General features: G+C 38.4%; 3 protein-coding genes and 2 pseudogenes across 7 annotated transcripts; all 5 read left to right on the top strand.

Annotated features, from left to right (window-relative positions):
* Positions 1-14,034: 14,034 nt before the first annotated feature.
* LOC144318079 (nucleolar protein 16 pseudogene) lies at positions 14,035-14,570 on the top strand (annotated as a pseudogene).
* Positions 14,571-39,375: 24,805 nt separating this feature from the next.
* LOC144318589 (mitochondrial adenyl nucleotide antiporter SLC25A24-like) lies at positions 39,376-88,524 on the top strand. The gene is made up of 10 exons (XM_077905678.1): positions 39,376-39,891; positions 44,629-44,755; positions 45,746-45,833; positions 52,197-52,308; positions 56,284-56,439; positions 63,117-63,269; positions 66,049-66,156; positions 73,132-73,299; positions 78,616-78,757; positions 88,341-88,524. Exons 1-10 carry the CDS (start codon positions 39,391-39,393, stop codon positions 88,358-88,360), a joined length of 1,575 nt encoding a protein of 524 aa, XP_077761804.1. The 5' UTR covers positions 39,376-39,390; the 3' UTR covers positions 88,361-88,524.
* A 13,313-nt stretch (positions 88,525-101,837) lies between these two features.
* LOC144318586 (mitochondrial adenyl nucleotide antiporter SLC25A24-like) lies at positions 101,838-151,650 on the top strand. 5 transcript variants are annotated; one of them, XM_077905674.1, is made up of 10 exons: positions 101,838-102,127; positions 121,580-121,706; positions 127,942-128,029; positions 129,307-129,418; positions 137,044-137,202; positions 139,760-139,912; positions 144,696-144,803; positions 147,250-147,417; positions 149,441-149,591; positions 151,554-151,650. In XM_077905674.1, the coding sequence occupies exons 1-10, from the start codon at positions 101,876-101,878 to the stop codon at positions 151,562-151,564; spliced, it is 1,329 nt and encodes a 442-aa protein (XP_077761800.1). In that variant the 5' UTR covers positions 101,838-101,875; the 3' UTR covers positions 151,565-151,650. The 5 variants fall into 5 exon arrangements, with proteins under 5 accessions (XP_077761800.1, XP_077761798.1, XP_077761797.1 ...); XM_077905672.1 differs by lacking the exon at positions 151,554-151,650 and adding an exon at positions 150,772-151,547 and having other exon boundaries at positions 101,838-102,058; XM_077905671.1 differs by lacking the exon at positions 151,554-151,650 and adding an exon at positions 150,772-151,547.
* Positions 151,651-178,467: 26,817 nt separating this feature from the next.
* Positions 178,468-226,971, top strand: LOC144318587 (mitochondrial adenyl nucleotide antiporter SLC25A24). The gene is made up of 10 exons (XM_077905677.1): positions 178,468-178,681; positions 190,249-190,375; positions 194,038-194,125; positions 206,843-206,954; positions 208,778-208,936; positions 211,410-211,562; positions 216,161-216,268; positions 217,737-217,904; positions 222,341-222,491; positions 224,966-226,971. Exons 1-10 carry the CDS (start codon positions 178,499-178,501, stop codon positions 225,148-225,150), a joined length of 1,434 nt encoding a protein of 477 aa, XP_077761803.1. The 5' UTR covers positions 178,468-178,498; the 3' UTR covers positions 225,151-226,971.
* On the top strand, positions 197,867-203,705 carry LOC144318585 (segment polarity protein dishevelled homolog DVL-3 pseudogene; annotated as a pseudogene).
* Positions 226,972-228,548: the final 1,577 nt, after the last annotated feature.

Here is a 228,548-nt window from a genome sequence, read left to right as displayed (position 1 = left end):
TCTGTGAAGGTGCCTGAGGACAGTCAGAGAAAGAGGAGATCAAGAAAGAGAGACGGGAGAATAAAAAGAAAGAGCGATGACCCGGAAACCAAAAGTTTTAATCATTTAACATTCATAGTTATTAAGACCTATTGTGTGTCAGGCACTATGCCACTATGCTTGGGACTAGAGATAGAAATGAACAAGACACCCAGGGGCGTGTGAATGGATGGAAGATGGATATGCAAACGGACCAATGAGAGTGAGAGGGAGAGAGAGAAATCCATGATCCCCAGAGAACAGAGGAAGGAGTTTCCAGAAATTGCCGCAGACCATTCCTAGAGGATTTGGACTGAAAAGAATCTATTAAATTAAAGATCTAGGAGGTCATTGGTACTATTGGCAAGAGAAGTCCCCATAAAAGGTGGTGGCAAAATTAAAATGGTCTGGGAAGTAAGTGGAAGGTAGTATTGAGGAGTGGGTGACTAAAAACTATTTTTTATGACTTTTGTCAGTGAATGAGAAGTGACAGGACGGTAGCTAGAGGAGGAGAGTTCAAGCTTTTTCAATAACATTTAGGTACCATCCAAGATTTATTGAGAGCTCGTTATGTACCAAGCACCTTAATAGGTCCTAGAGATCTGAGCTGCAGTCCCAGTTCTGTATCTTAGGGAATAGATGTAGTATTTGTATGCAGGCAGTTGCAGGACAATGTACTGCAGTACATTGCCGTACAATGTAACATTGAGTTCTATCTGTATGTGATGGTGAACAGAGGCTGCCTTGGAAGCACAGAATAACCTCTAACTAGGACAAGTAGGTTTGTGGAAGAGTTTCTGGGGTAAGTGACATTGGCACTGATGTCTGAATGATGAGAGAGGCGGTAGGGAGCAGTTTCTAGGAAGAAGCTACTGTATGTGGCTCAGAGGAAGAGAGGAAGAGAGACCCTGTCACACGAGGAAGTGAAAATAGTTCAGTCTAGTTGCACTTTACAGTGGGGTGTGGTGACAATAGGCAGCCATTGACAATTTAACACAGAGCAAAGTGAAGGGTCCTGATTTGCATTTTATAAAGATCTCCAGCTGCAGGAAGGGAGAGAGTCTAGTGCTCTCTTTTCTATCCATGGTTTACTTATTAAACACCTTGTATAAATTGAAGCCCAGGCAAGAGACAGACATCATACTCAAAGTGTTTAAATGAAGAAAGTTCAATAAATAAATTAAAAAAAAAAAAAAAAACTCTTTAGTGAGGGCAGGGTAAGGGACCCACAGTCTGCCAGGGAGCTGAGAGGAGGAGGGATAAATATCCTGACCTCTCTCACTTCCTGCCTTCTGATCTCCTGCTGGTACATCCCATGATCTAAAGCCAGAGGGCAAAAGAACCTGGAAGATACAGTTCATAGAAGGTGGCCTCCCCCAGTACCTGGCATGAGTGGATATTCAATAAATGTTTCTTGAAATGCTCTGAATTTACGGACCAATCCTAAGCGTTTTACCTCTCAGGTAAAACGATAAAGGTGTTAGGCATAAGCTAAGACTACTTGTGTCAGAGATTTGGTAGTTCTTATAGTCCCCTCTATATGAGAAGAAAGTTTTAAAAGTCTTCAACTAAAAGGAGAGGGCAAAAGACAATATAACTATACTGAACAACTAGAGAATAATTATATAAGTTAAAGTTTGGTTAAGCTACAAATAAAACTCAAACAACAGTGGCCTAAATATAACGGAAGCTCATTTCTCTCTTAATTAAAGTTGGCAGGTAAACAGTCCAAAGCTGGTAGGAGAATTCCATGATTATCAGGGACCTAAGCTCTGTTTTTCCATCATCCTTAACATGTGCTTTTCACTCTGTGGTCTAAGATGGGTGCTTGAGCTCCAGCACATTTCTCAATTCCAGCTAGCAAGAAGCTGGAAGGAAGAAAGATATATTCCCTCCCTTCAAGAGCACTTCCTGAAAGATGAAAACTCTACTTTTACTTAAATTCTATTGGCCGGTGGAATGTGAGCAGAAATAATGGCACTGATTCCAGGCCTGGCTCACAGAAACTACCCACACACGATCCTCCCTTTCTCCTGGTATCTGCTGGTTGGAATTTGGGGTCAAGGGAAACTTTTGAAGTTACTTGTTGAGGAGGACAGAGCCACTAAAAGCCTGGGTCCCTGTGACTGTGTCCCTTGCTCCTCCACCCCTGAACAGGAACACTTATTCTGAACTGTTAGGTGAGCAAGAAATAAATTTTACTGTGACTTTTTGAAGTATGTTTGCCCCAATAGCTAGCATTACATTAATACAGCAATTTGTTACAGAATAGGGTGCCTTCATGCAAATCTAAAATTAGGCAGGCAATAGACAAGGAAACTATTATTAGGAACTGGAACTGGAAACCCAGGGCAAGACATTTGGTAAAAAAAGTTTCGTGCAGAAGGCAAATAAGGTATGTACAAAGTTCATAGCTCTAGAAGAGTTTGGAAAATGAAATGTTGGTAGGTTAAGTTTACTGGCTACATTTAACAAGATATTAGAAAAATGAGATGAGCTCATGCAATAATAAGCAGGTAGGCAAGCATAAATGAAAAGGAATATAGAGATTACACAAATGTAGAGCCTCAAGGGATTGGGAAAAAAGCTCTATACTTCAAAGAATAGGAAATAAGATTGAAAAACCTGGGGTGACTGGGTGGCCCAGTTGGTTTACCATCTTCCTTTGGCTCACGTTGTGGTCTCAGGATCCTAGGATTGAGCCCCACACCTAGGGAGGGGCTCCCTGCTTGGTAGGGTGTCTGCTTGACCCTCTCCCGCTGCTCACACGCTCTCTCTCTCTCTCTCTCTCTCTCAAATAAGTAAAATCTTAAAAAAAAAAAAAATTGAAAAAGCTTTTGAACAACAAGGCCCAATTAAAATTCAACAATACAGCAAAGATTAGATTTAGGGTGTGGCCTTCACATTAAGTCTGATAGCCGTTTGAGAGGAGAAGCATGGGGGTGAACAAGCAAAGAAATAAATTAGAGTTGAGAATTATCTCTAGGAAGAACTTTAGTGTTACCCACCTAGCAAACTGACTGGATGCAAATAAATCAGAAGTGTCTTCGTTTTTAAGGGAAGGTACTTCCTTAACCTTAACCATTTGTCTTTGTTAAAAGCTGTACTTTTTACAAGGAATTCATATTTCCCCACACCTACCTCACACTTGGGCTTAGAGGAAAAACTTTTACAGGGTAGAGGTGGTGACCACAGAGAACAATAAACAAGTGGGGTCATTGCAGAATGTAGAAGCAAGGTTTAGCTTAGGAACCTCCCCCACTGCTAGTTCAGAGCCATCACATGTCTCCATGCAGAATTTTATCTTTGTAGTAGGCCAGTGTTTCCCTTTCTCCTCTTTCCCACCTGCAAGTATTTGTTGCATTACATTTGCATTTGTGCATTTGTGATCTAAGGGTCCATCAAGACCTGAGTCAGACTCAGCGGGGAGTCTGCTTGTCCTTCACCCTCTGCTCCTCCCCACACTCTTTCTCTAATAAGTAAATAAATAAACAAATAAATAAATAAATAGAAAAAATCTTTTAAAAAAATGAGTCTCATGCTCTTCAGACAGAGCCAGCCAGGCACCCTGGGTGAAATAGATAGTGAACGACCAAAATAGATGGACTATGGCATCGAGTGCTAGGTCATCACCAAGCATATTTTTTCTTTTTCCTGAGTACACAGATTATATTTTCCAGTCTCTTTTGCATGACTAAGTTCCAGCCAATCGAATATGTGCAGCTTCCAGGCCTGGTCCATAAAAACCTCGTGCATGTGACTCTTTCATTCTTTTTTTTTTTTTTCTTTCATTCTTTTCTCATCTAATGTCTGAATGTTGATGTCAATTTGGTCTTAGAAGCCAGGTGCTGAAGATGAGTAAGCCTCCATCAGCCTGGGTCTTTCCATTAGCAACTTATAGCAGAGCTCCTCACTCATTCTCCCAAACCCTTGAGCAGAATATAGATCTGTGAGGTGACTGAGAAATTAACATTTAATTTTGTGGGTGTGATTTTTAAAAATTATTTTTAAAAATTGTGGTAAAATACATATAAAACTTACCATTTTAACCATTTTTAAAATATGTAATTCAGTGGTATGAAGTACATTCATATTGTTGTGCAAACATCACCATCATCCATCTATAGGACTTTTTAATCATCCCAACTGATAATGTTCATGCATTAAACCATAACTCCTGATTTCCCCTTCCCCCAGCCCCTGGACACCACCATTCTATTTTCTGTCTCTATGAATATGGCTACTCTTGTACCTCATATGAATGGAATCATTTAACACCTGTCATTCAAGCCACTGAAATATGGGATGTATTTATTGTACCAGCTAGACATACACAACTCTGTGGCTGGAACAGAATAGATCCTCAAATAAATGTTTGCTGAATAAATGAACATTCAACTACTGTAATTAACTTGAAACATTTGTTTAGGACATTATATTATATTCAATTTGTAAATTCATATTGTTTTATAGCTATAGGGTCTCTAATTTTATGTTTAATATAGATTTAGGAAATCTTTTAATTATAGTAACTTAAATTAACATTGGGAGTCCATAACATTTTTCTCCTATATGTTGTTCATTTTGGGGAAATACTGCTATATTGCATTGTTTAGAAAAAGCGTATATTCTAAAAATGTTAAATCAAATACTTGCCTTAATTTTCCATTGCCAAAAACCAAACTAGAGTTATTAAGGAATGATTATAGGAGAATGACATAGTAGGAATTTGAATAATAACATTCCTAGCCAAGCAAAAACTTTTAAATTTCATATCAAAGGAAATATGGTAGTAAAAACATATCCTCTTTCTTTGGTCTTACAGTTAAATAGGGACGTTACTGATACATAAGTACTGATATTTAGTTGTCTTAAATACTAGTTTGCCTGATGGAAGAATGAAGGCTTTCAAAGATAGAACTAGATTACTTTCTGAGGTGCCTCCATTAACTCTAAAACACTTTTTTTTTTTTTTTTTTACCTTTTTTCAAATTTCTATGGAAAGATGGCAAAATGCCTTTTTGGCTTTTAAAAACAAACACTGAATTGTACACTTTTCTACCTGAAACCGCAACATTTAGTCAACAACTTTCCAGTCAGGGCATAACTACAGTGGACGAAGATGGGTTCTTTCACTGAGCAAGTGTTATAGACTGAATGCCCTAGGCTGATAGCATTGAGGGGATCCTTAAATCCAGATTTGGTCCTTTCTTTGCCTCCTTCATGACCTAATATTAAGAAGGGAATGATTGCTTCTTCATCTCTTTTTTTTTACTTCTTCATCTCTTTATAGTTATTCTTTTTTTAAAATATTTTATTTATTTATTCATAGAGACACAGCTAGAGAGAGAGAGAGGCAGAAACACAGGCAGAGGGAGGAGCGGGCTCCATGCAGGGAGTCCGACGTGGGACTCGATCCAGGGTCCCCAGGATCACGCCCTGAGCTGCAGGCAGCGCTAAACCGCTGCGCCACCGGGGCTGCCCTATAGTTATTCTTATCAGGGAGAACTAGATTTCTTTTTCCAGAGAACAATAAATAATAGTTTCATAAGTAAATACATTATGGAAGTTGTAGAAAATAAGGCTCTTTCTATAAGAGCATTTTAGAAATTACTGTTGTTCTCAAAAAAAACCTGAGAAAATCTTTTAAGAATTCATACCAAACCAATCTTGAATCCTAAATCTGAATAAACTTTATTAATTTGTTGATTTTGATCCAATTTTTTTTTCAATTTAGTAAACCAAAGAAAAATGCTTTAAAGAAACAAATCTAAAAAAGCAACCACGAAATCAGAACCTATTCTATACATTTTCAAATTAAATTGGCAGAAGGCCAGGATACTATAATATTTTGTTTAGCTAGGCACCTGGAAAGCATTTTTAAAATTAGCATAGTTTTCTACTTTTACAACAGAAGTATACAGAGCTTCTCGGCACACTTTTTAAAATCTGTCATCTTTTTCCTGTTTATAAAACAGGAAATTGTAAATTGTAAATTGATCGATTACAATAGAAAAATAAAGTACCTTCTAGGCAATCATAAGACAAAGACCATACCTTCCATAATATCACCAACTCTAAGTTAGGGTTATATATAATTTGAACTCTGAAATGAATCAGTTATGATTTAACAATGATGGACATTGATTTAGGAGTTCCAGGTTTTAATCCCAGTTCAGCTTTTCTTGGTTTGATTTTGAGTAAGTGACACCTTTCCTGAGCTCATTTTCTTCTGCAAAATGAGGGAAATAGTCTAGACCAGCACTGTCCAATAGATGGGAATAGTCTCTGCTCTGTTCAATATGGTAGTCACTAGCCATAGGTGGTTATCAACCACTTCGGATGCGGCTTGTATGATTAAAGAACTGAATTTTAAATTATATTTAATTCTAATTAATTTAAACAGCCATGTGTGGCTAATGGCTACCATATTGGATAGCAGAATTCTAGTCTCACCCTCACTCAGCAGACGTTTGAGTGCCTACAGTTTGCCAAGCATCAGGCTACATGGGGGTTATCACAACGTCTGTGCATTCAAGGAGTTAACATGGAGAAAAGCTAAATAAATAGTTGCTGATACATGTGGTTCAATAATCATATGCAAAAAGCATAGAAGAGGGAGTAATTGCCAGAAGGCAAATCATCTCTAAGATCCTCTCTGTTTCTAAAATTATATAAATTAAACTCAACAAATATTTACTGAGCACCTATTTTCTGTCCAGCTCATTCTTGGCTTGATTTCTGAGTACAGCATTTTCACTCAGAGATAGTAGCTAATGAATACTATCAGCGCTCTTATTTTGTAGATTCATTCATTCAGTATTTCATAGTGTTTATGTACCAAGCACTTTGCTAGACATGTATGAAAAAAATTATTTTGATGATGTTTTATTTATTTATTTTATTTTCATTTATTTATTTATTTATTTTTTTGATGATGTTTTAAAGGTGATCTCAAATCACCTCTCAGGTCATACTTTGAGTCAATAGTGTTTCAAACGTTATTTCAACTACTTAGACATAAGTCAGCAGCATTGACTAGTATTACTAATAAAAAGGGGGGGGGAAATGAAAGAAGTAAGCATGTTTGTCCATTAAAAACCACTCATAAATTTCACAATAGAATATATCAGAATAAATATTTTGAGGAGATATTCCTTAGAAAAGATTATTTTATGGTGAACACACACATGAAAAAATGCTCAGCATCATTCATCAGGGAAATAGAAATCAAAACCACAATGAGATACCACCTTACACCAGTCAAAATGGCTAAAATGAACAACACAGGAAATGACAGGTGTTGGCAAGGATGTGGAGAAAAGGGAACCCTCTTGTACTGTTGGTGGGAGTGCAAACTGGTATAGTCACTCTGGAAAACAGTATGGAGGTTCATCAAAAAGTTAAAAATAAAACTACCCCATGAGCAGGCAATTGCACTATGAGGTATTTATCTAAAAGCTACAAAAATACTGATTTGAAGGGGCACGTGCACCCTAATGTTTATAGTAGCATTATCAACAACAGCCAGATCATGGAAAGAGCCCAAATGTCCAACAACTGATGAATGAAGAAGATGTGGTATATGTATACACTGGAATATTACTCAGCCATCAAAAAGAATGAAATCTTGCCATTTACAAAGATGTGGATAGAACTAGAGTGTATTATGCTAAATGCAATAAGTCAGAGAAAGACAAATATATGATTTCACTCATATGTGGAATTTAAGAAACAAAACAGATGAATACAGGGGAAAGGAAGGAAAAATAAAATAAGATAAAAACAGAGGGAGGAAAAACATAAGAGACTTTTGACTATAGAGAACAAACAGGGTTGCTGGAGGGGAGTGGAGGTGGGGGAGTGGGTTAATTGGGTGATGGGTATTAAGGAGGGCACTTATGATGATCACTGGGTGTTCTACATAAGTAATGAATCACTAAATTCTACTTCTGACATTAATACTATATGTTAACTAACTTGAATTTAAATAAAATCTTGGAAAAAAAGAAAGACTATTTTATATTGGTATCTAAATATAAATATTATTTTTTCAATGTTCCTTTTTCTTATTATTGCTGTCTAGCTACAGTATCAAGTCCAGTATTTTTCTATGCATTACATTACGTCTTATTTTTTTCTTTTTTTAAAAGATTTTATTTATTTTTTCATGAAAGACACAGAGAGAGAGGCAGAGACAGAGGCAGAGGGAGAAACAGGCTCCATGCAGGGAGACTGATGTGGGATTCGATCCCGGGTCTCCAGGATCACACCCTGGGCTGAAGGCAGACACTCAACTGCTGAGCCACCCAAGTGTCCCACATTATGTCTTCTTTACATAAAACTTTTACTTGCCTTAAATGCCTCTTATTTATTGAATATGTACCTATTTATTTCTTCAACTATTATTTATTTAATTGACCAGTATGCAATTATTCAATTAGAGAATACAAAAGGAAGTAAGAGGTCAATCTTCTTCTTCTTTTTTTTTTTTTTAAGATTTATTTGTTTTAGAGAAAAAAAGAGAGAGAGAGACAGTGTGGGAGGGGTAGAGGGAGAGAGAATCTCAGGCAGATACCTCCCTTCCCCCACTGCAGAACCCCACTTGAGGCATCACCCCGCAGCCCTGAGATCATGACCTGAGCTGAAATCAAGAGTCAGACACCCAACCCACTGAGTCATCCAGGCACCCCAAGAGTTGAATTTTCTAAAGGATTTGAGGGTAGGGAAAATAAAACAGAAGAAAGTTGAGAGAGAGGTATTTATATATCTACCAGAGCACTTCAGGGGAGGAAGTAATTACTTCCAGATGAGACATTAAGAGAAGGTTTTGTGAAGGATGTGGCATTGAGCTGGACCTTGAGCCCTGAAGGAAGGGTAGGTCGTGCCAATGCAGAGAAGGAAGGAAAGGCCACTTCCTCCTTGAGCCAGGGCAGAGAGGCAGGAAAGCATGAAGTTAGGGAGAAGTGGCTGAGTTGAAACAAAGGAAAAAATAGCTAGGAAGAGGAGTAGAAGAAAACCAGGCTGGAAACATAGATTGTGGCCAGAACCTGGTTTTAGTTGCTAGGCTGGGTAGTCTAGACTTTATTTTGAAGACGATGAGGCATTTGAACAATGGAATAAACAATCAGATATGTTCATTAGGAACTTTGCCTTGACAGGAGTATTTAAGATATATTGGGCAAGGGCAAGGGAGAGGCTAATGGAGGCGCCAGTTAGAAGGCTAGTTATTATAGCAGCACAGACCATAGGCTCTGAATTGGGATACTAGCTGGGGCATTAAAGAGAGAGGACTCAGGAGAGGTTATGGTGAAACTAGAGTCAATAGACCCTGGAAACTTCCTGCATAAGGTGATAGAATAAGGGGAACAAGTAAAAATAAAAAAATGACCCCAATATTATGAGTCTCTGTGACAGAGAGGATGGTGGTACTTCAAGCTAATTTAGGGGATGCAGGAGGAGAAACAGATTAAGATGGATATAGAAGGGATGCCTGGGTGGCACAGCGGTTTGGCGCCTGCCTTTGGCCCAGGGTGTGATCCTGGAGACCCAGGATCGAATCCCACGTCGGGCTCCTGGTACATGGAGCCTGCTTCTCCCTCTGCCTCTCTCTCTCTCTCTCTGTGACTATCATAAAAAAAAAAAAAAAAAAAAAGATGGATATAGAAAATATGCTCTTGTAAGGAAGAAATATATTTATACTATATTCTGGAATTATATATATTCAATTGAAGATTGAACTGAAGCCAGTGATGAAAATGTGAAGTGCACTCTGGGACATCTTGAATTTTGCACTATGATAATAATGAGTGTCCAGGTTACTTATATTCAATGCTTTCTCCTTCATTATTTAAGTATATTTATGTTCTCAGACTGATAAATTGGACAAATGCCTCTTGTAACCTTAGCCTGACCTTCTTGGTTAGCCAAGTGTCTGAGGTATATAGATTTTTTTTTTTTTTTTTTTTTACTGCATTCAAAATCTTTAACCAAGGAGATTCTTAAAATAGCAAAAGACCTTTATCTTTAACAACAAGGAAAGTGCCCATCCATGATGGGCTTGATTTAAGCTTTAAACTTACATGTTCTTTGAATACTTAAAGTCAGGGGCTTTCTAGATTTAATCTGGTATGGTTAATATAGTTCAAATAAACAGCTCAGTGATAGGTACTGCATTCAAATATAATTTCCCAGTTGAAAAGCATAATTTTTATTTGTATAATCTTTCTAAGAAGAAATATTCAGATTTCAGTAGATAGGTTAAGATTTTTTTTTAAGTTTTTTTTTTTTTTTTTAAGGTTTTAACAATTGTTTTACTAGAGTACTTTCTAAGTGGGTAGATAGGCATGATCTGTTAAAGTGAGTCCATTTATAATACAAAATGTTCTAAGCAGGCCCTTCCTCTATATCTGTGGTTTTTAATTTTCAATGTGAAAAGAATTGTAGTAGGGATATGCAGTAAGTCTACTATTTATTCTGATGTCTTTAATGCCATATTTAACTTCACATGTTTTAAATTCTCCTCTGAATCTTAAGAGCTATCTTTATAAAAAGCTATTTTTGTTGTTGTTGTTGTTGTTTGAGAGAGAGGAAGGCCAGGACTGAAGGTACGCTGAGACATCCAGTATCATTTCCTCTCTTTGGCATGCTTCAGAATCCTAGCTAAGAAAAGATGGGAGGTGGCTTCGTGGGAACAAAAAGACTGCTTCATGCTTGGCAAGTCAGTTTGGCCAAAGAAGATTGTAGCATAATCTCATCCTGATGGTTTTACTATGAAGCAAAAAAAACTCAAAATAATAATGTGATGGTAAAAAAAAAAAAATGTTTTTCCAATGACATGTAGGAAAGGAAATGAAGATAAGTGCATAAATGAATTTAAAAGGAAGTTTTGCCAAAAGTATCCAGTGACTTGCTTTAATTTTTTGCTTTATGTTTAGTGCAGACTTGATTTCTTAACATGTATTTTAGTTAATCAGGCATGTTCATTTGTGGAAATGTTTGTTGAGGCCTTGCACTAATGTGATAAGCCTGGGCTGGAGCGAGAGTGAGGTTGCTGCCTCCCAGATAGAAGTTATTAGTAAAAGGGGAATATAGATAGAGGTTATGTGGTACAGAAGGGGCAAGGGCACAAGGAGAGGTATTCCAGCTGTCCTTGTTGATTAGAGTGACATTTTGTATTGAAGAATACAGGTGTGCTTTGACTGAACACCATAATATGTTCCTGAAAAGTTGTGTATAAGCTCATTCTTTTGTTGTTGTTGATCGAATCTGAATATCTATGCTACATTTTCAGAATTCCTTTACTTCCATTTCTGATTGATATTTAATTGGTAGAGGTTCCTAAGACTTTAACTCTAAAGTTCTTTGCTATTTCTTACCTCTCATGGTAGTCAAGCCCTGCTTTGTTAATCCTAATACATGCTTATTGGTTATGATTTTTAAAAACTGTCTTTCTACCGTATCAATCTAAACTTTGCAAATCTGTATTTCTGTTATTCCATGTATTTGCCAGTATTATTATTCCATAATAACAGTAACTATATCTGCATTCATTGAGCACTTACTATGTAGTAGGCATTGTTTTAGTCTAAGCATCTTCATTTGTTCAAATCTCACCATTCAATGAGGTAGATATTGTTCTTTTGTTTTATAGATGAAGCTGAAACACATGGAGATTATGCAACACTCTCAAAGTTACACAATCAGTAACTGGTAAAATCCTGTTGTATCAGGGTTTCCTAACTGAGGTATACAATGGTAACTGAGTCAAACTTGGGAGGCTTAATAGAAGTGGTCCATTTCCTATTTTCTGCCTATACCCCAGTAGCTAGCACTTAGTCCCATGACTGCACCTAACTGCAAGGGAAGCTGGGAAATGTAGTCCAGTTGTATACGTAGGACGAACATAGAAATGCTTTGGTAAATAGTTAGAGTCTCTGGCCATAGGACCACAAACTGGTAAACATGCAATTATATGATTTGTGATAAATGTGATAAAATAAAATAGAGTATTTGAGTGAGAATACTGGAGTAAAGGTGGGGAAAGTCCTTTGTAGTAATGAGATAATATTTAAACTGAGACCTGAGAGGTGAGAAGACAAAGGGTGGTAGAAGAAAGAACATGCAACACGCTATAGAACATATTAAGGGGTTAGCATTTAATCCTAATGGCAGTGGAAACGCATATTAATCTTTCTAATAGGATGTTAAAACAGGACTCTCTCTGACTCACCGACTCAGCTGATTCCTTTCATTGCCCCCACATTCCAAAGTGAAGTGTTAGAGTCAGATCATTAATGGCAGAATTATGGAGAAGGTGCTAAAAACCAGTTCTGTGGATCTTTACCCCACTGCCTTGGGGATACAGAAGGGCTGAGGCTGAAGAGGCTGAGAAGCTAGTTGAGATTTAGAAGTTTTCCATGGAAAAAATCTTTCAGTGCATTTCAAGTCTTCTCTACACCCCTGGGAGACTGGTGGGACAGGTGTTCTTACTTCATGTCCTTAGTGGGGAAGGCTTTAGGGAGACAGGATGGAGAATTTGACTTGTATCCCCTGGATTCCATGGAACACAGAAATACTTGGAAAATAGTTTACTGGCATCAGAATAAAGAACTGTATTTGGAGAGTAACTATAATCCTTTCATTGGCATCTTAAAAGTGTGGAAGCCTTGATAGGAATATATGCCCAGGTACTTTAAAATGGGATCACGCCCAGGAGGCCTTATGCCTAAACCAGACAGCCTTAGCAGAAAGAGGCTACGGATGTGCCATCAGAGGCTGAGGGTGAGGCTGAGGCTGGGGTTCCTGCATAAGTGTCCAGTTCAGGTGGAGGTTTTAGCACGTCAAGGAAGCTATAGAAAAGGGGATGCACAGGAGGATACCCCAGGTGCTCTTAAAACCCACCTTGAGAGCCGCAGTCAGCTTTAAACACGTGCCATGGCCAGAGCAGACCAGAGCTAGGTTACATGCGTGCCTGTCAAACAAGACCTACCTCTTATCTCTCTTTCTCCTCTGACCCCTCCACTCCTGGCTGACCAAAGGCCAGCTGAGAGAATGAAGATTCACTAATCCCCACAGCAAAGGCCTCCAGCCCAAGCAGTAGGAGGAAACATTAACTGCAATAAAGTTCAAAGTTTTAACTAACACACCGGACTGGCCGTTTTTATTATTGAATTGAGGCTACTTCGTGACTAATAAGAATTTTGATTAACTGAGCCATGCCAAAAAAGTCAAGGGACTTTCCCTAGGCATTAGGAAAGAACCTTTCTGTGGAGCTGATTTGATCAGACTTTGGGGAAGGGAAGAAGAAAGCTGTTTTCAGCTCTCACCTTAAAAGAGTTTCTGGTCCTGGGTAAAGGTCACTTGTTTTAAGTAATCACACTGGCTGCTGAGTGGATATCAGACCAGAGGATGACAGGTATGAATGCAGAGTGTGAGTCAGGAGGTGATTCTGGCTTTCCCACCTCTTTAGTTGTGTGACTTTGGGTAAGTCACTGGACTCCTCTGTGCATGCTTCCTCAGAGTGGGTAACAGAACACCGTACAGGGTTGTTGAAAGGAACAAATGAGCTAACAGGTAAGTACTTAGAGGAGTTCATGACCCAAAGTAAATATTATGAAGTATTTGTTGCTATTTTTTACTTTAAGAATTATTGTTGGGATCCCTGGGTGGCGCAGCGGTTTGGCGCCTGCCTCTGGCCCAGGGTGCGATCCTGGAGACCCGGGATCGAATCCCACATCGGGCTTCCGGTGCATGGAGCCTGCTTCTCCCTCTGCCTGTGTCTCTGCCTCTCTCTCTTTCTCTCTCTGTGACTATCATAAATAAATTAACATTAAAAAAAAAAAAAAAAAAGAATTATTGTTGTAGCAGCCCAAATGAGAGAGAGTGGGGACTGAGAATATCTTTACTAGAGAGCATGAAGAGGCTCATGAGAGATCTGCAGGAAAGTAGCCTGCAACATGAGGTGCTGCGAATGAGAGCCACCCAGTTGTCATTACCAGTTTGGTGGTCATTGCCATGCCCATGGCCAAGGGGAAGACCAGGAGACAGAAGTTTGGTTACAGTGTTAAATGGGAGCATCTGAACCGGAATGCTTGATGCAAAGCAGCTCCACTGATCGAGTGTTTCCACATCCGACATGCCTGGGACCATGGCAAATCCGTGCAGCAGAACCTGGCAGAGATGGGGTTGGCTATGGACCCCAACAAGGAGGTGCCCCTCTGTAAGACAAAGGTGAGGCCATGCCAAGGAGGTGGACATGGAGGAGAGGCCTAAGATGCTTGTGCAGAAGCCCTATGTGCTAAGTGATCTAGAGGCAGAAGCCAGCCTCCCAGGAAAGAAAGGAAGCACTGTCTGGAGACCTCATTGTCTATGTGGGCTACATGGTGGAGAATCACGGGGAGGACCATAAGGCTATGGCCCGGGTTGAGAAAAATTACTATCAAGATACTCCAAAACAGATTCGGAATAAGATCAATGTTTATAAGCATTTTTACCTAGCAGAGCAGCAAGTCTTCATTGATTTTTTGCAGAATAAGATGGAGGTTGAGTGATTGGCTTATGTCTTCCCGAGGCTGAGGTCTCTCCTGGACCAGAGAAGCTGGAAGCCAGGGTTCAAGGCAAGTAGGGGCATGTGGCTAGATGAGGCTGGTCAAACCGCATGGAATCAAAAGGTTACACACATATGCACATGAACACACACACACACACACACACACACACTCCCTTTACTGGGGAAGGAACTGTCTCTAAGAAGCTTCCAACAGCCCTGAAAAAAGCCAGAACCTACTGTTTTCAGAATGAGTGGTTTGTTTATATATAGTCTGTACATAATAAAACAAGGCTATTTTACTTAAAAAAAAAAAAGGGGTGGTGGTGGTGGTGGACACCTGGGTGACTCAGTGGTTGAGCATCTGCCTTTGGCCCAGGGTGTGATCCTGGGGTCCCGGGATCGAGTCCCACATCGGGCTCCCTGCAGGGAGTCTGCTTCTCCCTCTGCCCGCGTCTCTGCCTCTCTCTCTCTCTCTGTCTCTCATGAATAAATAAATAAAATATCTTTTTTAAAAAGGAAAAGGTTCATGATATATTTTAAAATTATCGTCAATTGGATTTCGTAGATGATTGGATATGATAGAGGGAGAGAGCCAGAATTGCTCCCAGGTTTCTAGCTCGGACATCTGCATGGAATCGAGATTATTGAGATTGAGGAGGACAGGAATTGTAGACCGGCCTAATAAAGATTCCTGGTTGCTGGTGCTTTTAAAGTCTGCATTTTAATAGCATTGAAAGATTTGGGCACCACAGGAATAGTTCTTCTGAAATCGAAAGTGCTCTAAAACAAAATCACCTTCTGACACTTGCCCCCACCATTTTAGAAAATGGGGCAGAGTGGGTAGGTAATTGTGTCAATATGGTTTTACTTTCAAGAATCAAGAATGACCTCAATGGGCAATCAATCTTTCTAAAATAAACTTTGTCTGAAAAAAAAAAAGACGTAATATCAACAATCCTAAAACTAGCATTGTTATCTTTGATTGATGTCCTCCCAAATTTAATTGTCCTATGTTTAATAAACTCAATAAACTACATAATAAACTTATCCAATGGGAGCTACAATATGGTTTTCATATTTTTTTTTCCAAAGCAGGTACACAAATGCGCAGATAAAATTTTAGCATTTACTGTTTTAAATGAGTTTAATGGTTTGTCACCTTACCTTTGATGTAGGTAAGCTAATCTTTATAGCAGGCTTTCCCATCCTAGTGATATACTGTGAAGATTAAGGAACCTTTTGTTCTGTGATATTAACTGTTACTGTGTTCTTCTCCACCCTGTGGGACAAGATGAGTGTTGAGAACCAGAATTCCTCTTCTGCCTGAGGTCTTGCTGATAGTGTCTTTATCAACCCCTCCAGCCTTGCTAGAAATTGGAAGAACATTAGTATCAGATGCCAGGGCTGACCAATGAATAAGTGGCTAAGGGCTTTGGCCCTTGTGTTTTGTCGAACCCTGTGTAGATAAGCATAGCCCCTCATTATCAGAACTTTCCTCCCAGTTCTTTTTTTTTTTTTTTTTTTTTTTAAAGATTTTATTTATTTATTCATGAGAGAGAGAGAGAGAGAGAGAGAGAGGCAGAGACACAGGCAGAGGGAGAAGCAGGCTCCATGCACCGGGAGCCTGACGTGGGATTCGATCCTGGGTCTCCAGGATCGCGCCCTGGGCCAAAGGCAGGCGCCAAACCGCTGCGCCACCCAGGGATCCTCCTCCCAGTTCTTGACAGCACTGTGGAAGAAGATGCCCTGTCCTTCAGGGTCCTCTGGAAGTGAGAAGAAGCCTTCTGTGTCTAAGGTTACACCATCGACCAGGGCTGGGGCCTCATCTTGGTTTAATGATTACAGCATTCCTGTTGTAACAAACATTCTTTTAGGTAGAAGTACTAAATCTTCTGTTTAGTGACAGGTGTTTGGTTTGGCATCTTACTTTTGCTTTTGACAAACTCATAAAGAGGCAAAGCCAACTCACATGATCTAGAAAGAAGAAAAGGAAGTCAAATGCTAAAATACTAGACTAATTCTCTAGCAGGCTGATATGAGAGGAGATCTTTGCTTTCAAATAGAGACTATTTGAGATAATTGAGGAACATTTTGAAATCCATACAAGTGTATAGGAAATCAAAGTGCTGAAAACCAAATGTTTAATGTTATTTCATTTTAAAAATATTTTATTTATTTATTTAAGAGTGAGAGAGTGAGGGAGAGGGAGAGAGAATCTGAAGGACACTCTGGTGAGTGCAGAGCCAGGTATGGGGCTCCATCCCACAGTAGTGAGATCCTGACCTGAGTCGAAACCAAGAGTTGGAGGCTTAACCAATTAAGCCACCCAGTCACCTCCCCATTTTAATTTTTGTAACCATGGTGATCAACTGGAAGCACCCACTCTGAAAATTGTCAAGGTTAGCATCATCTTGGCCTTCATGACATGGTGCTTTGGGAAACTGTTGGATATTTGTTTCTGTGCTGGAGTAAAGACTAGATCTGTTTATTCTTTATCTTCTTTTTAAATTTATTTCCCTCTTTCAATTTTTATCAAAATGATACATATATGTGGCAAAAATAAAACAGAACTGAGGAATTTATACTGAAAAATAATATCTCTCTGTCCCTACTTCTGAGTCCTACGTTCCAGAAGCAAACAACCTTCCTTTGGTAAAAAAGATTAAAATTATTTTTAATAATTACTAATTTTTACTCTTTTATTCCTTAAACTATCTCCTAAGAAGTTATAGCTGCAAGTAATCTGGTCTGCATCCTTCAAGTCTTCATTTCTATGCTTATAACAAACATATATACACACATGAGGTAAGATATACTGGGTTGTTTTTGTTTTTGTTTTTTGTTTTTTTAGAGAGCAAAAGGGAGAGAAAGAGAGAGAGGGAGAGAGGCAGAGACACAGGCAGAGGGAGAAGCAGGCCCCATGCCGGGAGCCCGATGCAGGACTCCATCCTGTGACCCTGAGATCATGTTCTGAACTGAAGGCAGATGCTCAACCCCTGAGCCATCCAGGTGTCCCTGCTTTTATATTTCTAAATAATATACCTCTAGGTTTTGTCTCAACAGACTGATCTATAATATCTCTTGATTCTTAAACTATATTTTTCATTTAATTATTACTTATTGAGTATCTACTATGATGGTAGGCACTATTCCAAGTGCTCAGTGATCAAAACAAAGATCCCAGACTCACTGACCTCTACATTCTAGTGGGAGGAGGGATGTTGAGACACATAAATTATATAGTAGACATTGACATATTTAATGGGAAAAAAAGTAGAATAAGATTAAAAGGAATTAGGAGGCAGGGAAGCAGGAGTAACACTTTTTAATTTTATTTTATTTTTATTTTATTTTATTTTTAGGAGTAAAAATTTTAAACTGGGTGGTCATATTTGGCCTCAGATGTTTGAACAAAGGGAGGGAGTTATCCACATGAATATCCTTGAAGAGTATTCAGTCAGAGAATATAGCAAAGGCCTCAAAGCAGGAGTGTGCTGGCACATTCACGGATTGGCAAGGATGGTAGTATGACTGGAATGGAGTGAACAAAGGGCCCTGTGGTGGATGACGAGATCAGAGAGATAACAGAAGACGAGATGATATAAGGCCATTGGGACCAATATAAGGACTTCTCACTTTTACTCTGGGTGGAATGGGAAGCCATTGAAAGGTTTTGAGCAGAGAATAACATGGTCTGTCTTGTACTTAGAAGGATTTATATAGCTTCCAGGGGTACCTTCTACCCTTCTGCCTACAATTTTCTGTCATCCATACTTCTGTTTTTGCATTTTCAAGGTTAATGCCGAGTTCATTCTTTTTTTTTTTTTTTTTTCCGAGTTCATTCTTTATTGTAACCTTTCATGTGTTTTTGATAGGTCGATCCTAAAACTTAACAATCAACCCGTTTCTACGTAATTATTGTTCATAGCCAGATAATGTGCAGAAATTACATTTAAACAAAAGTAAGTCCAAGGTCATGACCACTGGGCTCCTTGAAGAAGAATGTTCTAGCATCCACATCAAGTAAATTTTCTTTTGTAATTTCAGAAATTGCTTAAAATTATGCCACATTTTAGCTGTCTTCCTTTTTTTATCATGATTTTTTTTTTTCTTTTTTAGAAAGAGAGAGAAAAGGAGAGAGAGAGAGTGCTTGCACATGTGAGCAGAGGGTGGGAGCAGGGGGCAGCGGGAGAGGGAGAGAAAGTACCTTTAGCAGACTCCATACCTAGCATGGTGCCCCATGTGGAGCTCAGTCTCACAACCTTGAGATCATGACTTGAGCTGAAATCAAGAGTCGGATGCTTAACTGACTGAGCTATCCAGGTGCACCTATCATGAATTTTTAAAAATGCAATTCTTATTGTTCCCAGAGCAGCCTGGAATTTCTGACTGCCATTTTTTTTATCTTGTTGAGAAAAACAACAACAACACGTTTTCTTTACCATATCATCAATACCATCCATTCTATAGTCATTATATCTTTCGCACAGACTACATTTCATTTTTCTTCTTGACATTGTACCGGGGATCCCTGGGTGGCTCCGCGGTTCAGTGCCTGCCTTTGGTCCAGGGCGTGGTCCTGGAGTCCTGGGATCGAGTCCCCTGTTGGGCTCCCGGCGAGGAGCCTGCTTCTCCCTCTGCCTCTCTCTCTCTCTCTCTCTCTCTCTCTCTATGTCTATCATGAATAAATAAATAAAATCTTAAAAAAAAAAAAAAAAGACATTGTACCTGAGGCCCACTGACTTCCTCTTCTGATTTAGGTTGTAAACCCTATGCACAGCCTCACCCTTGAATTGTTTTACATTAGACTCCTGAGTTCCATCTTTTTTATATTCCATATCTCCCTCTTTGTTGGTTTCCATCTCATTTCTCTGGAATATATTAAACACAATTTCAGCAGAAAACACCTGGTAGGGCACCTGGTGACTCAGTGGCTGAGGGTCTGCCTTTGGCTCAGGTCGCGATCCCGGTATCCCGGGATCGAGTCCTGCATTGGGCTTCCCACAGGGAGTCTGCTTCTCTCTCTGCCTTTCTCTCTGTGTCTCTCATGAATAAATAAAATCTTAAAACAAAACAAACAAACATAAAAAGAAAACACAGATGGGAGAGGAAATTTCTGAGTATCTGTAAATCTGAAGACATCTTGTCGTATGGCTTCACATTGATTTATAATTTGGTAGAGCACAGAATTCTTTATTCAAATATTTTATTGCCCTTGGAACTGTGAAAGTTTGGTTCCACTATCTTTTAGGGTGAGAATTATTGACAAGCAGTTTGATGTTTACTGTTCCTTGGTAAGTGACCTTTTTTGCTCTTCTTCTCTAAAGGCTTTAAAAGATTTTCTCTCCTCGTTTTCACTGCAGTATTATTCACAATAACCAAGATGTGGAAACAACCTAAATGTCCACTGATGGATGGATGGATTAAAAAAAAAAAACAACCTAAAAAACCCAAAGACATACAATGGAGCTTTATTCAGTCATAAGAAAGAGGGAAATCCTGACACATATGACAATACGGGTGAATCCTGAGGACATTATGCTAAGGGAAGTATGCCAGTCACAGAAAGACAGACAGTGCATGATTATACTTATAATAGGTATCTAAAGTAGTCAAATTCATAGAAGCAGAGAGAATGGTGGTTACCAGAGTCTGGAAGAAGGGAAAAATTGGGAGTTGGTGTTCAACAAGTATGAAGTTCTGATTGTGCAAGGTGAATAAATTCTAGAAATCTGCTGAACAACATCGTGCCTATAGTTAGAAAACCTTGTGTTTTGTGTTCTTCCACAATAAAAAATTTAATTAAGAAATCTTTTAAATTTTGGTGTTTTAAAATTTTGTGATGTTATGTCTAGATGATCTTCTTTCATTCATTTTGCTTGGCACTCATTTATCTCCTTTACTAGAAATACTTATGGCATTCCTTAACTCTGGAGGGGGGATGTATATATATATCTGTCCTATATATATAGATCTATCTATATATGTATATAAATACATCCTCCTCCAGAGTTAGGAAATCACACACACACACACACACACACACACACACGGAAAACTTTAATTTTATGTGACATATATTATGGAGAGCTAAAAAAAATTTAAGGACTACTTATTTTCTTTCTTTTTTTTTTTTCCTTAACAAGATGGAATTCACTATGTGGAAGACTCTTGATCTGTGATTATTTAACCATCTTTTTTTTTTAATATAAATTAGAATGAGATCCAATGTGATTGTGATTACTGAATGAATTTGTTTGGAAAGTTATATTTTATTTGTGAATTTAAAAAGTCAGGATAACTAAACTTGACTGGTATATTCAACTTTTCACTATGTTGTTTTGTTCTTAGCAATAATGTTTGTGACCCATTGACTAACATGATAAATTTCACATGCATTTTGTTTCCCAGTGAGTTGTGTAAATTTTATTTTTGTTGAAATTGCCTGTGGAGTCAATGTTATAGTCCTCATACCACCTTTTGAGAAGGAAGTTCTGATTTTAAATTGTATCATTTCTTTCAAAATGAAAGGCAGTGCTTAAATAAGAGATTGATGACATCTTTTAAACCCTATCCTCTCTACTGTGCCTTATTAATATAATATCTGTAAGTCATTTTGAAAAATGCTATGAGGGTTTCCAATAAACCATATATTAGAATTACCTGAATTTATGTGACTTTTGCACTTGTGTATCTTTTTCTGCCATTTTTGATCCAAATTCAAGCTGCTCAACTTAACTGTGATTTTTTTTCTAAGAATATTGGTGGTGTACCATCTTTACATTACTCAGTAAACATTTTGATGAATTCATTTAGTGACTTAAAGCCTTTCATTTACTGTATGAGAATTAATCACCCATTGCTTCTAGGAAAAAAATAAAATAATAACAATATATAAATACATATAAACACATGTTTTAAAAGCTAATAATAATAAATAATAAATAATAATAAATAATAATAATAATAAAATCTTAAAAAAAAAAAGGGAGGGGGATGCCTGGGTAGCTTAGCAGTTGAGTTTCTGCCTTTGGCTCAGGAAGTGATCCTGGGGTTCCGGAATTGAGTCCCACATTGGGCTTCCTGCGGGGAGCCTGCTTCTCCCTCTGCCTGTGTCTCTGTCTTTCTCTGTGTGTCTCTCATGAATAAATAAATTAAATCTTTTAAAAAAATAAAATCAAATCTATTTCTTTCTTCTTCTTTTTTTTTTTTGGTGGATATTGAATCTTTGGGACTTGTTTTATCTTTTTTTTTCTAAAGTTTTCCCTCATTTTATCTTTTGCTTTGTGTCTTAGGAGTGGTCCTAGACTTTGTTTTTGAATTCTTCCACTGATTTAAAAAATTTTCAGCAATAACATTTTTTAATTTCCAAGACGTCTTCTTTTGGATTTTTATTTTGGTATGTGTTAGGGAAGTCAGGATGAGAGGTAAGAGCATCCAGTTGGAATTTTGTGGAAGCAATATCTTTTTAAATTTCTCTGATAATGCTAATTTAAAAATTTTACAGCTTATTTTTCTCCTCCAATAATCTCTGTTCTTTCCCTAAGATTAGTACATGTACTATTTACCTCAGTCTTTCTCTCTTATGTTGCTTATTTTCTGTCTTGTGATCTTGAGTTGCTCATCATGTTTAAGAATGTAACTGTTCCAGATAGCTTTTAGGAGTTTCTTACTGTTGTACATATAGGTCTGTCTTCCTGTGGGATGGCTCTGTGTACATGGGGGGTGGATCACTGATTATGGGAATGCCAGTTACCCAGATAAACCTCCAAATTGCAATGGCTTTACACAATAGATTTGTGTCTTATCTGTGTCATAGTACAATGCGAATGCCCCTGATTGGCAGGTGAGTTTCTTGCATGTGATAATTTAGAGGCCCCGAATTTTCTCCCCTAGTATCTCCTTGAGCCATGGTGCCTTCTGCTTTGAGCTGCCAGAAGGGTAAACAAGAAAGTGAAAAGGCACACCTACCTTCTCAAAAGCCCTGGCTGGAAGTGACACATTTCCCTTCTACTCACATTCTACTAGTTAGATGACTACACCTGAGTGCAAGAGAGACTGGAAAATGAGGTCCCTGGCTGGATACTCATTTCCCAGAAGAAGTATATCACACTGAAGAATGAGGAGCACAAGATCTTGGTGGACAGCCAGCCACTGCTTCTATAAATAGACCTAACCACTGGTTGTCTTCATTTTAGGGTAAGAATTCTGGAGCCTTTTAATTTTTTAGGGGGAAGATTTGGCGCTCAAAAGGCAAGACTAGAGAGAGCTTTACTTAGGGCGCTGGCATCCAGCCTGAGCACTCTTGGTTCTCCTCAGTTTATTCAGTTTTTTAATAACAAAAAACCTTTTTAAGGGAGGCTGGGGAAGCAGGAGTCAAATGCTTGGTGGTACTCCATGTATTAGGAATGGGAGGGGAAGGTGGGGAGTGGTGGTTGGTGTGTGGTGCAGTCATGTATTAGACATGATTTCAACTAATCCCTTGTTTTAGCCTCCCCTCTGACTCCTGCCCTCTGATGTACCTGCCAACTCTTTCTGAATCTTCTGTGGGAGACTGACCCTCTCCTACACCGAATGTCCTTCCTGTACATTCTGCACTGCTTGTTCTCTATTATCTAACCACAGGTTTTTAGCCTCCTTCCATTTTCCGCATACTGGCTTGAATCTCTCATCCACTGGCAATTCTCATTCTGTTCTCCTTATTGTTCTGGGTTTATTCTTGTGTTATCAGTAGGTCTCAGAATCTCAGAAGATAGGAAGGGAGGGAAGACAAAGCTTCCCTGTCCCCACCTTGGATTTATTGTATTGAACTTGAGGGCCTGAACTGTTTCTTGAGGAAAGTCCTGAGTTTTCTTACAGGAACCATATGAGTATTTATCTAAGAGTTTATTTATTTATTTGTTTGTTTATTTATTTATTTATTTTTAGAGAAAGAGAGGAGGAGAGAGGGAGGGGAAAGGGTAGAGGGAGGGAGAGAGAGAATCTTAAGCAGGCTCCAGGCCCAGCGTGGAGACCAATTCAGGACTCAATCTCACAACCCTGAGATCATGACCTGAACCGAAATCAAGTCAGATGTTTAACCATTGAGCCACCAGGCATCCTTATTATTCTTTAATTTTTTTAAAAATGTAACTTTAATCTCTGCTTACTTGTTTATATTTTAATTTCAGTATGTTTAACATACAGTGTTATATTAATTTCAGGTATACAATATAATGATTCAATAATTCTACATTCTCAGAACTGATCAATGATAAGTGTACTCTTAATCCCCATCACCTATTTCACCCATTTCTCCACCCATCTCCTGTCTGGTAACCATCAGTTTGTTTTCTATAGTTAAGAAGTCTGTTTCTTGGTTTGTCTCTTCCCCTACCCCTTTGTTCGTTTATTTCTTAAATTCCACATGTGAGTGAAATCATGTGGTATGCAAATGGAAAGATTTCATTATTTTTTATGGCTGAGTAATATTATTGTATATATATGCTACTTTTTCTTTATCCATTCATCTCTCTATGGACACTTGGACTGCTTCCATAATTTGGCTATTATAAATAACGTCGCAATAAATATAGGAATGCATATATCTTTCCCAATTAGTGTTTTTGTATTCTTTGGGTAAATACCCAGGAAAGTAATTACTAGATCATATGGTAGTTCTACTTCTACTTTTTTTTTTACTTTTAATTTTTTGAAGAATCTTGTCACTGTTTTGCACAGTGGCTTGTACCAATTTGCATGAGAGTTCCTTTTTCTCCACATCCTTGCCAACACTTGTTGTTTCTTGTGTTTTTGATCTTAGCCATTCTGACAGGTGTGAGGTGCTATCTCATTGTATATTTTTTAAAATATGCAGTGGAGGGTATTATGTTGAGTGAAATTAGTCAATTGGAAAAGGACAAACATTATATGGTCTCATTCATTTGAGAAATATAAAAATTAGTGAAAGGGAATAAAGGGAAAGGAGAGAAAATGAGTGAAAATATCAGTGAGGATGACAAACACGAGAGACACCTAACTCTGGGAAATGAACAAGGGGGAATGGAAGGGGAAATGGGCGGGGGGGGGGGGGGGGGGCGGGGGTTGGGGTGACTGGGTGATGGGCAATGAAGGGGGCATTTGGCAGGATGATCACTGGGTGTTATGCTATATGTTGGCAAATTGAATTCCAATAAAAAAATTTAAAAAAATTTATTTATTTAAGAAATCTGTACCCTCAAAAAAAAAAAAAAAAAAAAAAAAAAAAGAAATCTGTACCCTCAATGTGGGAATTGAACTCACATCCCCAAGATCAAGATTCACATGCTTTTCTGACTGAGCCAGCCAAGCAACCTTCTCATTGCAGTTTTGATTTGCATTTTCTTGATGATGATGATGTTGAGGATCTTTTCCTCTCTTGGCCATCTGTGGTCATTTGTATGTGTTCTTTACATATACAAGAATAACCCCTTTGAGTACTAACCCTTTACTGGGAATGTCATATGCAAATATCTTCTCCTATTCAGTAGGTTGTCTTTTGTTTTGTTGATTGTTTCCTTTGCTGTGTAGAAACTTTTGATGTAATCCCTATAGTTATTTTTGTTTTTGTTTCTGTTGCCCCAAGAGCATTATCTAAAAAACGTTGCTACAGTTGATGTTAGAGAAATTATTGCCTATGCTTTCTTTTATGATTTTTTAATGGTTTCAGGTCTCACAATTAGATCTTTACTCCATTTGCATTTATTTTTTTGTATGCTGTGAGAGAGTGGTCCAGTTTCATTCATTTTCATGTAGCTATCCAATTTCCCTAAAACCACTAGTTGAAAGAGACTGCCTTTTTCCCATTGATTATTCTTGTCTCCTTTATTGAAGATTGATTGACTGTAATATCATGGATTTCTGGGTTCTCTATTCTGTTCCATTGATTTATCTATTTTTGTGCCAGTACCATACTATTCTGATTACATTACTATAGCTTAATAGTATATCTTGATATCTGGGATTGTGCTACCTCCAGTTTTGTTCTTCTTTTCAAGATTATTTTGGTTATCTAGGGTCTTCTGTGGCTTTATACAAATTTTAGGATTACTCATTCTAGTTCTGTGAAAAATGCTGTTGGTATTTTGATAGGGATTGCATTAAATCTATCAACTGCTTTGTATGGTATGGACATTTCAACTATTTTTTCCTCTCAATCTGTGAACCTGGATTTTTTTTCCATTTATTTGTATCATCTTCAATTTCTTTCAATAATGTTTTATAGTTTTCAGAGTACAGGCCTTTTACCTCCTCGGTTACGTTCATTCCTAAGTATTTTATTTTTTTGGTGCAATTTTAAATGGGATTGTTTTCTTAATTTCTCTTTCTGCTGCTTCATTATTAGTGTATAAAAGTGCAACAGATTTCTGTATATTGATTTTTGTATCTAGTAGTGTTTTTGGTGGCATCCTTAGGGTTTTCTATAGATAGTATCATGTCATCTGCATATTGTGACAATTTCACTTCTTTCTTACCAATTTCAATGATCTTTCTTTCTTTCTTTCTTTCTTTCTTTCTTTCTTTCTTTCTTTTCTTTTGATTTATTTATTTTAGAGACAGAGAACATGAGCAAGCAAGAGTAGGGGCTGGGCAGGGGTAGAGTGAGGGAGAGAGAAACCTAAGCAGACTCCCTGCTAAGCACGGAGCTCAATATCGGGCTTGATCTTAGACCCTGAGATCATGATCTGAGCTGCAATCAAGAGTCAGAACCTTAACTGACTGGGCCACCCAGGTGCCCCTTTTTCTTTTTCTTATCTGATTGCTGTGGTTAGGACTTCCAATACTATGTTGAATAAAAGTAGTGAGAGTGGATATCCTTATGTTATTCCTGATCTTAGGGGGAAAGCTCTCAGTTTTTCACCACTGAATATAATTTTAGTAGAATTTTTCATAGATGGCTTTTGTTGTGTTGAGATATGTTCTCACTAAACCTACTTTGCTGAGGGTTTTTTTTTTTTATCATAAATGGATGTTGTACTTTGTCAAATGCTCTTTTTGCATCTATTGAAATGATCATATGGTTTTTAAAATCCTTTCTCTTGTTGATGTGATGTATCACATTGATTGATTTACAAGTATCAAGCCATGCTTGCATGCCCAGAATAAATTCCACTTGATCACAGAGAATGATTTTTTATGTATTGTTGGGTTCAGTTTGCTAGTATTTGGTTGAGGATTTGCATCTATGTTCACCAGATATTTTGGCCTCTAGTTCTCTTTTTTGTAGTGTCTTTGTCTCATTTTAGTAACAGGATAATGCAGGCCACACAGAATTAATTTGGAAGCTTTCCTTCCTCTTCTAGTATTTGGAATAATTTGAGAAGAATAGATGTTAATTCTTTTTAAAAATTTTTGATAACATTCACTTCTGAAGCTATCTGGTCCTGAACTTTTATTTGTTGGGAGCTTTTTGATTACTAATTCAATTTCATTGCTGGTTTGTTCAAATTTTCTATTTCTTCCTGATTCACTTTTAGGAGGTTATATGTTTCTAGGAATTTTTTTTTGTTTGTTTCTAGGAATTTATCCATTTCTTCTAGATTGTCTAATTTATTGGCATATAATTGCTCATAATATTCTCTTATAGTTGTATTTCTGTGGTGTTTTTGTTATTTCTCCTCTTTCATTTCCAATATTATGAGCTCTTTCTCCATTTTTTCTTTTCTTTTTCCTTTTTGTTTTTGTTGGATGGTCTGGCTTAAGGTCAATCAATTCTGTTGATCTTTTCAAAGAACCAGCTCCTGGCTTCATTGACTTGTTCCATTATTTCTTTAATTTCTTTGTTTATTTCTGCTCTAATCTTTATTATTTCCTTCCTACTACTGTTTTTGGGTTTTATTTGTTATTCTTTTTTCTAGCTCCTGTAGGTGTAAGGTTAGATTGTTATTTAATATTTTTTTTGCCTGTTAAGGAAGGCCTGTATATTTATAAAATTCCCTCTTAGAACAGTATTTGCTGTATCCCAAAGATTTTAGATCATTTTGTTTTCATTTTTGTTTGTCCCTGTGTATTTTTTGATTTCCCCCTTGATTTCCTGGTTGACCCATTCATTGTTTAGTAACATGGTGTTTAACCTCCATGTATTTGTGTTCTTTCCTGATTTTTTCTTTTTCTTTTTTTTTTTTATAAATATTTTATTTATCTTTTCATGACACACACACACACAGAGAGAGAGAGAGAGAGAGAGAGAGAGAGAGAGGCAGAGCATGGGCAGAGGGAGAAGCAGGCTCCTCATGGGAAGCCTGATGCAGCACTCAATCCTGGGACTCCAGACTCCGGGATCACGCTCCGAGCCAAAGGCAGACACTCAATTGCTGAGCCACTCAGGTGTCCCTCCAGATTTTTTCTTATGGTTGATTTCTAGTTTCATAGTGCTATGGTTGGAAAAGATGTAGGATATGCCTTTGATCTTTTTGAGTTTGTTGAGAAAAACTAGTTTTTCTGGGAAACTTGTATTAGTTTTGCTGGAGAGAATGTTCTTGGCTGCGGTTTTCTTCTTTCTATTTTAAAGATTTAATTAATTAATTAATTTGAGAGGGAGAGGGAGAGAACATGAGTGGAAGAAGGGGAGAGAGAGGGACAGCAGACTCTGGACTGAGCACAGAGCTTAATATAGGACTCAATCCCATGACCCCGAGATGATGACTTTAGCCAAACTCAAGAGTCAGATGCTCAACTCTGAGCCACCCAGGTGCCCCTGCAGGTTGTTTTCTTTCAGTACTTTCAATATATCATGCCGCTTCTTTCTGGCCTGCAAAGTGTAGCTGAAAAATCAGCTGGTAGTCTTATGGGATTTCCTTTGTATCTAACTGTTTTCTGTCCTCTTGCTTCTTTTAAAATTCTCTATCACTTTATCTCTTTATCACTTTTAACCATTTTAATTACTGTATGTCTTGGTGTGGACCTTCTTGGATGATTTTGTTCAGGGCTCCTGCCTCCTGGATCTAGATTTCTGTTTCCTTCCCCAGATTCAAGAAGTTTTCAACTATTATTTCTTTAGGAAAAATTTCCCCCCTTTTTTCTCTCTTCTACTTCTGGGATCCCTATAATGTGAATGTTATTATATTTTATGGTGTTACTGAGTTCTCTTAGTCTATTTTCATTTATTATTATTATTATTTTTCTTTCTCTAGTTTAGCTGGATTGCTTTTATTACTCTGTCCTTCGAGTTGCTAATCTGTTCTACTTCCTCTAGTCTACTATTTTTCAGTGTAGCTTTACTTGAGTTTTTCATCTCTGATTGGTTCTTTTTTATGTTTTCTATCTCTTTTTAAAGGTCGCGCTGATGTCCTCCACCCTTTTCTCAAATCCAGTGAGTATCTTTGTGAACATTACTTTATATTCTCTATCAGGCATATTACTTATCTCCATTTCATTTAGGTCTCTTGGTGTGATTTTGTCCTATTATTTCATTTGGGACATATTCCTCTGTCTCTTCTAACTTTCTGTGTCTGTATGTATTAGGAACATCAGCTACATCTCCTGCTCTTAAAGGTAGTGGCCTTATGGAAAAGAAGAGCTGTAATGCCCTGCAGTGCAATGTCTCCTGTTCACCAGAACCTGATGCTTCAGGGATATCTTCCATGTTTGTGTGTGACTTGCCGTTGTGGCTGAGCCACTTTGTCCTTCAGTCCAGTCATCTGCAATAGCTCACTTTGCTTGTTGGGGGTAGGGTTTGGTCCTTGTGTTGTCAATGGGTCAGTCTGGCGCCACCTTGGACTTGTGTGGAGTCATAGCCAGTATTTGACCGAGATGCAGTAGCACAAATTCCAGGGTGCTTTCCCTGTGTTGTCCCCCTGAGGACCTTTCATTGGTGGGAAGGGCCTGCATTTAGACCAGATTGTCTGCCTCTAGCTGGGTTCACAGTTGAAGTGGAGTGTGTGGTTATCTTCCCCTCTCCCTGGGACAGCAGTCATTTTCAAGTGGTGCTGGCCCCTGTCAGAACTGCTTTCACACTGCCAGAGTTGTGGCACAACTTCGATGAGGCTCAGGCCAAGAAAATATTGGAGGCGCAGGTCTGCAGGAGAAAGTAGGAGCAGGGCATGTGGTGCTAGCAAGGTCTGCAGTAGTCTGCTCAGAAGGAGCCATGCAGCTTCCTGGGAAAACTGCCCAGGCCTGTTTGGAGGTGATGCATTGCTGAGGCTTTTGGGGGCAGGGCTAGCTGTTAGCAAGCTAGGTGGAGAGCATTGGTGCTGTGCTGGTTCCCACAGGTGTCTATGTATCTAGGCTGAGGGACAGAGGAGGGAAACGGTGTCTGTCAGTTCTAATTCTCAGAGAAGTCTCCCAAAGATCCCTGCCCCTCCAGCACGTGCTCTGAGATTAGTTAATAAATCTTCTGTTATAGTTTGGGCATTTTCAGACTGCTGCTTCTAGGTTATATCTCAGCAGGGCTGCTTATTATGCTGTCTCTTTATGGATGGGGACTCCACTCTCTTGGCTCTCCCAGAGCCAAGCCTGCTGATTTTTAAATTTCCAGGTATTAAACCCCACTTCTCATATTCCGAGCCAAAGGCTATGGGGATTTCTCTTCCTTGTGCAGATCCCCTATACCTGGGGTGCCTTCTATGGGGTCTGGTCCTCTCCACTTTCTGCGCCGGCCATGTCCATCCCTCATATGGGCAGTCCTACATGTCTGCTTGACTCCCGATCATGTCTCTACCCTTTCTACCTTCTTTGATGCAGCTTCTCGTACATATTTAACTATGGAAAGTCTGTTCTTCCAGTGTTTGGGTCATTTTCTGAGTTATTTACAGGGATGTGGTATTATTTAGTTGTGATGAGCTTAGGCTCCTCCTACTCTGCCATCTTTCCCAGAAGTCCTCCATTTATTTGTTTTTTAAAAAAATGTCTAAGTCTAGCAGCTCAGAATATTAGCTTCTTGAAGTCCCATCAGTGAGTACAAGCTGGAAGAATCTTCCACTGCACACCTCTCAAAAGGCCAGGTAGGGGAGTAATATTTGGGGAGGTATGTTTGAAGGATATTTGTTTCACTCTTCCAGTTACTTTAGCTTCTGTTCTTGGAATAAGCTGCTACAATTATTGGGGTTGTGTTGTCTTCCCCATCCCCAAAACTGCCTTGGCTGAGTTGTGTTTTAGTGTTATGACCTCCATTTTAACAAAATTGTTGACAAGTGGCCTTTCCTGTTATTGCAATTGCTTTAGGAATTTTTGAAGGACATTATTTTCTTTCATTGCTCAAGGAGACATTTTTTTTTTTTAGCAACTCATTGCTAAACAAAATTTTGGTTCTCCCAGGGAGCTAACGTGCTGTCTCCTGTCTAGCACAATAAGAGTTGTGCTACTGACCCTGTTTCCCCTTATCATCTGTAGTGTAGCATTCTCTGGTCTTGATTTTCTAGTCTAAAAATTGTGATAATCTCTTTGACATGATATGAATTCAGATAGAACTCAATTGGCAATTAGCTCCCATCCTCCACCTGGCTGCAATGCTCAACTAAGGACCAGTTAAAAGTATTATCCTCTGCAGGGTAGAGTGTTAGAAAATGACTTTGTGATTATCTGGGGCTTTCTCAATTCAATGTATGATGCACATTTTGTAATAATTTGTCTATTTCTTACACATCTCATAAATAAAAACCAATAAATTAAAACACATAGTAACGATTAACTGAAAAAGGTTGTTTTCTTCAACATTGCAATAATGAGACTATGAATTTTATGTAATGGAATTTTGGGGATTGCATTTTATAGAGATGGTTTTATCTTCATTTATTACTGGATCTCTAATTTCACTGAGTCTCAACAAAAATTATACTCTATTTATTGACAGTGAGCCACATAAATTTTATGTGTGCACATTACTAAATGTTTTTATTATATGATAACTCAAAGCCATTATAGAACAAGGTAAGGTATATACACATGAATGTGAAATTAAAGTAGAATAAAAAGACTCAGTTGAGTACACTTTGGTATTTGTCTATTCTGAGTATGATACATTCAGTTTTTATATTATTTCCATAAATGAGAACCAGCTAATTTTTTATCTTTTAAGATTTTAAGATATACAAAATAGCATTACTACTTGTACTGAATAAGTATTCCAATAAAAATTCATGGCCACCCAGAACCTCAGAATTTGATCTTATTTGGAAATAGAGTACTTTACAGATGTAATTTGTTAAGATGAGATCATACCAGGGCCCATACTAGTTGGTCCTAAATCCAATATCTGGTGTCCTTTTAAGAAGGCCATGTAAATATACAGAGAGACACATAGAAGGCCATGTGATGATGGAAGCAGAGATTGAAATGATGCAGCTAAAAGCCAAGGATTGCTGGCAACCACTACAAATTAGGGAAGAGACAAAGAAAATATTCCCCTTTAGAGCCTCCAGAAGAAAGTGATCTTATTTACATCTTGATTTCAGACTTTCAACCTGAATTGTGAGAGTAAATTTCTGTTGGGTTAAGCTACTAGTTTTTAAAAAAAATTTTGGTAATTTGTTAATTATTTAAAACATAAATTGGGCATCTAGTAGATGTTCCATAAATAACTCCATCTAGCAGATGTTCTATAAATTGATATCCTTCATAAAGGAGAATTAATTAAGCCTATAATAATCTGGACAAGAGTGGCACTTCTACAATAATTTTAAATGAAACACATTCTGATGAGGAAAAGCTTTCTTTCTTTCTTTCTTTTTTTTTTTTTTTAATTTTTATTTATTTATGATAGTCACAGAGAGAGAGAGAGAGAGGCAGAGACACAGGCAGAGGGAGAAGCAGGCTCCATGCACCGGGAGCCTGACGTGGGATTCGATCCCGGGTCTCCAGGATCGTGCCCTGGGCCAAAGGCAGGCGCTAAACCACTGCGCCACCCAGGGATCCCCTCTTTCTTTCTTTCTTTCTTTCTTTCTTTCCAAAGCACACTATGGTATCATAAAATGCTTTACTGCAATTGCATTTTGAAAAGTTTTGATTTCAGAATATGAACTATAGCCAAAGAAACTGACATAAATGAAAGGGATCAAATTTTGTGCTTCAGAATGTTGCTACCCACAGACAACATAAAGATTTTATCATTTACCTTTTGTTAACAGTTGTAAGTGGCTCAGTGAACCAATTACATTGGGTTTCATTAACTTGACCACTCTTGAAAAGATACTGATAAAACAAATAAACTATATTTGCAACTCTTATAGGAAAAAATGATGTGATATATTTCCTTAACTGGTGAAATTTCATGATATTGTAGGACAGAGAGAAAAAATGTAAAAAGGAATGATAAATAAAAGGAATAATGAAATTAGTTATTTTTCTTACCAACTGTTTCCAGGAGATGAACCATGCATTTTATTCAGAATGGATTTATATAATTTGTATGATCATAGTTTAATATGTCAATGAGTGGGGGAAAATATTAATTGGATGAATTATAGAAAAATGTTTATAACACGGTCCATAAAGGAATTCTTAAACTGTCATTCTGATGTTTTATCACCCTCTACTGATCAGTGAGCCAAATTACATTTAGCTTTTTTCCCTGGCCAAAGCCGTTTTCTTTTTGGAAGACCAAAAACGTTTTGGCAGGAGACCAGAAATAATGGTGGCTTATGGTCTGTGTTTATTTCTGTTTCATATAAACGTAGTTCAGAGGCTGACATGATGGTTCTGTAGTCATCAGGATGCTTAGTCTTTCTGTCTTTGTGCTCCATTATGCATAAACTGTATATGCTGAGTGGAATAAATAGATGCAGAGCCTTTGGGAGAATAGACTAGATAAAGTCCACATCATAGTACAGTGAAAGTTGGTATATTTATAGTTCTGACCAAGGGTAGTGATGTGATGGGCTAGATCCATTGCAACTATAGGGGACTGGTGTGCCCAATTCTGGCCTACATGATGCACATTAAGTTTCACAAATTGATATCCTATAAATTCATGACCACAAATTGGTACTCATGGTGCCCCCAAATCTTACCCAAGCTTCTCTTATAGCATAGTCTTCCCACTCTGCACAATAACTATGCTATACCTTCTCCCATTTTAAAAAATTTCTGGCCCTCGTATCCTTTTTTTCTGACATTTAGCATCCTCATTTTCATCCTCATTTTCACCAGTTCTTCATTTTCCGTTGAAAGAATGGAAGCCATTGCATGGGCATCCTTCATCTTTCATCTTCATCCTTCATCTTTCCAGTATTGTACTTACAAACTTTCAACTTTGCATCAATTTTTCCATTGCATTGGAGGAAGGGCATCTACAGCTATAGTCAGCCTATGCAGTAAGACCAATTAGGAAATTCTTGGAGTGGTCAGCTTGAACTAGAGTGGTGGCAATGGAGGGGAAGCGAAGCAGGACAGATCATGATATATTTTAGAGATAAAATTGAAAGAACTTTATGAAATATTAGATGAAGGATATGAGGGAGAAGTAGAGATGAAGTTGCAGAGAATATGATGAGTTTGATTTACTCAAGGTTTTATGGTTTTGCAAAATGAATAAGGCAAAGAAAGAAGGAGCAAATGTGTAAAGGGATATAGAAGGTAGTGATTAAGATGATGGATTATGGAATGTAAGTGGAAGGAAAGAGACAAATGAGAGCACAATGAAATGAGGACAGTGACAGTATGGAAACATGAATAGACTGTAGGTCTTAGTGAGATCCCGTTTATATTACTTGCCTGTTTCTTAGGTCAATCGTATTTTTCTTACTGATTTAGGATTCCTTAAATATTCTTTTTTTTTTTTCCTTAAATATTCTTAATACTATTTTATGGAAGTCATAAGGTTGGATTTTCTATCTATGACTCTTTTTTACCTTTTTTTTTTCTTTTTTCTTTTTTACCTTTTAAATGATGTATCTTGATGCACAGATATTTTCAGTTTTATCAGATTTGTATTCTATGGTCATGCTTTTTTAATGTCTTATTTTGGAACTCCTTTTCTACACTGAGATCAGAAACGTTATGAAGAAAATGTAGAAGAATATGTTTCTTTAAGACTTCACATTTTACCCTTAGGTCTCTACTTCACCTGGAATTTATTTTTGTACATAGTATGAGATAGGGATCAGTCTTTAACCTGTCTGGTTTCTGCTCCAGAAATGCTGATTCATTTTCTGGATTCACTGAAAACGCTGATGCATTTCTTTCCAAATCCAAAAGACTGTTATGGTCCTAGCTTTTAATTTTACTCAGTATTTGACACTGTTAGCAGCCTTTGACATGCCCCCCTCCCCGTTAAGTCAGCCTCTTCTCATGCTTTCTTTAATAGCATACTTGCCTGTTTTCTCCTAATTCTGTGAAAGCTTTCTCAGTCTCCTTTAATAAAAATAATATTAACAATAACTACCATTTATCAAGTGCTTCCTATGTGCCAGGCCTCATGTTAAGTATTTTTTCTACTTAATCCTCACTACAGACAGAATGTTGAGACATAACTAATATTGATGAGGAAACTGAGGTTCAGGGAAATTATGTCATGTGCCCCATGTGCCCAGGATTTTTCAGTTGTAGGCAGTTTGAATTTGAGGATGAGCTCTTTATCACTATGCCATCTTGGCTCTGTTGCCTGCATTTGAAATGTACATTTTAGAGTTTTCCAGAGCTTAGTCTAGGGCTCTCTTCCTACACTCTACCTTCTAAGTGATATTCTTCTCTCCTACGGGGTTAAAAGTTATCCGTATGCCAGTGACTTCCAAATTTATATTTCTAGCTTGGACCTCTTTCCTGAGCTGTGCATGCCGTTTTGACACTTGGCATGACTCACTGTCATCTTGACAAGTCTAAATTTGAACTCTTGATCTTAATCCCAGTCAATCTCCTGCGCCTTGAGATCGACAACTCCATCTACATGATGCCTCATGCCAGAAACCTACAAGTTGTTTTTGATACTGTCTTAGTCCCTTCATGCTGCTGTAACAGAGTACCATAGACTAGTTGACTTATAAACCACAGAAATTTATTTCTTTCAGTTCTGAAGGCTATAAGTCCAAGATCAAGGCATCAGCAGATTCAGAGTCCAGTGGGGCCTACTTCTTGGTTTGTAGATGCCTACTTCCTGTGTCCTTACATGGTGGAATGGGCAAGGGTCTCTTTGGGGTGTCTTTTATCGGGGCACTTAGTCCCATTCAGGAGGCATTCCCTTCATGACCCCAACTGCCTCCCCAAAGACCCACCTCCTAATACCATCACATTAGGGGTTAGGATTTCAACATATATTTTTTTAAAGATTGTATTTATTCATTCATGAGAGACACAGATTGAGAGAGAGGCAGAGACAAAGGCAGAGAAAGAAGCAGGCTCCTCACAGGGAGCCCGATGCAGCTCGATCCCAGGACCCCGGGATCACAACCTGAGCTGAAAGCAAATGCTCAATCACTGAGTTTCAACATATTGATTTTGGAAGGACATAAGCATTCAGTCTATAGCAGGCATCATTTTCTCCCTCATTGCCTTCAATCCTTCATAAACTTCTTTCAATTTTACCTCTAAAATGTATCATGATCTGTCCTGCTTCTCTTGCCCTCCACTGCCACCACTCTTGTTCAAGCTGACAACTCCTAATTGATCTCACTGCCCTGGCTCCTGACTTTCCCCCCCATTCTCCACACAGTAGTTAGCAGGATATTTACACTGTTAATTTTTTTTTTTTTATTTAAAACTTAAAAAAAAAAAGATTTTATTTATTTATTCATGAGAGACACACACAGAAAGGCAAAGACACAGGCAGAGGGAGAAGCAGGCCCTTTGCAGGGAGCCCCATGTGGGACTCCATCCAGGGACTCCAGGACCACACCCTGAGCCAAAGGCAGATGCTTAACTGCTGAGCCACTTAAGCGTCCTGACACTGTTAAATTAAACCATGTTATTCTGCTGCCAAAAATGCGTAAATGGCTCCTGGTGTAGGCTGTAATATTTCTCAACAATATTCAGCATTCTTCCCTGCAGGAGACTTGAAATCAAGAGAGTGTGTCACCTGTTTTGGCCAGTAGAATATACAGAGAAATTGAATATTGCACCTACAGGCAGAGGCTTTAAGATTCATAGCCTGCTTTTCTATATTCTTTTTGTCCCTTTGCCATGGCTACCGATAATGCTCCAGCCAGTGGCTGCTTCATCCCAGAGTAAGGATGAGGCATCCCAAGAGCAGAGCCTGTTGCTGACCTATGATGGTGTACAGACAAATGAGACATTCACCCTGTAGGTAACTGAGATTCTGGAGTTGTTTGTTGTCACAGCATAACCTGGGTTATCCCGGCTGATATAACTCTATACTGTTCTTGAGATAAAAGCCGGGATCTTTGATGTGGCCTGTGTTTTTAATCTCAGCGTGTGCCATTCTTTCTGTTGTTTATTATTCTCTAGCGACAGTGGCCTTCTTTTAGTTCTTTGAACTTTCTAAATTCTTTTCTTCTCAGGAATGTTAAAAATACAAGGAATGCTATTTTCCTCACTTTTAATGGGCAAACCTCTACGTATCTTTCAGATCTTGGCTTAAGTATTACCTAAACTAAGAGGCCTTCCTTCATCCCCCAACATATATTATGGTCCCTGCTATGTTCTCATAGAATAATTCCAAACTGAGATGAGTGCAATTCTCCTTCATTACATTCATCTCAGTTTGTAATTATTCCATGAGTAATGATTTTCTATGAATATGCTTTCAGCTGTGATGGAATGCCCAGCAGAAAGTGGCTTAAATAACAGAGGTTGGTTTGTTTTCTGTCCAAACAGGTCCAGTGGAAACTGGTTCCAGAGTTGGTTCACTAGCTCAGCAATGTGATTAAGAGCTTGGGCCCTTTCCATATTTCTGCTCTGCCATCCTTAGTTTTTTTTTTTTTTAAATCTTAAAAAAAAATTTTTTTTAAAGATTTACTTATTTATTTGAGAAAGAGAGAGCACTCAAGGAGAAGGGGCAGAGGAAGAGGGAGAGTGAACATTTCAAGCTGACTCCCCACTGAGTGGGGAGCCCAGTGTAGGGTGGATCTCACAACCCTGAGATTATGACCTTAGTTCATGACCTGAGCCAAAATCAAGAGGTGGACACTCAACTGACTGAGCTACCTAGGCGCCCCTCTGCTATCCTTAGGTTTTGACTTTCACCTTGTTTTGTTGCCTCAACATCAGTAGAGATCATAAGGAAACAATCAGCTGTATCAGTTCACACAGAGGTAATTTAAAAACAGGGGTTCAGAATGATACTAATGGAACAAAGGCTCCTAAATTTCTGCTCATACTAAAAATCAGATATGTGCATAAAATGTATTTTACTTGCCTAACCTGGTGTTTCTGATCTTTTTCCTGAGTCCCACCTGCTGTATTAAAAAAAAATTGGGGGATCCCTGGGTGGCTCAGCGGTTTGGCCTCTGCCTTTGGCCCGGGGAGTGATCCTGGAGTCTCGGATAGAGTCCACATCGGGCTCCTGGCATGGAGCCTACTTCTCCCTCCTCCTGTGTCTCTGCCTCTCTCTCTCTCTATGTCTATCATAAGTAAATAAATAAATCTTTAAAAAAAATTTTTAAGTTAACCAAATATCTAATTTGTTTCAATGCTTAGACAGTCTGATAACTGATTAGCCCCTTTATTTATTTATTTATTAAAACATTTTATTTATTTATTTGAGAGAGAGTGAGAGTGTGAGAGAGTACATGAGCAACAGGTGCGGCAGAGGGAGAGGGAGAAGAAGGCTCTCCGCTGAGCAGGGAGCCTAGTGCGGGGCTCAATCTCAGGACTCTGGGATCATGACCTGAACTGAAGGCAGATGCTTCATCTACTAAGCCATCAGTAACCCCTGATTATCAGCTCCTTTAGATAGTATTTACTTTCTTTTGGATAAAAAGTGGTTGCTCACTAATTTTCTCCCTAGGAGAGAATCTGGGTGTCTGAGGTTGTAATGTGGTTTACTTGTGACTTCTGTGCCACTGAGCTAAGGGCCAAAATGCCTTTTTAGGTCCTTAGAGCATGCTGGTTGGCATCAGTTGGTCCTTTTGTTTATGTGTTCAATGCTGTTCTCCATTGCTCAACCACCATGGCTGATCTGTTCTCTTGACTTGAGCAGTGCTTCTGATGGCAATCCTTGGTGGCTGCTGGTTACAGGCTCTGGGATTTCTTTTCTTTTCTTTTCTTTCTTTCTTTTTTTTTTTTTTCTTTTTAGACTCTGGGGTTTCTTAACTAATCTTTCATCTAGCCCACTGATGAGGTGGTCAATCCCATTACAGAGGAGCAATGGGTTCCACATTTCTTTGTTCACTCACCCACAATTTGTGTACACTTAAGCATTATATATACATGCAGTTGTCAGTTTATGTTAAATATTAGAAAGTTTATTTTCCCCTTTTTCTTTTTTAAAATTTTATTTATTTATTTATGAAAGACACAGAGGGAGAGAGGCAGAGACATAGGCAGAGGGAGAAGCAGGCTCCCTGCAGGGAGCACCATACGGTACTCAATCCCAGGACCCCAGAATCATGCCTTGAGCTAAAGGCAAATTCTCAACCATTGAGCCCCCCAGGTGCCCCTCCCCTTACTTTTATAAATATAAAAAGAAGTCTTAATATTTTCTCCCTTGGTTGCTAAGGGGTTTGGATTTCAACAACCCTATGGGAATAAGAGACCAAGCCTTGGCCTAATAAGAGGAAGAGAGAGGACTGGCTCAGGATGGCCCCATGGTGGCGGATCTGTGTCAACCTTGGCTCTGAGCACAAAACTGAAAAACAAGAAACAAAAAACCAACAAAAAACAAAACAACAAAAAATCCTCCTCTAATAGCTCATAATGAGGCCACCCTCAGCTGGGAGTTTGCATTAGAATGTGCTGTCTGGGATCCGTGGCCAAACATGAATCTGAACAACAAAACAGCAAAACAACAACAACAACAACAACAACAACAACAACAACAACAACAACAACGGTGGTCCCAAGCAGCTTTGCCCCCCACCAAAACTGGCAGAAGCAAATCCGGAGCAGGACTGTTGCCCAACAGGCAGGAAAGGCGGGCCTGCGGGCCTGGAACCCAGAGGCTCGGGAGGGAGCGCATGCGGCCGGGTCGGTTGCTGCGCGGCGGCCGGGCTGCTCCCGGGGCTCCCGACGCCCGGTACCCAGCGGGGGGCAGGGGGGCAGCTCCGGCTGACTGGGGGCGGCCTTCGCGCTCCGGGACCATGCTGCGCCGCGTGTGGGGCTTCCTGTTGCCCACAGTGGCTGGCCAGGAAGACAAATCCGACCGCCTTTTCGAAGAGCTCTTCCGGAAGCTGGACCACCACGGGAACGGCATGGTGGACATCACAGAGCTGCAGAAAGAACTGGAAGCTATGGGCATCCCTGTGGGCCAGGAAGAAGAGGTGGGCCTTGGTGCGTTCAGGCCGCCGGCAGTGGGAGGTGCCGCAGGCCAGCTGGAGCCCTTAGGACTGGGGGATGGGGTTGAAACGCGGATGGAGGGTAGGGTACGGAGAAGACCCCCTCAGCCCTTCCTGAGCTCCTCTCCAGGCTCAGAAATTCTTTCCGTGTGAGCTGCTTCACTTAAAGCAGCCCGCTGTTGGGACACCTTCCCTTAGTTTCTGTCCTGATAGTGGTCTACCTTGGTCAAAACGGAAGGCTTCACCATCTTGCCTAAGTGGGGTCGAAGCCATCGAAAATCTTAAAAGGCCTGCTTGCACCACGTTGACCAAACGCCCCCAGTGACTAAATGCATATGGCCTGTGTTGAAAATCCGTTAGCTTTGGGGAACTCCAAGGGTCTGCCTTGATGGCCTGTGATGGCTGGTCCTGCAAGGGCCTCCCATAGCCTGGGCGATGCAGCCCACACAGCGGTTTGCTCCAGAAAGCCCTGCATTATGCCCTTTGGGGCCTTCCTGTGTGTGCCTGGCTGTTACTAATGGATTAGTTGCAACCCATGTTTTCAGTTTAACCTAATACTGTTGAAGTGTTGATACTACAACAATATGCCATACACTATATAGTATAGAATTATTGTTAAGCTTAACAAATGATGATGTCAATACTGACTGCTGTGTTTCCAGAGACGCCCACTTCCACAGCCCTACAGTTAACCAGCTGACCATCTAGAGTGAAAAAAAAAAGTTTTAACTTAAGCTTCTCTAAGAGACTATGAGGCCCAGCAGCATCATGAGCACATGTGTTTGAAAAGGGGAAGGGGACATCAAGTTTTGTAGAAATCTTTTTCTTGTGAAGAGACTTAAATTCAGTAAGAAAAAGAAAACAGTATTTAATAAGTTTCCATATGGTAGGGTTGACTTGAATAATGGATGTGGGGTCACACAACATGGAGTCCAGAAAAACATACAACAGTATATGTTACTGTTAAGTTCATAATTCTTTGGATTTATAAAATGCATGCCAGAGAAATTGGAGAGATAACTACATATCTTGGATGATGCTGGGTCACAGTTTGTTACAGAAATTGATGATTTGTTCCCTGAGGCCTACCCAAACACAGATGTCAGTTTTAGTTATAGACAATGTATATTGATTTCACTGGGTTCTGTGTGTCTAAGACTTTTTGCTGCATTCACTTTGCATTACACAGAAAACAAACTGATGACTTTATGCTTTCCTTCTGAATGTAGCCCTGGAATCATAATATTCCATTTTCCTTCTTATAAAGATCTGGGTCCTCCATTTCATCAGACTGTCCAGAGTCAGCCCTATCTTCATTCCATTTATCCCAGTGGTTCTCAACTAGGTTGGTTTTGCCCCTCAGGGACATTTGACATTCTTGATATTTTTTTATGGTCATGACAGCAATGGATGTGTGTGTGTGTGTGTGTGTGTGTGTGTGTGTGATACTAGCACCTAATGAATGAAGGCCAGGGATGTTGCTAAACATCCTATAATGCATAGGACAACCAAAGATTATCTGGTCCCAAATATCAATAATGTTGATGCTGAGAAACTCTGACTTACCCCAATCACAGCCCTTGTCATTCCTTGCTCCCCTTCCAGTAGCTGAACATGCCTTTTATTTACTTCCATGAGTAAATAGAGGTGAACTGCACTGAATTTTTTCAGATTTCTGGCCCTCTTGTAAATTTTCCTCAGCTGTAAAATAATAATAGTGCCTAGCTCTTATGATGATTAATGAGAAAATAGATGAAAAGTGCCTAAAACTGTTTACTGAGCCCAAAGCAGTTAGCAAGCCTCAATAAATTTGATACTCGGACTATAATCTTACCTTTATTTACATCCAGGCTTAGTTTATTGCCACTAGTCTCAAGAAATGAGGTGTCTTTTTCTTTTTCTTTTTCTTTTTTTTTCTTTTTCTTCTCACAGTTGGTTCTACCAATTACATTGTCAGCTTCACATCCTCTCTGCCTCCTTTAAAATAGGAAAAGTACAACATCTGTTGCTCCCTTTCTTTCTTCTGTATTTTCAGACTCTTCCTGTCTAGTAACAGTGATCCTCCTATGGCCCTGGCTTGCCACCTAGATAGAAACTGTGCTATCATTTTCCTCTGTATGTAGTCTGGTCTTTGATAAAGCTCTGTCTGCACTTCTGCCTTTTCTTGTCTGCAGTGTAGCTTCTGTCTCCATTCTTTCCCTCTGGGAAAGGTCACTAGGGACTTCTTTGTGCACTTTGGCTCTTGGGTTCTTTCTGCCGCATGGGACACCAATGATGCTCCTGTATTTCCCCCTTTGGGACTTTATCTCGGCTTTCTGGCTCTTGTTTTCAGATCTCTTTATGGACTCTCTCTTTTGGCTCACCCCTCAAATGCAGGTGGGCTTCAGGATTACTTTTCAAGGTTCCAAGTACCATCCTAGGGTGGGTGACTCCCAGATGGGTAGCTGTCCCCAGCTCTGAGTCTCTCCACTTCCCTCTGTGATCATAGTCTTAGGTAAATGCTCCACCATTGAGTCATTCTACAGCCCTCCTCTTCCCTTGCCCAACATGCAGTTCACCACAGGTCCTATGTCATCCCTGTAGATCTCGTAGCCAGTTCCCTTTGTCTCCACACCTGTTATTCCTGGGAAGCCTGGGCCCCCACCATATCTCACCTAAGTTACTGTAACCGGTCTTCTTGCCTTCCCCTCAGCATTTCTTCCTCCACGTTGCCACCATATGCCACCTTTTAAAAGGTATAACTGATTCTATCATGACTCTGCTTAAAATTCTTCAGGGGCTGGACAATGTCAGTGGGAAAACTCCAAGCCTCTTAGCATGTTATACAAGATGATCTCTTGGTAGGTGTTGAGGCTGGTGGAACAGTTCTCCACCTTGTATTCAGAGATCTGGATTCCTTTCTTCTTGTGGCTCTACCACCCTCAAGGGGCTCATCATTACCTGCACTCAGCTGGTGGAAGTGGAATGAGCATGCAGGGTGTTGTTAGCTAGGCCTAGAAGCAGTACACATTACTTTCACTCTTACTTCATTGCTGAGACCTTGCTCACATGACCGTTTTTAACTGCAAGGGAAACTGAGAAATGTAATCTAGTAGTGTGCCCAAAGAAGGCAAGAGTGAATTTTGGTGGACAGCTAGTGGTGTCTGCTACATCCCTCACACTCTTGTATCTTTGTTTACTTTTTTGCTACTCATTTAAAAAATAGCCAGGTGCAGCCACTTTTTTTTTTTAAGATTTTATTTATTTATTCATGAGAGACACAGAGAGGCAGAGACAGGCAGAGGGAGAAGCAGGCTCCATGCAGGGAGCCCGATGTGGGACTTGATCCTGGGACTCCAGGGTCATGTCCTGAGCTGAAGGCAGATGCCCAACCACTGAGCCACTCAGGCGTCCCAGGTGAAGCCAGTTCTATGAAGAATTCCCTCACATCTTTATTTCTCACTGAACCTTGAACATTTTCTTTTGATATATTTTAGTTTATGATGTATTTAGTATTTCTGTTCTTCAATAAAACCTTTATTATTGTGAGAATTTTATAAAATGGGGGCGCTGGGTGGTTCAGTGGTTGAGCATCTGCCTTCAGCTCAGGGCATGATCCTGGGGTCCTGGGATCCAGTCCAGCATCGGGCTCCCCGAGGAGAGCCTGCTTCTCCCTCTGCCTACGTCTCTGCCTCTCTGTGTCTCTCATGAATGAATAAATAAAATATTTTTTAAAAAGAATTTTAGGATGTATGTAGACATATTTCACAAGAGTTCTAGTTTTTTTTGATGTACAGTGTCATATTTCAGGTGTGCAATATAGTGCTTTGACAATGCTCTACATTATTCAGTGCTCATCAAGATAACCGTATTCTTAATCCCTTTCATCTATTTAACCCATCTTTCCACCCACCTCCCTTCTGTTCTCTATAATTAAGAGTGTGTGTGTTTTTTTAAATTTGTCTCTTTTTTGTTTTTTTGGTTTCTTAAATTCCACATATGAGTGAAATCATATACTTGTCTTTCTCTGACTGATCTATTTCACTTAGCGTTATATTCTCTGGATCCATCCATGTTGCTGCAAAGGGCAAGATTTCCTTCTTTTTTTATGGCTGAGTAATATTATTGCATATATGTATGTTACTTCTTTATCCTTTCATCTATTACAGGAAACTTAAGGTGCTTCCATAATTCGGCTATTGAATCTTGAATATTTTTTTTTAAAGATTTTGTTTATTTATTCATGAGAGACACAGATAGGCAGAGACACAGAGGCAGAGGGAGAAGCAGGCTCCCCAGGGGGACCCCGATGCAGGACTTGATCCCAGGACCCCGGGGTCACGACTTGAGCTAAAGGCAGATGCTCAACCACTGAGCCCCCCAGGTGCCCCTGAATATTTTCTATCAGAGTGGCTTTGGTGTCTTCCCTGTTAGCCTGTAAACTTCTTGAGGGCAGAGGCTATGTATGATTCATTTCTTTTTCTCAAGCATTTACTGGGTGAGCAAATACTTGCATGATGATTGAGTAGAAGAGTAGACTAGTCAGTTGCTAAACTCCTCTAAATCTCCAATACTCAAGATTCTGTTTTTAGTGCACCAATTTTACTCTAAACCTAAGGTACCAATAATTTATAGCAGAATATCTAATTTATATAAGATAAATGTACAAATGTTTAAATACTATAATTTGTAATTTACCTTGTCTGAATCCCATATCTCTAATATCATTCTTCTCTTTTATAGATACTATTAAAATCTGTTGATATTAATGCCTGCAATCTGCTGAACCTCAGCACATTTATGCAGTACCTTAAAGATAATGAGAAGACGATGAGGTGGACTTTTAAGAGTTTGGACATGAATAATGATGGTTTGTCTTTATACAGTGAGCAAACATGTATAGCCAAGAATTGGCCGTGTTTTAGTAAAGGTTTATTACTTGATATTTGGCTTCTGTGAAAGGTTATTAAAAATTCATTTATTTAATCCTGTCATTTGTTTGACTGTTACTACTTCCGAGGAATATTTTTAAATGATTGAATTTTTATTTGCATACTGTCTTTCAAAAATAACAACCATCAACAAAAAGCCTGTGCCCTTTGAACAATATGCTTTTTCCTTTTGAACAATATAAAGATCTTTATAACATTTTGATAAGGTTTTTACATGAGGCTCCATGTAGAAATGGTAGTTAAGCCAAATCTGGAAAGATGACTGGAAGGTAGCCTAGTGAGGAGCAGGGAAGTGCTCCAGGCAGGGAAAAGGCTTGCTGGGAGACTCATTGTACCAGGAGAGCAGGTCATGGCTGAGGAACTGGAGGCAGACCAGTGAGGTGGAGGCTGAGAGCAAGGGGGAGTTTCAGAGATGAGCCTAAGAAGCAGGCTACGGCAGGATCACGGAAGGCCTTGAGGCCTGTGAAGGTTTCTGGAATTGATCCCCAGGGGAATGAGGTGGGAGGCCACTGAAGAGTTTTCAGTAAGAGGAGTAGCACCACCATATTTGTGTGGAGCATGGATTGGTGTCTAAGCTAAAATGGGATCAGTAGTGTTGGGAATGAATACTTTGGGAGCTGTTCATGCATAGAACAGATCACATTTGGTGATTGAAATTGATGAAGGAAAGGAAAGAGGCAAGAACGATTGGTTTGAGCAACATTGAGGGTAGTAGTGTCATTTATTGATATAGGAAATATCATATGAGCTCTCCAGTCTCTTCTTTTTAGCTTGACAAGCAAAAGAGATAATTGAGATATTAATGTCTTATGAAATGTTGCAACAATGCAGTGAATACTGATTAACTCTTTGCATCTGTATCTTTTCAAAACTTCCAGTTAATCTTTATTTTCTTTGTTCCTTTAAAGGAGTGATTGATGCTTCAGAAATTATTGATGCTCTTGACTTAATAGGTATACATATTTCTGAAGAAGAGGCAGTGAAGATTCTTGAAAGGTTAGCCCTTATATGTGTGTAGTATACATTTTAAAATTATTTATTTACTTTAAAGCCCTTTTCATTATAAAAATGACAACTATGGAAACTTTAGAGAAGCATGAATAATAGCTTATAATTATTAAGTATCTATTTGCTAGCATTCTTCTGAGTATCTCACATATATTATCTCCTTTAATCCTTACAGGACTTTATAATCAAAATATTATTATTATTATTATTATTATTTAAGATTTTATTTATTTATTCATGAAAGGTGCAGAGAGAGGCAGAGACATAGGCAGAGGGAGAAGCAGTCTCCCTGTGGGGAGCCAGATGTGGGACTCCATCCCAGGAGCCTGGGATCACGCCCTGAGCCAAAGGCAGATGCTCAACCATTGAGTCACCCAGGCATCCCTGTAGTCAAAGTATTAGTTTCTCATTTCACAGATAAGGCAGTTTTTGAATAGTGGGGTTAGGTAATTTGCCCAATGTCAACATAATCTATCACCCAAATATTAACCCACTGATATAATTTTAGTGCATAGACCTCTTGCTTTTGGTAAGACTTTTACATTATTAGTCAGTCAACCAATCAAGTTAGCCATCAATTGGATATTGTTTGGTACTTTTTGCCAGGCACAAAACAGCCAATGGGGATTCAATGGTAAGTAGAATGCTCTTGGTGCCTACCCTGACAGAGCTAATGGTTCATGGGGGTGGGGAGTGCAAACAGTGAGTAGGGAGTTGCACTGGAAAACAACACAGAAAGGTATCTCTTATCAATAAAAAGTACCTTATTTTATCAAACTATACTGCTTTTTTCATTTGACCTATTTATATAATAAATTATATATATAAATCTATATGGTAGATTTTCTGGCATTAAACATTTCTAGAATAAAGCTAACTTGTTATGACTGTTTCATACAGGAAAATGTATAGAACGATAGAGGTAAAAATTTAACAGACAACCATGCCATCCCTGGATTTGTCATAGTTAACATTTTGCTGCATTTGGCTCAAATATTTTTGAATAAAATATTACACAGAGGTGAAGTTTTTTTTTTTTTAATTTTTATTTATTTATGATAGTCACACACAGAGAGAGAGAAAGAGAGAGGCAGAGTCACAGGCAGAGGCAGAAGCAGGCTCCATGCACCGGAAGCCCGACATGGGATTCGATCCCGGGTCTCCAGGATCGTGCGCTGGGCCAAAGGCAGGCGCTAAACCGCTGCGCCACCCAGGGATCCCCAGAGGTGAAGTTTTCAACGTATTCTTAATGTTCATTTTCTCCCCTGCTGCCAGAAGTAACTACCGTCCTGAATGTATTCCATTCAGATTTTACTCTCTCTATTTTACTGTAGGGATACCCTTAAAATATATGGCATTGTTTCTCATGTTTTAAGACCTTACTTAAGTGATGTCATACCACATATTTTTTTAAATTGCTTTTTTCTAAGCCTTCTATTTTTGAGATTTGTTGCTGCTGGTGCATACAGCCCTAGTTAATCATTTTAGCCACAATAAGAGTCCTGTTTAATAAATGTAATTCAATTTACTTATGAAGTCTTCTGATGATGGTCATTTAGGTTAAAGAGAATTTTTTTGTGTGTGTGACTAATACAAAACAATGCTGCAGTAAATGTTCTTGTATACATCTCCTTATATATCACCTGCAGTAGAGTTGCTTGATTATAGGGTATGCTGACATTTAACTTTAATTACATATACCAAATTTTTCTTCCAAGTGGTTTTACCAATCTAGCTTCCTACTAAAAATGTATTTCTTTTCAAATATTTGATACTGTAGCCTTCTAATATTTTAATATTTTCCAAGTCAAAGAGTCAGAAATATTGCCCTATTGTTTTAATTTAATTTGATTTAATTTAACTATATTACTCATTACTAGTGAGCTTGAGTATCTTTTCATATATTTGTTGGCCATCTGGATATTCTTCTTCTGTGAATTACCTAGTCATGTATTTTGCCTATTTTTTAGCTAGATTGGTTGTCTTTTTCTTAATGGCCTGCAGGTATTCTTTCTAAATTCTGGATATTAATACTATGTTGGTTATATGCATTGCAAATATCTTTTCCTAGCCTGTTGGTTACTTTTAAGTTCATTTTAGGTGTTTTTGTCATTGTGCGGTTTAATATTTTAATGTAGTCTTCTTTGTCCACTTTTCTCTTTTAGCATCTTGAGAAATTCTTCCTTACCCTGGGACGTAAAGATATTAATCTCTATTTCTTTTTCTTTTTTAAATAGATTTATTTATTTTAGAGAGACAGAGTGAGAGAGCATGAGTGTGAGTGGGGGAGGGGCAGAGGGAGAGAATTTCAAGCACACTCTCTCCTGAGCACTGAGCCCAGATGTGGGGCTCCATCTAGCGACCCATGAGATCATGACTCTAGTGGAACCAAGAGTCAGATATTTAACCCAATGAGCCACTTCAAGATCTTAATCTATATTTCATTAAAAAGTTTTATATTTTACATTTAGTTCTTTAATTCATCTGTAATTGATATTTGTATATGGTGTGAAATAAGGTTCCGTTTTCTTTCTTTCTTTCTTTCTTTCTTTCTTTCTTTCTTTCTTTCTTTCTTTCTTTCTTCTTTCTTTCTTTTTTCTTTCTTTCTTTCTTTTCTTTCTTTCTTTCTTTCTTTCTTTCTTTCTTTCTTTCTTTCTTGTTATCAGTTAATAATTGGTCCCATCTTTTACCCACAGATTTTATTTTATTTTATTTTATTTTATTTTATTTTATTTTATTTTATTTATTTTATTATTTTTACCCACAGATTTTAAAAGCTTACCTGTCATATTTCAAATTTCTGTCTGTGTAAGAATGTGTTTCTGGTCTCTTTATTCTCTTACGTTTGTATCTATTATATGTCATTACCACATGCCTTAGTTACTATCACTTTATTTTTTTGATCAATGTGTGTGTGCGCATGTGCGCCCGTGTGTTTGAGAGGGAGAGAACAGTGGGGGAGGGGCAAAGGGAGAGGGACAGAGAATCTTAAGCAGGCTCCACACTGAGCATGGAGCCCTGCACGGGGCTTGAACTCAGGTCCCTGAGATTATAATCTGAGCTGAAATCAAGAGTCCGACGCTTAACGGATTGGACCACCCAGGTGCCCCTTACTATCACTTTAGGATCCATCTTGATGTCAACTTTCCTCATTTTCAACAGTGTCAGTGCTCTTCTTGGCCCTTTGCTCTTCCATATTAATTTCAGAATTGACTTATTTAATTACATACACACGTGTGCACATACATACTCCTTTTGCAATGTTAATTGGAATTGCATTGAATTTATAAATTAGTTAAGGAGAGAATTGCATATTTATGATGTTAAATTTACTGTTCCATGAAAATTATATATGTTTATTTAAATCTTCTTTTATGACTTTTAATAAAGTTTTATACAGTTTCTAAAATGGTTTTGTATAACTTTAGCTGGATTTATGTTCAACTATGGTTTTGTGGTTTTATAAGTGTAAGCTGAATATGAATTGTTTTCACTTCATTAGACCATTTGTGTCCATACTGATAAGTGATGCTATACCAAGGGCTTAGATGGAACATGGAATTTTTTCTGTGATCTGGCCCCTGTCTGCCTTTCTAGCTGCATCATCTCTCCAACTCTCCTTCTACTCTGTGCTCCAGGCTGACTGAGCTTATTTCAACTTTTAAAAAACCATGATGTTTCTTTCCTCCAGAACTTGTACAAACTGATCTTTCTGCGTGGAAGACACTTTCCAACTCCTTCACTTGAATATCTCCTACTTACTCCTTAGGTCTCAGTTTAGATGTGACTTTAACCTCTGAAACTTTTTTAATCTTCCTAGTGCTGGCTTTTAGAGCAGCTTTACAGAGGCTTGTTTGTTATACTCCCTGTTGCCAGTAGACTGTAAGCTTCGTGAAACAGGGACCAGGGTATGTTATCCATTATTCTGTAGTTAGTGCCTACCACAGTGCTTCGTACGTGCTAGCAGATCAATACATGTTTTCTAGTTGATTTAATGATGTCACAAGAGCCAAGAGTGAAATATGTCATATTTAACAGAAAGGGCCAGCAACATTAATATTGAAAACTATCCATTGGATCTAGAACTTGGGAGATTCCTGGGGATCCCAGTGAAAGCATTTTTGGTAGGGAGCTAGAGACTTGAGTCAGGCTGTTATGGAGTGAATGGGAGGTGAGGATATGGGGAATGTGAATGTAGTTTACTGATTTGGGATATTTGGATAAGAAGGAAAGACAACTAGGCAAGTCTTTTTACTTTCATTATTTTTTTTGAGGATAGGAGAGATTTGAGAGGAAGTAACCATCAGAGAGGAAGCTGTTGGATAGGTTGCAGAGAGAGGACATAAGTGATTGGGGGGAATGGGACCAACAGCTTGAGAAAGAAATAGAGAGACAGAGACAGAGAATCTTTCAGTAGGGGTTAACATTTCATCCTCTAGGTCTAGAGCACAGGAGGATGAAAGTGGGTAGGGAGAAATTTATTCATTTACTCAACAAATATTTATTGAGTAGTTGACATTCAAGGGATATAGCAGTGAGGGAAACAGGCAAAAATCCCTGCTCTTATGGAACTCACAATAAATAAGAGAAGAAAACAGTAAAAGAGTAAACTAGATAAACAATATGTTAGATGGTCATTAGTGAGAAGGGGAAATATAGAGCAGGGGAGGGAAATAGTATGTGTGTGTGTGTGAATGGTGCAGGGGGCTGCAGTTTTGGACATGGTGAGTTGGGAAGGTCTTGAAAATGACATTTGAATAGAGATCTGAAGAAGGTGAGAGAAGGAGCTGTAATAATCTTTGGGGGGCGAGGAAGCCTTCCAGGTAAAGGAAAGAGCAAGAGCAAAGTTGAGCAGTGTATTTACAGGATTAGGGCACTGAGAGAAGGCTGGTGTGTTTAGAACAGAGTGAATGAGGAAGAAGGTGGTAGGAAATGTTAACAGGAGATCAGATCACATCAGCTCTTGAGAGGGAAATTATAAGGACTTTGGCTTTTTACTCTTAAGTCAATGGATGGTTTAAACAGGTGTGTGCCATGATCTAACTTAGGTTTTGCAGTCTCATTCTGTCTCAAGTATTGAAAATAGTTTGTAGGCAAACTAGCAAGGGGGAAAGCAGGTAGGCAAATCATGACAGTTTTGCAATAATACAGACAAAATTTGAAGGCAGCTTGTACCAGGATGGAGGAAGTTGGATTCTGGATACATTTTGAAATGTTGACATGATTTACTTCTGGATAATGTATGGGATAAAAAGGAAAAAAAAATAGTCAAGGTTAATGCCAAGATTTTTGGCCTGAACATCTCGAATAGTGGAGTGGTTATGCATGATTTGGATAAGACTGAGAAAAGCAGGTTTGGGATGGGGTGATTATCAGAGCCCAGGTTTGTTCTTGTTATCTTCTAGATGCTAAGCAGACATACAGGTAGGCATGTCAAACAGGCAGCTTGAAACAGGAGTCTAGAGTTCAGAGGAACACTCTGACAGAGATTTGGGAATCATGGGCTTATAGATCTTTAAAGCCATGAGACTGGAAGAGATGACCAGGGAGAGAGTGTAGTACTCTGCCTTAAGAGGTGGGGGATTGAGGAGAAACCAGTAAAAGAGAGTGAGAAGGAGCCATGAAGAGTAAAAGGACAAGAACCAGCAGAATACTCTGTTTTGGAAGCAAAATGGAGAATTTGGCTAACTGAGAATTCTTTAAAATTCTTAAAATTGGCTTATATTATCCCATATTAATGGATGTTTTATTTCTATGGGTATTTGGATTACTTATTTTTTTATATTGGAATTTCATACCCACAAAAAGTGGGAATTGGCTTTTAAGAGCTGAATTACCAAAAAAGTAATGTTCAGTCATCATTCTGTTGCTAGAGAAGTTACAAGGTAAGGTTTACCAGATGGAAAGAAGGAAAATGTGAGAAGAAATGTGAGAAGATTGGGATACAGGAATACTCACTTATAGTTTTGTGTTTTTTTACAGTTTACAAGGCCATAGTATATATAATCCCATTTAATATTCTAAAGGTGCCTGTCTGGCTCAATTGGGGGAGCATGCAACTCTTGATCTCAAGGTTGTGAGGTGGAGCCCCATGTAGAGTATAGAGATTATTTAAAAATAAAATCTTAAAAAAATACTCTAATAACCCTATATTGTAGGACTTATTCCCATAGAAACTGAAGTTTGGAGATGTAGGATGCACTCTGCATCACAGAAGAGCAAGGGATAGAGTTCAACTATAACCCGAATATTCTGACATTGAGAATATGAGATGTCATTTTGATAATACTTTTTGAACTTTATGAATCATGATTTATATTTGAGCATATTCTTTTAAAAATCAATCTACAGGATGGATATTGATGGGTCAATGACAGTGGACTGGGATGAATGGAGGAAGTATTTTTTATTTAAACCTGCAAGAAATGTTAGGGAAATTGCCCGTCACTGGATCTATATTACTGTAAGTGGTCTCTTCTTTAATATTTGTATATTTTAAACCATGAGTCATGGGCATAAAAATGTAATGCATTATAAACCATTAGAAAATGATGGAGCCAGAGTATTAGCTAGTGAGGTTTTGCTTGAATAAACAAGTGATAATATAGAATATTATTTCCTTGCAAATTTGTATAATGCCAAATATCTGAAGTGTCATAGAATATTTACTTCAAAGTTTCAACTTGCAAAAGTTACCCATTTGTTGGGAATAATTATGCACTTAACAGTTAATTACTCCTACAGAACAACATTATTCTGTATTATAGTTGCTTATTTTCTTGCCTGAAAGTAGAGACTGTGAATTGCTGATTGCTGTGTCACACAGTATATTCCCAATAAATATTTGTTGGATAAACAAATAAACTATAACTGGAATTCTTTTGAAAGAGTGCTAAAGTTCGAGGTTTTTTTACATTCATATTCGTCTTATAGTCTGCATGGCTCTTGTCTCTCAGAGCACTTGAAATCTCTGCTTCAAAATTTCTTAAAATTCTCAAAAAATTAAAAAGCTTTTGTTCAGTAATTCCAAATTAGAATCTACACTGCTCTTCTATAACTCTTTGAGGTAGGGATTATTATTCTGTGTTAGGATAAGGAAACCAAGACAGAGAGAAGTCAAGTAATTAGCCTCCTTGTAGGTAGAGAGGGTAGTATAGTGTTAAAGATCATGAGTTCTAGGGATCCCTGGGTGGCGCTGTGGTTTGGCGCCTGCCTTTGGCCCAGGGCATGATCCTGGAGACCTGGGATCGAGTCCCATGTCGGGCTCCCGGTGCATGGGGCCTGCTTCTCCCTCTGCCTATGTCTCTGCCTCTCTCTTTCTCTGTGACTATCATAAATAAATAAAAATTAAAAAAAAAAAAAGATCATGAATTCTAGAATCATGTAATCCAGGTGTGCTTCTTAAGTGCCCCTACTAGTTAAACTTTCTAAGCCAAAATTTTTCAGGTATATTATTTTTTTAATATTTTTATTTATGATAGTCACACACACACACAGAGAGAGAGAGAGAGAGAGAGGCAGAGACATAGGCAGAGGGAGAAGCAGGCTCCATGCACTGGGAGCCCGACGTGGGATTCGATCCCGGGTCTCCAGGATCACACCCTGGGCCAAAGGCAGGCGCTAAACCGCTATGCCACCCAGGGATCCCCCAAATTTTTCAGTTATAAACTAAAGATGATAATATGACCTACCACACAGAATAAGGATGTGAGGATTAATGAGACAATCCATGTAAAATACTTAGCACAATGCCTGGCAGACCGAAGTCATCAATAAATGCTCATAGATGGTCAAGGACAAGAGCTTTAGAGCTAGTTGGTTTGGTTTCAGATGCAGGCTCGACCTTTATAAGCAAAGAGACTTTGCTCTAATTCAGTTTCCCAATGTTTGTAAAATGAAGCTAAAGATAGTACTCATTAGGTTATTGTGAGGATTAAACTAGTTAATATACATATAGCGGAGAACAATGTCTGACACTTGTTAAGCACCATCTGCATTAGCTGTTATCATTTTTAATGGTAAAAAATAAAGGACTTTGAACTTGTATTTTTTTTAAGATTTATTTATTTGTATATTTATTCATGAGAGACACACAGAAAGAGTAGTATTTCAAAACTTAGGACTTCTATTGTTTCTTTATGAAATCTGTATTTTTTCTTTCATTTTTAACATTTGAACTTTCTTTAGTCGTCTATGTGTTTAAGAGAAAGTTATAGTAAATAGCAATCTGCTCCATTCTTTCTCCTACTACTTCCTCAATCTTAAGATGACAAAATTAAATATACAAAAGCTCAATCTAACCTACCTGCTTTGAATTGCTTTCTGAAGAAGTTGAACTAAGTGAAAAGGAGTTTCGTATGATGCTCTGCAGTATATCTAGAAAAGATTTCTCTGAGAAAGGGCGATGGCCAGTAGTAGCACATTACTACTGACATTCTGCTGTTGCTGTAAGAGTGTGCCTTCCTTCCTTTTACCATGATGCTTATATAAAACTATTCAGTTACCAACAGTCTCTTAATAAATATATAATCATTAAGAGAAGATTTTATCCTTGTTTTTTCTTCTTGGGTGTCCAAATAGGGACAATATTTTTATCCTTTTTGGTAGTGTTCACTTTCAATGCTTTCTTTTAAAGAGGATTAAAGGCAATTCAAGTCAATGAAAAATACATTTATTGTACGCCTACTATAGGATAAGTTTCTGTTTCATAATGAAGGTAAAGAACAAACAGGCATGGAAAATAAATAGCTCTTTTGAAAATTGAGTGACGGTATTTGTGATAACCTAACAAAATAATATAAGTTGAGTGCTTATATTAACAAAGAGTTAATATAAGCAGAACAAAGAGTGCTTCATTAGTCCCGGAGGCAGGCCTATTATTTGGCTTATAGCAATTTCACAAGAGACAAATATGCTTGGCGCTGTAATTTTACTCCACAGTGGTAGAAAGCAGCCAGTTTTCCTGGGTGGAATAGAGTACAGGCTCTAGATTCAGGGTTCGTTGGTTCAAATCCCAGCTATGCCACTTACTGTCTGGGTGAGTTGGGGTAAATGATTTGATCTCTCCATGCTCAGTTTTCTTAACTGTCAAATTAGGGAAATAATACTTACTTCTCTCAGGTTTGTTATTATGAAAACTAAAGATGACACATATAACTGCTATTACCTTTCTGACTTTGCTCTGTAAATGTTAGTTTTTGTTTATTAAACAGATATTGAGCTGTTTCCTAGTCACATTATTGCTAGTGACTATGCACAGCCAAGCACTTGGAGGCCTAAATTGCTCTCAGTTTTTGTTTTACAATTAATATTAACAGTAATTAATGGTTACTGAGTGTCTTTTAGTGTCAAGCATTGTGCTCTGTGCTATACATACTTTAAGGTATTTAATCTTAACAATCCTACGAAGTTAAGTATTAGTATTGTCTCTATTTTGCATTTGAGGAAACTAAGTCCCAGAGAGTTCACTCAATTAGGAAACTAGGAGTTCGGGATGTCAAGATTTGACAATTCCATCTGATTCCATCTGATTCCTGAGCCCAGATCCTTAATCATGACATCTGCGATCAGCCTTCTAGGTCCTCAAAAATCTCCTACTTTGGGATGCCTGGGTGGCTCTGCGGTTTAGCGCTGCCTTCAGCCCAGGGCATGATCCTGGAGACCTGGGATCGAGTCCCCACATCGGGCTCCCTGCATGGAGCCTGCTTCTCCCTCTGCCTGTGTCTCTGCCTCTCTCTCTCTCTCTCTTTCTGTATCTCTCATGAATAAATGGATAAAATCTTAAAAAAAAATATCTCCTACTTCATGATACATGCACAGCAGAGCTTGTTATCTGCTCTGGGCACTACATGGAAGGCCCAGGGTTTTTTGCTTTGTTTTTTGCCAATTCCACAGTAGGTAAAGATATAAAAGGAACCTGCTTCCAAATGTGTGCTTATATTTCATATTTGTTTTGTTAAAGAGTCTGACTGAACATAACATGGGGATCCACTAGATTTTGAACACTGGATACTTTTATGTTATTGCCCATTAAATAGCTACCTCACTACTAGTTTATTAGCCTATGTCTCATCACAGCTACAAATATTTAGTAGAACCCGATGGGTTTTTCTTTTTGTGTTCAATCTTAGACAAATAATTCTGAATTGAAAAATAGTAATAGACTTAAAAATGGCAATGTAAAGATTATCTTAGACATGGTAAAATATTACTAGTTTATTTTATTGTTATTATTTTAAATATTACTAGCTTATAATGGTAGTAATTCAAGCTAATTTATGACTTACTTAAAATACACTGGTTGGTTGGTGAAGTACAACATTCTAGGAAAGGTTGACCTTAATTTATTGTGGAGCTGAGATATATAAAACATTGTTTAGATCTTATAAGGAGAGAACATACTCATTTTATATCTAATTATAATGTATTTTTTCAATAGGGAATTGATATGGGAGAAAGATGGACTTTTCATGAATTAACTGATGAAGAAAGAAGCTCCGGCCTGTTAGGGAGGTATCTGTTGGCTGGAGGCATAGCTGGTACTTGCGCTAGAACATGCACAGCACTGTTGGAGCGTCTAAAAACCCTAATGCAAGTGTGTTACATAGTTCACGTGCATATTTTTGAGTAATGTGAATAATATTTGATGCTTTTCAAAAGAAGAGTTTCAGAGATCTTATCATGATTCCTTGATATTCTCATGTGCAAATTACTTCTTTGCCAGTAATCTCCTTGACTCATCCAATAGGCTGCCAGGCACTCAAGTCCACTTGGAGGTGCAAACAACAAATAATACACCCTTTTCATCCATATGCATCTTGGAGTTTAGTGATGGAGGCAGATATGTAAATAAATAACTAAATACAAACTAACAATTTAGTACTGGTATTCTAGGGAGGTAAAAATTAGGGAAATCTTTCCCTTCTTCTTCTTCTTCTTCTTCTTCTTCTTCTTCTTCTTCTTCTTCTTCTTCTTCTTCTTCTTCTTCTTCTTTCTCTTCTTCTTCTTCTTCTGAATAGGGAAAAGCCTGGACAATACTCTGATTCTCTCCATGGGTTAGAAGTTGTGACACAAAGAATCAGGCTGGTCAAAGAGTTGCTCTCCCTCTTCATTCCTTACCAAATACATGGCTCTATAGGTAGAATTCTTCAATTGTCTGAAAAGCTTGGGGGTCCTAGAGCTGTTGTGGCCTCCTTAAAGATGGTGCAGGCAATGGAGGGATTGCCCAACCCTGGCAGCCAAGTCTCTGTGGTTTTGGCTGCACAACTGAAACAAAGAGGAAAAGAGTTTCCAATCTTTTCATAGTTCTACTCAGGGCAGAAATTATGAGCCTATGACAACATTCAGCTACTATCTCTATTTTGGATCAGCAAGTAACAAGTTTCCCTATAATTTTTATATAAAATATACAAAACAAGGAGGCCCACCTGGCTGCTAGTGTTCTGGGCTAAAGGCAGGGGAAAGGGGCAGGAGGCTTCCTGTCACTGTGCATCTGTTTTTCAGTTCTATGCCTCCCTGAATTCTAGAATTCTGTATTTCTGAGTCAAGAGCTTCTTCACTTTTTCCCGAGAATAAAGCCTCAAGGTTTTTATTTTTTATTTTTTATTTAAGGTTTTATTTATTTATTCATGAGAGACACAGAAAGAGAGGCAGAGACACAGGCAGAGGGAGAAGCAGGCTCCCTGTGGGGAGCCCCACACGGGACTCAATCCCAGGACCCCAGGATCATGACCTAAGCTGAAGGCAGAGGCTCACCACTGAGCCACTCAGGTGCTCTTAGCCTCAGGAGTTTTTAAGGGCAAATGGACTTTATATGCATTCTCTTCCACAGACACTTAAATTGTAACTTTTATTCTGTTAAATCAGTTATTACTTTCTCCCTTTGCTTTCTACCTCTTTTAAATCTGCTGAAATCACTGGTGTTTCTTTCCTATGGAGATTAGTAGTGGGGTGACCATATAATTTTCATTTGAACCAAGACATTTTTAAAAGTGAGAGGAGGAACTGAATAATCATGGAGGAACAAAATTTGAGAGATGTATGATATTTGGCCATTCGTGTTACTGCCTTCTTTTTTACTTTACTATCATTTTGGTTTTGGAGTAAGAGGGAATTAAAAAAAATACCATTTTTACTGAAAGTTAATTTTTTGAATGCCTAAAAATTATTTTATTTTGCTTTTCCCCTTGATGGGCAATTTGGCTGAGCATGGACACCAAGGTTAAAAATGCTTTCCTTCAGAATTTCTAAGGCATTACCTTATTATTTTCTAGCATCTAGTGTAACTTTAGAAATCTGATGCCACTCTGATGTTTTGGTAGATAATCTGTTTTTTCTCTCTGGAAGCTTTTAGTCATGCCTCTGTCCTGGGTGTTTTGAAATTGTACAATGTTTTAAGTAGGTTCTTTTATCATCCATTGTGTTTGACACTTGGTAGGCTCTTCCTAACTAAACTTATGTCTTCCCTCTGCATTAGTATATTTTATTATTTCTTTCCTAATTTTATTCCCTCCATTTTATCTCTCAGGAATTCTTATTAGTTGGATGTTGTACTTCCTGGATTGACCTACCTTTTCATAAATATATTCTATCATATATCTATTTCTGTTTCTATTATATATCTATATTTTCATAAATATATTTGGTCATATATCTATCACATATCTATATCATTTTACTCAACATTCTGGGAAATTTCTTCCATCCTATTTTTTTTTTCCATCCTATTTTTTAACCCTTCTATTGAACTTCTTATTTTGGGAATCACATTTTAAATTTCTAAGATTTTCCAAAATTTTAGAAATATTTCTAATATCCCTTCAATTGTCCCTTTTTCATAGTATTTTTCTTTTCTTTTCTTTTCTTTTTTTTGATTCAGCTTCATCTTGATTCTTTCTGAGGATATTAGAGTCCTTTATTTTGTTTGTTTTAGTTAACTGTAGTTTCTTGAATTGTCACTATTTTCTCTGGAATTAGTTTGATTAATCTTAGTTTTAGATTTTCTTTGCTGCCATTACTTCTCCATATATATTGTGATCCTATATTGTTCTTCAATATTAAAAATGAAGGATCAGATATTTTAAGTAGCTGGTATAGATTTCTTCTGCAATTGGTTGTGTTTCTAGTTATGTTTCTCCTACAGGATTTTAAAAAAATTAGATATAATATATAATTGACAGATAACATTATATTAGCTTCAGGTATACAACACAATGATTTATTATATGTACATATTGAAAAACAATTACCATGGTAAGTCTAGTTAACATCCATCACCACACAGTTGCAATTTTTTGTGTGTGTGTGATGATAACATTTAAGATCTAGTCCCTTAGCAACTCAGATTTTTTTGTTATAAAAGGAGTTTACACATCCTGTTATTTGCATTCTTTCCCTGTCACCAAGAGAACCAAGGAATGATCATAAGTAATGTCCCTATAGATCAGTTTCTTGAAAACTCCACTGTTTTTTGTGGCCTTGTTGTTTCTTTTGCCAGCTGTTCTTTCCCTCCATGCATGCCAGGCTCAAATGTCTACACTGCACCATACTCCCTCAGATTTCTCTCATTGAGTCTGGAGTACTAGGAGCCCCTCCCAGGCCTTGCCTTCTCCTTGTAGGCCTATCACTTTTTCCCTTATATATCTTGAGGCCTAAAGTTTGTATGCTTCTGGTGAATTGAACTTTTTATCATTGTGAAGCACCCTCTTGATCTCTATAATACTTTTAGTTCTATTTTGTCTGATATAAATATAGTCACAGTCCCTTCTCCTGTTTGGGATTTGTGTGATGTATTCATTGTCATTCTTTTAAACTTTCTGTATCTGTATGTTTAAGATAAGTCACTTAAAACAGCATATGGTTGGATTTTGTTATATTTTTAACTGGAAGATTTATTCCATTACAGTTAATATATTTATTGATATTTTTGTTTAAACCTACCATCTTATTTTATGCTTTCTATTTGCTGTGCTTATTTTAAATTCCTCTCTTTTTCCTTTCTTGCCTTCTGTTGTATTTTAAAAAATTGTTCTGCTTCCCCTCCTCCATTAGTTTTGTTATTGTTTTTTAAAATATTACTTGTAGCAGTAATTTGAGGAAAAGGATGATGATATCCAACTTCAGACTAGATTTTTGTTTATTTCTGTCAGGTGCCTGGGAGTGCTGTCAATTCTCACTTTAATTCAAGTTCGAGTCTTGAAGTTCCCTGGACCACCAGGTGATACAAAGCCATGCTGCAGGTCCTTGCAGAGGCTGGGTTTACCCTTACCATGAGGGGATAGCCCTGCAAAATCCCAATTTAAAGTGGCGGTGGTATGTGAGAGACGGATGGGCTCTGGGATTTACCTTTTGTTCTTTGTTAATCCCCTGAGGCCACCAAAACAACTTCTGCATTCAGAAATACACTTGAATGCTATTCCTACCTTTCTGTCTTTCCTCCTACATACTGGTCCTGAAATACGTCTCTGTCTTGTTAGCTCATGGATACCCTTAAGAAAACTTTATATATTTTATCAACTTTTTCGGTTATCCTTAGTGGCAATTTCATTCCTAATTACTAGTTTGCCATTACCACAAGTGGAATTCTAAACATATCTTAAGGTTTTCAATAGATTGTCATATTTCCTCCTAGAAAGATAATGTCAATTTGCATTTTTCCTAGCAATGTGTGATGTTACTTGTTTCCCTGTATCCTTACCAACATCAGGTAATATTATTTTAAAAAGATTTGCTCATAAGAGAGATAATAATCAGACTTTCCAGAGGATCTAAATACTGGAATGAATCCTGTCACTTATGTATTTTCTTATTATACTAATGCCTTACTAATGGCATTTCTGGCAACATAGGAGAGAGTTGAATTATATCCCTTTCAACACTATCAAGGTTGCTAACATTACATTCTGATCTACAATCATATTTACATCCTCACAGTTTTGTCATAGGGTGATTTTAAATTCTTAAAATTAATAAATAGCATTTACATTCTTATGATGATATAAATATTATTTATTGTAAAGCCAGCTGGTGTGTTAGAGCTATATTTCTTTCTCTATGGATCTAGTGCCATACCTCCTTGTGGCAGATTGTTTGCAAAGACAGAGTCCATAATTCTTCCCATCCTTTGCAATATGACTTTGCTACTCCTCCCATCAAGAGGTGGAGTTTATTTTTACCATTCCTTGAATCTGGACCAGCTTTATTGAGGGATGTTGTGGGATTTGGAAGCCTAAACTTCAAGAGGTCTTGCAGCTTTTGCTCATGGCTGCTTAGTCCCCTAAGACCATCAGGTAAAGAAGTTTGGACTAACCTTCTTGAAAATAAGAAACTGCATAGAGAGAGAGGTTCAGCTAGTAATATCAACCACCAGCCATATGCCTGCAGCTATCTTGGACCAACCAGTCCTTGTCAAACTGCCAGATGACTATAGCTACACAGTAGCTCAGGGAAGAATAGCAAAAGAACCACTAGCTGAACCCAGTCCAATATGCTAATCCATGGAATCATAAGGAAATGAAATGTTTATTGTTTCAAGCCACTGAGTTTTGTAGAGTGTTTTGTTACATAGCACTCCTTAATTGATACACCATTTTATGCTACTTACAGGAGGATACTTGAGAAAATCCAAATTACATTATGATTTATAGGAAGAATGATTTAAAAAATATTTAACAATCTGTATAGATGAAGTAATGTCACAGAGGCTACAGTACCAGTAAAGATGAGAGTATGAGAGGTAACTTTTGGAGTGCAGTTGCTGGTGGTGGGCTGTCATAGCCTCTGGGGTCAAATGGATACCTAGCATTTGCCCATCAAGGTGGAAATGCCATCAGTAGGGGTGCTGTCTCTTCTGTCTTGGTCTGAACTTGCTTTTCATGAAGAGGCCCAGGGATGACATAAGAGAAGGCAGATATGTAGACTGGTTAGTGGTCCCTGGCGCAGGTACCTCTTCAAAGTAGAACCCACCTTGGACTCCTTGGAGTCAGAGACTGGTGGTGTAGGTGGTGGGTATACACAAGGGCTTAGCTTAGTGCTTGTGAATCAGCCAGTGCAGAATTATTTCCTTATTTTATATATTGGCTATTAGGCCTCCTAATACAGATTTATTGTACAATTAAAGCAAATATACTTATTATTGTGACTGTATAATAAAGTTATCATTTTGAGTTTAAATGTCTGTCTCTCCTCAATAGAGAGTTGGCAGTTGTCTTCTAACTGCAAGTGACTTGGTGATTATCCTCATTCTGGTTCTTCTTTTTCAAAATTAAAAAAAAATTTAGTCAGTCCCCCTTGCCCCTTCCTTTCTTCTTCATCTATGTATTTCAGGAATCCTGCTGATTCCCTACACATTTATTAAATATTCACTATTATACTGTACGGGCTGCCTGCCCAGTCCCCTAAAAACAAAGAGCCCCTTATTATTTTTTAACACTTTTATTTATTAAGTAACTTCTACCCCCAGCATGGGTCTTGAACTCACAACCCTGAGATCAAGGGTCTTATGCTCCACTGACTGAGCCAGCCAGGTGCCTCTAAATTCCTCTTTAATACCTCTTATTTTAAGACCACTTTTGCATCTTCTTTTACTAAACTATATTTGTTGAATTTGTCTTTTTTTTTCTTCCGTTATTTTTACTCACATACCAAATTGCATTGTTCTGGGCTTAATCTTTCGTATGCTATATGCAATATATTCAATGTACAGGACATACTCTCTGTTGTTCTCTGAAGGCTAAATTGAGTATTTGTCTTCCAGTGTATGCCTTGGAGAAAGTTCTCAGGTCTTTTGGCCACAAAATTAGTCAGATTCTATTCTTCCTCTGCTCACACTGACCGTACTGATCACACTTGTTAAAGGCTTCATAGCCCCTTATTAGCAATAAATTCTCTGAGTTTCAGTGGTTTAACTTCTCAGGAATGTTATTTCTCTGATTCTTCTGATTCAATCTTTTCATGATGGAAGAGCCATTTGTCCATCCCCTTGAGGAACAGGAAACAAAACAATCATGTCTATGGCATGTTTATCTGTGTTCCATGTGTAAAGTATCCCCCTTCATAAGCTATAGTGCAAGGTTCGAAGTAAATCTGCTTCCAAAGCTGTCTAATCACCAGAACAGCTGCTGCTTCCCCAATAGGAGAAGACTCCAATAGGAGAGACTTTCAATAACTGGGAATTTTAACTCTTTCCTGCCTACATGAAAATTACAATATACAGTTTTCAAAGTTCTTCAAATCATATTGTCCATTTTCAGAATCCTTCCTTTCCTTTTCAAGGCTCAGAGTTTAGAAGCAAAGAATGTGAAGATAATAAACCATTTCATAGAGATGGTCAAAGAGGGTGGAGTCATTTCTCTGTGGAGAGGAAATGGTATGCATGTTCTCAAGATTGCTCCTGAAACAGCTGTTAAGGTCTGGTCATATGAACAGGTAAAGCTATAACTATGACTTTTATTAACAAGGAAAAGTTACTCAATTTTATTTTTGAAAAATTGACTTCAAATTATTATAAAACAAAGGCAAACTGTTGTTTGTATATATTAAAACATTATTTTAATTTATATTATTATTTTATTTTATATATATTTTTAGATTTTATTTATTTATTTATTTGAGAGAGAGAGAGCATGATTGGGGGAGGGGCAGGGGGAGATTGAGAGAGAGAGAGAGAGAGAGAGAGAATCTTTGGCAGACTTCACATTGAGCACAGAACCTGATGTGGGGCTCTATCCCATGACCTCAAGATCATGACTTGAGCCAAAACCAAGAGTCAGATGCTTGACTGACTGAGCCACCCAGGTATCCTGTTATTATTATTTTAAAATTATAATGCTGTTATTTTAATGCTTTTTTTTTTTTAAGATTTTATTTATTTATTCATGAGAGACAGAGACAGGGAGAAAGACAGAGACAAAGGCAGAGGGAGAAGCAGGCTCCATGCAGGGAGCCTGACGTGGGCCTCAATCCCAGGTCTCCAGGATCACACCCTGTGCTGAAGGCAGCACTAAACTACTGAGCCACCTGGGCTGCCCTTGAATGCTGTTTTTAAAAACAAATTTCTTCTTTTAATATTTCCTCAATAAAAGCTAGTTTAGGTAATTGGTTTGGGCTTCTACATGGAAACTTAACAGTAGTATATTAAGTTCACTGACTTCCAACAGAAATATGGTTGAATTGAGGGAGAACAAATGAAGCAATGGACAGCGGCAGGCTTTAGAGACCACAGACTTGTGTTTGCCCCATTCTAACTGTGTGGACTTGGATAAGTTCCCATAACATCTCTGAACTTCATTTGGCTCATCTGTAAAATGTAGAAACTACAATATCTACTCTGCAAATAGCTTGGCACATCATAAGCTTCCAAGAAACAGTGGTCCCAAGCACTACATAAAGCATAATACAGGGTACTGTGGGAAAGTTCTACAGAGGAATTCAAACTAGGTTGGGGGGCTAGGGATGGCCTCCTCAAGGAGGTAACATTTAGGCTGAAACCCAAAGGGTAAGTGGAACATTTCCAATTGAAAGACAGAGAAAAGGATATTTTACAAGGGGGAACGACATGTTTAAAGCCCTGGAGGCAAAAGAGCAAGGTGTGTTTGAGGTGTTAAAAGAAGCCCCCTAAGACTAGGGGTTGTGTGGTGATTGTGGTTAAAGATGAGATTGAAGAGGCAGACAGGCAAAGGAAGAGAGGCAAAAGTATATGTAGGGAGTCTGGTTGGGACAATATGCAGTAACCCAGGTGAGAGATGAGAGTGATGTCAGTCAGTGGGGAGAGACAAGTGGACGGATTCCACAGATATTTAAGAAGTAGGTAAGATTTTGTTATAATTGCTTGTGGAGTGTAAGAGAGAGAGGGATGTCACAGATGATACTGAAATTTCTAGTTTGTTCAACTGGGGCCGTTTATTACAATGGGGACACTTGGGCAGGACTGCCACATCACAAATCCCCAGGGGAGCCATTCACAGTCTCCTTTTTTAGTAAATAACATTTGCCCTATAGGAAGATCACAAGATTTTGGAGTGGGGGGCACCCGGTGTGTATATTTAGTTTTGAGCATGTGAAGCTTGAGGTGTCCATATCAGCTAGGAATCTTTAAAAGGTCATAAATAATAGAAAGTGTGACCCAAGCTGGTACATATAATAAATTGAATTTATTTTCTCACATTTAGAAATAGGGTAGACTTCCGATGAACCTTTATCTCTCAGCTCAACAGTGTTACCAAAGACTCCTTCCCACCCCCATCTCTTCTCTCTGACTTCCACTGAGTTCTTTATCCTAAGACTCTTTTTGGAATTGAAAGATGACTGCCAGAGGCTTTCAGGGGTTCATGTTTCTTTGTGAGTAGTGGGAAGACATCTGACTCTCCTTGTAGTTCTCTTAGAAGAACAAGGAAGCTTCTTTTGGGAGGTCTTCCTGAAACATTTCCTTGGGTCTCACTGGTCCAGGTTGTGTCATTTATCAGTCCTTGAACTACTCAATATCAAGTAATGGGATGTACTGATTGGCTTGGAACAACAAGCTAATATACGGACCAAAGTAAAAATCAAGGAAATACTCGACTGAAATCCATTCCTTAAGGAAAATTTTATTCTCATTATGCAGTAATAATGACTGTTTCCTCAGTTGGTATGTGGCAAGCATGTTACATGTGTGTATAATTGTGTTTAATATTCACAAGAATCCTACAAAGTAGGGACTGCAGATATAATGGTGACTCGTTTGGACAAGGCACTTAACTTCATTTTCCAGATGAAAAAACTGAGTTATAGAGAATAACTTGTCCTGGATTACTCAGTAAGTGACCTAGCCAAGATCAAGTCCTAGGTTTGTTTGTGATATTATGTTGCTTCATGACATCACAAATTAAATAAAGTTGCCACTAGAATTTACTGCATAGGATGCTCGCTTGTTTCCATCTCAGTGGTTTTGCATTCCATTATATGAATTCCTTATCATAATCAACACTTGTTGGATGTCTGCTAGATACCAGATTTTATTCTAGACAAAGACATACAAGCTGAAGTCTCTACTGTTAAGGTTGGAGCCTCCTATCTAAAGAGCATGACTATATATACGTCCTTGGTAATGTGCATTATGGTTTTTAATTATGGAGTAAATGCCCATGTATTCATTGATACTAAATAAATTTGTATGCCCTCTTGGACTTCTGAGTATTAACATACCTTTGAACTCTTATTAATACAGTATAAGAAGTTTCTTTCTTCTGAAGGAACCAAATTAGAAACTTTTGAGCAATTTGCTTCTGCTTCTTTGGCTGGTGCTACTGCACAATCTTTTATTTACCCCTTGGAGGTAAGTGTGGTTGAAAGAAGGTGATTTAATTGCTAACTTTAATGAGAATTATGGCTATTTTTTTCAAATGAACCACAATCCTCTTACAATTAGTAGTAATGACATTGAGTAGAGAAAACTTATTGCCAGGGCAATATCACCAGAGCTGTGATGTTTAAGCTGATGTTTCTATTACTGTTCTTTTTTTTGCATTTTCCTTTCCATCTGAACATGTTTCTTTAAAAACAAAAGATGAAAAAAAAAGCCAGTTGAGATTTTTGACTCTAGTTGTACTGAATGAATTTGGGAAGAAATGACAATTGTGATACTGAATCTTTTTGTTCAGGGAGGAGGTATCTCTCTCTATTTAGATCTTCTGTTATATTCTTTGATAAGGTTTATAATTTTCTTATAGAGGTCTTACACATTATGAGGCTTTTATATTACTAGATACTTTGTGATATTTGTTGCCATTAATGTATTCCATTACATTTTGCTAATATTTATTGCTAGTATACATGAAAACTCTTGGATTTTCACTTCTATCCAATGACTCTACATTACTCTTATTAATTCTAATAATCTGGAAGCTTTAAAGGTTTTCTCTTAATCATTATTCTTCTGAAATTGCACCCATGACTTGTACAGATTTGGATTCTTTTCTTTGTATTAGTTCATTTTGTTTTTTTCCAATGAAAAAGTTGGCATTTTTGTGGTCCTGGGAAATTTTTTACTATTAAATTTTGGATTATGTTTTTTCTTTTTATATCCTGCAACTTTATGAATTCATTTATCAGTTCGAGTAGTTTTTTAGTGGTGTCGTTAGGGTTTTCTGTATATAGTATCATGTCATCCGCAAATAGTGAAGGTTTTACTTCTTCCTTACTGCTTTGGATGACTTTTATTTCCTTTGCTTATCTGATTGCTTGGTTAGGACTTCCAGTACTATGTTGAATAAAAGTGATGATAGTGGATATCCTTATGTTGTTCTTGATCTTAGGGGAAAAGCCCTCAGTTTTTCCATAATTGAGTATAATTTTAGTGAAAATTTTCATAGATGGCCTTTGTTATTTTGAGATATATTCCCTGTAAACCTACTTCGTTGAGGGTTTTTATCATAAATGGATGTTGTACTTTGTCAAATGCTTTGTTTGTGTCTATTGAAATGATCATACAGTTATTTTTTATCCTTTCTCTTGATGTGATGTATCACATTGATTGATTTACAAATATCAAACCATGCTTGCACCCCCAGAATAAATTCCACTTGATCACAGTGAATGATTTTTTATGTATTGTTGGATTCAGTTTGCTAATATTTGGTTGAGGATTTTGCATCTATGTTCATCAGAGATGTTAGCCTGTAGTTTTCTTTTTTGTCGTGTCTTTGTCTCGTTTTGGTAACAGGGTAATGTAAGCCTCACAGAATTAATTTGGAAGCTTTCCTTCCTCTTTAGTATTTGGAATAGTTTGAGAAGATTAGATGTTAATTCTTTTTTAAATGTTTGGTAGCATTCACTTCTGAAGCGATATGGTCCTAGACTTTGTTTGTTGGGATTTTTTGATTACTGATTCAGTTTCATTGCTGGTAATGGGTCTGTTCAATTTTTTATTTCTTCCTGATTTAGTTTTGGGAGGTTATACGTTTCTAGGAATTTATCCATTTCTTCTAGGTTGTCTAGTTTATTGGCATATAATTGCTCATAATATTCTCTTATAGTTGCATTTCTGTGGTATTGGTTGTTATTTCTCCTCTTTCATTTCTGATATTTTTATTTGAGCTCTCTCTCCATTTTCTTTTTTTATGAGTCTGGCTAAGGGTTTATAATTTCTTTGCAAGAACCAACTTCTGGTTTTATTGACCTGTTCCATTATTTCTTTAGTTTCTAATTTGTCTATTTCTGTCCTAATCTTTATTATTTCCTTCCTACTATTGTTTTTAGGTTTTGTTTGTTATTCCTTTTCTAACTCCTGTAGGTGTAAGGTTAGGTTGTTTATTTAATATTTTTCTTGCTCGTTGAGGTAGGCCTGTAAATTTATAAAATTCCTTCTTTTTAAAAAAGATTGTATTTATTTATTTGTCAGAGAGAGACACATCACGGGGGGGGGTGGGGTGGGGGTGGGAGTGGCAGGCAGAGGGAGAAGCAGGCTCCCCACTGAGCAAGGAGCCTGACACTGGACTTGACCCAGCATCCTGGGATCATGGCCTGAGCTGAAGGCAGAAGCCTAACTGACTGAGCCATTTATTCATGAGAGCCACACAGGCACCCCTAAAATTCCCTCTTCGCACAGCTTTTGCTGTATCCCAAGAATTTTGGATCATTTTTTTTTTTCATTTTTGTTTGTCTCCATGTTTTTTTGGTTTCCTCCTTGATTTCTCTGGTTGATCCATTCATTGTTTAATAGCATATTGTTTAACCTCCATGTATTTATATTCTTTCCAGATTTTTTTCTTGTGGTTGACTTCTAGTTTCATAGTACTATGGTAGGAAAAGATACAGGGTATGTCTTTGATCTTTTTGAATTTGTTGAGCCTTGTTTTGGGCCTAATCTATTTTGGAGAATGCTTCATGTGCACTTGAAAAGAATGTGTATTCCATTGTTCTAGGATGGAATGTTCTGAATATCTGTTAGATCCATCTGGTCCAATGTGTCATTCAACCCCACTGTTTTCACGTTAATTTTCTGTTTGGATGACCTATCCATTGATGTAAGTGGGGTGCTAAAGTCCCCTATATTATTGTATTACTATTCATTAGCTCCTTTATGTTTGTTAATAGCTGCTTCATGTATTTGGTTGCTCCCATGTTGGGTGCATAAATATATACAATTGTGATGTCTTCTTGTAGGATTATTTCCCTATATGGTGTCTTTCTTTGTCTCTTGTTACAGTCTTTGTTTTAATGTTTATTTTGTCCAATATAAATACTGCTATCCTGTGTTTCTTCTCACTTCCATTTTCATGATAAATGTTTTTCCATCCCTTCTCTTTCAATCTGCATGTGTCTTTAGGTCTGAATTGTAATCAGCATATAGACGAGTCTTGCTTTCTTATTCCATAACCCTGTGTTTTTTTGATTGGAGCATTTAGTCCATTTACATTCAAAGTAATTATTGATAGATGAGAACTTATTGTCATTTTGTTACTTGTTTTATTATTTTTTTTTGTAGTTCTCTGTTTTTTTCTTCTCTTGCTCTCTTGTCTCATGATTTTGTTTGGTTTCTTTAGTGATATATTTGGATTTGTTTCTCTATTCTTTTATTTATTTATTTCCAGTTTTTGATTAGTGGTTAGGTTTGTGTATAACATCTTCTACATATAGCAGTCTATATTAAGATGATGGTCCCTTAAGTTTAAGTCCTTTCTGTACTCCTCTCCTCCTATATTTTAGGTATATGGTGTCATACTTTACACCCTTTTTTTTTTTTTTTTCTTTACACCCTTTTTTATGTGAATCCCTTGACTGATTTTTTTTTTAAAGATTTTGTTTATTTATTCATGAGAGACACAGAGAGAGAAAGAAGCAGAGACACAGGCAGAGGGAGAAGCAGAGTCCATGCAGGGAGTCCCATGCGAGACTTGATCCCAGAACCCCAGGATCATGCCCTGAGCCCAAGGCTTAACCGCTGAGCCAGGTGTCCCTTCCCTTGACTGATTTTTATAGATATACTTACTTTTACTACTTTTGTCTGTCCTGCCTTTTGTGCTCCTGCTTATGGTCTTTCCTTTCCAGTCAGGGTCCCCTTTAACATTTCTCATAAGACTGGTTTAGTGGTGATGAATTTCTTTAACCTTTGTCTGGGAAACTCTTAATGTCTCCTTTTATTCTGAACAATAGCTTTGCTGGATTAAGTATTCTTTTGATTTTTTTGGATTGAGTATTCTTAGCAGCAGGTTTTGTCTTTTAGCATTTTGAATATATAATACTACTCCCTTCTCGCCCACAAAGTTTTTGCTGAAAAATCAGCTGATAGTCTTATGGGGCTTCCCTTGTATATGACTGTTTTTTTTTCTCTTGCCGTTTTTAAAATTCTCTTTTTAATTTTAATTACTATGTGTCTTGGTGTGGACCTCCTCTGGTTGATTTTGCTGGATCTCTCTATGCTTCCTGATCTGGATTTGTTTCCTTCCTCAGATTCAGGAAGTTTTCAGCCTTTATTTCATCAAGTAAATTTTCTGACCCCCATTTTTTTTCTTTTTCTGGGATCCCTATAATGTGAATGTTATTATGCTTGATGGTATTGCTAAGCTCCCTTAGTCTACTTTCATTTTTTATTGTTATTTTTCTCTGTTCTTTTCAGCTTGATTGATTTCCATTACTTTGTCCTTCAGGTTGCTGATCTCTTCTTCTTCCTTTTATCTACTATTTATCCCACCTAGTGTATTTTTAATTTCATATATTAAGTTCTTCATCTCTGTTTTTTTTGTTTTTTTTTTTTAATGTTTTCTATCTCTTTGTTAATAGTCTCACTGAGGTCCTCTACTCTTTTCTTAAGTCCAATGAATATCTTTATGATCATTTCTTTAATGTCTTTTTTTTTTTAAGATTTTATTTATTTATTCATGAGAGACAGAGAAAGAGAAAGGCAAAGACATAGGTAGAAGAGTGAGCCCCATGTTGGACTCGATCCTAGGGTCCTGAAATCATGACCTGAGCCAAAGGCAGATGCTCAACCACTGAGCCACCCAGGTGCCCCTCTTTAAGGTCTTTTATTTTTAATTTTTTAAAAAGATTTATTTATTTATTCATTCATTCATTCAGAGAGAGCGAGAGAGAGGCAGAGAGAGAAGCAGGCCCCATGCAGGAAGCCTGATGTGGGACTCAATCCCGGGTCTCCAGGATCACACCCCAGGCTGTATGCGGCACTAAACCGCTGCGCCACCGGGGCTGCCCCTCTTTAAGGTCTTTATCAGGCATATTATCTCCATTTCATATAGCTCTCTTGCTGTTATTTTTGTCTCATTCTTTCATTTGGGACGTATTCCTGTCTCCTCATTTTGACTTACTGTCTGTGTCTATTTCTGTATGTTAAGAAATTCAGCTATGTCTCCTGCTCTTGAAAGTAGTGGCCTTCTGAAGATGTCCTACAATATCCTGTAGTGCAATGTCCCCTGTTCCCCAGAACCTGGTGCTTCAGAGCTGTCTTCCCTGTGTATTACATTTTCTCTGCTGTTATGGCTGAGCAACTTTTTTCTTCAGTCTGGTCATCTGCAATGGCTCTCTTTGCCTGTTGTGAGCAGGGTTTGGTCCCTGTGTTGTTATTGAGCCAGTCCGGGGCCACCTTGGTCTTAAGTTGAGTTAGTCAAGGTGTTTCCCAGAGATGCAGCAATACTGAACTGCTGCTTCACTCCCTGTGTTGTCCTCTGTGAAGCTTTTGTTGGTGGGCAGGGCCTGCAGTCAGACCAGATGTCTGCCCCCGGCCTACTGCTGTGGCCATAATTGGTCCCATATGTGTGGTTATCTTCCCCTCCGCAGGATATAGGTCACTTTGGAGTGCTACTGGCTTCTGTTGGGGCTGTGGGCTGCCAGGCTTATGGCACTGCATTGGATGGGCTTGGATCAAGGGACTATTGGAGCGTGCAAGTCCACAGAAGAATATGGTGCTGAGGTCTATGGTTCCAGCAAGGTCTGAGCAGGCCCACTGTGGGAGGCGACCTGCAGCCTCAGGAGACTGAGGCAGGCCTGGTTGTGGGGGCAGGTAACGCTGGAGTCCATGGGAGTGAGATGCACAGTGTTAGCAAGGTTTGCACAGGTCGGCGTGGTAGGGGCCTGGGGCTGAGGCCCGCCTCCAGGGGGTGTGTCTGCAGGATGACGCCGGGGCAGGGCACCCGCGAGCAAGTCCGCACTCCGTAGTGTTGGCGCTGTGTTGGTTTCTGCCTGTGTCTGCGTCTAAATAGGGGTAATGGGGGGAAACGGTGTCTACCAGCATCTTTGATCCTGAAGAAGTCTCGCAACATTCCCTGCCCCTCTAGCACAAAATCTGATTTAGTAAACAAATTTCCCTCCCGTATGCCCCAGGCGTTTTTCAAACTGCCGGTTCTGTGCTGTATTTCCATGGGGTTGTCTGCGGTGTTGTCTCTCTAAGGGCGGAGACTCCGCTTCCTGTGGCTCTCCCGGATCTCCTAAGCCGAGCCCGCTGCCCTGCTGATTGTAAGAACTACAGAATTTGACCCCTCTGATTTTCAAAGCCAAATATGGGAATTTGTCTTCTTGTGTGGGATGCCTATGCCTGGGATGCTTTCCATCTACTGCTCACCTTGCCCCCTGGCCCTTGAACAGTCCTGCCCTTCCCACTCTCTTTCATGACGTCTCTTCTCTCCATTTACTTGTGGAGAGTCTGTTCTGCTGGTCTTCTGGTGTTTTCTGGGTTATTTACACTGATGTGGGTGTTTTCCAGTTTTATTTGTGGGACAAGGTGAGCTTAAGATCCTCCTGCTCCTCCGTCTCCCCTGGAGGTCTCCCTCCTTCTATAACTCTTATTTGATAGATATTGCAATTCCTGATGATACCATCTAAAATTCTGTTGATCTTTTCTTATACTTTACCTGTGTACGTATATATATGTGTGTGTGTGTGTGTGTGTGTGTGTGTGTGTGTAGCTGTTTGTGAAATCCTAATATCAGTTTCTTAGGACACTAAATTTGGGGGTGAGGGGTTGTGAGAGCTTCTTTTTTTTATTTTGGGTTCCTTATCTAAGTTACAGTATAATAGCTGCAGGTATGATCTTATAATTTGGACAAAAAGAAAACATAGCTGAATTCACTCTATCTTTCTATGAAGTTAAATTAAGAAATTTAGTAAAAGCACTTAAACGCTGCATTTGTAAAATATTCCTATGGAAAACTAAAATATTCCAGGAAACAGTAGGAAAATATATACATATACTGTCATTAAAAATATAATATAATTCCATAATAATGAGTCAATTTATGGTAGTGCTCTGGGTTAGATAACTGATCAATGACCTTACAATATTATCTTCTTTCACATTCAGGTTTTAAAAACTAATTTGGCCGTGAGTAGAACTGGGCAGTACTCTGGGATTTTGGATTGTGCCAGGAAGATTTGGAAACTTGAAAGGGTTACAGGCTTTTACAAAGGCTATGTCCCTAGTCTTCTGGCTGTCATACCATATGTAGGCATAGATTTTACTATTTATGAGGTGAGTTTGTTTCCATGATGGACTTAAAAACAGATTTATTCGTTCTGAAATTATAGTACAACTTAAAAAATTTTTATCAAATTATAAATTTAAGGCAGAGTTATTAGAAACACAACTTTTACAGTTTGTTTTGCTGGCTCCTCTTCTTCAGGATTACATAGTAGTTTTCTCTGAGTGTTGATCTCAACCTCCCCTCTTCTCTCCCTGCACACTACCCACTGTCCTTTGATGACTCCATCTATTGCTGGGTTTCAAGATAGCTGGTATACCACTTACTTGCAGATCTGTTTTTTAACCTCTCTTCTGACCTCTAGACTACCAAGGAGATTGCATGACATTATTTTGCTTTTTTTTTCTTTCTGGCATCAGAAGTCTGATTTGTCTCTGTCAGACTTCAGGGAGAAACACAGCACCTCCAGTGGAGTCTGGAGTCCCTTACAACAAACCCCAGGCCCCTGTGCCTGGCAGGAGCATCTTTATAAGGGAAGTTCTGACTGCCCAACTTGGGAGCAGCCAAACATGTAAACGTATTACTAACAAACTTAAAATGCATTGATAATAAGACAATAATAGTAGGGGCCATTCACACCTCATCATAGCAGTGAACAGATTACCTAAGCAGAAAATCAATAAGGAAACAATGGCTTTGAATGACACACTGGGCCAGGTGGATTTCACAGACATATTCAGAGCATTTCATCCTAAAGCAGCAGAATACACATTCCTTTTGAGTGCATGTGGAACATTCTCCAGAACAGATCACACACTGGCTCACAAATCAAGCCTCAATGGGTACAAAAAGACTAAGTTCATACCATGCATATTTTCAGGCCACAACGCCATGAAACTTGAAGTCAACCACAAGAGCAAATTTGGAAAAACCACAAATACATGGAAGTTAAAGGACATTCTACTAAAGAATGAATTGGTTAACCAGAAAATTAAAGAAGAAATAAAAAATACATGAAAGCAAATGAAAATGAAAATAGGACAGTCCAAACCTTAGGGATGCAGCAAAGGCAGTCAAAAGATAGAAATATATAGCAATACAGGCCTTCCTCAAAAAGCAAGAAAAGTCTCAAATATATAACCTAGCCTTACAACTAAAGGAGCTAGAAAAAGAATAGGAAATAAAGCTGAAAACCAGCAGAAGAAGGGAAATAATTGAAATTGGAGCAGAAATAAATGATACAGAAATTAAAAACAACAACAACAACAACAGTAAAACAGATCAACTAAAGGAGGGGCTGGTTCTTTGAGAGAATTAACCAAATTGATAAATCCCTAGCCAGACTTATCAAAAAAGTGAAGAGAAAGGACACAAATAAATCAAATCACAAATGAAAGAGGAGAGATCACAACCAACACCACAGAAATACAAACAATTAGAATATTATGAGCAATATGCCAACAAATTGGGCAATCTGGAAGAAATGGATAATTCCTAGAAATATATAAACTGCTGAAACTGAAACAGGAATAAATAGACAATTTGAACAGACTCATAGCCAGCAAAGAAATGGAATCACTAATCAAAAATCTCCCAACAAACCAGAGTCGAGGGCCAATGGTTTCCCAGGGGAATTCTACCAAACATCTGAAGAATGAGTACCTGTTCTTCTGAAGCTGTTCCAAAAAAATAGAAATGGAAGGGAAACTTCCAAACTCATTCTATGAGGCCAGCATTATCTTGATTCTGAAACCAAAGACCCCATTAAAAAAGAGAATTATAGACCAATATCCTTGATGAACATGGATGAAAAAATTCTCAACAAGATAATTGAATCCAACAGTATATTAAAAGGATTATCCACTATGATCAAGTGGGATTTATTCCTGGGCTACAGGAGTGGTTCAACATCTGCAAATCAATCAATGTGATACACTACATTAATAAAAAAAGCATAAGAACCATGTGATCCTCTCAGTAGATGCAGAAAAAGCATTTGACAAAATACAGCATCCTTTCTTGATAAAAACCCTCAAAGTAGGGATAGAAGAAACATACCTCAACATCATAAAGGCCATACAAAAGGTCCACAGCTAATATCATTCTCAATAGGAAAAACTGACAGCTTTTTCCCTAAAGTCAAAAACACAGGGATGTCCACTCTCACCACTTGTTCCACATTGTACTGGAAGTCCTAGTCTCAGCAATCAGACAACAAAAAGGTATCCAAATCCATAAAGAAAAAGACAAAATTTCACTCTTTGCAGATGACATGATACTCTATGTAGAAAACCCAAAAGACTCCACCAGAAAGTTGCTAGAACTGATATATGAATTCAGCAAAGTTGTAGGATATAAAATCGATGTACAGAAATTTGTTGCATTTCTATATACAAATAATGAAGCAGCAGAAAGACAAATCAAGGAATGAATCCCATTTATAATTACACCAAAAACCATAAGATACCTAGGAATAAACCTAACTAAAGAGGTAAAAGATCTGTAAGGTGAAAACCATTGAACACTTATGAAAGAAGCTGAGGAAGACACAAAGAAACGGAAAAACATTTCATGCTGGAGGTTCCTCGAGTTAAAAATAGAACCCTATGACCCAGCAATTGCACTAGTAGATATGTATCCACTGGGTAAAAAAATGCTGATTTGAAGGGGCACATGCACCCCAAAGGTTTAAAGCAGCACTATCAACAATAGCCAAATTATGGGAAGAGCCCAAATAGCCATTGACAGATCAATGGATAAAGAAGATGTGGTATAGGGGAGCCTGGGTGCCTCAGTTGGTTAAACATCAGCCTTCAGCTCAAGTCATGATGTCAGGGTCCTGGGATTGACTCCCAAGTTGGGCTCCCTGCTCAGTGGGAAGCCTGCTTCTCCATTTCCTTCTGCCCCTCCCCCCTCTTGTGCTTTCCTTCTCTTTCAAATAATAAATAAAATATTTTAAAAAAGAAGATGTGATATATATGTATATATATCACACAAATATATACAATGGAATATTACTCATTGATCAAAAAGAATGAAATCTTGCCATTAGCAACAATGTGGATGGAACTAGGGTGTAGTATGCTAAGCAAAGGAAATCCATCAGAGAAAAACAAATGCCATATGATTTCACTCATATTTGGAATTTAAGAAACAAAACATGAACATAGGTGAAGGGAAGAAAAAAATAAAATAGGATAAAAACAGAGAGGGAGGCAAACCATAAAAGATTCTTTTTTTGTTTGTTTGTTTTTGTTTTTTCCATAAAAGATTCTTAACTATAGAGAACAAAATGGGAGTTGCTAGAGGGGAGGTGAATGGGGGGACAGGATAAAAGGGTGATGGGCATTAAGGAGGGCAATTACTGGGATGAGCACTGGGGGTATATGTAAGTGACGAATCACTAAATTCTACTCCCGAAAGTATTACTACACTGTATGTTAACTAACATGAATTTAAATAAAAAATATAAATACAATTAATTAACTACAGCTTTAAAAAAAGTAAGAGGAGAATGTAAGTTTTTGGGGGGCTACGTATGAGAAATAATGACTTTTTTTCTAGGTTAATATTGTCCAGTTTCACTTTGGTCATTCTCTATAGCTGATTCTTATAGACCATCAGGCATGAACTTTCTTACCCAAATCCCTCTCTATTTGGTAATTCCTGGGACCTTCCACCCCCAGCAAACGTTTTAATTCTCATCAGTGGTTAGGATAGCAATTAGAATTGCGGACTCGGACTGCTTGAGTTCTAATTCTGGCTCCACGGTTTTCTCTGGGCCTGGATTCTCTCACCTTAAAAATGAGGATTTATTCAGTAAACAAATAATGATTGAGTTGCATGTACAAGGCTCTGTTCTAGGTGCACCAAACAAGAGAGACAGAAAGTCCTGTCACTGGGGATCTCAACATTCTTCAACTGGGAGACAGACAATAAATTATTTAAACATATAATGCCTTAGTGATAAGGGTTATAGAGAAAAACAGAACAGGAAAGCAGAATAGGTAGTGTTAGGGACTGAAATTTTCAATATCATGGTCTGGGAAGGTCCTCCTGAGATGGTGAATTTTGAGCAAAGAACAGAAGAAATGGAGAGGGTGAGCCATGTATAAATCTACAGGGAGAACAGGGTGGGAGCGTGCCTGTGTAGCTGCAGTGGAGGAAACCGAGGGTTAGTAGGAGGTGAGGTGAGAGAACGAGATTTAGCAGAGCCTTGCAGGCCGTGGAAAGTACTTGGCCCCCTTGTTGAATCAGTTGGCCATCATGAAAGAGTTTATTTCTGGACTCCTGAATTTTACTTCATTGATCTGTATGTCTATGCTTATGTATCACACTGGCTTGGTTGGTGGAGGTCTGTAGTAAGTTTTAAAATCAGAAAGTGTAAATTATTTAACCTTGTTCTTTCCTAAGCATTGCTTTGGCTATGCTGGATCCCTTACATTTTCATATGAATTTTAAGATCATCTAGTGTCGGAAGTTCTAGGACAATGGAGAATGTAGTTGTTCACTTGAAAGAATGATGCTGGTATGTTGGGAGAGTAAATGGTCAAGGAAAATACGGTATCATTTCAGTGAAAAACCATGGATCCACTTAAGATTTTATGATCATGAATTTAAAATGAGACCAATCAGCATGGGTGTGTGTTTTCTCAGTCATGTTTAGCTATATTCTAAACTATTTTCATAGCATATGAAATCACCATTTACTCTTGTCACTCTTATTCTCTTATGAGAGTTTTCCAAAGGCTATATGGTTTGTGATGACATCAGTGCTCTTATGGCTATTTAATGTGTTTCTTGTGTTTATAATTTTTCTGTTTTAATATCTAACACAATAGATAATATTGATAGATATAACCCATAGAAACAAAAACTTTTTGGTGTTCTCAACAACTTTTAAGAGTATAGAGGAGTCCTGAAACAAAAATATTGCTGGTAAGGGATATTGTGCAGTTTGACACAATAAACCTCCCTAAAGATTAGGTGATCAGGGCTCTCATAGTTGAGTGGATAGTGAGTTCCCATCACTAAGGTTCTCTGATCTCTGGTTTGTTTGTACACCTCTGAATAATTCTAGTTGCTAGGATGGCACTTAGGAAAAGAGGTAATATTTAGATAATTTGAGCCCTGGAAATATTGGGGGTAAGACTTTACTAACTGTAACTGAATTACACTAAAAATTGGCAGCTCAAAAATGTCCTATGGATCTTATTACTTTGTCATGGATGACTGCATTCTGCATTTTATATTCTTTTCTATAATGTAGGAGTCTATGCCTATTGTGAGAAAAGATATTAGCATTTTATTATTTTGGTTCTTCTTTAATAGTTGTTAAAGCATATTATTACTTTGTTCTCCGTCAGCTTTTGAAGACTCATTTACTAAACACTGATACAGAAGGCCCTGGGTTGCTGACTTTGATTGGATATAATGCCTTCTCTAACTTTTGTGGTCAGTTTATCAGCTACCCCCTGCACCTAGTGAGAACTCGCATGCAAGTTCAAGGTGAGTTTTTGTGAGGAGGATGGCAGTGTAAAAAGCTCTATGTGATTTAGGAACTTTTTTTTTTTTTAACTTTCTGTTCTGAAGAATGTCTAAGAACCCTCCTCATTTTCATCATTCAGTGCTGCCTCTTTTAAAAAGACGAAATTAGGAAATTGTTCTTATATGAGTGGGAATGGTGCTATTTATTTACCACCTTGGGTGATACAATGAATGTTTTCACACTGGAGGGGTCCAGTCTTTTTGGAACTAGAGTTCATAAGACTGTGATAATGAGGGATTCAAAATTTAGATACCTATCTAAATGACTGTTATAAGTCTTCTGCAAGCTGAGATGCAGTGATTCTGTTTCACTTAAAAATAACTTAAAGTGGGCAGCCCAGGTGGCTCAGTGGTTTAGTGCCGCCTTCAGCCCAGGGCGTGATCCTGGAGACCCGGGATCGAGTCCCACGTCGGGCTCCCGCCATGGAGCCTGTTTCTCTCTCTGTGCCTCTGCCTCTCTCTCTCTCTCTCTGTGTCTCTCATGAATAAATAAAATCTTAAAAAAATAACTCAAAGTATCTGCTGATTATTAGGAAAAATTATCTATTGAACTCAGAAAAGAAAGATTATATATGTGCATATATTATATATAATTATATATATAATATATATATCATATATATCTCCATTATATATATTATATATATATCATATATATCGCCATAAAACTACCACCAATGTCAAGACATAGACATTTCCAGTGCTCCAGAAGGCTCCTTCATACCTTTCCCAATCAATAAACACCCTCACCCCAAGGTAACTATTATTTTGACTTTAATCACCATTTATTAGTTTGCCTCTTTCTTTCTTTCTTTCTTTCTTTCTTTCTTTCTTTCTTTCTTTCTTCTTTCTTTCTTTCTTCTTTCTTTCTTCCTTCCTTCCTTCCTTCCTTCCTTCCTTCCTTTCTTTCTTTCTTTCTTTCTTTCTTTCTTTCTTTCTTCTTTCTTTCTTTCTTTCATTTATTTTTTCTTTAAAGAGAGTATGTGAGCAGGGAGGAGGGGCAGAGAGAGAGGGAGAGAGAGAATCTTAAGCAAGCTCAATACTCAGTGCAGAGCCCGAGGCATAGTGCAATCTCACGATGTGAGATTCATGACTTGAACTGAAGTCGAGAGTTAGACACTGAACCAACTGAGCCACCCAGGTGCCCCTAGTTTGGCTATTCTTGAAAACTATGTACTGTTTTGGAAAGTCATCTTTGTTTATTGCATGTAATTATCTTCTTTGGTGTATAGTATTTCTTTACACAAATACTACACTTAATCCATTGCAATATTTTAAAATTTATTTTTTATTTTTATTTTTTATTTTATTTTATTTTTTTAAATATTTATTTATTTATTTTTCATGATAGTCACAGAGAGAGAGAGAGAGAGAGGCAGAGACACAGGCAGAGGGAGAAGCAGGCTCCATGCACCAGGAGCCCGATGTGGGGTTCGATCCCGGGTCTCCAGGATCGCGCCCTGGGCCAAGGGCAGGTGCCAAACCGTTGCGCCACCCAGGGATCCCTAAAATTTATTTTTTAAATTGAAGTATAGTATATTAGTTTCAGGTGCAACATAGTGATTTGACATTTATATGCATTATAAAATGCTCAGCACAATACTGTGGAAAACAAGCACTTATTTCTTTCTTATTTCACTCATATCTATATCAAGAAAATAATTTTTGGATTATAGGGTAAATGCACATCCAGTTTTAGTAGATACTGCCAAATTGGTTTTCCAAAGTGTTTATTTCAGTTTGTACTATAATGACAATGTGTAGGAGTTCCAGTTGCTCTGCATCTTTGTTAACACTTGTTATTGTCAATCTTTTAATTTAGACATTCTGATAATTGTGCAATAAAATTTCACTGTGGCTTTATATTTATCAATGACTAATAATATTGAACACTTTTAATGCTCATTTTAAATATTTTATTTATTTATTTTAGAGAGAAAGAGCAAGCATGAATGGGGGAGGGGCAAAAGGAGAGGGAGAGAAAGAATCCCAAACCGATTGTGCTGAGCCCAGACCCTAACACAGGGCTCAATCTCCCGACCCTGAGTTCATGACCAGAGCTGAAATCAAGAGTTGGGTGCTCAACCGACTGAGCCACCCAGGCAATATTTTTCCTTTTGATTTGATATGTACACAGCCATGGCTTCTGTGAATAGGAAAAAAGTTTCTTCCTTTCCAGCTTTTATACTTTTTACCTCCTTTTCTTGCTTCATATCACTCATTAGGAGCTCCAGTACAATGCTATAATGATAATGGTAAGAGTGGACATCTTTATCTCATTCCTACTCTGAAGAAAACTGTTCCAATATTTTACCATTGAGTATGATGTTGTAGGTTTTTGGAATATACCCTTTGTGTGACTAAGGGAGTTCTCCTCTATTTCTAGTTTGTGCAAAGTGTTAAAAAAATCATGAATAGGTTTTGAATTTTATTAAATGCTTTTTCTGCCTCAAAATAATACTATTATTTTCTCCTTTTTTTTTTCTGTGAGTGAATGATTTTCAAGTGTCAAAACAACTTTTAAATCATGGAATAAGTTTCACTTGGTCATGTTGCATTACCATTTTGTATAATGTTGGATTTGCTTGATAATATTCTGAATAGGATTTTTATATTATATTCATGAGAATTTTGTTGCTTGTAATGTTCCTTCCTGTAATGTTTCTGTCAGGTTTTTGTATTAATGTTACATTTGCTCCATAAAGATAGTTCGAAAATGTTCTCTCTTTTTCTAGTCTTCGGATGAATTTGTGTATAGCTAGAATTTTTTTTTCCTTAAATATTCGGGAGAACTCACCAGTGAAGCCAATTTTGCCTGGATATTTTTGATGGAAGGTGTTTTCTTTTTTCCCCTGTTCTATATTTTAATAACAGTTTCTAGTTCTTTAAAAGGTATGGATTGTTCAGGTTTCCTATTATTCCATCAATTTTGAGGTATTGTGCTTTTTAAAGAATCTATCCATTTCATCTAAATTGTTTAAGCCTAATAGCATAACATTATTAATAGTGTCCTTTTAATATGCCTTTAATAATGACTGTAGGTTTTACAGTGAAGTCTCCTTTTTATTTTCTGATATTAGCAATTTGTTATTTTTGTTTTTCTTAATCAGTTTATTTGGGGTTTATTGTTTTTATTCATCTTTTGGTTTTGTTGATTTTCCTATATTGTACATTCATGTTCTGTTTCATTGCTTTCTGTTCTTATTTTTGTTATTTTTATCCTCTTTTTTTGCTTGTTTTTTTTGTTTAGTTTCTTAGGTTCAAAGTTTAGATCTGGGGTTGCCAAACTATGCCTCGCAGGCCAAATCTTACCCACCACCCACGTGTGTAAGTAAAATGTAATTGGAACACAGTCAGGCTATTTATTTATGTACTATCTACAGCTATTTTCAAGCTACAATGGTAGACTTGAGTAGTTGCTAGAGACCATGTGGTCCACAAAGCTTAAAATATTTACTATCTGGCCTATTACAGCAAAAGTTTGCTGACTCCTGTTTAATATAATTGATTTAAAAATTTTTTCTTTTTTTCTTTTTTTAAAAAAAAAATTTTTTTTTTTTAATTTATTTATGATAGTCACACAGAGAGAGAGAGGCAGAGACACAGGCAGAGGGAGAAGCAGGCTCCATGCTGGGAGCCCGACGTGGGATTCGATCCCAGGTCTCCAGGATCACGCCCTGGGCCAAAGGCAGGCGCCAAACCGCTGCGCCACCCAGGGATCCCTAAAATTTTTTTCTTTTTTGATACACCAATTCCAATTTCTGAATATTTCTCTAAGTACTGCTTTACTTATATTCCATAAACTGATAATATTTGCATTATCATTCATTTCAAAATATCATCCAAATTTCCATTGTGATTTCTTTCTGACTCACTGGTTATTTAGAAATATATTGCTTAATTTACAAACATTTGGGGATTTTTCCAATGATCTTTCTGATATTGAACTTGTAGTCTAATTGCACTGCAAAAAGAGAATGTACTCTATAGGATTTCTATTCTTTGAAATTTATTGAGATCTGTCTTACTGGCCCAGATATGGTCAATTTTGGTGAATGTTCACTGTATACTTGAAAAGAAAGAGGATTTTGAAGTTGTACTTAGTGTCCTATATATGTATTCTATAAAGTAAATTAGTGAAGTGTTAATCAAATGTTTTATACCCTTGCTGATTTTTTTAATTTGCTTTTTTCTATTAGTTACTGACAGAGGTGTGTTTAAATCTCTAACCACAATGGTGGATTTATTTAACTCTCTTTTAATTTAGTCTATTTTTCTTTCTATATTTGAAGCTATAGTATTATGTATATTAAAACTTAGTACTGATTTTTATTATGAAATGTGTCCTCTTTATTGCTGGTAATATTTGTTTTTGCTTTAAAAAGTCTACTTTGTCTGATATTAATGTAGTTACAGTAACTTTCTTTTGGTTAATGTTTGCTTGGTATAATTTTTTAGAGCATCTTTTTACTTTCAATCTTTATGTGTCCTTATATATAGTGTGTCCATTCTGAAAAGCACATAGTTAGATCTTTAAAAAAATCTCATGTGATTATTTTGTCTTTTAATTAACATTTAGTACATTTATATTTTAAAGTAGTGTTACAGTTGCATTTAAGTGGAGACCACATATTAAAGTGCTACATCTTATTGCTTCCATTTTTCATTTTCTTTTATCTCTCTCTTTTTTTGGGTCTCCTTTTGAATTAGGTATATTCATTATTTCAATATTTCTCATCTATTAGCTTGTTAGTTATATGTTCTTTTTCCTTTTGTTACCTTGGAGATTCCAATGTGAATCCTTTGTTAATTACAGACTAACCTTAAATTAGTATTTTTACCAATTTCTTTCTTTCTTTTTCTTCCTTTCTTATTTCTTTTCTTCTTTCCTTCTTTCTGTTTTAAGATACTGTCTCCCCCCATACCCATGCTTTTTAAGATTTTTCTTTCTGTCTTTGGTTTTCAGCACTTTGAATATGATGTGCCTAAAATGTGGTTTGCTTTCTGCTTTTCGTCTTCCTGTTTTTAAAATCTGTAGTTTGATGGCTTTTGTTAGTTTTTGGAAAATTCTTAGCCAAAATTTCTTCAACGATTGCTCTATCCCATTGTCTCTGTCTTCTGACATTCCAATTATATGTATGTTAGATCTTTTCTTCATGTCCTATTTACTGGTTATGTTCTTTTCTGTATTTTATATTCCTTTCTCCTCCCCCCCCTACTTCAATCTGGACGTTTCTTTCTTACTGCACCAATCTTCTAGAGCTCACTAATCTTATGTTTTGCTTTGTCTAATTTGCTGTTGAACCCATACATTGATGTCTTAACTTTAGTATATTTTTGTTTGACTTTACATTTTATTCTTTTTAAAAATATTTTATTTATTTATTTGAGAGAGAGAGATAGAGAGCACAGGCGGTGGGATGGGGCAGAGGGAGGGGGAGAAGCAGACTCCTCACTGAGCAGAGAGCCTGATGATCATCAGGACCCTAGGATCATGATCTGAGTTGAAGGAGATGCTTAACTGACTGAGCCACCTAGGCGTCCCTACATTTTTATTCTTAAGAAAATAGATTCTAGGTGTCATGTGAAAGTCTCCATCTTTGTCTTTAATTTCTTAAACATATTAATAACAATTATTTTAAATTTAAGATATTGATACTTGTTTTCTTAATGTATATTTTTTTTATTGGAGTTCGATTTGCCAACATAAAGTATAACACCCAGTGCTCATCCTGCCAAGTGCTCCCCTCAGTGCCTGTCACCCAGTCACCCCACCCCCTTGCCCACCTCCCCTTCCACTACCCCTTGTTCGTTTCCCGGAGTTAGAGGAGTCTCTCATGTTTTGTCATTCTCTCTGATTTTTCCCTCTCAAACACTTGTTTTTTGTCTGCTTTTCTCTCTAGGTTTTCAGTTATTTGATCCTGTTTTTTTTTTTTTTTTTTTTTTTTAAAGATTTTATTTATTTATTCATGATAGTCACAGAGAGAGAGAGGCAGAGACACAGGCAGAGGGAGAAGCAGGCTCCATGCACCGGGAGCCCGACGTGGGATTCGATCCCGGGTCTCCAGGATCGCGCCCTGGGCCACAGGCAGGCGCCAAACCGCTGCGCCACCCAGGGATCCCTGATCCTGTTTTTTATTTTATTTTTATCATGCCTCATTATTTTAGATTGAATAATGAGCACTTTGTGGGAAAAATTGTAAACTCTAGATGATGTTATTTTTCTCCAAATAGGGCTAACCTTTCTTCCTGTAGGTAGCTACAGTATAGGCAGACCAACTTAAATCTATTGAAGGTTGGTTTTAGATATGTTAGGGATGATTTATTTTAGCTCTGGCCATTCCCCAAGGTACTTACTCGTAGAGTATGGCCCTCGCTGCTAGACGTAACCTTTTGTGGGTTTTATCTGAAAGTCTAGAGTGGTTACCAAGGTGTCTCACCTCACCTTGTTGGGTCTGAACTTCACCTTTATGATCCACTAAAGTCTATCCCTAAATCTTTAGCCTTCCACCTGCTCTTTTCTGCTGGTTTTTGTGATATCTCATTTGGTGCAGCGTTAGAGTTGGCAATACCTCAATGGAAAACTGCAGAGAGTCTTTTGGACTCATTTCATTAGTATTACCTCTATTTCAGATTTTGCTCAAGTATCTGGCACATTGGCATCCTTGAATTCCAACTTTTGTCTTCAGTTCAGTAACACTCCTATTTTCTGGTTGGACCCGATTCTTTCATGCTGGAAATTGTCAAATGACCTAAAGTTAAAAAAAAAAAAATCAAACAAAACCAGAGTGAAATGTAGTGCTTATCTCTACACTTTTCTTCTCTCAGGGATCCTAGTCTTGTTTCCATTGATTACTCTCAAACAATGATTTCATGTATTTTATTCTTATTTTAATAGCTAATTTTATTTGTAGGGTGAGTCTGACAAACTACTCTGTTATAACTAGAATTGAAAATCCTCTTTTGTTCTTTTGACATCTCCGTATTTGTTTCTGAGCTCTTCTGTTTCTTTTCTTTTTTAAAAAATAATGTCCCATGGTCACTTGTACCTGCTCTCAAATCTGTAACCAACTGTATTTCCTTTTACTGCCTAGGGTAGTGATGTTTCAAAATCAGTATCTGAGTCCTAGGATCCTCAGCTAATGTAGAAGTTATTAAGTTAAAGGGATTTTGGGAATAGTATATTTACATGATGCCACAGTATCATCTATCAGAGTTATTGCTAATTGCAAAGAGGAAAACATGCCTTTACAATGGAGAGAAAGGGTGGTCATCATTGTAACCAGTCAACCAGCTTGGCAACCAGTATTGGCAACAGTAAAATAAAAAAACCTCTCACATAATGTGCCTCATGATGTAATGTAATATGAAGTGCATAGCATCTACTATGAAGTACTCTTGCCCAAAAAGTTTTACTCACATATGGAAATACTTTTGGACTTAAAAGAAATACAGGGGATCAAGGGATACATTAAATGATGCTATTAAGAATGAATCAGAAAAATCTAGAATATAGTGTATTCTATAAGACAACTGGCCTGGGCTATTCAAAAGCCATTGTTATAGAAAAAGTGGTGGTTGTGGGGGAATGACTGGTACTAGTCTTGATTAGGAAAGTGAAGAACTATAGCCAATGCAGTGAGTGAATTTTGTTTAGATTTTAGTTTGGAAAAAAACAAACCCCACTCTAAGTGACATTTTTGGGAAAATTAGGAAAATTTTAATAAGGAGGTACTTGGTGAGATAGAGAATTTTTTAAATTTTCTCAGGCATAATTATGACTTGGGTTATGTAGATTAATGTCTTTGTGTTTAGAATATGTTGAAGTTTTTAGGGTTGCAAGTTTCATGGTGTTTGTAACTACTTTCAGAGTGCATACATTCACACACATTTATATATACATAGAGAGAGACAAAAATAAGTACAGCAAAATGTCAAAATTTGAAACTAGGTGGTGAGTATACAAATGTTCATTGTATTATTCTTTCTGTAGTTTATAGTTTTCACAATATGAAAGATGGAATAAACCAATGGGGGGTGTAGGTTCAACATTAGAGAAAAAATAAGTATGTTCCATATTCTTTTACAAAATTATAGAAATTGATAGCAGTGTTATTAGCATCTACTAAAAAATAAAAGGCCAAAATATGAATGTAGTAATAGAACATTCTCCAAGAAATTCCATGGTGAGTAAATATTTTCTAAAATTTCAAAATAATTTAATCTAGATTTCAAAGGAATTATTTTATTTTGGGTGGGGAAGTATGGAGGGAGGAAATGTTTAGATTAAAGCAAATAGCAGCAGACAAAATTTTCAGTTCTTTACTGCTTTTTACTTAGTTATGTCAATTTTGGGAACATAGAATAATGATTAAGGAGAAAAGTGCTAGCTAAAGAATTTGAGAATGTTGCCAGGTACTATGCAATATGCCAGGCATGTGGAATATGAGTAAGCAAAAACACATTGCTCATGGAATTGATGGTCTAGCAGGGTAGACAGTTATTAATTAAATATTGACACAAAGTACATAAACTGATGAGAGCTGCAAAGGAAAAGTGGAGTTCTCTAAATACTACCACGGGGCGGGAGTGCTGAGGCAGTTCTGGAAGACTATCTTGGGAAAGTATTGCTTGGACTGAGAACTAAAGGCTGAGATGGGGTTAAAAGCCAAAGGTTGGGGAGTGACTTCCAGGCAAAGGGAAAAGCATGTGCAACTAGCTTTAAGAGGGAGGAAGTTTGGGGACATTTGAGAAACTAACTGAAAAGTGGCCACTATGGCTGGAGTGCAGAAAACAAGAAAGTGGTACAAGTGAGGTGGGAGCAGGAAACAGAGGCTAGACCATACTGTATTTAAGTATAGTGGGGGAATTACTGAAGTAAGAGAGTAACATAATCAGAGTTGCTTTATTAAAAGTTCTCTTTGGTTAAAGTATGGAGAAAAAAATGAAAGAGGTGATTATGGTAAATAAGGCAAAGCAAGAGATAATGGTAGATTGGAGAACGGAGGCATGGCATAGGTAAATGCATAGGTTTGAGAGCTATTTAGAGAGTAAAACTGATGGGTAATGGTTTGGATATGTAAGCGGAGGGAAACATTATAGATGGCCTTTCAATTTTCCAGTTTCCACACCTACATGAATGGTGGAGCCACTCCCTGAGAAAAGAAATAGTGAATGAGAAACATATTTGAGTTTTTTTCAGCATTTGAGTTGTTCTTAATATATAAGATGTTGAATAAAAGTACCTTTATATGTCTAGCTACTTTTAAAAATTATGTCCACAATAATTATAAGTAAATTTCACCACCAATGGACAGAATTTCTTCCTCAAGGAAAGAAAATTAAAAAGACATAAGCATCAAATAGTTCCATTAGGTTCCCTGATTATATAATTATGATGAACCACAGATGTTCCTTTGACTGCTTGTGAAAGAATTTATGTAATTATATATATTTTTCTCTCTTAACATGTGTTTTACCTTAGTGTTTGAAAAATAGTAAATACCAAATTAATTAGGTTTTTTCCTTCCCTTTCATTTTCTAGGCATAATGGGAGGCCCATAGCTAAATATGATCAGTGTCTTTCGTCAAATTTATAAAAGCAGTGGAGTGATGAGGTTTTTCAGAGGCATGATTCCAAATTTCTTAAAGTTGCTTCCTTCAGTATGCATAAATTGTATGGTTTACGAATCAATAAAACCACTCTTGGAAATAGCATAGAAATGAAATCGTGAACTTCCATTTTATGTACATTTATTTATAAGCATAGAAATGTCTTGCCTTTTTTCTTAGCTTGCTAGAGGATTGCATGAAAAGATGCTATATCCATCCTCCAAAAAGATAAACATACAAATCAGAATTAAATGCTGAATTTTAATTTTTTATAAGCCAGAATTATAGCTTATTAAGTTCTTTATGAATTAAAACCTTTAATATTCATAAAGTCTATTTAAGCTTCTCTAAAATTTAATGAATACCTACCAGAAATTTGCATTTAAATAGATTAAATTTATATTACCTAATTTATATTTTTATTTTATATTACCTAATATTACCTAATTATATTATTAACAATATATTTTTACGTTAGAAAAATTGGAGTATTTTGGAATTTTTCAGCATTTTTTGTTTTCTATTTTAAAAACCTAACATTGTTTTGTATGCATATTTTAAGTCCATTTGAAAGCATTAAAAGAAAACGTATGCATTTAAAATTATAATTAAAAGGGAAACAGTGGTTTTTGAACCCCTTTTCTGTCTCTAAACTAAACAAAACAAAATAGTTTTGTCTTAAACAATTTCATGGCTCAGAATACCTCACTCTCCTACCGGTGTTGTTAACGGAATGCTGGTGGCTTATTGCTTGCTTCTTGGGCACTCTTATTTGTGGATAGACATTTTAAATTTACTTCTTAACATTGCTAAAAATTATAAGAAAATCACCAATGTGAACAAAGTAAATCAGAGAAATTTAAATCTGTATTACAATAAGAGCTTCAAATTTTTTATACTAATGAGTATATATATATATATAGATATAGATAGATAGATAGATAGATAGATAGATATATCTTTTATACTGTGCTTTTAAATTCCACTCTTTAAGAATAAAGAAAGGCTGACTAGACCTCTTCTTTGAAATCTTAAATTTATATGAAGGATAAATAGTATTCTTATTTGCCCTTAGAAGGTTGTTTTGTAGTTTGCCTCTATTTTTATTTTTTATTTATTTATTTTTTCAAAGATTTTATTTATTCACGACAGAGAGAGAGAGAGACAGAGACAGAGACAGAGAGAGAGAGACAGAGAGAGAGGCAGAGACACAGGCAGAGGGAGAAGCAGGCTTCATGCAGGGAGCCCGACGCGGGACTTGATCCCGGGTCTCCAGGATTACGCCCTGAGCCGAAGGCAGATGCTCAACCACTGAGCCACCGGGGCTGCCCATTTGCCTCTATTTTTAAAAAATTAATTTATTTTTTATTGAAGTATAGTTGACATACACTGTCACATTATGCTTACCACAAATGTAGCTACCATCTGTCCTCATACAATGCTACTACAATATTATTGACTATATTCCCTATGCTGTATCTTTTATTCCCATGTATCTTCTACTCCCCTTCACTCATTTGTGCCCATCCTTCCACCATCTCCTCTCTGGCAGCCATCAATTTATTCTCTGTTTTTATGGGTCTGCTTTTGCTTTTTATTTGCTTATTCATTGGTATTTTAGATTCCACATATGAAAAATCAGATGATATTTGTCTTTCTCTGTCTGATATTTTACTTAGCATAATACCCTCTAGATCCATCCATGTTGTTGCAAGTTTGCCTCTATCTTTTCAATCTACCTTAAGAGAGAATAGACCGAAGATATTTAAGATTGTGTATATATAGCTACATTTAAAAAACTGTGTTGGCTCTAAAATTGTGATTTAATGAGATATAAATATAAATTATATAATTTATCCTGAAGACTTAATGCACAGCATAGAGATTATAGTCAACAATATTGTATTATAAACTTCAAAGTTGCTAAGAGACTAGATCTTACTTGTACTCACCACAAAAAAGAAATGATATGTAGGGATAGAGGGAACATTCCTCGACATCTTAAAAGCCATCTATGAAAAGCCCACAGCAAATATCATTCTCAATGGGGAAGCACTGGGAGCCTTTCCCCTAAGATCAGGAACAAGACAGGGATGTCCACTCTCACCACTGCTGTTCAACATAGTACTGGAAGTCCTAGCCTCAGCAATCAGACAACAAAAAGACATTAAAGGCATTCAAATTGGCAAAGAAGAAGTCAAACTCTCCCTCTTCGCCGATGACATGATACTCTACATAGAAAACCCAAAAGTCTCCACCCCAAGATTGCTAGAACTCATACAGCAATTCGGTAGCGTGGCAGGATACAAAATCAATGCCCAGAAGTCAGTGGCATTTCTATACACTAACAATGAGACTGAAGAAAGAGAAATTAAGGAGTCAATCCCATTTACAATTGCACCCAAAAGCATAAGATACCTAGGAATAAACCTAACCAAAGATGTAAAGGATCTATACCCTCAAAACTATAGAACACTTCTGAAAGAAATTGAGGAAGACACAAAGAGATGGAAAAATATTCCATGCTCATGGATTGGCAGAATTAATATAGTGAAAATGTCAATGTTACCCAGGGCAATATACACGTTTAATGCAATCCCTATCAAAATACCAAGGACTTTCTTCAGAGAGTTAGAACAAATTATTTTAAGATTTGTGTGGAATCAGAAAAGACCCCGAATAGCCAGGGGAATTTTAAAAAAGAAAACCATATCTGGGGGCATCACAATGCCAGATTTCGGGTTGTACTACAAAGCTGTGGTCATCAAGACAGTGTGGTACTGGCACAAAAACAGACACATAGATCAGTGGAACAGAATAGAGAATCCAGAAGTGGACCCTCAACTTTATGGCCAACTAATATTCGATAAAGGAGGAAAGACTATCCATTGGAAGAAAGACAGTCTCTTCAATAAATGGTGCTGGGAAAATTGGACATCCACATGCAGAAGAATGAAACTAGACCACTCTCTTTCACCATACACAAAGATAAACTCAAAATGGATGAAAGATCTAAATGTGAGACAAGATTCCATCAAAATCCTAGAGAAGAACACAAGCAACACCCTTTTTGAACTCGGCCATAGTAACTTCTTGCAAGATACATCCACGAAGGCAAAAGAAACAAAAGCAAAAATGAACTATTGGGACTTCATCAAGATAAGAAGCTTTTGCACAGCAAAGGATACAGTCAACAAAACTCAAAGACAACCTACAGAATGGGAGAAGATATTTGCAAATGACATATCAGATAAACGGCTAGTTTCCAAGATCTATAAAGAACTTCTTAAACTCAACACCAAAGAAACAAACAATCCAATCATGAAATGGGCAAAAGACATGAACAGAAATCTCACAGAGGAAGACATAGACATGGCTAACATGCATATGAGAAAATGCTCTGCATCACTTGCCATCAGGGAAATACAAATCAAAACCACAATGAGATACCACCTCACACCAGTGAGAATGGGGAAAATTAACAAGGCAGGAAACAACAAATGTTGGAGAGGATGCGGAGAAAAGGGAACCCTCATACACTGTTGGTGGGAATGTGAACTGGTGCAGCCACTCTGGAAAACTGTGTGGAGGTTCCTCAAACAGTTAAAAATAGACCTGCCCTACGACCCAGCAATTGCACTGTTGGGGATTTACCCCAAAGATACAAATGCAATGAAACACCGGGACACCTGCACCCCGATGTTTCTAGCAGCAATGGCCACGATAGCCAAACTGTGGAAGGAGCCTCGGTGTCCAACGAAAGATGAATGGATAAAGAAGATGTGGTTTATGTATACAATGGAATATTACTCAGCTATTAGAAATGACAAATACCCACCATTTGCTTCAACGTGGATGGAACTGGAGGGTATTATGCTGAGTGAAGTAAGTCAGTCGGAGAAGGACAAACATTATATGTTCTCATTCATTTGGGGAATATAAATAATAGTCAAAGGGAATATAAGAGAAGGGAGAAGAAATGTGTGGGAAATATCAGAAAGGGAGACAGAACGTAAAGACTGCTAACTCTGGGAAACGAACTAGGGGTGGTAGAAGGGGAGGAGGGCGGGGAGTGGGAGTGAATGGGTGACGGGCACTGGGGGTTATTCTGTATGTTAGTAAATTGAACACCAATAAAAAATAAATTAAAAAAAAAAAGAAAACTAGAGAAAAAAAAAGAAATGATAATTACATGATGCTATAGAGGTGGTAACTAATGCTACAGTGGTAAACATATTGGAATATATAAATGTATCAAATAAAAAGTGTATACCTTCAATTTATAAAATGTTATATGTAAATTATATCTCAATTAAATTTTATGAATTGTTTAATTTTAAAAAATGGAGGGGCACCTGGGTGGCTCAGTGATTGAATGGCTGTCTGGCTCAGTCGTGATCCGGGGGTCAAGTCCTGCATTGGGCTCCCTGCGAGGAGCCTGCTTCTCCCTCTGCCTATGTCTCTGTCTCTCTCTGTGTCTTTCATGAATAAATAAATAAATAAATCTAACATAAATAAATAAACAAATAAATAAATAAATAAATGGAGATGTGAGATAATCAACGAGTTTGAAAATGTAAAAATAAATAAATAAATTATACAATTTATATTATAGCCAACAACTAGTAGCTGGATTGGACCAGCTCTCTTTTCAAGTGGTTTTTTAGGGCAAGATATTTCTGCCATTTGATAGATCATGTATTTTTAAGTTACTCTAATATTTGAAGTATGTCTTATTTATCAAGTTTATTAAAATTTAGTTAAAATCTGGCTCTCACTGTAAAGAGTGTTGACATTCAAAGGAATAATCCATATAGTCTTTTTCTCTTGTTAAATGGCATGATTTAATTTGCTGTGGAATTAGATTAATTTCCTTAGGATAGGATAAGGAAAGGATTCTTGTGATACAGCACTTAATAAAATATTAATGATGGAATTAAGTTGTTAAGTTAAATTTCCTAAAAATTAAAATGAATATGAATATACAACATGAGTTTGAGTGAGAAAACCAAGCCAAATTTCTAGTTGGATTCCCATTTTTTTCTTAGTAGGATTTATTAATAGAAGGATTCTAATTAATTTATAACTCAGTTTCTAAAATTCACATAAAAGGAAGTTAAAATAAAACAAATGCTTCATGTGAAATTAGTGTATTACCATACTTTATTATTAAAAACAATGAGAAATTAAATTTTTTATGTGAACATTTATTCTACAATTGAGGGGGAAAATAAATGGCAAGCTAGACCCCTCAATAACTACAGATTATAAAGATCAAGTATTGTCTTAGGATAATTACATACTGGTGAAGTACTTTAAATGCTTCAGTGGATCTGAAACTTTTTGCCAGTGGATCAGATCCAGTGAACTCATTTAAAGTATTTTGCCAATTTTTTTCTCTATTTTTTTAGAATTCAATTTATTAATAGCAATGTGGCATTTAAATGGAACTGTTATGTGCTTTCCATACTCCTAGATTTGGAGAATTGTTCTAATCTGTGAGTTTATGTATTTTCTCTTTATTTTGTTTGTAAATAAAGACAGAAGTATTTCAGCATACAATTCAATTAATACATAAAAGTTTATGTATAGACATGAAAAGTCTAATCCCAGGGTGGCCCAAATGGGTTTGATCCCACCAAGTTGTCTTTGGGGCAAGAAGCAGTAATGGAGAAGAGTGCTTTGGTTTTTTGTTTTGTTTTGTTTTTGTTTTTTATAAATTTATTTTTTATTGGTGTTCAATTTGCCAACATATAGAATAACACCCAGTGCTCATCTCGTCAAGTGCCCACCTCAGTGCCCGTCACCCAGCCACCCCCACCCCCAGCCCACCTCCCCCTCCACCACCCCTAGTTCGTTTCCCAAAGTTAGGGGTCTCTCATGTTCTGTCTCCCTTTCTGAGAAGAGTGCTTTGAATTAGATTTGTGGATCTACCTTTCCTAGAATTCAGCAAATCCATATATTGGTTTCTAATAAGCTGAGAGAGTAAGAGAAAAAAATTTTAACTCTCCTCTATGCACAATAAATGCTCGATAGGCAGGCATGTGTTTTATTACACTCAACCACAAAGTAAGACAATATTATATGGATATATGTATGTACATATCAACATGCTATATATATACATACACATACATACATATGGACATATATGCATAAATATGATACACACATATACATACACACACACAAATAATCGCAATTTTTTTCAACCATCAAAGTTGACAGAGGTCTAGATAGAGATGTAAAATGTTGATTGTAGTTTAAATAAGTCCCCATAATGTGATAGGTGTTATATAATATATATGCTATTTTCCTATTTAATATATAGAAGATGAAATACTCCTCTTTATCCTATTACTAATAAGATAAATTAGAAACACTTCCAAACCTGTCATTTAATTAAAGAATACCACAGCTATAAATTCCCTCAGAAATCTTGCCTTGTGTCTATGAATTTCCTTGATTTTCAGGAGGAGGTCTACGTTAAATAGAATTTTGGCTTGCTTTCTTTTCCTGGATACACGTATTCAAACATCTTTTTAAATTGTGTACTATTTCTGAAAGTAATATCAAAACATGGGTATTTGGTATGTGAACAATTATTATTGAATTAGTCTCTGTCATTAAATGCTTCCCTGACCAGTTTTTGCCAGTTTGACTAAAAAAAGTAAATTGGTTCTATATATATTGTTAGTATATATATTCTAAAATTAAATATGTAGCATTTCACAAAGAAAATAATAAATGAATCATGTGCTCACCATACTCTTTGATTTCAAACACTACCTTTCTGCTTCAAACACTACCTTTCCTTCTCTCACCTCCTGAAAAGTAATCCTTATCCTGAAGGATTTCATTCCTATGCACATTTAAAATTTTGTCTACATATGAATGGTTCCATAAATATTTTTCATAACTGTATATTGTATATATTTTGTAAAACTTGCTTTTTCACTCAACATTGTGATATTTATCTACGTAACTTTAAGTCATTCATGTTTACTCTTATATGATATTTCATCATTACGTATACATATTTATCTAATTCTCTGATGGGCAGTTGTGTTAATTTAAATGAGAAATAGATTATTAAACTATGTTTAATAAATATTCAACCATGTTAGAGGTTTTTATACCTTTATGAGAAGGATGGAGGAAATTCCAAAGGTTTCTTCTGAATCATTAAAGAAACAAAAAACCTAGAACAAGTACTTTTACATTTCAGAAAACAGAGGAGTCAATTTAACTATTATAATTAGAGCAATAAATTGTTATTTAAGATTTACCATAACTGCAGACTTTCAAGAGTTGTAAACATAGCAACAGCCTCTGGGATCCAGTTAACTTAAAAAAACAAACAAACAAAAAAAAACAAAACAAACAAAACAAAACAAAAAAAAAAAACAAACAGGGATCCCTGGGTGGCGCAGCGGTTTGGCGCCTGCCTTTGGCCCAGGGCGCGATCCTGGAGACCCGGGATTGAATCCCACATCGGGCTCCCGGTGCATGGAGCCTGCTTCTCCCTCTGCCTCTCTGTCTGTCTCTCTCTCTCTCTCTCTCTCTGTGACTATCATAAATCAGTAAAAATTTAAAAAAATTAAAAAAAAACAACAAAACAAAACAAAACCCACCTTTGTTACACATAAATCAAGAAGCCATTGGATATTCTTTCTTGTGAAGGGCCCGTTCAAGTCTTTTTTTTCTAATTGTTAAATATTTAATTGGGTTGTTTGTCTTTTACTTATTGATCTGTAGGTGTTCTTAAAAATTCTACATAGTCATTTTTTAACTATGTGTATTATAAATATCTCTTTTTCAGTCTGGAACTTGAATATCAACTATCTTACTTGTATCTTTTGATGAAGAGATGTTTTAAATGTTGATGAGGTCCAATTTCTCAGTTTCTCTTCATGGTTAGTGAAAAACAAACAAAAAATAATAAATAGAGACCATTTGTGGTCTGAAAAGCCTAAAATATTTACTGTCTAGCCCTTTGTAGAAAAAATAAAGATGATCCCCAAACTAGACTGATTAGTTGAGCATAGCTGTAATTCAGAGATCAGAAAGTTGCTATAGCTACCACCACCGCTGTCAAATCTGCCTCAAGATATGCATAAAATTGGCAAATAAGCATTGGAATACTGAGTCTAGGCACAAAAACTGACCTAAACCCCAATATTCATGGTCCTGCATGATGGCTGAAACAGCAAAAGGAAGCTGTCTTACTTCCTCTTTCCAAATACTATGTAAGGTTTTTGGAGGGAATCTAATTTTCTTACAGAAAACTAGCTTCAAAGGAGTTTAGAAATACTTTTGAGCATTCTGTAGTCTTCCAATAGAAATGCAGAATGAAGGTTGAAGTACCAGTCCAAAGTATCTGCCACAACTTCCAAGTGATTTTTTTAAAGATATATTATTTACTCTGGAAAACTGTGTGGAGGTTCCTCAAACAGTTAAAAATATACCTGCCCTACGACCCAGCAGTTGCACTGTTGGGGATTTACCCCAAAGATACAAATGCAATGAAACGCCGGGACACCTGCACCCCGATGTTTCTAGCAGCAATGGCCACGATAGCCAAACTGTGGAAGGAGCCTCGGTGTCCAACGAAAGATGAATGGATAAAGAAGATGTGGTTTATGTATACAATGGAATATTACTCAGCTATTAGAAATGACAAATACCCACCATTTGCTTCAACGTGGATGGAACTGGAGGGTATTATGCTGAGTGAAGTAAGTCAGTCGGAGAAGGACAAACATTATATCTTCTCATTCATTTGGGGAATATAAATAATAGTGAAAGGGAAAATAAGGGAAGGGAGAAGAAATGTGTGGGAAATATCAGAAAGGGAGACAGAACGTAAAGACTGCTAACTCTGGGAAACGAACTAGGGGTGGTAGAAGGGGAGGAGGGCGGGGGGTGGGAGTGAATGGGTGACGGGCACTGGGTGTTATTCTGTATGTTAGTAAGTTGAACACCAATAAAAAAATAAAAAAAAAAAAAAATAAAGATATATTATTTATTTGAGAGAGAGAGAGAGAGAGAGAGAGAGAGAGAAAGCACAAGTACACCCATGAGAGGTGGGAGAGGCAGAGGGAGAGAAAGAATCCTCAAGTAGGTTCTACGCTGAGTGTGGATCCCCAGGGCAGGGCTTGATCTCACCACCCTGAGATTATGACTGAGCCAAAACCAAGAGTTGGATGCTCAACTCACTGAGCCAACAGGTGCCCCCCAAGTGATTCTTAAAAAACTAATGGATACTATTACACCAAAAGAGCCCATTAAGAAATTTTCTATATTGCTTGCTATGAGATAGAGCAGGGACCAGACTCAAGCCCCTCACCCTGAAATGCTCATAAAAAAACCACAGTAGCCCTTTTACAGGTGCTGCTTGCCATCAGAAAGCCAGATGCTACCACAGTGCCAAACAAGCCCCACACTCCAGCTTACAACCAGTTTGCTCCTGTGAGAACCAGACCAAACCAAGTCTGAGCCCCAAGGGACCCCCAGCACTGACCTTTCACTAACTTTTCCCCTCATTATAATCTTAAAAACTTGCCTAGGGGTTGAGATTTAACATGCTATGATTAGACATCCAATGTATGAAAAAATATAATCTTTAGGTGAGCAGGCACTGTTGGGTCCCCATCTCTACATGCTTATGCCACCTCCCCACCCCACTCCCCTCACCGCTGTGATCTCTTTAAAACTGTCCCTGGCCTCTCTCTAAAGAGCCAGCCCGAGGATACTTTCCCTTGTGCTGGAATATAAGTCCCAGGAAAGCTTTGCCTGGACCGGCTGTTAGGCCTCCTGTCAATTTTTATTTTTGGTGAGCTCAGTAACAAGGATAGGGCTTCTAATCAAGAAAGTAGAAAAAAAAAGTAGAAACAGCAAACTTTTAAATGTTTACAATGGGCCAGTTATAAGCACTTTACACCTTGTTTTTTTAAACTTTAATAATGATCCTACAAGGTAGGTATAATTATGAAATTTGTTTTATGAGTGAGAAAACTGAGTTTTAGAAAAGTAATTTGCCTAAGGTTGCATGAGTGGTATGTGGTAGAGCTGGAATTCGAGATCAAGTGTGTCTGAGTCAACACCTTCTAGTACTTTCAGCCCTATGTTTAATCTTATGGTTGGTTGAAGTTAAGAAAGAGTCAGAGAGATGAAAAAAAAAATGAAACAAAATAAAACAAAAGTATGGATAAATTCTAAGTTTCCCCTCACCAAACACACCCTAAATCCTAGAAGAAGTTGGGCATATATAGGTCAATGGGATTAAAATCCCTCTGGAGAGTCTAGTCTTGTTCAGATTTAATAATTACACACTTTAAACAATTACTGAAGTTTTTTATCTTTCTGGAACTCTGCTAAATTCTGGGGAAATTGAATAATATTCTGTTCTTGGCATCAAGTAGTAAGACAGAAACATTAATGACCATAATATGATAAATGCAATTCTTTTTCCTGGTGAGCAATTTGATTACATTCTAACTACACTCTCCCTTTATATCTATAATTTACCCAAATTATAAAGAATACTTATGTATGGGAAAATATTCTACAATATTTAGACAATAATAGCTAGTTGCAAAACTTTTAAAATTCAACTTTGTGGAGGCATATTTATACCTAATAAAATGCACTCATTTTGTGTTCAGTGTGATGAATTTTGATAAAAGTATACACTTATGTATTTATGTAACTATTATCACATTCTGACTTCCATTCTTTCATCGGGATTGTGTGCATCGGGATTTCATTCCTTTTTATTGCTAAATAATATTCCTTTGCATGGATATACTACCTTTTTGTTATCCAGTTACCTTCTCTGTTTTCTGAAGGTTTACTTCTAGTTTTTGGCCATTAAAAATAAAGCTGCTATAAACATTAGTCTTTTTCTTGGGCACATTTTTTTCATTTCATTAAAGTAAAAGCCTAGAGATAGAATTGCTAGTTTATGTTCAGTTTATGAGAAAATACTAAACTGTTTTCTGATTATACTACCCTGCATTCCTACATCAGCAATATATTAGTTTCGGTTGTTCTATACTCTCAGCAACACCTGACATCGTTAGTATTTTAAATTTTATCCATTCTAGAGGCTATGCAGTGGTATCTCGTTGTGGTTTTGATTCACATTTCTGTATTGAGTAAAGATTTCAAGTAACATTTCATGTGCTTATTGGCGGTTGAGATATTTTCTTTTGTGAAATGTCTGTTCAGAATTTTTGCCCATTTAAAAAAATTGGGTTGTTTGTAACACTTTTTTTTTTAAAGATTTATTTATTTATTTATGATAGACACAGAGAGAGAGAGGCAGAGACACAGGCAGAGGAACAAGCAGGCTCCATGCCGGGAGCCCGACGCGGGACTGGATCCCGTGAGTCCAGGATCGCGCCCTGGGCCAAAGGCAGGTGCTAAACCGCTGAGGCACCCAGGCATCCCCTGTAACACTTTTTAAGTGTTCTTTAGTATTGTGGATACAAGTCCTTTGTCAGAGATATGTACTAAAATATTTTCCTCTTAGACTTTGTCTTGCCTGTTTTTTTTTTTTATATAAAGATTTTATTTATTTGAGAGAGAGAAAGAGAGAGAGAGAGAGAGAGAGAGTAAGCACAAGCAGGGAAGGGGCAGAGGGAGAGGAAGAAGCTGACTCCCTGCTGAGGAGGAACCTGATGTGGGGCTCAATCCCAGGAGTTGGAGATCATGACCTGAGCTGAAGGCAGATGCTTAACTGACTGAGCCACCCAGGCACCCCTGTCTTGCCTATTTTCTTAATGTTTTCTCAAGTTTCACATTTTTTTCTTATGCATATCCTACTCTTCCAGTAGGATTTGTTGAAAAGACTATCTTTTCCCCATTGAATTACCCTGACATCATTGTTGAAAATCAATTGATCACATATGTGTAGGTTTATTTATCTAGTCTCTGAAACTTATTATTTTTCAAAATGGTTTTAGCTACTCAACATCTTTTGCATTCCTATATAAATGCAATTAATTAATTAGTTAATTAACCAATTAATTTTTAGCGCAAGAGAGTGCATGTGCACCTGAGTGGGAGCAGGAAGGGGCAGAAGGAGAGAGAGAATCTTAGGCATGTGGCCTGATGTGGGGATGTGAAGCTCAATCTCATGACCTGAGCTAAAATCAAGAGTTGGACACTTAACTGACTGAACCACCCAGGCGCCCCTCCATTATAGAATCAGCTTGTCAGTTTGTACGGAAAAGCCTGCTGGGGCTTAGATTGGGATTACACTGCATCTTTAGATCAAATTGGAGAGAACTGATTCTTAACAATATTGAGTTCCAATCTATGAAGATGAAAAAATAAATAAAATCTTACTGGTTTGGGACTGCCATTAGAATGTGCCACTGACTTTCAAAAGATGTGACCAGAGATTGAGGACACAAAGCTTCAGTGCCACAAATCCCAGAACTAGGTTTGACATGATCCTTTGGCCCTGTCTACTACAATGCTCCAGCGCCTCAATTTTAGGTCTCCGGCTCCCCGGTGGGAGCCTGTAAACGAGGCTGAGGCCTGCAGCACCGTGTCGTGTCCTGCAAGACAAGTGTGCTCAGCGATATCTAAACAGGACCGGCACTCAGGACCAGGACCATAAAGTGTCCTTCGCGTCTTGTGCAAGGGAGTTCTGTCGGGGGAGTGGAGGCCGTGGTGAGGCCGCAGGGGATCTAGGAGACTGGGAGGCGAGGCGGGGTGCGGGCGCCCGGACACATCCCCAAGGTCCCCTGCAAGCGCCTCCGAGCGAGGGCGGAGGCCCCGGGAGGGGAGGAGGGGGCGCCGCCGCGGGAGGCTCCAGTCCGCCCCGGCCGCTCACCAGCCGCCGCCAGCCGCTCCGCGCCCGGAGACCCCGGGGGCTCTTCCGCGCCGGCCCAGCGCAGGTGGGCCCGGGAGCGAGCGCAGGTGGCCAGGGAGCGAGCGCAGGTGGGCCCGGGAGCGAGCTCAGGTGGGGCCGGGAGCGAGCGCAGGTGGGCCCGGGAGCGAGGGCCGGTGGGCCCGGGAGCGAGCGCAGGTGGGCCCGGGAGCGAGGGCCGGTGGGGCCGGGAGCGAGCTCAGGTGGGCCCGGGAGCGAGCGCAGGTGGGGCGGGAGCGTCCGCGGTGCGGGCACCGCCGCCTCTGGCGCCTCGGCTTCCTGCTGCGGGGCGCGGCGCCCGTCGCGAGGCGGGGGCCCGGCTGGCACGAGGCGGGCCTTCCGAGGGCCTCCGGGGGGCGCCCGTGCCCAGCGCGCGGGTCCGCTAGCCCGAGGCCCAGTCGGGCCGTTGCGTCGGCCGCCCGGGCGCGCGGACCGCCTGCCTCCAGCAGCCCCGCTAGGCGGCGGGGCGGGGGCGGGGCCTGGGGGCGGGGCCTGGGGGCTGGGCGGGGCCTGAGAGGGCCCGGGGCGGGGGGCTGGGCGGGGCCGGGCCGGGGCGGGGCTGGACCCCGCGGGCCGGCCGGACCATGCTGCGCTGGCTGCGGGGCTTCGTGCTGCCCACGGTGGCCTGCCAGGAGGACGAGGACTCCTTCGGCTACAAGATCCTCTTCCAAAACCTGGACCGCGACGGGGACGGCTTGGTGGACATTGTCGAGCTCCAGGAGGGGCTGAGAAACTGGAGCTCCTCGTTCGGTGTGAACTCTGGGGCTGTGAGTGACCGAGGGGCGCGCCCGGGAGCGTGGGGAGCTGTGCCGAGAAGTCGTTCCAAGAACCGCCCTGTAAGCGTGGCGATCTCTTCTGAGAGGCCGCAAAGGACAGCAGTGCACCCCAGCGAAACACGTTCTCAGCCTCCTTTTTTTTTTTTTTTTTTAACATTTTATTTATTCATGAGAGACACGCAGAGAGAGGCAGGGACACAGAGGGGGAGGCAGGCCCCCTGCGGGAGCCCCGCATCCCAGGACCGGGGGTCACGACCTGAGCCAAAGGCAGCCACCCAGGCCTCCCATCCTGCCTTCTTAAAACAGTCACTTTCCACAATGACCAGAGCCTTCTCCTCGGCTCTTTGGGAGACGCTGAGTGGGTTTCTGGAGACTCGCCATCTACTGAACCCGCTCAGAATTTCAGGGGCCATGTCAGTTGGCCTTTGTGAACTCCTGAGCCCTTTTCGCGGGATGTTCGCGGCCTGGGTTCCTGCGTCAGGGTCTTGTACAGAAGACAGGCACACAGGGATCCTCAGATGCTCTTTCTGACCCGGACACCAAGGTCTAAGGGGAATCAGACCTGACTGACTGACTGACTGACTTAGTGCTTTATGTAAATTGGGGATGTCTTCCTTCTCTGGACCAGTCTTGGCTTGATTATTTAAGAACTGTTAGGTGAAAGTTTCAAGATATCAAGAAAAGCAATTATTCTATTTCCCCTCTGTCAGTGCCGGACAGTCCTCAGGTCATCCCACTTGGTTCAGCTCTCTACTGGCCAGCCGTGTACAGTTAGGAATCCGCAATGTTCCCAGGGCTCAGGAAATTCCTGTATGTGGTAGGACTAGTGGAACTTCTACTTATTATACAGCCCCTTGCTCTATAGTAAGATCTTCGGCCCAACGTGATGTAATGTGTGACCTTATGTCAAAAGACCACATACTCTTTAGCTACTGGATTGTCCTGCTGGCTGAGGCCCTGCAGGCAATGCGGCAGACACATACCTAAGATATATGTCAAGATGAAACACTGCACCTTTCAGGGTGGGATAGTTTCAGAGTCATTAACTTGCTGCTCAGTGGCTGGTGGGTTTCCTGAAGGGATGATGTCATGTCGGTGGCCCAGTATTAGTCTCTGATGCTACTAAGTTGGGCATTTGGCAGCAGCAGCAGCTCTATTAGGTCTGGGGAGCGGGAGTCCAGGCTGTTTGGCCACTCCATATGACAGCACTGCGTAAGTCCGGGTGTTCATGGTGTCCACCGAGAGAGCCTGGCTGACTTCATCTGGCTGGGTCATTCCGTCTACTTGGTTGTTCCGTACCTCTGCCTTGGTAGTAACTATACAACGTAAACCTATTTTTGCTTGGTGTCCACTCCCATAGATCCCCCTTTGTACGTATCCCCCATACCTCTTTGTCTCTGATTTCTAGTCTTTTTTGCTTCCAGGCTACTGGCCATGTGACCAAGCATTACTACTGGCCATGAGCCTATCTACATTGTTATCCCTTGCCACTTCTCTTTTTACATAAAGCGAATATTCAGGTGCAGTAATTGAAATTCTTTTCACTGAGTAGATTTCCTCTCACTGCTACCTTTCAGGATTATTCCTGAGTAGTGCCAAGCAGTGCCTAACGGACCTTTTGCAGTTTGCACTCACATACTAAGAAATGTGTCCATGAATCAAGCTCATCCCATTTAGTCCTGGTCAGCTGGTCATATTGAATCTCCATGTAGTTATAGGTGTGAGTTTGGGGAGAGATAATGGTCTAACAGTGATGGGGTGTGGAACTTTGCTTGGCTCTTTGTGTGTGGGGCTTGCTTGTGCTCAGATTCCGCTTGTGCTTGATCTCAGATATACTGTTCCATCATATGGTTTGCTGCTGCAATCACCAAAACTTATAACTTGGTGGGTTTGCCTAACGCAAGATAGGCAATCCGGCTGTATGTCGTTTGATGTCCTAGGTTTCAGCACTCTGTTTCTTTCACGGCCCCCTAGCATATCAGGAACTGCCACAGTTTTCTGCAGTAGATTCTCCTTTTGAGAGAATTTGCTATAAACCCCACATCACATCTTTTCTGCCTTTGGTACTTGCAATACCACAGAATCTACTGGGTCAGGTGGCCCAAGAGGCAGGGCTGCTTGCTACATGACTTGGATCTGCTGAAGAGCTCTTTCCAACTATGTCCCTATTGAAAGGTGTTAACATTTCTTGTTCCTCAGAAATGGGTCACAAAAGTTTTCTTAATTTTGAAATATTTTACTTCCAGAACTTGAAGAGGCCTCTTTCAGGTATGTGTTTCCTTCCTAGATGGGTATGAGATACAACCATTTGCCCTTTATTTTCAGTGGTGGTAGGGATATGTCCTGACACCCTTCAGACTACTGGTCCTGGAAATTAATTAATTCATGTGGTAGATCCCTGAATCCTCATGGACTCTATTATCTCCCACCTTCTGGAATACATGTATTTTACCAATGCTTCCAACCTATTGCTACTTTTTTAAAATAAGAGAATTATTATTATTTTTTAAAGATTCACTTATTTATTTTTAGAGGAAGAGAGAGTGTGTGGGGGTGAGGAGCAGAGGGAGAGGGAGAGAGAGTCCCAAGCAGTCCTTCCACTCAGCTCGGAGCCCAGTGCGGGGCTTGATCTTGGGATCCCAAGATCACAACCTGAGCGGAAAGCAAGAGTTGGACACTGAACTGATTCACCCCTCATCACCACCCCCAATTGCTATTTCTTGTTCATCTAGTCAAACTAATGTGATGTTACCAATATAGTGAATGTGTAGATGGACCAGGTCCCTCTGTGACAGAGGGCAGGAGATTTAAACATATATTATTGCCTACGCCATGGGAATGCCAACTGCTTCTGGTTCTCCTTCTTAGTAAATGGAAAACAGTGCATTCATCAGATCAGTGTCCCTGAGGCTGTGTTAATCTGCTCTTGTAAAGATACCACATCTGGATCCAAAGCCTGCAATTGACTCCTCTGCTGCTTGGTTGAGTTTGAATTAGTCCGCTGTCATCCTCCACTGTGATCCACCTAGGTTTTGTAGGACTCGGCATAGTGAATTAGACGATGGACACTTCCACTTTTGAATTCTTTAGTGAGTCTATTAAGTACCAATCTGTGCTATTTATTTTGGGATGTGATTTTTCTCCAATTATTTTGTTGTGGTAAAATACATATAACATAGGGCGCCTGGGTAGCTCCATTGCTGAGCGTCTGCCTTTTGTTCAGGTTGTGATTCCAGGGTCCTGGGATCAAGTCCCACAACAGGCTCCCCGCAGGGAGCCTGCTTCTCCCTCTGCCTATGTCTCTGCCCCTCTCTGTCTCTCATGAGTAAATAAAATCTTTTAAAAATGCATATAACATAATATTTATCCTCATAATCATTTTTAAGTATAGAGTTCATTGGTATTAAACAGATTCATAATGTCGTGCAAGCATCTGTCTCCATAACCCTTTTCATCTGGTGAAATGAAAATTTTATGCCCATTAAAAAATAACTTCTCATTCCTCCCTCCCTATAGCCCTTGGCAACCATCTTTCTACTCTCTGTGTCTATGATTTTGACTAAGTACTTCATGTAAGTGAAATCATATAGTATCTGTCTTTTTGTGATTAGCTTATTTCACTTGGTGTCATATCCTCAGAGTTCATCCATGTTGTAGAAGACATCAGAATCTTTACTTTTTAAGCATGAATAACATTCCATTGTATATTTATATCACAGTTTTGGTGCTGTATTATTGCCAATGCATTGATGGCCTACAGTAACATCTATCCAATTCCATAGTACTTGTAATTGGTATTTCTCCTGAATTTATCAAAAGCTGAGGTCATCAGCCAATGCATTCTCTTCCTATAACAGTTCACCGTCTACCCCCCATGATGGCGTATCATGTGGAGTCTGCTTCCTAAGACCATTTCTGGTGCCAGCTGTCAGTGTTGTGTCCCATGATAGCTGCCTGTGATACTCAGATTCATGTGCAAAAAGTTTACTGAGGAATACTTCTAGGGCTAATACCTGTGAGAGCTGGAGTGTGAGTGAGTAAGAGTGCTTGGTTTGGGTATTTGAGGTCCCTTAGAAACAGCTAGGTGGATACAGCAAGTAGCAGTCGTGTAAATCTTGGAGAGATGTCAGGTTAGAGACGTACATTGTCAACATTATATATTTAAAGCTTTTTGTTGGGCGAGGTTCCCTAGGTAGAGGGCATGTAAGACCTGCTCTGGAGACTGAGTCCTGGACCATTGCAACAGTTTGAGGTCAGGAACAGGAAGAGCCAACATAGGAGACAGAAGAGAAGTAGTTAATGATGTGGAAGGGAGGTCAGGAGAGTATTGGGAAAAAATGTGGGTGCAGTATTTCCAGGAGAGTTATTATATGGAACTGAGAGGTCTGTTGAGACATCTTGTAAGATGAAGACTGAATTTAACTGTGGGGTTGTCAAGGTGAGGGAAGTGTCTAACCTTGAGTAATTTCATGTATGTGTGTACCTTGTTTGCTGGTTGTGTCTCTGAGGAAAGTGAGAGGGCTAGGATCCTGAATTGCTGGCTGCCTGACCACCTTCCTGTGCTAGTGATACGCTAGTGAAAAGTGATGGTGGGTGTACAACACAGAGGATGCTCTGAGCTGGAGTTTTGGTCTGGCTCTGCATTTGATTCCTGTCTGTGATGAGGGAAGTGGTGCTGGGCTACAGGTGGGCCTTGGTCTTCTTGCCTTCCAAACACAATCCAGGCTAGTGGGTCTCCAAACTTGAATACATAGAAAGGAAAACTATTCTTGTATTCCCAAGGATTGAGTGAAATCATTTTTATCATGTTATTTAGATATATCTTTAAATAAAAAAAGCATAAAATATACAAGTTTATAGAGCTTGTATACAAGCTCTATACATAAAATATACAAGCTTATAGCTCTTTTATAATCATAAATCCTAACAGATATACAAATGAAACACAAACAAGACTATAAAAACCACTGAAATTCTAATTAATAACATTTATTTAATGGGACAACTAATAGCATTAGGCTGGAACTAAGTTTCTACTCTCTTATGAATATTCTACTGATTGGTAAATTTGTTTGAGTTAAGCATCCTGAAATTGTCACATGTTTGATGTTTGCTTATTTCTCCCCCACTTTCTTTTTTTTTTTTTTTGTTTGAATATTGTGAGAACTGTCATTCATGTAGCAGGCTCTGATTTCACTGGATTTTACTTGGCAAAGAATGCGTTATTGCCTATGAGGTGAACCTCTGTTCTCCTTTTCATCAGCCCTCAACAAAGTGGTATTACTTGAAAGTAGCTGGTGTGTGAACTCAAATACACAGGGGCAATGAAATCAATATTAGGCCTACTTATAAGGTGGCTATCTGGTTGTTAGTGCTATTGGTCTTCAGATTACCTTCAAAAGGAAAACACAAAATTAGCACATTTCCGTAGAAAACACTCAGACCCCGAGCAGTTTGTTGATTTCAGGCTGAGAAATACCCAGATTGTGAGCAAATTTAAGTTGTTAGTGCCTTCTTTTCCCCTGGGCTCCACCCTGTTTCCCACCTCCCCTTAGAAGGGCCTAGAAAACCATCATAGAGCTTACTATGCAGAAAGAAATGCACAAGTCTTAGAATTCTCATTATAATCTTTTTACTCCATCCAGTAAAACTCCCCTGTTTTAGGACCGGGCCTCATTATTTTTGATCTGCTATCAGTGCTCTTATTCCTTTAGGAAGGAGAGGAAAGTAGCAGAAAGACAGCTTTCCTTCTCTCACTACCACCCAAACCTTTCTGTGATTTCTGGAACTTTTGTTCTGTGGTTAAATAACCTCTCTCAGCACACAACCTCTTTGCAGAGCTTTGCCTTCCCCTGCTGTTCTGAAGTGAAGCAGCTCTCCTCTGAAGAGTCCTCCTGTAGCCCTCTCAGGATTGGAGTCCCTCCTCCCCTCTCTCCTCTCTCCCCTCTAGCCACCTGCTTCATGGAAGCTCATGCCACCTGCCATCTGATCTGACCATTTTATTCTTTGCTGCTCACTGACCTTCTACATAAACTTTTTTGTCACTGAAGACTCAGCACCTGCTAACGGTCTTCATCTCCACTGCAGTTGAAGTCAGTTGGTAGAAAATCCCACCTGACGATTCTGATAAAAAAGTGTTTCAAAGGTTCCAAGGAGAAGAAAACATTTTTCTGATTACCTTACTCCCAATAATCTCTATGACCATTTAAACTCCATGGCGTACACAGTATAGCATCTTAGGAATACCTGCTTTCCAAAGGAAAAAAAATACATACCTTGGAGTTTCATTAAACAAACACTACAATAGAAAATTGTGAATTGCTTTGGAAGACTTGTTCAGCAAAGGGAATAGAAGAGGAATAAGTGAAGTTGGTAGACAAGGACTAAAAATTTCAGGAAAATGAACAAATGAATAGAAGTTTTTCTTTCTTTTATTTGAGAGACATAAAGTGTGTGCATGTGTAGGGGGAGGGGCAGAGAGAAGAGGAAGAGAATCTTCTTTAAAAAAAAAAAAGATTTATTTATTTTCAGAAACTGAGAGAGAGGAGACATGAGCAGGAAGGGCAGAGGTGAGGGAGAGGGGATTCCAAGCAAACTCCGTGCTGAGTATGAGCCCAATGGGTTCGATCTCACAACCCTGAGATGACAGTGTGAGTCAAAACCAAGATGCTTAACCCACTCTACCATCCAGGCACCCTAAAAGGACGAAAGAGAATCTTAAGCGGGATTCATGCTTACCACGGAGCCCGAGGCAGAGCTTCATCTTACAACCCTGAGATCATGACCTGAGTGGAAATCAGGAGTCAGTCACTCAACTGACTGAGACACTCAGGCACCCCTGGAAGAGGTCTTTCAATCTTATATAGTATTATTTTCATACATTTATAAAATATGGAAAAATTTAGGGAGAAACTTTAAAATTTGGCTGTGATACCCTAGGATTTATTATTTAATTAAAAATTTGAGAGCTTTATAATGATAAATAATGGTAATTTTGCCAATTTGTATTCATGTATTTCTAGATATTTCAGATTTCTAGTAAGTTTGCCAATATTAAAGCAAAGGAAAAATCTAGTTGAAATGTGTTTCACTTATCAGTGAATAGATGTTATGCTATATGATGATAAATAAGAGAGTGCTTCAGATCTTTAAAATTAATTTTAGTATTATATAGGGTGAGAAATCAATGAAAGACATTATAACTACCCTCCATCACCTCTTAAAGGTATAAAGACTTAGTTATCCTCTTACAATATGAACAAACAAAACATCATTTCAACAACTTTCCTGCAACACAAAAAATGTGTACAATTTCTTGTTTTTGTTTGTTTTCCTTAGAATAAAATTCTAGGTGAGTAACTTCAAGCTCAAAAGGTATGAATAAGGATCTTAGTACATACTGCAAAATTAGATTGTACTCATTTATTGCCATGTACAAGAGTGCTTTTTCCTACACCCTCACCAACAGTAGGTAATTTAAAAAAATTATTACCAATTCAATATGACACCTAGCATATTAATAATTTCAAATGAGAGGGATGCCTGGGTGGCTCAGCGGTTGAGCACCTGCCTTCCGCCCAGGGTGTGATCCTGGAGTCCTGGGATTGAGTCCCACATGGGGCTCCCTGCATGGAGTCTGCTTCTCCCTCTGCCCGTGTCTCTGCCTCTCTCTCGGTGTGTCTCTCATGAATAAATAAATACAATCTTAAAAAAATAATTTCAAATGATAAATTATTTCATCATGCCATCTGGTCTTAATACAGAGGTTACTTTTTTAAAATTCATAATGTTTTTGGACCTATTTTTCCTTTTTTTAAAAAAAAAAAGATTTATTTACATATTTTACAGAGAGAGAGAGAGAGAGAGAGAGAATGAATGGGAGGTGCAGAGAGAGAGGGAGAGAGAATCTGTGCCACGTGCAGAATCTGACGCAGGGCTTGATCTCACAACCCTGAGACTGCGGCCCCAGCTGAAACCAAGAGCTGGATGCCCAACCAATTGTGCCATAAAGGCGCCCCTCCTTTCCTTTTATATATAGTCAAATATGTCAGTCTTTTGTTTTTGGTTTCTTTTGTCTGAGTTTGATTCTAAATGGTTAATATAATGTGAATAGTAATTTTTAATCTTCCTGTGTATTTTTTATTCCTTAGCGATTTGTATCCAATTTCTACCTGCATAGGTTGTTAGGTTCGGGTATGGAAATCATATTTAAGCCAGCAAATGTAAAAAAAGGTTTACTTTCATTAACAATGCAAATTGAAACAAAGATAAATTTTCTTTCCTTCCTCTTTCCCTTCTTTTCTTTTTTCCTTTCCTCCTTGTCAGTTAAGATTGGCAAACATTGGAAAAGTTTGATGATATTTGGTATTTTTCATAATTTGGGAAAGCAAGCACACTATAATATTTTTGATGAGAATATAAATTGACATTCCTTTTTAAAAATTATTTATTTTAGTATAATTGACATACTAATGTTATATCAATGTCAGGTGTGTAACACAGTGATCAAACTTTCCTATATGTCATACTGTACTTACCACAAATGTAGCTACCATCTGTCACCATACAACTCTATTACAATGCTATTTCTGTGATTACTCATTTCATCACTAGAAGTCTTTAATCTCTCACACTTCTCCACCCATTTTGTCCATCTTCCTACCTCTGTCCCCTATGATGACCATGAGCTTGTTCTCTGTATTTGTAGGTCTGATTATGCTTTTTGTTTATTTGTTGGTTTTGCTTTTTAGATTCCACATATAATTGGAATCGAGTGGTATTTGTCTTTCTTTGTCTGACTTACTTCCTTTTTCATAATACCCTCTAGGTTCAGCTGTGTTGTTGCAGATGGATCTTGTCCTTTTTTATGGCTGAATAATGTTGTATATATCTGCCATATTTTCTTTACCTATTCATCTATCAGTAGACACTTTGTATCTTGGCTATTGTAAATAATACTGCAATAAACATAGAGGTATATAAATCTTTTCAAATTAGTGTTTTTATTTTTTTTTGGGGGGGGCAAATACCCAATAGTTGAATTATTGGATCATACAGTATTTCTGTTTTTAATTTCTGAGGAACCTCTCTCCTGTTTTCCACAGTGGCTGCAACCAATATACATTTCTACTAATAGTGCATAAAGGCTCCTTTTTCATTACATCCTTTCCAGAACTTGTTATTTCTTGTCTTTTTTGATTCTAGCCAGTCTGACAGGTGTGAAGTTTTGATTTGCATTTCCATGAGAATTAATGATGTTGAACATATTTTCATGCATCTGTTGGCATCTCTGTGTCTTCTTTGGGAAAATGTCTATTCAGTTCCTCTGCCCGTTTTTTAATCAGATTATTATTTTTTTGGCATTGAGTTGTATTAGTTTTTTATATGTTTTGGACATTAACTCCTTATGGGATATATCATTTGCCAATATCTTCTCCCATTCAGTAGGTTTCCTTTTTGTTTTGTTGATGGTTTCCATTGTTGTACAAAAGCTTTTTATTTTGGTGTAGTCCCAATAGTTTATTTTCCTTGCATCTGAAGCTATATCTAGAAAAATATTGCTATAGTTAGTATCAGAGAAGTTACTGCCTATGTTCTTTTGTAGGAGTTTTATAGTTTCAGGTCTTTAATCTATTTTGAGTTTGTTTTTGTGTATGGTGTAAAAAAGGGGCCAACTTTCATTCTTTGCATGTAGCTGTCCCATTTTCCTAGGACCATTTATCAAAGAGATTATCTTTCCTTGATGGTACATTCGTGCCCCTTTTTGGTAGAAAATTGACCATATAAACGTGGGTTTATTTCTGGACTCTATTCTGTTCCATTGATCTATGTGTCTATTTTTTTTTTCCAGTACCATCCTGTTTTGATTACTGCAGCTTTGTAGTGGATCTTGAAATCTGGAATTGTGATACCTCCAGCTTTGTTCTTCTTTCTCAAGATTGCTTTGGCTATTTTGGGTCTTTTGTGGTTCCACAGAAACTTTAGGATTATTTGTTCTGGTTCTGTGAAAATACTGTTGTTATTTTGGTAGGGATTACATTGAGTCTGTAGATTGCTTTGGGTAATATGGATATTTTAACAATATTAATTTTAACAATCCATGAACATGGAATGTCTTTTAATTCGTTCATGTTGACTTCAATTTCTTTCATCATTTTCCCCCCTTTATCATTGTTTTATAGTTTTCAGAGTACAGGTCTTATACCTCCTTAGTTAATTCTATTCCTAGGTATTTTATTCTTTATTGGTCTACTGTAAGTGGATAAATGGTATTGTTTTCTTAATTTGTCTTTCTGCTATTTCATTATTAGTGTATAGAAAGCAGTCAATTTGAAGAGACCTTTCCACTAAAAGCATCTAGATCAGTTTAAGATCTCCATCTTTGAGCAGACATGTAGGGTGGCCAAAGAAATGGATTAAAAATGGTAGGTGAAGTGGGGTGCCTGGGTAGCTTAATCAGCTAAGTGTCCGACTCTTGATTTCGGCTCAGGTCATGATTTCAAGGTTGTGAGATCGAGCCCTGCATTGGGCTCTATGCTGGATGTGGACCCTCTTTAAGATTTTTTCTCCCTCTGCCCCTCCCTCTGCCCTCACTCTCTCTCTCAAATAAAATAAATGTTAAAAAAAAAATTCATTGTCTGATGCTTCATTTGCTTACCCCTTAGCAGTACCAGCCATTAGATGAAAGTATCTGGCAGAGATTTTTTTTATAAAACAGAGGCCATGCCAAGTTTGGGTAGAAAAACAACACACCACCGCGTCACACCAACAGTCAGGACTTCCTGCCCCTGAATTTTAACAGCCATCAATCTGGTCAGGAGATGCACATTCAAGTCAGTCAAAAAGATCAAATGGATACATGCTGATTAAGAATACATTTCCTGGGGGCACCTGATTGGTTCAATCAGTTAAATGTCTGCCTTCAGCTCATGTCATGCCTTTGATCCCTGGGGTCTTGGGATGGAGCTCCTCATCGAGCTCCCTGCTCAGTGGGGAGCCTGCTTCTCCCTCTCCCTGCCGCTCCCCTTGCTTGTGCGCACTGGCGCTCTCCCTCTGTCAAATGGATAAATAAAATCTTTAAAAATATATGTTTCCTGGTGCTTGCTGCGGCAGCACATGAACTAAAATTGGAAAGAATATGTTTCCTGAAATCTTGCTAGGAAGGCAACTTAAGTGAAACTGGTTCTGATAGAAAGCATGCAAGAGAGTTAAGTGCAAGGTGGAATTTTTTTTTCTTTACAGAACAGAAAATTGACTGAAAGAGCTGTGTCTTCTCATTTTTTGTACCCTAAGAAGAGTACACATATCACCTCTTCTGGAATCTAACACACTGGCTTCATTTTCAAAATGAATCATTTTATTTCCCTCGAATGCAACCATATATTTTAAATGTTAAGCATGTGATAGGTACATGATTTCTTCAGTAACCCCAGGACTTCTACATGCTACTCTGGAGCTTACAGCCAAATAGTCCAGGGAGTCAAATACTAAAGGTTTCTTCACAGTCATACCTTCCTTTGATATTTGGGTTATTGAACACAGACTCACTGGATAACTTGTCTTTAGTATTGTCCATTTCTGTTTCTTAAAGTGTGAGCTGTATTTTTTCTTCCTTTTGTTTTCATTTTATTTTATTTTACTTCACTTTACTTCATTTTGTTTTATTTTCAACACGATAAGTGTACTCTTTAATCCTCATCTCCCCACCCACCTCCCTTTGATAACCATCAATTTGTTCTCTATAGTTAAGAGTTTGTTTCTTGGTTTCTCTCTCTCTCTTTTCTCTTGGCTCATTTTTTGTTTCTTAAATTCCACATGAGTGAAATTATATGGTATTTGTCTTTCTCTGACATATTTCACTTAGCATTATACTCTCTAACTCCATCCATGCCATTACAAATGGCATGATTTCATTCTTTTTTTCCCACAAACTAAAGTTATTTTTAGTAGTGTGAGATACGTAAATTGTTCACTTCATTCTGAGCATGATCAATTAATTCATACTCTGAATGGATACAGAGCAGGATATTATGAGATTCCTTGTCTCTCATGGAGCTATGATTTGTACTTTCCTGACAAGTTTATTTAAAAAATGATTGGATAATTTCATCCTATATTTAAGCATTATTCGAGGTAATGAATCAATCTTTACAAGATACTTAGGGTACTGGAGAACTTGTCTTCAGAAGATGACAAAATTCACTTATAAGTGGCTTTATCCAGCACAGTGCCCTTGAAGGGACTAATCCCTACTCACGTGTAGAGGGTTTTTTTTTTTCTCTTTTTTAAATAATTCTTTTAAAAAGAATTGTAATTGATCATCCAATGTTACATTTCAAATCACACAAGTAATTGTAACTATAGAAGGACCATATCTTCATTCTTTAACTTTTTGTTTGCTGGTTTCTTTTGTTTTTAAACAAATTTTTATTTGTTTAATTTTATTTATTTACTTGCAGGTGGAGGAGGGGGGAGGAGCAGAAGGAAAGGGAGAGAATATCAAGCAGAATCCCTGCTGAGTGGAGAGCACCATGGGGGGGCATAATCTCATGAACCTGAGATCATGACCTGAGCTGAAATCAAGAGTTGGATGCTTAACCTGCTGAGCCACCCAGGTGCCCCTGTTTTTTTTTTTTTTTTTTTTTAAGTTTTTATTTAAATTCCAGTTAGTTAACATGTACTATAAAACTATTTTCAGGTGTACAATATAGTGAATCAACAATTCCATACATCACCTGGTGCTCATCACAAGTGCATTCCTTAAACCCATTCCCACTCCTCCTCTCACTACCATTCCCTGTCTCCCCCCACCCCCTTCCCAACCTTACCATCAGTTTGTTCTCTAGAGTTAAGATTCTGTTTCTTGGTTTGCGTCTTTCTCTTTTTTTTCTCTCTGCTCATTTGTTTCTTAAATTCCACATTTGAGTAAAATCATATAATGTATCTTTCTCTTATTTTGCTTAGCATAATACTTTATAGCTCCACCCATGTCATTGCAAATGACAAGATTTCTTTCTTTTTTGTGGCTTTATCAATTAATGTATTGCTGGATAATTGGGCAGGTTCCATAATTTGGATATTTTAAATAATGCTGCAATAAGTATAGGGATGCATGTATCCCTTTGAATTAGTATTTTTGTATTCTTTGGGTAAATGGCCAGTAATGTGATTCCTGGATTGTAAGGTGGTTCTATTTTTAAGGAACCTCCATACTGTTTCACACAGTGGCTGCACCAGTTTTCATTCCCACCAAGGAATGTTTCTCTGATGAGTGATGTTGAGCATCTTTTCATGTGTCTGGTTGCCATTGTATGTCTTCTTTGGAGAAATGTCTATTCATGTCTTCTGCCCATGTCTTAACTGGATTATTTGTGTGTGTTGATTTTGATTAGTTCTTTATAAATTCTAGATACTAGCTCTTTATCTGCTATGTCATTTGCAAATAACTTCTCCCATTCTATCAGTTGCCTTTTAGTTTTGTTGGCTGTTTCCTTCACTGTACAGAAGCTTTTTATCTTAATGAGGGCCCAATAGTTCATTCTTACTTTTGTTTCCCTTGCCTCTGAAGACTTGTCTAGTAAGAAGTTGTTCTGGACAAGGTCAAACTAGCTGTTTTCTCCTCTAGGATTTTGGTGGTTTCCTGTCTTACATTTAGGTCTGTCATCCATTTTGAACTTGCTTTTGTGTATGGTGTAAGAAAGTGGTCTAGTTTCATTCTTCTGCATATTGCTGTCCAGTTTTCCCAACACCATTTATTGAAAAGACTGTCTTTTGTCCCCATTGGATATTCTTACCTGATTTTTTGAAGATTAGTTGACCATACAGCAGTGGGTCCATTCCTGGATTCTCTATTCTGTTCCATTGATCTGTATATTTGTATTTGTGCCAGTACCATGCTGTATTGATGATTACAGCTTGAAGTCTGGAACTGTGATGCTTCCCTCTTTGCGTTCCTTTTTCAATGTTACTTTGGCTATTTGGCTATTTTAGGATTCTTTGTTCTAGCTCTGTGAAAAATGCTGCTGTTATATTGATAGGGATAGAATTGAATGTGTGAATGTGTACTTTGGGTAGTATGGACATTTTAAAAATATTTGTTCTTTCAATCCATGAGCATGAAATGTTTTTCTGTTTCTTTGTGTCTTCCTCAGTTTCTTTCATAAGTGTTCAATGGTTTTCACCTTACAGATCTTTCACCTCTTTAGTTAGGTTTATTCCTAGGTATCTTATGGTTTTTGGTGTAATTATAAATGGGATTCGTTCCTTGATTTCTCTTTCTGCTGCTTCATTATTTGTGTATAGAAATGCAATAGATTTCTGTAGGTTGATTTTATTTCCTGCAACTTTGCTGAATTCATGTATCAGTTCTAGAAAATTTTTGGTGGAGTCTTTTGGGTTTTCTACATAAAGTATCATGTCATCTGTGAAGAGTGAAAGTTTGTCTTCTTCCTTTCGGATTTGGATACCTTTTTTTTCCTTTTTGTTGTCTGATTGCTGAGACTAGGACTTCCAGTACAATGTGGAACAACACTGTGAGAGTGGACATCCTTGTGTATTTTTGACCTTAGGGGAAAGCTGTCAGTTTTTCCTATTGAGAATGATATTAGATGTGGACCTTTTGTATGGCCTTTATGATGTTGAGCTATGTTCCTTCTATCCCTACTTTCTTGAGGGTTTTTATCAAGGAAAGATGCTGTATTTTGCCAAATGCTTTTTCTGCATCTATTAAGAAGATTATGAGGTTCATACCCTTTATTAATGTAGTGTATCACACTGATTGATTTGCAGATGTTGAACTACCCCTGCATCCCAGGAATAAATGTACTGTTGGAGTTTATTAGCTAGTATCTTAAGAATTTTTTCATCCATGTTCATCAGGGATATTGATCTGTAATTCTCCTTTTTAATGGGATCTTTGGTTTTGAAATCAAGGTAATGCTAGCCTCATAGAATGAGTTTGGAAGTTTCCCTTCCATTTCTGTTTTTTGGAACAGCTTCAGAAGAATAGGGAATAATTCCTCCTCCTCCTCCTCCTCCTCTTCTAAATTTTATTTATTTATTCATGAGAGATGCAGAGAGAGAGAGAGAGAGAGTCAGAGACATAGGCAGAGGGAGAAGCAGGCTACCTGTGGGGAGCCTAATGTGGGACTTGATCCTAGGACCCTGGGATCACGACCTGAGCTGAAGACAGATGCTCAACCACTGAGCCACCCAGGCGCCCCACTAATGCTTCTTTAGATGTTTGGTAGAATTCTCCTGGGAAGCCATCTGGCCCTGGACTCTTGTTTGTTGGGAGATTTTTGATTAAATTTCTTTGCTGATTATGAGTCTGTTCAAATTTTCTATTTCTTCCTGTTTCAGTTTTAATAGTTTATAGATTTCTAGGAATTGATCCATTTCTTCCAGATTGGCATATAAATATTCTCTTATAACCGTTTGTATTTATGTGGTGTTGATTGTGATTGTTCCTCTTTCATTTGTGGTTTTATTTATTTGTTTTCTTTCTCTTTTCTTTTTGATAAGTCTGGCTAGGGGTCTATCAATTTGGTTAATTATTTCAAAGAACCAGCTCCTGCTTTCTTTGATCTGGTCTATTTTTTAAAAATTTCTATATCATTTATATCTGCTCTAATCTCAATTATTTCCCTTCTGCTGGTTTTAGGCTTTATTTGCTGTTCTTTTCCTGACTCGTTTAGATGGAAGATTAGGTATTTGAGACTTTCCTTGTTTCTTAAGGAAGGCCTGTATAGCCATATAATTCTGTCTTATGACCACTTTTGCTGTGTCTCAAAGTTTAGACTGCCATGTTTTCATTTTCATTTGCTTCTGTGTATTTTTTCATTTCTTCTTTAATTTTCTGGTTAACCTATTCATTCTTTGGGATGATAGGTGGGAAGTTCTTTAACCTCCATTTATTTGTGGTCTTTCCAAATTTGTTCTTGTGATTGACTTCAAGTTTCATGGTGCTGTGGTCTGAAAACATGCATGGTATGATCTTAGTCTTTTTGTACTAATTGAGGCCTGATTTGTCAGCCAGTGTGTGATCTATTCTGGAGAATGTTCCATGTGCACTTGAAAAGAATGTGTATTCTGCTGCTTTAGGTTGAAAGAAATGTTTTGAATATGTCTGTGAAATCCCTCTGGTCAGGCATGTCATTCAAAGCCATTGTTTCTTTGTTGATATTCTTAGGTCAACAGTTTAAATAATCTGTTGCTGTGAGTGGGGTGTTCAAATCTTTTATTACTATTATATAATTATCAATTATTTTCTTTAAGTTTGTTACTAATTTATTTATATATTTGTCTACTCCCAAGTTTGGGGCATAAATACTTATAATTGTTAGTTCTTATTGGATAGACCCCTTTAGTATGTTGTAGTGCCCTTCTTCATCTCTTACTACAGTCTTTGGCTTAAAATCTAGTTTGTTTGATATAAGTATGCCTATGCCAGCTTTCTTTTAATGTCCGTTAGCATGGTTCTCCATCCCCTCACTTTCAATCTGGGGGTGTCTTTGAGTATAAGATGAGTCTCTTATAAGCAGTATAGTCATGGTCTTTACCGTATGTCTTTTGATTGGAGAATTTAGATTTTAGAGTAATTATTGATAGATACGAATTTAGTGCCATTGTATTACCTATAAAGTTGCCCTTCCTGTAAATTGTTCCTTTGTAGTCTTTGTTTCAAAAGAAAGACAACAAAAGGTGTCTCTTCCCTGCTCATAGGGTTCCCTTTAACATTTTTTGCAGATCTGGTTTAGCGTTCATGAACTTGTTTAGTTTTTCCTTGCCTTAGGAAGTTTATTTCTCTGTCTATTCTGAATGACAGCCCTGCTGGATATAGTATTCTTTGCTGCCTATTTGTCCTATTCAGGACATTGAATATATCATGCCATTCTCTTCTGGCCAAGCAAATTTCTGTGGAAAGATCTACTGCTAACTTTATGTGTCTACCCTTATAGATTAAGGACCATTTGTCCCTAGCTGCTTTCAGAATTCTCTCTTCATCTTTGTATTTTGCAAGTCTTACTATAGTATGTCTTGTTGTTGACTTGTTTTTGTTGATTTTGAGAGGAGTTCTCTGTGCCTCTTGGACTTGAATGCCTGTATCCTTCCCCAGATTAGGGAATTTCTCAGCCATAATTTGTTCAAATAAACCTTCTGCTCCTTTTTTCCACTATTCTTCTTCTGGTACTCCTATGATACTGATATTATTGTGCCTTGTGGAATCGCTAAATTCCCTGTCTAAATTTATGATCTGATAATTTTCTTTCCCTCTTCTTTTTCAGCTTCATTATTTTCCATAGTTTTGTCTTCTGTATCACTTATTCGGTTCTCTGCTTTTTCCATCATCTTTCATTACTGTGATTAGATCTAGTCAGTTTTGCATCTCAGTTATATCATTTTTTATTTCAGCCTGACTAGTTTTTAGGTCTTTTATCTCTGCAGCCAGTGTTTCTCTGGTATCTTCTATGCTTCTTTCAAGCCCAGCTAGTATTTTTATGACTGTTGTTCTAAATTCTTGTTCAGATATATTGCTTATATCTGTTTTGAGTAAATCCCTGGTTGTGATTTCTTCTTGATCTTTCTTCTGGGGAGAATTCCTCTGTCTTGTCATTATGTCCAGGTTTCTGTCTTTCACATGTTATGAAAGCTTGTTGTGTTTTCTGCTCCTGAGAGTAATACTATATTAAGAAGGAGTCCTACACTGTCCAGGGCCTGGCACTTCAGGAAGTGTTTCTGGTATATGCTGTGTGCACTCTGCTATTGTGTTTTGGCTGCTTTCCCCCACAGGTCAGTCCTCTGCAGAGTTCCTCCTTGCTTACAGTGGGGAGTGTTTGGACTTTTAACTAAGTGTGCTTTGATTTAGTTTGTTAAGATATGCTTAAAAAGGACAGGGGGAGCCTGACCCAAGAAAAGAGAAAAAGAAAAGGAGCAACAAACGAACAGACAAACAAAAAAGTATAAGCTTGAGTCCAAAGAAAAAACAGGGAAAAAAAAAGAATGAAAAGAAGCCTGATCCAAAAAATGAGAAAAGGTAATAAAGAAACCAATAAATGAGCAAAAGACTATGAGCCTCATTCCAAAGAAAAAAAGAAATAAAAAAGAGAAAAAGAAAAAGAAAGCCTGGTTCTATTTCCACCAGGACTGAAGCTGAGTCTTTGCAGCATTCTATGACCCGTAGACTTGGTACATGAAAGGGTCCTGTGTTGGTCTTCTAGAGAAGAGGCTGGCTTACAGTTAGAACTGCACTTGTAAAGATGCTCCTGCCAGGCACAGGGGCCTGGGGTTTGGTGTAAGGAACTCCAGCCTCCACTGGAGGTGCTGTTTCTCTCTGAAGTCTGACAGTGCTGGTGGGCAGCGGGTGGAAGATGGTGTCACCCTACCCTCTTCTCCTGTGGAGGAGAAGTTGTGGCCACTGCTTTTCAGAAGGCCCTCACAGAAAAGTGAACAATCTCCTCTCCTGTGTCTCAGGCTTTCATCAGATCCCTGCCTCAACCTGTCTGTGCCTGGGCCATGATCGTACCTGGTGCCACTGTTCTCCTGTATTTTATCTCTGGCTGGTGGCTGGGTTTCAAAATTCCCAACCTTACAGGGTACAGCAAGGTGTGGACCTGCTCCCCTCCCCCAGAGAAGAGCCTTGCAACATTGTGCCTGTTCCTCTCTGCCCCAGAAAAGCAGAGGCCTGGCCGAGCAGGTGGCTGGAGTCTATGGTGAAGCACAGTGACAAGCTGCAAGCAGGTTATCTGCCCTCTGCCTGTGTGTCTGTCCCTGGCTGTTGAACTGCTGCTCAGTGGTGCCCTGTGAGCCTTTCATCCTTGCAGAGGCAAAATCCCTCTTCCAAATGTATTCCTAGAAGGGGAACTTTCTCTCCCTGGGCCACTCAGCGGATCTCCTTACCACAGTGTCTTGGGGAAACCCTGCGTACTGCCCTCTCTCCCTCTCTCCCTGACTTGGTTCTGTGAAAAGGACTCCCTTTCCTCTGTGGCACCAAGGCTTTTCTCTCCCCCAGTTCCCGGCTCCAAACTTCACATCTGCCATGTTCTCTCCCTCCAGTTGTGCAGATTGTTTTCTTAATCCTCAGATCGATTTCCTAGGTGTTCAAAAGGATTTGATATTGATCTAGCTGTGTTCGAGGACCGAGGAGCCTACCACTCATCTGTCTTAAGTCCTCCTAGAATTTTAAGTATTTTCTCTCATTTAGTTAATAGAGTATGAGGTCTCTGATGGCAAAGAATATATATTTTAGTATCTTTCTTCTCTCAAGGTACTTGGCATTCATTGTTTACCTCTAATAAATACCTGCTTATCAGACTCAGAATTATTTGAAATGACATGGTGACTATTGACTCTAATAATTGCACAAGTTTAAAAAAATCACAAATGTACTTAGTCTTGTAGCTGTGACTGAAAAACGAAGACAATAATTAATGTGAGTGAAATGTGCCAATGTTAGCATGCTATAGTGTATCTACTTGCAGTACATCTCTGCAATGAGTTTCTTTTTTCTTGTAGGAGATTTTTAAAGCTGGAAATACCAATGACGATTCAGGATTGGACTTTGGAGAATTTATGCAGTACCTTAAAGACCACGAGAAAAAAATGAGGCTGGCATTTAATAGTCTGGACAAAAATAATGATGGTATGTGTTTGTGTTTTATTCCCAATTAGCATAATATTAATAATTGTCAGTACCAAAGGACATTGTTTTATCAACCTTTAACTGACTTGTACCATCAATGATTTAGTTATTTTTATTACATATCTAGCAGTAATTTTTTGTTTCTGAGAATAATATATAAACTATATATATATTATTATATTGTTATAATTTTTGTGTTGTTACTTTTTTTTTTTAATAACATAATTTGTCCTCTGAATTTAGAGCTCCTTGGCTTAGGGAGTAGGCCTCTCCACTCTTCTGCAATGTATGAGCTGAAAGTATATGGTAATTTTAAAAATGACATTGTTTACTTGCTGATTTTGAAAATAGTTTGGTTGCGGGAAAATTAGATAACACAGAAAATATCTTAAAAGAAAGTTAAAGTTACTTGTAACCCTGCTGTGTGGGGATCAGTTTTAACATTTTAATGTGTTTTTATATTTCCTTCTGGACTTTCTAATTTCCGTTTTCTTTCTTGGTTTCTCTTTCTCTCTTTAAATGAAATTGTAGTCACACTACATGTCATCTGGTGTCCTACTTTTTTCTTTTAATGTTATAATGTAAGCATTTTCATTTCATTTAATATTCTTCACAAACATAGTTTTTAATGACTCTGAAATATTCTGTTTATTTATTTATTTATTTATTTATTTATTTATTTATTTATTTATTTATTTTAATTTATTTATGATAGGCACACAGTGAGAGAGAGAGAGGCAGAGACACAGGCAGAGGGAGAAGCAGGCTCCATGCACCGGGAGCCCGATGTGGGATTCGATCCCGGGTCTCCAGGATCGCGCCCTGGGCCAAAGGCAGGCGCCAAACTGCTGCGCCACCCAGGGATCCCCAGAAATATTCTGTTTATGAGTTGACTTATCATTCCTATATTGTAAGACATTTGGGATGTTTCCAATCTTGTACTCTTATACATAGTGTTGCAGCCAGTATCCATGCTGATTTACAGAGGAAAGGTGTACTTTGTCACAAACCCTTAAATCAGAAAGACTATAGGTAAAAGTAGAACACCATTTCTGCATCCAAATATGGCTAAGCAACCGTGGGTAATTAGAACCCAATTATACCCTATTTAGGAAACATATGTATTAATTTTTAAGTTTTCAGAAATCTAGTTTTTGTTAATTGAAAAATTCTAAGTGTACCAAGAGAGCTATACTGTGTACCAGTTCTAAGTGTACCAGCAGATAAGGGTCATACTGATGGATTCTTGGGTAAAACAAAGTGTAACATGAATGTCGCAGGCTTTAGTGACCTGTGATACCCAAATTTCAGGGCTTCAAGCTTCCATTCACTTTCCAGAAAGAAAAAGGCCTTTCTGGGTCCTGCTACTGAAATAATACCCAGAAGCTTTAGTCTATTTACTAATGTTTTTCAGTTAGAACTGGTCATCAATTGCTGCTGATCTTGGCTGGATAGTTCTGCTCTTGTGCTATTCTGGAATTTCACTGTTATTGGTGATTACCACCATGATCATCATTTGTAAGCTGAAAATCCACTGTGTCAGATAACCAGTGAAATTATAATGTCCTTAGTAAAAACACAATGCTACTATTGTCTCTGGTAAAGCTGCAAATCAGTGCTTATAGCTCTTAGTAATAAAGAAAATACTTTTTCTGAGGCAAGATGGAAATCTGAAAGTAATATAGTGATTAGCAATATAGATCTTTGAATTTCTGCCTTGACTAGTCAAACTGGAATATCACAGCTCAGTCCCCAAAGTTCTGCAGAGGTACTATTGTGGTAGAGCTATTGCCAAATTCCCATGGGCTTCATTTGTTTTGAGCTGTGACAGTTGGTATGAAGCTCTACTGTTGGCCCCAGGGCTACTGCCCACCTGAGCTGCAGAGCTTAGGCACTAGCAGAGGTGCTAGGTCTGATTGAGCTGCCTTCTTTCTGTGTCATCATTGTTGCTTCAGTGACCACTTTTGTGTAGAGCTCAGCCAATTTACTTTGGCCAGCATGCTTTTTGTGTGGAAAAGGGAATATATCCTCTGTTATGTGTTGAATTGTACCTGTACCTCATACTCCTCCTGTACCTCATACTGTGACCTCCTGTACCTCATACTGTGACCTTATTTGGAAATAGGTCTTTACAGAAGTAATAAGTTAAAATGACATTAGTGCCCAATACGTAATATGACTGGTGTCATATAAAGGGGAAATTTGAACTCAGAAGCAGATATGCACAGAGGAAGATGATGTGAAATGTCCATTTAGTATCATGGAGTCAGGGATGAAGTGATGATGCATCAACAAGCCAAGGAATACCTGCAGCTACTAGAAGCAAGGAGACAAGCACTAATAGATCCTTCTCTGGTATCTTCAGAGGGAGCATGGCCCTGCTGACATGACACCTTGTTTTCAGACTTCTGCCTTCCAAAACTGTAAGACAAATTCCTGTTGTTCTAAGCTATCCAGATTGTGGTACTTTGTTGTGGCAGCCCTGGGAAACTCCTCCCCACTGTTATACTTGATCAAGTGTCTGAAATACTAGAATATTTGGGGCCTCAAGGTACAGTTTTCTCAATTCATATGAACATGCAGTCACTTTCTTCCAGAGTGCCCAATTGCTTCCATATTGGCTGAGATAGGGTAATTTCTGGTATCAGGTGTGTGTCATTGACCCTGGAGCCAACATTTCCTTCTGAGTTCTATTACGGGATCTGGCTCATTACATCAGATCATCCCCTGCTTTTCCTTCCTGATATCATTGTTCCTGTTGGGACTCTCCCAGCTCATTACACATTGTATTTGTTAAAAATTAATAGTAGACAAGATTCAGTTTTTACCACCTGCTTTCTGTCCCCCAGGAGGCCTTCCAGGCCTTATGCCAATCAGTGGGGGCAAGAGGATGCATGTGGGCTGGTGTACTGTTAAACTCACTAGCAGGAAGTGCTCAAGCCCCAATGTGATCTGATCTATTTAACTTCTCTCAACAAGTAGTATCTGAGCTCCTGCTCCCATTCAGCCAAAATGTCCATGGAATGCGGTTATAATGATGTGAATGAAGTAATTATTGAACATAATTTCATCAGTAAGATTCTTCTTTTAATGGATTTTTTTTTTTTTTGGATATTGAGGAAATGGTAGGAAAGGGACTAACTTTATTGGACTTTATTTGCTATGTCTTATTTTTGTCTTACACAAGTCATCACAGTAACTGCATTTTTAGAGGTGAGAACAAACACTGAGGCTAAGGAAGGTTAAATAATTTTGCTTTCCATTGGCTCTCCCAGTGAATCACATCTCTCAGGATGTATGCCTTTGTTAGCCGTGAACCATACAGGCCTAGGCTTGGCCATTTGACTTACTTCAGCCATTAGGACATTAGCAAGGCTTTAAAAAGTACTTGTACATTGAAACTTGTCCTGTTGGAATTCTCTTTCTTCACATCCTGAGCCACCTGAAAAGAGATCTATCAACCCAGCTGGAGAGATCGCTCATTTAGTTTTCAATTGTTCTACATTTCCATCTGAGCTAACTAACAGACATGAGTGAAACCGTCTTGGATTTCTAGCTGTAGTTGAACGAACCTTCAGATGATTAAATTCACAGGAGGGGCTCAGGCAAGACCAGCAGAAGAACCAGTAAGTTTAATCAAGCTCAGATTGCATACTCATAATCAAACACATCGTTTTTAACCACTAAATTTTGGGATAGTTTGTTACCTTTTTTGGATAGTTTGTTATTTAGCAATAAATTGCTGGTACAGCAATGGAATATTTTGCATTTCTTCCTGGAATTGCAATGCTGGAATGGTTGCGGTCCTCCTCTCCATCTAACTACTGTTATTCTGCTGAATTCATTTCAAGTCTATCTTCTCAGTGAAAATTTGCTGCAAATAATTAAAGACAACTTTGAATCTTTAGTTCATAGGCCTTCATCATATTCTGGATCTCATTACCTAATTTTTTTCTACATCTTAGCTTGGAATTTTAGCTTCTTTCAGGTAAAAATTGCTTGATGTATTTTAGTTCAATCAAGTAAACAGTTTTTGAGCACTATATGTGAACTGTTGCACTTGGATTTGTGTTAACAAAAGAGTTCTGAAGTTAACAATTTTGGGTAAATTAATAATAAAGACACAAAAGGTAGACTTTGATAGTTGCTGTTGAAGCAATATAGGAAGAGCTTTATTGTGCCCAGGGACAATTTAGTTTTGTGCTGAATCAATACATAAACAGAAAAAAAAAAAGGCTGAGGGGCTTTTTTTCTTTCCTCTTTCTTCTTTAGGGGCACCTGGGTGCCTCAGTCAATTGAATATCCAACTCTTGCTTTCGGCTCATGTCATGATCTTAGGGTCATGGGATGGCGCCCTGTGTTGGGCTCCATGCTCAGCAGTGAGTGTACTTTAGTTTTTCTCTCTCCCCCTCTCCCATTACTCACATGCTCTCTCTCCTCTCTCTCTCTCTCTCAGATAAATATATAAATATTTAAAAAAACAAAAAAACCCAAAGGGTTTCTTGAGCAGAGAGATTATAGTTTGAACAAAGGCAGAATTAGGAAATTGTCAAGGTGAGAATTGGTTAATATGGCATTTCAAGTTTGGCCCTAACTTACTATTTTTGGGGGAAGATTTCATTGACATATAATATATATAGCAATGTGCATAAATTCTAAGTAAAAGCTCCACAAATTTTTCTGAGATAAACATACAGCATGAAAACAGCATCCAGATTAAGAAGCAGAATATTACTAGCATCTCAGGAATGTCCCTTTTACATCCCATCCAAATCACTACCACCCTTCAAAGTAGCTATTATCCTGCTTTCTAGTACCGTATGTAAATTTGCAATCAATCTTTGTTAAACAAGTAAGTGTACCTTGCTCATACTGTACCTTTTGCTGAAAAATGTTTTTTGTTTCTTTGGTGATCTCTTGTTTATCCATTATAGTACTTCATCTGTGACTTTTAACTCTTATTTATCCCTGCAGTACTTTTTATTCATAACCTTTCTGTAACATATATTTGGCACAGAGTGATATATTTTTAAAATAAGTAAGTTCATCCATACAAGCTCCTCAAGGGCTGTTGTTTTATTAATCTCTGGCTTCTCTCACATTTAACATAGTGATTTTAATAGTACACTTTCAAAAATTTTTTAAATTATCAAATTAATTAATATAGTGTTCGAACATTGTAATGGGATATAAAGCAGAGGATTCTGTTTCCCCAGTTGGAGAAAAATTTGATTTCTAGGTTAAGGAATAGACCAGTAAATTCTACCCTGTGGAGCTTGGAACACTAGGGGCCTTGGAGTGATCACAATTCTATGCACAAATACTAGGCTTTGTCTATGGGCTAATACATATGTATGCTATTTATAAATGTATGCAGACACAGCCATGGTTCATAAAATAGAAAATAAAGATGTGACTGAGTTTATAGTAGTTTTTTGTTGTTATATATTTTTCAACTAGGTTACATTAGGCTGATTTTTTTTTAAACATGAAAATGCCCTTATATTGTAAAACATTGAGTAGCCTCACTTATTTGTTTTACACAAGGGAGGGATCAAAGATTTTTTGGACTTGGAGAGTGACACGATGAGTTAAGTGTTTTGGAGTTTGAGGAGCATATGGAATGCTTAATTTTTCCTTCACAACATTCAGTAGCATGAGATTGTGATGCATAGCAGGCTTGTATTAAATATATCAGTTGATTCAAGTTATTTAACACAGGATATGGTTGTGTTAAAGTTTGCGTTGTATTGTATTTTAGGTATGTTATTTCTTTAAAAACTTACCTCTTTGGAGTTAGCTCTTTAATTTTTTTCCAAGTAGGTACAATAATCTAGATCTGTTGCAGATGCACAGTCTCTTATGGAAACCCTTAGGGTAAAATGTATTTAGAAATTTAGAATTTGGGTTTTGAGAAAAGCAATATAGTGCATATATGATATATAATACTCCAAGTGGGGTTTGGAGCATCACAGTGCAATTATATACATGAACATTTCTTCAGTGAAACAAATGAATGATCACACAAAATCAGATAAATAATTGACTACCAAATAAATTTTGGTGCCAAATTTATAAAAAGTCATGTAGTTTTCAGAGCTTTTAGCCTTTTTATTGTGAGTATGGGAATACAGGTAAAAAAATATGGGCTTTTAAAAGACTATTGTATTCTAAGTATATTTTGCCTTGTTATCTTTTAAGATACTTTAATTTGATATTTTTTCACTTTTTAAAGGAATAATAGAAACTTCAGAAATAATTGCTGCTTTGAAATCACTGGGTATGCATATTTCTGAAGCTCAGGCAAAAAAAATTCTACAAAGGTCAGCCCTTATCTTTATTTTTGATAGTTTTAATTTTTATTTAATATTCCATGTTAGAAAGTAATTGCTATAGGTGTAGCTCCTCCCTCTCTCCCTGCCTCCCTCCTTTCCCGTCTGCCTGCCTGCCTTTTTAGGTTTGATAATATCAGCTTTTATTGACAGAGTTATAAGAAAGATTGTTAAGGAATTTATTGAATTATGAGAATACTGTTGACTAAATAATAAAGTGTACATACTTTATAGAGTTCCTAGAATAAAATTCTCCCTGCTTTTAGTTTAAAGAATAGGTGTAATTTGCTTGAGCAATTGATTTTTAAAATTTTTAATTTTTTTATGTACAAAAAGCTGTGCATAATTAATATATGCAACTTGATAAGTTTGGAGGTAAGTATATACCTAGGAAACTATTACCACAATCTATGCCATAAACATATCCATCCCTTCCAAAGTTTCCTCTCTTATTACTATTATTTTTTGTGATTAGAAACTTATCATATAAGAAACTATTTTTTGTAGTTAAAACTTAAATTTATTTATATTTTATTGAGGTATAATTGATGTGTAATGTTAGTTTCAGGTGTACAATGTAATATATATATTTTTATCACAGTAAGTCTAGTTAACATCTGTCACCATATGTATTTAAAATTTTTTTCTTGTGATGAGAACCTTTAAGATTTACTCCCTTAGCAACTTTTAAAAATATGCAGTATGGCATATTACCTATAGTTACATGCTGTACATTACATTCGCATGACTTACTTATTTTAGAACTGGAGTTTGTAACTTTCGACCTTTTTCACCCATTTCATTCATCCCCTAAACCTCTGCCTCTGGCAGCCACCCACCAATCTGTTGTCTGTATCTATGAGCTCTTTTCTTTCTTTCTTTCTTTTTTTAAGATTTCACTTATGAGTGAGATCAAATGGTATTTGTCTTTCTCTGTGTGACTTATTTCACTTAGCAAAATGCCCTCAAGTTCCATCTATGTTGTATTAAATGGCTAGATTTCCTTCTTTGTTGTGACTGAATAATATTCCACAGCAAGTGCACATGTGTATATGTGTGTGTGTGTGTGTGTGTGTGTGCATCATGCCACATTTTCTTTATCCATTCATCCATTAGTAGACACTTAGGTTGTCTCTATGTAAGAACAATTAACATAAGATATGTCTTAGAAACTTTTAAAATGTTCAATAGTAATTCTTATACTTAGTACTTATTTTTAGAGTATTTGTTATAAATGTTATAAGCACTATTTTTGTTTTAAATTCCAGCATCGATGGTGATGGAACATTGACAGTAGACTGGGATGAATGGAAGTACTACTTTTTACTTCATCCTGCAACAAATATTGATGAAATTGCTCGTTTCTGGAAGCATTCTACTGTAAGATTGCTTTATATTTTGCTCTATTTTTCTTTTTGCCACAAATGTCATATCTGTTATTATGATTACATAATCTTTATAATACTTCCAGCCTCAGTGGCTAAAATAACAACACTATTCCCTCCTTATAATGTTCTACTAGTTGAGCAAAGAGTGTTAGTATTATATGTACAAACGTAGCTATTACAGTTTCTTTGTCTGCTAAAACTTAGAACTTACGGTAGATACTCATTTACTGAAAGGGTCTACTTTGTGTTGAGAATTACTCTGATATAGTTAACTGTCCTAGGAAAGTGGAAAAATAATATACTTTTCTCTTTTTCACAGAGTATATCAGGAATGATATACTCAGCTTTCTGTCCTAGGAAATGTAAAGTAAAAGATTAAGACTCAAAATTTCAGAATCAGAAAGGAATAAATGTATAATCTATCTGTTCTTGTTATGTAAGCACTTGACTCAGAGTTGTGGGGGACAGATGAGGTTTTATAATAAAACACTTTTTTCTTTTTTAGATCTCAGATGCAGAGGGTTAAGTTAATCATTTATTCATGGCTACTATTTGCATCCCTCTCATGGATACTATAGGGCAGGATGAAGAGCAGAGGTTTCAGAGTCAGATGCCTAGGGCTGAGCTTCATTTCTGTCAACCACTAGCTATATAACCCCTCTGTGCCTCAGTTTTCTCAATTATATACTGGAGATAACAATGGTAAGAGTTTTGAGAATTAAATTAGTACATTAGTGAATTTAGAAAAGAGCTGGGCAGGTAACATTTATCTTCAATAAATGTTACTTATTATGATAGGTACTTATTCTAACATGTATAGTCTGTGTCTTCGATATGTATATATTCTTAGGAATCATGTAGTGTTTCGTGTGTGTGTGTTTAATTTAGACAGATAGTAGTCTGCTAAAGGCCACAATTGATTTCTTGATTTGTTCACTCGGCGTTATGATTTTAAAATTTGTCCTTGATATTATGTGTTCACCTTGTTTATTGCTTTAACTACTACATAGGATGCATTTAGCACTCTTCTTTATCCATTCCCTAGTAATAGACATCTAGATTTTCTCCAGCTTCATCAAATAAATCAATAAATCAATAAATCTATAAATGCAAACTTTCCTCTTTTGTACCTTAGAGAATTTCACCTGGATTTCTGAATCAAAAGGATATATTATGCCTTTGCAAATTTTATGAGGTTATCTGGTCTTAATCCTAAGAAAGATAGCCATGTTACCTCCCAAATGACTTTATATACCAGCTTACATTCCCACCAGCAATGCATGAAGGTTCCTGTTTCTCTACAAATTGCTTGGTATTATCAAATTTTCTATTATTTTCACTCTGTTGAGTATAAGGTGGTATTTTGTCTTAATGTTCATTCCTAACATGTCTTCATAGAAACACTAGAGAGTTACATGTTCTTTTCTATGAATTGTTTGTTTTTATCTTTGTCTATTTTTTTCAAGATTTGTTGAGATAGAATTGACATATGACATTGTGTGAGGTGTACAACATTGATATTTGATACACTTATGTATTGTGAAATGGTTGCCACAGTAGGGTTGTTAACACCTTCATTACCCTCATATAATTGTCATTTCTTTTTTGTGGTGAGGACATTTAAGATTTATTCTCTTAGAAACTTTCAGTACATTATGAACTGTAATCACCATGCTGTATGTTAGGTCCCCAGAATTTATTCACCTCATAACCAGAGGTTTTTGTCCTTTGACCAACACCTTCTCATTTCCCTCAATCCCCAGCTCTTGGTAACTACCATTCTACTATTTCTATGAATTTGGCTTTTTTAGATTCCATATGTAAGTGATGCCATAAAATATATTTGTCTTTCTCTGGTTGATTCATTTCATTTAGCATAATACCCTTGAGGACCATCCAAATTGTTGCAAATAGCAGATTTTTCTTCTTTCTAATGGCTGGATAATAATCCATTGTGTATATGGCAGCTTCTTTATTTATTCATCTATGGCACTTAGGTTATTTTCCTAACTCGGTTATTGTGAATAATGCTGCAGTGAACATGGAGGTACAGGTATCTTTTTGAGATCCTGATTTCTTTTTTTAATGCTTTATTTATTTATGAGAGAGAGAGAGGGAGTGTGCATACTTAACCAAGCAGGGGAAGAGGCAGAGGGAGAGGGAGACAAGTAGGGAGGGACCCTGAAATCATGACCTGAGCAAAAATAAAGAGTTGGACACTTAACTGACTGATTTGTCTAATGTTTACTTTTGTTATTTATTCTCTTGGTGTCATATCCAAAAGGCCATTGCCAAGACCCACGTAAAGGTCATTTTTCCTTGTTTCCTTTAAGGAGTTTTACAGCTTCAGATCTTATGTTTGAGTTTTTAATCCATTTTGAGTTAATTTTTCTGAGGGGTTTAACGTAGGGATCCAATTTCATTCTGCTGCATGTGATTATCCAGTTTTCCCAACATCATTCTTTGAAGACACTATTCCTTGTCCACTAAATATTCTTGGCTCCTTTGTCAAATATGAGTTTACTGTATATGTAAGGGTTTATTTCTGGGCTCTCAATTCTGTTCCATTGGTTTATGTATCTATTTTTGGTCTGGTATCATACTATTTTCTTTACTATAGCTTTGTAGTATAGCTTGAAATCAAGGAGTATATTGCCTCCAGCTTTGTTCTCTCTCAGGTTTGCTTTGGCTATTTGGAGTTTGTGTTTCCATGTGCATTCTAGGATTTTTTTTTTCTATTTCTGTGAAAAATGCCATTGGAATTTTGTTAGGGATTGCATTGAATGTATAGGTGGCTTTGGGCATGTGGACATTTAACGGTATTAATTCTTTCAATTCATGAGCATAGTATATATTTCCATTGATTTGTGTCATTTTCAATTTCTTTTATCAATATTACCTAGTTTTCAGTGTGCAAGTCTCTTACCTCCTTGGTTAAATTTTTTCCTAAGTATTTTATTGTTTTTGATGCTATTATAAATGAAATTGTTTTTTATATTTCTTTTTCAGATATTTTGTTGTTAGTGTATAGAAATGCAGCTGATTTTTATATATTGATTTTGTATCTTGCAACCTTACTGATTTCATTGATTAGTTCTAACAGATTTTTGGTGGAGTCTTTAGGATTTTCTATATGTAATACCATATCATTTGTAACAGAGACAATTTTACTTTCCCTCTGATTTGGCTGCCTTTTTTTTTTTTTTTTTTTCCAAGAAAGAGTGTGTAGGGAAGGGCAGAGGAAGAAGGAGAGAGAATCTTAAGCAGGCTCCATGCTCAGTATGTAACCTGACACGGGGCTCAGTGTCATGACCCTGAGATCATGATCTGAGCTGAAGTCAAGAGTCAGAAGCTTAATTGACTGAGCCACTCCGGTGCTCCTAAATTCCTTTTGTTTCTCTTTCTTGCTCAACTGCTGTGGCTAGGACTTTCAGAATTATGTTGAATAGGATTGGTGAGAAGAATAGTCACCAATTATCTTGTTCCTGATCTTCAAGGAAAGGCTTTCAACCTCTAATCATTGAATATTATGTTAGCTATGGGCTTGTCATATATGGCCTTTAATATGTTGAGTTATATTCATTCTATACCCAATTCTTTTATAGTTTTAATCAGGAAAGGACGTTGAATTTTGTCAAATGCTTTTTCTGCATCTATTGAGATGATCATATGATTTTTATCCTTAATTCTGTTAGTGTGATATATCACATTTTTTGATTTGTGTATGTTTAACCATCTTTGCATTCCAAGGATAAATCCCATTTATTGTGATCCTTTTAATATGCCATTGTATTCTATTTGCTGATATTTTTGTTCATTAGGGCTATTGGTTTGTAGTTTTCTTGTAGTGTCCTTGTCTGACCTTATTATCAGAGTAATACTGGTATTACAAAAATGAGTTTGGAAGGGTTCCATTCTTTTAATTTTTTTGGTAGGGTTTGGGAATGATTGGCATTAATTCTTCTTTAAATTTTGGTAGAATTCACCAGTGATACCATCTGGTTCTGGGCTTTTCTTTGTTGGGAGATTTTTTGATTAGTGATTCAATTTGCTTTGTCATTATTGGTCTGTTCAGATTTTGTTTCTTCATGATTCAGTCTTAGTAGGTTGTATGTGCCTAGGAATTTCCCTAATTCTTCTAGATTATACAACTTATTGGCATATAATTGTTCAAAGTAGTGTCTTATGACCCATTGTATTTCTGTGGTATCAGTTGTAATGCCTCTTCTTTTGTTTTAGCTTTTATTTATTTGAGTCTTCTCTCATTTTAGTCTAGCTAAGGTTTGCCAATTTTGTCTATCTTTTCTTAAAAAACAGCACTTAGTTTTGTTGATCTTTTATTTTTATTGTTTGTTTTTGTTCTTGGTCTCTATTTCATTTATTTCTGCTCTGATCTTTATTATTTCCTTCTTTTTGCTCACTTTGGTCATCACCCAGCTATCCTATCCCTCCATCCACTCCCCCCGCCCGAGTGACTCTCAGTTTGTTTCCTTGTGTTAAGAGTTTGCTTCCCTCTCTGTTTTCATCTAATTTTATTTTTCCTTCCCTTACCCTATGTTCATCTGTTTTGTTTTCTTAAATTCCACATATGAGTGAAATCATATGGTCAGTCTTTATCTGACTTATTTCACTTAGCATAATACTAGTTCTTTAAGGTTTAAATTTAGATTGAGATTTTTTGTTTCTTGTGGTAGGCCTGTATTGCTATGCACTTCCCTCTAAGAACTGCTTTTGCTGTGTGCCATAAGTTTTGGTATGTTGTGCTTTCATTTGTCTCAAGGTATTTTTTTCATTTCCCCTTTGATTTCATCTTTGACTTATTCAGAGGCCTTAGCCTCTGCATTATCTCCTTTATTTTTGCGTTTAAATATCCTGCATTTAAGCACAAGATTTAACATATTTAAGTCAGTACCATTTTTAAAAAGTGTAATCCTACTGAAGTCCCCTCTAGCTGCCTTATCTTTTTTCTCTCTTCACAGCTATACTTCTCATTCACTTCTCAACTAACTGGCTTTGCTTTCACTACTTTATAGAAATTCTTTTACCAATCCAATCTCCCTACTGTTAGTTCAGTGGGTATTTTCTAGATCTTCCTGCTTTCTCTTTTCAAATGTTCTCTTCAGTTGGCTTCCTTGGCAGTGCATTCTCTTGGCTTTCTTCCCACCTCTCTGTCATTACTTTTCTGTCTCCCTTGAGGATCATCCTCCTCAGCCTGTCTCATATATTAGTTTTCTTCTATGTTCTATTTTCAACCTTCCTTGCCTCTCACTCTGTACATTTTTTTCTAGGCAATCCTACTTACTCTTCCACGTTGAGCTACCAGATACAGGCCAATTGATTGCTCCAAATCTTTTTTTTTTTTTAATTTTTATTTATTTATGATAGTCACACAGAGAGAGAGAGGCAGAGACACAGGCAGAGGGAGAAGCAGGCTCCATGCACCGGGAGCCTGACGTGGGATTCGATCCCGGGTCTCCAGGATCGCGCCCTGGGCCAAAGGCAGGCGCTAAACCGCTGCGCCATCCAGGGATCCCGATTGCTCCAAATCTTATGTCTTTGGAGCACACCTTCATTCTACATGTGCAAGCATTTATTGGATATTAATTGGGACACCTCAAACATATACTACATCATTTGTCCCCTAGACATTCTTTTACCATTTCACTGAATGATGTCATCACCTTCCTTGTTGCCCAAGCCAGAAATGTCAACATTATTCTAAAGTCTTTAGCCTTGCTTTACCTTCTTTCCATCCCTATAGATAGTCTTGCAGTTCTTAGAATATCTGCTGTCTTTGAACAAATTATTTTCTTTGCCTAGAACATTCCGTTGGTTAATCCCTACTCCTATAGGGAGATAGTACAGTGTGATGGACAAGAAAGCAACCTTTGGGGATCCCTGGGTGGCTCAGCGGTTTGGCACCTGCCTTTGGCCCGGGGCGCGATCCTGGGGTCCCGGGATCGAGTCCCGCATTGGGCTCCCAGCGTGGGGCCTGCTTCTCCCTCTGCCTGTGTCTCTGCCTCTCTCTCTCTCTCTCTCTCTCTCTGTGTCTATCATGAATAAATAAATAAATTAAAAAAAAAAAAAAGAAAGCAACCTTTGAAGTCAGAATACCTGGATTCATATTACTTTGCTACTTCTAAGTCACTTTACGTAAAAAGTGTACCTTGACAGTTCCACTCATCTCCTCCCACCACAAAAATAAAAGAATTCTACACTCCATTAAATATCTCTGTACTGTGTTAAGACACTCTTTTTGCTACCCTTGTTACCATACTTATTCCTCTGTATTATAACTGCTTGTTTCCTTTCCTGTCTTTTGTATTATACTGTAAGATCACAGAGTAAAGAAACTAATTTCTGCACCATATTATGAATACACAGTCCAGCACCTGATGTGTTAATTAATTCAGCAAATATTTACTCAGCACACTTATCTCCACTGACCAAAGTGCAAGGTATACAACCACGCACAAAAAAGACCACATTGCTGCTCTTCTCAGGCTTATGTTCTAAAGGAGGAAACAAGCAAAAGATGGAAATGAATTAATTAGTATTGTGCTAAGTATTAGAGAGGACTCCATGGAAAGAGCCAAGGAGAAATGTCCTAGGTAAATGGAAAATCAAGGACAAAGTCCTGAGGTGGAATGGTACTTGTGAAGGGGACACTCAATGAATGCATAAATGAAGGTGGGAAAACTAAGAAGCAGGGAATTGACTTGTCACTTGAAACCTAGTGATTGACAAGTGAAAAACGAAACCTAGATCCTCTGCGTTCAGTGTGACACTCTCACCAGGGAGTCACATTGCCTCAACATTTAGTAAAAAATGGCTAATCTTAGCAAAAATATGTATGATGACTAAAAACAAAGTGAAATGCAAACGCTGTTCGAGTCCAGAGTTTTAAAAACAAAATTGTCATTTGAGAGAAGAGTCAATGTAAATAATAGAGAAAGAAGTTAAAGCGTATAAACTACCACTCTCGAATTCTGACAGAATAGGTAAGTACATAGTGGAATTTGAGAGAATTTGAAATAAAATAGAGAAACTTAATTAAGCATTTATTCCTAACATATTGTGTGGCAGGCATTGTGCTGTGTGACTAGGACATGATCCCTGCCTGAGAGTTTACATTTTTCATGGAAAAGATGAATCTAAATAGCTTGATAATTTAAAATTAATAACTCTAATTTAATAGGAATGTATTTTACAGATTTTAAATCTATATGTGAATGTATTATTAAAAATCATTTGGGGGATCCCTGGGTGGCGCAGCGGTTTGGCGCCTGCCTTTGGCCTAGGGCGCGATCCTGGAGACCCAGGATCGATTCCCACGTCGGGCTCCCGGTGCATGGAGCCTGCTTCTCTCTGCCTGTGTCTCTGCCTCTCTTTCTCTCTCTGTGACTATCATAAATAAATAAAAAAATTAAAAAAAAATCATTTGGTATAGTACAAGTGGTGAGAAAATTGTCAGTATTCATTAACAGGAGGTGAGATATGAAAACAGTCTTTGGGTTTTGGTCTTTGTAAAAAGTTATCCTTTAAAAAATTATCCTATTAATTTACCAAGAGTTTATACTTTTCTTTATTGTGTAATTCATATTTACATTTCATCAGATAATTGACATAGGGGAGAGTATATCTATTCCAGATGAATTTACTGAAGAAGAAAAGCGTTCTGGAGATTGGTGGAGGCGTTTGGTGGCAGGAGGAATAGCTGGTGCAGTTGCAAGGACATGCACAGCACCATTTGACCGCTTGAAAGTCATAATGCAGGTAGTTTCTCATTAAAATTTCACATTTTTCTGAAAATGTAAATTTTCTTATTTGTAATATTAAAATATTTCTTAATTTTCTTAAGGATGCTTGTGTGCTATTTAAATTAATTTTTATTTGAAGTAATAATAGAACACTCTACTAGAAGTTTTTTCAGAACTCTAACTGAATATATCAAAGAAGTGATAAGATACAATTAGTCTTATTAATCGATTATCTATAGACCCTGGCAACTACATAATAGCATGGTTCTATTGTACTATTTAAGTATAAAGCATATTTTTAGGAATTGGAAAATAAGTTACCTAGAGTGTACTATTGATTGATATTTCACTAGAGGTAATGTTGTCTAATTATCTTTATTTTACTGAATAATGAATTGTCAATAGTAGTTTTAAAATAGTGCATAGTTTAATCTGTGAACTGTCAAAATTTAGTATTTGCTGAATACTTTCGTCACAAGGGTATAAAAATTAACAACTCACAATCTAGTGAGTTTAAATTTGTAATTAAATTCATATACCTGGGTGTTTTATTGTCTTTGCGTTTTTTGGTAACCTTGGTGACGTTTGGTAATGGATTATGAATAGGTTTTTTAATTGTTGTCTGATCTCTATTTGTTATTCTTAGAAAATCTTACTTCTGATAGACTCAGATATAGAGGTAGGAGCTCTCAGAGGTGATAGCCTCCATTTCTCAACAAGCTTCCTGAAATTCTCCTTTGGCTTCCTTCCTTCTCTTAGCCAAAAGTTTAGCGTGTTCTGTGGATTCTTCCTTATTTTTCTTAGCACGTTGTTTCTTCAGAGGCATCATTTGTGTCTCAGGACACATGGAGCAATGAGACGCTGAATGCTGGGCCCTTGGGTCCTGGGTTTCACATCTCTTTGTTCACAGGCTTTCTGACAACATAGTGGTGGGCATCACCTTCTGCAGAGATTAAAAAGTTTGCAGATCCTGCTAGCTTTTGTGGGGCACCAGGTGATGAGGCACAGTAGTATCAGCCTAGAAATACCCTTTTTTGTCCTTTTTTACAATTACCAAGTTGAGAACACTCAGGTCTGATCCAAAATGCAACCCTGAACAGATTTGGGCTTTCTTTCTCCAGATCTCCTGTGTCTATAGAAAGAATGCCCCTTACTCAGTAGCAGTGCTCACCTTATGAATAATTTATATATTATTTTTTGTTTTTGTGATTAACAGTATAGCATGAGGATGTTTTCATGTTATTTCAAATATTCTTCAAATATTTCAAATATTTGTGTATTCTTCAGGTATAGATTTTAATGACTGTATTATTTCAAGTAGATGTGTCATATTAAATTTTTTATTGTTTTTTCTTATTCTTGGACATGTACATGGTTTTTAAAATTTTTTAAATTATAATTCGGAATTGTTCATAATGATGAACATCATTGCTTGTAAATCTTTTTTTTTGTATTTAAGATTACTTATTTAGAAAGAATTCCTAGAAGTTAAGTAATGCTATGAACATTTTTAAGGCTGTGTGTGTGTACATATGTGTATACTGTTAAATTCTATTCCAGACTTTTTCTTCACACAGGACATGAGAATGCCCATTTCACTTTGCTTTCTCATTATTATTCTCATATATTTGAGATAAGAGGGTGTTTTACTAATGTTCTAATTTTAACTTTCTTAAAAATAAATAATAATATTATTTTTATTATAAAATAATACATTAGAAAAAATGGGAAACTACAAAAAGTATAAAGGAAGACATTAAAAATGACCTGTAATCCTTTTGTATTGGTTTGCCAAGGATGCTCTAACAAAATATCACATACTGACTGGCTTACACAACAGAATTTTATTGTCTCACAGTTTTGAAAGCTCTAAGTCTGAGATCAAGGTGTCTGCATGGTTGGTTCCTTGAGGGCAGTGAGGAAAGGATCTGTTCCAGGCCTCTCCTCTTGGTTCATAGATGGCTGTCTTTTCTCTATGTCTCTTCATATTGCCTTCGCCCTGTACATGTCTCTGTCCAAATTTCCCTTTTTTATAAAGACAGTAATCATATCAGATTTTAGGGCACACTTTTAGACCTTACTATAAATTGATTATCTCTGTAAAGACCCTAACTTCAAATAAGGTTACATTCTGAGGTAATGGGCATTAGGACTTCAACATAGAAATTTCAAGGGGACAAAGTTGAAGCCATAACAGGTTGCTACCTAGAAGTATCCACTATTGAAAATTTGATGTCCTTTCCTCCATTCCTTTCTCAGTGCATATTTCAGTGTACTCTTTAATTTTAGCAGCAACAACACATTTTGTGTATGCAAAAATTTTCTGATAATTAAGTTATTCCTGTTTTCTTTAAGTTGTTCTCTTTGATATATAAGATTAAAGTGTGTATTTGGGAACAACAACAACAGAAATAATCTATCAATTTTATATGTCTCTAAAGGACAATGAAAATGGCATTGAAGTTCATAGATGTATACATTTATGTATCATCATTACTTTATTAGCAATAATAACATCAATGACATATTATCAACAAAATAAATTTTAAAATAAATTTCCTGTTCATTTGTAGGTTCATAGTACAAAGTCAAGGAGAATGAGATTGATTGGCGGTTTTGAGCAGATGTTAAAAGAAGGAGGAATTCGCTGTCTTTGGCGGGGAAATGGTGTAAATATTTTTAAAATTGCACCTGAGACAGCGCTCAAGATTGGAGCCTATGAACAGGTAAAATGTTATCGCCTATGGAATTATGTGATAAAGATCAAATTTTATTTTATGATTTTTTAAATTTTATTTATTTATTTCTCATATTGAGAGAGACAGAGAGAGAGGGAGAGAGCACACAGGCAGGGGGAGGGGCAGAGGGAAAGGGAGAAGCAGGCTCCCACTGAGCAGGGAGCCTGATGTAGGACTTGATCTCAGGATCCTGGGATCATGACCTGAGTCAAAGACAGACACTTAACCCACCTGAACCACTCAGGCATCCCAAAGATCAGATTTTAAATTTAATTTAAAAAAATTAGACTTTAATGAGAGAGAAAACTGGAATGTACACAGCAGTAAATGTCACTGTAAATACAGGCATACTGAGAAGATATTGCAAGTTTGGTTCTGGATGAGCTCAATAAAGTGAGTCAAATTTTTGGTTTCCTAGTTCATATAAAAGTATGTTTACACTGTACTGTTGTCTATTCAGTGTATGATAGCATTATGTCTAAAAAATCCTATGTATATACTCTAATTAAAAGTGCCAAGCATCATCTGAGCTTTCAGTGAGTTGTTGTGATCTTTTTGCTGGTGGAGGGTCTTGCCTGGATGTTGAGGGCTGCCAACTGAGCAGGGTGGTGGTTGCTGAAAACTGGAGTGGCTGTGGCAATTTCTTGAAATAAGACAAAATGATGTTTGCTACTAGCATAGGGGACCTTTTGAAACTCTACATTGTTTCCTTAGTAACTCTGTTACCTTTACATTTATATCCTGGGACTGATTTTTAGCTGTCTATAAGGATCTCTTTGAATGCTGCAATGGAAGCCTTATAGGGTTCATAACATGGTTTAAGGAGATAGTTAGCCAACTTGACATTGTCTTCCTTCAGAGTTTCTAAGACAATGAATTAGAATCAGCCAACTCCACAATCCTTATAATTATGCCCATGCTGTTCAAGTATTAGGGCAGCTGCATAATGTAATGTTTTTCTGTCTACTAGTACTTCATCCTAAGCTACTATGACTATGAACCTTAATAATCATAATGCTACAGCATACCATAGATTATCATCATCCCACTTACCAACAAAGACCCCATTGTTTGCTAAGTGACTGGTGAGTGATCCAGTTCTAACATCAGCAGGCCAACTTTGTAGGACCACTTTTCAAAGAACCAGCTTTTGATTTTGTTGATTTTTCTCTATTAAATCTCTATTTTCAATGTCACTGATTTCTGTTCTAATTCTTATCATAGTTTTTCCTCTGCTTACTTTGGATTTAATTTGCTCTTCTTTTTCTAGTTTTCTGAGGTGGAAACAGATTACTGATTTTTAGATCTTTCGTATTTTTAAGTATATGTATTCAATGCTATATATTTCCCTCTATGTACTCCTTCTCACTCCTTTTGAGAAATTGTGTCTTCATTTTAATTTAGTTAAAAATATTTTAAAATTTCTCTTGAGACTTCTTCTTTGATCTGTGTTTTATTTAGAAGTGTGTTTTTAAATCTCCACATATTTTGATATTTTAAAAGATTATCTTTCCATTACTGATTTCTAATTTTCATTGTAGTCTTAGAGCATCCATTCTTTTAAATTTGTTAAGGTGTGGGCTATGGGCCAGAATGTGGTCTTTCTTGGTGAATGTTCCATGTAAGCTTGAGAAGAATGTGTACTCTGCTACTGTTAGATGAAATAGTCTATGGATATCAGTTGATTGATGGTGGTGTTGAGTTCAGCTATGTCATTACTGATTTTTTTTTCTGGATCTGTCTATTTCTAATAGAGGTTGCTGAAATCTCCAGCTATGATAGTGGATTCATCTATTTCTCTTTGTACTTCTATCCGTTTTGACCTCATGTAGTTTGGTGCTCTGATGAAAGGCACCTATGGGCTAAGGATTGTTACATCTTCTTGATAATAAACACCTTTATCATTGTTAATGCCCTTCTTTATCCCTGGTAACTTTTCTTTGTCTGAAGTCTGCTCTGTCTAAAGTTATTATAGCTACTCCCACTTTCTTTTGATTGGTGTTAACATGGTATAATTTTCTTCATTCATTTACATTTAATCTATATGTGTCTTAATATCTAAAGTGAGTTTCTTGTAGACAATATATAGTTGGGTCTTGTTTTTTGACACACTGACAATCTCTGACTTTTATTTGGTGTATAGGCCTACTTTTGAAGTAATACCAACTGTTTTAATTTGAATTCCCCTCCTCCCCCCTCCATAGAGTCTAGGTGCAGCTAGTTTATTTGTGAGGAAGAAGGAACAGTGAGACACAGAAGGAAGACGGGCCAATATAAGGGTATAAGTAAGGTTTCAGCTATAGGTGGTAGGGGCTTGATTCTGAGGGAACTTCTAGGAAGTATACGGAATAGCTCCCAGAATTATCTGTCTGACGGAAGAGAGCTGAGCTATTTATCTACCAGGTTATGTCCTATATTATATGAGGATTGCTCTTAGGACTTTAAATTCCCCAGACTTCTGGGCTGGATAGGCTCCCATAGCTTCAGAGAAGGCCCTTAGGCAAAAAAGAAGAGAGATGAGAGGCTTTTGCTTTTGATGTGTTTCTGTCAGTGAAGTGAATCTGTGAGTCTGCACAGAACTGTCCAGATGTAGGTGGGGCTCTGGAAGTGCCTACCATGGCCAGCTAAAGCCTGCTTAGGTTTGGGGGCCTGAGAGTTGCTTCAGAGAGCAACAGAACATAGGGTGTTACAGGCTTTGCATATGGGTTTTCTAGCATACAGTTCTTTCAAAAACTTCTTACACTTCTCTGTTTCTAGTTAGTATCACATGGAGTAGCAACATCCAAAAATCTCTCCTCTGATATTTTATTTTCCAGCTCCTGTGCTTAGTCATTTCCCTTCTCTCTCATTTTTATAGCAGGCTATGTTGATGTCAATGGAAACAATAGGCTGAAATCAGATGACAACACCCCTAACCTGATTTTGTCAGATAGGCAAGCTCTTTAGAACAATCTCCTTTCCTTGTGTTGTGGTACAGAGCAGGTGGCTTTTCCGACTAGAAGCCCACCATTCTTGACTATCAAGTCAGGCTAAGAGAACTCCCTTAGCAGCGCTCCATTTCCTTCCATTTCTGCTTGAAAATTGGCTTTGGAGAAGGCTCTGAGGCAGAAAAGCAGAGAGCTGCATTAGCTCATGTCTTAAAAGATCTTGATAAAAGCAGCAAGGAGTGGGCAACACCGACCACCATTCTGAGATTTTACAGTTAGTTTTCCTAGAACTTTAGGCTCGAAAAGCACATGATCTACCTTCCAAATTATCATAGGCAGTTTTATCATGCATTTCCACAAAGCATTAGAAAGATCATCATCTTTTTAGACTGTAATATCTGTGTCCTAACAATAAAGCCAGTGTCATATATTTTAGGTTTTATTTATGGTAGTACCCCACATCTAGTAACCAATTTCTGCTCTTGTTGGGGTTCATCCTAAGCTGTTATAATGAACAGATTCCAAAATACAGTAGCTTAATGAGATAGAGGCCAGGGGTCCAGGGCTAGCAGTACACCGCTCTGCCATCTTCAATACATGGCTTCAGAGGTTGCTTCCATTTTTGCCATTCCTCAGGTGGAGGAAAGCATAGTCTGGGATAAGCATCTTTAAAGAGATGTCAGAATTTGCATACTCAACTTCTCTTTTTACTCACTGGCCAAAATTAGTCACTCAGCTACACAACCTAGCTGCAAGAAAGAAGAGGGAAGTGTAGTTTGCAGCTGAGTCAGCTCTATTACTAAAAGGAGGAAGGAAGATATTACTAAAAGGAGGAGAAGTTAGTACAAGGGACATACAGCAGTCTCTATTACCAACTGAATCAATCACACTTTCTTTATTTTTTTTTTTAAGATTTTTTATTTATTCATGATAGAGAGAGAGAGAGGCAGAGACATAGGCAGAGGGAGAAGCAGGCTCCATGCCGGGAGCCCAATGTGGGACTCGATCCTGGGTCTCCAGGATCATGCACTGGGTCAAAGGCAGCCGCTGAACCACTGAGCCACCCAGGGATCCCCAATCACACTTTCTGATAGGGAGTTACTGATTTGAGGACTAGAGTTAGTTCATAGAGAATAGCTGAATCATATTGATGATAGGCCTCTAGAAACACCAAACAGGAAAACATCTTGCCTAGGAGGTGACAAGATAATCAGTTTGCTAATGCTATTTTGGATCCTAAATGAGTTTCTAGTTTCAATCTCCAAGAAGCTTGACTTACTGTAGTTCCTGTGAAGCCTGGACCTTTATGCTATTTGTTTTCCTTATTTCTATATGTGTCATTGCGGTAACCTCCCTGCTATGTAAGTTAACTGGAGTAACTCATTATTTCTTGTAACGAAAGAGCCTCTCACATTGTTACTATTCTTGATTATCCAGTAATCAAACAATATTAAGTACCTTGCATATGTAAGGCATAGGGCTTTAGTCTATTTAGAGATAACATACACAATCCTTTCCCCCTTTTTGTCATTTACATGCTTTTTATGAAATAGTACATTCATGAATATGCTTAAATGACTCACTCTTGCTAGCTCATTTTGTGGGGGAAAAAAAATTGGAGGCCTAATAGAGGAGTCTTACTTATTATCTTAGACAACTAATTGCATAAAAATTAAAATCAAGTATTCCTCTAGATGCTAATATCAGATGTCTAGAATACTTTTTCAAATAATTTTATAATACTAATTAATGTTTTAAACTTAGGAACTATATATATATATATAGAGAGAGAGAGATATTACATTTCAGTAATTTTATACATTTCAATACTTTTATTTATACAGTATAAGAAGTGGCTTAGTTTTGATGGTGCTAAAATAGGAATTATTGAGAGGTTTATATCTGGCTCATTGGCTGGTGCAACTGCCCAGACCTGTATTTACCCCATGGAGGTATGTATTATTATAAAACTTTAAGTAAAGTAATGCTTTCAACACAAATTATAACATTTTAAAAAAGATTTATTTATCAATTTATTAGAGAGAGAGAGAGAAAGAGTGTGAGTGGGGCTCTGGGGGTAGCAAGTGAAAGGGGAGAGGGAGAAGGAGGTAGAAGGAGAGAAGTAGATTCCACGCTGATCTCTACTCCACTTGGGGCTTGATCTCACAACCCTGTGATCATGACCTGAGCCAAAAATCAAGACTTGGATACCCAATTAATTGACTAAGCCACCCAGGTGCCTCACAAATTATAATTCTTAAAATAAATGAAAGTAGATCTGGATTTTGTACAATAAGCAGCTTAATAGCTACAGGATTCAAATCTCATACCAAGTGTTAGTTGGCCCTAGTATATGTTTCTTTTGTTTGCTTGTTTATTTAGGATCAAGGTGGTATTGTAGATGTATCAAGAAGATAAAAAAATCATTGATTGCTTGCTTGCTTGACTGATAGAATCACTTAATCATTAATCAAATCAAATCTGTATTACACAGCTACTAAGTTTAAGGTATTTTTCTAGATGCAGAGACAAATCAGACAAGCATTTTGATCATGCAAATTATAGCCTAGATGGGGAGCTAAAACATGTACATCAATAATGATGATCCAAAATAGAAAGTAAAAATCCTGGAAGGGAGATCAATATGAAGTGTTATGGAAATTCAGAGGGGAGAAATTATTTCCAGTTAGGAGTTTCATGAAAGACATGAATAGAATATGTGAGTTTGGCTTAGATTTTGGAATTTCAGAGATAATGAGGAAAGGAATTTTAGGTGGAAATAATGACTTATGCAAAGGAATGGAGGCAAAAGAGCAGATATTTAGGTTTGGATTGAATATTGAATATTGAATATTGGATTGAATATTGAATATCCATATCCAAATATGGATTGAGGCCAAACCAGAAAGGCTCTTGAATTCAGTGTAAGAAATATAATTTTTATTTCTTAAAAAACAAGAAGCCATTAAAGACTTTGGAGCCTGAAATATAATCTTGGTAAAGTTTTTTAGAGTGAGAGAGACTAGAGATATGGGATGACTACATGCAAGAGATTGCCACCATTCAGGAAAGTGATAGTAAAGCCTTGAAATATATTAACTAAAGGGAACTGACTCATGTTAGAGCTGTCTTGAGAACTGACAGCCTGAGAAGTGGAAGGTAGGACAGAGAGAAAGGAAGAAGGTGATGCTTCGTCTGGGTTCTGTGCCTAAGTATTTAGGAGAGCTACATCTGAGTGATGTAACAGAGTTTGAGAGTGGCGGAAGTAGTCCAGACAGTGAGAGATGATGAGTTCAGGTTTGCACATATTTAATTTGAGTGGTTGGTAGACAACCAGGTTTTGATTTTCAGCAGGCAGTTGCAAATGTGATACTAAGGACTTAAGAGATTTCAAGTCTTGATGTGTCATCTGCAAAGAAGTGCTAGTTTAAGCCATGAGATTATATAGAAAAAAAGCAGTGTTTTGTTTTGTTTTTTTTAATCCTGAAAAGAAAATTTTTGAGAAGACCTTAATTTAAGGAGTAAGTGGGAAAAAACCTGCCAGTGAAGTAGACAGAGAAGATTTACTTGGGTAAGAAGGGAGTGAGTACACTGCCCTAGGGAGGGCAGACAGTTTTAAAAATGGGTTATTGAAAGTGTGGGGGCTACGGGGAAGTTCTTGAAACAAAGCCTTGCAATTGATGACTCAGAGGCAGCTCCATCAAGAAACACAGTTTGCCCAATCAAGAAAAAGTTTATGCCTTTTTTTTTTTTTTTTCTTTTGTCTTGGCTGTTTTGGAGAACCTTTTCTCCCAGTATTTATAGTCCTCCCTTAAATTAAATTAATGGAAATTAAGAGGATGAGGAGTAAGTTTCTATCAGGAGAATTGCACGGGAATGTTGATCTTGTTAGGCTACTGCTTTATAAGCACATTTAATCATATTAAATGAATATACTTTATCTGCCTCACTGTTACAATAATTTCCAGAATATGTATTTTAAATATGTACAGAATACATTTTTTTCATATTGCTTCTTCACTTTAACATAACCATATATTTTTTTTAACTTGGAATTTGGCTGCAGTTGCTTTATTTTGAAGCAATAATGTTACCTCAAATGAATTTGTTTTAGAGTATGTTACCTGATAGTACATTAAAGAAGGTTGAGTAGATGTTATCAACCAAAACCATAGTGATTAATTACATTTTCCTGTTTAAATAATTTTTCTAAAACTCGGTATTATATCATCTGTTAATAGTTAAAAGCCAACTAGGGAGAAGCTAAAATTATATATAAGATTACTTTCTTTTCTGATTTCTGTGATAATAAATATTGTAATGTAATACAGTTACTGCATTCCTAGAGGAGTTGAGTGAATCTGATCAATATATTTTTATAATATTCTTCACATTTAGGTTCTAAAGACCAGACTGGCTCTAGGTAAAACTGGACAGTATTCAGGGATCATTGATTGTGGCAAGAAGCTTCTCAAACAAGAAGGTGTTAGAACCTTTTTCAAAGGTTATAGTCCCAACTTGCTAGGCATTCTACCTTACGCAGGTATAGATTTTGCTGTTTATGAGGTGAGTTTATTCTCATAATGTGACATTAAGTGTTAGATTTGAAAATTTGGTATAATAATAGTCTTCATTCTAAAAATCTAGTTGTAAATAGCTTCTGACCAAGAAGTTTGGTTGAGTTGAATGGTTTTATTTGGTTTTTCATTTTGTATAATAGTTGTCTAGTATTCTAATAATAACTCCTTTTTTGCTGTTTTTTTTGTGTGTGTGTGTGTGTGAATTAGATTTTACTGATCATATTTATAGACCTAAATGCTGATACAATGGTGGTTCTTAATTCTGAATGCATATCAAAATCATTTACATGTAGATGTTTAAAAAAGAAGATTCTTGGGCTACCTCTCCCTCTGCCCCCCGCCCCCGCCTGCATGCATATTTGCGCACGTGCGTGCTCTCTCTCTCTCTCTCTCTCTCTCTCTCTGTCTGTCTCTTAAATAATAAATAAATCTTTAAAAAAAAAAAAAAAGAAAAGAAGAAGATTCTTGGGCTACATCCAAGAAATTCTGATTTAATTATTTTGGGAGGAGGCCTGGAATCTAGGTTTTTAACTCTCTAGAAAAATATGATGTACAGTTAAGATTGAGAAAGCTGAGATGATTGTCCAGGTGTGAAAATGAGAATTGACAGGGGGAGTCCTTAGGAGGGATGGAGGGAGAGGCAGCATGTAGATAAGGCAATAAGGCAAATCTCCTGAGTGTAGTGCTTGCTGATGAGGCAGAATTCTGAGTTATTCCTTTTCTAGCCAATCATTTCATTTTTATGATCATACGTATGTTTTAGGCAGGCTGTTGTAATAATATATACCATTTGGTCATCAGAACCAGGTCAGAGTATGTGACTAGTATCACTTAAATTCATTCACAGTGCAAGAAGGACAGCTCTCCAGCCACAGGCCCAGTGGTATTTTTGGCAGGTGGTACCACAATCACATGAAAGATAGCCAATTTTGTTTAGCACTTTAAAAAATGCGTATATCTTTTATAGATGTTTAAAGTATTGAATATTAGAGCATATATTTCTTTTCTCCTTTGTTTTCTTCCTTCTGTGATCTTATTAAAATAAATTCATTGCTCCTGTTTATGTTGGGCTCCCTCCATTCTTTTATTTCTGCAGTTCAATATCTTTTGCCTTCTTACCAGAGTGATGTTACACATTTCTCTTTTCATTATTGCATGACTGATGAATGCACTGAGTTAAGACATTTTGAAACATATTTTTTCAAAAGCATCAAATTACACACTTCATGGCAGTTGCCTCAGTATATAATGGTAAAGCTGTATCCTTTGATAAATGAACAGTTCTAAAGGCACTTAGTGATCTTTTAAACCTACTATTTTAAGATAATTTTTTCTTGCCACTTTTATTCAAAGAAAAGAAAATTTGAAAAGATGAATCTTTCCTAAAAGTTTAGAAAATGTGGTTTTGTTAACCTAGAGTGGATTATGCAGTCTTCTCTACATTATTCTGTTAATCCCTCTGAGAATCTCCAGAATTTTGCTTGTGTCTTTCAATGTCATTACAAACCAAAACAACGAGGCAAAATAGAACAAACAAAATCAAAATAAACAAAACACAGACATACAGATGCAAAACATAGGAGTATTCAAACTGAGGCTGTATGAATACATTTATTTGAAAACATCTGTGTGCCCTGCCCCTGGTAGGACAGTAGGGAGATAACCCCCTCTGTACACGGAGTAGGAACAATCTTTTGTAAAGATTTTGGAGAGAATAGTTATTAAGATCAAACGATTAAGCTTCATTCTTATTTATCAGTGTGTGACTTGATAACTCAGTTTCTCTGAATTAGTTTCTTATTTATAAAATGTATAACATGGAGATGACAATATTGACTTATTAAGTTTCTGTAGGGATTAAGTGAGATAACATCTATGAAAATGCTCAGTGTAATTCTCGAATGAAGAAGCTACTCAATATGCTTATTGAAATTGAATGAGCAGTGAACTTTATTCTACTTAGACTTGCATGGTGGCTAAAGGATATTTACTACTATCTTCTTTGTTAGCTTTTGAAGAATTATTGGCTAGAACATCATGCAACAGAGTCTGTAGACCCTGGGATAATGATTTTGCTGGGATGTAGTACATTGTCTCACACTTTTGCTCAGATAGCCACCTTTCCTCTGAACCTTATCAGAACTCGCATGCAGGCTCAAGGTGAGTTTTTTTTTTTTTTTAATGAAGTAATAAGTTAAAAAGTGATTAAGAGTATTTTTAATGAAGCATTAATAAAAATTAAGTTAAAAACAGTATTAAAAAACTAGGTTGTTTTAAATGAGTAGAAATTAATGGTTCAAAAAAACAAAAACTGTAGAATTGTTAAATCAAAAGCAGACTCTGATTTTTAAGGTACACATCTCGAATTTATTGTTTTATTATAGAGCCTTTTGTTAATTTAAATTTTATTTCTCCTTCAATGTTCTTTTTTTTTTTTTTTTTCCTTCAATGTTCTGTTTGGGACTTTCCACATTTCCTCCAGTTACTAATGATCTCTTTAAGGAGTTTATAATTAGGAAGTACCACGATGAACAATAGAAAAGATTTCCTTTCTTCAAATTACGTCAACAGTTACTCAATATGAACATAAAATTTCCCCCTAGTTCTGCATTGTTATATTCTGCATCAAGAACTTAATATATTTGTGGAATTGAATTTGTATTTTAATCCCTCTAGCAAGGAGATATTAACCAGAAGGGAGAGTTACCTGTTGTGTTCCTCTTGAGTGAAATGTTAGAGATTTAAATTTTAAGAAAATACTTTTATTACTTTTCAAGAAGAAAAAAATCTTACATAATTCTATTATTATCTTCCTCAGAAAATTATTTAAGGAGTCATGCAGTACGTGATTCTTTTTTACATTTGTTTTCTTTTTAGTAAGATTTTTGGATTTTATTGCATTCCAGGTGGGGAATCTCTCTACCCACCCCATCACCTTTCCATTGCCCTATCAAAGTTCATACTCAATTCCAAGTGCTCCTTTGAGGTCCCTTATGAAACTTTCAAGTCCAATAGAACTTTTTGCAATGATAGAAATATTTTTTATCTGTGTTATCCAGTATGGTAGCCACTAGTGACACATGGTTATCAGACACTTGAAATTTGCTAATGTGACTAAGCAACTGAATTTTTCGTTTTACTTAATTTTAATTAATTTAAATTTAAGTAGACACACATGTCTAGTGGCTACTATATTGGACAATACAAGACCATTCTATAAGTAGAGAGAGAGGTATATTCTGAAGTCGTTTTAGCCTCTGTAAATTCTTATTAATCATTGGGCTATCTTAATGTATAAAGATTCAATATTGAATTACACTGATTTTTTTTCAATTTATAGCACTGGAAGAAAAAGGAACAACAACTTCTATGATTCATCTTGTTCAAGAGATATATTATAATGAAGGAAAAAGGGGATTTTTCAGAGGTCTCACCCCAAACATCATAAAGTTGCTTCCTGCAGTAGTCATCAGCTGTGTAGCTTATGAAATAGTGAGACAACATCTGGAATTAATTTAAAAATGAAATATCAAATTGTCATTACCAAAATCACTTAATTGTAAGATAATACCTGGCTTGTAAAGAGAAGTTGGTCTTTTCCTAAAAGGAAAGACATATCAAATAATTGTCAAAACATTTTTTCTTTATCTATTACAAAATTTATAAGTTAAATAACCCTTTTGGTAAAGTTCTTTCATAATTTAAAATTCTTAATATCCACAGGCTCCTATTTACATTTCCCACTCTTCTCCCCTGAGTCCTAACTTGAAACTTGTTTTTATTGGGTTTGGATCTACCGTGGTAACATTATAAAACATTTGGTCACTTGCAGCCACTGTGTTAACCTTTTCCTATTTAAATATTTTTTTGAAAGGCTGAGCTTGAAAATGTCTAATACACTAAAACAAAAATCATTGCATTTAAAATTGATGTTACAGCAAATGATCACAGTTCATGTCTCTTTTTTAAGCAAAAAGGAACATTGCTTTCATAATGTCTTCACAGTTCCTTCTATCAGATTGTGGATGGAATAATGATAGCACGATAGCATATTTCTCTTCTTCAGGTACTTTATTTGTAAATATAAACACTGTTGGTTCATTTTTTTTCTTTATATTTTAGGTTGTTTATAAGTCAGTATTGAGAACAAATCAGCATTGGACAAGTTTTCTTGTTATCTTCTGCTTGAAAAACATTTGAGAGGAAGAATTTTAAAGATTAAATCCATTATATCATACTTGTCAAAGCAATTCTTATTTTAGCCTACTAGTTGATTGAGTCGACCCTTGGAAATCCTAAATATTCCTCTGCACTTTTATGAAAAAAATGAATCCTATTCTCTGCTGGAATTAAATGAGAGTGTGGTGAGATGCTGGTAATGGACTGCGTTGGCCACAACCCAGGCTTCAAATGAACTGCCTTGCTAAACTGATTCAAGTCCAGGCTTTGAGCCTTGGTCTTGCTGATCCGCAAATTTTTAAAAAAATTATTTATTTATTCATGAGAGACACACACACAGAGAGGCAGAGACACAGGCAGAGACACAGGCAGAGAGAGAAGTAGGCTTCATGCAGGGAGCTTGACATGGGACTCGATCCCGGGTCTCCAGGATCACATCCTGGGCTGAAGGTGATGCTAAACCACTGAGCCATCCGGGCTGCCCTGATCCGCAAATTTGACTTTATTAATTTCCTCAAGATCATCACTTTCTTGGTGGAAGATTAACTAATCACAAGATTGAGACACATATCACAGTGCAAAGTTATTCATTTATAGTGGAACTTAATACTTCCTACTCACTAGAATACTTTCATCCGTTCTCCAGGGCACACTGTTTCCTGCTATTAGGGTGCCTGGGAAACCAAAGAAGTCATGAGAAGATTGATGCAGAATTAGAACAAAGAGAGGAATGTTGTACTCCGACCTATCCCAGTTAAGGTGGGAAGAGGTGGAAGCTTGTGTACAAAGAAGAGTAGTTGAGGCCCGACCTGGGAGAGAGGAGGGGATTGTGGAACTGAAGCTAAACTAAGCCACAGATCACCAGAGGGGAGGAATGCAAAATCTCATGTAAAGCCCAGGAGTGGCTGTGTAAGAAATTTGAGTAATGATGGTAGTTGTTTGGATAGACTTTCACAAAGCATTCCAAATTGATGAGATAGCTTGAGTAGTAATGTGGAAATCATGGTGATGGTGGTGGTGGGGGGCGGTTCATAGAGCATTAGGGAATGCCTGGTCATTTTGAAATATATGGTGTACAGGAAGATATAGTGAGATAAGAGGCAACTTGCTGTAGGCTGGTGCCAGGTCATGGAAAGCTGCGAATCAAAATGTGGCAGTGACATATTCTGGTGTAAGAAGATCACCGACAGCAGAAGAATGCCATTGACAGAGGAGAGGGGAGAGCCTATGAGACCAGTTAGGATGTTATTTTCATGGCCAAAATTACAAAATGCTGGCTTCTGAGTAAGGGCTTCTCTTTAGAGTGGGTAGATCCAATTATTGTTGTCTCAGAAGTCAAAGTCCAATTTATTTTATTAAGTTCCTGCTATATGCCTGGAATTATTTCAAGACACTTTTAAAGGTTCTCTTGCTTAATTCTAACAGAAAGGTGAGATTTTTATTTTTTTTAAATTTTTGTTCCATTTGTGTAAACAGAACAAAACCAAACAGAATAGTTCACCCCTTCTCGCACCCCCTGTACCCTACCTCTTGCAACCACCAATCTCTTCTCTATATCTCTAGGCTTTATATGTGTGTTTTAGATTCTACATTTAAGAAAGATCATCTGTTTGTCTTTGTCTTAGTTATTTCACTTGGCATAATGCCCTTGAGGTCCCTCAGTGTTGTCACAGATGGCCAGATTTCATTCTCTTTTATGGCTGAATACTATTCCATTGTATATATATCACAATTTCTTTATCCATTCATCTATTGGTAGACCCTTAGGTTGTTTCCGTATCTTGGGTATTGTAAATAAGGCTGCAGTAAACATGGGGGAGTATACGTCTTTTTGATATACTGTTTATGTTTTCTTTGGATAGTGCCCAGAACTGGAATTGCTGGATCATACGGTGGTTCTACTTTTAATTTTGGGGGGAACCTTCCATAGAGGTTACACCAGTTTAATAATTCCTGCTAACGGTGCATAGGAGTTCCCTTTTCTCCAAACCTTAACAAAACTTGTTATTTCTTGTCTTTTTGATAACAGCCATTCTGATACGGATGAGGTGATATCTCATAGTGGTTTTGGTTTGTGTTTGCCTGATGATGAGTGATGTTGAGCATCTTTCACATACCTTTTGGACATCTACATGTCTTCTTTGGGAGAATGTCTATTCAGATCTTCTGCCCACCCTGCCTTTTTTAAAGATTTATTTGTCTGTTTGAGAGAGAGAGAGCGAGTGTGAGAGAGCACACGCATGTGCAAGGAGGAGGGGCAAAGGGAGAGGGAGAGAATCCCAAGCAGACTCCCACTGAGTGCAGAGCCTGACGCCGGGCTAGATCTCAGGACCCATGAGATCATGACCTGAGCTGAAACCAAGAGTCAGATGCTTAACCGACTGAGCCACCCAGGTGCCTCATCTTCTGCTCCCTTTTTAATTGAACTTTTTCCCCCTATTGAGTTGTATTGTTTCTTTATATATTTTGGATATTCACCCCTTATCGAGATACGTGGTTTACAGTTATTTTTTCACATTATTTTGTTGATGATTTCTTTTGCTGTGCAGAAACCGAAGACTTGTTTTTAAGTTTTTGCTTAAATTCCAGTCACTTAACATACTGTGTAATATTAGTTTCAGGTGTACAATTAGTGACTCAGCACTTCCATACAATCCCTGGTGCTCATTACAGTAAGCACACCCCGTAATTCCCATCCCCTATTTCACCCATTCCCCACCTGCTTCCCTTCTAGTAACCATCAGTTCTCTATAGTTAAGAGTCGGCTTCTTAGTTTGTCTTTCTCTTTTTTTTCCCCTTTGCTCATTTGTTTTGTTTCTTAACTTCCACATTTGAGTGAAACCATATGGTATTTTCTTTCTCTGACTGACTTATTTCACTTAGCATAATAATCTCTAGCTCCATCCTTGTTATGGCAAATGGCAACATTTCATTCTTTTTCTATAGCTGAATCATATTTCATTGTATGTATATACCACATCTTCTTTATCCATTCATCAACCAGTGGACACTTAGCCTGCTATTGGCTTAGGCGTAATTTGGCTATGTTGATAATGCTGCTATAAACACCGTAGTATGTGTATCCCTTTGAATTAGGTTTTTTTTTTTTTTTTGTATTCTTTGGGTAAATACCTAGTAGTTCAGTTGCTGGATCATAGAGTAGTTCTGTTTTTACTTTTTGAGGAACCTCCAAACTGTTCTCTACAGTGCCTGCACCAGTTTGTACTCCCACCAGCAGTGCAAGAGGGTTCCCTTTTCTCCACATCTTCATTAACACCTGTTGTTTCTTGTGTTGTTGATTTTAGCCATCCTGACACATGTAAGGTGTGTCTGTGTAGAAACTTTTAGTTTGATATAGTCTCACTTATTAATTGTTGCTTTTGCTTTTGGTGTGAGATTTAAAAATATCATCACCAAGACCTGTCAAGAAGCTTACTGTTCCTGTTTTATGGTTTCTGGTCTTATATTCAAGTTTTTAATCCAATTTGAGTTAATTTTGTGTATGGTGTAAGATAGTGGTCCATTTTCATTCTTTTGCATTTAGAAGTGCAGTTTTTCCAAACCATTCATTGAAACACTGTCCTTTCCCTATTTTGTATTCTTGACTCCTCCATTGTAAATTAACTGACCATATATGCATGCGTTTGTTTCAAGGCTTTTTTTTTTCTTTTCTATTATGTATCTGTTTTTATACCAACACTGTAATGTTTTAATTATAAAAGCCTTATAATATAGTGTGAAATCAGGGAGTGTAATGCTTCCCATTTTATTCTTCTTTCTCAAGATTGCTTTTGCTATTTGGAGTTAGAAGGTTGAGATTCTCCCAATTTCCAAATGAGGAAACTAAGTTTATAGAGATAAGTACCTTGAACAGATCTCCTAACACTTTCTCTCTCATTAAGGATTGTGCTCATCCCTGACCTTCTGAGCTTCTATTCTTTATGAAGACCTACTGTGAGCCAGATCCTTGGGGATGCCATGGATGTTTTGTAAAATACCTTAAAGTGATGATTTAGCTCACTGTCAGTAGGGTACAGCCTCTCAATCCTGTGAGATGAAGTGTAAGCCTGCTCTTAGGTACGGAGATGCCTAAAGGGTAACCTCTATGTAAAAATGGTTATCACAATGTAACTTAAACATTGATACTTGGAGTTAATCTTGAAGAAACACCAGAGATCCTGTCTGAATGCCACAGAAGAAAATAACTGGACAATATTTTAAGATCTGTGGTGTTAGAAGTTCAATTTAACACTGAGGGACTTTCTGCATAGTTTTTCGGATACCGTTAGAACCTAAAGATTAGCCTCCCTGTGGGTTACCTTACAGAACTGTGATACAAAATTTTTTTTTTAAGATTTTATTTACTTATTAGAGAGAGTGTGCACATGAGAGAGAGTGAAAGCAGGAGCAGGGGCAGGGCAGAGGTAGAGGGAGAAGCAGACTACCTGCTAAGCAGGGAGTCTGCTCTGGGGCTTGATCCCAGGACCCTGGGATCATGACCTGAGCCAAAGGCAGACACTTAACCAACTGAGCCACCCAGGTGGCCCGTGAATTGTGATACAAATTAACAAAATTCTGTATCTTGGCTCTGGAAGGTTAGCAGCATGTTATACTATATAACTAAGAGTTTTGGATAGGTTAAGGAGTGGGTTGTAGAAAACACCTGGTAAGGTGAATTAAAGATAAAGAAGGACCATAGCAGAAGTGATGATCTGGAGACACTTGGACTTAAGTGCCTATTGAGATTTTTTACTTCAACAAATATACGGACTTCACTCAGAAATGTAAAGGACTCTCTGACAATCACAGAGGCCTTTCAGAAATTTAGTTACAGTCCACTGGAGCAAAACGATAAGCTCTCAGATCCTCAGAGTCATCTTGTAGAGTACCCACTTCTCTAGCTGCATGTATAGCCGTGTTCCTGAAGGCACTGCATTTCCTCATTGCCCAGACAGCATATAAAGCAAAGCAAAAACAAAACAAAACTAGTTTATTAGTCCATTCACTTTTGAGAGAGTAGTTGAGAAAATCACAGCATGTTGATCATAACATGATGACGGGCAGTTGTAAGCCTTGCAAAACCCAGAAAGCATCTATGGGTTCTCAGGGTTTATAACATTTCAGGAAACAGACTATTTTTATTCCCCTTATTTCTTGGTTAGGGTATAATTTTCTCAATGATTCATCTTCAGGTATTAGTAAACCTGTTACACATATGTGGAAAAAATCTTGAGTAAAGCACTTTAATTGTACAGGGAGCTAACCAATTCACTAATCAATGCACACTTCTTTACCTCCATTTTTCATAAAGGAATGGGTATCCTCAAGGATGATCATGGTGGGCTGATAGATAAAACTGGAGTAGTGAACTTTCTCTGAAGGTCTTTAAAAAAAAAAAGATTTTATTTCTTTATTCATGATAGAGAGAGTGAGAGGCAGAGACGCAGGCAGAGGGAGAAGCAGGCTCCATAAAGGGAGCCCGATGTGGGACTCGATCCTGGGTCTCCAGGATCAGGCCCTGGGCCAAGGGCGGCACTAAACCACTGAGACACCGGGCTGCCCTCTCTGAAGGTCTTCATAGAGTGTCCATCTCTGCCTTGTTCTAGTTCCACCTTAGATGGTGTCAAGTGATCATCAGCCTTGTATAAGTGGTCTCACTGTGCCCCAGAACAAAAGGAGTCCAGACTGGCAAAACAACTAACAGAACAACTGGAATGTTCTTCCCACTAACATTCGTCTCCCACTGGGGGTCACATTCAGTTTAGTTTATAATTCAACATGTGCAAGGTACTATGCTAAGCCAGGTGTCTAAAGGGCAAGAAGCCTTAACATTTACACAGTCCTCTAAACTGACAGCTGTTCACCATGTACCAACATGTGGGTAGTTCTACATGAGGGAGAAATCTACTTATCTAGCTCTCTTCTGCTCTGGCACTTGTGCTTCAGCTAACTGTCTGGGGCCTACTGTGTTTATAGAGAAATTGATAGCCTTTTTTCTCCTTTTAAGCTTCTGACTTTATCTCGGAGAGATAGCTATAAGTTGAACCTGGTCCTGCACCTGGAAATACAGCCCTTTGAGGTTTACAATTTTATGCAGAGGTCTCAGTTCTAACCCTTTACCTCATTTAGACCCAAGGTCTCACATCTTTTCCCTGTGTGGCCATTGCCTGCATTATGAAGCTCAAATGAGATCACGGATATGGAAGTATTCTAAAAGCTACAAACCTTATATAAGAGTATTATAATGCTTAGGGCGATTAATGTCCTTGTGGTAGGGGTAGAGAGTAAGAGTACTTTGATTCAGAAGGACCTAAGTTCCATTCTGTTTTTATCATTCATTGTCTTTGTAATTTGGAGAGTCAGTTAATCTTTGAGTCTCAGTTTTCATCTTTTTATTTATTTAATTTTTTTTTTAAATTGAAGTTTGATTTGCCAACAGCTTCCTTTTTTTAAAAAGTGGGGACAATAATATTGCCTTTTTAAAAAAATCATTTATTTATTTGAGAGAGAGAGAGAGAGATCGTACACATGCACAAGTGTGGGGACAGAAAGCAGAGAGGTGGAGAAGTATACTCTCCGCTGAGCAGAGAGCCTGACTCAGGGCTGGATCTCATGACCCCGGGATGATGACCTGAGCTGAAGGCGGATGCTTAACTGACTGAGCCACCCAGGCCCCCTTTAAAAAAAAAAAATTAAAATTTTTTTTAATTTTTAAAAATATTGCCTTTAAAAAAGAAAAAAGATTTATTCATGAGAGACACAGGCAGAGAGAGACATAGGCAGAGGAGAGGAAGAAGCAGGCTCCTCACCAGGAGCCTGATGCGGGACTCGATCCCAGATTCTGGGATCATGACCTGACCCGAAGGCAAGCGCCAACCACTGAGCAACCCTGGTGTCCCTAATATTGCCTTTTAAAAACCTTATTTACAAGATTGTTTTCAGAACCAAATGAGATAAGGGATATGAAACTATTTCATGAACAGCCATTACAAGCCTTAGTTTATTAATCCATTCAGTATGGAGAGAATACATGTAGACTTTTGTAGGATATGATTAGACTTCAAAAATTGGCAACTGTAATGTTGGTTATGTTCCAGATCACTTAAGTAATGTACAAAGGTTGGCTCTATCTGGTATGCTATTGTCCTGCAAGGAAGGATTCAGCTATTTCCAGGGGAGAACTGTCCTGGAGTTGGGGCACTTTGAGGGTGCTCATAAGGACTTCTTTGCAGGCAGAGTACTCAAACCTGACCTTCTGGTCTTTCACCTTCTGCACAGTTCTTTCCACCTGTGATCTAAGTCATGGGCTTAGGGGCCCTGTTTCTCGTCTGCATTTTCTCATGTATCAGGATAGCAGTTGGTTTCGACAGAGGACCTACAATGTCCCAAAGACTGAGGGAAATAAATTGTTACTCTGAGCTCACTTATCACAAATAAATAAGTTTTGACTTTAAAAAGAGTAAACATGTTTTTTGGTAATCTTTGCTTCCTTGTAGTAATTGTAATTTATTGCAACTCTATTAGGTTTTTTACATACTTTGTCTCATTTAATTCTCTAAAAATTTCTATAAAATAGGTCACCGCTGTTTTAGAAATAAGGCAGACTCAGAGATACAAGTAATTTATCCAAGGTAACACAGTAATTTAAATTGAATTCTGCTGATACAAAACTAATGCTTTTTCCACAATAGTATAATGATCTTACTGTCTCAGCCTCTTAGAACAATGTTACATGAGACAGAATGAGGCTGGGTGTTTATCATTTGTTCTAAGACAAATTTTTGTATATAAAAATTCCAGTCTGGAAGTCAATAAAGTGTGAAGCTCAAGTCTTGCCAAGTTAGCAGGGTTTGGGTAAACTCCTTGGATTTCTCATCAAAATATCAAAAGAGCCATGCCTTCCTTAAAAGTGAAGTCTAGGATTTAGGACTAAGGGCTAAAATAAACCTGCCCTAACAGAACCTAAGGTGTTAGGTTTTGTTAGGATCAAGGTGATCTGCCAATAATTTTTTTTTGACAGACAGAAAGCTGTACCTATTTAATGTATACAATTTGATAAGGCTGGAGATAAGTATATATACAACTGGGATTCTTTTATTTTTTATTTTTTAATTTTTTTATATAAATTAATTTTTTATTGGTGTTCAATTTGCCAACATATAGAATAACACCCAGTGCTCATCCATCAAGTGCCCCCCTCAGTGCCCGTCACCTAGTCACCCCCACCCCCTGTCCACCTCCCCTTCCACACCCCCTGGTTCGTTTCCCAGAGTTAGGAGTCTCTCATGTTCTGTCTCCCTTTCTGATATTTCCGACTCATTTTTTCTCCTTTCCCCTTTATTCCCTTTCACTATTTTTTATATTCCCCAAATGACTAAATATTTTTTAAAAATTTAAATTCAGGCAATTAACTCATAATGTATTACTGGTTTCAGAGGTAGAGGTCATTGATTCATCAGTCTTATTTAATACCCAGTACTCATTACCTCAGGCATCCTTAATGTCCATCACCCAGTTACTCCCTCTCCCTAACCTCTCCCCTCCAGTGACCCTCAGTTTGTTTCCTATGATTAAGAGTCTCTTATGGTTTATCTCCTACTCTGATTTCATCTTGTTTTATTTTTTCTTTCTTCCCCTATGATCCTCTGTTTTGTTTCATAAATGCCACACATGTGTGAGATGATATAATTGTCTTTCTCTGATTGACTTATTTCACTTAGCATAATATCCTCTAGTTCCATCCATGTCATTGCAAATGACAAGATTTCATTTTTGATGGTTGAATAATATTCCTGTGTGTGTTATACATCTTCTTTATCCATTCCTGCCAATAATTTTAAATCCTTATCAGAACCATGCTCAACATTTTTTAGTGGATACAGCAAAATCTAATGTTGTATCAGTGTATTATCAGGAATGACCAGTATACCAAAAAACAAAACAAAACAAAAAAACTGCAGGTGAAGAAGTAGGTAAAGAAAAACCCTGTACAGAAACAGACTCACAGATAACCTAAATGTTGGAATTAGCAGAGAAGGACAGCTACTATAAATAGGTTAAAGGATCAAGGAAAAACTGTACAAGATGGGTCACAGATAAGGAATTTTGGCAGAAAAATAAAAGCTATAAATAACTAAGTGGAGATAATAGCACTCAGAAATATCTGAAAAACAGTGAACTGGATGCAGTGAGCAGCAAATTAGAGATGACTGAAGAAAGAGCTAATGACCTTAAAGATAGATCAATAGCCATAGTCTACTTTGAAGAACAGAGAACAATATTGGGGGACAAATGAAGTTCAGTGACCTGTGTCATGATATTGAAAGATCTAACATACCTGGAATTATAGCCCAGAAGAAGAGGAAAGAGAAAATAAGATGTAAAAAATATTTGAAAGAATAATGGTAAAAAATGTCCCCAACTTGGTCAAAGACAGAGATAGAGTGAAGGTCAGTGAATTTTAAGCAAGATAAATACAAACCATACCTGAGCACATAGAAGCAAAGCCACCAAAAACAAAGACAAATCTTGGAAGCATTCAGAAAACTCTTTATTAACACTGCATTCAAATTAAAACTGCAGGGGATCCCTGGGTGGCGCAGCGGTTTGGCGCCTGCCTTTGGCCCAGGGCGCGATCCTGGGGACCCTGAATCGAGTCCCACGTCGGGCTCCCGGTGCATGGAGCCTGTTTCTCCCTCTGCCTGTGTCTCTGCCTCTCTCTCTCTCTCACTGTGTACCTATCATGAATAAATAAAAAAAAAATTAAAATTCAAATTAAAACTGCAAACTGATTTAAAATTTCCTTTTGTTGCTCTCTTGAGTTATGTTATTTCCCACTTCACATTTTGTTATCTAGTCATAAGTTTATATTGTTTGGCTATCTCTTTGCCACTTTTCTATGTCTGTTTTATCATCTTACTTCACAGTTGCAATTGCTCCATTATATTTTTTCTTTTTAAAAATATATGTAGGAATATTAGCTTATAATTTTCATCTACCTGCAGTAGGCATTTTGTGGGTGGGGACTTTTATTTATAGGAAAATTGGTATTCCATTTTTTTTTCTTATACTACCTTAGTGTAGCTGCTGGGCATATTCATTTTTGTTAATCATAGTTGAATGAGATAGGAATTTCTGGATTAGAATTAGAAATTCCAGTGAAGTTGGTTGGGAAGTCAGGATAACTTTCTAAGCTTCATAGTTCAGGGAAACAACTTTAATAGCTGCCTTTGTGTATTAATGTCTCTATGGTCTTCAGAACACATTCTAGCTTCCGGGCCCCTGGGCTTTCACAGATTCTTTGTAGGTTGCCATTACCAAGAAACACAGCCATCACCTTCCAAGATGATGCACTTACTTTTAGAAGTTTGTGGAAACTTTTTGAAATCTGCCCCTTTAAGTTTCTAAATTCCAGCATTTTCTGGGCACTTTCTTCTCTTTGCCTTTCTCCATTGGTGTCAGAGTTCAGTGTTGCTCACAACGGTTTCTTTTCCACGTGGGGTCCTCTCCTTATAGAATGCAACATTTATGAAAATCTTTGAGGTCCCCCACTGCCAGGCTCTGTTCTTCTCCAAGACATGTGTCATAAACTCCTATGCAGGTTTCTTAGCAACCTTACCTTTGGTAGTACTCAGGCCCAATTTTGAGTTTTCAGATTTTCCCTGTCTCCTATTTTCATTGAAATGTAGTTTGAGGCATCTTCTTTCCTTCTGCTTCTCTGGTTTCTAGAAAAGGTAGTGTGATTCAAAATTTAGTTTCTACCTCATTCCAATGGAACCCAAGTAAGACAAAATATATCCAACTGTATATTTACATACTTTTCTTTGTAACTGAGATTTTGAAAGAAGAGCTAAATAAGCATATTTGTATACACACACACTTAGAATTACTACAAAGTGACAATAACAGGTGCAGAGTAACACAGAAATGTTGCTTTGGCAGCTCAAATACCACTACCAATAATCCAGTGACATTATTTTCCAAAATAGTAAACATTTCTTGGTAGAATTCTGAACAAAGGAAGTATAATTTCCCCTTGATTTGCATGATAGTTATGCTCTTGGAATGTTTCATGAAAATTAAAACAATGAAACATAGATAATAAATAGGTTTTACTTGCATAAATGGTATTATGACAATCAAAAGTGTCCCCACAAATCTGTAAGACTAAAGGCAAAAGGAACTGCACATGAGTACTTTACTCTAGTTATAAAAGTTGCTTCCCACAGGGGTAAAGGTTAACAATTCTGAAACCACTATACATGTATAATGGAATTTAACAGGTAAATGATGGCAGATGATGAGTGCCATATTTTTCACTCTTGGGGGGTGGGGTAGGTAATGAATAAACAAGAGCAGGAGGCTAAAATGATCCATGTGGTAAGGATTAGTATGGGAGACATCAGTAAGAATTCACATTTATCTTAATACAGATACAGATGGTTACATAAAGGGAATATTTGTAGTAGATATATTTACACAGGTTATATTTCTTTGGTCTGTCCACTGAAAGAATAATACTTAAAAGATATAATATCCCAGTAGCAACCAGCATACTTAATGCCCAGATTTGGGTTCATAATATCTTTCTCCAATAAAGGAACCAGGGATTCTTTGGAGAAATAACTGATTCTAGGACTGAGGAAGTACATATACATATGATAAGCCGGAAGCATCTTTTAGTGCCAAAAATTAAGGAAGTTTTCACAAAACCAAATCAAATCAGAAAACCAAAACCATACACATGCACACATTGATGTAGATATGTCAAAGTGACACAGGAGTTAACCGAAAGAGCTCCCAATCTTCAAAGCTGGAACATTTGAGCAACAAAATTAATGAAGTAGTATTGGATTATAGCCCAACATATAAAATAAATATGCACAACTCTGTACTGATGTAAATAAATTATTGAATACGTAAATAAATGGAGAACAGACAGATCTCCCTTGCAGAATTCTGAATAATAATAATGTAGATACTTCTCCTTCAACCCCCCATTCACTAAGTGTGGGGTATGCATAGTAACTTCCAAAGAGTACAATATGGAAGAGAAGAAAAAGAGTAACTTTATTGGAGAACTCTGACAAACATTGCCACAGCCAGATAATCAAGGTCAACATCAACCAAGTTGCATGATATTATGTACTATTGACATCATGTGATGAGAATGGTTCTTTACCTCTGTTTATTCCTTCCAAAAACCTGCAACCTCATAATCATGAGAAAAACATCAGAGAAATCCAAATTGAGAAACAATTTACAAAGTCCTTTGTCAGTACTCCTCAAAATTGTCAAGGTCATCAAAAGTAAGGAGAGTCTAAGACACCATCACAGCCACACCAAGAGGAAGTTAAGGAGACATGATGACTAAATGTAATGTGGTATCTTGGCCACCCAAGATTCTGGAAAGGAAAAAAGACAGTAGGTTAAATACTAAGGAAATCCAAATAAAGTATCAGCTTTAGTTAATAATAATGTATCAGTATTGATTTTTTAATTGTGACAAATGTATCACAGTAATTTAAGATGTTAATGATAGGGAGATATCAGGCAAGGGGTAACTGAGAATTCTCCATATTATATTCACAACTATACTGTAAGTCTAAAATTATTCTACAGTCAGATTTTTATCCAAAAATTGTTTTTAAAATGCCCCCCACCGCCACATTTCCAAGTTGCTCCCTAGGCGATGGTGTTATTCTCATTGAGTACCTACTGAGCTAGTTCCATACATTAGGCTCTGATGCCTTACTTCTCCTCACTCGCTTAGAATAATTTAATGTAAGGTGGAATGCACACACTTTTTAGGAATTGATAAGGACATTGTTTCACTTGTCATGGGGTTTGTGTAAAATATTTCCATTTGGTAATTTGATTTGCTGCCTAGTTCATAATTGTAATACTGATGATAATATTAATTATATTAAAACATTGATGATAGTAATATTGATAATAAACTCCAGAGAGATGGAGAGCAAGCTGGGTTTCTTGTTAACTCCTAATAGTTAAGAGTTATGCATGAGGAGGTGGGATTCTCAGACTTATTACTGGAAAGACAAGAGAAAACAGTCATTGGTGTGTTTTCCCTTTAAGAAATTATGTTTTCTTTGCTGTTTAGAGTAGAAACTGACTCTAAGAAAAGTGGCATTATTCTGTTAAAATGCAAACCAGTCCCAGCAGTCTTTTTCTTAGCAAAGATACTTGATCTAGAATCAGAAAAGCCTCAAGAGGAGGGAATGAATTTTTGACCTGACATCTTCCTTCTATATCTCCTTTAAAATAACTAAAATCACTTAACATATCAGAAAGCAAGGGATATAAAAAAAAAGCTCTTTGCTTCTATAAAAGCTATAGATTCTGTGAATAAGTAAAAGAAGACTATTGTTAAGAAGACACAGGCATGTCTGAAAATATCAAATTTCACCTTATTAGTAGAAAAGTCAGTTCAAGAGAACACTATGCCCTTAGAAAGTAGGAGATATATGTCAGGAGAAAGACCATATGAATTCAACAACCTCACCAGGAAAGGACAGTGTAAACATATCATGAGGTAGTGATACAGCAGACACATTATGAAACAGAGGATAGTACAGAAGAGTTTGGGGCACCTGAGTGGCTCAGTCCATTAAGCATCTGACTCTTGGTTTCAGCTCAGGTCATGATCTCAGGGTTGGGCCCTGTGTTGGGCTTCATGCTCAGCAGGGAGTTTGCTGGAGATTCTCTCTCTCTCTCTCTTCCTCTCCCTTCGTTCTGTCTCTCTCAAAATAAATCTTACGGGATACCTGAGTGGCTCAGTTGCTTGGGCATCTGCCTTCAGCTCAGGTCATGAGCATGGGGGTCCTGGGATGGAGCCCTATGTCGGGCTCTCTGTTCACTGTGGAGCCTGCTTCTCCCTCTCCTTCTGCCTGCCATCCCTGTGCTTGTGCTTGCTCTCTCTGTCAAATAAGTAAATAAAATATTTTTTAAAATCTTTAAAAAAGGAGGAAGAGTTCGTGGGAACACCTCATACAGCTCCTGGAAAGAAAAGCTTACCCTAATTTTTGTGGGACTCTTAAGAAAGTTCAGGGCATCATAATACTTTAGCCTATTATAGTTTTGCTTTTGCAACAATATATGTTGCTTAATGCTTTTTATTTTACTAAAACTTCCTGTGGATTTTTGCCTGTAAGTTGGAGAGTTAATGCCCAAACATTGAACTTTCCAGAGGAAAAGTCTTTCTCAAGTTTCTGCATACTATTGAGTTAGCGATGTTCAGCTGTCCACAGAATATTCAGTCTCCCTTTCTTCCTGAGAATGCAGCTAAATGTTTCTCAGCACCCCTTGTAGTTAGGGTAGGCATGTGATTAAGTTCTTGCTCATGAAATGTGAGCACAAGTGATGTGTTCAATTTCTGGTCCTGCAATGAGGCTCCTGAAGAGTTTCAAGAAATAGTGCTACCGGGGGCCTGGAGGACCTGTGTAGTGCTGTGTGAGTGAGAAATAACTGCTTTTGAGTTTGAGCAGTTACAGTTTTGGTTGTATTTGTTAGAGCAATAGAATCTATCCTAATATGAGTCTCTTATTGAGTATTTAGTCGATGAATGCAAGAAAAATCCTTCGTGGAACTAATACCCTATTAAGGTGTGGGCATTTTATGTGGTAAATATTTCCCCAATGCAAAATAAAGCAGTAAAAAGGAATAGAAGGACAAAAAAGACAGCAGACATCCAGAAAACAAGAGCAAAGTGGCAAAGTCCAACTATGTCAGTAATAACATTAAATGAGAATTCTGATTATAAACAATTTAACCAAAAGCAGAGATTATCAGACTGGGTGAAAAAACAAGGTCTGACTCCCTACTGTCTACAAGGAGGTATGCTTTGGATCACAAGATAACTAGGTTGAAGGTAAAGAAACTAAAAAGATGTATCACATAAATAGCAATCATAAGAAAGCTGGAGTGATTATACTAATATCAGACAAAATATACTTTAAAACAAAAGGTGTTACTAGAGATAAAAGGAACATTTATAAAAATAAATAGGTCATTCAATCAGGAAGTTATAATAATCAAAAAAAAAAAAAGGAAGTTATAATAATCAAAAACATGCATGCACCTAACAACAGACCCCCAAAATATATGAAGCAAAACCTGACAGAATTGAAGGAAGACAGACAATTCAGCAATAATATTTAGACACTTTAATATCTCACTTTTAATAAAGGGCATAGCAAGTAGGCAGAAGAGCAACAAGGAAGTAAGACACATGAACAACCCCACACACAAACTAGGCCTGATATATAGAGTACTCTACCTAACAATAGGGGACTATTCCTTCTTCTTAAGTGCACATGAAACATTCTCCAGAAGAGACATATAGTAGGTCATAAAATAATCTCCATAAATTTAAAAGAATGAAAATCATACATAGTGTATTCTCTGATCTTAGTGCAGTCAAATCATAAATTTCACTCCACTGTTAATATTCTAGACTATCCTGAATAGTTTTGAAGAATAAAGTTTGAAGATTCATACTTCTTGATTTTAAGACTACTCTAAAGCTATGGTAATAAGACTGTGGCATTGGCATAAGGGTAGGCATTGAGATTAATTAAACAAATTGGAGAGCCCAGGAATAGACCCATGTATATCTGGTCAATTGAATTTTGATAAATGCCAAAGTCATCTGAAGGGGGGAAAAGATAGTCTTTTCAACAAATGGCTCTGAGACAACTGGATGTCCATATGGAATAATATGAACTTCAATCCTCCTACCTTACACAATACAGAAAAAGCCGAAATAGATCATACTTCTTTTTAAAAGATTTATTTATTTATTTGAGAGACAGAAGGAGAGAGAGAGAGCGAGAGAGCGAGCGCAAGTGATTACATGGGTGGAGGGCCAGAGGGAGAGAGTCCTCAAGCAGACTGGCCAGTGAGCACGGAGCCTGACTCAGGACTTTATCTCATGACCCGTGAGATCATGACCTTAGCAGAAACCAACAGTCGGGTGCTTAACTGACTCAGCCACTCAGGCACCCCTGAAGTAGATCATACTTTAATGTAACAATGGAAACACTACTATTCAAAGTATTGCATATTAAAGTAAGACACCATGTTCACCTCTCATATTCAGAAAGTTTATAACATTCTAATTCCCAGTACTTGCATTTTTTAATTAAATAAAGCATTCATATACTACCTATGGAAGTGGAAATTAATCCAAACTTATTGGAGGGAAATTTGACAATACTTAGCAAGAGCAGAAAAGCAGAAAGATAACTGAGCAATTTTATTTCTAGAAATTTATCCTAAGGAAATCATCATAGATATCCAAAAAGATGTATCTACTGGTGTGTTTATATTTTCCATTGTTTATAATAGCAAAGGATCGTAATAAATATGTTTTTCATTTAATTTAAAAACTAATTTTAATTTAATTTTAAAAATATTTGTTTAAATATAACAGTACAATATTATGCAGTTTTTTAAAATGTTGATATAGGAGAATATTAATGACATGGGAAAGTGTATATACTAAATCAGTTAGGAAAAGCAGTACTCAAAACATTATATATAATTTGACATTATTCAAGAAGAAATATGCAATAAAGCAGACATAAAAAAGAGAGTTGGTAGGGGTAGGGGAGAGATAGAGAGAGGTTACTGTATCTAAATTAAATTCCTGGACAGTGAGCTCATGAGTATCTGTCTTCTATGATTTTCTATATTTTTCACACAATAAATATGTATCAGTTTTGCAGTCAGAAATGAAATTACAAAGGTCATTTAAAAATAGTGAAAGAAATTATAAAGGAGAGATTTCTTTTTAAGATTTTATTTTTTTAAGTAATCTCTACATTCAATGTGGGGCTTGAACCTAAAACCCTGAGATCCAGAGTTGCACGCTCCACCAACTGAGCCAGCCAAGTGCCCCCATAAAGGAGAGAATTTTAAGGTAGCTGAAAAAATTGTAACAGTTGGCTAATGAGTTTGGCTAATGAAGCTCCTTTGTTTTTTTGTCTTTTTGTGTTTTTTTTAAGATTATAATATTTATTCATGAGAGACACAGAGAGGGAGAGAGAGAGGCAGAGACACAGGCAGAGGGAGAAGCAGGCTCCATGTAGAGAGCCCAACGTGGGACTCCATCATGGGTCTCCAGGATCACCCCCTGGGCTGAAGGTGGCGCTAAACCACTGAGCCACCCGGGCTGCCAAGCTCCCTTGTTTTTAAGAATAAATGCCTTAAACATAATTTAAAAAGAGTAAAAATGTAAGGATAAAATAAGCATAATTTATTCGTTTATTTATTATTTTAATTCTTTTAGGGAGGAGGTAGGGCAGAGGGCGAGGGAGAGAGAATCTTGGCAGGTTCCATGCCCAGTGGGGAGCTGATACAAGGCTTGATGTCACAACTCTGAGATCATGACCTGAGCCAAATTCAAAAGTTGGACACTTAGCAGACTGAGCCACCCAAGGAGCCCCTAATCCAGTTTTTTTTTTTTAATATTTTTTTTTTAAATTTTTTATGATAATCACACAGAGAGAGAGAAAGGCAGAGGGAGAAGCAGGCTCCATGCACCGGGAGCCCGATGTGGGATTCGATCCCGGGTCTCCAGGATCCGCCCTGGGCCAAAGGCAGGTGCCAAACCGCTGCGCCACCCAGGGATCCCCCTAATCCAGTTTTTAAAACTTAGTAATTTTATAATAATTGATTCTTAGTCATCACATCTCTCATAAGTAACCTTTGTTCTCCTAGGAAGAGGATGGTAATAACGCAAGGCAAGTTGAAGTGTTCAGAATGTTGTATATTTACTCACCCTGTCAGGTCACAAAAGGCTACCAGGAAGTCTGTGCAGGATGTTGTGTGGGCAGCAGGAAGTTCTTCTGAGATTTAACAAATAAATTTGGCTAAAGAAAATTCAAACAGGTGCACATCGTGGCCAGCCTTACTCCATTCATTCATGTACATTCTGGATGACTGTAGCCAAGTCATAATTAGATCAGTAATGATTTGTATAATCCACATACAATTCAATTGTATTTAATTCAATGACAAAATGAAAAAGAATGGCCTCCATTTTCTATTTCTGGTTTTTATTGGTAGCAGTGTTAGGTTTTTAGAGCAGTACACTTATTTTTTAGGCAAGCATTTCTGGTTTGAAATTTTTCAGAGAGGTTATAATGGCTTTTGGTGCTGTAGTATATCCCAAACAATTTATGATTATGATGTATGGTCTCAAATAAAATATATTGCCTTCAATATAACTCTTCAGTCTGCAGAGGAAGGGACAGTAAGGTTTTGCTCCCCTCCTCCAATAACAACAATTTAGAATAAGGAAGTGCTTTATAGTGTATTACTCATGATTCTTCCCCTAGCCCTTGGAGAGAGGCAGAGCAGGTATTATTAACCGAGTCTTGTCCATGAAAAACCTGGAGCTCAGAGATTTTAGCTAAGTAAGTTTGCTGGAAGTTAAAAATGTCTAAGAAGAACATGGGAACTAAGGTGGTGTTTAGAAAGGACATGGTTATTGGGGCCAGATCTCTATGAATGTGAGTCCTGGCCATTTGGGAAGGTCAATCTCGATGATAGTTTTCACATATGTAAAGAAAAAGTTTTTATTTCCTGCTTTGGAGGATTGCCATGAGACTTAAAGGAGAATAAAATCTGTAGGTTATCTAGAATTTAGGACATTTCTCTAACAGCTGTCTCCATTCATTTCTCTTAAATATCTCTATACTCGCTGAGGCCTTTGCAGCTGAATGTTTTAAGTTGAAGCATAACTTATGGGGTGGAATTACTAGACCACTTAACTGTGTTTCCCAGAGTCACTTTGGTTCTTCCTTTGCTCTACGTGAAATTTAGGGCAAGTCCCACAACTTCTCTGATTGCTTCCAGTTAGCAAGATGTTCTTCAATAAAGTAATTAATATGTTCAGTGCAGTGTGGTCATCACAACTTCAGTCTCTTTGTAAAGGTAAGTAACCTCTCCCTCTCCCTTTGCTCAGGCGGGCTGTGATGACAGGGCTGTGATGACTGAGCTGGGTGTGTTTGGTTTCTTCTCTCCACCCCTTCCACCCCCTGCGGAGGACTCTTCTTTCTCTAGCCTGTGAGCCCCATAAGAGTCACAATAGACTGGAAAGGAGAGCAAAGGGCCAGGAGGCGGGTTCTTATGTGACTAACGTACTGATAGGAGCCGCCCTGAGATCTTTCTCTAATGGGGAGGCTCCCCACCCCACCCGGGCACTAGGAATCTGTCTTCTATAGTTTCTTGTTGGGTGTCATGCACTCTCCCAGGCTGGTTACTTATGTTTCCTTCTTCCATCTCCACACAACTGATGGTGCCTCCACCTACCTCTCTTTCCTGATGAAGTTTATCTCTGAATTCAGACAGCCACTCAGCCCTTTCAGACAGGACCCGAGACAGCACAGCTGTTCCCTGTGGCAGCGCCTTGCACAGCCCACATCTGGTACAGAGAAACATTCATACGTCTTTGTTTCAACAGACTGTGTAGCTTGCCTAAGGCAGCAGCTCCTCTTTCACTTTACTGTAAGAGTAGTTAGCAGACATTCTGTAACCATCATCAGGTACCAGTCCACTGCGTCCATCACAGTCCACTGGGCCTCAAAACTCGTGAGACTTATCAAATTTCCAGGTCATCCCCCTGAAGCTCCTTGCTCTAAGCTGGAATGAGGGGTGCAGATCCGGCCCCCTAGGTGGAAGGTGGGGGTTAGAAAGGGGGGGTTCAGCACTGCAGCAGCTCTCTCCAAACATCCTCTTCTAATCCGACCCCTTTGACCCTCAGTATGGGTGACGCATTCAAGGTCACAAAACTGACTTTCTGCCACCACTTCCTTGGGAAATTCTGCATTATGGTCTTGTGTACCGTTTTGGAATAGGTTATCTCTTGTCTCAGTATCTTAATCTAAACTTCTATTTAACTGCCTGTTAATTCTGCATTACTTTATATAAAATTTATGTCCCTGTAGGTTGCTTATGAACTTAGCTTTTGTTAATTGAATTTCATCTTACCATTGACTTTAATAATAATTTCCGAGATGCTTTATTGCTTTTATCTGACTTGTTTTCAAGTGGAACTCACTTTTGGACATTTGACAAGTTAGATATAATCTGACACACTGAAACCCAAGTAAGTTAGATTTAATAAAGCAAATCTATCTGTACGTCTACATCCTCTTCCTGGAAATGCCCTCCTCACTGGGAGCTGCAGCACATTGACATAATCCTGGGCCCACGGATTGCTCCAGTGGTGAGCACCTAAACTCCTGAGGAGTCCCTGGTGAAGATCTGGAGAACTTAGAACCAGAAAGAGTGTTGAGAAAGGCTCTCTCTGGTGCCTGAGGGAGCATGACATAAAATTGAGGGCTTTCGATGTCTGGAAAACTGATGTGTGCTGTGGGAGAAGATGGAAGCAGGAGCACAGATGGGAACAGAGACACAAGAGAGAGAATCTTTTTTTTTTTTTAAGATTTTATTTATTTATTCATGAGAATACACAGAGAGGAGAGAGAGAGAGGCAGAGACACAGGCAGAGGGAGAAGCAGGCTCCATGCAGGGAGCCTGATGTGGGACTCGATTCCAGGTCTCCAGTATCAGGCCCTGGGCTGAAGGCGGCGCTAAACCACTGAGCCACCCCAGCTGCCTGAAAGAGAGAATCTTGAGGATATTCCAGTTCATGGCTCTTGTCTCACTCACGTCCCCAATGCAGTCCTTCTCCTTTTGCATAAGTTAAAACAGATTTCTGGCATTTGGGCTTTCCAAACGCTAGCTCCTTTTTTTTTTTTTTTTTTTAAAGATGTTATGTATTTATTAATGAGAGAAACAGAGAGAGGCAGAGACCCAGGCAGAGGGAGAAGCAGGCTCCCTATGGGGAGTCCGACGGGGGACTCCATGCCAGGACCCCGGGATCACGCCCTGAGCCACCCAGGGCCCCCCAAATACTATCTCCTGATAGCCTACTAAGGTCTCTTAAAATTTTTTTTTTTGAAAACAGAAAATATAAAAATTAGGTTTTAATTTGACTACAAATTTACTGCATACACACACAGGTAATATCCTGCCTTATACAGAGTCAACATCCAGAAGACGTTTGAAACTATGAAGACATTAAAAGGGAGGGTTAATTAAAATCGACAACAAGAACTAGTACTATAGCGACTTTTTAAAGTAGCCTACATTGGCCATAGAAGGTTTCAGGTGTCACAAAAAGAACTTTAACTGGGCAGCCCGGGGGAGCTCAGCAGTTTAGCGCTGCCTTTGGGCCCAGGGCCTGATCCTGGAGACCCGGGATCGAGTCCGGTGTCGGGCTCCCTGCATGGAGCCTGCTTCTCCCTCTGCCTGGGTCTCTGCCTCTCTCTCTGTGTGTGTGTCTCTCATGAATAAATAAGTAAAATCTTTTTTTTTTTTTTTTTAAAGAGCTTTAACCATCTCATGGCGTCGTTTGGAGCACAAAATTACGTTATCTACTTCAGGGCTTAAATAGATAACTGAGTCACTGAGGAATCATTCACAGGGGTTATAAAGTTCCCGATTCCAGAAGAACCTTTGACTTAGTTACCGACAGAAGCGTGCTGATGTGATGCGTTGTTTTGGCAATATATAAAATAACTTTCAAAGATGAATATATTAATTTCTTCTGTTGATCTACTTTAATTTTGTTAGAGTGCACAGTGAATGAATATGGACAGAGAATATTCTATAAGTGGAAAAAATGCTGTTACATCCGTTTAAAATGATTTTAGTTTGTATCTTTTGTGAGTATAGTTTAGGGACCCATAACCCTGTTGATGGCTAAGAAATAAAAAGACCCACTCACCTTCCTTCTTTCTTTCCATCCTCCTGCCTGAGCTCCCTCCCAGCCTCTAGTGGGCACCCGCCACCTTCATCTTAGGTTACAGCGCCCTCTACTGACGTGTTGGCACCATCACGGTAGTGGCTGCTTTTCCTTCAGGAGAACACCGCTTTGAAAGTGTACAAAAGAGACAAACTTTCTGCAAATTGAATTGCTCTCAAACCCCTTGAGACTTATTACAAACATCCAGGTACAGTCACGTTACTACAAAGAAACAAGTGATGGTGAGTTTGAAGACATCACAAAGACATAGACAAACTTTCACGTCTAAGACCTTTAAAATTTGAATATAAGTAGCACAAAGGCATGAAAAAAAAAACAGCAAGAACTTCCGTTTTAAAAATGAGCGATGAGGGATCCCTGGGTGGTGCAGCGGTTTGGCGCCTGCCTTTGGCCCAGGGCGTGATCCTGGAGACCCGGGATCGAATCCCACGTCGGGCTCCCAGTGCATGGAGCCTGCTTCTCCCTCTGCCTATGTCTCTGCCTCTCTCTCTCACTGTGTGCCTATCATAAATAAATAAAATAAAATAATTTAAAAAAAATAAATAAAAATGAGCGATGAACACCTTAAAATGGGAAAAGAGGCATTAGAAATTTCTCTCTGCACAGCATAACTTTAAAAATGAATGTAGAGGGGGATCCCTGGGTGGCTCAGCGGTTGAGTCTGGGGGTGATCTTGGGGTCCCAGGATTGAGTTCCACGTCGGGCTCCCTGCATGGAGCCTGCTTCTCCCTCTGCCTGGGTCTCTGTCTCTCATGAATAAACAAATAAAATCTTTAAAAAAATGAATGTAGAGGAGCCGTTTAAAAATTGTTTTACAGATTCTTAATTTTATTGTTATTCATACAACCCAAACTTCTTGTAGCTATAAAACCCTGGAGGCAAGATTAAGTTATGTCTTGTCTCCTCTGACTAAATTGTATGCTCCATGGGAACAAAGACCCCTTTATATTTCTAGATCCAAAAATATTGAAAGCATGCATTCACGTCAATACCACTAATTCGAATGTAACACTAGAGTTCATCCTAGCATTCCCCTCTGCATATTTGTAACTCATTTCTCTGAGAGCAAGAAGCCTACTTCTCTTTATCCTCGATATATTTATTTATCAGCTCAAGCCCCCTGTATGTAACCAGCCTCCCAGCCCAGTAGGCTGCTGCCCTGCTTGGCCATCCCCTTTCTCTGAGCTTTGACCCAACCGGGTCCTTGAAGCAGTTCCTCAAGCCTGCTTCAAGGCTTTTGGCTGGTGATGAAGGAAGGAGGGGGATGGAAGGGAGGGTGGGGAGAGAGATGGATGGAGGCTTGACAGGCAAAAATAGCAGTATAGAATATTGATCCAATTTTCATAATTATTGATTCTTCAATAAATGTGCAACTTTTTTCATTTTAAATCTATCAGGCTTCAGAACATAATTTATATAAATTTTCACAAACTGAAGACATTTTAACACAGTCTGACAAAATTACTTACAAAGTGGTGAGGCATGTGGTTTTGAAGCCAGTTTGAACTTGACATAACTGTTTTGAAATGGGAAGTATTTACATGATTTAGTAATAATGACAAACTTTTAGTAATTAAGTGCCATGTTTTAATGATTGAGCTGTCTGCATTTACTTTTGGAGGCGTTGGGGTACTGGATAGGCTGAGCAAGAGACAGAATTCACCTTGTCATCTGGAAATCGGTCTCCTAAATGACTTGAAAAGTCTGAATATTCACTTAGCTTAATATGATAGAGTCAAAACTTAAAATGATTATCATCTTTCTAAAGACTACTAGGATATTCGAGTTTAAAATTCATTGTATGATAAAACTATCTTTCCAGTGATGGTGATGCCTTTATATTGAGCCAATTGAATTCTCTTACATACCCCACTTTGTAATTGCTTAACTGTGAGGCAGCAGTGACTAGGATTTTGACATAGAGTTGGTCCTTTTGGAGAGACCGAGACTTGAGCTTATTAGCACCGTACAATAACTACATGGTTCAGTAACCAAAAACGGTAAACTTGTTTACCAGCTAAAACTATGAACATGTAGAATGATCATTCAAGTGGATTCTTTCTAACTATAAGGTATTCAAAGCAGGTGCTCAAAGAGGCCTTTGAAGACAAAAATAGGTGAAATTGATAAAGTTTGAAGGTTGTCCCAACAGAAGATGGTAGTACTTAAGAAAGACAGGAACTGGGGAAAATAAGGGTGCCTTGGTGGCTCGGTTGAGCATCTGCCTTCGGCTCAGGTCGTGATCTTGGGGTCCTGGGATCGAGTCCCACATCGGGCTCCCTGCAGGGAGCCTGCTTCTCCGTCTGCCTGGGTCTCTGCTTCTCTCTGTGTGTCCCTCATGAATAAAATCTTTAAAAAAAGAAAAAAGAAAAAGAAAAGAAACTGGGAAAAATAGAGGCAAGCTGAGTTGGGCTGAACCCTCAACTTCTGTCCTGACCACAGAAATGAATTGGGTTAAGGAAACCTAAGTGAGTTCGGGGTTTCTCCTCTTGACCTCCACAGGAACCACTGGTCTTTGGGAATTATTAATAGAATTGGGTAGGGATGCCCTCTCTCATGCAGATGTTTAAATGTCTATGTAAAGTTTTATTCTCTCATGCAGGAAGTTGCTATTGTTGATTTTACCTTTATTCAGTACGGTAAAAATGTTTTCTTAATCTGTTGTGGGCGGATACTGTTATAAAATACAGTAAAAATGATTTATTAGAAAGTTGAAATTAAAAAGACAATCTGTAAGCTAGTATTAGACTCAACAAACGTAAAAGTACTCCATCAAAACTCCAATAAAGTTTCTAAATGCCTCCTCTTAATGTCTGATTTAGGTCATTGTGAACAGGTAACAGCTTGCAAACTGGCACAAGTGTACAAACCATACTTTGAGTGGTATTACTTTATACGAGCAGAGCATCTCAGACTTTAATGTAGCAAAGGATCACCCAAGGCTCTTGCATTAAGTGCAACTCTGGGGTGGTCCTGAGACTATTTCCTAAGAAGCTCCCAAATGATACCGATGGTGCTGGTCTGCAACCATAGCTTTGAGTAACACATCATAAACATCATAAATAGTTTTGATTTTTACAGTGATTTTTTTTTAAAGATTTTATTTCTTTATTCATGAGAGACACAGCGAGAGAGGCAGAGACATAGGCAGAGGGAGAAGCAGGCTCCCTTCCAGAGCCTGATGCAGGAGGGACTCAATCCCAGGACCCCAGGATCACGACCTGAGCGGAAGGCAGACGCTCAACCACTGAGCCACCCAGGTGCCCTTACAGTGAATTCTTATTCTATTTTACTCACGTTTAAGTCAGGTAGGTACTAATTAAAGTCACATTTATTGAGGTCTGATTTCCACAGAGTAAAATTAAACATTAAATAATTAAAATTAGTGTACAGTGCTGTTCATTTTAACAAAGTCACACAGTTGTATAACCACCAGCATAATAAAAACCTAAACAGTTTCATCACCCCTCAAAGCTACCTTATGCTCTTACATGTAGTCAATACCTCCCACCCTGCAGCCCCTGGCAACCGTGGATCTGGTTTCTGTCCCTATACTTTTGCGTTTTCCAAAATGCCAGGTAGTGCATTGTATAGTAGTTTATTCCTTTTTATCACTAAGTAGTGTTCCATTGTATAAAAGCGACTCAGGCTGCGTTTTTGTGTGAACATAAATTTTCTCAGTCAAAATTTTGACAGGCAATTCCTGTAATGACTACAAGAAAAAAAGCATTCAAGTCTTGGAGGACTGTTTCAAGCAGCCTCTCTTCGAGTACAGAGCATCCGCAGTGGAGGTTAAAAGGGATTTTTAAAGACAGAAACTTTGAAGGCTTTTCCAAAGGAAGAGGGTAATCCTTAGCAAGACTGGAAATCGGAAGTAATATAAAGAAATAAGTTGGTCTCATAGTGATTTAACTAAACAGGCAATCCTCATACAACATACAACTGTGTTATGAGGCCGATATTCATACTCTGATTTTACGGATGAGGCAGGTTACATACAATGGTCTCGACCCGGAGCAAAAATTTGGAAAACAGGAAGAAAAACTTTGGAAATTCAATTCAAATTTGAAATTGAAATTCAAATTATTGAAGCCTAGTGCTAAAAATTTGGCTCTAGGTTTGGGCATTTTGTCTGTCCAGGCAATACATGTGTGCCTATCTTCAGATTTGAAAAACCTGCTCTCGTTACGCTACGGCTCAGAACCCGGGCACCTCCTACTTCCCAAGGTCCGTGGTAGGAAGTGAGCCCCAGGCCTCGCCCCTGCGCTCTTCCTGAGAGAGGCCCGAGGTTTCCCTGCCGAGCGCTTTTGGCAAATGCTCCCTGGGATTTATCAGGGTTCGGATCATACTAAGCTGTAGAGCAAAGGAGATCCCTGGTTTTACCACCCACCCCCTGCCTGGATGAACCTTGATCCAAAGAGCCTTGAGTTTCTCCGTCTTTTGCCCCCAGCTCTACTGAGGTATAAGTGAAGTATAATGCCTAGTGGTTTTAGGTGTTCCTTTTTTTTTTTTTTTTTATTAATTGCTTTCAGATTTAGCTCCTCTGCTTCTTCCAGCAGAATTCCCACCCCAGGTGCAAACACCCAACTTCCTCATTTTTGTCAGTGGAAACCAGGCCCAGAGATGCGGTACCCCTGGAGCCACGGGAGGCAGTGGGGGCGCCGCCGTGCCGGGGCCTGCGCGGGGGACGACCCCGGGCGCTCGGGGGGGGGGGGGGGGGGGCTCGCGGCCGGGACCCCGGCTTCGCAGCGCCCTCGCCTCCCGCTCCTTCCCCGGGGCCCGCTCCCCTCCCCCCTCCCCGGGGGCGGGCGCCGCGCAGGCTCCTCCCGAGACGGGCGCGGCCACTCCCTGCGCCGGCCGGGCGGGGTCGGGGGCTCGGCTCCTGCGCCCTCGCCGCCCGCCGACGACGCGCGGGGCCTCGTCTCCCTCCCCCGGGCCGCGCGGGTCCTCGCCTCCCCCCCGGCCCTCCCCCCTGCCCGCCTCCCCCTCTCCCCGCCGCGCCCCCCCGGGCCGGGCCGCCGCGCCCCCGACCATGCTCGGCCGCTTGCGGGGCTCCGTGGCGCCCACGGCGGCCTGCCAGGACGCGGAGCGGCGGACGCGCTACGAGGCCCTGTTCCAGCAGCTGGACCACAACCGGGACGGCGTGGTGGACGTGGGCGAGCTGCAGGAGGGGCTGCGGAGCCTGGGCATCCCCCTGGGCCGCGAGGCCGAGGAGGTGGGGCGCGGGCGCGGGGCGCGGCGGGAGGCGGGGGGGGCGCGGCGGGGAGAGGGGGAGGCGGCGGGGACCGTGGGCGCCACCCGGCGGGCCCCGAGGTCGGGCCCCGCGCCGCTCCCCGGCCGAACCCGGCGCCGCGGCCCCGCCTGCCGCGGTCTTTCCGGGGGGAATTCGTGCACGAGCGCCGTGGCCCGCTGAGACCACAGTACTTTTGGTCTGAATGCATCCGGGGCCCTGGTTGCAAAATGTGATCACAAAGAATTTTTTTTTTTTTAACTCTCAGCTTTTGCCAATACTTAATCATACTTCTGTTTGGTTCTGGCCTCGTTGCTGTCGGGCTTCCGCGGGCCCCGGGTCCTGTAGGAGGCTCGCACTTTGCATCCCTTAGAGGCCTCCGGGTCTGGTGCTGCAGAACTTTGGAGACCCAGTCGCCTGTCTCCTCCGCGGCCTGTCAAGAGAGGCAACAGCCCATGGCTTAAGACCTTCTTAATGTCCTGAGCAATTGATCTGAAGGGTTGGCCTGTCGCTGAGCTGCAGCTTCAACTTCTCTGAGTCATTTTAATTGTCCCTGAAGTTCAGCGCCTCTAGCAGGGTGGAGATACTTGGAACCTCTCCAACCCTTCTGAAACGTCAGAGGACATTCCCTAGTCCAAGAGGGAAGGGGATTAAACTCCAAGAGCCAGCAACTGTTTCACAGTTCTATTTTAAGCTACTCGTTCGATGTCTTTAGTAGTTCCAGGTTCCTTTAGTTTACTTACTGTTTCTTATTGAATCAGATTTAGTAAGTTACGATTTTTAGAAAACTGTTTATTTATCCAAGGTTCGTGATATTCACTTATGATTTTTAAAAAATTCGACTATATGTGTAGTGATATACTCTATTTCATTTGATATCGAGCTCCACCCTTACTCCCCTTTCAATCTTGCCAAAGATTGTCTATTTTATTTATACTTTGAAAGAACCAACTTTTGGGCCTTTTTTTAAAAAAAAATATTTTGTGTATTCATGAGAGACACACAGAGGCAGACACAGGCAGAGGGAGAAGCAGGCTTCCCCGTGGGGAGGGGAGCCCGATGTAGGACTAGATCCCAGGATCACGACCTGAGCCAAAGGCAGATGCTCAACCACTGAGCCGAGCCACCCAGGCGTCCCTTACTTTTGGTACTTTTTGTTGATGGTCTCTCTTTAATTTTTTTCTCATTATGTTTGTGTATTTCCTTCTACTTTCTTTGGGTTTACTCATTTGCTCTCTAATTTTTTAGTTGAATGCCTGATTCCTTAGTTTTGAGCTCCAGTATCCCTTTACTCACTTCTTTAGCCACATCCCACAAGTTTGTATTTTATTTACTTCCAAGTATTTTCTAATTTCCAATGTGATTTCATCTTTGATCCATGATTTATTTAAATGTGTGCTTTTCAGTTTCCAAAGACATACTTTTTCAGTTCTCTGAAAATATGAATAAGATAGATAAGCCTCTGGCAAGCTTAATTAATAAAATATGAACTCAAAAACAGGAATAAAAAAATGTGTTTGGTTCTCCAGAATTTATATGTGAACAAATTATAAAGTTCTATAAAATCATGTGTATGCATAGAATAGGATAGCATGTATTTATCACAATCATATATATTTATTTTTCTTTAAAATATTTTATTTATTTATTCATGACAGACACAGAGAGAGAGAGAGAGAGAGAGAAGCAGGCTCCATGCAGGGAGCCTGACGTGGGACTCGATCCCGGATCGAGGGATCCACTCCAGGATCACGCCCCAGGCTGAAGGTGGCACTAAACCGCTGAGCCACCAGGGCTGCCCGCAATCATATATATTTTATGCATAAGCATATGTACCCATATATAATATCACTCTTTGTGCTTATATTAGATCTTATTAACTAATCCCAGGACTCTTTTGACTGGTACCTTCTTCAATAAAAGGTTAGTAAAGGCTACTTATGGATGATGGGAGTTAAATTTTTACTTTTTTCTTCACAATTTTTGTATTATTTCAACTTTTAAAAATAATTATATGTTGTTATTGTTAGGGGGGGAAAAGAAGAGGGTTTTATTTTTATAAACATCACCTCCTCTGAGATAAGCCTTTCCAGACCACCCTCTCTAAGAGTTGATCACACCCTACTACCTGTAGGTCCTTGGTCTCACATGTCACTACTGTTTTAATTTTTAAAAGGTATTATTTTTAGTTATCCACTGTACCCTCCACTGAGACCAAGCATCTCAAAGATGAGGGTCACATCTTAGTCATCTAGGCAGAGTAATGCACGCAGACTTAGGACTGTGATTTCAAACAGCCTAAATAAGGAAGAGGCTTGTGTGAGGAAAATTACAGAAAAAGAAAGATAAAAATTTAATTGTAAAGTAGTTGTTAGTGCTTCTATTTTTATCATGTATAGGACAAGATGACCAAAAAACTTCCTATTGGAAGATATCAAGAAATGCTGTATAAAATAAGATAGTTTTTTTAAATGAAGACTATTTTTTAAAAGCAGTTAAGTTTAATTGAGAGGATGTTACAGAGATTTCCCATATATCATCTGCCCTTGCGTATCACATGTACAATCTCCCCCATTGTCAGCCTCACTCAACAGAATGGTGCTTTTTTTTTTTTAAACTAAGGGTGAACCTACATTGACACATCATTATCACCCAAAGCCCATAGCTTACCTGAGGGTTCACTCTTGATGTTTTACATTCTCCAGGTTTGGACAGAAGTGTAATGACACGTATCCATCATACAGAAGATTTTCACTGCCCTAAAAATCCCGTGCCCTGCCTATTGACCCTTGCCCCTCAACTGCTGATTTTTTTATTGGCTCCATAGTTTTGCCAGGTAAACATCTTTTTACCTGCATAAGAAAATAAGAAAAAGCCAATCAAACTGTCTGGGTTTAAATCTTAGTTCTGCTACTTACTAGTTAACTCTGGACAATTTTCTTTTTCTTTTTTTAATTGAAGCATGGTTGACACACGGTGTTACATTAATTTCAGGTGTACAACATAGTGATTTGACAGCTCTATGGGTTCTGCTGTGCTCACCACAAGTGTAGATTATGACCTGTCCTCATACAGCGCTCCTACAGTGCTATCAGCTCTCTTCCCTGTGCTGTGCCTTTCATCCCCATGACTTACTCCACAACTGGAAGCCTCTACCTCCCACTCCCCTTCACCCATTTTGCCAGTATCCCCACCCTTCTCTGGGTTTTCTCTGAGTTTTCTTCATCTCTCTAGGTCCAATTTCCTCAACTGTGACAGAGGCAACACTAGTACCTATCTTAGAGGGTTATTGTGAAGAATAAATGAATTAAAATATGTAAAGTACTTAGAAAAATGCCTGGTACCTAATAAGCAATCAATTAACCGTTAATTACATCACTACCGAAAGAGGGCAAAGACTCCCTCTATGATTGTGGATTTGCCAACTTTTGTTTATAATTGTGTCAATTTCCCCTTATATATATATATTTTTAAAAATATATTTTATTTATTTATTCCTGAGAGACACAGAGAGAGGCAGAGAGAGAAGCAGGCTCCATGCCTGGAGCCCCACGTGGGACTCAACCCCGGGTCTCCAGGATCACGCCCTGGGCTGAAGGCAGCACTAAAGGGCTGAGCCACCTGGGCTGCCCTCCCCTTTTATATTTTAAAAAGAGACTATATAGTGAACTCTACTACTGATGTATTCAAATGTAGCATTTGAGTATCCTCCTGGTGAAACAATCCTTTTAACAATATACTTTTTTTTGCCTATCCTTATAGCTTAGTTTTCAAATTCCTGAATTACTACCAGAGTGTTGCCCTCAAACAGTTATTTCCCAGGTCACCACTGGGAAATTGCCAGCACTGCGCTCCCACCTTGTGTAAGACATTATTCTTGCCTCATACTCTACTCAGGTCTCTGCCAGTTGGGTGGTGAGTGAGCCAGTTTCCAAATCCCATGTTACCACCTCTGGTGTTGGACTACTCTTGGTATTGTCAGTTCTAGTCTTCTGAGGAGCAGAAACCAAGATGGGACTGGGTGTGCAAAAGGTTCATTGGGAGAAATGCTTGTGATGGGTAAGAGAAAGGAGAAAATATGTAAGTCAGGGGGGAAGGTGGTTTAAGACCATGAGTGTATTATGTGGCGATTTCATGCCTGTGGACCAGGCATTCCATGAGCCAGGTAGTGGTGCTATCTAAGCATCTGTGGGTAGGAGAGGGAAACCCTTACCTGAAGAGGAATCTGTTCCTGTAGGCATGAGCCAGTACCCCTTTCAGAACAGGAGGCCTCAATGTAACTGAATTTCCACCTGGTGACTGGTTGATCTTCTTGAAGAATAGTGTCATGTCGGTGGCTGACAGGGGCCAGGTCATGAAAGACATTTGGGGCCTGCTGAGTGGTTTGGATTTTATATGAATAATGGGAGCCTTAGGAAGTTTTAAGTAAGAGGGACAAAGGCAGACTTAGGTTTTAGGAAGATCACTCTGGTGGCTGTGTGGAAATAGATGGAGGAAGAGAGGGTGTTGAGGCAGGCCTGGGAAACAGTAGCCAACCAAATACTTGGAATTAGGATTACATGGTCAGTCGGGGGGGGGGGGGTGAGATTTCAGCGGCATAAATCAAGGATTTGCATAATGTCAAGGATGGGAGAGACTATCTACTTGAGTATCTAGAAATGAGAACTGAGGTGACTCTTCAAGGGATGGCTTCAAGATAATAGTTTGCATCTAAGACAGATAACTCAGCTAGATGTGAAATCCCTCTAAATTTCCACCTGATTTTATCTCCTCTCCATGTTTCCAAGCTTTTGTAATGAATTCAGCATTTAGAAGGGAGCAAATTTCTGTAGGCCTTCAATGGAAAAAAATATGAACTATAAAAGCAGAGTGTAGAAAAGAGGCATACAGAATACAGTAGCTAACTAACCATTACTAAGTGTTCCAAGAATACCCAGGGAGAAAAGGACTTCAAAGCAAGGTCTGCTTTTTAGAGTATTTTCTATTTTGTATACTTTCTCCTCCTTATTGTGTGTTTTTCATCAAAGGCCATGTTAGAATATTCTCAAGCACAGTGTCAATGTTGGGATATCATTTGAGGTACTCTAAGGAACAAGTTTTAGAACATTAAAGAATAGAGGAAAATCTGAATTTTAATTTACTCAGATGGAACTTGTGAGGAAAATAAACTGATGGAGAAGAGTCAGCAGTTTTAGCTGGAAGTATGCTTATTTTGTTTGAATTTAGGCTTGGGAGAATTTGGAGCAGGGCAGGGCCAAAAAAACAAACATTGCATCCCCCCCAACCCAAAAATTTCCCAGATGTAAGAATTAAGGCAGTAAAATGAAAAAAAGGGAATCTTGCCCAATAGGATTTTACAGGTATTTTTTTCTTCTCCAATCTTGGCATCATTTTAGTGGTTCCTCTTTTATTAGTGTGTGGAAGAGAAAGGGAGCCATATTTTGTAGAGTATAAAGGTATTCTGTGTTCAAGTTCAGAGCTGGCTGGCTTGACAGATGTGTTTAGTTGGCCTGGTAAATTACAGGCAGTTTTCTTTTTATTTATTTATTTTTAAGATTTTATTTATTTATTCATGAGAGACAGAGAGAGGCAGAGACACAGGCAGAGGGAGAAGCAGGCTCCCTGCAGGGAGCCCGATGTGGGACTTGATCCCAGGACCCAGGATCACGACCTGAGCCGAAGGCAGACACTCAACCACTGAGCCACCCAGGCACCTCAATTACAGGCAGTTTTATTTATTTATTTATTATTATTATTATTATTATTACTATTATTATTATTTTTAGTTACAGGCAGTTTTAAAACTAAGTTGTTTGGGGTACTTGTGTGGTTCAGTCGGTTAAGTGTCCCACTCTTGATTTTGGCTCAGGTCATGATCTCAGCGTCCTGGGATCAAGTCATGCCTGGGGCTGCATGCTCAGGAGGAGTCGCCTTCTCTCCCTGTCCCTTTGTCCCTCCCATTCTTTCTTCGGGCATGTGTGCTCAAGCTCTTAATCTTTCTCTCTCTAAATAAATAAACCTTAAGCACACACACACACACACTCACACACACACACACACACACACACACACACACACAAAACCCCTAAGTTGTTTGTCGTATTTTCATGTGTACAAACTCTTACTGTAACTTTCTTTTTTTTTAATTTTTTTTTTAATTTTTATTTATTTACTTATGATAGTCACAGAGAGAGAGAGAGGCAGAGACACAGGCAGAGGGAGAAGCAGGCTCCATGCACCGGGAGCCCGATATGGGATTCGATCCCGGGTCTCCAAGATCGCGCCCTGGGCCAAAGGCAGGCGCCAAACCGCTGCGCCACCCAGGGATCCCTGTAACTTTCTTAAGAAATATTTGTCACCATCAGGGGCCTAAGACTATTAAAACAGAGCAAGAAGGGAAGCAGCATGGCCAATGAGTTCCATGCTTCCTATGACTGTTCAGGCTTGGTGAAGTAATTTAACCCATTACTTTACTTTCCTTATTCTTAAAATGCAAATATATTCCACGACTCCTGGACAGAGCTTTTATCAAGATCACATGTGACTGGATATGAAAATTGATGCAAAAAAACCTTTAGAATCTGATGTCACAGGTACTAGATAACGGGCTCCTAGACTCTCTGTTCTCAGGGGTATCAAGTGTATGCTGAATGATTAGAAAGTGTCCGACAAGTGGCTGGACTGGGCAACCTAATTTAAGGGCTCTTCCAACTCTGATATTCTGTGATTATTTTGATTTTATATTTGTAACTACAGATGGGATAGTGTCACATACAAGGACAGTAGCTTAGCGAATGTGTATTGCTTTGAATGGAATTTCTTTTCGGGGTTTCACTCTGTGGCATAGTTCCTCTATTAACAAGAGGGCTTTATTTCATTAGCATTTCTGTTGTGAGAAACATAATTTCTAAAGGAAATACAATAGAGAGGTCATCGAGGTACCTTTTAAGGCATCATAGCAGGGAGATTATGGTATAAGAAAAACTGTGAATTCCCAATACACTTATGTCAAGTGTTCTAAAATACATTACATCGTACCTTTTGTGTTTTTCTCCTTATATCCTGAAATCTGATGTTATCCCTTCTTTGAGACTCTTTATTTTGGAAAGAATGAAAAAAATGGAAGAATTCTTTCATAAGGCATAAAATACCCTTTCCACTTAGCTGTTAGTCTCCTTCCCAAATCCCAACGTTTTGTTTCCCTGACTGGGCCACAATCATGGTCATTTGTCTCTTTATTTTCTTATCTCTGGTTGGTGTTGCTCTCACTCCCTCTTTTCCACCTGGTAAATTACTACCCGTTTGCTCAAGGCTTCAGCTCACCTATTTTGTAATTTTACCCTAGTGCAGTCAGAATTCTTTCTTCTATAAACATTCCAGTTAAGATGTTTGGAAGTAAATAAGCTACCACAAGGCAACACACTGTAAGGACGCTGCTTGACACCTTTTGACCACTCTGAGTTACAAAGATGTTATCTTTTTAAGGGTCACATAGGGTCCACTGAGAAGTCTGCATTGGACAGGATCTATGAAAACAGCAAGAGGATTTGTTGAGAAAGTTTGATGCCTCATTCTGAAATCTAGAATATCATATCTACTTCATTCTCTGGTGCAATGTGTGTAGTGGTTATTCCTATGAGCTGTGGAATCAGACCAGAGTTCACATGTTTTCACCATTTGCTACACTTGTGACTTTGGGTGAGCTCTTTAATACCCAGAAACCTATCCCAAATGCAAACTTGGCATGGGCAGAGCTACAGGGTAGTAGTACAAGTATTACATTCCTTCACTTAATATTTTGGAATAGTGCCAGACGCTGTTCAATGACCTGGGGATATAGTGGTGAACAAGACAGGTCCCTCAACTGTGTCCTCCCAACTTTCCGTAGAGGAGGTCTATTTGTGTTGGATGGGTGGGTATGGTAATTAGAAGCAAATGAGAAACAGGATAATTTTTAGTTTTTTAAAGATTTTATTTATTTATTCATGAGAGCCACAGAGAGAGAGGCAGAGACCCAGGCAGAGGGAGAAGCAGGCTCCCCGCAGGGAGTCTGGTGCAGGACTCGATCCCAGGACCCAGGATCATGACCTGAGCTGAAGGCAGATGCTCAACGACTGAGCCACCCAGGTGCCCCTAGGATCATTTTTAAAAGTAGAAAGCATTGTTGACTACAACAAAAATAGTTGCCCTTTAATTAGTTTAAGATCACCAACTGGATGTTTTGCTCCCTCCTATCAGTTGTGTAAAATTCTGTCAGTCTGTTTTCCTTGTTACTCTGGCCATGACTTGTCTTTCCTCCTTGGACCACTGGACCCTTGTGCCCCGCCTGGATGTCTATGTGCTGTGACTCCCTGGGACTCCGTGTCTTCTCTGCAGTGCACAGGGACCCCGCAGGCTGTACAGTTCTCTTGTGTGGGAGAATTTGTTGTTGATTGGGCCACAGCACGCCTTGTGAAACAGCATTAGATGTTTGCCACTGCCTAGTGGCTCTGGAGGGAAGTGTGCATTGCCAAGCCTGCGGTGGTACTTGGAGCCACCGGGTGCAGCCTCCTCCTGGGGCAGGCCTGTGGGTATTTCATGCGTGGGGCAGGCCCCTCTCTGTATGTTTGTCAGTACCTGACAGGATGAACGAGTAGAGCCAGAGCTAACAGATAACGGCCTGGTTAAATTTGCTTTGTGATTTTTTTTTTTAAATTTATTTTCTTGGAGTAGCTTTAGGTTCACAGAAGAACGAAGAGGAAGTCCTAGAGATTTCCTGTATACTCCCTGCCCCCACACATGAATCGCCTCCCCATTGTCAACATCCCCCCCAGCCTGTTACATGTGTTACGACTGATAAACCTGTATTGACACATCATCACCAAAAGTCCGTAGTTTGCCACAGGATTCCCTTTTGGTGGCATTCTCTGGGTTTGGATAGATGTATAGTGTGACCTGCGTCCATGTTTACAGTGTCATAGGGACTATATTTTCTCTGCCCTAAGAAAATCCCCAGGGTGCTGCCCATTCATTCCGCCACTCTCTCCCCCAAACCCCTGGCAACCACTGAGCTTTTTTTTTAATTTAAAAAATTTTTTTTATTTATTTATGACAGTCACACAGAGAGAGAGAGAGAGAGAGAGAGAGAGAGGCAGAGGCACAGGCAGAGGGAGAAGCAGGCTCCATGCACCGGGAGCCCGATGTGGGATTCGATCCCGGGTCTCCAGGATCGCGCCCTGGGCCAAAGGCAGGCGCCAAACCGCTGCGCCACCCAGGGATCCCCCACTGAGCTTTTTAATGTGTTCCTAGTTTTGCCTTTTCCAGAATGTCCTAAGCTGGAGTCCTATAGCATGCGGCCTTCCAGATTAGCTTCTTGCACTTAGTAATATGTAATGGGCCTTCAGGGCCCCCCTGTCTTCCTGCCTTGATGCTTTATTTCTTTTTAGCCTTGCGTCAACTCCGCGTCCAGCGTGCCCGGCCTGCTCGTGCCTTCGCCCACTGACCGCCGTCCGGGCGGTTCCCGGGTTCTGGCGGTCGCGGACGGCGCTGCTCCGCGGCGTGTGTGTGCCCGGTGCGCGGCCCGTGCGGCTCTGCGGGCGGCTGCGGGCGCGGCTGCTGGGCGCTGGGGGGGTGGGGGTCGGGGTGGGGGTCGGGGGGCGGGGGATGTCCCAGCAGCGACCCAGGACAGGGCCCGGGATCCATAGGAACCCGACAGTCGGCCGCGAGGGCGGGGTGCCTGTTACCCCCAAGGTGGAATGTTCCCCGCCAAACCCCGCTTACCGTTTCGGGGGGAGCAGGCGAGGTCAGGGGGAGACGTGAAGGGAAGCGGGGGGCTCTGGGCGCGGGGGGCGCCGGGGGAGGTCGGAGCCCTGCACCCCGAGCGGGGCTCTGCGAGGAGGCCTGGAGGAGCGACCGAATTTACTTATTTATTTTTTAAGATCTTACTTATTCACGAGAGAGAGAGAGAGAGATCCAGATCCACAGGGAACCTTATATTTCAGGGGAACACTGATGGGGCTTTTCCTCCCCGGGTGACAGTAACATCTTTAGCCAGTTCTGTCTGTCACATGTCCCCAGCTTCCCTAGTAGAAAATTTATTTATATAAATTAAGAATTCATCAATTACAAAAATAGAAATGGTACTTACATAATGACAAGAAAGAAAAGATAGAGTTTTTTATTTTGATAATAGATTTTATGAATTTTTTTTTTATGAATGATTTTTTATATGACTTTTTACTGTGAAGGGTGAGAGACTGAATATAAAAGTGGACAATGATTTGCTCATATTTAAAATTTAACTTTGACCCACAACTTAGATCAACCTGCTCAGGACACGAACCTCTTTTCTATGGTAAACAACCCAGGGTACCAACCTGCTGTAAGTCAGACTTACAGGACAGCAGATTGCTATCTCTAGAGACAATCCAGGTAGCAAAATAATAACTTCTATAACAATCAGCCCCGAATAGTCAGAGGTTGATTGCTACCTGACAGCTTCCCGAAGTTTCGTCCCTACTTCCAATATAGGACCAAGTAGAGAAAGTGAAGTATGTACCCCTAACCATCACACAGGGTGCACAACCTCTAATTAGCCTGCCTGCAGCTTCCCCAGGCCAAGAGCCACCAATCAGGACACATGAAGCTCCCCCCCCCCCCCCCCCCCCCCCCCCCCCCCCCCCCCGCCTCCTGCCCCCCAATAAAGCTTGCCTAGTCCTCTGCCTGCCTTTGGGTTCAGCCAAAACTGACCGTGGCTGACTCCCTTGCTATAGTAAGCTCAGAACAAATAGCCTTTGCTTTTCTCATTTGACTGGTTTTCACTTATTTCTATAGAGGAATACAAAGGAAAATTCAAAAGGGAACCCCTAGTCTTGCCCCATTATTGTAAGTTGGAGTCCTGATTTGCCATAAGAAAGGGCAAAGTAATATGGGTAAAAATAAATCAAGCTGTTCAAAGATAGGGTCAGGGATGTCCTTTAGCTTGTAATTTCCAAAATGATAGTCATTTTCTGGTATTTCTATTGACCAAAATATAAACTTCTTAGATGGAACTTTAGTATGTAAGTGGGGCCCCAGAATCCTATGCCATTTGCTCTTGGATTATGCACATCTCGGTATATGTTGAGTAATCAGAATGTAATTTCCAGATGAACGTGATCCTCAACTAATCTGTAAAAGTAAATAAGCAGTAATTATTTTTCAGTGACAATATAAATATATTTGCTTTTATTTATGTTTTTTTTGGGGAGAGCGTGTGTGGGGAGGAGTTGGGAAGGGCAGAGGGAGAGGCAGAGAGAGAATCTTGAACAGGCTCCCCTGCCCCCTGATGTGGGGTTTGATCTTATGGCCTTGTGATGAGCCAAAATCAAGAGTCCCTGGCTTAACTGACTGTGCCACCCAGGCACCACAGGAAAAATACTGTTTTGGACATCTAAATTGCATGCCAAGTCAAGTATCTTGGAGTTTATAAAATGCTTGTCTTAGAGGAAAACAGCCAGTCTGCTCAAAGTATATGTATATCCAAATAATTTAGTAATTTAGCCTATTAAAAAAATCTTTTTTCTTTTTTATAGAAAATCTTTACTACTGGTGATACCAACAAAGATGGAAAGCTGGATTTTGAAGAATTTATGAAGTACCTTAAAGACCATGAGAAAAAAATGAAATTGGCATTTAAGAGTTTGGACAAAAATAATGATGGTGTGTCTTCATTTTGTATTCCTCACCAGCTATGAAGAAGCACTTCTCATATATCCAAGAGTATAAAACAATGTGCATTTAGTCTCTTCTTTTAGAAAATAATTACTAGTAGTTTTAGTACTCGTCTTTCATAGTAATGTGATTTTTCTATAGAATTTATGTTTTTAGTGGGGAAAGGCATAGCTTTGTCTATCAAATTAAAAACTGTGTATATGTTCACTATAAATATTATGCTGATTTGACTTAAAGTTATAGGTTAAAAATAATAATTATGTTCTCTGGGCAAGAGATATTTGGTTTTGTTCATATATAGACATAATGTTACATATTGTAAAATTTAAAAGACCTTTCAGGTTATCTTACATTTAATAATCTTTTTGAAAGAATGAGTTTAAAGCAACTCTGATCATGAAAATTGGGAGAAAAAGAATATTTAAATATGTAACTTTTTTTTTTTTTAATTAAGTAAACTCTACCCCCAATGTGGGGCTCAAACTTACTACTACTCTGAGATCAAGAGTCCAGAGTAGCCCCTAAAGATGTATCTTCTGGTTGGGGTTTTGGTTTCACTATTTAGATTACTAGTTTAAAGTTAGAATTCCAGTGTATAGAGCAAAAAGCAAGTGCCACAGTAGGAGAAAGGTTGGAGCCATGAAACCCTTATCACCAGAGGTAGCCTTTGACAGGAAGTGGTAATTTATTTTTAAAAATTATAATGTAGGGCAGCCCAGGTGGCTCAGTGGTTTAGCGCTGCCTTCGGCCCAGGGTGTGATCCTGGAGTCCCGGAATCGAGTCCCACATCGGGCTCTCTGCATGGAGCCTGCTTCTCCCTCTGCCTGTGTTTCTGCCTCTCTCTCTCTCTCTGTCTCTCATGAATAAATAAATAAAATCTTTTAAAAAATTATAATGTATAAAAACTTAATAAAAAGATAAAATAAAGCCTAAAATGCATCCTCAAACCCCTCCCTGTATGTGAATAGTCAGGGTCATTCCATTCACAAACTTGTTATTCAAGAAACAAGTTAAACAAATAGATTGAGGAAAAAATATGACTCATACCTGAGTTGGGCAAGTTTTTTTGGTCAAAGGCCAGATATTTTAGCTTTGTGGGCCATGTGGTCTCAGTTGCAGCTGCTTATCTCTGCTATCATACTGCGAACAGCCATAAACAATGTGTATATGAATAAACATGGCTGTGTTCCTTTAAAACTTTATTTACAAAAGCAGGCAATAGACCTTATTTGGCCCCTTGTTAATATTGAATATTAACTTTAGGTATCAAGCAAATTTCTTCTAACAACTAAACCCTTTGAATGGTTTTGATGGCTCAAGTCTGTGACACTCATCTAGGAGGCTGCGTTTGTAGTGGAAGGTAGTGCTATTTGAACATTTGTTACCTCCTCTAAGTCTTACACTATATGCCCCCAAGTCTAGCTTTAGTCCAATCTTCCAGCAAAATGCAGTTTTTTGTAAAGATTTTATTATTTGAGAGAGAAAGTGCATGAGAATGAACAGAGGGAAGGGTATAGGGTGAAGCAGACTCTCTGTTGAGCAGGGAGCCCAACTTGGGGATTGATCCCAGGATCAATCACAACCTGAGCTGAAGGCAGATCACAACCTGAGCTGAAGGCAGATGCTTAACCAACTGAGCCACCCAGGGCCCTGCAAAATGTAGTTCTTACAATCAGCCTTACTTCTCTGCAAACTTTCGTCCTATCTTGAGTCCACTAAGGTGCAACCACTTAGGTAGGACTGTCTTTATAGCGTGAAGGTAGGCAGTAGCTGGGGGATGGAGCTACCTTGGGGTCATATGTCAGATAAGCAGGGGTGAATCATCCCAGGATGTAAGCTGTGCCCATATCCGTTGTCTATTTCAGAAAATTCTACATGAACCAGAGGAAATAGTTAAAGGTGAAGTTTTATGATCAGCGAAAATAATTTTTACTTAATTTATCTTGTTTGTAGATTTTCAAACAGTTTCTTATTTCGAGTTCATATTTTTATTTATCAAACTTCTTCTAGCATAAACAGTCTTTCTTTATTTGTCGTTTGTGTATTTGAGAATTTGCCTACTTGCTAAAATTTAACCCCCAAAGTAACTCTAAAATCAGTGCTTGCAGCATTTTTCCATTCCTTCATGGACTTAACTTCATTTGCTTGGCGAGCACATTTCTAGCTGAGACAGAAGAATATGCTTTCTCATTTTAGTTCTCATACTAAGACAGGTGTCCTTCTCAGTCTATTTAGTGCCATGTTTCTTGCATTTTTGTGCTTTTTGTTGGCAATTTTGCTGTTTAAAATGGCTCCCAAGCATAGTGCTGAAGTGCCATCTAGCATTCATTCCTAAATGCAAGAAGACTGTGTGTGCCTGAGGAAGAAAAATGTGTTTATCACATGTACTTCATTCAGGCATGAATTGTAGCATTTTTGGCCATGAGTTCAAGGTTACCGAGTCAACAGTGTAATATGGGGTTCTATGGTACTTACACACATATATGACAAGGTTTTATATTGGTTGGTTGATAAATATGCTGTGACCAGAGGCTCAAGGGACGTAACCCTGTATTCCCCATAAGGGCCATGGTTTGATGATTCAGGGTTCCTAGTGACCTTGTAGAACATGACTACTGTGAATAACGGGAATTGACTGTGTTTCTTTAAGAGTGCAGATTATAAGAGAGAATTTGCAGAGTGGCATTTAAGGAATTTCATTGCGAACAAATAGATCCCTCTGTTTTTACACTGTGCAGATTCTCCTGTTTCTCTTTTCCTCTCCCCAGGAAAATTCTTTCCAAATCCTGGAATTTCTTCAAAGTTCTTCTCTTAAATGAAGTCTTTCCTTTCACCTCTAACAGTAATTTTTGTCCTCTTATCCTGGAGAACTTTGCCATTAGTACTGTTTGGCATCAGAGCCTCTCGTGCTTTGATTTCCTCCTATTTCATGCATATTGGTCTTGGGATCATAAGTCTGTGAGCTGCTTGAGGGAAATGCGGCATTTATCACTCCCATTTATCACTTCTGTTTTCTTTTTCTTCCTCTCTTCTGAGTCCTCTTGTTCTGTCTGCAAAGGTGCTCTAATTTCTCTAATAATGATAATCTTCTCTCTTCCATCGTCCTACCATTCTTGCTTTCCTTATTTTTATTGCCAGATTTCTCAAAAGAATGATCCCTATTCTTTGGCTTCTTTTAGTCATTTTCTACATCCTTTGAACCCCTTGCAACGCACCTTCATGCATATGAAAATTGCCTAGTCATTTATTAAAATGCAGAAACACATACTTGTGAAATTAATAGATCCTGATGGAATTTGCTTTAAAGTCAGAGCGTCTTGATTTGAATCTCAGTCCTGGTGCTGCTTAATTTGTTACTTGGTGAGGCCATGAAAGCTCTCAGTCTCTTATTCTTTAGGTGGAATACCATTATTTACCTATAAAACTTTAAGGTTTCTGAATGAACTAACGTCTGTGTACTTGTTTCATGTATTTGTTTTGAGTTGGTGTTGCAGTATGTGTGTAAGCAAGTCTGTGACTCACCTAGACTCATGATTTTGCCTTAATGAGTCCAGGGCTTTCCCTTACAAAATGAGAGATTTGAAATTCACGATTTCTAAGACCCTTATCAGTTCTGAGTCTGAGTTTATGCTCTTTTTAATTTTTTAAAGGAATAATTGAGGCTTCCGAGATTGTCCAGTCTCTCCAGATACTAGGTCTAACTATTTCTGAACAACAAGCAGAGTTGATTCTTCAAAGGTAAGCTCTTTATCTTATTATCTTATCTTGACATTAATTTCCATATCTTGTATTAGAGATCTTCATTTTAAGTGTAGCTTAAAACTCTGCAGCTTACCATTACTCATTACCTATGTTCAGTATCTTTCTTTGTCTTCCTTTTTGTTTCATACGCACACATTTAAAGTGTAGGAGTGCGAAGTGGAAGCTCAGACTGGATTCTCTCTTGCAAGGCCTCTGGGGCGGTAGAATGGCAGTAAGGCATTAAATTGTACATAGAGAAGGAGCTAAGCATTTTAGTGCTATTTTTCCCATTTGGTTTCTAAGGTGATAATGAAACTCATTGTTCCAAGAGAAGCCATTCAGCAGATTTATCATATTACTTAACCTCCATGTCACTGGATAAGAGGGAAATTCCAAAGGCTCACAAAGAAACACTGATTTAAACTCTCAGAAAACAGAGATGCCGATTTGAACATTATTGCCCAGGATAATTGGTTCAACTATTTAGTGAGTCAGACCTTTACAGACTTAATGTTTTATTTCACAGGATAGAGCAATAATCTCTGACGTCTCAGTGCCCTTGAAAACTCTTCTCTTGCAAACACACCATAGGGACTAATTAATTTTTTTTTTATGATAACAGAAAGCAGAAAAGGGTGCTTATATTCCTGTGAATGCTTTCAGTCTTTGAGATTAACTAAACTTAAGTTTAGCTAAGTTTAAGAAACTAAAAAGTTTCTGCTAAGTGGCTTTGTTGTTGAATTTATTTCCTTTTATATCTGTACCAGTAGCATTTTTCTCCTTTCTGACTGTTTAGAATTTCTTATAAAAGCCCCTGGTACAGGAGGACCCATGTCTCAGAGCTGGGCATGATGTTGCTGTTGTTAACAGGATGAGGGAGGCTTTCCTGAGGAAATGAGAAACTAAAAATGAAAAGGGGTAAACTGGATTTTGGCAGTGAAATATGAGACATGTAATATTCTCTTGCTGAAGTCACATTCCTCTGGGGAAGTGAAGGTTTTTCTCTGCTTCTTAGGCCAGACATCATATTCCACTACTCCTTTTGATGATAGTTTTAGGAATAATGCAGATTAGAAGCCCAAGTTCTAGAATAGACAGTGGGTAATACAAAAGGATGGATATTTAAAAGTGGCTAAATAAAATTATGGAAGCAAATGTCCATCGACAGATAAATGGATAAAGAAGATTGTGGTGTCTATATATATACACATACCACATGTATATATACACACACAATAGAATATTACTGAGCCATAAAAAGAACAAAATCTTGCCATTTGCAACAACATAGATAGAGCTAGAGAGTATAATCCTAAGTGAAAAAAGGCAGAGAGAGACAAATATCTTATGATTTCACTCAAGTGCAATTTAAGAAACAAAACAAACAATAAAGGGGAAAAAAAGATAAACCAAGAAATAGACTCTTAACTATAGAGAACAAACTGATAGGAGGGTCGGGGATGGGTGAAATAAGTGATGGGATTAAAGAGTACACTGTTGTGATGACTACCAGGTATAAAATTGTTGAATCACTATAATTCATGTGATTCATGAACATGAACTTCATGTTCACTTTACTAGAATTAAAAATAAATAAAAGTGGCTAAATAATTGCATATGTAAATATTTTAGGGCAGCCTATTGATATATGGTTCACATACCATTAAATTTGCTCTTTTAAAAAGTGTATAGCTCAGTGGCTTTTTAATACGTTCACTGAGTTGTGTAACTATCACCACTACCTAATTTTGGAGCATTTTCATCACCACAGAAAGTAACCCCGTACCTATTAGCAGTCACTCCTTATTCCTCCTTTGCAGGCCCCCAGCAATCACCAATCTGCTTTTTGTCTCTTTGGATTTGTCTGTTCTGGACATTTCACCAAAAAATGGAATCATACAATATGTGGCCCTTTGTGTCTGGCTTTTTCACTTAGTGTGGTGTCTTCATAGTTCATCCATATTGTAGTGTGTATCAGCCCTTCATTCCTTTCATAGACCAAGTCACATTCCATTATAAGTATATATCATACTTTGTTTATCCATTCATCAGTAGATAGGCATTTGGGTTGTTTCCATTTTTTTTAAAGATTTTATTTATTCATGAGAGACAGAGAGAGGTAGAGACCTGGTAGAGGGAGAAGCAGGCTTCATGCAGGGAGCCTGATGCGGGACTCAGTCCCAGGACCCCGAGATCACAACCTGAGCCACAGGCACACGCTCAACCACTGAGCCACCCAGGTGCCCCTGGGTTGTTTCCATTTTTTGACTGTTATGAATAATGCATGTACAAGTTTTTGTGTGAAGATATGTTTTCAGTTCTCTTGGGTATTACACCTAGAGGTGGAAAGACTAGGTTATATGATAACTCTGTTTACATTTTGAAAAATCGCTAGCCTGTTTTTAAAAGTGACTACATCATTTTATAATACCAACAACCATGTATGAGGGTTTTAGTTTCTCCACACCATCCCAACACTTGTTCTTTGCTGTCTTTTGGATTTTACCATCTTAGCGGGTATTTTTTAAAAAATTTTATTTATTTATTCATGAGATAGAGAGAGAGGCAGAGAGAGGGAGAAGCAGGCTCCATGCAGAGAGCCCGATGTGGGAATCAATCCCGGGACTCCAGGATCACGCCCTGGGCCAAAGGCAGGCGCTAAACCGCTGAGCCACCCAGGGATCCCCATCTTAGTGGGTATTATGTGATATCTCGTTAATTGATTTGTATTTCCCTGATGGCTAATAAATCATATTTTCTTTTGCACTTTTGTGCTATTATTATTATTATTATTATTATTATTACTAGCATTTGTACTTCTTCAGAAAAAATACCAGAATGTGTTTATACTGGGAAAACCTCCTTTTTTCCTTTGTGTCTTCTTTACTCTTCACGTTGAACACTTTGCCTCTGACACCTCTGGTCACCAAAAGTGTAGGTTCCCCACGCCCACTCCCACCCCACATTAGGCAGTTATCTGTGACATTAGCCTGAGTATCCTACAATTTAACTTAATTCTAACACTGTCTACCTGGAGAAAGTGTCAGATCCCATAGGTTTAGGGCTCATCCCACAAGACTCCTCCCCAGTTTTGATGCCAATCACAAGTAGTGGGTCCCCATATTACCCACAATTTCTGAGCAACTTGGTTATAAGTTGGAGATTCCCGTGACCCTCTTCCTCATTTGATTTGATTAATTTGCTCGAGCAGCTTACAGAACCCAGGGAAATATTTACTTACGTTTTCCAGTTTTTTAGAGGATGTGATGAAGGATACAGGTAAACAGCCAGATGAAGAGATGCATAAGGTGAGGTCCGGGAGGGTCCCAAGTGTAGGAGCTTCTGTCCCTGTGGAGTTGGGGTGTGTGTTACCCTCCTGGCAGGGATGTGTTCACCAACCTGAAAGTTCTCTGAGCCCCAGACTTTGGATTTAATGGAGGCTGCCTCACATAGACATGTTCAATTATTAATTCTATTGCAAGCCTTTCTCCCTTCTCTGGAGAATTTGGAGTAGGGGACTGAGAATTCTAAGCTTCTGATCGTGGTTTGGTATATCTGATGACCAGCCTGCGTCTCCAGGAGCCCACCAACAGCCACCTCATTAGAACAAAAAAGCTCTCAGTGCTCTTATCATGTAGAAGTTTTTCCAAAAAAAGATTTTATTTATTTATTTATTTATTTATTTATTTATTTATTTATTTATTCATTCATTCATTCATTCATTCATTCATTCATGAGAGACACAGAGAGAGGTAGAGACCAGGTAGAGGGAGAAGCAGGCTCCATGCGGGGAGCCCGATGTGGGACTTGATCCCAGGACGCCAGGATCATGACCTGAGCCAAAGGCAGAAGCTCAACCATTGAGCCACCCGGGTGCCCCTTATTACTGAGGAATTTACAAGGGTTTTAGGAGCTCTGTGTCAGGGGTGGGCTAGAGACCAGATATTTGAACAAGAGAAACTCCTAGGGCTCTTATCACTTGGGAAATTACAAAGGTTTTAGGAGCTCTTTGTCAGGAACTGGGGACAGAGACTAATGTATATGTAGGTAGGTTTTAAAAGGTAGCATGTAATTAGGGTTTCAGTAATGGGGGCCATGGACCCTCTGGAGTCCTCAGCTGTTGGTGTGGCTCATATACCTGCAAATATCAGCTTCTTGTCTGCCATGTCACTGTCTCTTAGTATCCCAAACCTGAAGTTCATGAGAGAGAAATCTGAAAGGTGCTACTTGCGACAGCTGTGGCTAGGTCGTCAGAGTATGCTGAAATGTAGACTTTTCAGTAGAAATCTGGGTGGAATGGGCAGTCTCTTCCAAATATGTGTTCTTCATATATCTTCATCTTCTGCTCCCAGGTAAAAATCCATTTTCGTATCAGGCTTTCATCCTCATCCCTCTTTCCTCTCTTTTTCTTATCTTGACATTTATTGAGGACTTTGGTACCTGCCAATCAGTCATTTTTGCCTTACCCCAAGTCCTAGGAAGCTTCAGTATTTGAGCTGGTGATTGATCTTTTGCCTAGCTAAGACTTGCATCTGCATTTTGCTTTGGCAAGCCACTCCCTCTCAGGATTACACCATCACTTGAAGCTTCCCCTCCTCTGAAGTCTCAAACACCTGTATCCTACCTTCTGACCCCTCTTCCAGATTTTGTGTTGTCTTGCTCTCACTGTACTTGCTTTTTGACTTACCTCTGGCTCCTTCATTTACTCTAGTTCCTCAATTTCTTGACACATTTCCTTCTGTCACTTTCTCCCATCCCTGAAGCATCCTACCACTTGCCTTCTCTACCCCGACATTTAGGCTATTAAACATTTCTAGAGAAAAATGAAACTGTTCCGATTCATACCCCTAAAATCAGCACAGCCTTTATCCTCTACCAGACATTCAGGCTGAAGCTTTATGTGTCTGTGTTCCTGGTCACCTGTGTCTTCCATTTCCCCAGTGATTATTCCAAATGGTTACCACTTTATTTCTGCCTGCCACTCTCTTAGTGACTGTCCATTCTCTGTGGCTTCAAATAGCAAGATCAGCTAGGCACAGGTGAAATCTGTTGACTATGCTCTCATCATGTTTCTTTCAGTTCTTTGAATTTTTTAAAAGTCTTCCAACATTGGAGCCTTTCGCTTGCAGTAGTTACTGCTTAAGGGACTAAGGCCCTCCCCTCCCCTATCCTCTGTTACCCTTCGGTTTTTACCTCAGAACCACCTGCCCTCCCTAAACCAGCCTCCTTCTCCCCCCACCCCCTGCCAACTCTACAGTGGTTTTCTTTATTTGTGCAACTTGTTCTCTGCTTCATGGTTTGTACAGGTTGGAACCATGAGCTTGTTTCTGTAGCTTAGTGATTAGAAATAGAGTTTATGAATTAGAATGCCTGGGTTAAAATACTTAATTCTACTCCACTTACCAGCCTGTGACCCAGAACAAAAACTTAGCCTCTCTCTGTGTATAAGATGGAGATTGTAGAAAGTATATAGGGTTGTTTTAGGTACTAAATGAATTCACTCGCGACATGCTTAGAACAATGTCTTGCAAATGCTCAATGAATATTAGCTATTATTTGCTATTGTTTAGTGCTTGTTTTTCCTACTATGCTAAGTTTTGAGGGCAGGGACAACTTCTGTCTTGTTGTGTTCTGCACTCAGTACCTTGTAATAGTGTGCCCTCAGAAAATACTGAAGAGTGTTGAAGAATGAGTAGAAGTTATCCTAGTGACACAGATGGGGGGAGGGACATTCTAGTAGAGGGCAAGTCCTGTGCAGACTTGGAAGCATGTGAACAGCACTTTTGGGGAATGGGTCAGACAGTGTTTTTCAGAACAGAGCACTGGTGGTCTTTTAGCTGGTGGTCTATGAGCTGTCTGGCTCATCGGAAACAGCCACGAATGTACTATAATAATGACCGATTTGTGGGATTTAAGAAAAAGAACAGCTGCAACGGTAGATAGTAATAGGGGAGAATTATTTGTTTTAAACTGTTCTAAGATTCTTATTCAGGAGAGGGAGGTGAAATAATAACTTTAGTTTTTTTATACATACGTGGCAAAATTTCAGGGTAAACCACTACAAAGATAGGAATTGAGTATATAACTTCTAAACCAGTGAGGGGGAAAAATGGAATAAAAAAAAACAAGCATGAAATTCAGGCAGTTCAACAAGTAAATAAAGGAGAAAAACAAAGAAAAAAAATGAGACAAATAGCAAATAAGATGGGAAAAATAAGTGTAAGCACAATAAAACCCCACCAAAAAGTGCCCTAAATAATGTTAAGTCCTGTTTTCCTTTTACTTCCATTCTCAACTGGGCCAGGTTGAGTAAAGTTGCAATCTTTTTGGGGGAGGTGGGGTGGGAAGTTAGATGGTTATTGCCTCTGGTTGGTCAGGATATTCCCAGTTCAGTGTATACTCTGGTGGGGACAAAGACTTTCAGTATTTTCCTGGTATTGTGATGGAACGTACTCATCGAAAAATATTATTAACCTCACAGTAGCATGAAACTCTGTTTTTTAGTGATCCCTGCTTATGGTGGACTTTTAATGTATATCAAAATAAAAATTAACAGTATTTACTAAAACACAGAGATTGCCAGATGTAAGAAAAAATGAAGACCAAATCCTACAAACTAAAAGCAAGCCGAGGTAGCTAATTAATATTGGATAAAATTATAAGGTAAAAAAACATTAATGGGAAATAAAGTGTCATCACATTTAAGGTTCACCACAAAGACATACAATTTTTAAGCTGGTTGATAGAATACCAGGGATAAATTGACAAATCCTTTGTAGTTGTGAGAAGTTTTAACAAACATCTTCCTAGACCTGTTAGATCAAGCTGAGAAAAAATTTAGTCAAGGTGGAAGGGAAATAAATAAGCTTAATTTAATGGGTATACAATAGAACCTTGTACCAAAAAATTAGGAAAAAAAATTTTTTCTCATGTACATATAACTTGTACAAAAATTGATTTTATAGTAGGCCATAAAGCCAGGCTCAACACATTTCAAAGAACTGGTATCACAAAGTCCATTTTCTTTGACCACATGTATTAATTTAGAAGTTAGTAACAAAAGTAAGTTCTAAAATACCATTGGTTTTGGATATGATATATACTTCTCAATAATTTTTGGGTCAAAGAGAAAATCATAGTAGACATTCAAGGATACTTTGACTTGAAAGCATATCACATATGAAAACTTTTAAGATACAGCTAAAGTGGTACTTAGGGGGAATTTTATAGCTTTAAAGCTTAGAGTAGAGAAGAATTAAGGGGTGCATGGGCTGCCAGGCCAGAGCCATGAGTGAGACCAAGATCATCTACCAGCTGGATGCACAGGAGACATGGTACCTGGTGAAGCTGCTCCTGCCCGCCAAGTGTCTCTCCTTGGCAGACTTCAGGGGCATCCTGTAGTGACCAAGCTTTATGTTGTTCTTCAAGTCAATGGACCGCGGTTTCGGAGTGGTGAAGGAAGAGATGTGGGATGACAATGCCAAGCTGAGGTTGGTGTTGCTTGAGGGCTGCATCCAGAGCCAGTTTCCTTCTGTGCTGACAGCTCATCAGAACTGCCGCTGCCCATGGAGTGCACAGGAGGCAATGGGGACTCCCGGCCCCGTCCTTCAACCTTGTGCTGGTGGGGGAAGCAAGCAAGACCTAGACAATGACACAGAGACAGATTCCTTCGTATCTTCCCAGCGTGAGGAGCAGTGGCAAGAGCTAGGGGTCTGTGATAGCTCATGCACCTTTCTGAGCAGTGAGTTAGAGACCAGCAGCTTCTTCTCATCTTATGAGGATGACTGCGCTCACAGGTTTAGCAGCTCTATAGAGCAGGGCAGTGCCTCCCACTTCATGAGAAGACGAGGCAGCAGAAGCAGGAGGCTTCACGGCCCGAGTGGTCGTGGTCCTTCAGCAGCACCACAGACTCCACCGTGTCACTCAGCATCATCACAGTCATTCTCATGGAAGAGTACAACTTTCTAGGCATCTCCTTTGTGGACCCAAGGCGATAGAGGTGTCTGTATCAGCTCTGTCATGAAGGCTGAGGCCATGGCTGCTGATGGAGGTACAGACCTAGGAGATACGCTATTACAGGCAAACTAGAAGAGCTTTAAGAATATGCGTAATGACAACATGGTATGGGTTCTGTGGCACTGTGCACAGACTGGGGCCATCACCCTGTAGCCAAGGTGCTGGGACCCAAGCCCATGTGACTGCTTCATACTACTCAGGAGTGAGGCCATTGGGCCCACTGACCCTGCAGCCTGGGTCACTGATGCTGTAGCTTTGACCAACACCCTCCTGCCTGTGGAATGAGCCCCTAAGCTCTATCACCTCCACTGGCTCTTCTTTCACCAGCCCCATTCATGACACAGAGTGCCATAGTGACATGGCTGCCATCGTCAAAGCCATGGCCGCCTCTGAATCTGGGCTGGGGGTCGGTGGCCGCATGTGGCCCAAGATTACCATCCCCATTACTTTCATTGGCTTGGATGTGGTAGACTTGCTGTACCACAATGTGGAAGGCTTCACTGACCAGGGAGAGGCCAGAAGGTATGCCAGCAACCTTCTGAAAGCAGCTTCATCCATCACACTGTCAACAAGGTCACCTTCTCTGGGCAGTGCTCCTATATCTTTAGCGACCCCCGTGGCAACAGAACCAACGTGGCTCTCCATGATCACAATGCCTTCCATGGCACCTCTGACCAGTGCCACACGCAGGGCCATGCCTTGGTCCAAGGCTTTCCTTTACCAGTACCTGCTGCCCCTGCACCCCTATAGCCTACGCCAACTGCTTTGGTGGGGGCAGTGACAGGTGGAAGGAGAAGGACTTGAAGGCTGGGGACTTGAAGTTGGGCAGCAACAGCAACAAGTAGGACACAACCCACAGTAGCTTGTGGGGCCGCAGGAGCAGGTGCCCAGCTAGCATAGCCACTGCAGCCAGCCACCACTCCATGACCAACTTGTGCAGTCACCACATGCACCTGAGCTGCAGCCCCCCCATGGCATACCTTCTTTCAGTGGTCCCCCCATGCTGATGTTGCCGCCACCACCAGTGGCCATGGAGCCTCCAGGAGCCCCTACAGGCCAAGACCTAGCCTACATGCCCCCTGAAATGACCACCAGCAGACAGTCCTTCTGCACGGCTATGGGACACCCAGTGAGTTCTTTGTGGATGTGATGTGAACGGGACCCTTCCCCCACTTACGTCTCACTCCCACCCTGGGGCCAGCTGCATCCCTCTCTCCATCTGTCCATCTTTTTTACTTTGACACCTAAGAAATAGATAAAATCAAAAGAAAAGAATGAAGGCTGAAAATTAACATGCTAATTTAAAGGGAGAAACCAAAATAATCTCAAAGAAGGTAGAAAGAAGGAGATAATGAAGCAGTGGAAATAGGATGCAGATATACAGAAATCAGATCAACAAAGCCAAACATTGGTTACTGGAAAAGACAAATTTGGGACATCTGGGTGGCTCAGCAGTTGAATATCTGCTTTTGGCTCAGGTCGTGATCCCGGGGTCCTGGGATCAAGTTGGGCTCCCCGTGGGGAGCCTGTCTCTCCCTCTACCTATGTCTCTGCCTCTTTCTCTGTGTCTCTCATGAATAAATAAATAAAAATCTTTTTCTAAAAAAAGAAAAGACAAACTTCTGGAGATATTGATGAAGAAAAAATTGAGATGGAAATAATAGATAAATGTTTGATTGCAAATAGACACATCAGAAGTTTTTCAAAGATAATGTCACAGATTTCTGCCAATAAATTTGAAAACATATGAAATAGAAGAATTTCCAGACATATATAATTTACCAAAACTAAATCAAGAAGAAATAGCCAACAGTATCTAAACAAGCATATTACATCAATAATTAAAAATTTTCCCGTAAAAATTTTAGCCCAGATGGTCCTTATAAACTATCAAAAAACAGGTCTATAAATATATGGAGACTGTAGAAGCACAGTATCCAATCCATTCTGTTGAGGCCATAATAATCGTAACAGCAAAGGCAGACAACTAATGAAAGAAGGAAATTATAGGCCAACATCATTTATGGCACATTTGTAAATATTTTACTTTATATACATATATTTTTTAAAGATTTACTTATTTTAGAGAAAGAGAGTGTATGAGTTGGGGGAGGGACAGGGAGATAGTCCACTAAGCGTGGAGCCGGATCATGGGCTCCATCTCATGACCCATGAGATCATGACCTGAGTGCATATTAAGAGTCTGATTCCCAACTGACTTAGCCACCCAGGTACCCGTAGATATAAATATTTTAGAGAAAATATTGTGATTTAGAGAAAAACATAGTGATCTGTTAGCTATATAGATAAAAAATTAGCTGTATATAGAAAGCGTAATGTACCACAATCAATACCTACAAAAGAGCAACGTATGGGGATCCCTGGGTGGCTCAGCGGTTTAGTGCCTGCCTTCGGCCCAGGGCACGATCCTGGAGTCCCAGGATCGAGTCCCACGTTGGGCTCCTGGTATGGAGCCTGCTCCTCCCTCTGCCTGTGTCTCTGCCTCTCTCTCTCTCTCTCTATGTCTATCATGAATAAATAAATGAAATCTTAAAAAAAAAGAGCAACTTAAAATATTGTGTTAGATAACTAAGTACAGAAAAGATGTACCTTTTCTCCAAATTGATAATGATACAATGCCATCAGGAAAAAAAAAAAGTAATTTTTTTTTTTTTTGAGAAACTTGTTAAGCTGAGTCTCAAATTACTATCAAAAAGCAAAGGCCCCAAAATAATCTAGACATTCTTGAAGAGCCATGAGAAGCAGGGGACTTCCTCATCAGATATCGAGAGTTTGTATTAAGATAATGATAGTGGTACAGGAATAGACAAGTTGAGAAATGTAACATAATATCCCAGAAACAGACCCATCCATATTTGGGACTTGTCACACAAAGAAGTAGCTTTGCAGATCACTTTGCAGAAAAGAAGAGACTATGCTGTACTTGGTGCCAGTGCATCTGGTTATCTATGTGGGCAAAAATGAAGCTGGATACCTACCTCACACCATACACAAAGATCAACCTAAACATGAAAGTTAAACTATCATACTTTTGGAGGAAGAAAAGGAAATGTCTTTACCTCAGTGTAGGGAAGAATTTATTTTTTAAAAAGACACAAAAGGCAGTAGCATAAATGAAAAGATTGATAAATTCAGCTATATTAAAATTAAAAGCATCTGTTCACAGATACCATGAACAAAGTAAAAAGACAAAGGGTTTGATAATTTATAACGAAGTATTAAAATCAACTATATAAAGAACTATACATATAAAAGAAAAAGACACTCAACCTATTTAAAAAAATGGGCAAAAGAGACAGGCATTTCACACAAGGGGAAACATTTACACAAGCAAGTGAATATGATAAGGGATGTGGAGCTCCATTAGTGGTTTGAAGAGAAATGCAATCTAAATGCACAGTGAGACTATTTTATTTAAGAAGTTTGTCAGAATTTAGAATTAATTTATTCATTCAGTAAACATTGTCTCTGCCAGGCACTGTTCTAAACACTTGGGTCATCTCAGTGAACAAATCCATAAAAAATCTCTGCCTTGTGGAGGATACTCATGACTGCATGTATGGGAGGTTGAGGGGTAGGGTCAGATGATAAATAATTGCATTAGAATAGAAAATACTGATAAAAACAGAGCTATAAATATTGCAACCTAGAATAATGTTATAGACCTAGTAGTAACTAGGATCCTCATGGGAAATGTTAACACCCATGTGCTGAGACAAATTAAAGTCTGTGTAATTTCACATATGCAGACCAAAATTAAAATTGGCACTAGAGAACATGATAGTATTAATACCTGAAAATCACATTTGATTTGACTACCATCTTTATGCCAGCTTTATCTACATAAAGATTACATTAAGATACATAAAGATTCAATAATGATTGAATAAATATAAGGTTTATAGGAGACATCTAAACTTTTTTTCAGAGACAGTCATTAATTCAGCAAATAAATGAGCATCTTCTTTGTGCTAGCCACTTTAGGTCCTGGGTATGGAGAGTGAACAAAACAAGGTCCTGGCCCAGTTCAGAGTTGGACTTGGGAAAAAACTGGCCAAATAGCACACTGCCAAGAACTTGTAAAACAAGCAAAATGTTAATGGAAAATATCTAAGGCTATTATAATACATTAATGTTAAATGTTGAAGATGAGGTACTAGGATTTCTTAAGACTCAAAGGACCCAGTAACCAGGTTAGATTTTTTTTTTAAATAATAACTGCTAATTTTATTAGCTTTGAAGAAGTTGGAGAAGGAAACTGATAGAATATTTTGAGTATATTCCAAAATCACATCCAAATGTCAGAACATTAAGAAATGGCTTTGTGAGCCAATGCAAGAAAAAAATGGATCATAAATCCATTCATTACTAACTCTCAGTATTCGATCTCCCAGCTTGACTGTTTGATAGCTCATTGATTAGAGTTTGACACAGTCCCAAAAGTAGTCTTTAGTGAGAGCTCTCTGTGACTTTGGGGTTCTTCTTCATGTAAATGATTAAAGCTATCTAACAACATTAAAAGCTTGCTGCCATTTCTAACAACCTCTTATTGTGAATTGGGATCTTCTGATAAGAACGTTGAGTTGGAAAAGAAACTGTCATTTTGCAAAATGGCCAATAATGTTTTACTTTTATAAGTTTTATCTTGTTTTTTAATTAGCTTCTTTTAATTTTCAGTATTGATACTGATGGGACAATGACAATAGACTGGAATGAATGGAGGGACTATTTCTTACTAAATCCTGCTACAGACATTGAGGAAATTATCCGTTTCTGGAAACGTTCTACTGTAAGTATGCCATATGTATTACATTACACTTAGTTGTAAGCCATAGTTATTTATCACACGAGAATACTCTAAGGCTTCTGGGCCGGGGTGCCCAATTCCCAGGGCTCCTAAGCTTGTAAAGTTCTGCTTATTCTGTTAGGTGTATATTCAGAATACATTAAAAAAAAATAAACACCTTAAAACCCTGAGGCTACATAAATATTGCAAATGCAGTACCCATTTTTGTCATGTTCAATAGTTGGAGGAGTACAACAATACTCATCATACACTTTTAAAAATCTTATGAAGATGAGCTGCCTAGCTTTTATTGCATTTAAGTATTTTGCCAAGAGAAGTGTGAAAGTCATAGGTTTTTACTTTTTATAGATACTACATTGCGTAAGTAATCTCAACACCTCATGATTGCTGAGATTCTATTTCCTTGGCCATTAATGATGGCCAGAGATGACTTCTGAAATTTTTGCATATTTTATCAACTCTCTAGATTTGTCTCTGGGATAAGGTACTTATAATTATTGAAGGTTAAAACAATTTTGGCTCTTTTGTTTAGCAATTCACACCTATTTGTATTTCTCAAAACTTTCAAATTTAATGAAATTTCATTAATACTTTGCTAACATATGTTAGTATAAATGAAGGTCAGTTTATTGTGCAATCTGCTCCAGAAACCAATGGAACTCTTGGAGGGAATTTTAATTTTCCTAGTGGGCTTGTCTGCTATGTTTATTCATGGATTTCAATAAATTTTACACATAATAAATGAAGCCTAGGGTTCACATTGCTGCTAGTAACAATGCCAAACTTAAATAGAATGTTATAAAATTCTGGTGATTAATGCCTCTTCTCTGAGTATAGAATAATATACTATATTAGTAGTTCAGTTACCTAGATATATTTTCTATCTATGTCAGTTTATATTTACATAATCAGACTTTTACTATACTTTTGGAGATAGTTGTTGACAGTTGAAGCTATAATCATGTATTCATTTTTTTGATACTGAAATAAAGAAAGAGGGGGTTACTACTATAGCATAGCCTCTTACCCCTATACTCCTACTTATAAAATCTTTTACAGCAGAATCATTTAGATAATAAAGTTGTAAACATACTATCATTCTAGAACTCCCATTTATCTGCATATTTATAATATATATTGTATTTATAATATATATTATATTTATAATCTGTGGTAATGTTTATAGAGTACATTGGGGGAAGGATTATTTTTAAACAGTACCTCCCTGTTGGCTAAAATTTATAAAGAATCTGTTGCATAGTTTAAATGACAAGTCTGTAAAAATATTTATAAGCAATCTACATAGGAAATCAGTTTTGAGGTTTTCACATATAAAGCATTAATCTAATTTTTATTTACAGGTCTAAAGCACATAGCATGGTATAAAGAATAACATGGATAGAGTTTTGAGATAAAGGGAGTATCTTTGAAAAATTGACAAAACTCATTTCTTTCTGTAGCTAAAAAGGATTCACATCTGCCAAAAAGGCTGACCTTTCATTCTGACTTAGACCAAGAGGAGAAAAGTTACTCTTACTTAATCTATTAAGAAAGAAAGTTGTTGTAATTGTTGGTTTTGTAAATTTGTAATTACTGTTAACTTTCATTTATTGTGAACTGATTCTGCACTTCATTTAGTGTGATGAAGCTATTTAAAATCATCTACATGCTCAAATTGGAATGAGGAATGAAGGAATGAAGTTGATCTTCACTGTAAAATAACACGATTCTTCTCCAAAACAAACCTTCTGCAGTGATCTTTTTTTAATTGAAGGAGAATGGGGATCTTTTTTCCATCTTAACAGGGTATTGACATAGGAGATAGTTTAACTATTCCGGATGAATTCACGGAAGATGAAAAGAAGTCTGGACAGTGGTGGAGGCAACTTTTGGCAGGAGGTATTGCTGGTGCTGTCTCTCGAACAAGCACTGCCCCTTTGGATCGTCTGAAAGTCATGATGCAGGTGAACTTTATGATCTTGTGTTTCTCCTACATAATTCTAAAACAATGAGAAATGTAGTGCTTTGAAAAGGAAGTTTTAAAATTTCCCCATAATATTCTTTCATCCCTTAAAAAAAAAAAAAAGGTGTAAAATCTCTATTTTATTGCTCTTAGCCTTGATTCTGGTCCATATGTGTATTTCACCAAAGCTTAAATTGTGGGTACAAGTGTGTGATGGACTTTTAATCTCTGGCATTCCATGACTTTTCAAATGTTTAGTGAGGAAAAAAATCTACCCATTATTGTAGGAAATGATAATATTTTCCTTTTGTTTTATATACATTCTCAAAAGTGAGATATTTCTAAAGTTTTGACCCTTGAAACATGGATGTAATTTTTAAAGTGTTTCTAAAGATGAGGTGAGCAAAAAAGATCTGGATTTATAGACTAGCTTTGCTATTTACTAGCAATGTGGTCTGATCTGAGTGGAGAGAGAGAAAGGAAAGGAATTGCTATTCAGGGATCCCTGGGTGGCGCAGCAGTTTGGCGCCTGCCTTTGGCCCAGGGCGCGATCCTGGAGACCCGGGATCGAATCCCACATCAGGCTCCCTGCATGGAGCCTGCTTCTCCCTCTGCCTGTGTCTCTGCCTCTCTCTCTCTCTCTCTGTATGACTATCATAAATAAATAATAATAAAAAATGTTTAAAAAAAAAAAAAAAAAGGAATTGCTATTCATTTGGTCCTCATTATGGTAACCCATTTAGTCCACATAGCAGTGGTATTTTATCCTCACATTATTGGTGGAGAACCTGAGGCTCAGATAAGTAATTGGCTTTTCCTTTACAACAAATTAGATGAGGAATACTGTATCTTTGTAGAGCTTGTAGTTCTCACACTGCATGAAACTCCTGAGATCTCATTTTCCTTTATCCTAGAGTGGGATTAAGAATAGCTAACAAGGCTGATTGTAAGAATTAAATGATAAAGCATGTGCAAATGCCTAATACACTGGAACACCCTACTGGAATATAGTAGTTGCTTAGAAAATAGTTTTAAAAGTTGTGTTGTGTCATACCTATGGTCCATACTTTTTTAGTACTTATCCTTAGTTTACATATAATCTAAAAAGATTTCTGACAATATTTTAAGCTAACAACCATTCAGAATGTACCTAAATCTCAAAATACATGTAGGGTAAAAATAGTCCTTTAAAGAAAAAGGAGAAGGAATCAGTGCTTGTGTTTTTCTTTAAGGATGATAGTAAGTTGACTTTGAGCTTGAATAAGCATTCCTCTTTTCCTTTATCATATTTTATTGTGAAGCTTACTTAAAAGAAAATGGGTATCTCTGGACTTTATTTCTTGAAAGTTCTGTGCGGTGAATGAGTGGGGTTTTTCAAAACAACCTTCAGGTGCAATAATTCAGTAAGACTCTTAAAGCACACTCTTGGTTGTGGCTTATTACAGGGCAAAGATACAGATTAAAATCAGCCAAAGAAAGCATATAAGGACAAGTCCTGTAAAGTATGAAATGCAGGGCTTTTGTTGTCTAATCCCTGTAAAGTTACGATGTGCTCCTTTCCTGGCATTGATGTGTGACAATATGCACAGTGTTGCAAGCCAGCCAAGAAAGTTCACCCAAGTCTTTATTGTGGATCAACCACGTATTGCCCACATGGCTGACCTTCAATCGTCAGCCTCTTACATCTTGTTTTTCTATTTTTTACAGTAGTCACTTATTTTGTGTAAGCCAAAACAATAAGAAGAGCTGATTTCTTTACTTGTTTTGGCTTGTTAGACTTACTGATTTTTTATATAGAGGCCGTTATAAGGTGTAGTGTATTTAAACAGCGATCACTTCTGTTATTTAAACCAAGTATTGACGGGGCGAGGCATTCATGTCTTCATGAATTTATTGCCTAGAGAGGCTTTGAAGTAATCCATAGAAGGTATAATTTTTACTTTTCTTGCCAGGCTATGTGCATTCCAGAGTCTACGGCTCTGATATACATAATACAAAATTGTTTTCAGGCCTCTTTATATTTCATCTTGGTATTACTTCTTAAGGGGGAAAGATAGTATATTACCTGCAGTATATTTTAAAAAGTTTTCTTAAAGTGAACTTGTTTGCATTCCAAGGGATGTCCTATAGCCTAATACATAATTTGGTTCATGTTATCTTATGAATGTTGTTCATAATAATTTTAATTTAGATTATGTTCTTTCTGTCTTCTTTCCCATGCTGAGGATACGGGGGTTTTTTGTTTGTTTGTTTTTTAGTTTTAGATTTAGATTTAGAGTCAGGCCTCTAAAATGGCCTCTAATAATTGTTCCTATCATTATACATTATCTGAACTTTCTATATTCTATTTTTAAATACATCTTCTTACAGTAATAAATAGTATTAAAATAAAGAGGGTGGATTGTACAGTTACTTTAGAAATAGTAGCAGTAACATGCCATCAATGTTTCATATCATTTTGCTTTTATTTTTAGGTCCATGGTTCAAAATCAGGCAAAATGAACATATATGGTGGCTTTCGACAGATGGTGAAAGAAGGAGGTATCCGCTCCCTTTGGAGAGGAAACGGTACAAATGTCATTAAAATTGCTCCTGAGACAGCTATTAAGTTCTGGGTGTATGAACAGGTAATTGTCACTTGTGGAGTTAATAAACTGATTCAGTGTGGGGCACCTGGGTGGCTCAGTGGTTGAGTGTCTGCCTTTGGCTCAGGGTGTGATCCTGGAATCTGGGATCAAGTCCTACATCAAGCTCCCCACAGGAGAGTCATTCTGCCTATGTCTCTGCCTCTCTCTCTTTCTCTCTCTCTCTGTCTCTCATGAATAAATAAATCTTTAAAAAAAAAACTGATTCAGTAGCAATGAACACATAGTTCTTTTGGGGTTCTTGTTTTACTATATAATAATTTTCCACTTATAGTCCAGGAGGAATTTCTCTGACAGGAGATTAGACTACATAAATTCAGATTTCTAATGAACAAATTTTAGAATTCTCAATTTCAAATTATTTATTTTAAAAAGACTTCTGTATTCTTTTCATAGCAACTCTTAAAAGAAATACAGGATTTTTGCTTACTCATTTTGAATGAGTTGAACTGAATTTAGAATGAAAGCTCCATGAGGGCAGGGGCTTGGCTACTTCTCCACTGTAGCACTTGGAACCTGGCGTTGTGATAAGTGCTCTGTGAGTGTTTGTTGAAGCAAATGTCAGATAGGGGTGAACATCCTATGAAGACTTGACTCACTCAGGTTGGCGAATGACAGATAGTGGCAAACATTCTCCAAGAAACCTTCTTCATTGTTACAGGTCTTTTTGTTGTCCTCTGTTGAACACTGTCACACTGGATGATCGCAGTACTTATCTCTCCCTTAACAAGATTGAGCTTCCTTAGGCAACATTTGTTTTCAGGTCTGCATTCTCAACACTTAATCTAGTGCCAGTGGATCCTCACTGAATGAGTGAAAACACAGAAGTGCCAGATGTGGACTTTGAGCCTAAGCCTGCCTGAATCTCAGGTCCACTCAGGTGAAGAGGAAAGTGTGTATTTTGAGCAGAAGCAGCAGCAGCATGTGAACAGAAATATAGGCACAGGCGAGCATCATTCATTAAGGAAAGTTGGTTGAAGGTGGTTCATTTGGTTCCAATGCAGTGGAGTGTGTTTCTGGGAAGAAAATGATGAAAGCAGGCTGGACAGGTAGACAGAAGCCAAGTGTAATAGGAGTCTTGATTTTATCCTGAAGAGGGTGAAGGTGCTATTGAAGCATCTTCTGTAGGGAAGTGAAATGAGTATATTTACATTTAATATCTACTATTTACATTTTATTTACATTTATTTACATATTATTACATTTAATATCATATTAATATCAATATCAACTTAGGAAGAAATGGAGAATGTATTAGAGGACAGCAAGGCCAGACTGGAGGCAGGGAGACTATTTCAGGAAATATTTCTGTCACCCAGGTAAGAAATGATGAGCACCAGGGTAAGGTGGTGGCTAGAGAAACTGGAGAAGAAGGAAATGAACTGAAAAATATTTTGGAAATAGAATTGCCAGGACTCACTGAGTGGACATGGAGGTGAGAAAGAAAAGAGGAATCAAGGATGATACTCTGGGTCCTAATTTGGGCAACTACACACATGGAGACTACAAGAAGAGGAATAGGTTTTGGGGTAAAATGACTGGTTCCATTTTGGCCATGCAGAGTTTGGGGCATCTCTGCAACATGAAAAGGTAGCGGTCCAGTAGGACATTTGATCTCTGATGGAGAAGTGGTTTTTGAGTTGAAGTCGTTAGAATGGATCACTGAGGAAGACTTATAGAACAGAAGAATTCTGGGAATATGCCCGGGGAGAAGTAGAAGGAGCCCTTTGTAGAGGAGACTGAGAAGGAACAGCCCGAGATACAGGAGGCAGTGCAGAGACTGGTGGCCTAGAAGTGAGAGGATGCAAAAGGGTTACGGGAAGGCTACACAGTGGTACACACACTAAGAAAAGTATCTTTTAGGATTGAGCAACCCACAGATAGGAGATCTTGGTGTAAGGATCCAGGGAAGTGAAGAGATGAGGAACCATTCTGAAATGAGTGAGAGTACACCCAGCGGTGACCAGAATTGTCCAGTGTAGACACATTTTTGCGGAGCTTGACTTGAATAAAGAGAAGGAAAGGAAATGAGGAAGAGTGATAGATAAGAAAGATGGTGGGCCCAGGGAAGGTTTTGATAGGTTTTATTTTAATGTGCCCGTTGCGGAAGGAAGCATGTCAACACAATAGATGGAAGTTAAAAGTACAGGAGAGGCTGGTGAATGCAGCAGGTGTTCACAGGAGGTATGTGTGGGGGTGGAAGGGCTGGGGAGACACGAGTGCTATGACCAGTGCTCCTCCCTGGGAAGGAGTGGCTTTGATGGCACAGAGGACTCACTCTGCTTATGTCATTTTGGGAAAAAAGATACACGTAGATGTAGATAATTCTGTGGAAGGTGGGCAGGAATATTCTTGCTTGGTGGCCTCTGTTCTTCCCTGCGTTCCCAAGAAAGGACATTTCCTGAGAATGAGGGAGGAAGTGGTATTGGCAGCTGGAAGAGAACGGAAACACTGAAATAGGTGTTACAACAAATGGAAGAGAAAAGGATAGACAAGAGGATTTCAGGGTGGCTCTGAGAGCTCAGTTAGCCTCCCACTTCTCTTTCTTTGTTTGTCCACTTCTCCCTCCGAGGTCAGTGGTTAATTACCTCCGTAGACCCACAACAAATGGAAGAGAAAAGGATAGACAAGAGGATTTCAGGGTGGCTCTGAGAGCTCAGTTAGCCTCCCACTTCTCTTTCTTTGTTTGTCCACTTCTCCCTCCGAGGTCAGTGGTTAATTACCTCCGTAGACCCACTGTCACCTTTCTAAAACAAGGAATCTGGTTTGCCTGGTTTATGACCACAGTCTGTGTTTGGGCAGGGCCTTTCTTTCCAAGTTGTAGAAGAGAGTGGTGATAGTAATGGCTTTTCCTGAACGTTTGCCATGGGCTCAGCACTATGCTGTATTATATGTATTAGCTTATTTAATCCTTTTGGCAACCTTGTGAGAAAAGGTCCTATTATCACAGATGAGGGAACATGTTCACGAACTTGCTCAGGGCCACAGGTTCCTGGGGTTCTGGCCCGGATCTGCCTGACTCCACAGCCCATCCTATTTCCATCGTGATCTGCGGTTACTTTGACTGCATCGGGATCAGATTTTACCTTTGGCCTGACGGCTCTGTTGGTTGCATTAGCACTGGTGGGCCAGGTGGGCTCTCGGGTTGACGTGGTAGTGTCACTGTCACCTGCAGAAATGTCTTTCTCAGTTGTTTTGTTAGTATCTGTCACTTACTTTATTTATACTGGGGAAGATAAACATCTTACAAAAGGAAAAACTATGAGGAAAACATCCAAAAATTGTGAACACTTTACCAACCCTGTATTTTCTTTTTTCTTTTCTTTTTTTTTTTAAGATTTTATTTATTTATTCATGAGAGACACAGAGACACAGGCAGAGGGAGAAGCAGGCTCCGTGCAGGGAGCCCAATGTGGGACTTGATCCCAGGACTCCAGGATCATGCCCTAGGCCAAAGGCAGGCACTAAACCGCTGAGCCACCCAGGCATCCCCTAACCCTGTATTTTCTGGGATAGAATACTATTATTGTGTTTAGCAAAGGAACAACTGGGTCCCATCTTCGGAACATCTGTGTTCTGTGGAAATCTAACTTGAAGACCGCTTTCCAGTGAACTAAATGTTTTAGCATCTGAGCCTTGCTTTTCTGCCACGTATTGCTAATGCAGTGTATGCAGTTGGAAAAACATCATCGTATTATCAATTAATTGGTTACTAAGAGCGGATTTGTATTTTGGTATTTACTTAGCTCAGGCTGCCATAACAAAATACCAAATTGGTTATTTAAACAACAGAACTTCGGGGTGCCTGGGTGGCTCAGTCAGTGAGGTGTCTACCTTCGACTCAGGTCATAAAGGTCATAGCCCTAGGGTCCTGAGATTGAGCCCCACGGTAGCGGAGAGCCTGCTTCTCCCTTTCCTTCTGCTACTCCCCTGTTTGTGCTCTCTCTCTCTGTCAAATAAATATGTGAAATCTTTAAATAAACAACAGAATTGAATTTCCCATAGTCTTGGAACTGGAAGATCCAAGACCCAGGTCCTGACCAATTTGGTTTCTGATGAGGGCCCTCTTCCTAGCTTGCACGTGGCTACCCTCTTGCTGTGTGTGCTCATATGGTCTTTCTTTAGTGCATGAGTGTACAGAAAGGGGAAGAGAAGGGCACCTGGGTGGCTCAGTGGTTGAGTGTCTGCCTTGGGCTCAGGTCATGATCGGGGTCATGATCAGGGTCGTAGGATTGAGTCCCGCATCGGGCTCTCCACAGGGAGCCTGCTTCTCCCTCTGCCTGTGTCTCTGCCTCTCTCTGTGTGTCTCTCATGAATAAACAAATAAAATCTTTAAAAAAAAGAGAGAGAGAAAGGAAAGGAGGGGAGAAAAAACTCTCTGGTGCCTGTTTTAAGGACACTAATCCTCAAGGGACCCACCCTTAGGACCTCATCTAACCCCGATAATCTCCTACAGACCCCATCTCCAAGTATCACCACAGTTGGGGGGGAGGGGTTACAGCTTCAACATGATTGGACAGAGGAGACATGATTCAGTCTCTAGCAGGTATTAATATACATTTTTAAATGTATTTATACAGTATAAGAAGTTGCTTACTGAGGAAGGACAAAAAGTAGGAACCTTTAAGAGATTTGTTTCTGGTTCCCTGGCCGGAGCGACTGCACAGACTATTATTTATCCTATGGAGGTAAGTACCATTGTGAAGTCTGACTGTGTTGGTGGTGTTTGTGTCATTAGCTATTGCTGGGCAGCAAGTTATCCCCAGGTTAGCAGTTTAACACCAGCATTTATTATCTCAGGGTTTCTGTGGGTCAGGAATCTGGGAGTAGCTTAATGGGGTGCCCCTGGCTCAGGGTTTCTTTGAGCCTAGAGTCAAGGTGCAGGTCAGGGCTGCAGACACTGCAGTGTTCAGCTGGAGACAAGTCTGCGTCCCAAGTTCACTCATGTGTTTGTTACTGGGCCTCGCTGGCTATTACAGCTGGAGATGTCAAGTCCTTACCACCGGGGCCTCTCCCTAGGTTCTCTGAGTAACCCCACAACATAATAGCTGTTTTCCCCAACTTGGTGATATGAAAGAGAGAGAGGGAGAGAGAATGAATGTGTGTTAGCCAGTACTCAAGATGGAAGCTGCAATCTTTTGTCATTTCTGCTGTGTTTTGTTGGTCATACAGACCACCCGTGGGAGGGCATGGGAGGGCACTACACACTGTGAAAACACCAGGAGGCAGGGATAGTTGGGGGCCCACTTGGAGGCTGGCTGCCACAGTGTTGATGGGAATTTTAACACCCATTCCTCTTCAAAGAGTTACTGTGCCAAATTCAATAATAAATATGATGAGTTGATGGCAGTCCTAACTAGACATCCTACCATTACAGCATAGGTAGGCAAACCACGTGCCTGGGAAGTACTTTGTAAAGCCCTGAGCTAAGAATGGTTTTATACATTTTAAAAGTTGGTTAAGAAAATGAAAAAAATATGCAACAGATCTGAGATTTTAGGCTTGCAAAGACTAAAAGACTCCTGGTCTTTGCAGGAGAAGTTGGCCAATTCTTGCTTTAGAGCAAAAATGATACTGTAGATTTGGCTACCTTTATTGATACGGCAAAGGGCTTTCAACAACTAAAAAGATCTAAGCAAAATATACCCTTAATTTTCACCTGTGTGGTATGCCTATTAATATAGCTTTCCTGGTCAGCTTCTTAATATGATTGCTCGTGTTATTCCTCACACCCTTCAAGAACTATTCTAACTGAATTCATGTCATCTTCTTACATCCTCCATCTTGGTTAGTAGCATCGCCTTCCCTCCCCGCTCCTGTGTTCCAAGCTAGACACCCGGGACCATCCTGTATGCTACCATTTCCCTCACCTCCCATATCTCATTGGCCACCAGTCAATTTTAAGACATCTGTAAATTATTTTCTATTTCCTCTGCCCTCATTCAGATCCTCTTTACAATAAATAAGTCTTCTTGGCTCTGGTCTTAGCCCTTCAATAGACATAATATGTGAGGGATGACAGATCAACAAACTGGGCATTCATTTGAGAGACAACATGTGCTAGGTATTTGTTCTCTGTAAAATTACTTCCTTTGAATTCCATGATGTCAGGATGAATATGAATGATAATATTTCATTACATTCTTTTATAACTAGGTTGTAAAGACCAGGCTGGCTATAGGCAAAACTAGGCAATATTCTGGAATATTTGATTGTGCCAAGAAGATTTTGAAACATGAAGGCATGGGAGCTTTTTACAAAGGCTATGTCCCCAACTTACTAGGCATCATACCTTATGCAGGCATAGATCTTGCTGTCTACGAGGTAAGTTTGTAGCAATCTTTTGAATCTGAAAATGTAGTTAAATAGTTCTTATTGTTAGGATTTGACCTTATGTAAAGAAGTACATATATACCAGGAAATAGTTTGTGACTAAAAGTGGATTCAGGAGTGTGTTACTTGATCTTTTTTTTTTTTTTTTTTTTTGCCAAGTACCTTGAACATGGGACTCCATATGCTTGTGGTCGCCTTTGTATCAGATTTCCCTGCAAATTACTTTTATTAATGAAGAGCACAAACTCACGTTCACATATAATTGTTCCACTTAGCAGAGAGCTGCCTTGCCACAGGCCCTGCATGGAGAGCCCTGTGCCCACACTGAGCCAGGCAGTGAGATGAAGGCCCAGCCCAACACTGGAAACCCTGATGGGCGAGAGATTCTGGGGGCTGTCCTATGCTTTGTCAAATTTGCATCACAATTTACTTCTCTCCCGGACTCTTTCCTCAAACTTCCCTCCACCAGCATTGACCCCTGATACATATCTGGCTCCCTACACACCAAAAAAATAAAATTGTTTATCTTAGAAGATGGTCCTAGGGATTTTTTTGAGGGGAGAGGAAATAAGCAAAGAGGGCACATTTTCTTTGATTTGTTAAAATCTGACATCAATAAAGCCAAGAGACTGATGTGGCTGGCACAGATTCATCCCCAGTACTGAAAAGATGGCTCAGACCACAAATCTTGGACCAGTTCTGCCATTTAAACCATTTAATAATTTATGAATCTGACAGTCTCGGTTTTTGCCTTTAAAAAACTGAAGTTTTGGTCAGGGAGAGACAAGAAACCTCTGAAGCAGTGTTGGGTAGTTGTGCTGTGATAGAAGTAAGCCTATGGCTGAGCGGGGGAAGGCGGGGCATGGAATGTGTCACACGTTTTCTTAGGGGACTTTACCATTTTTTTCTAAACAGTTTTATTAGGATAAAATTTACATACCATACGTGTCATTCATTTAAAGTGTACAATTCAGGGAAGCCTGGGTGGCTCAGTGGTTGAGCGTCTGCCTTCTGCATGTATGTAACATAAAATTTGCCATTTTAACCATTTTTAAGAGTACAGTTCACTATTTCCAGTACTTTTTTCATGATCCGAAACATAAACTCTATAACTGTTGTAAAATAATTCTCCACTCTCCCTTTCCCCCAGCCCCTGGTAACCTCTGATCTTCTTTCTGTCTCTGTGAATTCATCCATTCTAGTTATTTCATGCAAGTAGAAGCATACAATATTTTCCTTTTTTATCTGGCTTATTTCATTTAGAATAAAGTTTTCAAAGTTCATCCATGTTGTAGCATGTGTCAGAACTTCATTTTTGTTGGCCAAATAATATCCCATTGTATGTATATACCACATTTTGTTTATCTGTCCATCTGTTGGTGGATACTTCAATTGTTTCTAGTTTCTGGCTTTTGTGAATAATACTGCAGTAAATACTGGATACGAGTATCTGGTCAGGTCTCTGCTTTCAGTTCCTTTGGGTGTATACTGAGGTGTAGAATTGCTGAATCCTATGGTAAATCTGTGTTGAGCTCTTTGAGGAACTGTCAAACTGGTTTACATAGTAGCTGTACCCGATTTCATTCCTACGAGTAGTACATAAGAATTCTAATTACAAAAAAAAAAAAAAAAGAATTCTAATCACATCCTTGCTAACACTTGATAGTTTGTTGTTGTTTTTAATAGTGGCCATCCTAACAGGTGTGAGGCAATGTCTCATTATGGTTTGTATTTGCATTTCTCTGATAATGTGTGAGGTTGAGCATCTTTTCATATGCTTGTTGTCCGTTTATACATCTTTTTTGGAGAAATGTCTACCAAAATTTTTTGCCAATTTTTTTCTGCTTTTTTTTTTTTTTTTTTTGCCAATTTTCTTTGTTGAAATATAGCTGACACAGGTTGTATTAGTTTTAGGTGCACAACATAGTGACTCGGCAACTCGACGATATGTTATGCTGTGCTCACCACAAGTATAGCTCCCATCTGTCACCATACAGCATAATTACAATGCCATTGACTCTATTCCCTGTGCTGTACCCTTCACCCCTGTGACTGACTCATTCTATGACTTAAGCATCTACCTTTCACTCCCCTTCACCCATTTTGCCTGTCTCCGCCTCCCCAGCCCCCCACCCCTGTCTGACAACTGTCTGTATTTAAGAATTTGTTTCTACTTTTTTTGTTTTGTTTGTTCATTTTTTAGATTCCACATATAAATGAAATCATATTGTATGTGTCTTTCTCTGACTTACTTCACTTAATATTTTCATAATACTCTCTAGGTCCATTCACACTGTTGCAAGTGGCAAGATCTTATTCTTTTTTTTATGGCCAAATAATATTCCATTGTGTGTGTATGCACATGCACACGTGCACATGCATGAACACACATCATATCTTCTTTATCCATTCATCTGTCTATGGACACTTAGGTTGCTTTCGTGTCTCAGCTATTGTAAATAATGCTACAGTAAACATAAGGGTATTAATTTCTGTTTTCATTTTCTCTGGGTAAATACCCAATAGTGGAATTGCTGGATTGTACGGTAGTTCTACCTTTTAATTTTTTGACAGGCCTCTGTACTATTTTCCACAGTGGCCATATCAATTTATACTCCTACCAACAGCGCATGAAGGTTCCTTTTGTGCCACATCCCTGCCAACAGTGTTTCTTTCTTTCTTTTTTTTTTTTTAGAGTGAGCTCTAGGGGGGTCTGAGCAGAGGTGGAGAAGGGGAGGGAGAGAAAGAATCTTAAGCAGGTTCCCCACCTAGCATGAAGCCCGATGCACAGCTTGATCTTACGATCCTGAGACCACGACCTAAGCCAAATCAAGTGTCAGGTACTTTCCCCCTGAGCCACCCAGGTGCCCCTATTTCTTATCTTTTTTGATCCTAGTCATTTCAGTATAGGTAAGGTGATATCTCATTATGGTTTTGATTTGCATTTCCCTGATGATTAGCAATGTTGAGCATCTTTTCATGTATCTGTTGCTTTTGCCCATTTTTAATTGTTTTTTAAAAAAATTGTTGAGTTATTGGAGTTCTATAAATATGTTTTGGTTAATAATCCATAATCATATGTGTGGTTTGCAAATATATTCTCTGATTCCATAGATTGCCCTTCACCCTGCTGATTGTTTCCTTTGCTGCACAGAAGTTTTTAAGTTGGGTGGAGTTCATTTATTTATTTTTGCTTTTGTTTCCTCTGCTTTTGATGTCCTATCTAAGAAATCATTGCCAAATTCAGTGCCCTGAGGCTTTTATCCCATGTTTTCTTCTGGAAGTTTTATAGTATTAGGTGTTATGTTTAGGTCTTTAACCCATTTTTTTTTCTTTAACCCATTTTGAGTTAATTTCTGTACATGGTATAAGGTAAAGCTTCAACTTTATTCTTTTGCATGTGGATATTCAATTTTCTCCACATCGTTTGTCTCAGAGACTGTTCTTTCTCCAGCGTGTAGTCTTGGCATCCTTGTTGACGATCATTTGGCCATGTATTTAAGAGTTTATTTATGGACTCTATTTTGTTCTATCGGTCTGTATGTCTGTCTTTATGGCAGTGCCACATTATCTGATTACTGTTACTTTGTAGTGTCTATTAAAATCAGGGAGTATGAAGCCTCCAAGTTTATTCTTTTTTTCTAAGATTATTTGGTTTATTGGGGTCCCTTGAAATTCCATATGGATTTTAGGGCGTTTTTTCTTTTTCTTCAAAAAATGCCATGGGGATTTGAGTAGGTAGGGAATTGAATTGCATTGAATCCGTAGATTGCTTTAGGTAGTATATTACTATGCTTGTGCTACCATAACAATAATTTCCCTTACATATTAGCATAGATTCTTATACTTAAAATATTGTATATTTAAAAAGTAGATTAGCATATGTATTTTATACAATTACTTTCAATTGCCTTCTAATGAAAATACATGGATGTAGGATAATAGGGGGAAAGGCATAGCCTGGGGATCAGTACACTTGATTCTGCACCCTTGTTAAAAAAATTGCCCTGAGACTCATTTTTCTCATTTCTAAAATTGTAAGAATAACTCCACCTCGGAGAAAGGACTAAATGAAATAACATATGTGTAAAGTACAAAATTAGATGCAATTAGTAGAATTATATTGTTTTTATTAATACTCACTACAGGAAATGTTCTTGAGATACTGTATTTGGAGTGCTGTTGATCTTGACATTTGTTTGGAAGAAAATGAGCAACCAGTGTAAACCTCACATGGTCTGAATCCCCAGTGGCTTCCCTTCCCTGTCTCTGCAGAGCTGCTGCCTCCTACAGTGGCTGCTGCTCCTGGGAATGTGCCACTTGATCTTGCAGAAGTGTGGCCTGTCTCTTGTAAGGACAAGAGTGACTGTGAAAATGTTTGTGCTGAGTGAAAGCACTGATTTTCTTCTTTTCTGTTACTCTGGCAGCTCTTGAAGGCCCATTGGCTGGATAATTATGCCAAAGACTCTGTAAACCCTGGAGTCATGGTCTTGCTGGGATGTGGTGCCTTATCCAGTACCTGTGGTCAGCTGGCTAGCTACCCCTTGGCTTTGGTGAGAACACGCATGCAGGCTCAAGGTGAGTTTTGTTTTGTTTTTAAAGGTTTATTTATTTATTTATTTATTTTAGACAGAGCATGCGGGAAGGGGAGGAGGAGCAGAGGGAGAAGGAGAGAGAAACCCAAGCAGGCTGCACTGAGGAGGAGCCTGACCCTGAGACTGTGACCTGAGCCAAAACCAAGAGTCCATTGCTTAACTGACTGAGCTGCCCAGGTGTCCCTTCATGAAATTTTAATACCACAGATACACTGCGCATGTACTGTTTGCATATCTGTGCTTTATGCCTAAACTGAGATCTTTTTTTTTTTTCCCATATCGAAAGTGCATGTTTTAAGAGTATGTAAGCTATAGTATCTAGATGGGTTGGGTTGGGTTTAGATTCTTGCCCCAAACCACTTTGGATTTTCATTTTCTCATCTGTAAATGGAAATGAAAACTGCAGTGTTGTGAGAATTAGCAGCAATATATGTAAAGCACCTGGCCTTTGGCAAATTCTTGGTAAATGGTGGCTGGAATTATTTATTATTATTGGACCCTACAACTGTTGAACTATGATCCTTCCTCATTGTGCCATTGTTCTCTCCCTTGGCTTTTGTGTTTGCTTTAGAGAGGGCGGTAGAGAGAGAGTCTCAATTAGGCTCCACGCCCAGTGCTGAGCCTGAGGGGGGCTTGGTGTCACCACCCTGAGATCATGACCTGAGCCAAAATCAAGAGTCGGATGTTTAACAGACGGATGCTTGTGCCAGGCGCCCCTTTCTTGGCTTTGATTATACTGAGTCTTCCTGGCCCTCTGCCAGTTCATTGATTATTCTTTTAAGATTTGCTGGCTTTTATTGCTATTTAAAGTATGTAGCCTGTTCCTTTCTTTTCTTTTTGGCTCTTTTGCTGGCCAGTCTCACCCACTATCATTTCTTTAAATAGTGTCCCCTGGGTATCCACAGCTCTGTCCCCAGTCTCTCTTTGAAGTACCAACCTCCCTCGCCACCCCCCAACCAAGCCTTCACTCGTTAATTAACAAATACTTGCAGAGCCGTGGTCAGGCGCTGGAAACTGCAAGATGCTAAGGTTAGAGCAGTCCACAAGTCAGTTGTGGGCCTTGCTGTTGTTGAGCAGAGAAGACACAAGGACAACACCAAGTAAGCCACCTCCCCTTTGTTAGGGGAGCACAGAGCAAGAAGCTCTAGCCTTACTTGGGAACCAGAGAACATTGTTGTTAAGCTCAGCCTGGGAAGACAGGTGGGAGTTAGCTGGGCAACGGTGGGCGGGTTGGGAAAGAAAGAGCATTCTAGCCTGAGGAAAAGCATATGTGAGGGCACTGAGGCAGGAGAAACGGGGACCATTTGAGGTGCTGGGAGATCATATGGCTGGAGAGAAAAATGCAAAGTAGTAACTAAATATTTCATATGTATCCTCTCATTTAACCACCACAGCCATCTTCGGGATTGACACTAACATCATCTGCATTTTACAGATGAGTAACTGGGGCAGAAGGAGATTAAGTGACTTCCATTAGGTTATACATTTGGTAAATAGTGGAGCTAGACTTCAAACCCAGGCTGTCTGATTGAAAGCGTCACCTGGCAAGTCCTCCCTGCCGTCTGCCAACTACATTTCAGTCCCCGTCCCTTCATGGCCGACAGATCTGTCATTTTTAAAGTCAACGTCTGATTGTTTTATTCCTGTTCAGAAATCTTGGTGACTCTCCAGTGTCCTCAGAATAAATTCTAAAGTTCATAGTGGGAATTTCAAAGCCTGTCGTCATCTGGCCCCACTTTATTTTTTCGCCTCCTGTCCATTTCCCCAGAGCCCTGCCTTGCCCGCCTCCTGCCGCTGGGTACCCCCTGTGCAATAACCACTTTGACATCAGTAGTGTCCCTGTGGCACATGCATGTTCCCACCTTTGTCTTTGTTGTGGCAGCAACACGACTGTCCCTTCCTCCCTTTTTTGCCTCTTGAGGTCATATTCACAGCCCAGGGACTCTACATTTTTGTAAGCTCCACAAAGTGTTCCCCTCAATTCCCAGGATTGAACTACTCTCTTTTCAGCACGTGGTTGATGAGTTGGGGTGGTGGTGGCCATGCAGGGTGGTGGAACTTTGGAATCAGAAAGACCACCTGTTCTCAGCTCTCCCACTTACTGGCTAAGTGTACTCAGCCAAGTTTCTCCATCTTTCTAAGACTCCCAATTCCTCATTTATAAAATGGGTATAAGCCTTGTAGGATTGGTATGTAAAGTAATTAACCTAGTATCTAATACATAGTAGTCACTCAACAAATAACTGTTTTATCATTGTTATTATAATTATGGAACTCGCTCTTAGGTGCCCTGCAAGGAGTATATAAAGGGCTACTTTCTTAGGCTGCTTGGAATAATTATTATCCTTTCATTGTATTCTCTAATGTCATTCTGAATCATAATAATTTATGGTAGTAATAACAAAACATGCCTAAATATTAAATTTGCCTGGTTTCTTTACTTTTTTCTTTTTCTAGCCATGATAGAAGGAAACAAACCAATGAACATGGTTGGCCTCTTTCAACAAATAATTTCCAAAGAAGGAATACCAGGTCTTTACAGAGGCATCACTCCAAACTTCATGAAGGTTCTCCCTGCTGTGGGCATCAGTTATGTGGCTTATGAAAAAATGAAGCAAACTTTAGGAGTAACCCAGAAATGACATGTTGAATTTTTTGCTTTAGCATGATTATTGAAATTTTCAACAACTCTGGAATGACTTTTTCTCTTAGAATTACAAATCTATGGCAAAAGAAGTCATATACTTCTCACACGCAAAAAGGAAGAGCGTATCAATGATTACTTCAAACATTTGGGCTCAATTTTATATATACAGAAATGTCAAAAATCATAGTTTTGATAAGCTCATACAATTTTGAAAAGGCCATAAAAATTGTATTTTATCTTTTCTAGATAGTACCTTTCTACAAATCTGCCCTGAGTCCTAAATCTGAAAAATGTATTGCTCAAATTAAATTTGTTTTGTGTGGTAATTATAAATCATTAATCTTTATTTTGGGTGGTTCAAGTGTATGCCAGTTCCTTAATACTTCAATGTCTTTTTCTAAAAAACAAAATGATCAGAAAAACTTGAAACTTGAGTTGTTTTACATATTTTTTGAGTGTCTTTATAGACTTCCTATCTTACAGCAACCAAATAAGTAGAAGGCTTGTATCCTTATCTTCCTTAAAGCTGAATGAGAATGAACTTAAGTGCCAAAATTCCAGCCATGCAAATACTCTAGTCCATTTATATTTTTAAGGAGGAGTGATGAGATGATATTTCAGTCTACCCTTTACCATTTTCCTTGCCCTGTTTTTGGTTCCTGGAATGGAAGGCAACCTATTTGAAAGATCCTACTTATTCTGTCTTTGCTTTGAAAAGCACCAGGAAACAAAACCCTTCTACTTCTATCAGCTTCTTCAGAGCTTCTTTACTTTGTCCTTTGTTTCCTCCTTGAATCAGATTCTGTTCTAATCAGGAAGGCTCCTAGGGAGCATACTTGGTAATCTGACATTTCTTAATTACATGAAGTAGGTTGATCATGGGTGGATGACATTTTCATTGCCCCCCACTGTTGAATTTGTTTGAACCTGCAGTTCTCAATTTGGGCAGTACACACCTAGGAGGTTAGTGCATTTCAATAGTAGTATGTGTTGATATTATGTATTAGGTACCTACGTTCAAATGAAAGGCCCAAGTTATAAACCTATACTTATATGCTCATGAACATGTTCATGGTCTCCCTTGCTCCAAGTTTTGGGAACATGCTATGATATAAGAAATTTATAATATTGATAGCATATTTTTATTTTACTAAAACATTTTTGTAGTCAACCATCTTGTTTTGATTTGTGTAATTAGGGCTTAGATGTTTATTAGTTGAAGTTATTCTGTAGCTTTTTAATTTAGTTCCCAAACATATGTTTGATTTCTAGTGATTTCTGTTATAAATTGCCAACATTTTAGTGCAAGTCCAGTGACATGATGGGCACACTTTATTTGAACCTACCTCTTACATTTTCTGAACCAAAGAGAAATGTTGGAGCTGTGTTTGTGAAACATATTCTAAAATACAGGTTTCATACATTAGTTATGCCTGATAAATGTCTTGGTATTTATACCTGTGATAAACATGAGACTCCACTATTTCTTCATGGTTGTTTATATTTTTGAGTAATACAGAAATGACAATATTAAGGTACATGATTAGCTTTTTCTTTTTCTACTCATAAGAATTATGGAGTTAATGACCAGAATTTCGAGCTACTGAAAAACAGTCATTGTTCATTATGAATTTAAGTTGTCTGCTATTTAGTATTATAAGGTGTGAATGTGATTTATCTGTGCATCTTGTACCTTTGAAATAATCTTGTGTCTTTTGAAAAGAGCCCAGAGTTGAAGATGTTTATTTCCAGTGTTACTATATATGTACTTTCCATTTATATTAAAAAAAAAAAAGCTATATACTTGTTTTAAAAATGACTTGTTTCCTCATTTAAAAAAATAGGCAAAAAAAAAAAAAAGGCTGTATCATACAGCTTCTATCACTGGCAGCAGTTTGAATAATTCTTTTCATATCTGAGTCTTACAGTCTTTCCAAATATTTTGCCTTTTCCTGAACAGCCACAACAGTTGTCTCTCATACATACTGGCATAAGATGATGTTTTTCCTGGTGTCCAAATTTCACATTTACTAGTTAGAGTTACACCTCTGGGGGTTCACAATGTCAAGGAGAATTCAAAATCATGGGATTTCTTGACACAACTTGGTGGAGTATCAGTTTGTCTTGAAGCTTGGGAAGCAAAGCTAAGTAAGTTTACTGGTAAGTGATTAATTTTTTTTACAATGAAGATTATACTTAAATACAAAATTTGATTTTAAAAAATAAAAATAATAAAACTAAGACTGCAAAGAAATGTCTGTGCTACAACTCAAATGCCACCAAGACTCCAGGAATAAACATATCATCAGTTCTTCTCTGTCTTTTCTCAGGAACCCTGAGAGGGAGGGTGTAAACAACCCAGCCAGAGGGTTACCACAGGAGACATATTAGCTGAGCGTTTCTCCATTTCTCAGTCCCCAGGACTCCAGGACAAGATTCCTGGAGGTAGGGCTCCTCTGGGAGTAGGGCTTTCTTATTGGAAATATTTGAAAACACCTTTCCTTTCTGGTAACCTCCGTGTCCATCTCACAGTTTTCCCTACCGCAGTCCCAACATACTGGCCCCTTCCCTAGGTAGCATGTCTGTTGGCTGCCATATGCCTCTCCCTCTCCAGGAAGAATTTTAATATTTTTTGCAAATTTTAATTTAAAAAAATGAGTAGAGACCTTAAAATCTTTCTAGATATTTTCCTGAGAATTAGAGATCTTCAGCCTTAGCAAACTAGCAAGGCTCTAGCTATCTTCATATCCTCTGACCACCTTGTATTTGCCCAGGATTTGTTTATTTGTTTTTACAAGTCATACAATATTGAAAACAATTCTTTAACTTATTTTTTGTTAGTTGTTAATTGTCCTGCTTTGAATCTACTTCCACAAAGTCAAGATAACAGTAACAAAGAAGTGATCTGTATCTTGTTACTCCTGAAAAACGTGCTGATCTGGCCAGGGATTTTAAAAACACTCTAAAGTACTCTCAAACTTAAACTTACCAACATGTTTTTCCACCTACTGAATCTCTAAATCTCTAAAACGTTATTAATATATGGCAATGTAGCTTCATAGACAGTTCAATAAACAATGTCTAAATGGGAAAGTTAACAATGTCAAGGAGAGTCAACACTCCCCAAGGGCTTGGGAAGAGATAGGAAATAGAGGGAAAAATTACTTGTAATGTGGAAAAGAATGACTTGGAGTCTAGAATTGTTTCTGAAACTTTTGGATCATGTAGGGAATATATAGATGGTAAGGTACAAGGGTAGAAATATAGGTAGTATTAATGAGTCAGGTGTTTAAACTTTTACAGTAGAAGAACCTGAAAGAATAAAGGTGAGGAAGAATTTTTATAACATCCACTTGTGATCTTTGTTCTTCAGATCCTGTTCCCTTCCTACTT

The sequence above is a fragment of the Canis aureus genome, chromosome 8, assembly GCF_053574225.1.
Source record: "Canis aureus isolate CA01 chromosome 8, VMU_Caureus_v.1.0, whole genome shotgun sequence".
Lineage (NCBI taxonomy): Eukaryota > Metazoa > Chordata > Mammalia > Carnivora > Canidae > Canis > Canis aureus.
Note: the sequence above shows the minus strand (reverse complement) of the source record. Positions and strands in the feature narration are given on the sequence as shown.

Coding starts and splice junctions, on each gene's coding strand:
- LOC144318589 (XM_077905678.1), top strand. CDS start 39,391: ATGAATCTGAACAACAAAACAGCAAAACAACAACAACAACAACAACAA. Junction 56,440..63,116: donor GTCTAAAAACCCTAATGCAA/GTGTGTTACATA, acceptor TTCCTTTTCAAG/GCTCAGAGTTTAGAAGCAAA. Junction 73,300..78,615: donor TAGATTTTACTATTTATGAG/GTGAGTTTGTTT, acceptor GTTCTCCGTCAG/CTTTTGAAGACTCATTTACT.
- LOC144318586 (XM_077905671.1), top strand. CDS start 101,876: ATGCTGCGCTGGCTGCGGGGCTTCGTGCTGCCCACGGTGGCCTGCCAG. Junction 121,707..127,941: donor TCTGGACAAAAATAATGATG/GTATGTGTTTGT, acceptor CACTTTTTAAAG/GAATAATAGAAACTTCAGAA. Junction 147,418..149,440: donor TAGATTTTGCTGTTTATGAG/GTGAGTTTATTC, acceptor CTTCTTTGTTAG/CTTTTGAAGAATTATTGGCT.
- LOC144318587 (XM_077905677.1), top strand. CDS start 178,499: ATGCTCGGCCGCTTGCGGGGCTCCGTGGCGCCCACGGCGGCCTGCCAG. Junction 216,269..217,736: donor CTATTATTTATCCTATGGAG/GTAAGTACCATT, acceptor TTTTATAACTAG/GTTGTAAAGACCAGGCTGGC. Junction 222,492..224,965: donor AACACGCATGCAGGCTCAAG/GTGAGTTTTGTT, acceptor TTCTTTTTCTAG/CCATGATAGAAGGAAACAAA.